The 288358-nt window shown below is 45.8% G+C and overlaps 4 protein-coding genes across 4 annotated transcripts; 3 read left to right on the top strand and 1 right to left on the bottom strand.

Annotated features, from left to right (window-relative positions):
* The first annotated feature begins 55682 nt into the window (after positions 1-55682).
* SCUBE1 (signal peptide, CUB domain and EGF like domain containing 1) lies at positions 55683-216786 on the top strand. Its single transcript, XM_066633612.1, has 24 exons — positions 55683-55739; positions 55822-56161; positions 63817-63939; positions 94333-94461; positions 102449-102583; positions 153262-153387; positions 157002-157118; positions 162001-162090; positions 169479-169595; positions 183228-183350; positions 197880-197996; positions 198483-198605; positions 200056-200175; positions 200968-201060; positions 203024-203143; positions 204232-204390; positions 205324-205530; positions 206130-206291; positions 206430-206597; positions 207654-207815; positions 208797-208994; positions 210243-210395; positions 216200-216279; positions 216537-216786. Exons 1-24 carry the CDS (start codon positions 55683-55685, stop codon positions 216687-216689), a joined length of 3372 nt encoding a protein of 1123 aa, XP_066489709.1. The 3' UTR covers positions 216690-216786.
* A 9628-nt stretch (positions 216787-226414) lies between these two features.
* On the top strand, positions 226415-249230 carry TTLL12 (tubulin tyrosine ligase like 12). The gene is made up of 14 exons (XM_066634087.1): positions 226415-226549; positions 234070-234245; positions 235413-235611; positions 237483-237642; positions 238485-238618; positions 239823-239899; positions 240360-240476; positions 240580-240774; positions 240873-240984; positions 242176-242327; positions 242423-242504; positions 245457-245525; positions 247057-247195; positions 247833-249230. The coding sequence occupies exons 1-14, from the start codon at positions 226430-226432 to the stop codon at positions 247982-247984; spliced, it is 1884 nt and encodes a 627-aa protein (XP_066490184.1). The 5' UTR covers positions 226415-226429; the 3' UTR covers positions 247985-249230.
* A 1419-nt stretch (positions 249231-250649) lies between these two features.
* On the bottom strand, positions 250650-260084 carry TSPO (translocator protein). The gene is made up of 4 exons (XM_066634086.1): positions 259978-260084; positions 255479-255674; positions 252370-252508; positions 250650-250899 (listed from the first exon to the last, which is right to left on the bottom strand). Exons 2-4 carry the CDS (start codon positions 255664-255666, stop codon positions 250726-250728), a joined length of 501 nt encoding a protein of 166 aa, XP_066490183.1. The 5' UTR covers positions 255667-255674; positions 259978-260084; the 3' UTR covers positions 250650-250725.
* Positions 260085-263303: 3219 nt separating this feature from the next.
* On the top strand, positions 263304-269985 carry MCAT (malonyl-CoA-acyl carrier protein transacylase). Its single transcript, XM_066634116.1, has 4 exons — positions 263304-263756; positions 265041-265128; positions 266353-266570; positions 269366-269985. Exons 1-4 carry the CDS (start codon positions 263352-263354, stop codon positions 269786-269788), a joined length of 1134 nt encoding a protein of 377 aa, XP_066490213.1. The 5' UTR covers positions 263304-263351; the 3' UTR covers positions 269789-269985.
* The last annotated feature ends 18373 nt before the right edge of the window (positions 269986-288358 follow it).

Below are 288358 nucleotides of genomic sequence, written 5' to 3'. Positions count from 1 at the left end.
ATGATGTATTGATCGCTCCAGTGGTTATTTTTTTTAAAAAATTGATGTCATTCAAGTACAGTGTGAACATGCAACAATAAAAATCCTTTGTGGCTTGAAAAATGCAGGGTTCTTCCATTCACGCTTCTAGGACACACTTCATTGCAAAGCTAGAGAGAAAATAGAAGAAACTCACAATGTGCAACTTTCTGAAGTTCTTCTTACCGACTTCTTAAAAAAACAATTGGTTTTCGCAAAGCTGAAATTATTTTAAATGTGTCAGGAAAAAAATGAATGGGAGCTGACTAAATTCTAGTAGTCTGGTATCCTGAAAAAAATAATATCAAGATTATGATTGGAGTGGACACTTGTCAAGAATTAACACTTAAATTATCCACAATTTTTTTTTTTTTAAGATGCCAACAGGAGCGCCCAAACTGCTTTTTAAATGCTCTTAGTTTGGAGATTTACAATCAGTGGTTTACGAAGGAGAATTCTGGAAAGAAGGGCAAGTCAGCAAAAGCAGCATTTATTTTTTTTAAACGAGTGCGCTAAATCTTAAAAAATGCTGTTTGAACTGACTTCAAGGAGGGGGAGCTTTTGAAAGTATGTCTAGAAGGAAAACATATGCGTGCATCTCCTGTATGTCAGGCTGTATAATAATATACCACTAAACTGTAGAAAGTGGACAATCAGTTCAAAAAAAAGTGGAGCAAGAGTGTCTTTTGATGAAAGTTAGGCAGTAAACTTGCATTATCAAGCTTGAGAAAAAGCCACAGAAATACAGTTGAAGGGGATCTTGTATGGCATTTCGGCTAAAACTCTGCACAATGCAGGAAGTCCACAACTAGGCTGTCCAGCCTCTGATTGAAAGCATCCAGCAAGGGAGATCACACTCCACCCAACCCCACCATAGCGTGCCTTGTCAATGGTCAAAAAACCCGACAATTTTAGCACAGTCTCAGTGTGCCATGAGATGCAAAGGGCTGAAATTTGCTGCTGTAATTCGCACAAAATGTTCACAGTGTAAACCTTTCCATTCCCCAACAAAAGAATGGGTCCTGAGAGATTCAGCCAAGCCTATAAGTAGAGGAGGGAGAAAATGATTTTATTTTTTCATTGATTTTGGTGTTTTCCAAAATTAGAAGTGCAGAAGCAGTGTTCTGTGTTTTTATTCAAAATATACATTGTAACTATAAATTATAGTTGCTTTAAAAGTGCACTAGCTAGGTAGATGATATAGGTGGTATGGTATCAACAGACAGCCAATCATTACCCATGCACTCTCCCCACTAAACAAAAAATAAAAACCAAATATAACTTTTTTATTTTTTGCAGATTTCAGGGTTTTTTTGTTTACAAAAAATGCGGAGTACAGAAAGCAGTGCTATATGTTTTTATTTTGCTATCACCGCTTTCTCTCACCTCAACCTATAAGAATTCAGACACAACCAGCCCCTTGTTAGAACAGGTTGTTTTCTCCCTGAGACCTGTCCAGGGTTCTGAAGCTCTGACAGCCAACTGGCCTTGACATCTGCCCTGTCTTGAAATCTTGCAGGGACCACAGTAGGGGCCCATCAGGCCTGGTCTGTCTCGCTCCCCACTCCTGGACACTGCCTGCACCTCTCTCTGTTGCCTTCCCTATGGGCTCAGCCTCACCCGGACCAGTCAGCTGATGTGCCCAGCAGCTTTCCACAGCACCACAGGAGCCCGCCACTGGGGTGCTTGCAGGGCTTTGGCCCCAAACCACCCCCCAAAAGCTGGAGTAGATGGTGCTCAGTTGTAACATACTAGGAAGGAGTAATTTGCCAAGTGCATTGAAAACGTGAGTCATACTGAGAGCGCAATCCAGAGTGCTCTTTGGGCTGGCACAACTTGAGTCAGCCCAGGAATGTCGAAAACATGCCATAAGGAATGTTTGCGTCTCTTTAGGAGTTGGCTGGGCCAGCACACGGACATGTGCCGGCCCACAGAGGCAGCATCCAGCCTCTATTATTATTATTATTAATTTATATCTTGCCTTTATGCCCAAAGGGCACACAAGGCGGCTTACAACAATTAAAAATACAACATTAAAAACAATTTACAAATAATTAAAAATCTAAAAAACAAACCCCGTGGATTCTCATATAAAAAGCAAGAAAGCCAGCCAGCCTGTCAACAATTAAAAGCTTTTTGAAATAAAAAGGTCTTCAGTCCGCGCCAAAATGTTAGCAAAGAGGGAGCAGTTCTCAATTCTAAGGGGAGGGTATTCCAAAGTTCGGGGGCCACCACTGAGAAGGCCCTCTTCCTGGCCACTGCCCCTCTCACCTCTCTTGGTGGCGGCACAGTCAAAAGGGCCCCCCCAGATTATCTAAGAGCCAGGGCAGGATTGTAAGGAAGGAGGCGGTCCCTCAAATACCCTGGACCTGAGCCGTAAAGGGCTTTAAAAGTCAAAACTAGCACCTTGAATTGGGCCCGGAACAGAACCGGCAGCCAGTACAGCCGCCGAAGCAATGGCTCGACAGAGTCAAACCGACGTGCTCCAGCAACCACAGGAATCGCAGCTGCGTTCTGTACTAGTTGTAATTTCCGAACCATCTTCAAAGGCAGCCTCACGTAGAGCGCATTCCAATAATCTAATCTAGATGTCACTAGGGCAGGGGTTACTGTGGCGAGGTCCGCGCAGCCACCACCCAGAGAAGGTTGCACCAGCCAAGGGCGGTTGGTGCAGAAGATCAGAGAGGGCGGAATGGGGATGTTTAGAGGCAAGGGAGGGCGGGTCATATTATTCATAAATAATATGAATATTTATTCCTATTAATATTAATAAATGGTGTTCTTCAATTGTTTCTTCTATTCCTCAGTTTCTTCTATTATTATTAGTTTCTTCTTCTATTATTATTATTATTATGAATATGGACTTTTCAGCAAAAGTAGCGCACAGTGTGCTCTGGAAGCTATCAAAAGTTGGAATTTTCACATTTGGAAACGATCAGAATTTTGGCTGCAGTTGAAAGATTCCATATTAAAGCATGGATTATCTTGCCTTCTATCATATATATATATATAAGCCATTCATTGGGGTAAAGGTAATCTGACACCTGGTCATCAAATTAAAGTGCATCTTATGCAAAATTTACACCATCTGGGAGCTATAGGGTTCCCTACATCTCTGCGTTTTCAGGAACAGCTCCCCCCCCCCCACTGTGCCTCACATCCCCTTCTGTGACAAAACAGATAGGCCATCATATCCACTCTGCCACCACAATTTAGCTAGAAGAAGCCATAACAGAACTATGCTGGGAACATGTTGCAAGAAGAATCGTCCTGTCCCAAATCCTACTCCTTCAGCTACCATTCCAAGACCCTTCAGTGTAATTTTACACTGACTGAAGAGGTGGCAAAATTCAAACTGAATTGAATTCAAAATTCAAAATGCAAACTGATGGACAGAGTGGATAGGGAGATGCTCTTTACACTCTCACATAACACCAGAACCAGGGAACATCCACTAAAATTGAGTGTTGGGAGAGTTAGAACAGACAAAAGAAAATATTTCTTTACTCAGCGTGTGGTTGGTCTGTGGAACTCCTTGTCACAGGATGTGGTGATGGCATCTGGCCTGGATGCCTTTAAACTGGGATTGGACAAGTTTCTGGAGGAAAAATCCATTACGGGGTACAAGCCATGATGTATATGCGCAACCTCCTGATTTTAGAAATGGGCTATGTCAGAAGGCCAAATGCAAGGGAGGGCACCAGGATGAGGTCTCTTGTTATCTGGTGTGCTCCCTGGGGCATTTGGTGGGCCACTGTGAGATACAGGAAGCTGGACTAGATGGGCCTATGGCCTGATCCAGTGGGGCTGCTCTTATGTTCTTAAACTACAATTCCCAGGAGGCCTTGCAGGTCTTCTTGTTATCTGGTGTGCTCCCTGGGGCATTTGGTGGGCTGTGAGATACAAGAAGCTGGACTAGATGGGCCTCTGGCCTGATCCAGTGGGGCTCTTCTTATGTTCTTATGTAAACTCTCCTACTAAATTCAGTGACGAGCCAAAGTATGTTCCGCAAGACTGTGACAGAGCAGATGACTCAGGCTCACTCGGAGTAGTCTAACACTTACTCCACGGCAGAATATGTATCTCTGGATCCATCCCACACAAACTCCCAACAAGAACTTCTATAACTGGGGGGGGGGGGGTCAGGACCAGCTCCACATTCTGGTGCAGAAGCCTCTGCTGGGTCCTCCCCCATTCTCCATGAGACACCACTTCTGTAGACACGAACAAACGCAAAGTTAAAAGAGATAGAGCATAAGGAGGAGTGTGAAGAAAATTTATTATATAACCAATTGGTCATTACAATATAAAAGCACAAAAGCACATATAAAACAAACGATAACAATTCGACGCTCCAAACACATGCAATAAAACTGAAGAATTGCAACCCAACATAGGCTAAAAATGTAGAATATTAAAGTGGTTCCAAAATGGAACAGGCTTCAATAATTTTCAAGATCTTACCGGCTGATAAGAAAAGGAAGAAACTTTAAGATTTAGACAACAGAAAATTAGCACGGATCTTCTTTGCCATAAGGGCAAAGCTAGCCACTTTATAAGTGATCTCAGGGTTTGAGTCAGCAAGGAACCAACAAATCAGGGCTGAGATGGATCTTCCTTGGGAGAAAGAGATAATATTAGCTAGGTATTTGGACCTAGGGAGGTCATATAGAGGACATTTTAATAAATAATGGGAAACATCCCATAAGGAGGAACAAGCCCTTTCAACCAGGAAAGGTTAAAAAAGAACAGACCTTTCTCTCTCGGTGCCATGGTAGCAGGCTGTTGAAGGTGGAGGGAAACCCCTGAGAGACTCCCATCCAGTCCTTTAGCTGGCTTGTGGAGGGCGGTTCTGCTGCAGCTGCACTGGGTGGCAAGGCAGGAGGCCTACCACCGGACCAATAAAATTAGGAGCAACAACTGGTGAGGGGCCAGAATGAGGTGGGGTGCGGGTGTGGAGGGGGTGGAATGGGACAAGGATGGAGGCAGACCAGGGGAGGTATCGGCAGTACTTGTCTGTGCCAATATCCTAATCTTGCCTGGCTCCACTGTTATACACCTTGGATTTACACCTGCTAAACAGCAGGTGTAGGTCTGACGAGTCCCATAGCGGAATGGAGGCTTTCCCTAGGGTACATGAGCAAATGTTCACTTATCCCAAGAAGTCCTTTCAAATCACACCCCCTCCTGTGGATACAGCTCATGCTCTATTGGTGCAGCTGCATCAGTGGGGACGGATTTGGGTAGGATTGGGTCTTAAACCTCTTGCCTGTTATTTACAGATAAAGTAATATTGGGGGGGGGCTGTATCCATGGATCCTGTATCCACGGTTTCACTTAACCGTGGATCTGGTCTGTGGGTCTCCTTGCGCATGCCCCCTCCGCAGGCAAGGGGACCTCTGAGCCCCACAGAAGCCGTGCACATCTGCCTGAGGCCTCTGCAGGCCTCAGAATGACTGTCACAGTTTTAAAAAAGCGGCTTCTGGTTTTATTGTAAAACCAGAAGTGACGTTTTTGTTGCCTTATAAGGCATTCTGGGGCCTGGGGATTCCGGTATCCACAGGGGGTTCCAGAATGCCTACACTTCTCAGCACTCTTCTTTCACTATCTTCAGTTTTGTCCTCTTGCCCCTACAATATCGCTCTTTCCACTATTGGTCTACTGTTCTTGTTCTCTGTTCAGTTTTTCCAGGACCACTTTACCCAAAGATAAACAGAATTTATTTCTGACCCCAAAATACACCTCTGTTTAATGATCTCTTTTAACTCTCAGCCTTACACCGTCAGTCACTGCTCACATATAGTATAATGTTTAAATGCAACAGCTTGGGGATATATAAAAAACAGAGAAAAAGTGGGAACTAAGAGGTTAAAGTATGGAGAAGACAGATTTACGAGTATTTTCAGGTTAGATTTGCAATTACATAAAATGCTGATCGTGCAGGGATCAGCAGAAAAAGATGCAGGTTTAACAACTGAAAGAAGGGATGTGAAGGAGCAAACATAGGCAAATATTTAAAAAAAATCAGCATAAGGAATATAGGAATCAAGAGAAGAGAAAATGTCACCAGTGAGAATGTTTTTATCTGCCTCTTATGCAGATGCCAAGCATGTCATACTGAATGGCATGGTTTTTACCTAAGGTTCTTTCCTATTGTATTTCTATAGGTGATTAACTTTCCTAAGGTTAATCAACAATATTTGTCACTTATGGTACTAACAAGTTGAAAAATGAGGCTTCTGTGTCAAGGGACATACTTTAGGGCCCAATCCTATAGGCCTGCTGCACCCCTGGAATTCGTGGTCCAGCAGTGCAGCTCAGCTTTATAGCCGTTGCAAAAGGTGATCATCATTTTGTGCAGCCAGCCAGCCAGCAGCGAGCAGCCACAGCTGTGCACCAGCAGCCTGCAAAGAAGCCCTGCAGCTGAGGGGGAGGGCAGAACAAGGCGGGGGAGGAACAGGGTGGAGACAAGGGGTGTGTGTCGAGGCTGGAAGGGGGCAGTAGCAACAGAAGCAGTGGAATCAGTATCAGTTCCCAGCCTCCATCCCCCTACCCAGGTCCACTCGGACTTGCACCAGCATTGCTGATGCGGGAACAAGCAGACCCAATGCAGACCCATCAGATGCTTATCTCTGGATAGTGGAACCAAATGTTCCCTTAGCCAGAGGAGACCTCTGGGGCCGCCCACCTGAAGGATGCAACATGCGCTCTGGTGGTGTGGCTGCCTCACCACAGGGGAACCAGATAGGACTGGGCTGCCTGTAAAGTGGTGAAAATCACTTAAAAACCACTTCAAACCCATTACATTTCAGCAGAAAAGGATGAGGCGACCAGATTGTTCATATGTCAGATCAAGCAGCGTTGCTGAATTTAGCCCAGCTGTGTAGTTTTGGTTCAAAGTTTCTTGTGCTTTTGCAATTTATCATACCGCCTGAGTAAAGGTGGATGAGTGTCTACTTTCTGAGTCCTGACTATAACCCATCTGGTTGGCTAGTGACAGTGGAGATTCTGATGCTGATGGAAATGGAAAAGGTGCAAAAGAGAGCGACTAAGATGATCACGGGGCTGGGGCACCTTCCTTATGAGGAAAGGCTACAGCGTTTGGGCCTCTTCAGCCTAGAAAAGAGGCGCCTGATGGGGGACATGATTGAGACATACAAAATTATGCAGGGGATGGACAGAGTGGATAGAGAGATGCTCTTTACACTCTCACATAACACGAGAACCAGGGGACATCCACTGAAATTGAGTGTTGGGAGGGTTAGGACAGACAAAAGAAAATATTTCTTTACTCAGCGTGTGGTTGGTCTGTGGAACTCCTTGCCACAGTATGTGGTGATGGCATCTGGCCTGGACGCCTTTAAAAGGGGATTGGACAAATTTCTGGAGGAAAAATCCATTACGGGTTACAAGCCATGATGTGTATGCGCAACCTCCTGATTTTAGAAATGGGCGATGTCAGAATGCCAGATGCAAGGGAGGGCACCAGGATGAGGTCTCTTGTTATCTGGTGTGCTCCCTGGGGCATTTGGTGGGCCGCTGTGAGATACAGGAAGCTGGACTAGACTGGCGTATGGCCTGATCCAGTGGGGCGGCTGTTCTTATGTTCTTATATGCACATGGGAAAGGCAGCAAACAGATATACCATATCTTTCTATACCATACATAATATATTCTATATAGTACTTCTTGTAACATTGAAGGGATTCCCCCCCGCCCCAATGGCTTCTCTTCCATGCAGTGGCAGTTCATTCCCAGGCATGCAGCACTTAGGACTATCACTGCTAATGAGGAGACAAGACCATAGTTTGAAAAATCTGTGACTCACTTGAAAATGTTTTTCCTAATTTAAGGAACTGACATCACCACTAGCAAAATAAGCGAGCATTTAGGCATCTTCAGTGCTTCATGATTTACATGCATATACAGTCGCCCCTCATCTTACTTGAGGATTACATCCCAGAGTCAGCTCGTAAAGCTAAAATAGCAAATAACCAAAATTATCTTGAAAATCCCTGGCATGTTGAAAACATGTACTGCCTCTTTAAAAGTTGCAAGAGGCAGGCAGGAACTGGGAACAGCAGCTTCATTGTCTGATAGGTTTACAACAGGGCATGAATTTAGTAGGTGGAATGGCAGGCAGAATTGCTGGCACTCTTTAAACTGCTTGTTGTTCCTGATGTTTGTTTGTTTGCTGACCATGAGAAGTTGAATTTGCGCAAGTTAAGTGTGTCTAAGACAAGAGGTGACTGCATACTACAGGGTCTAAAATAACTCCCCTCCTTAAGTCATCACACTCTGAGCTGAAAGTGGAACCTTTTTAAAGACAGCAGTTTTGAATCTATCTGTAACTGAAATCTGCACTTATAAGCGTAGCCCTCCAGATAGGATTGCCTTCTGTATCTGCCATGACAGTCAGACAAGCAGGGGGAGAGGAGAAGCAAATGCTTCAGGACTTTTTAAGCTGTGTCAATTGTATCCTTTATTATCTCTTCATTTCCCCCCCCCCACTCCTGTACATCTCCTGAACACAGCAGTGTTATGATGAGCATACAAAACTTTGAAAACCTGAGCATCTTCCTACCTACAGGTGGGGAAGATTCATTTTCAAACCATGATAGGTTCTGACTGCTTTTAATTTGACCTTTGTATACGTTAATCCATAATTAATCACACTGTTGGTTTGCAACAGCAGTTGCTGAAGGCAAGAGGCCACTAAGGACATCTCCTGGTCATGGTGTATTCATGCTTGCAAAGAGAACAAGAACACAGGTGGCCTGCTTGTGGAGGCACACACAGCAGGCTGCGACACAAGGCAAACTGAGGCAGGTGCCTCAGGTGACAGATGATCAAGAGTGGCAGTATTGCAGGTGACGGCACTGAGCCACCTGAACATGGCCACTGATTGCACAGAAAGAGGCTATTTCCCCCCAGGTCTGTCCATGCAACCTTTTAGGATTCCTGCAGTGGGGTTGGGTGCAGCTTGCCCTGAAACGTACAAGACAAAACTGATGCAGCCACCACCACTTCTGGGAAACAAGGAGATGCTCTGGTCCACCACAACCTTCTTCCCCTTCTCCCTCCTTTTCAAACAGGCACTTAAGGAAGAGGAGAAGCAGCAATTACTCTGTTCTCCCTCCCTGGAAGTCTTCAAGCAAAGGCTAAACAGGTATCTTTTGAAGATGTTCCAGAGAGGATTTTTCCTGCCTCGAGCAAGAGGATAGACTAGATGGCCTTGAAGTTGCCCCCCAACTCTATGATTCTATGAATTCAGGTAGCTGAATGTAGCAGACAGTCACCATGTCCATCTCCTAAGTTGTTATCCTGATTTTTGTTATCCCTTCTTATTATTTTACTGTTTTTTTCTTCTTGATTTTTTTAATTGTATGGATTATTTGTAATGAGTTATGTAACGCACATTGAGTCCTCTAGTTAGAGACGCAGATTTTTAAATTAAATAAATACAAGCCTATCACTGTATACTTTATTCCCCCACTATACTTAGGGCCCAATCCTATCCAATTTTACAGTGCCAGTGCAACCGTGCCAATGGGGCGTGCACTGCATCCTGTGATAGGAAGACAGTCACAGAGGCCTCCTTACATTATGGAAACATTTGTTCCATTATCTTGGGGCTGCAGTGCAGCTGCACCAGAGCTGGAAAATTGGATAGGATTGGGCCCTTAACCCCTTGTCCCACATATATGCTGAACATTTTGGAATGGCATCTGCCTTCATTTTACATCTATTAAAAAGGGAGATGATCATATTAAGTCATCAAAGTACACAAAAATAATATTGTCTTGAGAAATCATTATAAACCAGAACCTAACTCCATTCAAAGGCTGCAATCCTATACACCCTTTCCTGGGAGTAAGCCCCGTTGGATACAATAGGACTTACTGCTGAGTAGACATGCACAGGATCGTGCTTCAAATCTATTTAATAGCTCCCAATTCAAGCATTAAATGTTTTATCCCTGAGTCACTTTGAAAAATGACCAACTGCAGATTAAAAATGGCCCCCATTTGACGAAGATCTTTTTATTTCCTACAATTAAAGTCTAGTGTAGGGCTGATTTTGGAGAAATCAGATTTGCTTGCTGCTTCTAGCTATCTGTCAAACATGATTCAGTCTCTGCTTCCCCCCTTCCCGTCCCTCTTTTTACTGGATTACTTTAAGAAATATGAGACAATTAAAATTTTTGACTGAAAGGCTAATTAAAGAAATGTATAGTACAAGTGAGGATTACACTTTAAACTGACCTTTCGGCATAAATGGATTAACTATAACAACAAAAGGAGAGGCATTCCTATTTCTGAGTGGATTTGATTTATGTAACATCAAAGCTAAAATGTTAAATTACGACAGAAAGCACAGTCCTTGTGGACTGACCGGCCACTGGAATGGGCGTTCTGCTGCTGCAAAGCCTATGGGTTGATTGCGTTAAGCACATTGCGACAGCACACCATCTAGGACCACTGTCAGGCTGGGGCAAGGACGGGCACCCACTGGAGCAGTTAAGCTCTGCACTGAGCACTGCAGGGGCAGGGGAGGCAGGGGAGGGCAACACAGGGCAGGGATGAGCAGATCAGGCCTGGAAGGGGGCAGGATGGACCAGTGGTGCCAGTGTATATTGCATCCTATCCTCTTTCCCAGGCTTGATCCAGCAGCACAAATCAATGCAGACTCTCACCAGCAATTTAGCTGGCGCAAGTCCATGTAGACCAGTGGTTCCCAACCTTTAGGAGCTCAGGAACCACGAAGGCAAAATTTGGAGACGGCGGGGACCACATGCAACCCCCCCACCCTCACACACAAAAAATACAATTAAATTTGTAACGCATAAGAAGATTATTAAGAAGAATCATGAAGAAGAAGATTCTTCATAAGAAGAATCAATCCAGTCTCTTTTCCCCCACACCAGACCACATTACGCACAGCCCTTGCCTCTTTTAAGTGTGGAAAAACACCTCAAAAAGGGAGAGGGTAAGCACAAGGGGACTATAGACAAGTCATGCAAGGTAGTTAAATGAGCCAACAGAAAACACACGCATCCCACCATAGTTCCTTTTGTTACACAGCCCTGGCCCTGCTCCCCCCACTTGTGAGTCCAGAGGAAAGTGTTGGCAACCTTCAGTCTCGAAAGACTATGGTATCGCGCTCTGAATGGTGGTTCTCTCCAGTGCGCGAAGCCTGGGTAAAGAAGGTATGGAGGATAGGCTGTTACACATGCAGCAAATCCCCCCTCTCCACGTCGCTGGAATGGTCCAATGGAAAGGCAGAAGCCAATACGGTTGGTTCCAGCGGCGTCACAGGAGTTGCGCTGCGGACCACCAGTGGTCTGCGGACCACGGGTTGGGAACCCTAGATGTAGACCCATTGTGCAGGTTGGGGCTTTCCCTGGGACAAGGGGGTGAATTGCAATTGGCCTAATTAGCAATATATTACCATGATTAGACTTTTGTTTATCCTATTGGACTATATTGAGTGATTTGTACATTCTGCACATTACAAAAATGGTATGTAACTTATTCACTGCTCCAAGGGTATTTATAGCCAGGGTATTTATAACTGGCAAACTCCTAATTCTCCTGAGGTGAAATGCTGGTTGGCTGGAAGACGACATATTGCAAAATGGTAGACGTTACAGAAAATATATATCTGAAAGATGGTGAGAAACCAAACAGAGCTCTCATGATGCCTAACCTCCCCTCATGCTAATTTTATAAGAATTAGATTTAACCTGAAATTAGGGTTTATTATTTCCCATCCTCCCCTTTTAGCTTAATCCTGCTCTAGGAATAAAGACAGATAAATATCTGACAACAATATGTATTGTCTGGCATTACATTTTATATACATATTCTTTGTCGTATGTAATTTTTTTTGTGCGTGTAAACCTTTTTTAGATTAAAAAAGGTACCAAAAATACTTTTTCAATTTGTTACTTTCTATTAGTCACACAGAATTAAAATAATTACACGAATATAATAATTATATTTTAAACACACACTGAACCACTTGCAAAATGAATTTTAAGCAACAAATGGCTGTTTCCGCCTTTAAAACTATGCCATGTGGCTCATTTATTTGCAGTTTTAACAAATGCAGAGTTATGGTCAAGCTAGAACAGACACAATATTCGACAAATGAATTCTAGAAGGAGAGCCAGATTAATCTGTTGTGACAAAACTAACAGAGGATCTCATAGCACCTGATGAAGCATCTGACAAAATGGGATCTAGTACCAGCCACAATTATATTTTTGGTCTTTCAGGTTTCAAAGTCTCTTTGGCCACAATCCTACGCATACTTTCCAGGGGGTAAGCCTCATTTAACACAGTAAGATTTGCTTGTGCTGTAGGTCAATTCTCAAAGGAATATAGATGAACGCTACAGTCTGATTACAACATTTCATCAGTAAGCCAAATATCAAAGCACACATCACTTAAATTTTTATTAAGCTGAATTTTGAATTATTTTATTAGAAATTTGCTGACTTTATCCTGATTTCATTTAATTTTTAAATTAACAAAAGTTCCACCAAATGGATTGAATGATATTCTTATTTCTTTAATTCTAAAATTAAATAGAGACACCTAGTATGACTTTTGAAAAAAAGAGAGCCCTGTTTCAGAAACATTCATATACATGTACACCACACAGGTAGAATTCCCCATCTAAATGATGGTCAGCTTTTACAACTCTAATTAACCATGGAAGAGATGAGGCCTATCAAAGAAGGGACATTAATACTAGCGGAGGACAATTCACGTGAAGAAATTTGTTTCTGATCTCTCACACTGGATCAAACTCATGGGCTACAAATTCAAAGGTGCCTCCCCAATTAAGGGGCTGATCCCAATCTACTCCACCTCTTTCATGTGCTTTGGTCCACAAATTGGAGTTTTCTGGTGTTGATATCTGTCCTTATTAGCTGTCCCACAAGCAGGAAGGCAACATACACAGAACCACTGGATTGGACCTCAGTAGTAGAAGCGACAGGTTGCTGAAGGCGTTGGAGCAAAGTCTTGCACTCCTACCGGGCCAACCAAGCTATTGATTGGCCATCTCTAACCAAACTATTGATTTATCCTGCATATATTGGGTCCTGATCAGAACATCAAGACAGTGCCATGAAGAGGTGGGGGGGGAGTGAGGAAGGAGCAAGGGACGGCATGATCTTGGAGTGGAGTCATGCCAATCGGCTGACTCTGTGGCTTTTCTGCTGCACTCCAATTTCAGAACACAGCAGAAAAGCAGCCACACGGATCAGCAGGCAACCTGGAAGTAACTGGTGAGGAGGTGGTGACATCATCACCAATTACTTATGCATTGGTGATGATAAGTCACTGCCTTGGACAGCAGAAGTGGCAGCTGTGCTTCTGGGTTAATACACTGTTCAAAGAAATGTATCTTTCTATATAATCAGCCTTTCAGGAATCTGCTCTTATTTTAAGAGATTAAGGGCCCAATCCTATCCAATTTTCCAGCACTGACGCAACCATGCCAATGGGGCATGTGTTACATCCTGTCGTAGGGGAACAGTTGTGGAGGCCTCCACAAAAGTAAGTGAACATTTGTTCCCTTAGCTTGGGGCTGCATTACGGCTGCATCAATGCTGGAAATTTGGATAGGATTGGGCCCCAAACCGTTCCCCATCCACTGCCTGTAAATTATGACAAGTTTAAAATGTCTTACACTCCATCACAGCAGGTAACAAAGGTTGTTAACAGAAAAGAAAGCTCATCTGAAACTGCGTTACGCACTAGTTCTCTTTCGCATTTCAGTCTCACAACTTGACATCATGATAAATCATATTCTATTTTAGCAAAAATCAAACCTTGGCACCAATTCATTTTACATGCTGTATTATCATCAGGCAAAATAATTCTCTTATAGATGATTAATTATGTTGTGCTTACAGTACTATAAAAAAGTAAGATGAACCAGTCCCTGCCCAAGCAGTTCACCATCTAAACAAGAATGGCATTGGGATCAACATGTTCTATCCATGAAGCAACTTGTTCAGAATATCAATATCCTTGGATACCTGTTACTGCCTCAACTATTGGAGACAAGCTAACTGAGATACTGTGGCCAAAACACCACTAAACAATGCAAATGAGGACAGCGCACACGCTGAACCATTGGCATGCTTAGCCTGGAGAAGAGAAGGCTGTTGGGGATACAATGGCGCTCTGAAGAGCTGCCCTATGGAAGAAGGAACCCATTGGTTCTCAGCTGCCTCTGAGAGCAGAACCAGATCCAGTGGGTACAAACTGCAAGAGAGGATATTCCAATTGGGTATCAGGAAGAAATTCTTGACTGTCAGGGCAATTTGGCGGCAATTTGGAGCAGACTGGCACTGGAGTTGGTGGATTTTGCCTCACTGGAGATCTTCATGGTGAGGTTCAACAGGAACCTCTTGGAGATGTGCTAGAGGATTTCCTGGTAAAGGCAAAGGGTTGGACTAGATGAGCTTGTTGGTCCCTTCCATCTCTATGATTCTATTAATCTAGAATAAACAATTGCTTCTGTGACTGTTATGACTATTACAGGGTGACCCCCCCAAAAAACCAGAACCTACAAATCTTTGAATAAAACTGTTAATTTTAATTTTTCTTCTTTTTTCCTTTCAGGGTATACAGGTCGACTTTGTGCATGAAATACTGGAACAATAATCTTCCCCAGTATGTCTTGGTCAACCAAGGAAAAGACATTTTGAAATTTACTGGACCTTTGTAGGATTTAATAAAATTTTTATGGGTTCTGTTTTGGGGGGGGTCACCCTGTATTTATCTGTTACACTTATATCTTCCTTTCTAAGAATCCAACAGTAAATCACAACACAGATATTGGTCAGCAAAACTCATTACGTATTAGAAAGTCTTCTGTCACTTGCGAAAAGTGTCTTTACATGATGATGGTATTGCAGCAGGACTATTGACCACCTTTACTTTGAGATCAATAACCCCTTCAATTAACATGCTGTTTAAAATGAATGGTTTATAAACCATGCTGGCATTGCTATAGGTGAAAATGGGTGTTTTTCACCTGTATTTATATGATTTGGTCTCATTAATATCGAAACACTGAATTCCTAAATAATAAAAGCTACTAACAAAATTAATATTCAACTTTATAAGAAAAATATATATAGCCACCAATCACATTACACAACAGGATTTATAACATCTTGCAGACTTTCTGACAGACATCTCTTAAACTGGAGCAGAGGCTCCACACACCTAGATAGGCAATTCATTTACATCTACTCAAGCAGTACACATTTCCTCCAGGCAGAAATTTAAAAATGGCTTTTTAATCAAAACTGTCTGTAATGTGAGATAATGAAATAAACTTGGAGAAGACCGTTTAAACATGACACTAGAACTCCATGGCTAAATTCCAGGCTAGTATACACCTTCTTACCTTCCTTGACAGAAGAACGTCACCATACTAAGGAAGATTTTAAGAAATTAAGAAATTTCTTAAGGCTTAAGTGGTTTTTAAAACCAGACTCAGGCATTTACAATATGTCCAAAACCATAAAGCACTTTGTAATTTCAAGGTGCAATACCACCTTTCTGTTCTACTGCAGATTATGAGGCTTTGATATGGTCCTCGTATACTTTCCTCCAACTGTTTTATCAACGCTCTGATACTTGAGACAGACATACCGTAGTATACCAAGTAGCACTTTTAAAGCATACTGAAAAGTCCACTGGAATAATTCTCAGGGGAAGATACTTTCAACATTTAAAAACCAAAATTGAATAATTGAGTCTCCCAGAACTGTATTAACCAGTACTTTGTGATGTTAAATGAAAGCCAAAATAGCCCTGCTGAGAATGTAGGATAACCTGGTGCCCTCCTGTCTGGTAGAGTGAAGACATTGAAACTATGTCTTCATCCCAGACAAAGAGAGGATAAGTTTGGAATCCTTAGCTAATTTTCCTTCCTTCTGGCTTGACTTTGTATTTTTATGCCAAAAAAAGTGGGGCAGAGAAACTCTTTAGTACAGATTCAATAAAGCCAAAGGCGCATTGACTTGGTCCCAATTCAGTTAAATGCAGACATGTGGCAAAGGCTGCCATGATCCTTACTTACCTGGAAGCCAACGCCACTGAACTGAGTGGGGTTTGCTTGGTCCTAGGATATGCATCTGCAAGCACCATTAACAGCAGCTGGACTTGACCTACTGGTGACTGTAGGAAAGCTGCTAGCTAATCGGATGCCTCTTCAGTCCTGTGCTTGCCTGCTCAGGAGTACAGCCCATGATGGTCAGTGGGGCTCAGTCCCAGGACTGCAGGCAGGATGGCAGCCTGAGCGCCCAGTCCTACGCATGCCTACTCAGAAGCCTGGACTTCCTCCCAGCCTGCTGGGTCCCGGCCAGCCTCTCCATTCCGGGGCTGCGCTGGACTGGGGCGCTCCAGGGCTCTGTTTCTGCTGCTCGGGGCTGGCCCTCGTTGGCTGCGACCCCGTTGCCCAGCCTGTGCTGGGGCTGGGGCTGGGGCTGGGGCGAAGGGGAGCAGGAGGCAAGTTCTGGCGCGGAGGGCCGGTCCTGGCGCTGCGCAGAGACCGGCGGGTCTGCCGAAAAGTGCAGAAGAGCCGCCCTGGCGGTGCCCGCAGCCCTGCCCTGCCCTGCCCTGCCCTGCCCTGCCCTGCCCGCGATGCCCCCCAGCCCCGCTGCACACAAAGGGACTTGCTTCCGAGTAGACCCGCCGGAACTCTGCGGCCGGAGGAACTTCCCTGCCGGGGGCGCCCTCTTACCTGGCCAGCCTCCCGGGAGGGCTCCAGCAGCGCCGCGCGCTCCGGCTCCGGGCTTCCCCATCGCTCCAGCCAGCCAGCCAGCCAGCCAGCGCGCGCCCGCCCCGGAGAGGAGGAGGCGCCGCCGCCGCCGCAGCACCTCCCGCGCCCTCCTCCTGCGCCGCCGCCGCCGCCTCCTCCGCGCGCTTCTCCCCGGGCGGGCGCCCATCTCGGGCCGGCTCCGCTCCCCCGCCGCGGCTCCTCCTCCCCCCGCGCCTCGGGCTGCGCCCCTGCAGCCTGCCCCGCGGGCGCCCCTCTGGCCAGGGCCGGCGTGGAAAGCCCCCGGGGAAGCCGAGGCGCCCCCGCCAGCCAGCCAGCCAGCCAGCCAGGCTGCCCACGTGCAGGCCAGGGGCACCCGCACCTCGCAGCGGGCTTGCCGCTGAGGCGCGGAAGGCAGGTGAGGCAGAGCCTCCCCCAGGCTCGCGGCACTCCCGCAGAAAGCGCTGCCAGCCCACCAGAGGCCTTCCAAAGCACCACCGAGCGGAGCACGTGGGTCCGGGCAGCAGTGCTGGCGCACCTCACCTGGCCAGGGACTCCAGTGGGGAGGCTCTGCCTCACCGCCACGCCTCCCTGGCCCAGTCGGAACCGCTTTGGCAGGCCCCACGTCTGCAGAGCCTCACAGACTCCAACAGGACTGACGGTAGACTTTAGATCTCGAAGGGCGCAATCCTAGCCCCTTGTGTCAGTGCTTTCCAGCTGGCGTAGCGCTGCTGATGGGACATGTGCTGCATCCTGCAGTTGGGTGGCACTCACAGAGGTAGGAAGCTGAATATTATAGTGCCCTTGTACAAATCCATGGTCAGGCCACACCTGGAGTATTGTGTCCAGTTCTGGTCGCCACATCTCAAAAAAGACATAGTGGAAATGGAAAAGGTGCAAAAGAGAACGACTAAGATGATTGCTGGGCTGGGGCAGTGGTGTCGCTAGGGGGGTGCAGGGGGTGTGGACCGCACCAGGTGACGCGGACGGGGGTGACACACTTAAATCGCGGTGGTTAGGGGTAACCCCATCATGTTACCGTTGGATGCAGAATTTCCAGCAGAATGCAGTGCAAAAAACCAGAGTGAAATATCTCCTTTCTATCAAAAGTTATGGCCAAAAACCCAGAGAACAAAAAAATGCATGGAGCCCTATGGAAAGTGAAACTGAGCCGTATCGCACGATTACTCGCAAGTAGGCGAACTTGCCTTAGTCCGTGGCAAAGGGCAGGCTGACAGGAATCCAGTGATACCCAAATGGTCCTGATCCAATGAATGCAGGCCCCAAAAACACCTGAGAAGGAAGTCCCTCCCTCCAAGCAATACAATACAAATGTATTGAGCCCTATGGAAAGCGAAACTAAGCCACACAGTTGTGTTTACTCACGAGTAAGCAAATGTGTCTTGGCTGGTGGTGAGGCCAGGCAAAGGGGAATGTCAAGCCACCAGAATGGTCCTGATCTGATAGAACTGGAGCTCAACAAATGCTCCAGAAGGCAGCCCCCCCCAACTAAAAAGGATCAAAACAGAGGCTTCAGCTGATAAGGTGAACTTTTTTGAGACTTGCAAAGCCAGGTGGATCCTGACAGTGATCTGGTTTAAGCAGAAGTTCTTAAATTGAACTGGGCACTGGGTAGGGCTGAAAACCTTACTGGTTTTGGAGGGGGGGGTGTTGTTATTGCAGGCAGGCTGCAGAGGAAGTTCACTTGGTGGAACAGGGCTGGCTTCTGCTTATTTATTTGTTTTACTTTATTTATACTTATTTATTTTAATTTGTCTGATGTCACTTCCACCATGACATCACTTCTGGTGGGTCTTGGACAGATTGTAATTCTAAAAAGTGGGTCCCAGTGCTAAAAGTTTGAGAACTGCTGCAATAAGGTATTAGTAAGTAAACACCTGGGAGGGGGTGACACCACTAGTGACCAAAATCACTAAAATCACAGTTTGGAGGAATAACACCATCATGTTATATATCAATCAATGCATCATTTCATGCAGAATGTGTTCTATCTTTGTTCTATCAAAAGGTACAGCCAAAAAACCAGTGGGGGCGGATGGTACATCACCATGCCCACCACCTGGGGTGTTGCCCCACCCACTGCATGGGGCGTGACACACTGGCATCCTGCACCAGGTGACGCGAACCCTAGTGATGCCACTGGGCTGGGGCACCTTCCTTATGAGGAAAGGCTACGGCGTTTGGGCCTCTTCAGCCTAGAAAAGAGACGCCTGAGGGGGGACATGATTGAGACATACAAAATTATGCAGGGGACGGACAGAGTGGATAGGGAGATGCTCTTTACACTCTCACATAACACCAGAACCAGGGGACATCCACTAAAATTGAGTGTTGGGAGAGTTAGAACAGACAGGAGAAAATATTTCTTTACTCAGCGTGTGGTTGGTCTGTGGAACTCCTTGCCAAAGGATGTGGTGATGGCGTCTGGCCTGGACGCCTTTAAAAGGGGATTGGACAAGTTTCTGGAGGAAAAATCCATTACGGGGTACAAGCCACGATGTGTATGTGCAACCTCCTGATTTTTGAAATCGGTTATGTCAGATGCAAGGGAGGGCACCAGGATGAGGTCTCTTGTTATCTGGTGCGCTCCCTGGGGCATTTGGTGGGCCGCTGTGAGATACAGGAAGCTGGACTAGATGGGCCTATGGCCTGATCCAGTGGGGTTGTTCTTATGTTCTTATGAGGCCTTCTCAAAGTCAGGGAATGTTTGTTCCCTTACCTCAGAGCTGCATTGCCCTTAAGTCAGTGCTGGAAAGCACTGACATAAGGGGTTAGGATTGCACCCTAAGGCAGGATGGAAAGCAGTCAAAAGGGGCACTTAAAAGTGCATGTCAGTTCGTGGACCACATGGATCTAAGTGCATTGTGATACAAAATTGCATACACATGTAAGAGCCCAATCCTATCCAGTTTTCCAGTGCTGGTGCAGTTGTGCCAGCAGGGTGTGCGCTGCATCCTGTGGTGGAGGGGCAGTCTCTAGGGCCTTCTCAAGGTATGGGAACATGTGTGCCCTTACCACAGGGCTGCATTGTAGCTACACTGGAGCTGGAAAATTGGATAGGATTGGGCCCTAAGCCTACAAGTAAAGAAGCAAGATGTGTAGATTACCTTTGAGAAATAGTTTCAAAAGCACTTGTTTTCGTGACTGAAATGGTTTAGTACAGTGGTTCTCAAACTTTTAGCACTGGGACCCACTTATTAGAAGGAGAATATGTCAGGACCAACTGGAAGTGATGTTATGACCAAAAGTGACATCATCAAGCAGGAACATTTTTAACAATCCTAGGCTGCAATCCTACCCACACTTACCCCGGAGTCAGTCCCATTTACTCATTGTTAAAAACATATACATAGTAGCCTCATACAAGTACACCTGTATAACATTTCCCCAAATGCAGTCACGTATCAGGGGAGCATAAAGTCTAATATATTAAACATAAAATATTGAAATGAATGGGGACCCACCTGAAACTGACTTGCAACCCACCTGGTGGGTCCCAACCCACAGTTTGAGAAACACTGGTTTAGTAAAAAAATTGATTTTATAGTTTTTGTTTACCCTAGTGCAGGGGACCCTTAGGCACAGGGTCCAACTGGCTTAAAGCAAGCCCTGTTCCACCTGCTGATGCAACTGCTCAAAAAGCTTTGTACCGAGAACAATGTTCTCAAGATTCAGGGCCAAACTATACATTATACCAAATGCATAATGTGGTCCAATATGGTTTTAGTTTTATTTATAAAGTAAATAGTGTGTGGGAGGTACAAAACATGTTGAAAATGCAGCGAGTGTACGGGGGCTTTATCAGTTTGCCCCACCATGGTTTTGTTCCCAATCATGCCACCCTCCATGCTATTTTTAAGTGGGGAAAACTTCTGTTAGCATTCATTGGAAGTTTTTTGCACAAAGCAGAGTGGAGACGAGAAGATCGTAAGTTAGTTGTTTTAAAATCAAGTGTGCATACTCTCAAATGTAGTATTATAGAAATGGAAGATGCCGATTCAATTGAATTCTCTCAATGGAAGATGTCATAAGAAGAGCCCTTGCTGGATCAGGCCAAGGCCCCATCTAGTCCAGCTTCCAGTATGTCACAGTGGCTCACCAGATGCCTCAAGGAGCACTCAAAACAAAATGATACCTGTTGCTACTTCCTTGCATCTGGCAAGCCAATTTAAATATTTTGCGACTGACTGACAGCCAATCCTATACAGGTCTACTCAGAAGTAAGTCCCATTGTGTTCAAGGAAAGCGTGCATAAGATTGTAGCCTTAGAATCCCCCATTAAAATACATGCCTTGAAAGGATCACCAAAAACTCTCTCTTTTGCCCATTTTTACCCACTTGATAGTGAATACAGAGCAGTCTGAGGTTCTGCATTTATGCACAGGTCACATGGTCACCAGCCAATGGTCTTTATTCCCCTCCACCTATGACCTTCTCTGGCTACCTTCCCTAAAACAGACATGAACCCATAACACAAAACAAAAGCCAGAATGGCATGCAAACGCACTGCAATCAGAACTATCTTTCATACATGAAAGAGGACACAATGCACTGCTATTGGAGCGCTTGGCTAGCTTTGCAGATCTACAGGATTCTGAGATAGGCTTTAGGATGCGGAGGAGATAAAGAGCTCAACTGTAAACAAACAGAACAGAGTAAAGATAAAGTGGAAGCTAGGATTCTTAATCCAAATGAAAAAGATGAGATTGAGAGGTCAATCTAAAGGGCCGTTTAGGCATCCTGGTGCCCTCCCCTGCATCTGGCATTCTGACGTAGTCCATTTCTCAAACCAGGAGGTTGCACATACACATCATGGCTTGTAACCCGTAACAGATTTTTCCTCCAGAAACTTGTCCAATCCCCTTTTAAAGGCATCCAGGCCAGATGCCCTCACCATATCCTGTGGCAAGGAGTTCCACAGACCAAACACACGCTGAATAAAAAAAGATTTTATCTGTCCTAACTCTCCCAACACTCAACTTTAGTGGGTGTCCCCTGGTTCTGGTGTTACGTGAGAGAGTAAAGAGCATCTCTTTATCCATTTTATCCTTCCCATGCATAATTTTGTATGTCTCAATCATGTCCCCCCTCAGGCGCCTCTTTTCTAGGCTGAAGAGGCCCAAACGCCGTAGCCTTTCCTCATAAGGAAGGTGCCCCAGCCCAGTAATCATCTTAGTCGTTCTCTTTTGCACCTTTTCCATTTCCACTATGTCCTTTTTGAGATGTGGTGACCAGAACTGGACGCAATACTCCAGGTGTGGCCTTACCATCAATTTGTACAACAGCATTATAATATTAGCCGTTTTGTTCTCAATACCTTTTCTAATGATCCCAAGCATAGAATTCGCCTTCCTTACTGCTACCACACATTGGGTCAACACTTTCATTCAGCTGTCCACCACCACCCCAAGATCTCTCTCCTGATCTGTTACAGACAGCTCAGACCCCATCAGCCTATATGTGAAGTTTTGATTCTTTGCCCCAATGTGCATGACCTTACACTTACTGACAATGAAGCGCATCTGCCATTTTGTTGCCCATTCTGTCAGTCTGGAGAGATCCTTCTGGAGCCCCTCACAATCACTTCTGGTCTTCATCGCTCAGAAAAATTTGGTGTCATCCGCAAACTTCACCACCTCACTGCTCAACCCTGTCTCCAGGTCATTTATGAAGAGGTTGAAAAGCACCGGTCCCAGGACAGATCCTTGGGGCACCGCTTTTCACCTCCCTCCATTGTGAAAATTGCCCACTGACACCCACTCTCTGTTTCCTGGTCTTCAACCAGGTCTCAATCCAGGAGAGGACCTGCCCTCTAGTTCCCTGACTGTGGAGTTTTCTCAGCAGCCTTTGATGAGGGACCGTGTCGAATGCCTTCTGAAAATCCAGATATATAATGTCCACAGGTTCTCCCGCATCCACATGCCTGTTGACCTTTTCAAAGAATTCTATAAGGTTTGCAAGGCGAGACTCACTCTTGCAGAAGCCATCCTACTCTTGTCAGCTGCATGACTGAATGCACTTTGGACCAACCCCATTTAGTCTACAACATGACTCTGGCTAGCATAGAGTTGCATTTGATATCAAATTAAATGTTTCTGAATTAGCAAAAAATCCCTTTTTCTGGATCTTTGCAAGAAAGACTTGACATTACTTTAACTACGGGTTTTAAGTATATGGTGCTTGTTATGCCGACATACTATTCCTCATTAAAAATGTCTGTATTGGAAAAGGCAGCAATGGCCTGTCTTCCTGTTTTGATGGGACCCTGGCTGGAGTCCCTTTGTTCTTGTTAGTGCTCTCATGAAGAATGTTTTCTTCTTTTTCTCTGGATTTCAAATGATGGTTTCCATTTCTCGTCGGCAGTGGCGTAGCTAGAGGGGGTGCAAAGCACTAAGTCTTGCAGGGAGGCTCACCACAGCATGCCCCTCCCCCTCCCTTTCGGAGCCATTCCAGGTTGTGGGAGCAAAACGGAGGCGTACACCAGACTCCGAAGGGGAGGTGGGGTGCCCCTTGCATGTTGTGATGAGGCTCCCTGCAAGATTCAGTGCTTTGCAGCCCCTCTGATTACGCTACTGCTCATCGGCCAGGTTGCTGTTTACAAGCGGAGCTGCCAAGTTTTCAACTCCTTGTCATCAGCAGGCTGTGGATGACAGACAGTCTGCATCTTGGCACCCTCCTCTGTGCCTTTCCCAAATGCAATTAAACCGCACTTGTACTGCAGAAGAAGTCGTACAGCTTTGCTTCATCTTATCCACAATAAGAGAGCAATTTAGGCACAGAAGCACAGGAGAGGCAGCAGCAACCTTAACCCATTGCGAGGAGGATGTTTTGGAGTGACTGTGCCGTCCACCTTGGAGATCAGAATCCAAAGCAAGCACCATTTTCCTATTTAGTCATCTCAGTTGTGGCACTTTAAAATAGCTTCCAGTTGGCACTGGAGAACCCCCCCTGCACCCCCCTCAGTTCACCTGCAACATGGCAGGGCTCCCCAGTCAACTGAGGGAGAGAATTTACAATGGTGAAAACATGTCTCTTGCAAACCCGCATGGGAAGCGTGGGAACCCTGGAGGTGAAAGCAGTGCAGTGAGGTCAAGGCCCAGGGAGACAGAGCGACTGTAATAGTTTGTTTTTTTTAAGCTCACCTCTTCTTCCCCCACCCCAGAGTTACGGAGAGCAAGGACAGAAGACATGCGCCCTCCCTGTGGCAGCTTGATAGCTGCTTCCCCTGGTGCACTATACCAGCGATTTCCAATCTTTTTCATCTCATGGCACACTGGTTGGTTGGCAATCTTCAATCTCAAAAGACTGTGGTATAAGCCTACAGTACCTGGTATTCCCAGGCAGTCTCCCATCCAAGTACTAACCAGGCCTGACCCTGCTTAGCTTCCGAGATCAGATGAGATCAGGCACATGGACAAGGCACTAAAATGGTCAAGGCACACCATCAGGTTTTTGTCAATTGACAAGGCACACCACGCTGCCAGTGGGGGACTCCCATTCCCATTGGTCCTACTAATAAATGACCTTCCCCCAAATTCCTGCGGCACACCTGTGGACCTTTCATGGCACACCAGTGTGCCATGGCACATTGGTTGAAAATGGCTGCGCTATACAGTAACGGGCTAGACTTGCTGCTCTCTTTTCTATGTATATGGAGAGACCTGCCTGCTACCTGCCCAGCAACTGCTGACACAGGAGCCCTTCCTTTTCTTTTTTTTCATTGGAAGCCAGCCATGATTGCAGCCTCAACTGCGGAGGCAGTTCCACCTGCTGCACCCCCAGCAATTGCAGGAACCCTACCTCTTTTTGTTTGGAAGCAGCCATGATTGTCAGCTTCTTCCCTGTGTCTTGTAATGGCCCTGTGTGTGTGTGGACGCTGCTTAACTCACAGACTCCGTTCAATAAGAAAGGAGCGGAGTGAAAAAGCAAGGTCCTTTTTTTTATTTTTTGGGTATTTGGATTTCTTTTTTTAAACTTGTTGGAGCTGGTGAGGCTCTGCCTCTCCTGCCTCTTGACTGCATATCCCTGGATGAGAGGAAAGAGGGGGCAGTGGTCATTCCTTCATCTCCCAGAGACTCCCACATATGAACAGAAGATGTGGGGGGAAACCCATTGACCAGTGAGGAGAGTGTGAGCTGGAGCTGCAACACAAGCCTCTTTGTCCCGGGGTTGGGCAAGTTGCCTTGAAGAGGTTTCAAGCTGGTTGCTGGGCAGAAGAGCTGAAGAACAGGCTGCTGCAGGGACTGGTGAGTGCATCCCAGTCCCTGCAGCCTTCCTCAGCAGCGTTATCCTGCGGGTTGTGTTGCTGCCTCCTCTTTGCCGCCCCCTGCCCCTGAAGGGGAAAGCGGCCAGGGCCTTCAGGCTGGGGCATCGCAGCATCCCAGTTTGAATACCACTGGGTTAGGTGGATTAGGCTGGTGGAAGAGGGTGTGGTTTACATCCTGCCAGGCTTTGGGAATTCCCTCTAATCTCTCCCTGACCCCGAGGGTGATGGTTGTGACACTCTTGGCTGAGAGACCCCAGTGGCAGCTCCTCCTTCTCTTGCTTCCCCCACCAGCCAATGAGACACTTGTGGGAGCTACAGTGCATGAAACACTGCGCATGTGTGGTGAGTGGGGGACTTGAGAGCTGCCCAGTTCCTACCATGACCAAATACTCTTCTGCCCTTCAATATTTACATTTTTTAAAACTTCCGTTGTCTAGAGCAGGGGTGCCCAAACTCCGGCCCTGGGGCCACATGCGGCCCTTGAGGCCTCTCAATGCGGCCCTCAGGAAGCCCCCAGTCTCCAATGAGCCTCTGGCCCTCCAGAGATTTGTTGGAGCGTGCACTGGCCCGACACAACTGCTCTCTGCATGAGGGCGACTGTTTGACCTCTTGTGTTAGCTGCAGGATGAGGGCTCCCTCCACTTCTTGCTGTTTCACGTCTGTGATGCAGCAGTGGCAGCGAAGGAAAGGCCAGCCTTGCTTTGTGCAAGGCCTTTTATAGGCCTTGAGCTATTGCAAGACCTTCATTCATTCATATAAGTTCATCTTTAATATATTCATTTATGTAAACTTATGTCAATTTATACAAATTTTAAATGTAAATTCTTTTTTTCCCCGGCCAGTGTCAGAGAGATGATGTGGCCCTCCTGCCAAAAACTTTGGACACCCTTGGTCTAGAGTGAGTTACTGTTCTTGACCTGACATGGAAATAATATGAAGGCAAAAGGCTTATGAAATTCTGCATTGGAGAAACGTTGTGGCAGTCTGCCATGTGGGACAGATTGTTGGATCATTTTATTGCTTTTGTTCTTTTACAGAACTGTTTCACACATTACACAGAGGCAAAGGCAAACTCCAGTTTGCCACCAAGTGTACATCGAACAGGCAGCAGCATTCAGTTCAGCTCCCTGACTAGCGTATATGACACACATGTAAAGAAACATACGCTGGACTCATTAATTCTTAACATTTCAATAGGTACTTACGGCACAATCCTATTCAGGTCTTAGGCCATTGGAATGAGCAGCAGCATAGCTGCGGGGGTGCAAAGCACTAAGTCTTGCAGGGAGCCTCACTCTATCGTGCCACCCCTTTGCCACATGCCTCCGTTTTGCTCCCCTGCCTGGAATGGCTCTGAGAGGAGGGGCCGCTTGCACGCTGCAATGAGGCTCCCTGCAAAACTTAGTGCTTTGCACCTCCTCTGACTGCAACACTGAGAATGAGCATTCTGGCAACTAAAGCCTTTATGGTTGTTGCAAAACACCACAAAGGGCCCCATCCTATCCAATTTTCCAGTGCTGGTGCTGCTGTGCCAGTGGGGTATGCACTGCATGCTGTGTTGGGGGGACAGTCACAGAGGCCTTCTCAAAGTATGGAACATTTGTTCCCTTACCTCGGGGCTGCACCGGTGCTGGAATGTTGGATAGGATTGGTCCCAAAGCCATTTGGTGTGGCCTGGCTATCTATGCAAGTGGTGAGCAGCTGAGTGTGAGCACCGGCCATTCAGAGATGCCCGTCAGTGCTGGTAAGTGAGTGCAGGGAGTGGGAGGGAGCGAGGGGTGGAACAAGGCAACAGGGAGGGACAAGGTGGTGATGGAGTTTGGAGGAGGGGGGATCGGAGCTGGGAAGGGGGTGGTATTGGCGGCAACACAGATATCCCAACCCCTTTCCAGCGTCAATTCCCCAACGCAAGCCCACTGCGCCATATAGCTGGTAGTGGTCAGAGTTAGACCCAGCAGGCCAGCACAGACTTGCCCCAATCAAGGGAACATATGTTCCCTCATCCCAGGAAGGCCTCCGGAGGCTGAAATTCCCCTGCAGGAAACAGGAGTGCCCTATTGGTGCAGCTGCATCACCTTACAGGAAGTTAAATAGGATTTGGCTGTTAGGTACACACCTAAAAAATATAAAGCATGAAGTACTTGGGCATTTGGCCATCAGTGGAACAATGTCTTTGGAAAGACATGCCTACTTATTCCAATTTTCTTAGACTTCTTCCAGAGGTACTGAAAGTTTACCAGGTAGTTTGCTATACTATACAGGTATGCAGTGGACTTTTGCTGGAATCACAAGGACATTTACTGGGAACTGGCTGTTTTTCTGCCACCACTATCACAAGACTTGCAATGTTTAAGAACATAAGAACAACCCCGCTGGAACAGGCCATAGGCCCATCTAGTCCAGCTTCCTGTATCTCACAGCAGCCCACCAAATGCCCCAGGGAGCACACCAGACAACAAGAGACCTGCAAGGCTTCCTGGGAATTGTAGTTAAGAACATCAGAACAGCCCCACTGGATCAGGCCATAGGCCCATCTAGTCCAGCTTCCTGTATCTCACAGAGGCCCACCAAATGCCCCAGGGAGCACACCAGATAACAAGAGACCTCATCCTGGTGCCCTCCCTTGCATCAGGCATTCTGACGTAGCGCATTTCTAAAATCAGGAGGTTGCACATACCCATTCTGGCTTGTAACATTCTGGCTTGTTTAATTTCACCCATAGCAAGAGTCATCGGGTTTACTAATCCATGTTGTGGTCTGGGATGTTAAATAACCAAGACACAATATGGATCGTTAAGGAACTCACAGTAACATAACAGTATCTTTTGAGTAAATGCCATACAGGAAAAAAATATCCCTAAAAGACCAGTTCCTAGTTTTGGTATGCTTCATTTGTTTACAGAATTAATATTAAATGGTGCATGTGTAAATACAAATAAGGTGAATTCTTTTAATTATTTTCACTTGTCTTAATTACTGTCATTAATTCCGATTTGGGTTTTTTCTACTATTTTCAAGTCTCCTGACTTAGACAGCACCTCCTGCTAACTAGATTTCAGTAACTCAACCCCCTCTCCCCATACACCAATATTTAACTTAATTAAAGTGTGAGGCAGCAAGAGTGGTGATGTGGTTATAACTTGGACTACCCATTCCAAATTTTCAAGCTATCGACAGCTATGCCACGCACTTTCTTTGGGCTTGCCAGCAGTTTCCATTCAAACTAATATTGAAATGCCTGATGTTATGCTGAAATTATGAAAACCTGCTTATTATATACCCCCCCCCCCATTTACTTTACTGTAGTAATCCCAAAGCGTCTGCTGAGCACACTGCTTTGCCGCAAGGGAATTATTAGCATGCCATGAGAAACACATTATAGGCATCCCCACATATCCTCAGGGGATACATTCCTTGCAGAGATGTGCAACTCCACTGTGGCTAGACTCTAGTCAAGTCTTAAGTCCCCATCCCCTTTGACTTATGGGTGGCCGTGGGAAGTCATCCAGAATGTTTTTGGGACTCTATTTGACTCAAGTTTCAAGTCTTCTTGATATACATGTCAGGCGCAGCTCCGTGGGGAAAAAATGGAGCTCTTGGGGCCTGGGGTGGGGGGTGTTTGTGTGAGTTCTCATTTAAAACTCCCCTGATGACCCCATTGCATCTGTAAACAAGGCAGGAGGGGGTGGGATGAACTGTGTGAAAGCAGGGACAAAAGTGGCAAGAGGGAGGTGTGAGGCTTACCAAGATGACCCAATCCTTTGCAGCTCTACTCAGAAGTAGTCCCACTGCAGCCAGTCATTTAATGAGCCTGCCGGTGCCATGCCATGAGTTTCTGCTGGATGGGTAGGCGCCACCTCCCCCACACCTTTTCCCTTCGCTTGTCCAGGAAAAAAAAACCTTCATCCAATGATCACAGATGGTCTCTGTCTATTCAGAAATAGACAAGAGAGTGCACTCTTTCTTCCCCGCCTCCCCACGTCCTGCTCCATGCAAAACCAAAATAGTAACCCTTTGCTGCTCCTGGCTAGAATTTCCCTGCTGCCCATCCAGTTTGATTAATGGCCCCACAAGGTCTTTCATGCCACAAAAAATAAGGAAGACACCAACAGACTCAAGTCTGCATTTGTGGGAATCATTTCCAAGTCAGTGGCCTCAGACTCCAGTCAGTGCTGGAGTCATTGACACACCTGACGAGTGTACACTAATCAGCCCAAAACACATTTTTGTGACTCTGACTTGAGTCACTCCACTTGAGTTCCCATTCCTGGTTCCTGGTCCCCTGTGCATACCAAAACTTCGGACAAAAAGGAGACTCCATATGTTTTCTAGCACCAACCACTCAGGACTCTTCCATTGCAGCCAGTTATAAAACACTAGAAGAAGAATGTGAGAAGCAGCCTGCCAGAATGCAAGAGGAAGGGAGATTGCCAGAATGCTAACAGGAAGTAAGAATCTTCCTGCTAGCATTCTGGCTGTCTCCCTCCTCTAGTGCTCTGGCTGACTACTTCTCACATTTCTCCTCTAGTGCTCTATAACCAGCTGCAAAGGAATGGCTCCAAAGGGGCAGCTGTTTGCATGCCACAGTGAGGCTGTCTGCAAAACCTAGTGCTTTACACCCCCTCTAGCTACACCACTGGTTATGCTGGATGGGACAGGAAGGCTGAAGCCTTCCCTCCTGTGTCATCAACTTTCCAATTGCCTGCTGGTGCAGGAAAAACTGCAGGAGAGGCAGGAGAGGGTGGGAGAAGAAGTAACAGGGGCAAAATAGAGTGGGGAAGGGGTGTGATGAGGAGCACAGAGACTGCAGGAGGGGTGGATCCTGCAGTGACAGTATGCACAAGTTTCTATCCCCATTTTCACTGCCCCTTTCTCTCCTCAGTCTTGTGCTAACCAAATGAAGGACACCCATTGCAAGTTGGGAGGCTTACTCAGGGGTATTAAATCCCTTTTCCCTGCTGAAGCATCTCAATTCCCCCCCCCCCCCAAACTGGATACAGCGCACCCATTTTGGGGGTGGCTGCACCAGCCAGGGTGGGGAAGGATAGGATTTGGCTCTCAAACAATTCCTTTATGATTTAAATATTTATTTATTTATTTATTCCAATTTTTATACCGCCCTTCCTCCAAAGAGCTCAGAGTGGTTTACACAGCTGCTCCTCCCCTCCTTCTTGTCCTCACAACAACCCTGTGAGGTAGGTGAGACTGAGAGAAAGAAGGTCACCCAGGAAGCTTTGTGGCTGAGGGGAGATTTGAACCTGGGTCAGCCAGGTCTAAGTCCACCTCCCAAACCACTACACCATCCTGGCTCTCGAATAGTTGCCTGTAAACTCGTGCTGTACTTTGATCAATAAGTGCAGGGCTTCATTTTTATATTTTAACACAAGTAAGATATAGATAGAAAAGTTACTGTTATTTTTCTGGCGGTATCATGATAGGTGTCTTTGTTATAACATTTAATTATCATTTTCCAGAACATGAACCAACAAGAACATCCTTTTGAATAACCACTGTCAGTGCCAAGCAAGACACTAATCTAAGCCGTATGTTTCTTAAAATTTCAAAAAGAAAACAGGGAGCTAACAAGTCTAGCCACATTTTATATTTTTTTTTCTTTTTACAAAAACAGATTAAATACACCTTTTGTTCTTAATCAGTGCTGCTTCCAATCTCTCTCCTCCACCAAACTAATTACTGTTTTGTCTTTTGTAGACTGAGACTTTGCATTTCTGTAACTCAGGGAAACATCAAAGTAACTTTACATGTAATTACATGACCATGGAATGCATTTCTTTTCTACATGAATATGCTGTCTTTCCTCCAAAGAACTCAGGGCAGTGTACATGGCTCTTCACCCTCCTTTTATCTTCACAACAACCCTGTGAGGTAGGATAAGCTGCGCGATAGTAACCGGCCCAAAGATTTCATCACTGAACAAGGATTTGAACCCAAATGTCTCCAGTCGAAAGCCAACACTCTCACCAGTACACCAGGCTGGTTTTATCTACCAGTCTAGTAAAGACAAAAGAAATCCAGGGTAGTTTCTGAACTGGGGACCCTTTTCCATTATTAGCTGAGGGTGCAATCCTAACATGCACTGACTGTCCTATCCTGCATCCAGCACAAGATAGGGGCCAGCTGGGGAGCGCAAGTCAGAGTAAGGGAATATTTATCCCCTTACCCTATGTCACGCGCCAGCCACCCCATGGGGCTATTCAGATCTGACACTGAGCTGACTGGGAGGGGTGTTAGGATCCAGCCTAAGTTGTGGAGGCCAATCCCACCCCGCTCCCAGGTCTGGTCTGCCCACTGGCCCACCCTCCCCTGCCTTCCCCCAGCCCTCAAATGCCCCTGTTCCACCCTCCTGCCAACCTCTCCAACCCCTGTGTCACCCAGTGCATTCTGCACCCCCTAGTGATACCACTTGATGCCACGCACTCCCTGCAAAACGTAGTGCTTTGCACCTTCTCTTGCTACACCACTAATTTATGATGGTTAACTGAAATTCATCTAAGTGATTGATGTGGCTTAGCTGGAACATGTTTTGTCCTATTAAACTTATTTTTAAATACCCAAGTTTACACAGTGACCCTTCATTTTCTTCTTTCAGAGCAACATGAAATAAGCTGCAACTTTTAAAGCCATAATTATCTCTTCATCTTCCCTGCCTGAAGTAATGACATTGGGATATATATATTTACTTTGATGCAGAACTGAGACAGATTAAATTCTAATGGCCACATTGCTTTATCAGTTACGGGATGTTGACTATAGAGGCACTTAAAACACACTATTATCTGTGAAGACTCTAGATGCAGTTAGTCTTATGAATTACTATCAAAAATGACTGTACATACTAGTTGGCAAACTGAAGTAACAATTAAATAGTTCTTAATTTACATGTGACAATTATTATTTTGGCTTTAACGCTGTCTTCTTTAATTACTCTCTGCAAGTGTTAGAGAGACTATAAAACAATTAAATATTGAACACCAAGTGGTATTATTTTAGTAAAAATCTAAAATTAAGACCCATTAAAATTCTGGGAAGAGATATCTAATATTGAATACTTTTTTGGAGTGGTGTCCTGCTGCCATGTGAGTTTCTAAATACACAATAATATTAACATATTCAGTAGAAAGGGCAAATACTGCCTTGAAAGCTACTATAGCTGACTGAATGTCCCCTGGTGGATCTTTTTCTTTTAATTGGGAGAATTTTGCCATCTACTGATAAAACATGGAAATTGCAGGTTTGTATAAATCATAGAATAATAGAGTTGGAAGGGAACCACAAGGTCATCTAGTCCACCCCTCGGCTGTAACAGGAAATCCTCCTAGAAGCATACAACTGATGGTATGCCAGGCAGTGTTGGGCTGTATGCACAGCACCCACCACCCAGCAGTGAGACTGTGACAGGGGCTTCCAGTGGTGGCAGAAGGTGCAGCCCAGTGGGCAGAGCTCTGGCACATGTTTTTCGAGCACAAGAAAAGGCCCACCTGCGCACCCAGAGCCTCTTAAAATAAATAAAATAATAATAATAATACAGGTATTTATATACCACCTTTCTTGGTCTTTATTCAAGACTTTATTCAAGGCGGTTTACAAAGGCAGGCTGATTAAATCCCCGTAGGGATTTTTACAATTGAAAGAAGGTTCTATCTTCCAAGAACCACAACATTCAGATGTTTCTTTCGGATCTGGTCGCACATCCTGGCCTCCATCCTCCCACGCTCAGAGCAGATGGAATAGCTCGACTTCAGCTTGTCAGCTGCTTCAAGGCCGCATGGTGCCAGTGGCCTCGAACTGGCGACCTTGTGGATGTTATCTTCAGGCAAATGGAGGCTCTACCCTCTAGACCAGACCTCCTGCCCATCTTAGAAGCTCCCATTGCAATTGCTGGTGTCAACTGATGATGTAATCTCCAGTTCCTTGCGGTGGTACCTCCAAGGAGAGTGCGGCAGCAAATGGTGTGTTGAGAAATGTTGACCGAGACCACCTCCAGCAGGTCCCCCAAGGCATGGCACAGCACTTTGCCAGTTGCCAGCTCTGCAGGCAAGAACAGCAGGAAACAAACTTTTGTGGCTGGGCGGCATCTTTGGTGCCTCCCCTCCAATATTTGAAGGGCTGTTCTGGCTCTCGAACAGTCAGTCAGAATGGGCCCCGTGCTTGGCTCTACCTGGGACTGTTTGCCCCTTTCTGTTGGCTCCTGTTGCCCAGTCAGCGTGAGCTGAGCCTTTGGCCCTGCCTGGGCCTTCCCTGTCTCCTCTGCTGGCTGTTGTCACCTCCACATTTCAAGCAGCATGCTCAACTTATGAGAGTGGCACCCGATGCAGGCCACCTCCTGTGCCCCCTCAGTGACACCCCTAATTCTCTGGACTCTTGCCCCTCTTCCGGCCTGCCAGCCCCATGGGAAGCAACTCACAGTTCAGAATATCACTTGTTCTGCCGTGACCCTGCTTCTCATTTGCTCCATCGAATCTCACAAGTTTTGGACAAAAAATCCAGGGAAATCAATTCCCAGAGATACGCGCAGGCATGATTTCCAATTGAGCCTCAGTGTTTTCCCCGCTTGGTAATGGATCTCTGGTTCTCAATAAACTACGCCTTTCACACATGCACCCCTGCTTGGGCTCTGCTTGGCAGTGGCATAGCTAGAGGGGGTGCAAAGTACTAAGCTTTGCAGGGGCCTGAACGCTCTGGGAAAGCGGCCCCTCCCCCCCCTTCAGAGCCATTCTGGGTGGTGGGAGCAAAACGGAGGTATTTGCTTCCGTTTTGCACCCACAGCCTGGAATGGCTCTAAAGGGGCAGGGCAGTGCATGGTGCATTCAGGCGCCTGCAAAACTTGGTGCTTTGTCCCTCCTCTAGCTACACCATTGCTGCTTCGCTTTCTACACCACTGGGGGGGGCAGAGGGGTGCTTGGAATTAGCCTTTTCACCAGTTCACCAGACAAATGCACATTATGCTGCTTCACCATGAAGGTCCGTGTGCTGGATGTGAGATTTTTTTAGACCTCACTTTGCCCCTTTTAAGGTCATCCTTACTGGACTGGGGCAAAATAGATTTGTATAAAAACCTGTGAACGGAAGTGAGGGGATGAATGGACCTGAAATTCCACCAGGAGGCAGCAGCATCCTTGTAGAGGAGCTGAGAAGGCCATTCACTCTTGTTGGTGGAAGTTTAAGGATGATTTTTCAGCACCAGAATCCATGGTGCAAGTGGGACTTGCGCAGCAGAATTGGGCCATGAATTGAGCCATGAAGCAGGCTGGCCCATTACCACTGACTTGGTATGTTATTCTGCCTACAGCGGATCTTTACAGGAGTCTAAAATGCCAGAACTTCACCATGATATATATTTCTTTTTTTATTTGTGCCAGTTTGATCACATTAGCTTTAACTGACTGTATGAGCCACCTGAATTAGTTCTACTAAAACTAAAACGTGAATTAGGCAGAGCCTTAGGACACGAATGGCTTCCTTTTCCCTGAGCTCCAGCGTTTAGTAGATACATTTTGGCCCTCGGTCTTCCTTGTCTGTGGTACTGGGTAATTCAGTGGGTTGCTGTCTCTTTTTGCCCTGCAGAGGCTACTGTGGGTTGGAACTTTAAGAAGAATCTCTGGGGTTCAGTGTTCTCATGGGAGGGATTTTCCCCCAGTCTGCCTCCTTTTTGCCTAGACTCTGTACCCTGGCGTGGTGGCAGCAGATACAACTGCCCTGGTTTTTCCCCATTTGGCTGCTGGTCTAGTAAAGGGAAAGCGGGGAGCAAGGAGGGGTGGATGTGTGCACTAACCACTGGACACTACTCCCCTTGGTCAGCCTGCCTTCTCCTGGGAGTCTCTTTCCTTGGTAGAGCCCACACTGCTTAGCATTACAACCCAGGAGAGTGGCAAGAGAGAGGGTATGCTGTGCCCCTCCTCCAGTGGATATCTGAGTGGACCTGGGTGGTCCTGATGGGATGCCTCTACAGACACCCCATCCAGCTGGCCCCCATGGGGCAGCGAGAGGCATCCTGACACCAGGACCTTGGCCCATGCAGCCCCGAGGGTCTAAAACCAGGAGGTTGCACATACACATCATGGCACGCAACCTGTGATGGACTTTTCTTCCATAAATCTGCCCAATTCCCTTTTAAAGACATCTAGGCCTTCAGGTGCCATCACAACATCCTGCGGCAAGGAGTTCCACAGAATAATTGCCTGCTGGGTAAAGAAAGATGGCGCCCACACCGCTGACAGGGTGACTGGGTTGGCTGTGTTGTCATAGTGTGGCTGGGCTGCTTCTCTGCTTCCCCTTGCTGGATGGCTTGGGATTCAGTGGTCGTTGTGCTGTTGTCAGTGCACCGTCATTGTGGCATCCAAACAGGACTGCGATTTAGCCATTCCTTTCCATCCACAGCATCTGCAATGAGGACGCTGCAGGCAAAGGTTTCATAAGAAACTACATGCACTGGTGTCACCTCCTCCTGTCATCTGTTTTCTTTCTTCCCGTTTCTGAAACCCAGACCTCCGTTGGCTGAAAAGCACAGCAGAGAAGATAAATGTGAATTCAAGGACTCCGCAATTGTCTTTAAAAGTCAAAAATTTTCTGGGATTTTTTTCAAGCTCCCAAATCATAGTCATATGTTGTTATATCTTGGCACAGCTTCTTGACATCTTACTACGAATGGGGTTACTTGACGTTTGTTTGATAGTCTCTCGCCGCATTTGTCTCCAAAGAGAACCAGGGTTGTGGAAACATTTAGTAAAACGAGGCGCTGGAACAACTAGTAACTCGTTACACATGTACCTGTCCATCTTTGTCATATTCTTTGAGAGCAACGGAGGAAACTGGCTCTACTGTAAAATAGACAGCTCAGAGTGAAAACTTGTTGCAGAAATGAATTTGCTGAAGCAGGACTGTTATTTATTTCCAAGTTCCTGAGGAGAAGAAGAGGGAGAATAAGTGGGCTCTTGAGGAGCAATTTTCTTCAGCAAAGAAAGCTATTACCAGGGCTGCCATTTGGGGAGGGGTGTGAAACCGTGGGGTTTCTGCCAACATGTGGTTTTTCTTTAGCAACACCAGTGGCATACAAAGGGAGTGGTGGGGCACCCCTAGGTGCCAGGCTGCAGAGGGGTGCCCAGGAAACTGCCCAAAGGTGGCAATGGTGGCGGGGCGGGGGAGAGAAGAACCCTGGCTGTAGCCACAATTTGGATACAGAGCTCAACAAATGCTCCAGAAGCCGCCCCCCCCCTTTTAGAAAGTATAAAAACAGAGGCTTGAGTGTCTGGTAAAGTGGAACACTTTTCTTAGGCTTGTAAAGCTAGGTGGGTCCTGACAGAGTGTTGTTTTTAAAGTGGATCCTGGTGCTAACATGTTTGGGAACCCCTGTACTAAACACAGTTTAAGTGGGCCTCTCTTTGGAGGTTGGTGTTAAACATGGGTCCTGGTTCTCGCATATTTGGCTAACATGGATGTAGCAACAACCCAGGCTGAAGGCTGTGACCACATTGCGGCTTGTTCTCATAAATGTCACCCTGGAGCACACGGTGCATTGTTTTTCTTGGTATGTGGAAAGCTCTGAGGACAGAACACACGAAGCTCTCCTCAGACAATAACTGGCCCCACCCAAGGTCAACAACAAATTGGAATCATTGGCATTTCATTATTTGGAACTTCAACTAAAACTTTAATTTTCCTTTGAAAAATATGAGCAAGCAGGCTGTGCAGTGTCAAAAAACCACATTAAAGGGCAGGAATCTGGGGAGGGAAGACGAAGTACCCCACCAAGATTAAAAACTATAACTGGGTGGTGTAACTATGGAATGCTTTTGGTCATGTTCTGAAAAGGAAATCCCATAAGAGCGCAAGAATGGCCTGTGCCTCTGGGTGCTTACAAGTGAAGCATGAAGCCCATGTTAAGTCCCCAGAGGTATTTAGCATGTAGTTTCCATTTAGCCGTTATGCCTAATTGCCATGGATCAATCCTTCCATGAATCTTTCTAACCCTTTTAAAAAGACATCTAAGCTAGTGGCCATCCACAGATCCTGTGGCAGGGAATTTCTATAAATTAACAGTGTGTGGTGTGAATATGTGCTGCCATTTGTCCGTCCTGAACCCACTACCCAGGGGGTTGGCCAGGTCAAGCAGTGGCTGAGGGTTCACATCCATAAGAAGATCTACATGGTAAAGCTGACACCTGAGCCCTCATACCAATGAAACAGCACCCAATGTACCATAAAACGTACACGTGTGCATGTGTGTGCACAGCTTGCAGATAGAGGGCCCACAGTACTAGAACTGAAAGTCACCCACTGAAATTGATTAGCAATGGCAGATTTGAGCATGTGCAGAAGCCAAGCACATACCTCAGGGGGCCAACTGGAAGTCCCTTCTGGTTTGTGTCAGTGACTTCTGTTCAAGTCCATGAGGTGTTCTGAGGCACAGGGAGGCTGTGTGTGGCCTCCTCATGCCTCAGAACACATGCCTCTGTCCTCCTGGACATGACTGAAAGTCACGACACAAACTGGAAGTGGCTTCCAGGCATGTCCAGGAGGCCTTCTGAGGAGGCTGGGAGGCCAACATGGCCTCCAGGTAAGATATTGCAACAGCACTGTGACCCTCCCCCCCCCCTGCAAATTTCAGCATCTGTGGATTTTGGTATCCATGGGGGAACTTGGAACCAATCCCCTGAGGATACCAAGGGCCCACTGTAGTAGTAGTAGTAGTAGTAGTAGTAGTAGTAGTAGTAGTAGTAGTAGTAGTAGTAGTAATAATACAGGTATTTCTATACCGCCTTTCTTGGTCCTCAGATTTCTCCTTAGACTTTATTCAAGGTGGTTTACATAGGCAGGCAATTTAAATCCCCGTAGGGATTTTTACAATTTGAAAGAAGGTTTCTATTTTTCAAGAAACCACAACTGTATTATGAAAGAGGCAGGAAAAAAAGATATTTCTAAATACTACTCTTAATTTTAAAATCCCTGTGTCTCTCTTTAGCGGTCTTTTTCCTTAGATACATTTGGTACTGTCTGATGTCTGTCATGCAACAATATCTGACAGTTTTTCAGAACTGACATACATGCCATGTTGGCTCAAAGAGATGGCTTGTGTTGACATTTGTGTGTGTTTCCCCTTTGAACGGCAGGCTCCTGTGCAATATCAAAAACAGCTTTAAAAACTCCTCCCAGTTTACAATGTGTTTGGCAGGGGCTGCAACTGAGAAACACAACACTCCCTTGGGCACGTGCACGGAGTGGTGAGCACTTTGGATGTAGGCTACAATACTTCACAGTTATCGCATGTGATGAGATTTCACATGCTTGCCAGTGTTGTGTACTGCCTTGTTGAGAAGCAAGCCCAGAAGGTCTCGGTTTGAGAAGGCCATGTGAGAGACATGGGGGGACAGTTTCAGACTTGCAGAAGCCTGGGCGAATGGTTCTCAGGTGCCTGAACATTCCTAGGTTCGGGTGGACGTGGAACCAGAGGCAGTGCATTGATAAGTTTTGCATCTTCTCTAATGTTCAGTTTCATGCTCTGGTAGCCTCAGAGATTGGCCAGGTTGATACCGGCTGAGAGTCCACCCCTATTTGAGTGCCGCCTGGCTGGGCCAATCCCTGAATCCTCAGTGCCAGTGGCAGTGCTCAATGCACCATCGGTGCGGAGAGGGGGGTCACCATGGGACTCCAGCCAATAGTCAGGACAATCCAGTGATGGCCACAAAGGTGCAGAGTCGTTCTAAACATGGTTTCTTTATGTTGCAAATTCGAGAAGTTATTTTAGTGGAAAGCTCCCCTAAATGATGTTTTCCTACCTACCTGGGTGTTATAACTCTCCAATACAAGTGTCTGTGTTTGCTTTCAGAACTCCACCCCCTTAAGGACAGGCATAACACTTCCAGTACAGCACTGCCAGGTTTTGCTGCAGCTGGTTGGCAACCTTCAGTCTCGAAAGACTATGGTATAGGCCTACAGCACCCGGTATTCCCAGGCGGTCTCCCATCCAAGTACTAACCAGGCCTGACCCTGCTTAGCTTCCGAGATCATGGTATAAGCCTACGGCACCCGGTATTCCCAGGCGGTCTCCCATCCAAATACTAACCAGGCCTGACCCTGCTTAGCTTCTGAGATCATGGTATAAGCCTACAGCATCCGGTATTCCCAGGTGGTCTCCCATCCAAGTACTAACCAGGCCTGACCCTGCTTAGCTTCCAAGATCAGACAAGATCAGGGATGCGCTGGGTAACAGTTGCTGCCTTGCTGCCGCCTCCAGCAAACACAGGTAAGTAAAAAGGGGTTTTTACTTACTCACATTCAGTGGTGGTGGAAGCCGCAGCAGCAACACCCAGAAGTGCCACAGTAACAGCACCTCTGGGTCCTGGGTTGGGTCACTACCCCCTTAAGGGGATACTGTCTGACCGATGATTGGGAATTCCTGACCTAATACCTTCTAATATACAAGTTTGTTTGTTTGTTATTATTATTATTATTATTATTAATAATAATAATAATAATAATAATAATAATAATAATAATATTATTAATAGTATTTATATACCGCTTTTCAACTGTTTACTCAGAAGAAAGTCCCACTCTCTTTATTGGGGCTTACTCCCAGGAAAGTGTGCACAGGATTGCAGCCTCTGAGCTGACTCCTAGGCATGCCTACTCAAATTTCCAGCGCTGATGCAGCCACAACGCAGCTTGGAGGTAAGGGATCAAATATTCCATTGCCTGGAGGAAGCCTCTATGACTGGGTCCCCAACTCAGGATGCAGCGCATGTCCTGTTGCCAGAGCTGCATCAGCCCTGGAAAGTTGGATAGAATTGGACCCTAAATCCCATTATCGTCAATGGGGCTTACTCCAGTGGCGTAGCTGGAAGGAGGGCTGGACTGGGTCACACCTTCCAGGGATGCCCCCTGGCCTGGGCCACTCCCTGGTCTCCAGAAGGCTTTAGAAAGACACTTCTGGTTTCTTTTGGGGGGGGGGGGGGAGATGGAAGTGCCTTTCTAATGCCTTCCGAAGGCATTCTGACCTGGGGAAGCTGCATGCAAGACCTCCAGCCTGCTGAATACAGTGCTCAATACAGTGCTGCACCAGCACTGGATAAGATTAAGAACATAAGAAGAGCCCCGCTGGATCAGGCCAAAGGCCCATCTAGTCCAACTTCCTGTATCCCACAGTGACCCACCAAATGCTTCAGGGGGCACACAAAACAACAGATTGGGCTGTTAATCTGATAAAATAATCTGATTTTTGATAGGGTTCTCTCTCTCCCCCTTCTTTTTTTTTTAAACCTTCTAGATATTAAGGAGGAGGGGTACGCGTCTAGCAAACAAGCAACCGTTGCCCAGGCATTTCAAAGCTAATTACACAAAGGTAATCCTTCTGGCTTTCTTGGGTTCTACAAGGCATAAAGACATGAAATTCACACCTTTTCCTAGGCAAAGAAAGTAAATGTTTTCCAATTCATGACTGTGATCATTTTTAATAATAATGCTTGTCAATTTGCCTTCAAAGAATCTGCAGGTTTATTTCCCCAGCCAATCCACGTCAAGAGCATTAGTGAACAGTATCTGCTTTGAAAGTGTTAATAAGAGCTGTTACTAGTACTTTTTACGCAGTTCAAACTAGAGTGGTTGCATGGTTATCTTCTGATTTTGGAGACACTTTATGTAAACACGAAAAACATGTCGAGTTAATGAAAAACAAAAGCCAAAGCTTTGATCAGTGCAGACACTGGGAGGAGTGGTTTCCCCCGAACATGAATAAAGGTATTAAATTGGAGACAACGAATGGTATCAAATTATGGCAGAATTGCCACTGTGTTGTATAGATCAACATTAAAATCTTTTCTTTTAAACTCTGTTTGAGTCTAGTTGCCTTTCCATCAAAAGACAACCCCAACCCTTAAAATTAAAAAGCAAGAATAGAGACAAATCATGCCTGAACACAGTGGTGTAGCTAGAGGGAGTGCAAAGCACTAAGTTTTGCAGGGAACCTCACCCCCTTGCACACCAGGGGCCCCTCTCCTTCAGAGCCTCCTTTTTGCTCCCACCACCCGGAATGGCTCTGAAGGGGAGGGGGAGGGGCCACTTGCACACCATGGTGAGACTCCCTGCAAAACTTAGTGCTTTGCACCCCATCTAGCTACACCACTGCCTGAACATGTTGCTAAATTTGATGCACCTCCAGAGAAGAGTGGGTAAATAAATACGCAATTTTCAGTTGTTACAGAGCATTTAGCTCTGGCCTAACATGCCAATAAGCTAGCAGAAGATTCTCATCTCGATTCTCATTTTCTGTCTGGCTAAGGCCTGTCTGGGAAAACATAGTAGCTGCTTGCAGGCTTCCCCCTCCTCCGAATTACCAGTATCAGGAAAGACTTATTATGTTACTAAAATATATAATGTAAAAATTAAAAGGAAAAAGGGACAAAACTCAGAAACTAGTGATGGATGGAAAAAGGGAAGTCGCCTAAAGAGAAAGGCATATATAAAGACAGAGGGAGCTAAGCCTTTCACAATAGGGGCCGTCTGAAATAACCATGGTTTCTTCTTTGAGTCTTGAGAATAGCTATTTTCTTGTTTAAAAGCTTAAAGAGCTATTAAGATGGGCAAATCACTGGTAAAACAGCTGGAAATGTAAATAGCAATTTAAACAGTCCATTGCCCCTCAATCCAAATGTGGAATGCGCGGACCTACTTCAAAAAAGTCTCTCTGGTTTTATTATATTGTCAATGGTAAGAGGATTGAGTGGGGGACCCTTTTCTCAGTGGCCTTGAATGGAGACGGTGTGCTTTATTTAGCAAATCTACCATTTTTTTTTGAAAGTGAGCAGACGGATCTCTAATTTTCACGCCATTCTCCCTTAGAGCCCTCCTTCAATCGCGCCATTCTTTCATTATGTGGAACTAATGAAGTGCTCTGCAGCCTTTAGCTCTCCAAAGAATCCATTGCTCCAGGAATATAGTACTTAAATAAAACATGTTTCGTTGGCCGACTTCAAAACAATATTCTTATAAAGAAAAGGGGAAGGGGGAGAAAGAAGGGGGAGGAGGTGTGGAAGAGGCCGGGAATCATACAATGCAAATGAGTGGTGGATGTGATAGAGAAGGACACCTTTTTAAAGATGGGGGCTACTCTGCAAAAATATGGTCTGTTTGGGTCCTCTCAAATTGAGAATGTCTCATACATATTAACTTTAAAAAAAAATTCCATTCCCAAGTATATACATTGAGAAGTAGCTTGTTGAAATGTGGATGGAGATCAGAATGATAGTGTTATTTATACATTAGATGGCCAACAAGCTTGTTTCAAAGGTACATGGACAAAAATACTTTATACTTTGCATAATACCAGGATCATCCTTAACACCTTTCGATCATTGCTTTATTTTGTCTGCTGAAAATGTGACTATTATTCATGCTTGCCAGAAGGTTTTCCCCACCCTGTTTTCCCATAGATAGCTCTCTGCATTAATGCACAACTACTAAGTAATTATCATCTATCACATCAGATGTGATGGAAAATGTTCTCACCTTTTTTTGTATTTGTCAAACTGAAACTGTGCAATCTTTCTCCCCACTGCCCACCATAAGCAATTACTGTTTCTCCAGCCATCCTCAAACATTGCAAGTTGATTTCCTGTTCATGTCTTTGAATCAGGCCAGATTATCGTTTCTTCCCCACAATATGTGCACCAGGAAAAGCATATTACACGTGATGAGTTCTTCAGATAGTCTAAATTGTGGGAATTGAGCTCCTACCTTCTATAAGGCTTGGAACTATTTTTTTTTGGGGGGGGGGGGGGTAAACCTTCCTTTTTTATTAGCCTGCATTTTCTGTGGTGTTGCTTATCTTTCTTTTGTTTAGTTCTTGGTTCTAATGTGCAGCACATTGTATCTTGGCTGTAGCAACTGAAATAATACTATCATCTTGATTACTGTGGTAATCAAGCAAAGATTACTGGCAAAGAATTGTTGGTTGGCTGACTTTCAGTAAAAACGAGAACTGCCATGCCTGTCTTTGTAAAACAACTGATATTTTTGGAAACTGCTGTAATGGTGTTATTTTCAGCTAAATCATTTTTAGAACATACCAGGTTTAAAAAAAAATAAATCCCCACAATGCTGCCAAATTTGCTTCTGTGAAAAAATGTATATAAATGCTCCTTCTGCATAGATGAAAGGCAAAACTTGTTTCAGGGGATGTCAAGTTTGAATGTCAAGACTTCCCTTTGTTAGGGATGCAAGATGGTCCTAATTAGCTGCCATATATTTTGAACAATGTCAGACTAATAAAGGCCTGGGAATGAGGAAAGCTGGTTTGACCTACTCTGATATATGCATTTAATCTAGATCGCTTGTTGCAGTCTGTACTTTGAACACTCAAGAATTCCACCCAACATCTTGTTGTTTGAATTCTGTTTCTAGTTTTAACAGAAATTACCTATACAGCACTGGATGAGAGAGATCCTATAGTAATTCTGTCAGGTTCATTGTGTCCTAGAAGAACCAGGTTATGCTGCTTTCAGAAGGACACTTTTCTATATATTGTATAAGTAGTTAATAAGTAACAGCACAATCCTATGCATATCTCCTGTTGTGTTCAATGGGGCTTACTCCCAGGAAAGTGAGTATAGGACTGCAATTCTCATTTCTCCAATCCTGAGGTCAGTGTGGAGTAGCAGGGTGAGTGGACAAAAGTGGACCCTGGGTAGTCCCCAGAGGCAGGAAGAAGCCCTAGTGAGACTGCCCCCTTCCCATCTAGATCTCGGTCCACATGCATATCAGCTCATCCTTTCCTCAATCTCATCCTCCTGCTTCTCCTTCCCCACTTCCCCCCTCCTGGGATTTTCCAAACCTGGTCCTGCCCCCCTCCCCATTCCTCCAAATTGAACACAGCCTACAGGCCCTGAGAAGGAAAAAAGATGGAGCACAAGGGCAGAGGAAGCATATACGTTGCAAGGGCCACTGAGGGGAGATCTGTGTGGACACTGAGACCCTGCACCCTGTGAAACACCCTCACCCAGGAGGTCCAGGACGCCATTAGCACATGGCAGCTGGTGAGGAGTGCCTAGCAGGCAAGTACATATATAGGTGAGAGTCAAGAAGGAAAGGGGACCTCACTCAAATCAAAGTTGTTCCTGTTTGCATAGCCTCATCCTGATATGAAAGAGCCCTGCTGGATCAGACCACAGACCCATCTAGTCCAGCTTCCTGTAGCCCACAATGGTCACCAAATGCCTCAGGGAGCACCCAAGACCACAAGAGACTGTCCTCCTGTTGCCAGTTCCTTGCACCTGACATTCAGAGACATCCTACTCGTAGAACCAGGACGTTGCACATACCCAGCATGGCTTGTAACCTGTGATAGACTTTTCATCCAGAAATCTGTCCAATCCTCTTTCGTAGGCATTGCGGTTTTTAGGTGCCATCACCACATCCTGTGGCAAAGAGTTCCACAGGTTAACTACACGCTAGGTAAAGAAATATTTTCTTTTGTCTGTTCTAATGCTGGGAACCGGTTTCCATTCACTGTCTGATTGGTAAGAGGCTCACACGCACATTGTGAATTTAGCCCAGGAACGGCAATATTTGATCCCAGTTCTTAGACTATTTGGCTTTCATTATTCTTTGTCTCTTTTTATGTCCTTAACATTTTGACTGTGATCCAGTCTACAAGCATATCATTTCTGAGATCCTTTCCTTTTCTGGAGTTTTGATTTTATTATCTCGAGGTCCCGCTCTTTCATCACATGACAAAACACTTTGCCTTATCCAGAAAGGATAAGGAATCTAAATGAATAAATATTATTTTCCCCATAGCTACAGTAGTTGACATTAAAAACGGGATCACACTTTACCCCTCATTCCAAGTGAAGAGACAGAATTGGTCTGATTCAATGCTACTCTGTGGGAAGAATTTGTTTGTGCTGAACACGGTGTCTGCTTTCAAGAATATAATTGTGAGAACCGTGATGGACAGAGGTACAAACTCGTCGGGCAGTGTCCTGATCTTCAGATGGATGGGTGCACCCAAGACAAGAAACACCATAGATTTTCCCATCTCTTTTTTAAGGAATAGCTGCAAAGGGAGCTCTGCTCTGGGTTGGAACTGTGGTGCAAGTGGAGGGAGTCATCCCTTTCCTCCTTCACTGCAGACCCAATAAAAATCATCCTTTCCCAGATGCTCCTGCTCCAGGAGCAAAACTGCAATTTGAACTCTTAGAAGCTTCCTCTTGGAGGAAGTTCCAGTCGGGGGGGGGGGGGTGATTTCATCACAGAAAACAAGATAGAGAAAGGTGTCTTTTTCCCCAAAACAACAGGAAAGTGTTTCTATTCTACAAGATGAACAAGATGCCCCTTTGCAGTGCTGTGATATGTGCCAATGTAGCTGCAATGCAGCCCAGAGGTAAGGGAATGTTTGTTCCCTTACCTTGAGGAGGCTTCTGTGACTGCCTCCCCCACTGCAGATTGATGTACATGCCCCATCAGACCTGAGGAGAAGGGGGCAGGGGAGCAAAATCCCCAGAGCCCGGGCTTCCAGGGCACCTGGATCATGGCAAAACAGCACAAAACAGTACAGCACAAAAATTTAGGAAGGGGGATCCAATCAGGCACCTTGCCTTAGGCCCAATGCCAGCTCTCAGTGGCTCTGTACCCCATTGGCACGGCTGCATTGGTGTTGGAAGTTGGATCGGAACGGGGTGGAACAGGGGAGGGGTGTTTCTGGGCAGGAGGGGGCAGCCTGGGGGCACTTTAGGCCGGGGGGGGCAGGGACAGCAGCATAGGCTGCGCCCACTTCCTATCCCTCCCCCACCTGTGCCTGAAAGTCTCACATGGGCTACTCAAATCTGTGCCAGCTGATCCAAGTAGCCCCATAGCGGCTGCCTGGTCCCAACACAGGGTAATGGAATTGATGATCACTTACCCTAAGGAAACCTCTGGCTGCCTCCTGGGCCCCACAGGATTCAGCGGAAGCAGTTTCAACACTGTGGTACTGCAGTGCCAGCAGCCTGGGTAGGACTGGGCAAGGTTGTTGCAACGTAATCTTGCATTACTCCTATAGTGGACATTGGGGTGGATCTCGTCTCCTATAGCGGTGCTCCTTTTCATAATTTCATACCAAACCATCTTCTTGAATTCATCCTGCAGTTTTTGTAACAAGAAGACCCTCTGAAACTTTTGAATGTTTACTCCCCAGTTTGTTTTGTTCTGCTTGGGGTATATTTAAAACTAGAAGACTATATTTAAGACAGCATATTTAAGACTAGAAAACCTATGATGCGGTGAAATCAAAGCAGAAATTTGGAATGGAATAATCAGCCTAAATTTAACCAAGCAGGTGAGAACACTGTCAAAAATGAGAAAACTGGCAAGAAAAACAGAAACAGGAGAAGCAGCAACTATTGTAAAGGTAATGAATTTAAAACAAATTGACACACAACGAATTACTTAATTAACTGCAACCATTAAACTGCCATTTAGAGATGAAACATACACAAAATCTGGCTAAAATATATAATAACCAACAAAGACTTTCTGAGTTTGGAAACAAGCCTGGAAATTTTTAGCAAGACTAGTGGCAACTGAACAAAAAAATAAGAAATGATTTTTACAAATAAAATAGAAAGGGGACATAGCTAAAATAGCTCAGGAAATTACTAAGAATTCAGGCTATTTCTTTATTCTAGATTTTTTATTTTTTGGGAATGGCCTCAGAGACAGCAATACCCAATTCTTTGCCTCATTTAATTAAGCCCAAATTCTTGAAAGAAGGCATGGCAAACTTACAGGAAAACAGAGGAAGTTAAAAAGCATCATTATGGCCACTGGTCGAAGGGCACATTTTAAAGTGCAAGAGCTCATCATTACACCCCCACACTGAATCAAGGCTGTAACAACCAAAAAGTCAACTTTAAATTTTCATTAGAGTATTTTCTTCTCTTGCTATGTATATCTGCTCTGAAACTCTTCATTCAAAGATTGAGCTCATTTCATTCCAACTAAGATTTAAAAATATTCTAAATAAGATCAACTCGCAGCCCAATCCTATCCAACTTTCCAGCACTGGTGCAACCAAAATGCAGCCCTGGGGTAAGGGAACAAATGCTCCCAAACCTTAAGGGGGCCTCTGTGACTGCACCCCCAACGCAGGAAGCAGTGCATACCCCATAGGCATAGCAGCACAGGAACAGGAAAATTGGATCGGATTGGGCTGTCAGTCAATTAAGGCTGCAATCCTAACCACACTTTCCTGAGAGTAAGCCCCATTGACCAAAATAGGACTTACTTCTGAGCAGACCTGGTTAGGATTGTGCCCAAAGTAAATTAAAAGTTTACAAGAAGCACAAGTTTATAAGTTTATTTAAAATAAAGAAGAATCTCCCAAGCAGTTGCTGATCTGTTTAAAAAATAAATAAATAAATTTCCCAAGCATCCCAAAGGCTGCAATCCTCTCCACAGTTACCTAAGAGTGAGCTCCATTGACTATCATTGTTAAGAGCATATATATAGCATATACTGCAAAAAGTACAGATGTAACATTTCTCCAAGTACAGTCACATACCATGGTAGCATCAAGGCTAATATGGTAAAAATAAAATACACATTTAAATGAATGGGGAACCACCTGAATTTGGCTCACGACCCATCCCGACCAACAGTTTGAGAAATGCTATATTATGTTATATGCCATAGTGTTCACTAGGACTTATGTTACTCCCAGGTAAATCTACACAGATAGTAGTCCTATGGTGCACTCATTTGGCCAAGTGGCACCCCCACTACATCAGTGACCCACACAGGCCACACCCATCAGACCTTATGCCTGTTCTGCATGGAGGGGGGAGAGAAAACAACTCCACAGAGACATACCCATCCTAATATCACCACCAGAGTCCATGGAAACCCAGACAGCACACACATATCATGGAGAAGCAGCTGGAATGTGGCCCCATGGGTTGGACGGGCAAGGAGCCAATCACCGCAACCCATGTAGGCCCAACACTGGCAGCCAGAGCAACACAGAAGTGGTGGCCACTACAAAACACGAGGAGATGTCCTCGTGATAGCAGCACGCACAAGTACACCACAAATATCCAATACAAGGATGCCTTGTTCTTACACTATAAGCCCTTTGCAGACAGGGACGCTCTGATCTATTTATTTAGCAAAGTAAGCAGCTTCATGAATGACTTTTTGTGGAAAAGCAATATAAAAATATACTTAATAAGGAAGAGGATGATGATAATGATAATGATAATAATAATAATAAACAACTTTATTTTTATCCCGCCCTTCTCCCCAAAGGGACCCAGGGCGGCTTACAACATATTAAAAAAAAACAGATTAAAACATAATTTAACAGATAAAAACATATTAAAAACACAAGAAGTAATGCCACAGCACTTCTCAGCACCGGCACAATTGTGGCACAAGTAGAGAACAGGCAAGGATCTCAGCACACCAGGTTTCTTTCCCCATACACTCTGCATGCCAACGCAGACTGCCAAATTAATACCTTTGTGCCTGCAGCAAACCCAGGGAAGCAAGACAGCTCCTTTGGGAAACAGGGGGCATGTTAAATAATCTATTTATTTTACTCAGAAGTAAGCCCATTGTGCTCAGTAAGACTTAGGCTGTAACCCTATCTAACTGACAGGAAACACCTCTAGGATAGAATAGGCATGTGCCATCACCACTGATCCCTCCCCCTCCTGGGCCCAATCCAATCCAACCCACCGCCTCCCTTAATGCCACCCCACCCTGTTATACCCCTCTTAACCCTTCCCCTGCTCCTGTCCTGCACAGAACAGTCCTTACCTGTTTCAGCAGATGTAAGTCCTTCCACTGGCAATTTATGGCACTTTCATGAAGGCCGGCACCTGTGAACTGCCCACTCCACTGGCACCGAAGGAGCATAGGATTCTGCCATAAATGTATAATGTGATTTTTAGATGTATAATGTCTATGTCATGACATCTAAAGTTGTTGGCAACCTTCAGTTTTGAAAGACTCTGGTATCGCGCTCTGAATGGTGGTTCTGGCACAGTGTCTAGTGTGGCTGAAAAGGCCGATTTGGGAGTGACAATCCCTTCCACACCTGGAGCAAGTGCAGCCTGTCCCTGGTCTGTCTCCCTGGCTATGGGCCTTCCTTCTTTGCCTCTTAGCCTCAGACTGTTGGCCAAGTGTCTCTTCAAACTGGGAAAGGCCATGCTGCACAGCCTGCCTCCAAGCGGGCTGCTCAGAGGCCAGGGTTTCCCAGCTGTTGAGGTCCACTCCTAAGGCCTTCAGATCCCTCTTGCAGATGTCCTTGTATCGCAGCTGTGGTCTACCTGTAGGGCGCTTTCCTTGCACGAGTTCTCCATAGAGGAGATCCTTTGGGATCCGGCCATCATCCATTCTCACGACATGACCAAGCCAACGCAGGCATCTCTGTTTCAGCAATGCATACATGCTAGGGATTCCAGCTCGTTCCAAGACTGTGTTGTTAGGAACTTTGTCCTGCCAGGTGATGCCGAGGATGCATTGGAGGCAGCGCATGTGGAAAGTGTTCAGTTTCCTCTCCTGTTGTGAGCGAAGAGTCCATGACACTAGGCTGAAGAATCCATATACACTAATATGTATGTATACAGGTGTGTATGTATACGAGCTCTAGTTCTCTGCTCTTTGAGAGGATCTTGTGTCCTGGGTTATTCCAGGACAACTGCTATTGCACTAGTGATGCCTGGACTTAGTTTCCAGTCTGAACTCCAGTTATTTTTCTTTAAGTCTATTGTGAGAATTGAGCATTCCTCACGCTTTATTTTATTTGCACCAAGTATGAGAAAGGAAAAAGTCAGTGCATGCCAAGATTCTTCCTGGCTACTTTTGTCTTTTTAAATTTCTCATAATAGTGACAACTTGGGCTGAAATTAAACAAATGCAAAGTTTAAGTGCAATTTTAAGAATCAGCTAGAAGGAAGGGGACAGGAACAATATTTTCCAAAAAAAAAAAAAAAAAGGTAGTGGAAGCAGATTTCTCAGAAATAAATCTTGCCAAACAAATCTCATCTCCTTTTTTGATCAGGTTACTAGCTTGCTGGATGATGGGAATGCTGTAAATGTAATTCATCTCGACTTCAGTAAGGCAGTTGGCAAGGTTCCCCATGACATCTTGATGAGCAAGGTAATAAAATAAACACTAGGATTAGGTGATACAGTCATTAGGTGGATTCACAACTGATTGGACAACTGTACACAAAGGGTGTTCGTCAATAGCTTCACATAAACTTGGAGGATGGGGTGTCCCAGGGCTGTGTTTTGAGCCTGGTTCTCTTTAACATCTTCATCAATGACTTGAATGAAGGGATACAAAGAAGCCTCATCAAATGCATGGATGACCAAGCTGGGAGAAGTAGCAAACACAGTAGAAGCCTTCAGGAAGACCTAGATAAAATGGAATACTAGACTTGAAAGGAGTAAGATGTTGTTCAACAGGGACAAATGCCAGATTCTGCACTTATGTAAAACATGACCAAAGATGCAGGTATAGAATGGGAGATACCTGGCTTGGCAGCACAACATGTGAGAGGGATCTTGGAGTTGGATCACCAGATGAACATGAGTCAGCAATGGGATGTTGCTACAAAGAAGGTTAACCTAATTTTAGCCTGCATTAGTAGAACTATAGCTTCCAAGCTGCAAGAAATTGTGATTCCGTTTTACTCCATGTTGGTCACACCTTACCTTGAGTACTGTGTCCAATTCTGGGCACCTCACTTTAAGAAAGATGCAGCCAAACCAGAGCAGGTTCAGAGGAGAGCAACAAGGATGATCAGAGGGCTGGAGAACAAGCCCTAAGAGGAAAGGCTGAGGGGACTCGATCTGTTCAGCCTGGAGAAGGGATATGATAGTGCTCTTCAAAGACCTGAAGGGCTGTCCTATGGAAGAAGGGACAAATTTGTTCTCAACTGCCTCTGGAAGTAGAACTAGGTCAAACAGGTACAAACTGCAAGAGAGGAGATTCTGGCTGGACATCAGGAAGAAATTCTTGCCAGTCAGGGTGGTTCAGTAGTGGAACAGATTGCCAAGAGAGGAGGTGGACCTACCCCTGTCCCTTCTCTCTGCTTGGTTCAGTCTGGCAGTGCTTCTCTGGCCACTGACATCAGGGTTCCTTGCGTGTCGGGATGACGTTGTATTGTGTCAGGCCACCAATCCATAAACGAAGGGCTGTCTTGGGGCTTTCATGGATGTTTATGGAATGTCTGGGCAGGCTGCACTTTTATGGCATTACCTGGGCTCTGGTACCCCTCCTCCTGCTGTGTGCTGGACCAGTTTTTCAAATGATGCTCACCCCACTGATATTGTACAGTTGTAACTGTGCTGCAAGATGGTGTTGATATAGGATTCGACTGTGAGTGATTCCAGTGGAATAACACCCAGGGTGGTGACATCGTGACATAACTTCCGGGTTCTTCCTGGAGCAAAAGACACTTACTGCAGTGGTTTCATACCCCCATTCCTTCTCTTGGGAAGTCTCCCCTTCAACAGGAGCCTCCACAGGAGAGGAACAGGGTGCAAAGCTACCAGCTACCAGCCCCCCCCCCCGGAGAGGCCAGGAGCCACCTAGAGCACTGTGGATGGGGGTGCCACTGCTACTGTTTGCCACCCATTAAGTTCATGCCTGGCTCCTCAATCCATGGTGCCCAGGCACCTGCCCTATCTCGCCACACCCAGGATACACCCCCGAGTGATGCATATGTGGAAGGGAATTCAGAAAAATCTCTGACAACAAATGTGCTAATGGCTCTACTCCTGTGCTCTTTTAAAGCCGTTATCTATAAAAAACAGGTGAATGGGTTAGCAGATTCATATTCAGAATGTAGGCTGTACCATCTTTTTAAGCAGTGGGGTTTTGTTTTCATACTTTATTGTATTTCTTAAAACTTTTTTTTTGATAGATCTTATTTTAAATGTCCTTATTTTTAGTGTCTTACGTTCACTGTTCTATGAAATTATACTTTAAACACTGAATATAAATGCATCACATAATAAATAAAATAGATCCCATATGTACTCTTTGAAAAAAAAATGGACATTTTTTGCTTGACGTGAATGGAAGTACGCTAGATGGAGCTCTAAGGACCAGGTAACCTTCCCTGGAGACCTATAGAGAGCTGTGCTAGACGTTTACAGGGAGAGATCTCAGCAATAAACTCACCACTTCACCTTTCTGCATGTTTGTGCAACTGTAGAGGATGGAAAAAAGGAAAGACAATGCAATTTTCCTTCACACCAAAATTCCTGGGGTCATAAACCTGATCAGATCACAGAGAACAACGGAGCAAAGATCCTTAGGGACTTCAGATTGCAGACCGATCAACATCTAGAACACAATACACCAGATATAACAGTAGCTCACAAAGAGAAAAAACAAGTTGGGCTCATTGATATTGCAGACCCAGGTGACTGTAGGATCGAAGATAAAGAAGAGAAGATACCAAGACCTGTGACTAGAACTCAGGTGTCTCTGGGGGATGAACGTCAATATTGTGCCAATTGTCACTGGAGCCCTTGGAGTAGTGCCTGGAAGTCTGAAGGAACACCTCCACATTCTTGACCTTGAGCAAATTGCTCCAGCTCAGCTCCAGAAAACAAGGCTGCTTGGAACAGCAAGAATCCTAGAAAGATATCTCTCTGCAGTTCCCAGGATCTTGGCTAGATCCCAAACTGCAGATTATAATCAGCCCAGCGTAGTAGTAGTAGTAGTAGTAGTAGTAGTAGTACCATCCATGTGCTTTACGATGAATTAGAGGGCAGGCTTCTATACCAAGTGTTCACAATCTGAAATTATCCTAAGGTTGATAACGGGAGGAGGGGAGGGAAATGAAGACCATAATAAACTGGTGAAGAACATGCAAGTATTTCATTGATCCGACTCAGAGCCCCATCCTATCCAACTTTCCAGTGTCAATACAGTCACAATGCAGCCCTGAGGTAAGGGAACAAACTTTCCCTTCCCTTGTGGACAACTCCGTGACTGCCTCCCCTGTCACCACAGGATGGAGTGTATGCCTGGTTGGCACAGTTGCATCAGAGCTGGGAGACTGGACAGGATTGGGCTCTTAGCACAGTTGCAACGTAGTCTGGAATTCGAGAATTGGGCCAAAGGCTGAATGGAAAAGTCTTTGATTTTATTTTGAGGAGATTTTGAGGAGAAATGTGAAGGAAATAAGTGAGCTGAGACGGCAGCAGATGGTTCCAAGCACAAGTGGCTGCCAGAGAGAAAAGGCAGAGTGGCAGAGTGGCAGAGGGCAGGATCCCTCTGGATGGTTGAAGCAGGAAAAGCAAAAGCCACTATCAGGGGTGTGCTGGGATTAGAGAGCAGAGAGAGAAGGGAGGAAGGTCATGAATGGCTTTGGAAACAAGGAAAAAAACTTCTGCGGGATCCAGGCACACACAGGAAGTCAGGATTTGAGGAGGGGCTGGCAACCTTCTGCATAGGGGCCGGCTGTGCATGGGGAGGTGTGAGTGAGGCAATCCAGATGGCACTCACCACCATCACCCAGGAACTTGCAACAGTCACCACTAACTGAGACCACGACACAGTGCGTACCTTTCAAGGATCAGTTGGCACATTGCCCAATCCCTCCCTACCATGCACTTCCTGCCCAGGTTCCTCTTCCTTCCTTCAATTTGCAGGGAGGGCAAGACAGCTGAGGCTGAGAGGGACCAGGGTAACCTGCCTGCGCCCCCCACCCACTCGCTGACTGTATGTGGGCCTGATCTGGCCCTTGGGCCAACCCCTGACTTAAGGAGATGTGTTACAAGGTCAGGGCGAGCGAGACCTGAATTATCTTTGCAGCAGCCCACTAGATAGAGGTGAAGGGACTGGGCTGAGGCAAATGGAAGGCAAGAGATGCCCAGCTGAGGACCACAGTATTTGAAAATAAAATGGTTAACCTGAAATATAGTGCCTCAATTTAAAACACTATCTGATTCAAATGACATGCCATGGATTAAGCAAGAGAATGAATCTCCCTTGATTTTGGGGATTAAACCAAGTAGACAAACTTTCTATAGGCCATTAAGCCAAATTTAACCACATACACTTTATTTTTAAAAGTGGATTCTGTGGAAGAAGGCTTGACCACATACATTCTCTTCTTCCCATACTATATATATATAACTAAATAGGTTACAGGAGCAGGATTTTTTCCTCTTGGGAAACTGACAAGAATGGAGTCTAGGACATGAAAAATGAATGGAACATTTACAAGTATTTACCGCAATCCACTTAGAAATTCTTGTTACCTGCAAAGCTGAAAGAAAAGTAGCATTCTGAATCACCTCTTTTGTTTTCGAAACACAAACTACGTTTTAGAAAGAGCCAAGATTCCTTAAAGTTGTTTTATTTCCTTGTTAAAATCAACAAAATACAGGAACTTTGACGTGGTGAGAAATTGAAATACCTGGAGGGGGAGGTGAGGTGGTGGAAATCCAGTGGCTGATATGAATGGAAATGACCTGAAGTGAGTGGAAAAGGCAGCACTAAGGGTTAGATGAGCCTGAAGGGAAAGCAAAAAAAGACGCATACACAAAAGTTTTCTTTAGTCTGTGCAGAGGAAGAAGGGGGGGATCCCTCGTACTGGTTGTCAAGGAGATCTACTGTTGGGTTTGCTGGACTGTGGGGCTTCAAAGCCTCCTGCCTTTAGCTTGAGAGGAGCAATTTCTTTGCAAATCAGGCAGTCACTGAAACCCTTAAGAGGGGGAGAATAGAGGCCGAGCAGCTCAGAAAATGTGGAAGGCTACAATTCGGGCCACTGTGTCCAGGAAGTGAGTCCTGCTGAATGCAGTAAACAGGGTCAAGTTATAAGGTTCATGGAAGAACACTTGGTTCGAGCAGGACTGGAGCAGATGTGGTCAGGCTTTTCTTTGCTTAAGAAGCTCCAAGGAGACTGGGGGGGGGAGGCAAAGTGCCGGTTCTACGCCCAGACCAGAAGGACGTCTTGGGAGAGCTGCAATCCTGCACAGGCAGACTTGGAGGCAAGCTTCAGAGTGAAACGACTCAGGGACTTGCTTGTTATAAACATTGCTGTCATCCTGGCCCACTGCATTTATGATATGGGCACCTCCTTAATAAATAAATAAATGGGAGTATTTGGAGCACCAGAAGCATTTAATATGACATGGCCAGCTGTTCGCAGACTTGCTCTTCTGCCTCCAGCAGCACCTGGGCACAAAGATAGTCCAGCTGTGATCCTTCCCCCCCCCAGGGGTGCAATGTCAAGACCCATTTCATTCAGTGGCGTAGCTAGAGGGGGTGCAAAGAGTTTTGCAGGTGCCTGAACGTGCCTGCAAGCAGCCCCTCCCTCTCCTTTGGAGCCATTCTGGGCTGAGGGAGCAAAACGGAGGCATTTGCCTCCCTGCCCCCACCTCTGTTTTGCTTCAATGGCTTTGAAGGGAAGGGGAAGGGGCTGCTTGCATGGCGCGTTCAGGCGCCTGCCAAACTTAGTGCTTTGCCCCCCCTCTGGCTACGCCACGGACTCCATCTGCTCCTGCCAGCGGTCGCAGAAACCAGTTCAGCTGAAAAGAAAAAAGAGTCAACCGCACAGAGATGAGCTCTCCGCTCTTTGCAACCCTAGGAGAGAGGCGGCTGCTGCTACTACAAGTAGTAAGTGGGTAGTAGTGCTACTACTAGATGTGCAGCAGGGCCAGCCGGCAGCATCCTCGCAGGCTCCGCATCCCCGTCCCAGGCGGGAGGAAGCCCCTCTGCCGGCGGGGGGGGGCGCAGCGCGCCTCCCGGCCCGACCCCCGGCGGAGTGATTGGCACTGGTGCCGCCGCCCCGCCCCTCCGCCCCGCCCGCCGGCGGTCCCTCTGCGAATCAGCGGGATGCTGCTGTCAGCGCGTCAGTCCGCCCGCCCGGCCGGCCGGAGCCCCGCAGCAGCCGCAGCAGCCGCCGGACTCGCGCCCGAGCATCGCTGGCTGCCGGCTGGCCATGGGCGCCGCTGCCGGCCTCGCGGGGCGCCTCTGCTGCGCGCTGGCGCTGGCGCTGCTCCAGCCGGGCAGGCTGGCCGCGGCCAGCGGGCTCCCAGGTAAGGCGGCGCCTCCGGGGCGGGGCGGGGCGCGGCAGCCAGGCAGGTCTACTCCCAGGGTGCTCAGTGGGGCTTCCTCCCACGAAAGTGCGCACAGGGTTGCAGCCCTGTGCAGGTCTACTCAGAAGTAACACCCAGGATGCTCAGTGGGGCTTACTCCCAGGAAAGTGCGCACAGGATTGCAGCCTGAAAGTGCAAGCCCATGTCTACTCAGAAGTAACACCCAGGATGCTCAGTGGGGCTTGCTCCCAGGAAAGTGCGCACAGAATTGCAGCCTGAAAGTGCAAGCCCATGTCTGCTCAGAAGTAACACCCAGGGTGTTCAGTGGGGCTTGCTCCCAGGAAAGTGCGCACAGGGTTGCAACCTGACAATCCTATGCATGTCTACTCAGAAGTAAGACCCAGGGTGTTCAGTGTCCCATAGGACTGCAGCTGACCCCCCCCCCCCAGATGTCTTCAAGTTCTTTCCAGTCCGCCCCTCTCTGCAAAGGACTGAGATGCCCCACCAGTGACTGGGCAGCAGAGTAGAGAGGGGAGCCTCAAGGTTCTCTCCTCCCCCTGCCAGCCTACTGCTCCCCCCACACTTGCCCAGTGGACATGGCAGTGGGAAGATCATATCCAGCACCTCAGGATACCTACTGCTCTTGGACTTGTGTGTCCAGGAGACAAGCCAGAGAGGGGGACACCCAGCGCAGCTCTAGGTGGAGACTGGATCCTTTGCCCCCTGTGAAATTCCAGTTAGCATCACAATGTGGCGAGCTAGTTGTGGTTAGTAGACAAGAACAAGACCTGAAGGTGTTTTGGTGGTTTTGTCTCTGTGATGTGGAACTGACCCGGTTTGGACAGATCTTGAATCCTGGGGTAGGAGGACACAGCAGGGTCTGTAGAGGCAAGCGGGTCCTTCGCCGTGCTTTACAAACAAGTGACACCCTTCCAGCACCACCTTGTTCCTCACAGGTCCCATTGAATTCAATCCAGTGAATTCAATCCCTTTGAATTCAATGCCTGGGAGTGAATCTGTGGCATGGCTAGAGGGGGTGCAAAGCACTAAGTTTTGCAGGAAGCCTTACCACAGTGTGCAAGGGAACCTACCTCAGAGCCAGGCATACTGAGGTATCTGTTTTGTTCCCATCACCTGGAATGGCTCTGAGGAGAAGGCATCCCTGCACACTGTGGTGAGGCTCCAGGCAAAACATCATGCTTTGCACCCCCTCTAGCTACGCCACTGATTCAGTCCCAGCTCACTCCCAGGCACAGAGACTTGCCCCTTCATGTGCGGGCTGGTGCTTTTGAGAGCAAGTCATTCTTACTGTGACATACTTTAAAAAGAAAAACTCTGTTGGGATGCAAAGCTGAGGTGCGTCTTCAGTTTTAGTTCAGGAAAAAAATAGCTCCACTATCGGAAGTTTGGGCATGCTGATCTTGTTAGAAGCCTCTCTACACCGAACATGTTCCTTCTAAGAAGATTCCCAGGAGCGAGGATTAAACTGTCCTGCTCAAGCAGCCTGGCAGGAGCCCTGCAACAGAGAAAGTGTCCCCGTTGGGTCTGCCCTTTCCAGTTGACTCAATGGCATTCACACGCCTGACTCCCAGGCATCCTCTGTCTGCTGTGAAATGTCCCCTTTGGGCTCCGGGTGCTTTAAGTTTTTTGATGACCTTAGGAAGGAGCCCCAGCTGTCACTTTGGCTGAGCTTGATGGGAGGAGAGCTGGTTGCCCCTTTTAATGAGTCAAAAGTATGAACAACTTCGGCATCTGAAACAAAGGCACCACCTCCTGCTTGATCATCTGCCTGGATGAATATGTGGGGTGTGTGTGTGTGTGTGTGTCAGTTGGACACCCTTGGAACTCCTAAGGGAATTTATCAAAAATAAAAATTTGCAGCTTCCGATTTTGAACTGCCTGAGCAGTTAAACTAAATTAAAAGAAAGAGACCAATTTAAGATACTTTTGTTTTTTCTCCCCATTCCAACGGAGAAGAGGGCAAACTTTCCCCTTTTCCTTCTGTGTTTTTTTCCCTGCAGAGGCAAGATTGTTTCACTATGGTTGGTTTTTTAAAAATGTTACCCCTTAAGATTCCTAGAAGAAGGAATTATTTCTTTCCCTTTACAAAGTTCTCTGGTGTGCGCCTGGCCACGATATCTGATTATTCCCACTGCCTGCTCTCCTCTCTCCTGCTTGGTGACTTTGAAGAATCCTCGATATATTGGGAGCGATGGCTGAGTGAGCATTTCTGAAACAATTAGCATTAGGATTTCCAGCAAACAATCACTGTCTTTTCACTTTGGTGCACCTTTTCTGCCGATCTGTTAATCCAATTGGCATGAAACGCACTGCACATGGATGGCAGTTGGTGTCTTGCCTCCTTATCTGCTCGTCCCCTTTGCACTCCCTAATCCATATTAAAAAATCTCAACCTTTGCTTGCATTCAGTCCTGGTTTTAGGGAGTTAATTGCTGGCTATATTATTATCTGTGATGAATATGCAACCAATAAAGAGCCCCAGACGGGCCTTGGGCATTAAATTATGGAGAAATCCATTTAAAGGCTCTTCTGGCTATCAGGCAGACCGGCCTGATTGACATTTCAGTTGTAATCAATAGCCTTGGGTCACTCTCTTCCCTGAGCAGCCAGGTCTCACAAGGCCTGGCTCTCCTGGGCCGGCCTTCTTCCAAAGGGTCAGCCAATTCCCAGTTCCTTCCCCTTGTGTTCAAAGGGCTGTTTTCTTGCATTCGTAGGAGCGCTTACCTTCTTCAGTACAACATTGTGTACCCCCGGTAATCGCTCAGTAGTGAGCTGCACAGTTGAATTTCCTCTGGGAATGGAAATATACATTTTGCAGTGGAAATATGGTGGTTGTTTTCCCATGCGTTTTCTCTCTCTGCCCTCCAATGTATGGAATCCTTTTATCTTTTTGGCCTCATTACCCGCAGTCAACATTTATTCAGACTTGCTCAAATTTTTATACTTTGGTTCAGCTCTGCTTGACTGCCAGAAGCAGCACACCCTGTCAGTGATTTATTTACAGGGTGGCATAAATTGGATAACTGTATGTTACCTTCACAACATTCTCGTAAGGTAGGTTACGCTGCAGTGGTGTAGCCAGGGGGGTACTAAGCACTAAGTTTTGCAAGGAGCCTCACCATGGTGTGCAAGCAGCCCCTGCCCTTCAGAGCCATTCTGGGTGGGGGGAGCAAAACAGAGGCAAATGCAGGGAGGTGAATGCCTCTGTTTTGCTCTAATGGCATGGAATGGCTCCAGAGGGGAGGGAGAGGGCTGCTTGCATGCCACAGTGTGGCTCCCTGCAAAACTTTGTGCTTCTCACCCCCTCTAGCTATGCCACTGTTAGACTGAGAGATGGCATTTGGCCAAAAGAGTCTGTGGTGAGCTTCATGACTGAAAGGAGTCTTGAACCAAGATCCCCCCTAGTCCAAATCCCACCTCACTTACCTACCCCAACACTCTAATTCAGTGTTTACAACCATGATCAATTATGATGGGCTGTAATGGGATGGAAGGAGGCACCTTCAAGGTCCTGCCTGAGAATTGCATCACAAGCGACTTCTTTAGTTATTTGCTAACTAAATTTATTCCCTGCGTTCCAGTTTTTTGGATCCACAGGCTGCTTGAAAGACAAAAGGAACCACAATAAAACAATAATGTCAGTGTTAAAACGTGGGCAGCCCAGTTCTAAGCTGCTGATGGTGCAGCTGAGCAAAATGGCCTAAGCTGTATCCAGCACAGGTTAGTAGCACACTGGAGGTCTCCTTGGGTAAGAGTTCTCCTTTTCCCTTTACCCCGACTAATGCTTCAGCCTGCTTGATGGGGCTACTTGGATTTGTGCCAGCTAAACGCAGGCTGAAATCTGAGCAGCCCCGAATAGGGAGTTCAGGCGCAGGAGGGAGGATAGATACAGCGGAGGCCTGTTCCACTGATCCCACCCATTCCTGGGCCTGTCCTACCCCATTCTAACCCCCCCCCTCCAAAAAAAAACCCTCTCTCCCTTCACAGTGGCAGCCAGGGATCTGGATGCAGCACTGGTGGGCCAGCACAGGCCTTTCCGCTGGCACTGCTGGGTCTCAAATAGTCCCAAACATGCTTTATGGGGCATTTTTTACACTCTAGGCTGGTGCATTGGACCATTTCAGCGACGTGGAGAGGGGGGATTTGCTCTGTGGGTAACAGTCTATCCTCCATATCTACTTTACCCAGGCTTCGCACACTAGAGAGGACACTCTGTTCCAGAACCACCATTCAGAGCGTGACACCATGGTCTTCCGAGACTGAAGGATGCCAACAACTGAGGCTGGTGCAGCAAATGCTGTACCTGTGGAAGCCTTTGATAGGATTGTGCTGTTAACAGAGTAATTACAAATGTATCCCAGCAGTGCAGCATCTAAATATTTTTATCGCCTCCTACATAGCTGGGGGGGGAGGGACGGTAAGTACTGCAGGCAGCACAACACATCATGTAAGTGGCCCCTCTCAGTTGCTGTCAGAACCATTCTGGGCAGCAGCAGCAGCAGCAATGCATAGCTAGCTGCTCACCAAACCAAAGGCTGTCTCCTGCACATTGCTGTTGCTGCCTCAGATGGCTCTGATGGGGAGTGGGAGGGGCCGCTTGCACAGTACATTGTGGTGCCTGCGATTCTTACTGTTGTGCCCCCCCAGCTATGCTACTAGGTTGTCCTTCCTCTTCGCCTTTGGCCTACCTTTTTAGTAGGATTATGTCCAAAGCTACAGCGCAGTCCCATTGAGCCGTTTTCATCACTCCACTCCCTTTCTGTCAACCTAATCCAGGGATGTCCAAACTTTTTGGCAGGAGGGCCACATCATCTCTCTGACACTGTGTCAGGGGCCAGGGAAAAAAAGAATTCATTTACATTTAAAATTTAAATAAATTTACATAAATGAATTTATTAAAGATGAACTTATATGAATGAATGAAGGTCTTGCAATAGCTCAAGTTCTATAAAAGGCCTTGCACTAAGCAAGGCTGGCCTTTCCTTTGCTGCCACTACTGCATCACAGACATGAAACAGCAAGCAGTGGAGGGAGCCCTCATCCCACAGCTCATGTGAGAGGTCAAACAGTTGCCCTCATGCTGAGAGCAGTTGCGTCGGGCCAGTGCAGGCTCCAACAAATCTCTGGAGGGCCAGAGGCTCATTGGAGACTGGGGGCTCCATAAGGGCCGCATTGAGAGGCCTCGAGGGCCGCAAGTGGCCCCAGGGCCGGGGTTTGGGCACCCCTGACCTAATCTGATAGGTTACGTCTACGTTGTAACCTACCATACAGTGGTTATTTATATCAAAACCAGCAATGTACATGGTGCTGTTGTATAGAGCGATTTATGCAGGAAGTCAGTCTGTGCCTCAAAGAACTCTCATCTTGCTGGAGATAGTTGTTCTTATTCTGAAAATCATCGTGTGAATACATTTCGCTCTAAGGAGCCATGACTTGTGGCAATCTGGGAACAGGACTTTATTATTGCCTCCCCTTGTTCTCTAGTAATCAGGTGCCTGGGATACTGCTTCCAGGGGTCAAGTAAACCAGGCTTCAGGTGGGCTGATGCTGACCTTGCTAGTCAGTTATGAGGTTGATTGAACCAGCTGTGATAGCACCAGCCAGTAGCAAGTACCAGCCACTGCTCTTGTTGCTAAGGAATGTGATGTTTGGAAGCCCCTTAAGTACCTTCTGACATACTTCTTGTGCTTGGGAACTTGTAGAGGAGTACAAAATGCGCATCACCATAACGTGAGACATTCATGTGTCCTTCAGTATCTGTTTCAAAAGAGGGATGCGCTCAAACAGTGAACAGGTTCCCCACCATGTATTTTCAAGGGATTTAACCAGTGAAGACCCAGCAGCAAGGCCTTTGAGAGGAATTTATCAGGGGGTGCAAAGTTTCTTTTGGAGCTCCTTCCTTTCTCCGTTGGATCATAATTTCTATAAGTTTATGATATATAAAACTATGTAGGCTTGAGCAAAATGTGAATGCCGGACTTCACACAATGGATACAAAATCCTTTTCTGAGATCCCAGGAAATTTCCAGCTCCCCTTGTTTGGCTTCCCTTTTTGGTTACCAGCTTTGGTATGATGGGGGCCCTGGTGAGACTGGAAAATGCAAGATCCCAGAAAAATTTTGGCTCCTGGCCCCCCTTTTTGACTTTGGGCCCAGATACAGTTAACCCCCTGCACACACACCCCCCATGAGCCCTACGCAGCAGGCACATGTTGGCAAGGCACATAAATATTCTGAACCTGAATATCAGGTATCAGGATACGGAAGCAGAGGTCTGAAACGATATGTAATAAATGCGTTCAAATACAAATGAACTTTTTGCAAAATTTTTAACCTTGTTACAGTCATAGTGGCAGATGGTTGTTTGTGTCAGCTTCTGGCCATGGATGGAGATACACAGTCTTATGAGGATCTAAAAGAGGCCTCAGTCCAATGGAATGGGGCCCAGGTGGGCATCTTGATGTGAACGTAGAATCTCCCATGGAATCCTGCCCATTCTCTTGGGTCATCAGAGAGGGCCCTGTTGAGAGTTCCACTGGTGGGAGAAGTTAAGGGTGCCGTGGCAAGGAACGGGGCCTTCTCAGCCGTGGCACCACTTTTATGGAACTCCTTCAGTAGAGTTTCTGACAAGGCCGAAAAACATTTTTATTTATGTTGCAATCCGTACAATCCGGCTCGTCCTCTCAGGTCATCAGAGAAGGCCTTTTTACAAGTGCCGCCACCTAGGGAGGTACGTGGGGCGGCTGCAAGAAATAGGGCCTTCTCAGTAGTGGCACCAACGCTATGGAACTCCCTTCCCCTTGACTTAAGAATGGCTCCCTCTCTTGAGACCTTTCGGCGAGGCCTGAAGACCCTTCTGTTTAAACAGGCCTTCTGAGTTCTCGGCCTTTTAACATCTTTTTAACATCTTTTAATATTTTTTACAGGCCTGATTCTTTTATGACTTGCTGCTGCTCTATGCTCTTTTTACCTATTTTTTTACTCTGACTGCTGTTTTTTATGATGTGTTAATATGTTTTTATTTGTTTTTAAATTATGTTTTTAATATTTTGTAAGCCGCCTTGAGTCCCTTCGGGGAGAAAGGCGGGGTAAAAATAAAGTGATGATGATGATGATGATGATGATGATGTTAGGTTTTCAAGAGTGGAGAAGGGTGGGATATTCTCTGCTGTTTTCATCTGACCTGTAGCTTTTGTTGGGTACTTATGCTGGCTGCCTTAGTAGTTTACCTTTTGGTGTATTACATTTTTACCTACCACTGGTGGCGTAGCTGGAGGGGGCCAGAGCACTCAGCCTGGCAGGGAGCTGGCCAAGCGGCCCCTCCCTTCGGAGCCATTCCCGGCGGGAGGGGGCAAAACAGAGACATACGTTACATTATTAAGAACGTATTCATATATTTATTTAAAAGGTTTATAAACCTCCTGTGTTCAAGGCAGTGTATATACCGCTTTTTGGCCCAAAAGTTCAGAAAATGGTTTTTGTGCTGCGGTTCTGCATAATTTTGGTTTTGCCTGTGGTGGCAGCAGAACAGATTGAATTAAAGAGCTCGTCTATGCAGAAACTTTGAAAGGATGCATGAGATATTTTGTTATTTCTCCTCTCTCTTTATTTTTTGTAAACTTTCTGCAGTCTCAGATGCTGACGAATGTGCGGAAGGGACAGATGACTGCCACATTGATGCGATTTGTCAAAATACGCCAAAGTCGTACAAATGCATTTGTAAACCAGGTTATAAAGGAGAAGGAAAACAGTGTGAAGGTAAGGGTTAGCGGCTCTCATTTCTTTCAAAGCCCCCTTCCCAATTTTATTTACTCTGCAAATGCTTTTGTAAATAGTGGAATTCCTGACATGATTAATGTGGGATTGTGGTGTTTATTAGGAAAAAAGCCCCTGCTGCTTTTGCAAATTGTCTGAAAAGTGCCGTCTCCCATGTTCTGTGAGCTGCTTTGGAAAAACCAAGCATGACTTTAAAAACTAGTATGTTTTTGGTGTGAAAATGCTGTGTGTGCTGTATTGGGTGGCTGTATCCTTGTGTCGTGCTGGGCTTCTCTGAGGGCTGGGGCTGGGGGGTGGGTGGGTGTTAACGGAGCCTCTCAAGAATAATGATCAGTTAAAGAAGAAATAAGCCTCTAAGGGGGTTGGTCTTGTTTTGATATGCTTATTGCTGTCAAGCCTGCTTCATGAGCTCAGGGTGAGAAGTATATTGAAAGAACTGGATGTCCTGACCAGTCTCCTTCGGTTTGTCCATATTTGCAAGGGCTGGGTGCGTGCCTGAGTTTCACAGAAGCACCGAAAAGACACAGTGTTACTATAATAGAATTTGGTTTCTTAAAACTTAAATTTCATTTGTTTAAAAGTTTGTTTCTGCCTCTGATAGTTGTAAAGGCATGCTTGAAAGAGGGTCAGCGATACATGCTCAGAGACTTCAGTGCCCTATGTGTTTTGCTTCCTCCTCCCCCCCATAGCCAGCTGGCCCAGAATACATTCTGCAGAATAGGAGAATACTGCTTAACCAGCATTGATGTAGATGGTCCCATAATTCAGCTATTGTCAGTGCAGAATCTGGATTACTTAGGTGTATTTTTTTCCTAAAAAATTATAAATTGCCTTCCTCATTCCAGTCTCAGGGTACCTTGCAATATATAGTTATTTTAATTGCAACATATAATAGCTACTTTGAATACCTGTTAAGGAGAGAAAGCAGAGTATAAATTTGTAAATGATTAAAAACCGAATATAAAACAGATTAATAGCCACTACACAATACGAAAGCAAGAGACAGGGATATTAAAACCAAATAATTCAACATTTTTATAATAGTATGCAGAAACTTGCTGGCTTTCCAATCGGTGTGTGTTGCCAAATTTCCAGTCCGAGCTTCACCTAGAGAACTTATGCCCACTTTAAGTTAATTAGTTCCCCCTTTTCCCCCCAACAATGGCCCTAGTTCTGCACTGCTGATTCCCACCTCCAGGGTAGCTCACCTGTTTAACCTGCAGAGGTCCTCCTTTCTCCACTCTCCTGCCAGCAGCTTCTCCAACCACAGCTGCAACACCTTGGTTCTCAGCAGGTCTTGGGCATGGCAGCCACACATCAGTCTCCAGCAGTCTTCATTCCAGCAATCCTCAGAAGTCTGTTCATCCCTTCATCTGTCCACCAGTCAGTTAGTCCGTTGGTCAGTCAGCAGGTTGGTCAGCCAGTCCATTGAGTCCCTTAGTCCATTAATCAGTTGTCTCTCCTTCAGCCTCCTACAGTCACCCCTTTTCCTTCCTCCAGGTGCTGCTTTTATACCTGAGGGCCTTGTTGCCTCCAAGTGGCTGCAGCTGTGTTGCACACTCACTGCAGTCTAAGCCCTGGTGTTAACCCCGTACTTGCCTGCCAGAGCAAGGGGCCACTGTTGACACCACACCCTGTCTCCTTGAGGGATCTTGTGCATTTCCATTGCACAGTGGTGTAAGATAAGCAGAAAGAGGGCCTGACACGCTTTGCAGGGCAGAGAGTCCCACAGGGCAGGGGCCCTCACAGGAGTGCCATCTCACAGGTCACTACCTGCCCTTTAGAAGGTCCTTCCTAAAATGTAGGAGCTATTGGGGGGGGGGGGGGGAAGACTGTTCTTAGATACCTTGGTCCTTAGCAACGTAGGGACTTAAAGATAATAATAAAGAATTGTGCCCAGTAATGTCCTGGCGACCAGTGCAGATGCATCTGCAGAAGGGACGTGAGATTTTGTAGTCTAGTGCCCATCAGCTGTGTTTTGCTTTTGGATAGTCTTCATGGACAGCCCCATGTAATATATTCACAAGATAACTAAGGAATGGGTAACTATGGCCACATCTGTCTGAGACAGAAATAGGTGAACTGGCACATGAGCTGAAGCTGCCATGTGTATACCCAGGACCTAAGCTGGATCCCAGGTACTCCTGAGCGGCACACTTGGTCCTTCGGGGGTTCATAGAGTTGGAATCACAGAATTGGAAGGGAGTCACGTAGTTCACCCAGTCTCCTAATCCACATAAGGTCACCTAGTCCAATCCCCTGCCTGTGGCAGGAAGTCTTCCTAGCACATCTCCAGCAGGTGTCTGTCAAGCCTCTGCTTTAAGAGTTCCCCCTCCCTCAGCTATCTGTCCCACTGCCGAACCGCCCACAGCCCCAAGAATTTCTTCCTGATGTCCAGCCGGAATCTCCTCTCTTGCAGTCTGCACCCATTGGATCTGACTCTAAACCCACCAAGGACAGGCTGACATACCATTGGCGCCCCAGAGGTTTCCTGCAGGAGAACCTCAGTGCTGCAGGTATGCCTTATGCAGTGCCATAAGGCATACCTGCTACACTTCCCACCTGGGCAGCAAGGGTGCTGACTCATCGCAAGCCCACTCTGAGCCAGTACTGGGTGGAGCACAGGTGACCACCACTCAGAGCTCCAGGCAAGCGCCAGGTAGTGGCGAGGTAAGTGGGTGCGTGGTGGGAAGCGTTCGAAATAGCTGGCGCATAGTCAAGTAGCCCCATTGCAAAGCGTCTTACCTTACCCCGGGGAAGGGGAGGAAGAACCGCTGGCATCTACCCAGCGCTCTCAGGATGCTGCAGCAGCCATTTTGGCACCCCAACAGCGCTGGCAGATCAGATTGGCTGCCCCTCCCTTATGATCCTGGTGGAGGTTAGCAGCAGGAGCGATGTCCACTCTCCCGTGCAAATTAACCTTATTTACAGCTGCGGGATATGTTAACTGTGGTTAAGGGTTAAGGCAAACCAGGCTTCCTGTTTTCAACCAGGACTTGAAACCACAATTTCATGTTGATTTCCAGTTTTGGTTGAATGGAAACCTTGGCTAACCTTTGTTGCTGTGATTGTTGATGCCAATGCATCTGTTACTTGCCTCAGTAGGGGGAGTGGGGAGTTCACGCAACACACGTACCCTTAACTGTTTCCTGCTCTCCCCACTGCAGTTAAGTGTCACATTTCAGCTACATATATCCTACTCTAGCCCATTTGGTGCAGAGTGGCCTACACTGTGTTTTCTAAAATGTTACAGTCCTGTCCCCAGTAGGCTCACAGTCTTAAATAAACAATGGTTTGGGGGAAGAAAAGAGGCCCAGTGAAATGAAAATAACATGGTTAAAATAGAACTTAAAATAAAAATAAAATAAAACCTTTTTTTAAAAAAAAAAGGAAAAAAAGAAAGAAAGTCCCATGTAGTTGGGAGACTGCCTCCAAAATTCTGCCTAAGAGAAGAGCAGATGCGAAACCCCAGGTCCTAGATTGCTTCTGCTCCTCAAACACCAGCAACCACTACCAGTGCTGAACACTGGGTACTATACTGCAAGGTGGGGTGGTCTGTGTGGGGAGCTGTGCTCGGTTCTAGGTGTGATGAAGTCATCAGAAGAGTCTGCTGGATCAGGCCAAAGGTCCATCTAGTCCAGCTTCCTGGATCTCACAGTGGCCCACTAGACAGTGACCCCAGGGAGCACAAGACCACAAGAGACCTGCATCCCATTGCCTCTCCTTTGCATCTGGCATTCAGACCTGTCCTCTTATTCCCTGACTGTGGAGTTTTCTCTAAGGCTCTGCCCCCAAGTCAAGCAGATGCTAACTGGCTGATCGTGAATTGCAAGTGTTGGTTGTGCACTGGCCCAAGGTGATGTCTTCAAGAGGTGTGACTCTACTTTTGGCAGTTTTTGCCTCTTTGTTTCTTTTATGCATTAGTGGTGATGGTTGGGATTAGTGCTGCAACAGCTTTTACAGTACATTTCGCACTTCTTTGAATTTGGATTTAATATCTGGTAGGACAAATTCAAATGGCATTGGAATCTATATGTACTTTTCTTACCTAATCTATATACACTTTGAAGAAACAATAGACTTGACTCACCTTCTCCCTGCTGAAAGGAAACATTTTCCCTTCAGAGACTGTCTCCTTTCTGCAATCTGTCAACATTGCTAGTATATGTGAATGAGGTCTGGCTGTCCAAAACCCCCTTGTGCCCGAGGCAGTGTGTTGTACGTTGCCCACCTTTCCTGACACAAGAAGGATGAAGGGAACAGAGCAGAAAAGAACATGTGGAGGGAAGGAGGGAAGGATACAGTTGGCCCTTGGAATTCACTGAGGATTAAGTTCCACGACTCTTCCCCCTGCAGACACAGGAATATGTGGATGCTGAAATCTGCGGGGGGGACAGGGTTACGATGCTGCAATAACTTACCCGGAGGCTGTGCCAGGCCCTCCAGAGGTCTTTCACGACATCCCTGCGCCTCAGAACACCTCCTGGATATGACTGACAGTCACCAATATGAACAGGAGTGGCTTCCAGTCATTTGAGGTGTAGGCTTAGCATCTGCAGAGGCAGAGTTCTTGGGTAAGAAGGGCCTACTGTAGCTAGTTAACATGTTGGAGATGCTCTCTAGCCTGCTGATTTCTGACAAGGTGGGTTGGCCCCCATCCAGTCCAGTGCACCATCTTAATTGGTCCTTTTTACTCAGGGACAGACAAAACAGGGACTGTTGTTAGGCTTGAACCCTTGACCGGGCTTTCCCCCCGCCCCCCCGTCTTGTCTGCTGCTATTTCTGGAAGCAGTTGACCAATTCTGAATTCAACGTGTGTGTTCAAATTCGGAAAATTCCAAACCAAGCCAGGAGCTAAACTGGGAATCTGAGACTTGTTTTCAACCACACTTAAAGCTATCTTCATTTATGGTCAGCATGTAAATTAATAGTTCAGATGGTGTAAACAAGATTTCATTTTGCATCTTCATTTCTACTTAGATATATCCGCATTTTGGCAAGCGCGAACACCACCGTGCCTTGTAAAGCAGATATGTGGCTTTTCTTCACTTGTAAACACAGTTAGGATTTCTATAAACGCCTCTCTAAATCTCAGGCTGAAACCCTGTTTGAAATATTTAGCACAATATAAGGTCAATCCATTAAAAAGATTAAAGAGCTGAAGATTGCTTTCCTGAAATCCACAAAAGAACACTGAAATGTCATATTCTCTAAAAGCACTGAAAATGTTGGTCAAGTCTACTCAGAAAGCATTTTTGTGGCCACCATAGTTTTTCTGTCTTGTGCTCCAATTGACAAAGATAAATTCTTTAAATGCCCAGTTCTTCGACCTTTAGCATCTCTGAAATGCTGTGCTGGTGGAAGTCTGCTTTCCTCCCTTGCAAACAGAAAGACAAAGAGATAATATTTATATAGCCTCACTTTCGTACTCACCCCTCACCCTGATCTTCCAAGGAATGAATTCTACACTCTGGGAGAACTGAAGGTTGCCGTGACATAAGGCCATGTCCTTGTAGCTGGGCCAGCTAGCCACATCAAAAAATTCCTTGCATCTTAAAATGTCCCATATTCTCGAGGCGGATTTCTGTTTAATGGTAGACCTGGCCATGATCCATGCTTATTTAATGCATAACTTTCTTTCTGTATTCAACATACCTTGGCTCACACCAAATAAGAGGGCTCTGTGAGGATTAAAGTCAGAGATTACCCAGCAGAGATCCATGTATGAAATGAAATTTGCATGACTGATTTTAAACTTCTACTCATGGTGGTATTCAGCATCTGGCAGTAAATAAGCAAGAGAAGCAGGGCAAACTTGGATGTGTTTTAGTCAGCAGTCTTCCAGTGATGGCGTGAGTAGGGAGAGATCAGCTTTGTGTTAATTCTTAAAGGACATTCTTAAAAGGGGTTTCTTCTTAGCTCTAATCTAGTAGTTTCAGTGTTCACACAAAGCTCTGTATAAGGCTACCCCACTTATTTCAGTATTAGGGGCAATTCCAAGCAATCATGTTCATGCCCCTTCATCAGGGATCATACTGTGAAAATACAGGCTGGCTGAGGGGAGTAGAGCCTAGTGGTTAGGGTAAAGACCACTAACCCCTGCTAATTGGGTAAGAGGCACTTTTTCAAGTGGGTGCTCCTTTTTTTAGCAGGGGGAGAGTAACTGGCCCACCTCACCCCAGCAGTGTCTGTTCTGGTGGCTGTCTGCTGGTATTCATTTGCATCTTTTTAGATTGTGAGCCCTTTTGGGACAGGGAGCCATTTAGTTATTTGATTTTTCTCTGTAAACCGCTTTGTGAACTTTTAGTTGAAAAGCGGTATATAAATACTGTTAATAATAATAATAATAATAATAATAATAATAATAAAGAGGTGGGCTAGGAAGCCTAGGTGGTCCTCACTCATTGGATGACCCCATGATGTCATCAAACCTCATCTATAGATACCTAAGGTTGTTGCCTTTAGTTTGTCATCGATCTGCACATTTGCATAAGGGTCCCCCACCCCTCCTTATAGTGCAGGAAACTGGACTCTCTTCCCTATCTCTCAGTTTGTTTAACTAAGGGCACAATCCTAACTAGGTCTACTCAGAAGTAAGTCCTACTGTGTTCAGTGGGTCTTACTGCCAGGAAAGTGAGGTTAGGATTGCAGCCTTAAGATAGTAAGATACCTACAACTTCCATTTAGGAATTTTATTTTCCACTTGTGTTTGAAATCTGTGCCAACCTTTTGCCAAACTTTGTTGTGGGGCAGCCCTGCCTGCCTGCCTACCTTTCGATCTGTTTTTAATCCTCTCCCCCTTTTATTTATCTTGTTTAGTTGATACTTTCAATAATTTACTGAAAGTAAGCTTTCATATTTACTGATAGTTCCTGTGGCCTCAGTTTAGTAGGCAGAGATCTGTTTAGCTACACTTCCTCACACCGTCCTGCTTTCACCACTGTTTGTTTTGGCTTCTGGTTAAGTGGGAACCCTCCTCTCCAATTTTGAGAACCCCTTTACAGATCTGGGAGAGAGGTTTCTGGGATGGTCTCTCTCTGTCTGAGTTTTCCCACCTTGGTGGAGACCTACCAAATCCCCAAATGCAGGCATCCCCCCATATCTGCAGGGGATACATTCCTGAGCCCCACTGATAATGAAACTGTGAGTAGAAGGGAGCCCTATACTTACTATGGCGCAAAGCACTCATGTGTCTGTAGAATGCTAGAAGAGGAGTGTGACAAGCAGGCAGCCTGAACGCTAGAGAAGGGAGACTAAGAGAACACTAATGGGAAGCAGGAAGCTTCCTGTTAATGGTCTGGCGGTCTCCCTCCTGTAGCGTTCAGGCTGGTTGCTTGTCATTCCTCTTCTAGCCTTCTACAAAGGAAAACAGGAGTGTTTAAAGGTGCCACAGTAAAGACAGACAAATAAGTATTGAGTGGGGGGGGCATGGAGAGCCATGGAAAAGTGAATTCACAGATATGGGATCTGCAGCTTGGTACATCCAGAACAATCTGTGGGAGAGAGGAGGGCAGGAAGTAACACACGGGAGGACTGTTGTTGACTGCTAACCACATAGGTGCTAGATTAGTAGGTGCTAGTAGTTAGTAGGTGCTAACTGCACTGACTTTGTCTTCCTCCTGCCTATGCCCTCTACTACTGCAGATACTTACTATGGTCTTCAGAAAGCATCACCATCACCAAACACATTTTTGTACGACTCCTTTGCTTCTTTTCATGTTGTTGAGTGAAAAAACCTGAACCTTCTGATTTCATCATAAGAACATAAGAACAGCCCCACTGGATCAGGCCATAGGCCCATCTAGTCCAGCTTCCTGTATCTCACAGCGGCCCACCAAATGTCCCAGGGAGCACACCAGAACAAGAGACCTCATCCTGGTGCCCTCCCTTGCATCTGGCATTCTGACATAACCCATTTCTAAAATCAGGAGGTTGCGCATACACATCATGGCTTGTACCCCATAATGGATTTTTCCTCCAGAAACTTGTCCAATCCCCTTTTAAAGGCGTCTAGGCTAGACGCCATCACCACATCCTGAGGCAAGGAGTTCCACAGACCAACCACACGCTGAGTAAAGAAATATTTTCTTTTGTCTGTCCTAACCCTCCCAACACTCAACTTTAGTGGATGTCCCCTGGTTCTGGTGTTATGTGAGAGTATAAAGAGCATCTCTCTATCCACTCTGTCCATCCCCTGTCCATAATTTTGTATGTCTCAATCATGTCCCCCCTCAGGCGTCTCTTTTCTAGGCTGAAGAGGCCCAAATGCCATAGACTTTCCTCATAAGGAAGATGCCCCAGCCCCATAATCATCTTAGTCGCTCTCTTTTGCACCTTTCCCGTTTCCACTGTCTTTTTTGAGATGCGGCGACCAGAACTGGACACAATACTCCAGGTGTGGCCTTACCATAGATTTGTACAACGGCATTATAATATTAGCATCAAAGCATTCTGCAGCCTAGCTCTGTGTCGACTTGGAAGACACTAAGTCTGCAATCCTATGCGCACTTTCCTGGGAGTAAGCACCATTGAACACAGTGGGACTTACTTTTGAGTTGACAAGCCTAGAATTGTGCTGCAAGTCTTGCAAATCCCAGCACTGCTGCCTCAAATTAAAAACAGAGTTTAAATAAGATTATCTCACAGCCTGTGAAAAGCAGGTGCCCTACCCCTGAGTTGTGATCCCTTCATCGTAGCGCATACTTCAGTCTCTCACATTCACAAAGCTTCTTGGAAGGAGGGGATGTTGCTAGACCCTTTTTAATGAATATGTATGATGAGGCGCAAGGCGAGAAGGTCAGGAGGCGGGTTGGCAGCCAGGGGAAGGCCTCCTCTGCTCAACAAGAGAGGGCTAATCTTGCGGCCAGGAGGTCGAATTTTCAAAACCACAGAGCACAAATAGCAGGGCAGTATTGATTTCCACTTAATACCGTATTGCAAGACACAGAGTCTGAAGAGCTATTTTGTAAGTTGTGGTTATGCCCTTGAATGCAATGAAGGGGGGGAAAATCCTTTGGTAGGCTGTGCCAAACAGGCATCTTATGTACCTCTGAGCTTGAGCTTCTGTAAATGAATTATTCTGACTGCTTGAAGCTGGACTGTTCCAAATGGCTTTTTGATTTGTTGCCCGTTTCCTATCTAACCTATGAAAATACAAGATATTATGACGGGCCAAAGGGCCTTTATAATTGCCCGGTGAGATCTGCTGTGAGTAATGTTTAAAGGGTGCACGTGGAGAATTACTTTATAAGAGGGAGAATTTTCTTTACGCAAAACAAGCCTTCCAAAAAATTGTGGTAGGGTTGTTCCCCTCCCCCCCAAAGATTTGGGTCTGTACGTTGAATGCAATTTAGAATTTGTCTTAACCACAATCGAAGTTTTCTCTGAATTTGGGATGAAAGGGTTCCTCTGTTGAATATATTTGCTCTTTAAAAAAAAAAATCTGCCTGGGCACTCTTATACTTTTTTGTATTCAAAAATATCATGTTCCATTTGTAGGAAAAAGGGTAGAGCAAATGGAAAAAAAAATAGATAAAAAAACTGGTGAACTTAGATGAAAGCCTACACTCTAACCAGCCAAGGTGTTTTGAGGTGGGATAATGAAATCCATGGCAATAATTGGCTCAGTTGCTGTCTGTCACATGGGGCTATACAGTCAAAAGGGCATCTGCCTGGCATTGTCTGAGCTACTCTGTTCCTAGGTAGGAGAAAGGCACGTATAAGAACTTCTTCTCTTCCTTCTTTGCTGACCCCCTGACTTAATCATGGTTGAGCATTGCACTGGCAGTAATGTAAGCCACAGCTAAGAAGAGTTCCTCCTCTAAGCCCAAATCACAGAAGTCCATGTGGAAATGGGCATTTTCAACAGAATAAGCACACGTAGGCACTTCCGATTGCATACGTGCATTCTTCTAGGTCGTCCAACTGTTGATTTAATTATCCTCAGAATTCAGTATCCGTGGGGAGTCCTGGAACAGTCTCCCACAGGTATGGAGGGCCCACTGCATGTGAGTGATCTAGAAAATATTCTGCCCTGAGAAGGGCTAAACCTCAGAAACTCCCGCCCCTTTCAGTAGGATGCTGTTCGGATTTCTGCAGACCCACAAAGTCTGCCAGGGAATGATGGACAATGAAGGAGAAGAAATTGGCAGGGTCTGTGTCTTGAAGAAAGCCCTGGATTGTGGTGGACTTGCAGTTGCAAATCCCACACATGTTGACACCAACAAATGTGACTCACAGAAGCATTTTCCCATGGAAAAGGTACACACGTGGTTTGGGCCTTAACCAGGCTGAGATTACCAATTAACATCAACATTAACAGCGAGTTAACACTGTTAAGGTGGGCAAAGGGATTTTGATGTGGAGAGGGATGGGGTGGAATGGAGGAAAGCATGATATAACTCATGACCCGTTCCTGATTTCTTAACCATTGTTAAGACAGGTATGTTATGTCTGCACCAGTTTGCTATGGTTAAAAAAACCAAACAAGGCAGTATTATCTTTGTGGATTGCAGCAGAGGCAGCAGTTGGTTCTCTGGTTTATAGAATAATCTTGCCTCCAAACTTTTCAGTGGAAGGGCCACACTGTATATTTTTCACATTTTTGCGGATATTTTTGAAAGATATCAGTTGTATATAGGGCGGAGGAGACGAGTGCACGGCACACTGTCTCTGGCTGATCAATTGTGTAAATCTGGTTTGTTCCAGAACCCCAGTGGATAAAAAAATCCATGGATAAAAAAAACAGTGGAAAAGTAGATTTAAGGATCCACTTCCAGGTTTCTTGTCCCTCCATTGCTCCTAATGGAATAAGGCCTTGACATCCTCAGGGGTTTGATTCCGGGACTCCCTGCTGATACCATAAAATGTGTTAAATAAAAGCAGTTTAAAAAAAATTTAAAAGTGCATCCCTTTACAATTGTGGTTTAAAAACAGGTTTTCTTACTGTTGTAGAGAGACAGTCAGCAATTAGAAATGCAAAGGACCCCCTGCCTTTGCCTGGCTCAGCTGAAGAATGGAATGGTCACTTGATGACTGTCTCTCTACAACAGTAAGCAAAGCAGTTTTTTTTTTTAAACTGTGATTTTAAAGGGATGCATTTTTCCCCTTCTCCAGGGATCAGCACATTCCTTCTCATTGCAGTGGCCTTTTGTTTTGAGACAAATTCGTGTATTAAAAAATCTGTATATAATGAGGTTGAACCTATATTTCCTCACTGCGGTCGTTTTATGGCGTTATTGAAAAGTTATGTCAAAACCCAATTAGTTTTCTCAGCAGGTGTGAGGTTAACATTGAATAATTTTGGTTTGAGGGTCTTAAAGCACATGGTCCACATGACAGCCTGGTGTTAACCAGGCTGACACCACTCTGGCCATGTAGAAAGGCATATATATATTGGCAACCTTCAGTCTCGAAAGACTATGGTATCGCACTCTGAAAGGTGGTTCTGGCACAGCGTCTAGTGTGGCTGAAAAGGCCAATCCGGGAGTAACAATCCCTTCCACACCAGGAGCAAGTGCAGTCTGTCCCTGGTCTGTCTCCCTGGCTATGAGCCTTCCTTCTTTGCCTCTTTGCCTCAGTCTGTTGGCCAAGTGTCTCTTCAAACTGGGAAAGGCCATGCTGCACAGCCTGCCTCCAAGCAGGCCGCTCAGAAGCCAGGGTTTCCCACTTGTTGAGGTCCATCCCTAAGGCCTTCAGATCCCTCTTGCAGATGTCCTTGTATCGCAAGGCATGCAGGCATGTATCGCAAGGCATGTATAGAAAGGCATGCAGTGGACATAACAGCACGTGTTAACTGTCCGTCCTCCCTGTGGTTGGGAAGAAAAATTTAAGTTGCTGCAGGCTGGATAACAACTTGTGGTGGGCTAGATGTGGTCTCCGGGCTGAAGTTTGGAGACCCCCGTGCTACGAGATCATGTCCTACGAGATTATGTCGTAGATTATGTCCCACTAACAGTTTTCCATTCTAATGTTGTTTTTTTAAGTTAGGTGTTTTCAGCAACCTCTGTTCTTCCTATTGCACTGCAATTTGTATGCTTTGCCTTGATGATGCTGTAGGTGTGGTCGAATTCTTACTTCGACGGAGCCTCCATCTGGGGTAAAAAACCTGCTTTGTGTATTAACAAACGTTCCTCTATTGGTGGAATGCTGTTTCTGTAGAAAATTCCTAGACTCCCTTTGGATGCTCTTATGTGGCTGGTTTGAGTTACCTCTTCCTGTACAAGGTCAAACAATTTTTAACTGTACATTGATGATGGACTTATGACACCATGTGACACAAGCTGCGCTGGGGAACGTTCCCATGTATGCTGTCATCAGCGCAGAGCTTTGCATGCCTTTCTCTATCCCATGTGGGAATTATGCAGAAGTTGGAAAGGTGTGATTGAGTGGCAGAAGACCTGGGCAAATAGAAGTTTTATTAACTAGCCAAGGCTCTTAATTCCCCTTTTGCTTCAGAGAGAGTCATTCGGAGTGGAAACAGATTGATTGCACTTTTTCTGCCCTTGGAATATGAATACAAGTTTTCAGCCCCATGGTCAGTTCTGAAATTACTGGTTCTTGAGGTTTTCTATGTAGTTTTGGTAAGGCCTTTTTCTCTTTTTCATGGTGTGTTATGGCACTGTGACCGGGATTGTCACTCCCGGATTGGCCTTTTCAGCCACACTAGACGCTGTGCCAGAACCACCTTTCAGAGCGCGATACCAGAGTCTTTCGAGACTGAAGGTTGCCAATACAGTATGGCACTGATGGGCATATATTGGCCAATGCCTGTGCTATCAGCATTTCTCCCCCTCCCCATCTCTGGAGCAGCTCTTTTATATTTTGGGGTAAAGTAGAAGGTAAGAATATGTCTGCACATGCCCCTCTGTGCCTCTCCAGCTTAAGAAAAAAAAGTCAGTCAGCCCATATTAATTCACGAGGGAAAGGACAATTCTGAATGATCATCAGTCCAAGGTTTGACTTGCTAGTGTTCTTGTCTGTACCATCTTTGCTAATCTGTTCAAAGAATTCCGGTGACTGCTCAAAAAAAAAAAATCTGTCTTCAGTCTTAATCCTACAGTGTTGTATTTCCTTGGACGTGTTGATAACAAAGTTTCATGACTTCATGCAGAATTATGCTAATTAATGAATATTAATGATTATGTGAAATCCCAAATAGAGTGTCATTGAACACAGGATTCCTGGCATTTACTAACCCTACATTCAGTTAGGATTGAATCCCAATTCCTCTGGAATTCAGATCCATCCTAACTGGGTCTATGTTAAGCCTCTCTGCAATTTCCTTTTTCCTTAACTTACTGAAGGAGGTGGCAAGGACTCCTCCCAGCAAGCCCTGGGTTTATTTTCTTTTATTTATTTAATTTATATACCACTTCTAAGCAAGAACTTCTCAAATTATGGGCCCAATCCTGTCCCAGCTTTCCAGCACCGATGCAGCGCGAGGAAAGGGAACAAATGTTCCCTTACCTTGAGGTAGCCTCCTGGGATGCCCCCTCCCCCACAGCATGTTGCAACATGTGCCCAGTTGGCACAGCTGCATTGGCGCTGGAAAGTTGGATAGGATTGGGCTCTAGTTTATATAGTAATGGTGTGAGAAGATAGTACTTGTCTCAAAGGGGCTCACAACCTTAAAAAAAAACAAATGAATATGTAGTGGCAGAAGCCTGCAAGAGGTAAGTGAAAATAGTTGGGTTTTTTTAACCTGGTTGCCTATTGGACTTCTCAGACCTATCCAGCCGTATACAGCAATTCCTCACTTCAAAGTTCTTGAGAGGTTCTTGGAAACTGCAACTTTAAGTGTATCAACTTATAACAAACAAGTTTTACTGTAGGCTAATTGATAAACGTAAACAAGAGTTAAGTTCCTATAGCAAATTTCTAGTCACCAAACTTCTATTAAAGACCCAAAATACTTCTAATATTACGCACTGAAATAAATGTGAACTTTCCAGGCAGGAGAAAACCCAGGCAGACTTGGGGAGAAGGCGCAAACTCTGAGCAGACAGACAGTGGTCCCTGGCCAGGAAATGATTTTTTTCTCTCGTTAACTTTATAACGACATTATTTTGAGTGAGGACCTGCTGTAATTGGCATAAGTTTCTTTCACCTGGGCTTTGCTTCAAAATCATCACCTAGCGATGAGGGAGATAATGACAGCCAGTCCTTGGATGCCCCTACATGTTTGGAAGACGGAAAAGGAAGGGAGGAGGACTTTGCTGACTGGAAGAAAAGAAGCACAGCAGCGCTTCTCAAAGTCAGGAAATTATTCCATTCTGATCAGTGTTTTCATTTCGTTTCTGACTTGTTCAAGCTGCCAAAAACTTGTTTTAAAAATGTGGTAACGTGATGTATGGGAAAATTTAGGAAGGGGGGACAACCAGGCATCTTGCCCTGGACCCAGTGTCACTGGCCCTGAACCAGGTTCCATCCTGCAGAAAGTAGGACTCTTCCTTTTTTTTGATCCATCCTACCATATTCTGTACATTCTTAAAATTCTTCATATTAATCATACTATGAAAATATGTATTGTATTGGCAACCTTCAGTCTCGAAAGACTCAGGTATCGCGCTCTGAAAGGTGGTTCTGGCACAGCGTCTAGTGTGGCTGAAAAGGCCAATCCGGGAGTGACAATCCCTTCCACACCAGGAGCAAGTGCAGTCTGTCCCTGGTCTGTCTCCCTGGCTATGGGCCTTCCTTCTTTGCCTCTTAGCCTCAGACTGTTGGCAAAGTGTCTCTTCAAACTGGGAAAGGCCATGCTGCACAGCCTGCCTCCAAGCGGGCCGCTCAGAGGCCAGGGTTTCCCACCTGTTGAGGTCCATCCCTAAGGCCTTCAGATCCCTCTTGCAGATGTCCTTGTATCGCAGCTGTGAAAATAATGCAGTCTTAATAATAAGGCAGTCAGGCCCAGCTGCAAGAGATGGACACATATTGGAGCCCTAGAAAGACCCACTGCTGATTCCTGCTTTGGACCATCCTGAAATAAAGTTGCCCTTCCTCCCCTTCCACCTCCGCCCTAATGCCTTGTCAAAGGCATTTTAAGGGAATTAAATCAGCAACTGAACTTTGGCCTGCTGGTGCTGAACACCTCCCTGATCTGCCAGGGCCCACTCATATCTTAGAGTTGGAAGGAACTCAAAAGGTCATCTAGTCCAACCCCCCACCTGCACCAGGAAATCCCTCAGAGGCAGCCATTTTTAACACTGTGCTGCTGCACATTGGTGTGCAGTGAATGGTCATTGGGTGTGCTATGGGAATTTGGGGGAGGATCATGTATTAGTAGGGCCATTGGGGTATGCGAGCCCCTAGCTGACAGTGCAGTGTGCCTTGTCAGTTGTCCAAAAACCGATGCTGAGCATTGACAGTGTGCCATGAAATGAAAAAGGCTGAAAATTGCTGCCCTCGAGCATCTCCAGCAGCTGCCGGTTGAACCTCTGCTTGAAGATCTCTAGTGAGGACGAGTCCTCCCTCCACTTCCCTCAGCAATCTCTTCCACTGCCAAACTACTTTACCATCAATGACCACCTGATGTCCAACCAGAATCTTCTCTCTTGCAGTTGTACCCATTGGATCTAGTTCTACTCTTACCTATGAGAGAGACCAGTGAAGGCGGGGGCCCCACTGGAGGGCACTGTGCCCAGGGCCTCTGCTAACCTGAAGCCTGACATGCACACCATGGGCATGACAGTGCCCATGGGCACCCCGGGGTTTCTGAGTAGGCAACATTTGGTTTCACTTGTCCTCTCCTTTTCTCCCTCCCAGTGGTTTACGTCCCCGGACAAAGCAGGCTCACCTTCTTGGTAATGTGTTCAGAATGGCAGCATTCAGTCCACGGTCTGCTCTTTGAAGTGGTTGAAAATGGCTCCTGCTTCTCCCAACATTGTTGAAAGGGGCTCTTTAATCATTTCCTGCAAGGGTTTCCTCTTCTCCCCCCTCACCCTTTAATTGCTTGTTTCCTTAACTTCACAATTTCCCTGTTTTCCTTTAAAACATATTTTTAATCTGTGCAATTACACTTTAGAGAAATGACACAAATGCAAATTTGATGTTTCTTTAAGGAAAATCTCTGCACTTAAAATTGCTCTGACCTGCAACCTGTAAGTCAACAATGTAGATTCCTCCCTCTCCTCCTCTTCCAATACTTCACCTCCTTTCTGCCTCTCCTTCCTTCCCTGATACATTTCATTGGGTAGGGAGCAGAGCAAAGAAAGACCGAAGAATGCTGAAGAGGATGCAGCATTTGGAGAGCTGTCTTTCCTTCCAAGTCTGTCGGAGAGACAGAGACAACGACGCTTGCAGTTGCAGGGGAGAGACTTTTGAAAAGCTAACCCCATGAAAGGAATCTAATGCTGAAATATGTCCATCGAGAGAGGACAGCAACAGAATATTCACTCCAGAGGGTGTCTCAAGAAAATATACTTTATAGTGTTAAATTTGCTTTGCAATAATTCTGATGTATACTATTACACAGGAGTCCCCCTGGATCTGTGGGGGAAAGGTTCCTACTGCTACCATAGATACTCAAAACCATTAATAGCAGCGAGCCCTACTGAAATTCCGCCATCACAATTAGGACTCACTTGTGTTTGCAAATGCTTTGCAAAAAGTGACTTTTTCTTCATTTTGCTTTGGAACAGGACGCAGGAAGCAAACAGCGAGAAAACGGCCCAGTTTTTGTCTGGGTGGGAAATGGCACCCAGAAATGGCACTGAGGAAATAATTTCTTCCCTGACCCCATATCTATGTACTTTGGGGTGATGAATGGGTGGGCTGGCACAGAGCAGAAGGTAAGGGACAGTGTGATGGGGGAAGTTGCTAGATCTGAGTGAAAGGAAAGGTCATGGAAGGTGTGTGATTGGATGCCCTGATAGTCTTCCATGCTGAAGGAGAAAAACCTCTGGGTTGGGGGGCAGAGCAGGGGGGCTGTCTGTGACATGCAGGAAGAGGGAGGTGTTGGGTGGATTGAAGCACCTGTCACTTGCTAACTCTGAGCTGGTAGGAAGGGGGCAGTCCTCATTTTAGGGTGCCCGGGTTGTAGATGGTCCTTCTGCTTAGCTGTAGTAGGTTAGGATTCAGTGGTCATCGCTGCTGCCAAATCTGTCCCTTCCCAGACCTGATCCACCCATGCCCCATCCCCATCGCTGCCCCGTTCCATCTGGCCCCTGACCCCTTTCAACCCACTCCCTCCTCTCAAGCCAACTTACCTCCGTTGTCATCATCTTTGCGCTGCTCTGGAACGTGCAGAAAGGCTCTGGCCTTCCCAGTGGCACTGCATCAACATGTGACTTTGCAGGCTGCCAGAGCACCTTTTTGACTGGCACTGACTGCAGCCAGTGAGTACAGTATCAAACCATCAATAAATCTGTTGTCCTTTCCCATTTCTACTACAGCTAACGGAGAGCAGAAAAGGCCAGTTGCATTTCCAATCAAGTTCTCAAATTAACACTTGCAAAGTAGGGGCCTCTTTGGCATAAATACCTCGAAGCCAACTTTAGTTCGTCATATTTTCCTGTTTTTATTAAGATGTGAAGGACCACCTATAAGTGCAGTGTTTTCAGAACCATGGCAGGAAGGGTTATCAAATCCAGAATATCCTAATCATGCCATAAAGCTCGTGTTGTTTTGCTTTGCTCTGCTCTTAAGAGTAATTATTGACATTGGCTTATAAACTGCATGTTGAGGTTTTGGAGAGGGAGGCAGAAATGCAACAGGGGGGGGAGTAATCACTCTCTTCTGCATGATGGCATCTTTCTTCCAAATTGATGTCCTGTTGAACATCCAGTATACTAATATACTAGTCTTTGGTGAGACATTAAATGCAACCCTGTTATTAACAGGAAAACACAAACTTGTTTGAAACATGTGTCTTCTGGTCTGAATTAGGCTCTGACATGGCCTTCCCTATTATTATATTATTTGAGGTGGGAGAGATCTTTAAGTGCCTCAACCCATTTAACCTTAATTGCTTTGTTTTTAATAGAGGCTCACTAACCAAAAGAACCAAATTATTGGTTGAATTAGGCTGCTCTAATCTTAATTAAAAGCTTTCCTTTATAATCTGAAACAGCCTACTTTTTTTTTTTTTAAGTAAACCTTTCTTAAATGGCTTGTTTGAGAGCTCAGATACCTTGAGATGATAATTTAGTCCCTATACAGCTACTCATTATTGTAGCTGAATTGCACTTAATTAAAATTTTAACAAGCCTTCTCCGTGTGGTTTTATCTTACTTTCTGGCTCTGAGCTTGCTGGTTCAAAGGGGATGAAAGCAGGGATTTTGAAAATAGATTGTCGTTTATGTTCCTTACGGTTTGGGGCAGTTACAAATTCTTAAATCAGCTCATGAATTTTACCTGGTTTTAACTTTTAAATACCCAAGGATGTTTGATCCATAGCAAATAAAAGAAATTTCAAATGCGTTTTCAGATGAATTTACAGGATTCCCTCTGAGCTCTTTACTAAGAGTTTCACAGGCTTGTAGAGAAAAGGCAAAGATGCTTATGTTTTTATAGCCTTCTAACCATCAATTTCATGTTAATCATTATAAAATGAATGCAACTCTTAATGTGTTTTTGATTTAATAATAATTATGATTATTTTGTCACCTGGTTTTATGGCTGTAGTAATAATTAGTAAAAATTTTATCTCACCCTCACTCCAGGGTTTGCCCCCAGCCTGGTAAGGTATACTCATTTTTTTGAATGAGTTTTATTAGAGGGCAGTTTAAAAACTGCCTATTGGGTGGAAATGCAAGTGGCCTGATCTCTTATAAACTGTGGCTAATAAATCAGAGAGGGAACTTTGGAATTGCACATGTCCTCCTTTTCTTCTGCAGAGAGAGTTCTCCTCTTGTCAGTGAGCTAGAGGGGGTGCATAGCTAGAGGGGGTGCAAAGCACTAGGTTTTGCAGGGAGACTCCTCCTTGGAGCCATTCCAGCATATGCCTCCATTTTGCTCCCACCACCTGGAATGGCTCCAAAGGGGAGGGGCTGCTTGCATGGCATGGTGAGGCTCCCTGCAAAACTTAGTGCTTTGCACCCCCTCTAGCTATGCTACTGCCTCTCACATCTTATCTGTGGTTAAGGATTAACAGCCCAAACCTGAGCTGCCCAGGGCGCCCAGCTTCGGCAGCACCGAAAATGGCTGCTAATACAGGGTGTATCCTGTACACCCTGGGCTACCGCAGGTGGCACCTTGGAAGAAGGGGACTTTTCCCCCTTCTCCCAGGTAAGGGGAGCAGCCCCACAAAGGGGTTACTTAGGTAAAAGTGTTCGTGTAGGGTGCTGAGCCTTGGATCCGGAGCACTTGGACTTGCACTAGCAAAATCACTAACAAAGGTCTAAAGCAGGGGTGTCCAAACACCGGCCCTGGGGCCACTTGTGGCCCTCGAGGCCTCTCAATGCGGCCCCCAGGGAGCCCCCAGTCTCCAATGAGCCTCTGGCCCTCTGGAGATTTGTTGGAGCCCACACTGGCCCGACACAACTGCTCTCAGTGTGAGGGCAACTGTTTGACGTCTCATGTGAGCTGTGGATGAGGGTTCCCTCCACTGCTTGTTGTTTCACATCTGTGATGCAGTAGCAGCAGCAAAGGAAAGGCCAGCTTTGCTTTGTGCAAGGCCTTATATAGGCCTTGAGCTACTGCAAGACCTTCATTCATTCATATAAGTTCCACCTTTAATATATTCATTTATGTAAATTTATTCAAATTTTAAATGTAAATTAGTTCTTTTTTTCCCCCGGCCCCCGACACAGTGTCAGAGAGACCATGTGGCCCTCCTGCCAAAAACTTTGGACACCCCTGGTCTAAAGGGACCCATTGTGGATCAGGAAGCTTGCAGAATTATAACGGGATTTAAATCCTCTTTCCCTTCCGAAGCCTCCCGATCTCCCCCTTGCTAGATACCACACGACTGTTTTTGGTGTGGCTTCACCAGCGTGGGGGGTGGGGGAGGAGAGGATTTGTCTCTGTGTTTTTGGTTTTTTGATCAGTAATGTTGATGGTGGTGATGATGATGATGATGATGATGATAAAAATGGCCTCCTCAAGGTCAGGGAACACTTGTCTCCTTATCTTATCTCAGGGCTGCGTTGCAGCTGCTTCGGCACTGGGAAGTTGGATAGGGTTGGGCCCTGAGCCTGTTGTGTCTGCACTGACCCTCCCCCCTAAAGCTGGAGGACATGAGGATTATAAATCTCAGCATCATGCATTTTTTAGAATTTCCAGTGATCTCTGATCATTTTGAAAAACAAACAAACAAAAAAAGACCTGTGGAGGTTATCATATCATTAAACTGCAGTTTGACAGTGACTGTTCAGGTTGTTGCCAGGCGTTGGATGATGATGAGTTTGCACATCTCAGAACACCATCAAAGTGTGATCTTCTTCTGTGTGGCCCTCCTCTGTGCATAAAAGAGGCTTGCATAGGAACCTCGTTTATACGGATGACATTTTTATCATTCTTGGAACAGGAAGAAACAGATTGTTTTCCATGTTCTATTAGGCTTAATGCCCAAAATTGAATTTAATTATGATGTCAACTTATCATAATTAAATTCAATTTTAATTAAGTGGTTCTTGTGGTTAAGACTCTTTTTTGCCTTTAAATCTTAACAGGATTTAAATTACTAGGAGATTTTGTGAGACTCAACTTTTTATTGATAAGCCTGCACCTGCACTTTATCTTTGCCCTCTGAACAGTCTCTTCCATCAGTTTCTATTGGTCATTGTTGGCATTTGGGGAATTAAGCAGGCAACACTTAGATAATGCCAGGAGGGAAATTCAACTACTTGTTCCGAGAGCTCAATAACTGATAGAATCAGGATATCTTTGACCAGCTGCTGAACTGTCCCCTGTGATGGCTTTGCAGCAGAACTTTTTGTGCTTTGGTTCTCCATTAATAATAATAATGATAATAACTAGGTGTTCATATACCGCCTTTCTGGTCATCAGATTACTCCTCTGACTTTATTCAAGGCGGTTTACATAGGCAGGTGTTACTAAATCCCTCAAGGGGATTTTTACAATCATGGAGGTTCTCTCTTTCAAGAACCAACAACCTTTCAGATGGATCTTCCTGGTTTGGTCTCACTTCTGGCCTCCAGTTCTCCCACGCAGGCCAGAAGGGTAAGGGCTGCTGGCTGGGTAAGGGCTGGGTAAGCCTGGGTAAGGGCTGCTGGCTCCTATGGGTCTCCTCAGACTTGCACTACCTCTTGAGGTGGCGTAAGTCCGAGGAGAGCAGAGCAGCTTGAAGCTGAGCTGGTACAGAACTCGGCTAGGGAAGGGGCTTAGGATATGGTGGCAGCCTCTACCATCCTCACGCACTTCCCAGACCTGCTCTGCCATCTGGTCCACCTGGCCTGTGGCCTCTCCGCCGGCGCAGGAGTGCCTTACAGCACTTTTATGACATCCAGCACAAGCAGTGTGGCTGGAGTGCCAGCACTGGCACCACAGGATCATGCTATCCAGGTGAGCACACGTGATGTGCGTGATTGTAAAAATGCATGTGCTGGCATACAGTTCCAGTGCACTGCTTCCTCTCCAACCCTTCCGTAATCACCTGTCCAGGTCATAAGCATTGGTGAATGTGCTTGAGTGGCAGCTACCCTGAAATCAGTGCAGGCCGTTCCCTCTGGAAAGTGAACACTCTGCGAGCCATTCTTATGGGGTTCATGTGGTGGCAGAATAAAGGAATCCTGAGAGGTGCACGTGGAGAAGTGCCTTCAGCAATGTGTGATTTTGGGAGAGTGGAAGTGAAGGCACCATTTTTCTTTGTTTTTAGTTTATTTAATGAAATGAAACATGTTTTGCTGCTTCTCCAAAGCTCAAAGTGACTTACAAAAGAGATAAAACATAAACACATTAAAACCAAAAGCAACATAAACAACAGAAACAAAGAGAACATCATTTGTAAACTTCAGAGCACGTGACAAAATTGTTGACCAGCAAAACCAAAAGCCAGCCAAAAAAGACTAGCCTTGCAACTTTCTGTGGACAGCAGGACAGTGGATCTTGGTATGAAACTGGTATGTCCCCAGCTTCATCTGTGAAATATTGGAAGGAATGGAATGGGGGAACTCCTGACAAACGTTCAAACGGCATCAGGTTTCCCTGGAATACAGCATGAAACTGCTGCTCTAGGACAGGGGTCTCCTGTCAGCGCTTACCGTCCTTCCCTGCCACTGATCTCCCCAAACCAAGCTCCAGCTCGCCACTTCTGGGTTCTGTCGCCCCAGCAGCCACTGTGCCCGGATTTCTGGGCAGATGCAGCAGGCTGGAACTCAGTTTGGGGGAGATCAGCAGGGAAGGATGCCTCCCTGGTGGAATGGTAAGTGCTGGTCGCGCTGGGGATACCTTTCCCATTGCACAGTGGTCTCCAGTTTGGAGAGTGCTGCTCTAGGAGGCTTGACAAAGGCTATAATGGGTACTATATTAACTACTTTTGCTCGCTTGGGTAAAGCATTCTGTCGGATTACAGTGTGTGCAGTAGTGGCCAAGCCTTGGTTGGGCTGAAGGGAGCAGGAGGAAGAGTGGACAGCCCAATCCTACCCTCATTCCTCCCCACTGATGCAGCCACACCAATAGAGCGTGCACTGTATCTGCAGGAGAAGGGCAACTGGAAAGATCTTCTCAGGGTAAGTAAATGTTCGCTCGCTTCCCCTGGGAAAAGTCTCAGTAAGAACATAAGAAGAGTCCTGCTGGATCAGGCCAAAGGCCCATCTAGTCCAGCTTCCTGTGTCTCACAGTGGCCCACCAAATGCTTCAGGGAACACACTAGACACTCCACAGCTGCCACAGGGCTCCTTGGATCTATGTCTGCTGTTTAGCAGGTGTAAATCCAAGACTTGTAATGGTGGCAAAGAGGCAAAGAAGGAAGGCCAGGGAGACAGACCAGGGACAGACTGCACTTGCTCCCGGTGTGGAAGGGATCGTCACTCCCGGATTGGCCTTTTCAGCCACACTAGACGCTGTTCCAGAACCACCATTCAGAGCGCGATACCAGAGTCTTTCGAGACTGAAGGTTGCCAACATGAACATGAATGGTGGCCGTAACAGGGAAGGGATATTGGCAAGCTCTTAAGATGAGGGCAAAGTCCTTCACCCTTGAGGCTGGATGATCCAGTCTTCGTTGTCAGAGTCAAGAGCAGAGCGGAGATTTATAGTGCCCCTGCATGCCCAGGTGTGCGCTCTCTCCACCTGCGGTCATAATCAAAGATGTGTTCACTTGTCCTCCAGGAAGGCTGCTGTGTTCCTGTCTCCAGTTGGAAAGTTGAGCTTGCATTTCTCTCTTGGCTTTATTGACCTCAAGAACAGGAAGGGGGGGGAGTGCCACTAGTAGGAGGGCCTTTTGTGAATGTGCTTTTATCAAATCAATGCAGCCCAGGCAAATCGGTTCTGCTTGTCCTTTCCTTTTGCCCTAATGAACGTCAGGTTTTTCTTTCTTGGCTTCCCCGTCCCCCTGGCTCACCCTTGACCTTGTCTCAACAAACAGTCCTGGGCCTTTTAAAATTTTACAGTTTCCTCAGGCATCAGCATCTTGAAAACATCATGACAACTGGAAGGCCGTAAAAACAAAGAGGCATGTGGCCTCTCTGCCTTTAATTGATTTCCTTTCCTTTTTTTTACATCATGTCAATTGCAAGGCCATAATGATGAAAGGCAAAATGCATTCATCTTAACAAATACAATGTTTTATATATGGCCCTCTTTCTTTCATGCTGGAAGGGAGGCTTGCTAATGGGTCCATGCGTGGGCTTCTTTGTTTCATGGGAAATCAAATTAGCCTCACCATGCAGTGAATACCTTTGTAATGTCTGAGTGGGAGGTAATCTCCCATTTAATATCACAATAAAGAAAAGGCAGTGGTAAACTTTGTGAAGTTGAGAATGCAATTCAATGTGGATGCTCTGGGCTGCCGAAATGTACAGATGGAAATAGACTCAAAAGTATCTGTGGAATTTTATTTTTCTGTGTAGTTTGGCAAAATTTTGCTTCTCATGTCCAGTAATTTCAGACCGTGAGCATGAGACATACATCTTTACATTTTTATGTCTCTTTTGGAAGTAAATTAAGTTATCCTTGCCCCATTTCAAAATGGATAAAAAGGGCAATTCAAATTGTTATGGGATTGGAGCATCTTTCCTACGAGGAAAGACACAACTGGTTTCTTTTTTCTTTTTTAAAGACATGATTGGTTTCTTTCTTTCTAAAAAAGGACAGCAGATAATGACAGTAATAGAGTTGGAAGGGATCAACAAGATCATCTAGTCCAACCCCCTGCCTGTAGCAGGAAATCGTCCTAGTGCATCACCAACAGGTGCCTGTTGAGTCTGCTTGAAGATCTCCAGTGAGGGAGAATCCACCACTTGCCCGGGCAATCTGTGCCACTGCCAAACTGCCCTGATCATGAAGAAATTCTTCATGATATCTTTGAACTGGATTAGTAGCAGGCTGGTATCTGTGGCTGCCTTTGACCCCAGCTTATCTTTGACTGTGCCTGTCCTTCCAAGTCATTTGGCATGCAGAGAGAGCAGAAAAGGGGGCAAGGCTGATCTGTCGCTCTGGGACAGCTTTGGAGAAGGCCGGAAGCAATACAGATCTCTCCGTACAGATCTCCTTTCAGCAAAGTTCACAGGGGTCTTAAGATTCAGATATTAAACACCTCTTTCTTAAGCATATAACATTGGAAATAATTCTTAAGTATCACTCCCAGCAGTTAAATTCTTTCCATGTTTCCCGATGAGTTTTTTGAAATATTTATGAATTCACTATTGCTCCATTTCCATTTTCTGAATATCTTTCTGGTTTAAGTGCTTTATGCAATCCTAAGCCCTTATGTCAGTGCTTTCCAGCACTGACATAAGGGCAACGCAGCTCCGAGGTAAGGGAACAAACATTCCGTGACTTTGAGGAGGCCTCCGTGAGTGACACCCAACTGCAGGATTCACCATGTGTTCCATTGGCACCGCTATGCCAGTGCTGGAAAGCACTGACGTAAGGCGTTAGGATTGTGCACTAAATCACTAGCCAGCAGTTGCACAGCAGGAAAGGCGTCCCCAGCATGATCTGTGCTTAGTGTTCCTCTGGGGAGTCTTCTTTCCCCGCCGCTGATCTCCCCCAAACTGTGCCTTGGTCGTCCACATCTGCCCAGAAATCTGGGCACAGTGGGTGCTGGGGCAGCAGAACCTGGAAGCAGCAAGCTGGAGTGCAGTCTGGGGAATATTGGTGGTGGGGAAGGAAGGCTCCCCCACAGAACAGTAAGTGCTATTCATGCGGGGGAGGGAAAAGGCAGGGCACCAGATCTGGTTTACGGGCCACAGTCTGGAGAGTTCCGCATTAGACTAACCAACTGAAGGCTTACAGTCCAATTCTATGACCCATTTACATTCTAGCACAGGGGTGCCCAAACCCCGGCCCTGGGGCCACATGTGGCCCTCAAGGCCTCTCAATGCGGCCCTCAGGGAGCCCCCAGTCTCCAATGAGCCTCTGGCCCTCCGGAGACTTGCTGGAGCCCGCACTGGCTGGACACAGCTGCTCTCAGCATGAGGGTGACTGTTTGACCTTTCGCATGAGCTGTGGGATGAGGGCTCCCTCCACTGTTTCACATCTGTGATGCAGTAGCGGCAGCAAAGGAAAGGCCTTTTATAGGCCTTGAGCTATTTCAAGACCTTCATTCATTCATATAAGTTCCATCTCTAATGAATTCATTTATGTAAATTTATTCAAATTTGAAATGTAATTTAATTCTTCCTCCCCAGCCCCCAACACAGTGTCAGAGAGATGATGTGGCCCTCCTGCCAGAAACTTTGGACACCCCTGTTCTAGCAGCATAAACAGCTGTTGCCAATGTGACTGCGGCGGTGAGCACAGCCTTGCCACAAGTGCCACAGTTGGCTAGCGTCTGGGTCCACTCAATGATGCCCGCCGCCGCCAGGAAGGTTGTGCATGGCTTGGCAGGGAGGCAGAGAGGGGTGGAATGGGGTGTGGGTGAGTGGAATGGGGAGGCGATGGGGACAGGGAGGAGGGTGTATCTGGTCTGGGAAGGAGGCAGGTTTGGTGCCAGTGGCATCCAATGAATCCGAACCCCCGTCCCAGGCCCAACCTGTGTTCACCAATCAGCACAGACTTGGCACAGGTTTGAGTTAATCCATAGCGGCAGTGAGGGTTCCCCCCAGAGGAAAAACTGTGCTTTTCTTTTAATAATATATGGTAATGTGTTATTAATTGTATCTTATCATGTCCTCCTTGCAAAATCTCAAAGAGGTGCCTTTTCTGATAATCTCATAATGATCAAAATGTTATTTAATCAGTGAATTGGTTAGGTACTTGACGAATTTTCATTGTTGTCAGTTTATATATAAATGTATGAAAACTTTGCAAATGATTATATGCCTGAACGTGACCTATTTGGAGAGGCTCTTATGATGATCAGATTGCATGTGAATTTCAAGCAGAGAAGGGGAAGAAGCCCTAGTACCCTAATGCACTTTGCAATGAATGGGAATCAACTGCTTCACCATCCACTGTGTCTTCACATATCTGACCATTTTATTTCTGAAATATCTGACTAATTAAACCGTTGCAATTGGCAATGGTTCGCATACTCTTTTTTTTCTGAGCAGAATCAACTGTGTATTTGTAAATGTTCATAGGTTTTTATATGAGAGAGATTTAGGACACTTATTTCCAGTCCAGTTTGGATATACTACTACTACAACATGTCAACTGTAAGATGGCTTTTACAATTGAGAACTGCTGTATTGCAGTGGCCAAGAGAATAAACTGTGAACTGGGAAATCCCTGGTTTAAATCTCATCTCAGCTACAAACTTGCTGGGTGGCCTTATGAGCTACAATTTTGATCCCAATCTACAATTTGGGGTAATAATACTGGCTTACTTTACAGACTGAGAGACCAAGCTACGCGTGTCTACTCAGAAGTAAGTCTCATTGCAGTCAGTGAGTCTTACTCCCATAGAATAGAATTGCAGCCCTACTGTTTATAACATATCAAACACTTTCGTACTTGAAATGTGCTGTAAAAATCATGATTAGTATTTCACTATGGGACGGTAATTGTAGTTATGATTATTAGAGGACATTTATTAGAGGGCTGTGCTGTTTAGCTGAATGATTCAATTAACTATTGAAACCCCTTTTGTTTGATTTTTAAGTGCCCACCAATTAATTAGACCGCAGATTTTAAAAGCAGTTGTGATTATTTTGAATTCCAAGCTCTTCCCAAAACATGCAGATGGCACAGTGGAAGAGACAGCGCCCCCCTTTTTGTAATGCTTGCTGTAATTGTATTTATTTAAGTGAAACATTAAAAAGTTCTGCCTTCCAGGTTTAAAAACTTCTCAGATACACAGAAATAGGATAAAACCACAACAATAAATGCGCACATGCAGGGCCATCCTTTTCACAAGGCAGCCCAAAAAGCTTGCACTGAGCAGTGAATAGAGGTGGTGTTGACAGTATCAGGACTCTCTGCTGCCCTGTCTGGCTTGACACTGATGGAGTCCATCCATCAACTGGTCCATCAACTGTTCCATCAACTGGAATCCATCAGCGAGTCCAGTGCACGTCTATGTGCTTGCCTCTCCTCCTCTCAGGTCATCGCGGACATGCTTTATGGTACGTTCATGATGGCTGGGAGGAATGGTGGTGGGGGAATAGGTTTGTGCTGCTCAGCAAATTCATCACCTAACAGTTTTTGAATAGGATGATAGCCATGGTAAATTTCAAAAAATAAAGTCCTCCAAATATATCCTGACGTGAATATTATCACTATCAGTTCTGGATGGCCAAAGGTCTGCCTTATTTTGTTTCATTTCACTGTCTTCCAGCAAAACTGGTTTTATTTCCCCTGCAATGTTTCTTTTCTGGCACATCATTTATTTCGTTTGAGTTTGTTAAATATTGTAGAGGCACATCTATTCCCCTCAGATGTCTGAATAAATATTTCTGCGAAGCCAACTACTGACATATCGGCAATGAAAACATTACATTTCAAGCCATTTTAGTACCCGAGCTCTGCCACATGTGATTTCCCCAAGTGCTTTGTTTTGCAACTGGATAGCTGATCGCAATGGAAGATGTTGAAGATTTATGCAGGCAGACAGCTTCCTGATGGTTGTATTTCAACAGGGTTTCAAGAACATAAATTATTGAAAGTCATTTGCAATTTATGCTTCCCAAATTAGTTCCAGATTCAAATGTAAAAGGGCACAGAATGAAAGAAAAACATACATTCTGGCCAAATATGTTTCATGTTTGAAGGTCTGTCATCAGACAAGGCCAGAGACAATGCTTAGGGTTGGGGAGTCTAGACTGCAGTTTAAGGTTACTGTGGGTCATTATTCTCTTTGCTGATGACTTTGGCTGCACAGTAACTGTAAAAAAAAAACATGGCTTAAGGCAGGGGTTCGCAAAGCGTTTATTGTGACTGATGCCTTAGGGGTGTCGCGGTGCACTCACAGGGGTGCCATGGGGCCTCCCCAGTGCCCTCCTACCTGTTCTCCCAGACCTCACCGTCTTTGATCTTGCAAGATTTTGTGAAATCGAAGTGGCAGCGCCCATCTGAGCTGGGAAGAGGAAACAGGGGGAGGGGGGAATGGTGATGCTGGTAAGTTTGGGATCCGCTGGTTAAGGATATAAAGTGAAAACAAGATCAGACTTACACTCCTCCTAACCCACATCTGTGCAGAGTATCTTTATTAATCCAAACAGTAACCTGTCATAAGTCTCCGTAACTGTATCTTGGTAGAGTCATTTATCTTGCTTCCTTTTACAAGTTTCAGCCTCTACATACACCTTTTTATACTTGAAGAAGCCTCATGTTCTTCCCCAACGTTATTCATTGATTACTAACCTTTTAAACCTTGTTTTACATGCAAAAGGCAATTGTCTGTTTCCTTGTATTTCTGGGAACTTATCCCTCTCTCCTGCAACCCCTGGTGACCCCTGGGAGTCATTGCCCTGCTCTCTGCATTGCCCTGCTCTCTCTTCTAATCCTTCTTCAAAACCCACCTTTTCTGTGAAACATTTGGATTACCCTGTCAATTGGATGAATCTTCATCTTGAATAGAATGAGAGCCTAGCAGCGCAATTGGGGCGGGGAGGAAAACAACACATGGTTTGGACCTACAAAATTATGCACGGGATAGATAAAGTGGATAGAGGGATGTTCTTTTCCCTCTCAAACAACGACAGAACTAGGAGGCAACCACTAAAATTGGGTTTCAGGTGAGTCAGAACAGAAAAAAGGAAATATTTCATTACCCAGTGTGCAATTAGTCTGTGGAACTCCTTACCACAGGATGAGAGGATGATGTCTGGCCTAGACGCCTTTAAAAGGGGATTAGACAGATTTCTAGAGAAGAAAATTCCATCAAAGGTTACAAACCATGATGAGTTCTCAGCCTTTTTTAACAAGGCAATCTTGATTTTATAGGTTCTGTCCTTTCTTATAAGGTGTTTGCTGTGAGTCTTGTGTTTTATTGTAAACGTTTTAAGGTTGTTTTAATGTTTTAGGAGTTTTTTAAGGATATATTGTAATTATTTTAATTGTGATTTTTGTGATTTTTTTGGTATTTTTCAGTGATAATTTTCTTTAAGCCTATTTGGGATTCCGTATGGGGAGAAAAGTGGGATAAAAATCCAGTAAATAAAAAGTAAATAATAAATAAAATAAAGCTATTGTTGGATGGTGCGACTGCAATCACTAAATAACGATGGCTGCAATTCAGGGTTGATTTCACGTGTCCTTGTATGGCTGTATAGCTAACTATACTTGTTTTTATTAGTGCCATCCATATTCCACTATTAAGGGGACAGTCTGAAAGAGCTGCTCTTTAGGTATTTTACAAACTAAAATATAAAACATATTGTTCATGGCAATGTGCCTGCCAGTCATTTCAATGATGAAAATGGTGTTAGCCCTTTCTACACAATTAGGGCGCAATCCTAACCCTTTATGTCAGTGCTTTCCAGCACTGGCATAGCGGTGCCAATGGGACACGTGCTGCATCCTGCAGTTGGGTGTCACTCACGGAGGCCTCCTCAAAGTCAGGGAATGTTTGTTCCCTCATCTCAGAGCTACATTGCCCTTATCAGTGCTGGAAAGTACTGACTTAAGGGGTTAGGATTGTGCCCTTAGTGAGACACAAGTTACTTCCTTAATACCTGCGTTTTTCCAAAGGTTGAAATCATGTTGCATTATGGATATGACTCGAGTGTACTCTCAGAAATGGAAATTATAATGTCTGGCCTTATCTGAAAAAGAGTTCTTATATAAGCAATATTGTCCCTGGTGTTGAATACTATATACTGTACTTAGTACTATTTGTTTTGCTCATGTAAACTGGATGGGTTTTCTCCTTAGACATTGATGAGTGTGAAAATGATTTCTACAATGGAGGCTGTGTGCATGAATGCATCAACATTCCTGGCAACTACCGGTGTACGTGCTATGATGGCTTCATGCTGGCTCATGATGGACACAACTGCCTTGGTGAGTTGTCATTGTGGAGAAAATTGCTGAGTCGTATTATGCAGCACTTCACCTGCTTGCTTGCTGACTGCTACTTAAACTGCAAAATGGTCTAGTTCAGGGCACAGTCCTAACCTGTGCTGAAACAGGCAGCCTGATGCTTCAGTCTTTACCGTGAGCAATGTCCCAGGCAGCCCTATGGGGCTACTTGCATTTACACCTGCAATTTCATGGACACTGATCTGAATGGCCCAAGTTACACTGCTAGGGACAGGGGTTGGAATCTAGCCTGTGCCGCCACGGCTGACCCCACCCCCCTCCTGGGCCTGATGTGCCCCAAGGCCACCCTCCCCCTGCCCAAAAATGCCCCTCTATGAAATGACAGTAGAAATGCTATTGGCCCCACTTGCCTGCTCAGAGAATTTGAACCTCATAAGAACATAAGAACAGCCCCACTGGATCAGGCCATAGGCCCATCTAGTCCAGCTTCCTGTATCTCACAGCGGCCCACCAAATGCCCCAGGGAGCACACCAGGTAACAAGAGACCTCATCCTGGTGCTCTCCCCTACATCTGGCATTCTGACTTAACCCATTCCTAAAATCAGGAGGTTGCGCATACACATCATGGCTTGTACCCCATAATGGATTTTTCCTCCAGAAACTCGTCCAATCCCCTTTTAAAGGCGTCTAGGCTAGATGCCAGCACCACATCCTGTGGCAAGGAGTTCCACAGACCGACCACGCGCTGAGTAAAGAAATATTTTGTCTGTCCTAACTCGCCCAACACTCAATTTTAGTGGATGTCCCCTGGTTCTGGTATTATGTGAGAGTGTAAAGAGCATCTCCCTATCCACTCTGTCCATCCCCTGCATAATTTTGTATGTCTCAATCATGTCCCCCCTCAAGCGTCGCTTTTCTAGGCTGAAGAGGCCCAAACGCCATAGCCTTTCCTCATAAGGAAGGTGCCCCAGCCCCGTAATCATCTTAGTCGCTCTCTTTTGCACCTTTTCCATTTCCAACCTCCTGTAGCAGATGCACCAAGTAGAGGCGGAGGAAGGAAGACCGGGGACACATGGCTTCCATAGCTTCTCTCTTGCCTGTCTGCTTGTCCTGCCACCTCCCAGCAGACTTGCTCAGACATATTCAGAGCTGCCAGCGAGGCCGTGGGGGTCAGGCAGCAGAAGAGTCTGTGCCACAGAGAAGCTGCTGGTCAGGAGGAAGGGATGCTTTGCCACCTCAGCAAAGGTGCTGCTCCACGCAGCAGTTTCAGTTTGTGTCATCTAAGGCTGTCTCTGGAAGGAGTACAGAAACTTGGAATGTACCAGAATCCTTCCTGTCTCCAGCTCAACCATGTCTTGTCAAGCCCGCTCCTGAATTTTGCAAACATTTCTATAGGCCAGGACCAATGGCATATTGAGGCAACATGGCCATTTTTTCCCCTTTTTTTGAAAGTTTTTTCACTATACTTTTAGCAACACAAGCGGGCCCTCAGTACCCGCAAGGTGGCGCTGCAGATACCAGATTCCATAGATGACTCGGTCCACGACTGGAGGGCCTCCGAGGACCTCTTGGTCACCGGCACAAACTGGAAGTGAGTTCCAGTCGCGTCGTCTGAGCCGTGCGCGCGGCATTCATGGATGCTAAAATGAGGAGGGCCCGCTGTGCATCAAGCTCAAGTTATTCTCTCAGGCTCCATTTTGTGTTGAAAATTGCTCCATTGCAGAGTGAAAATAATCTTCTCCAGAACTAAGAACTGAGGTGACTTCTCAAGCTATTACAAAAGATGGGGTTGGTGGGTTAGTTTTCCCCTCCTCTATTCCTATTTAAAATTTTTCCTCTTTCTCTTCTAATCAAATGAGCTTCATTCCCCCCCCCCCTTTAGTTGAGATTCCTTGGCTACACATTTACATTGGCCATGTTCCAAGTCTGTCCTCGGAGGAACTCAACTCATTCTCTATTTGACATTTTTATTGAGGAATTTCTCAAATATAACATGAAATGACACTGTGGGGAATTTGAACTAGGGTGAGATCCTCGTCTGGTTAAATATAATTGCTTTTAGCATTGTAATCACTTAAAATTGCAGTAGTTCTTCATGAAGATTATTTTTTTTTCAGTTCAGTGGACACAAGATTAATATTTAGCCTCATGAACGAATGTTTCTTTAGAGCTAACTTGAAACCGCTGGTGAAATAAACTTTCTGTTCCTAGGCATGAGGGGAATACTTTGTTTTCTTACACGCAAGTAGCATATTTATCCAGATGGTCTCTTCTGATTGATTTTCTTTCTTACTGATTTATTGATGAATTTCCTCCCCTCCCATACACTTCAGTGTATATATACTGTCATTTAGAATGGCATTTTAATTTTAATTGAATGTGATCTTAATTTGTTTAATTGTATGCAATCCACTGGGTGTTTTGTCTTATTGATTTAATTGTTATTCATGCTTCATTGTTTTATTACTCTTGTGAGTTTTTAATTGTATTTGCCGCCTTGAGTTGAGGTATAAATGCATTAAATAAATAATTTTTCCATCATTTTTTTTCTCTGATGAGGTCAGATATCAGTCCATCATACATTAAACCTCTTTATGTTATTGGAAAGACCAAAAATACCTTTGCACTTGTGCAGTGACAATCTGGCAACTGAGCTGCATGTTCGCAGAGAGCTGAGTGTGGCCAACACACGCTGTAGTACATGCCTACTCAGAAGTGAGCCACATTGTGTTTAGTGGAGTTAACCCTCAGGAAGGTGTGTCGAGGGCTGCAGCCACAGGCTGCAATCCCATGCATCCTGCTCTGGGTGCAAGCGCCATTGAACTTAGCAGGGTGTCCATCCACGTGAATGTGCCTTAGACGGCACAGACAATGTCACATGTTGCCAAGCTACCAACACAGGCTATATAGTGCCCATCCCAGGCAGGTGCCAATGCTAGCTGCAGCCTGCCGTACCACCATGCCATCTGCAGCAAGCATTGCCATCCCTATGCCACGGTGAGGCTGTGCATGGGACTGGAGGCAAATGCGAAGGATGGAGGGGGACATCCTTAGTGCTGCCTTGTCCTGAAAACTCACACTAGCCCTAGCCAGGCCATGTCCAGCTCACCCATGCAAGAGCCCTCCCCCTCCCCCTCCCCGGTGGCAGCTTACCGATATGGACTGTGGTCCCAGGACGTGTGCCACCTTACTTGCTCCCAGAGATGCAGCATCTGGGGACATAGGGGCTTAGGTGCACGTGTGAGGCCCAGAAGACCCACTCTTTATGGATGGCTGCCTTGATGGCCTTCCACCTGCCCCACAGTTGGCCAGCAGTTCAACTGAAGACATGGAGCCCCATGGTCTGGGCTGCAGCCCTCCTGAGGCATCTGATGGGCCACTGTGAGATGCAGGAAGCTGGACTAGATGGGCCTGTGGCCCGACTGAGCAGGGATTCTCTGATGCTCTTATGCCATTACTAACTATACAACATACAGCCACATCACAGGTGCCAGTGGGGCCATGGAGTTTGCAAAGCCACGGGGTGCGGGTGGGAGGTCAGTGAGGAAGGCAGGGCTCTACTGCTGGCTTCGGGGAGGCTGTCCGCTTTCTGGTGTCCTTGCCTGTGGGACAGCAGCCTGCAGAGGGCAAGGGGGAGCCCCAGAGCAGAGGCATCAAGACATTGGCAACAGCCACGGCTTTCTCAGCTCTCTCTCGTGGCGCGGGGTGGGCAGCAACCTGTGAAAGGCAAGGGCGGTTGTCAACAGCAACGGCAGTGCAATCCTCGAGGTAGGCTGGTTTTAGGCTGCAGCTTATTGCTATCCCTGGAATTTTGTATTTACAGCCTGCCCTTTTTGTCTGTGGGGGATCCAATCCAGGAGTGCAGGGGTTGTGAGTGCTTGTGTGCCTCACACAGTGGCAGCACTTTTTGAAGGACTCAGGTGGGGAGGCTCTGCCTCACTTGCCTCCCCACCCATCGCACGTCCCTGCAGTGTAGAGTCTGACAGTTGAGGAGCGCTCTGGCTTTTGTTCAGAAGCCCATTAGCTGTGGTCCGTGTTGGTCCACGTTCGCTTCAGGATCAATCAGTGCAAAGATTTTCCGCGGCTTCAGCATCCGTCACAAAATATGGCCTACCTGAGTTCTCTCCTTTCAAAACGGAGCACGACAACCATTCTCCAAACACCCTGTGAGAGGAGACTTGCAGTTGTGTAGGAAATCATTTCCTAAGCTGCCAGATGGGAAATGTAGCATTAATTGATTTGAGGTTGCGCAATCAGGGCCGTGATTAAAGAGCTCCCGGCTCTCCCTTCTTTCATTTGGATTCCGGTGCTTTGTTTTCCTCCTCTCTTTGGACAGCTGTGCGCAACGTGTGGACTGCCTGTACCCCAAACAAAGGTTTCTGTGGCTGATGTTTGTTTGTCTTTATATTATCCAACAGCTCAGCGAGGGCTTTTTTCCCTGTGTTAAAACACTGAGTGTTAACAGAAACTAAACAACTTTTGGAAAGCTTCGTATACACACAAAGTATAAGAAATATAAACACAAAATATTTGTAAGAGGAAATGAAAAATTGGCCACTTGTTTTGTCCGCCTTCTGTATGGGACTTTTTTTTCCAATGTCACTTAACAGCCCAATCCTATTGCACTTATCCTCTGGTGGAACTAGTGTTCTGCCAACAGATACTGCCGCACAGCGGTCATACGCTCTGTGGCAGCATGAAAAGCCATGCGCAGCCGGAACAATAGCATAGAGGCCAGAGTGTCCCTGTGCATAGTGGTGGATTGGAGAAGGCCCACTGACCCAGGTACACTGGGGTGGGAGGTAGAATGGGGCGGGGTGGGCAGAATGGGATGGCAGCAGGGCGAGGAAGAGGGTAGATTGGGTCCAGGAAGGGGGCGGGTTTGGTGGTAGCAGAATTCAAACCCCCTTCTCGGAAATGATCCTCTGACCCAAGTCCACATGGACCTTCACCAGCAGTTTTACTGGCACAGGTTCGAGTAGACCTGTCTGAGGCTCTGGGGCTTTCCCTGGGTAAGGGAACCTCTGGGACTGCCTGCCCACGGGGTGCAGCACATGCTGTGGTGGTGCAACTGCATTGCTAAGGTGTGGGAGAAATTGGACTGGGCTGTAAATCCAATTGATATGTATGCCGTGGTACTCAACCTCCATGCTTTTTGCAGCAATCATGGCTGCTGCAGGTGTCTTGGTATTTCTCACAGCAAATACTTATGACAGCCACATGTACCTGAGCACTGGTGGTTGCTTCCCTGGGAGTTGCAACCTGTTTGCAGCTCCCTGGCTTGGATTTCTGGGTCTGTACCATATTTTCAGCCATGCTCCTTCTTGTTGATCACATTTCTGGAACTATAATGTGGGACAGATGAATATTCAGGTGATTACTAAGTGCACCTGAGCTGATTCTGGAACCTCTTCCCCAATGACAGTATTCACCCCTTTGCAAATTACATTTTGAGTTGCGCGATTACCGTAAATGGCAACAAGCTTCAATTCAGCATTTGTAATGGGAGTGCTTCATTGAAGGAGTAACAGTGACTCGGCTTCTGGTCTGCACCGATGCTAATTTAACGGAGATAAAGGGATTGTGAGCACTTGGGAGAGGTGGTTTCCTCCAGAGAGTGGGCAGTGGGTGCTGATCCAGGAAGAGTTAAGGCAGGATCCACCACCAGTCTCCTGAATCTCATCCTATTGAGTATATATCTGATGTCATTATGGGAATGATATTGAGATCTGAAAACTAGGAAGAGTCCCCATTATGGCAGCTGGTGCTGACCAGGTCAAAGTAAGTGTGGAACAAGGCAGTGCAAGGAACACGGAGTTGCTCTTGCTCTGTGTCTCTCCCTGCCCTCTAGTGCACATAATTCAATAGTTCCCAAACTGTGAGCCATGGTTCTCAAAGAACCTGTGTACACCAGCCAGAGGAGCTGCGGAATCCTCACAAAAAGCCCGCCCCTCTAAAATGGATAGGATTGTAGCCCTAATGGGGAACCTCAGCCAATGGCCCAGGAAGTCAAGGGAGCGACCAGTCAAAAAGGTTTGGGAACCACTGACGTAATTAAATGGGTGAAAACACCCAGCACAGTGACATCACACAGCCCATTCAGTTGACAGCCTCACACTGATGGCTCTTGGCGGCAGGAACAAAGAAAGGCATAGCACCGTGATGTCACTTCACACATCGTGGCACCAAACATTACCAGGAAGGGAGAAAAGCAAATGACAGCGGCACCATCTCTCTTCTGTTGTCTAACTCTGTCTCATAGTTTAAGGACCTTTAAGGACCTGCACCAGATATTGTTACAGGACAGCAGGAATAAGTCAAGGTCAATCTTATATGTATTGAAGGGCCCAACGCTACCCAACATTCAGTGCTGATGCAGCCATACCAAGGGGGTGTGCACTGCATCCTGTGGTGGGGGGCAGCCGTTAGGGGCCTCTTCAATGTTCCCTTACTTTGGGGCTGCACTGTGGCTGCATCAGCTCAGGAAAACTGGGCAGGACTGGGCCCTGAGATGATAGATCGACTGGACCTCCTTTGAAGTTTGCAAAATGGCATGAACAAGAATTTTATTTATTACTTAGGGCTGTAAATACCGCTAAAATATCTTTCCACTTTTGTATTGATTTTTAAAGTTCTGAAGCCGTACCTATTCCCTTTCAACCAGCCCTTGAATGGTCCAGAAAACGATTTGCTTCCACAAATAGCCCCGTTAAGTGAACTTAAATTACCTAGATTTGAACTGCTTGGAGCTGGGACTGTGGAAGGAGATGAGCACCCAGTCCCATTATGTCAGTGATGACAGATAATTGCAGGCTGGTGCATTTGGCGCACTCGACATTGGATAAGTTGTTGACTGCTGCTTTTAATACAGCACAGAACTTGGCCTGCAGATGGAAGTTCCAGAGTGTACCAGTGCACTGGGTACGCTGTGAAAACATCTCACAGCTTATTCACAATGAACGGAAGCAAAGTTTAAGCCCTGCTTGACCACATGAACTTGTGGCCCCCTCATAAAGGGCCGGGGATGTCGGCACACCTCTTCAACTACTGCCAGCCGCCATAAAGCAGTCAGCACCAGTTGTCAAAGGCTCTCCAATAAAACAATCAGTAGCATGGTGCTAGGATGCTCCTGCTGTCGATGGGAAGTTGATGGGAAGGCAGGAGTGGGTGGCAGGAGGATAAAACAGGGCAGGGGAGAGTGAGATGAGGCAGTGACAGGGCAGGGGAAGGCAAAATGGGGCAGCAACTGGGGCAGAGGGAGAGCAGATCGAGTCTGGGATTGGGGTAGTTTTGGCAGCAGCTGCTGAATCTTAACCCTCTTCCTGGACCCAGTCCTGCAGTGCAGGTCCATGCAGAGCTGTGCCAGCTATTTAGCCAGCCCAGGTCTGAGTTGAACCCCTCTCCCATCCGGCTTAGCCCCGGGTAAGGGAACTGTTGTTCTCAGGCCTCAGCAACTGCCCCACCCCACAAGATGCAGCGGTGGCCATTTTGTGGCTGCTTCATTGGAGGGGATTGGTAGAATAGGCTCTTAAAGTCATGAGGTGCAGGTAATCAAAGCTTTGGCAGAGTAATCCTGTGCGGCACAGCAGAGAGCATCACGTCGTGACCCACGGCACATTGGGTTGCAAACCATCAGTGGACTGCGACCCACAATTTGGGAAGCATTGTTATAACCAGCAAAGCTTCCAAGCAATGTTAGAATTGAGTGGTGTGAATATACAGTATCGAGATCTTCCAGTGTGACTAATTCAACAGTAACTCCATTTTATGTTTCAGTTCGTTTGAGTGTGACCCTCTTGGTGGACGTTGTTTTTTTTAAGTTAGTGCAAGCAAATAGCAGATTCTTAAGCTGCCAAACATAAATCCACCCAATATCAGGTTTCACAATTGTATGGCAGACACCCAGAGCACTTCCTCTTCCTGATGCCTTGGTTGGATTCTTACCTTAGAAATGCTTCCCCCCCCCACATTTGTCTTAATAAAACTTCTCAAAACTTGTTTCTCTAGATGTCAACGAATGTCTTGATAACAATGGGGGCTGCCAACAGATTTGCGTCAATACGATGGGAAGCTATGAATGTCAGTGCAAAGAAGGTTTTTTCCTGAGTGATAACCAGCACACCTGCATTCACCGCTCCAATGGTAAGTGGGCAGGTTGGCAGTGCGTTCAGTCAGGCTGCCAATCAAAATTCAGGTATGGCTGTCCGTCTTATTTGAAGAACTCTTTTGGATTATGACAAGGTTGGTGCTGTCTTGACCAAGGGTCACTTGTTCATGTTCTTCAGGGTTTCTAGGCTGTGATATGTCCAAAGTTCTGTCTAGAGACAGGACTTTTCTACTTTCTGTGATGGTGCTGTGTGGGTCATTATGAGGTCTACTAGCAGCTACCAACCATGTAATGGTGTTGCATCTTAACAATGTCATGTTTTTGGGAGTGAGAAACCTGATTGAGACAGACATGAGAACTATGGAGAGCGCTTGGAGAGCATGTGGCCTTTGTGCTGTTAGCTGCATAGTCTCAATCTGTTTTGTCTCTGCATCCATGGATTTTGGGCCATACCACAACTCCTCACTTAAAGTCATTTTGTTATAAAGTTCATGGGGGAAAAAAAAAATTCCGGCCAGGTCCACTGTCTGTTCAGAGTTTGCACATTCTCCCCATGTCTGCGTGGGTTTCTCCAACCTGCAAAGTTCACATTTATTTCAGTGCTTAATATTAGATTTGTTTTGGTCTTTAGAAGTTTGGTGATGACTTTGTGACCAGAAATATGCTGCAGGAACTTACCTCTTGTTTACCTGTATCAATTAGCTGTGCTAAAACTGGTTTCGTTATAAATTATTCACTTAAATTTGCCTTTTCCAAGAACCAATCAACAACTTTTAGTGAGGACTTGTATTTCATGCTGATTTTGTCAGGCTGTTAATTAGTTTGATCATCTTGCTATGGAACAAAGCATTTCATTGTCTTTCTGTAATTGTTCTTGTTTTCTTATTGTCTGTTTATAGTTTAATGTTGTATGTCACCTTCAGCTAAAGTTTACAGAAAAAATGGGATGCGGTATTTCAAAAATATGTTAAAAACGAAGCAATATGGTGGAGTTCATTGTTAAATTTTGTTTGTTTTTGTCTTCCCCATCCCAAGAGTTTAAAGATATCTTTAAGCTGAATAAACTGTACATGAAATAAATAGTCCAGGCTGAAATATACCAAGTGTCTTAGGGGCTTGTAGCCGTGTTCCTTATACCAGAAAATGTTCAAGGTGACCAACCACAGTTCTCTTGTGTTAGACTGTCAACTCCACATCCAGCCTACCCAATATTGACTTGGACAGTGGGCTTGGCATTGGATCTGAAAGCAGAACATGCGTGACCTTCTGAGAAACCCTTCCCTGTGTTCTAATTGGGTGGCTTCGCTGCAGGTGAAAAGTTCTTACTCGGCCGTTAGAGGTGCTGGGGGCTTCATCCATGCCAAGTAGCATTATTTCACCATCCCATAAAGATCAGAAATTCTCAGTCAAAATGTATAGAAACATAATCTAAAGTGTTGGCATTCAATATTTTCTAACCTATTTTCTCAGTCGTCTCTGCCTCCTTAAAGGATGGAGCGATGGAGAAGGCAACAATGTGATCGCGCTGCTGCCAAGGACAAAAGGGATTTTTTCATACTTACCAGGGGCAGCTCTGGCCTCCTAAGGAGTGAGGGGAGCCTGCAGTTGCCTCTACAGGGTTCTTCAAGCCTCTGAATATCTAAAAACAGTGATAGTGACCCACATCCGGTTTGTGTTCCTGGCTCCTGGAACCAGGAACACCAGTGCATGTTGATCTGTGGTGTAAAATACAACCAAGAGATGTGTGACATGTAAAACATGTAAAATTTTATTGTGCCGTAAGCTTTTATGAACTTGAGCTCATTTATTTGTCAGGTATCTGATAAAATGGGCCCTTTTTTCACAAGACTTGTGCCACAATAATACTGCTGGTCTTTTAGATGCCACAGGATTTAAAACAGCAACCACAACCCAAATAGTTATACTGTTCTGTTTAATTGTGTTATTTTTGAGAAGTGTTGCTGATCTTGCATTAGTGGCATTGACAGTGTTATTCTACTGGACTGAAAAAAATGCCCCTAGAGCAGGAATTCCCAAAGTGTTCATCACGGTGCCTTTGGGTGTCATGACACACTCACACGGATGCTGCGGGATGTCCCCAGTCACCCCTCCTACCCATTCCCCCTGGGCACCACCATCTTGGATCTTGAAAAATCTCATGAGAGCCAAGATGGCAACACCCAAATCTTACAAGATTTGAGCTCTGTCATCTTGGATCTCATGAGATTTCACTTGATTTGGGTGCTGATATCTTGAATCATGTGAGATTTTGTGAGATCCAAGATGGCAGCACCCAGGTGAGCTGGGAAGAAGAGGTTGCAGAGGCTTTGCGTCCCAGCTACATCCAGCAACCACTGACCTAGAGCAATCTGTTCTGCCTGAATAATTTGTTTACAGCTCTAAGCAGGAGAAGAAATCTTATGTTGACAGAATCCAACATCTAAAACAACTTCACTCTTTGTGCAGCTGCTTGGACCTCTTGATGTTCTCCAAGGTAAATGCATCAAGTGTGAAGGACAGGTGAGCATCTCCAGACAAAGATTTGAGGGCAGTCGGGTCTCCCCATTGTGTCTGTGCTTCACATCTCAGCATCTTCATAGCAAATACCAAGGGATCACAAGCTCACCAAACAAGCTCCTAGAAAACGTTCTGTCTATGGAGGAATGACATTGGTCCATAATGATGGGGTTGTAGAGCATATAGGAAAATCATTGTGGTAGGCCCAGTGCATGCTAAGGATATAGAAATTCTGGAATGCGGGAGGTCCCTACGACAAAGGTTTCTTTCTGCCTCTAGCCTTTGAAAGCTACTAATTAGAAAATAATTTTGCAAATAGCAAATAAGGGCTGATAAAATGGTTTGTAGCAGGCAGTCAGACCATAGGAGACAAAATATGTAAATATATAATAATCATTTAAACTGAAACAGTGATTACAATAACATGAGAAGGTGGTCATTAACTCTGTGACCACCCTGCACGTTTCCACTGGCCACGTGGACAGTGTAATTGCAAATCACAAAAATTAAATTGGAGGATTCTTTGGCATGTACCCTGTACTGTAGTTTCAGTCATCATGTTGACTGAAAAAAGAGGTGAACCGTTTCTTCAGTTTGTATTAGAGGCACTGGACACAATCCTAACCAGGTCTACTCAGAAGTAAGTCCTATTTTGTTCAGTGGGGCTTACTCAGGAAACTGTGGTTAGGATTGCAGCCACTGTGTGTTTACCCACATATCTAAATAGAAATACTTTTCATTTTGAAAGATACATCTGTCATCGTGACTCTTGCAAGCATTTAAGTATTTGGAAAATATAAAGTGTGGCTGAGAACTTTGTTTCATGTTTAAAGCTCATCAGTATCAAGATCAGTATTAATTTGGTATTTTATACCAAACACTGAGTATACCAGTGGCATAGCTAGAGGGGGTGCAAAGTACTTGGTTTTGCAGGGAGCCTCACCAAACAGCTTCTCTCCCTCCCCATCGGAGCCATTCCAGGCAGGGGGAGCCGCGGTGAGGCTCCCTACGAAACTTAGTGCTTACGTCTCTCTTTAGTGCGTATGTGTTTGTTTTGCTCCCCTGCCTGGAATGGCTCCATGTGGGGAGACTCCCTGCAAAATATAGTGGTTTGCACCCTCTCTAACTAAGCCACTAAAGTATACATAATGGTGACCAAAAATATAATCTGACACCATTGCAGAACTAACTTCACCTAAAGACAGGCTCAGTTTCTTCACGCTCCTTCCATCATCTGCGTACTCTCTTAGGCTGCAATCCTAACCAACTTTTCAGCACTGACTTAAGAGCAATACAGCTTCGAGGTAAGGAAACAAACATTGCCTTACCTTGAGGAGGCCTCCGTGACTGCCCCCCAACTGCAGGTTGAAGCACATGCCCCACTGGCACAGCTATGCCAGTGCTGGAAAGTTGGTTAGGATTGCGCCCTTAGTATCAGAGTATCACCAGTATCAGTTCTCCAGGGATTGGGATGCTGATGAGACTTGGGAGGGGGAGAGGGGCCAGAAGGCCAAAGTCAAGCTCCTGTGCCGAAGACTGGCCCAGGCTATCAGCACACTTGTCATCCATATCTTTCAGGAGATTCCCTGGAGTTTTCTGCGACTCAGATGAAACATCAATGTTTGGTGGTGAACACAGTGTAATTTTTTTTTCTTTCACAAAAATGAAAATTTTTTAAAGCATATTTGGAGTTGACTGTCATAATTGGGGTGTGTTGCCTCTGAAGATCAAAGGGTAAGAGTTTGGGTCTTCACCAGATAATGTTGGATCTGAGTTCTAATTTCTTTTTAGAGCAGGGGTGTTCAAACATTTTGGCAGGAGGGCCACATCATCTCTCTGACACTGTGTCGGGGGCCGGGGGAAAAAAGAATTATTTACCATTTCAAATTTGAATAAATTTACATAAATGAATATATTAGAGATGGAACTTATATGAATGAATGAAGGTCTTGCAGTAGCTCAAGGCCTATAAAAAGCCTTGCCCAAAGCAAGGCCAGCCTTTCCTTCGCTGCCACTGCTGCATCACAGACATGAAGCAGCAAGCAGTGGAGAGGGCCCTCGTCCCTCAGCTGAGGTGAGTGGTCAAACAGTCGTCCTCTTGCTGAGAAAAGTTGCATCGGGCCAGCACGGGCTCCAGCAAGTCTCTGGAGGGCCAGAGACTCATTGGAGACTGGGGGCTCCCCGAGGGCCTGATTGGGAGCCTCCGAGGGCCGCAAGTGGCCCCCGGGCCAGGGTTTGGGCACCCTGGTTTAGAGTACCACGAAACAACGTGTACAATAGAGCAAGGCATAGCAGGTTGGAGGGTGTCATGAAAACTCTTTGCCAAGCATTGTGATCACGTACCTATTTCAATTTGCAGGTTATAAAAATCCTGGCAGTAATGAATGGGAACTGAGCTAGTCGAGATAGAAGCTAATGAAATAAATTTTCTGGCATTGAACCCGTGTTTGTGGGGCATTTTTCAGCGGACTGGTGTCTGCTCTTGCAAAGCTGTTGCTGCTCCAGTGCACATAGGCTGGCAGGTCTGAAGTTTAGGTCTGGGCTGCAAAAAGAATGGAAGCCTATTGCATGAGTGTGTTCTGATTTTTGGTTTTCATTGTTGTCCAAAGACTGCTTTCATCAAGGTCAGTGGACTTCTTTGGCTTAAGAAGGCTTTTTTTTCTTTCTCGCTTGGCTTTTTCAAATTCTCTGGGTTCTTTTCCACACCTGAGCATTAAAAAATTATCTGTTTAAACCTTAGTAATTTAAAGTGCTAGATGCACGCCTTCCTGCTTGCTACTAAACCTTGCTCTGAGTAGTGTGCCCCTTTCCTTTACCTAAAGGGAGTTTTATTACTATGGAAATTCAGTGAATGAAATGAAACCAGACTCTTTCATCTCCCCACCCCCTTATTCTAATCAGGGCAAATCTTCATTTGGCAAGGAGGGTGCACACTGCCTTTCTAGAACAGCAAAGCCATTTTTCTTGGCAGTTTTGCCGTTAGATCTGTCAAAAAAAATTAATTTGCTTAAATGGTCTGAAGGATCTCTGCCTATGTGGAAGTGCAGAGAGTCAAGATACATCAGTCCTTGGGTTTAGCGTGGCCTACAACTACAGTTTTGTGCACCCAGGGCCCTAGTTCCTGGTGGCATATCACACTTAGATGGTCTAGAAGAATTTGAGTTGGGCAGTACAATTCTCTGCATGCCTACTCAGAAGTAAGTCCTATAAAACTCAATGGGACTTACTACCATGTAGCTGTGTATAGGACCGTAGCCCTAGTTTCCATCAGTAATACTGCAACTCCCCATGCAGCGGTGCCAACCCTGCAAGGGAGTTTTGACCTCCAGGGGGCTTTTCGGAGGTAAGGGAACAATTGTTCCCTTGCCCCAGCATAAACTCCTGTGGGCCCCCCTTGTGCGTTGCCAGATAGACCTGGCTGCTCACGTAACCCAGATGTCGGTCTTTAGTGCTATTTTTAGCTCTGAGATGCTTGGAAATGGTGCAGTTTCGTCACACGAAGGCAGGAAAGCTGATATTTTGTGCTTTAAAAAAAATGTCAGGACAATTAACCTGGGGTGCTGCATGACATTTAACTTCACCCTGCATCCACGGTGAACCAGTGCTGGATTTGCAGATGCCAGGATCCTACTATATGCCCTTTCTTGTTGGTAGTACAGGTCCTAAACTTTGGAACGGAGAATTTTAGAGTTGTTTCCTTTGCATGAGTATATGTGACCTCATGGCATGATGGAATCCATGTGGCTGGTCAGAGCACATGGAAAGAGGTCTGATTAAGACCTCTAATTAAGATAACTAAAGCAGTGTCTTTTAAAGAGAATTTATATAAAATGTTTTATAGATGGTATTTAACGCCAGAGAAATTAGCAAAAATGTACTCTGGGTTATCAAACAAGTGTTGGAAATGTAATGAGGTAGAAGGAACTTTTTATCTTATGTGGTGGACATGCGAAAAAGCAAAGAAATACTGGAAAATGATACATAAAGTGTTGCAAGAGATACTGCATTGTGTATTACCATTCAAACCAGAAATATTCCTCCTAAATGTGACATCAGAAATTGAAGACCAATCTAAGAAACACCTTATTGTACATATTGTTACAGCGGCAAGAATATTGTTTGCGCAAAAATGGAAATCTATAGATGTGCCGTCTAGAGAAAATTTAATAGACAAAATTTATGAAGTAGCAGAAATGGAAGTCTTAACAGAAAGAATGAAAGAGAGAGATTTAGATAGAGTAAGAAAATACTGGAAGTTTTTTTTACGATTGGGTAGACAAATTTAGTTAGACAAGATTGAGTGTTTTGTAAAAGTTAATTTTTTATATTGATAAATATGATAGCCTTTGCACTGATAATTATGGTGTCTGTGTGTTTTTGTTTTGTTTTGTTTTGTTAACTGAATGATGTATGTTGGAATCTGGGGCCAAACCTTATGTGTAACCTGTGTTGTACCCACCCTAAGTTAAACCTATTCCCTTTCCTGTACCTGTAATAAATAAATAAATAAATAAAATATATAAATTAAAAAAAAAAGGAAAGAGGTCTGCATGCTTTCAGGATCAGGCAGAAGGAGAGAGATAAGGAGGAGGAAGAAAGCCAGGTAGAAACACAATCCCACACGTCAAAGATGGTAGAGTCAAGGTCTCATGGCCCAGTCCTATCTAACTTTCCAGGCCCAATGCAGCTGCACTGCATCCCTGAGGTATGAGAACATTTTTTCCCTTATCCTGAGGAGGTTTCTGTGCCCCACCCCTGCACTGTAGGATGCACACCCTATTGGCAGGGCTTCATCAGCACTGGAGGACTGGGCCCTTAGACAGATAGTCTCCGAGTCCTGGACTGTACAGTGCACACCAGTGTCCTGCAGATGGTGCTGTACCTGCGTTTCAACAATTCTGAGGTGGGATGGCTCAGTCAGGAGGTCCTCTATTGCTTGCTAAGGAGCTCTGCTGGGTTCTATCTTCGTTCTCCCACCTGGTTGAAGGTGCAGCAGCTCGATTGAGTGGTCACTGGATTGCTCTGAGACTGAATTTAAACATGGATTTGATGGGGGTTATTAGAGTTGTGAAACCTTTCCTGTGTTTTTGCACCTTGTTTTTGATAGAAAGGCTTCATTTGCATTTTTGGAGGTGTGAAAACTCAATTTACATTACAGGAGGAAACCGGGCTCCATTTCAGTCTGGAGTGTTGAACTCCACGGATTTATTAAGGAAGGGGTTGTGGTGGTGACATGGTTCAAATGAACAGCGTGACCTTCCTGGTCTTTGAATCTGTGGCTTCTTGCCATCTGTCCTGTAAAGCAGCCATGTTTTTGCTCTGCCCAGGGCCTCTGAGAGGAATTTTTTTCAGGGGGTACAAAGTTTCTTTTCGACTCCTTTTGGGATACAAAGTTCCTTCCCTTCTCATGATTTCTTAAAATCATTGGATCGTAATTTCTACGAACTACAATATATAAAATGGTGTAAATTTACCCAAGATGTGATTGCTAGTGTTCACACAATGTATGCAAACATTTTCTGAGATCCCAAAAAACTGGGGGCCCTCCTTTGGCTCCCAAGCCCCCTCTTCACCCTGGGCCCAGGTAAGATGAATCCCCAATACCTCCCTCTCATGGGCCCTGGGAAGGTCAGAAAATGTAAAATTTCAGGAAAATTTTGTGCCCCCCTCCTTTTGTTCCTGGGGCTCCCTTTTGACCCCAGACCTTTGTACAATTTTACCACTATGCTTCCCTCTTATGGGTCCTGGGTCTGGTCCTTTGCTCTCTAGGCAGACACCTAGCACCAGGTACATGCGTGTAATATCTCCTGCATGCATTGAATTAAATAGCATTAACAGAAACAAAATATTGACTATGTAACATTTAGGTGTTGGTTAGTAGACAAATGGATATGTAAAAGCTTCTGTGAAGATGGAAACCTAAAAACCCATCCAACAATAAAGGATGGAGGTTTTTTCTTTCTTGGTAAAATTGGGTGGGTGACGAGGACCTGACTTCGTGACCTTTCCATGTAAAGTGCTTCTTGTGGAGAAGCCGAAAGGAAAGTGTGTCAGATTTCACGCCACTTCAGATATTCAGGAGTGTCTTGCAAATTGAGACGCTGTTCAAAACCAAGAACAGCAGCTTGATATGCAGGCTGTTTGCCAGAGAGAGAGAATAAAAATTTTTAAAAAATCTCTCCACACCTGTGTGGAAGTATAAATAGCTGAACAGTCTCCAGCCCTGCTCCAGACCCCAGACTGACTGGCAACCCCAACAAGAATGGAGAGCTGCATGCATGGGTGGGAAAATACACTGGGAAGCAGTATTTTCGAACAAGGGAAATATGTAAAAAGCAGACCGGGGGGGAGGGAGGGGGTTTCATGCTCAAATCACTCAGTACTGGAAACAGACCAATATTTCTCATCTTGGTGTTTGCTCAGGATTACTCTCAATAAAGAGACATGAAGTTTGGAGAGCAGCTTCTAGAAATGAGCTGATGCTGACTTCAGGTGTGAAAATCCAGCAAGAAGGCACTTCCTAAATTCCATTTGGTTTTCTTTGAGGAGAAAACTCAGAGAAAGGGAAGATTGTGTGTCAATTTCTTTTAATGCTAGTCTTCTTTTTTAAGCATCCTTTCTAGAAACAGTTTCTAGGAACCAAGGACACATGACAAGTTATGTTCATCTGTGTATTTATAACATGTTTATGTCCCTTTGCCTTCCCTTCCCCATTCCTGAAGTTTCAGTTGTTGTTCATTTTAAACAACACAAGCCACATGATCAAACACACCTGCCACCAGGTACAATGTATAGGATTGTGGCCCTGATGGGGAGTTGCGGCCAATGGTCCATGAGGTCACGGGAGCCACCAGTCAAAAAAATTCAGAACCACTGCCTTAACTAATTGCTTTTCTAAATTAGAAGGTCTGAAGCCCTTCGGCCTTTTATCCTCAGGAGGATGCTCTCGCTTTTGAACATTTTTGTTGCTCTACTAAGGTATCTGTTCTGGAACAGATCAACCAGTATTCTAAATGTGGCTGCACTCTAGAAGAAATTGTGACATTTGTGGTTTTATTTCCAGCCCTTTCCCTGGTACTTCCCAGCCCTGTAGTTTCCTTCTGCTGCTGCACACCAGGTTGACATTTTCATTGTATTATCCACCATGACTCCTGGGCAGTCACAGCCAGTTCAGAGGCTATTGGCATATATCTGTGTGAAATTTGTAGTGTTGGCTCCAATGCGCAGGGCTTTATGCTGGCTCACACTGAATCTCTTTGGGTGTTTTGTTGCTCATTCACAGAGCTTGCCAAGACATCTCTGACATTCATCACAGCCTGCTTTATATTTTAATGTCCTTAGTTCTTTGAGTTTTTGGCTACCTTAAGTGGCACACTCTTCACTCCAGATCATTTGTGCATAAGTTAAAATGGAATGAAAATAACTCCAACAGGTTTCTGTATTGACTACAGACCATGTTAATTTTTGTTAATGTTAGTATATTGCACGTGTATATCTTGCATATCTAAGTTGGCATACTTATTCAACACCATCAATGTACATGAGCCTTTATAGAATTGCATAAGAAAAAAAGCAGGCAAATCTGTGCCCCAAAGGCACATGCAATATAATTTCCAACAGTTGGGAAGACAACAAAGTGTGCGAAGATTGGTTTGCTTGCATGATGGCAGGAAAGTTTGGTGCTTGAAATTTGATGTAACCTAGAAGGTGCTGACAGTGAGAAAAGATAAATAATAATCCTCACATCAGTAATGACAGCTCTTTCCAAACTGTCATTCATCCCATCCATGAGCGTCAACATAATTGCATGCTCTACCAACCTTTTTCCAGCTCTGAAAGCTTACAGAGTTTGCCTGGATAGTAAAACTGTCATTTTCCCTCCTTAGATGCTTCAAAAATGGGAAGAAAATGTCTCAAGAGAATGGAATTTTTTAAAAAATGACATTGCATTATGAATATTCCGCTCAGGCAAAAAATGAACAAAAAAAACCCTTCTTGAGGATCCTGTTATGAGAGAGAGCCACAAGCAATGGTTGCAGTGATGAGGGTGCAGTTCTGCATTCTGAATCTGCAGCTCTGTGTTGCATTGTGTCAGGGTTGGCCCACCCGTGAGTTGGAATGAAGTAAAGTGGGCCCTATATCTGCAGGATTTGAATATTTGCAGATGCCTCAGAGGAGCTCCTGGATGTGACTGGAAGTGCCTTCCAGTTGTGTCTGGGAGGTCTTCTGAGGAGGTAAGGAGGCTGCACACAACCCCTCCGTGCCCCAGAAGGCCTCTTGGACGTGATTGGAAGGCACTTCCAGTTTGCCGATCTGAGGAGGACATGCATGACCTCTGGACGGCCAAGCATGCCCCCCAGGTTAATATAATTGCCGCACTGCATCCTCCCCATGGACTTCATGATCAGTAGAATTTGGTATCTGCCAGGGGCCCTGGAACAGATTCCCCATGGATACCGAGGGCCCACTGTAACTGCTTCAAAAGGTAGTCTAAGGGATGTGTCGAATGGTGGAGGCTGCCTTGTGCCTACATGCCACCTCCACCAGCACACTGTCCACTTGACTGCTCCCCCAGCTACTGTTCCATCCTTATTTACCCTTCTTATTTATTCTCTGAGCAAGAAAAGGAAGGGGTGCAGCTTGCCTCCAGGTGCCGCTGCTGAAAGTCACAGAGCAGAGTTGGAAGAAGAGGTAGGGCCCTCTGCAGTCTCGAATGGATGACCTCCACTTCCCTGCTTCCTCTGCTGCTCAGCACCATGCATGGAGGCCATGCATGGACCTGGGGCTTCTCAGTTGCTCTGTGCCAGACAGTTTAAAGAGGTGTTGGGCAGAGGAGATAATGAGGCAGTGACGGAGGCAGAACAGGATAATCTCAGCCTCCCTACTTCCTGTGCTACCCCGTGCTTCTTTCACATTTTTCTCTTAATGATTCAATTTTTATGTGTTTGTTTTAAAACAACTGCAAACCCACTCCTAGAGTTCGAGGTGAAATGGCCAAGATTTTTAACAGCATGATTCTATGCATGTTTACAAGGAGTAAGCCTCACTGTGTTCAATGGGGCTGAACTCCAGGGAAGTGAGTATTGGACTGCAGCCTAGAATAAGTTTCAAAGCAGAAATAGGTGGCAGGAGATGAAAAAGACTTGAATGAAGGAATTTTAGAGTTGACATTTTTGTTATAGGCTTCATGGGGTGTGGGTGATGTCATCACAGGCTCCTATACATGAAGGTTGACCACTACACCACTGGTTGTATCCAAAGAAACTTAATTGTGACTTAGCACATTGAAGGCTATGACACAAGGTAGACACGATTAACAGTGCAATCCTGACCTGTGCTGATGCAGCCTGGCTGCATGTGCTGGCCAGCATGGGGACTGGATCCTGCTCTGGTAGGCCAGTGCATGAGCTGGTGCTCTCATCTACTGAGTAGCCACAAACGTGCTTTATGGCATATTTGCAGCTCTTGGAGCAGGGAGGCCTGCGGTGGCTCAGCTCTCAAGTTAGGATTGAGCAGCCCGTCATCTAGTCAAATGCCTAACTTCCTGTCATGGGTCTTCATTTAAAGAAAAGGTTTCAGGGGATCATGACACATGTAATATTTAGGCTGTGTTCTTTTTTGTAAGAGAATTGGCAGAAGTGACATTTCCAGCCTGCTGCTAGCATGCTTCCAGTGTGGTTAACTGAAAAATGTCAAAGGGTGCAATCCTAAGCCCTTATGTCAGTGCTTTCCAGCACTGACATAAGGGCAATGCAGCTCCGAGGTAAGGGAACAAACATTCCCTGACTTTGAGGAGGCCTCCGTGAGTGATGCCCAACTGCAGGATGCAGCACGTGTCCCATTGGCACCGCTATGCCAGTGCTGGAAAGCACTGACATAAGGAGTTAGGATTGCGCCCAACATGGCATTTCCTCATTGAAATGAATTGCATGGAGGTTACCATGTTGTAACCATGCTCTGCACACACTGTGGAGGCTGCCATGTTCCTGAGAGGTTCCTTCATTTGTTTTAATAGAAAATAGGTAGAAGTGGCATCTGCAAGGTGGTGTCCATCTTTTCTAGTTCTGAGCTCGCTTGGAGAAATTCTAGCATGCCTACCACACTAGAACTTAAAAAAAGAACGCAACCCAAGTGTGCTAGAATCTCTCAAAAAAGAGAACAAACAGAAAAGCTCTCTAGCGCTTCTAGCAGTCCTAGAAGCTAGTCCTAGTTTGGCAACGTAGGACAGAAACACAACATTGCTTTATCTATGATTTACTAAGTCTGCAGTCCAGATTTTTAAACACTGTTTTACAGAAAATCATTCTGTGCAACATCCAAAATGAGGTCTATATTTAAAGAAGTGTGACTTCATCAGGCCAGCACTTCTGCCATGTTTTCCACCAGCTTCTGAGTGCTTTTGTGTTATGGGGCTTTTATCCTTGCTTCCTAATGGTTTCCATCTGATGAAATCTCAGCGCATGCAGTGTAACCCAGTATTTGATGTGCTGTTAAGAATCCTGCGTGCTGATAATTTCCGAATTTGGCAGCTTTCCATCCTTCAGGTAAAAAGGGCTGGGAATAATAGCTGCTATTCTTGATCCACATCAAACTGTGAAATATTAAACAAGCCATGACTAAGAAAACACGTTTGCCCCCCTCCTCTTTTCTTTGCAACTGCTAATTTCTGTCAGAGGCCTACATAAGAAATGTCAGTACACCGGCATTTTGTGAAAAAGGGAGTTATTAATTTGAACTGACAATTTGTCTGGAAGTGGAATGCTTGGAAAAATAAAAATCAAATTGAGGAGGTTAAAAGTAATTATAAAACCGAGTCTTGTGATGTAGGCTTGAACAGCAAGTTACATGCAGGCAAGTGTAACTGAACCAATGTGGCATTTTATTGTAATGAAAAGCAACTTTAAGAGGAAACAATTTGGAGCAAAAAGGTAGGGGGGCAGCTTTAACCCCTCTCCCTCGCTGCCCTCTTTCCAATGCAAATCCATCCTGGCCACTTTTCTCCCTGGCTTGCGCTATGGCACTTATGAAATCTGCTTAAATTTCCCAGAAGGAGATGTAAACTGTTTTTCTTTGAGTCAGCAATTCAAAGAGTTGGATCTTTGTCCAGTTTGGATGTTTCTGAATGAATGTGAGCATTTTAGAACATGGCTCAAATGTGGAAACACCCACAACAGAACTTGATCCAAACAGCAGTAATAGAGAACAACAATAGAGAACAATAATTATTCTAAGCCCAGATGTTAAAATCTGAGAGCCAAGATGGTGTCATGGTTCATGGTTCTAAGTTGCTCTTAGACCTGGAAGATCCAGGTTCAAATCCTTGCTTAGCCACAAAGATTTCTGGGTGACCTTGGGCCAGTCTCTCTCTCTCTCTCTCTCTCTCTCTCTCTCTCTCTCTCTCGGCCTCACCCACCTCACAGGGTTTTTTTTGAGGACAAAAGGAGCTGAGGAACCATGTACTTTGAGCTCCTTGGAGGATGGGTGGTATAAAAATGTAGAAAATAAATAAAATGTAAAAATAATGCCTAGCTTGGTTTGTGTAAACGGGCAGATATTCTCCTGTACAATACCTGAACGATGTGTTGAGGCAGGGATCTATCCAGACACTTTCTTTCCAGTGCCAGGATTCTGTGAATGGAAGTGCCTCTGGGCAACTGCAGAGTGCATTTTTCTCCTCACTGAGTAATCTCAACAAGCCTGCACACATCTGATAGCAGGAGAAAGGGCTTCCTGCCTTTGTTATGTCCAGGATTCTGGAGGACCTTCGACATGGGCCCCCGTGTCATTGGATCCCCTCAACCTAGAACTGCTGAAGTGTGCAAAGTTTCAACATTTCTGAGTGTTCCATGTGGATAGAGAACAGCAGGACTGTTGGGGTCATGGGTAAAATCAGACCAGGCAGAGAAATACAGTGGGGAGGAAGATCTAAGGACAGAGTTGAAGATTTACCACCCATGTTAGGTAAGGGAACAATTTCCTAAAAATTTTTGCAGCTTAGGTCTACTCATGAATCCAGCCCTGCTCCTGGGCATGCAAGTGGGGCAGGGGTGACCAGGCATGCTGCCTCCCAGCTTTGACTGGTTGGCAACCTTCAGTCGCGAAACACTATGGTATAAGCCTACAGCACCCGGTATTCCCAGGCGGTCTCCCATCCAAGTACTAACCAGGCCTGACCCTGCTTAGCTTCCGAGATCATGGTATAAGCCTACAGCACCCGGTATTCCCAGGCGGTCTCCCATCCAAGTACTAACCAGGCCTGACCCTGCTTAGCTTCCGAGATCATGGTAGAAGCCTACAGCACCCGGTATTCCCAGGCGGTCTCCCATCCAAGTACTAACCAGGCCCAACCCTGCTTAGCTTCCGAGATCATGGTAGAAGCCTACAGCACCCGGTATTCCCAGGCGGTCTCCCATCCAAGTACTAACCAGGCCCAACCCTGCTTAGCTTCCGAGATCATGGTATAAGCCTACAGCACCCGGTATTCCCAGGCGGTCTCCCATCCAAGTACTAACCAGGCCTGACCCTGTTTAGCTTCCGAGATCAGACGAGACTGGGCATGTGCAGGGATAACTCAAATCTGACCAGGCCTTAATTACATGTAGGTTAGGGAGTTGTAATTCTCTTTACTGGAGCTGCCCATGAAAATATTTCTTTACCTAGCATAATTGGTCTGTGAAACTCCTTGCCACAAGATGTGGTGATGGCATCTGGCCTAGATGGTTTAAAAGAGGATTGGACAGATTTCTGGAGGAAAAGTTAATCACAGGTTACAAGTCTTGACGGGTGTGTGCAAGCTGTTGATTTTAGAAGTAGGCTACCTCAGAATACCAGATACACAGGAGTATCAAAAGGATGCAGGGTGTCTGTGTGTCCCCGGGGCATCTGGTGGGCACTGTGAGATACAGGAAATGGGACTAGATGGGCCTTTGGCCTGATCCAGCAGGGAATCTCTTCCCATCAAGAATTTCTTCCTGATGTAGCTGAAATCTCCTTTTTTGCCATTTGTACCCGTTGGATGTAGTTCTGCTCTCAGAGTTAGCTGAGAACACATTTTTCCCATCTTCCTTACGATAACCCTTCAAGTATTTGAAGAGCACAATCATATCCCAACCAAATGTCATACATGCCTCTCTTTCCAACATTTTCCCTGGCCAAGAGAATTGGACCTTGTTGTTAAAGTGTATTGTCAAGCTTTGTGTTGCATTTGTTGAATTTCAGGTGGATTTCTAGCAACACAGCAGTCATTCAGAACTTGATCCTGGATGAAGGTGTTGACCTGTCATGTATCATTAAGGGGCCAGTGGATTCACTGGAAGAAGAGGATCTCTTCTGAATGTACTTCCTTTGTTCCTAGTTCAACACTAACACAGTTTCAGGAGACAGGGGAGCAGGCATTGCATCCTGCTGTGATTAAATGAAAACAAATCTTTCTTGTTAGACTTGCTGTCAGGACCATTCCAAGCAGTTGTGGGCAAGTAGGGCGGAACACCCTGCTGCCAAAGAGGCCACCTACCTGAGCTGCTGGAAGTGCTTTTGGACCTGATGTTGAGGACCCATGTATGGCTATCCAAAGGACCTCGACATCTCTTCAAGAGTGGCGAGAGATTTCATGGCTGCTGTTGCAACCATGGAGCTGTCCAAGCTTGTCACAAATTGACATTTCATAGGGGCAAGAAAATGGCGGTCTGAATGTGGGGGGTTTCTCTTAGATGCCTTTGTCATGGTAAGTAGCTTCCTGGTAGGGTTTAGACCGGCTGCAACCGTTTCCCTCTGCAGGGGAAACCCATCGGAATGCTCTGCCTGAGCTGCTAATAGATCCAGACAGGGAGGTTTCAGTTCATATCGCTCTGTTTGCTGAGGTCTGTGAAGGAGCTGGGAGCAAGGAAGGGATGATGGCTGAAATGCTGGGGAGGGAAAGACTGAACAAGATTTGACTGAGCACAAATAAGAACTCCTGCTCCGGAGTCTAGTCTGTGGAATGGCTGCGGCAAAGAAGCAGCACTTCAGTTCTGCCATTGCGCTCCTCCAGCGCTGTCCACTGGAACTGTTCCGAGTGATGCGTCACCTTCTTCAGCCTGGTCAACTCTCTTATGCTGTTGATTCTCAGAATTCTGGCCCGACTCATCTGCAAAGCACAGCAAGGAGAAAATGGCGCACGTCCTCTGTGACTTGGATGCTGCTTCACCTACAGTTCCCTTCAGGAATGTGTCTTATGGGATGTCTTTCAGTGACTGAAGTCCAAGGATGTCAACAAGGTGCATGGAGTAGCTCAGCCTGCCATGTGTTCCTTCAACCCTTGCCCACCCCATCTCATTGCTTTGGACGATGTGGAATGAACACCGCATTAACGTAGCTCGGACATCACTCAGAAGCCAGCGCAACTCCACCAGCAAAGAGGCCTAACCAGGGATTGGGTTGCGATGGTGGGGATCGTTCAGTAGTGGAACCGATTGCCAAGGGAGGTGGAGGATTCTGCCTCACTGGAGATCTTCAAGCAGAGGCTGGACAGGCATCTGGTGGAGGTGCTCTAGAAGGATTTTCTGCTCCAGGTTAGACCATCTTGGACTAGCCAGTCTTGTGTGTCCAACTCTATGATTCTATGTGGGAGAGTTTGGGGAGGGATAAGGAGTTAACACACACCATATCCTAACCCTCTTTCAGGCCATGGGCACTCCCCCCATTCCAGAAAAACACTACACCAACAACTGAGCTGGCATAGGTAGGAAGAATCCCATAGGAAAAATAGGGAAGGGAAAACAGCAGAAAGCAGAACCTCCTGTCAGCTCCCTCCCCTGCCCGGCTCTGCCCACCTTCCTTTGACAGGTCATAGGCTACCAAATACACCTGACAGCCCATCGCATCACATCAACCCCAGTGCTGACGCTCCAGGCAGGGAGATGACGGCTGAGGTGATCTGGTGCACAGCTTGGTGACTTCCCTGATCTCTTATTGGAGAACTCTGAGGATAGGAACCACAGTGGTGGAAGGGCATTCAGTGCACACAGGGAGCACTTTGCCCACACCATGTCTTGCCTTGACAACATGTAGGGGGGGGATATTGTGTTAACACGTGTCTCCTCAGCATTCTTATTGCAGGTATTCTGTCCCAGGAGGTCTGCACATGTAAAACACCCAGCTGGAATGTCTTTCTTGCCCACCCCAACAGAAGGACAATGCAGACTACAAAGGTAAGCGGGGGGCGGCGAGGATCCCATGCTGCAGTGTACTGAGTTGCATCTCCCTCACATGTCCTCCGGGATGATCAGATACGTCTCCACTGTCAACTGTGTGGCCTCATCCTCCCTTCCTTTTGCAATAGCTTCAAGGGCTCCTAGTGGCTGCTCCCTGTTCGGGAATGCCGTGGACCCCAGCCATTGCTGCTGCTGGCCAAATGCTCATCACAACCTGTTTTGTTTCTCAGGACGGCATTGTGGCCGAAGGGGGCTCAACAGCGACCCTCAGCAGAGTTCTACTGCGGCCCCACCAGGAGAGAGACAAGCCACTAAGGCCACCGCAATCTCGCCCCCTACAGGGCACCACTGCAAGTACACTCTGGTGGCACCACTCTCCCTTGCAAACACCACGCATGCATCTCCAGCCAGAGAACAGGTATGGCTGATGCTGCTGTTTATGCCTTGTTTACTCTCCCTCTGTTTCTTCTTGCTCCCCACAGACAACCATCCCACAGGTGAGGACGTCATGCAGACCCAAGGGGATGTCCATAGCCTGCCTGCAGTGACCGGTGTGAGCCCAGCTGTTCCTTTGAGAGCTTGCTGACCCATCTAGGTCCCTGTGGCTTTGCAGACTCCATGGCAGACAGTGAACCAACTGGTGCAGCCAAGCCTCGCTGGCAGCTGTTCCTTGGCCGGCTGCTGGCTAATTAACAAAGAGCCCTGGCGGGAGAAGACAGTTGACCATCTCATGTGTTTGTTTCTCTTTCTGATCCTGCACTGGTGCTGGATGTCGTTGACTGGGATGCAATAAATTGTTCAGTATAAACACTGACTGGATCGAGCTTGTTGTGACTTTGTGGGCTGATGAGGGTCCCTTCTTCCTGCCTTGTTAGCTTCTTCCCTCGGCTGCTCTCAGGGTGGGCCTCTCTGCTCTCCTGGTCTGCAGCATCCTCACTCCCTGGCTTCTTGACTTCTGGAGGGGGAGAGGCTTCTCAGTGACTGTGAGTCCCTGTCCTCTGCTCGCAGGGGATACGGTGGGCAGTGGCTGGGGGACAGGAAGGGCAGCATCCTGGCAGCCCACCTGCTGGTGCCAGTGATGAAGCAAACAGCGGGTGGTGGGGGTGGCGGGTTGGACAGGCTACTGCAGGAAGCATCCTGTGTCACTTACCAGCCCAATGATTAGTCCAGACTGCGCTCGCTCTCTCTCTCTCTCTCTCTCTCTCTCTCTCTCTCTCTCTCTCTCTCTCTCTGATAGGCACATGTTCTTCAGGCTTCCAACCAACCAGGTGTGCCTGATTGCAGAGATGCAAGACATCCAGTGTGTTCAGTGGTGTTGACCTTTAAAGCCCTTTATGGTTCAGGTTGTCTGAGGGACCACCTTCTCCCATTCATTCCAGCTCACCCTCTTAGGTCATCTGTTGGGGCTCTCCTTCCAGTGCTGCCTTTATCCCAAGTTAGAGGGATAGCAGCATTGGGGGGGGGGGGAGAGCCTTCTCACTAGTGGCACCAGGATTATGGAATTACCTACCCGGAAACGAAGAACTTCCCCCCTCCCTCTTGTTCTTTCAGTCATGGTTCAAAACGTTTCTGTTCCATCCTTCGTTTGGGTGACATTGTCTGCCTCCTGTACCTCTGTAGCTGTCCTTTGGTTATGGATAGTTGCCCTTCTCCAATTGGTTGCATTGCCCTTAACTTGCTTTATTTATTGTTTTATGTACTGTATATTTTAGTCTGGAATTGTAAGCTACTTTGGGCATTTGCTCTGGCACAGGAAAGGTGAGGAGAAAATATTTTAAATAAATAAATACATCCTGGGTGATTTATGAAAGTTGATTTGTGAGTTTGATTTCAGCCTGTCTCCAGTTGGTGTTTTATGAATATCTTGTTTTCACATGAATACAGAAATTGTGTGCCTTGTTTTCCAAGTACGCTAAATATTTTTAATATAGGCACATTGTAGCTGTTGAGTTGAGTTGAGCTGTTGAGTCAAGAGATCAGCAAATCTACCCCTGCTAATTGGGCAAGAGGCACTTTTTCAAGTGGGTGCTCCTTTTTTTAGCAGGGGGAGAGTAACTGGCCCACCTCACCCCAGCACTGTCTGTTCTGGTGGCTGTCTGCTGGTATTCATTTGCATCTTTTTAGATTGTGAGCCCTTTTGGGACAGGGAGCCATTTAGTTATTTGATTTTTCTCTGTGAACCGCTTTGTGAACTTTTAGTTGAAAAGCAGTATATTTTGTATTGTATTGGCAACCTTCAGTCTCGAAAAACTATGGTATCGCGCTCTGAAAGGTGGTTCTGGAACAGCATCTAGTGTGGCTGAAAAGGCCAATCCGGGAGTGACAATCCCTTCCACACCGGGAGCAAGTGCAGTCTGTCCCTGGTCTGTCTCCCTGGCTATGGGCCTTCCTTCTTTGCCTCTTTGCCTCAGGCTGCTGGCAAAGTATCTCTTCAAACTGGGAAAGGCCATGCTGCACAGCCTGCCTCCAAGCGGGCCGCTCAAAGGCCAGGGTTTCCCACTTGTTGAGGTCCATCCCTAAGGCCTTCAGATCCCTCTTGCAGATGTCCTTGTATCGCAGCTGTGGTCTACCTGTAGGGCGCTTTCCTTGCACGAGTTCTCCATAGAGGAGATCCTTTGGGATCTGGCCATCATCCATTCTCACATGGATGAGAATGACATGACCGAGCCAACGCAGGCGTCTCTGTTTCAGCAGTGCATACATGCTAGGGATTCCAGCACGTTCCAGGACTGTGTTGTTTGGAACTTTGTCCTGTCAGGTGATGCCGAGGATGCGTCAGAAGCAGCGCATGTGGAAAGCGTTCAGTTTCCTCTCCTGTTGTGTGCGAAGAGTCCATGACTCGCTGCAGTACAGAAGTGTACTCAGGACGCAAGCTCTGTAGACCTTGATCTTGGTATGTTCCGTCAGCTTCTTGTTGGACCAGACTCTCTTTGTGAGTCTGGAAAACGTGGTATATAAATACTGTTAATAATGTTAATAATAATAAATCTGGTCTTCCAGATGCAACCAGCTGATCCTACAGTGGCCAACCCAGAAGCAAGCGTGAATGGAGTGACTGAACCAAATGAGTTATTAGCAATCTACTTTCAGCCTTGATTCTCTGCGAAATATGACCCTGGCCTTACCCTAGTTAGTGCCTAGGCTAGGGCATTAAATGCAAATCCAAACGTAAGAACAGGGGTGAGAGACGGAATATTTTCTTGGTACATCTCAGGGGGCACAACTTAGAGGTTCACTCCATGCCCCCTGACATGTGCAACCTATGTGCTGGAGCAGTGCTTCCCAAACTCCTACAGGGGATTTGGGAACCAGATAAGTGTTTGCATGGACAGGGAGGGAGATGGGAGGAAGGCAGTGACAGTGCTGCAGAGATCGCAGCACTGCTGCCGCCAAGGGGCTTTTTTGCTTACCTGGGGGACAGCGCTGTCCTCTTGCAGGCTCCTGGAGGCTCGCAGCTCCCTCTGATCTCCTCTGCAGCTTGTTTACAAGGAAGGCCCTTACCTCCATTCTAAAGCTACTTCCTGTTCTCCCCTGTTTAGTTTTAAACTGGAGATAAGGGCTTTTTACAGCATCTGCAGAGCAGATCATTGGGGGCTGCAAGTCTACAGAACCTTGCAGGAAGCCAGCACTGCCTTAAGGGGGAACTCCCTGCTTCCGTTTCCCTTGGTGGGTCATGACCCACCAGTTTGGTAACCACTGTGTTAAGAGCCTTCAATAAGTTGTAAATATATTGAGGGCCCAGGTCTGTTCAGCTTTCCAGTGCCAGTCTTTTTTTTGTTGGCATCCTTCAGTCTTGGAAGACCATGGTGTCATGCTCTGAATGGTGGTTCTGGAACAGACTGTCCTCTCCAGTGCGCGAAGCCTGGGTAAAGTAGGTATGGAGGATAGGCTGTTACCCATGCAGCAAATCCCCCTCTCCACGTTGCTGAAATGGTCCAATGGAAAGGCAGAGGCCAATACGGTTGGTTCCAGTGGCGTTGCAGGAGTTGCCAGAACGTGACTGTGTTCAGCCATGAACTGCCTCAGGGACTCCGGCTCCGGATTTTGCCTCGAGGTTGACTCCTGAAGCCTTTTCCATAACTGGATGTAGCCACAAGGCAGTGGAGGTTTGGGATCAGAGTTTTCCTTCTCTCAGATGAGCTGCCTTCCCAGGCTGACGAGTCCCATCTACCCGGTGGCTGTTTAGTCGGCTCTTACGACAAGTACAGCCAAACTGAGGGCCTATTCTTATCCCCAGCCCCCAGGTGCCAGTACAGCTGTGCCAATGGGGCACGCCCCATGGGGGGGCAGTCTCAGAGGCCTCCTCAAGGTAAGGGAACATTTGTTCCCTTATCTTGGGGCTGCATTGTGCATACGTCGGCACTGGAAAGTTGGATAGGATTGGGCCCTGAGTGGTTTCAAAACTGTTGGCCAAGAACTGACAGACTAACAGCACTTGCTGCTGATGTATAGGATGGTTCTGATTCAGATATAATAAAAGGCTTCTCCAGGCATGAAGACCTTCCCAGACCTTCTCCAGTCAATGTTCTTACTCCCGAGATTCCTCTTTCTGACAGGCTTGCTGCTGCTGAATTCCCGATACATGGCTTGAGATGATTCACTGGGCTGCCAAGGGGCTCTGTCCATCATGCATCTTGCTGCCTCCCGTACTTGAGTGCATTTACCTGGAATTGTTTTGCTGGTTGGCGTACTGTGTAACTAGAAGAGGTTCTTGCTCTGCCTTGCTTGCTCACGATGATGCCTCTAGCAAGAAGCTTCCATTTCGTGTAGAACAGTTTCCTCCTGAAGGATCTTAGGACTGATCACAGTAGGGCTGTTCACCTGTTACGCTGCACCCAGGTACACATTTCCATGTGAATGGCTGTAGCTGGGTTGATTTTTACAGTTCAGCAATCTGTGCACACTCTACACCAGGGGTTCCCAAAGTGCAGCTCCTTAGGATGTCACAACACACTCACGGGGCACCACAGTTGGCCCTTCCTTCCTGTTCTTCTGCAAAATCTCACAAGCTCCAAGATGGCAGTGCCCAAATCTCATGAGATTTGGGAGCCACGATTTTGAATCTTACAAAATATCATGAGATTTGGGCACTACCATTCTAGATCTCGCAAGATTTCATGAGATCCAAGACGGTGGCACTCGGCTAAGCCCAGAAGAAAGGCCATGGGTGTACCATGGGGGTACTGTGATCCCAGTAAGTTTGGGAACCACTGCTGCATGCAGATTGTACCTGCACTGAAAGGCACATGTGAATACTCAGGTAAAGACCAAGGATGTGCTTGTCCCACATTGCTGGGTGCCTTGGGACAAAGCAGTACATACTTCCCCCAACCCATCCCCTGATGGTACTGTAGCATTGTAGCAATGCTACTTGGGAAGCGGTCCGAGACCCTGGGATTCAAGGACTGCTTGGTGTGGCATAGAGGCCAGAGCAAAGAATAAAACGACCGACATGTATAGAAGCGAGATGCAGAAGGAAGGCTGCTGGGATTCAGCCTTCTCTGGCTTTTATTCCCTCTCAAACAATACACAACAGGCTGGGGTTTTCCATTCTCTTATCTTGTTTACAATACTAAGCAATGAGTCAGAAGTCTGCGGCTTCTACTTAACGAGAACAAGGCAGAGGCTTCTAGATGTGTCCAGATGCCAACGCAGGTGTGCCTGCACTGTTGCCATGTCTCTAAAAGCTTAATGTTCTATGCATTTTCCTACAGGTACATTGAACACTAATACTTTGAATACTAATACATTGAATACTAATACTTTGAATACTAATACTTTGAATACTAATACATTGAATACTAATTTTCATAATGGGATTATGGTTCATGTGCCAATTCCCAACATCTTGCTCTGAAGACTCATGCAAAGCATATGTTAGCCCACATTTGTTTCTGGGGGAGTCCTGTGCAATTCCATAAACCTATCTGAACACCAGTGGAGTAGCATATGTATAAATGGAAGCAGACTTGAAATGTCTTGGTTTTTGGCTTTCAATAGACGAGCAGGAGGTCTGGTCTAGAGGGTAGAGCCTCCATTTGCCTGAAGAACATCCACAAGGTCGCCAGTTCGAGGCCACCAGCACCGTGCGACCTTGAAGCAGCTGACAAGCTGAGCTGGGCTATTTCCATCTGCTCTGAGCGTGGGAGGATGGAGGCCAGAATGTGAAACCAGATCAGAATGAAACATCTGAATTGTTGTGGCTCTTGAAAGATAGAGCCTTCTTTCAATTGTAAAAATCCCTACGGGGATTTAAATTAGCCTGCCTATGTAAACTGCCTTGAATAAAGTCTTGAATAGAGACCAAGAAAGGCGGTATATAAATACCTGTAATTATTATTATTAAAAGAGGTTGAATATTAGTTATGGAATTTTTTCAGTATGTGTTTACCACAACAGGATCTTTATGACCAGACAAATCACCACAGTATGTGATTTGTGATGGTAATAACAGGATGTGCCCTGTCATTCTTTCCTCTGATATATATATATATTCTATAGGTTTACCCTGGGGGCTGGGGGCTAAGAATAGGCCCTCAGTTTGGCTGTACTTGTCGTAAGAGGCGACTAAACAGCCACTGGGTAGATGGGACTCGTCAGCCTGGGAAGGCAGCTCATCTGAGAGAAGGAAACTCTGACCTCAAACCTCCACTGCCTTGTGGCTACATCCAGTTCTGGAAAAGGCTTCAGGAGTCAACCTCGAGGCAAAATCAGGAGCCGGAGTCCCTTAGGCAGTTCATGGCTGAACACAGTCACGTTCTGGCAACTCCTGCGACGCCGCTGGAACCAACCGTATTGGCTTCTGCCTTTCCATTGGACCATTCCAGCGACGTGGAGAGGAGGGATTTGCTGCATGGGTAACAGCCTATCCTCCATACCTTCTTTACCCAGGCTTCGCGCACTGGAGAGGACACTCCAACTTCGCCATACGGCGTCGGCACAACACGGGAAGCAGCAGTTTACCGGTTGTAAGTCTTTGCTCGATTGGCGTAGAGCATGACGCCAGGGGCTGCTTCCGACGGTGGGAGAGATCATTGCATCTCATTGGGCAGCTACCGCCCGCCTTAAGCTGGGCAGTCCCCAGCCAGTAAGGTGTTGCCTCGCCACGGTCCGTTAACCTCATGGGGTGCGTGGGGTTTAGGGTGAAAACCGACAAGCGGATCGACAACTCTGCACCATGCAACAGAAAACAGAAAACTACTGCCCTAAAGCTGGGCACCTGGAACGTTAGGACAATGACACCTGGCTTCTCTGATGACCTGCAAGAAATAGACGACGCACGCAAAACAGCTGTCATCGACATGGAGCTAAGCAGACTGCAGATGGACATCGTCGCCCTTCAAGAGACTAGGCTGCCAGATTCCGGATCTGTCAAGGAGAGAAATTTCTCATTTTTCTGGCAGGGAAAACCACCAAACGAAACCAGGGAACATGGCGTTGGCTTTGCGGTCAGAAATACCCTGCTGAAATCCACCATCCCACCTACTGTGGGAAGTGAAAGAATTTTGTCCCTGCAGCTCCAGTCATCAGCAGGACCTATCACTCTCATCAGTGCTTATGCACCGACTCTGTCGTCTCCAGCAGAAGCCAAAGACAAATTCTATGATGACCTGGCCACCACTGTCAAGAAAATCCCTGTAAAAGAGCCATTGTTCATCCTCGGCGATTTCAATGCTAGAGTTGGTGCTGATAACAGTTCATGGCCCACTTGCTTAGGTCAGTTTGGCACTGGGAGGATGAACGAAAATGGCCAACGCCTGCTAGAGTTTTGCTGTCATCACGGTCTCTGTGTCAGCAACATGTTCTTCAACACAAAGCCCCAACATAGAGTCTCTTGGAGACATCCAAGATCAAAGCACTGGCACCAGCTCGACCTGATCCTCACCAGACGCTCCAGCCTTCCCAGCATCAAGATCACACGCAGTTATCATGGTGCTGCCTGCGACACTGACCACTCCCTGGTGTGCAGCAGAGTGAAACTGCAAACAAAGCGACTGTATCACACGAAAAAGGAAGGAAGACCTCGCATTGATACCAGCAAGACCCGGGATCAGAGAAAAGTGGAGGAATTTGCACAAGCGCTTGAGGAATCTCTTCCAGGCCCGGCCGACGCAAACGCATCCAACAGATGGGAACATTTCAAGAATACCGTTTACAACACCGCCTTGTCCATATTCGGCAAGAAGACCAACAAGGCGGCAGACTGGTTTGAAACCCACTCTGAGGAGTTGACACCAGTCATTGAGGAAAAGAGGAGAGCTCAAGCAGCATACAAGGCCTGTCCCAGTGAGCGCAACCTGCAGGTCCTCCGAACTGCTCGCAGCAAAGTCCAACAGACTGCCAGGAGATGTGCTAACGACTACCGGCTCCAGCTCTGTTCCGAGATACAGATAGCAGCTGACACGGGCAACATCAAGGGGATGTATGATGGTATCAAGCAGGCCCTTGGTCCAACACAGAAGAAAATTGCCCCTCTGAAGTCTGCCACAGGCGAGGTCATCCAGGATCGGGCGCAGCAGATGGAACGCTGGGTGCAGCACTACTCTGAGCTATATTCCAGAGAAAATGTAGTCACCGAAGAAGCACTGAACAACATTGAGTGCCTGCCTGTGCTGGAAGAGCTTGACAGTGAACCAACCCTAGAAGAACTTCACGTGGCCCTGGACTCCCTTGCCTTTGGCAAGGCACCTGGAAAAGACAGCATCCCTGCTGAAGTCCTAAAATGCTGCAAAGAGATCATCGTCACTGAGCTGCATGAAATCCTCTATCTCTGCTGGAGAGAAGGTGGAGTACCTCAAGACATGAGGGATGCAAACATCATCACGCTGTACAAGAACAAAGGTGACAGGGGTGACTGCAACAACTACCGCGGCATCTCTCTCCTTAGCGTTGTAGGAAAGCTGTTTGCCCGAGTTGTACTAAAGAGGCTCCAGGTACTTGCAGAGAGCGTCTATCCAGAATCGCAGTGTGGATTCCAAGCCAACAGGTCCACCACTGATATGGTATTCTCCCTTAGACAACTGCAGGAGAAATGCAGGGAACAACGACAGCCACTCTTTATAGCCTTCATAGATCTCACAAAGGCTTTCGACCTGGTCAGCAGAGACGGCCTCTTCAAGATTCTCCCCAAGATTGGATGTCCACCCAGGCTCCTCAGCATCATCAGATCTTTCCACAAGGACATGAAGGGCACTGTTGTCTTCGATGGCTCCACATCAGACCCTTTTGACATCCGAAGCGGAGTGAAGCAGGGCTGTGTTCTTGCACCAACCTTGTTTGGGATTTTCTTCGCTGTCCTGCTGAAGCAGGCCTTTGGAACTGCAACAGAAGGCATCTATCTCCGGACCAGATCAGACGGAAAGCTCTTCAACCTCTCCAGACTGAGAGCAAAATCCAAAGTCCAGCTGAAATGTCTGCGTGACTTCCTCTTTGCCGACAATGCAGCTGTCACTACCCACTCTGCCAAAGATCTCCAGCAGCTCATGGATCGTTTTAGCAAGGCCTGCCAAGATTTTGGACTGACAATCAGCCTGAAGAAAACACAGGTCATGGTTCAGGATGTGGACTCACCTCCCTGCATTACAATCTCTGAGCATGAACTGGAGGTTGTCCATGACTTTGTGTACCTTGGCTCAACTATCTCCGACACTCATTCTCTCGATACTGAGCTAAACAAGCGCATCGGTAAAGCAGCTACCACGTTTTCCAGACTCACAAAGAGAGTCTGGTCCAACAAGAAGCTGACGGAACATACCAAGATCCAGGTCTACAGAGCTTGCATCCTGAGTACACTTCTGTACTGCAGCGAGTCATGGACTCTTCGCTCACAACAGGAGAGGAAACTGAGCGCTTTCCACATGCGCTGCCTCCGACACATCCTCGGCATCACCTGGCAGGACAAAGTTCCAAACAACACAGTCCTGGAACGTGCTGGAATCCCTAGCATGTATTCACTGCTGAAACAGAGACGCCTGCGTTGGCTTGGTCATGTCGTGAGAATGGATGATGGCCGGATCCCAAAGGATCTCCTCTATGGAGAACTCGTGCAAGGAAAGCGCCCTACAGGTAGACCACAGCTGCGATACAAGGACATCTGCAAGAGGGATCTGAAGGCCTTAGGGATGGACCTCAACAAGTGGGAAACCCTGGCCTCTGAGCGGCCCGCTTGGAGGCAGGCTGTGCAGCATGGCCTTTCCCAGTTTGAAGAGACACTTTGCCAACAGTCTGAGGCTAAGAGGCAAAGAAGGAAGGCCCATAGCCAGGGAGACAGACCAGGGACAGACTGCACTTGCTCCCGGTGTGGAAGGGATTGTCACTCCCGGATTGGCCTTTTCAGCCACACTAGACGCTGTGCCAGAACCACCTTTCAGAGCGCGATACCAGAGTCTTTCGAGACTGAAGGTTGCCAATACAATACAACATTGAACACTATCCATGCCAACAGCGCTGAAGGATTCAGAGGTCAACCCAAGGATGTGGACCTCTGCCAGTCCACAGAATCTGATTCCTTTTAACAGTGACTGTACCCAGGCACACAGGTGTGCCCAGGTCCAGCTTAACATGTGAACAGCCCTAATGAATCCTAAGAACATAAGAACAGCCCCACTGGATCAGGCCATAGGCCTATCTAGTCCAGCTTCCTGTATCTCACAGCGGCCCACCAAATGCCCCAGGGAGCACACCAGATAACAAGAGACCTCATCCTGGTGCCCTCCCTTGCATCTGGCATTCTGACATAACCCATTTCTACAATCAGGAGGTTGCACATACACATCATGGCTTGTACCCCATAATGGATTTTTCCTCCAGAAACTTGTCCAATCCCCTTTTAAAGGCGTCTAGGCTAGACGCCACCACCACATCCTGTGTCAAGGAGTTCCACAGACCAACCACACGCTGAGTAAAGAAATATTTTCTTTTGTCTGTCCTAACCCGTCCAACACTCAATTTTAGTGGATGTCCCCTGGTTCTGGTATTATGTGAGAGTGTAAAGAGCATCTCCCTATCCACTCTGTCCATCCCCTGCATAATTTTGTATGTCTCAGTCATGTCCCCCCTCAGGCGTCTCTTTTCTAGGCTGAAGAGGCCCAAACGCCGTAGCCTTTCCTCATAAGGAAGGTGCCCCAGCCCCGTAATCATCTTAGTCGCTCTCTTTTGCACCTTTTCCATTTCCACTATGTCTTTTTTGAGATGCGGCGACCAGAACTAGACACAATACTCCAGGTGTGGCCTTACCATAGATTTGTACAACGGCATTATAATACTAGCCGTTTTGTTCTCAATACCCTTCCTAATGATTCCAATCATAGAATTGGCCTTCTTCACTGCCACCGCACATTGGGTCGACACTTTCATCGACCTGTCCACCACCACCCCAAGATCTCTCTCCTGATCTGTCACAGACAGCTCAAAACCCATCAGCCTATATCTCAAGTTTTGATTTTTTGCCCCAATGTGCATGACTTTACACTTATTGACATTGAAGTGCATCTGCCATTTTGCTGCCCATTCTGCCAGTCTGGAGAGATCCTTCTGGAGCTCCTCACAATCACTTCTGGTCTTCACCACTCGGAAAAGTTTGGTGTCGTCTGCAAACTTAGCCACCTCACTGCTCAACCCTGTCTCCAGGTCATTTATGAAGAGGTTGAAAAGCACCAGTCCCAGGACAGATCATTGGGGCACACCGCTTCTCACCTCTCTCCATTGTGAAAATTGCCCATTGACACCCACTCTCTGCTTCCTGGCCTCCAACCAGTTCTCAATCCAGGAGAGGACCTGTCCTCTAATTCCCTGACTGTGTAGTTTTTTTCAGTAGCCTTTGGTGAGGGACCGTGTCAAACGCCTTCTGAAAGTCCAGATATATAATGTCCACGGGTTCTCCCGCATCCACATGCCTGTTGACCTTTTCAAAGAATTCTGTAAGGTTTGTGAGGCAAGACTTAACCTTACAGAAGCCATGCTGACTCTCCCTCAGCAAGGCCTGTTCATCTATGTGTTTTGAGATCCTATTTTTGATGAGGCATTCCACCATCTTACCCGGTATGGATGTTAGGCTGACCGGCCTATAGTTTCCTGGGTCCCCCCTCTTTCCCTTTTTAAAAATAGGCATGACATTTGCTATCCTCCAATCTTCTGGCACCGTGGCCATTTTGAGGGACAAGTTGCATACCTTAGTCAAGAGGTCTGCAACTTCATTCTTCAATTCCTTAGTAACTCTTGGGTGGATGCCATCAGGGCCCGGTGACTTATTGATCTTTAATTTATCAATGAGGTCTGAAACATCTTCTCTTTTAACCTCTATCTGACTTAACTCCTTGGTCAGGAGGGGCTGTTCGGGCAGCGGTATCTGCCCGAGGTCTTCTGCCGTGAAGACAGATGCAAAGAACTCATTTAATTTCTCTGCCATCTCTAAGTCTCCTTTTATCTCCCCTTTCCCTCCCTCACCATCCAGAGGGCCAACCGCTTCTCTGGCGGGTTTCCTGCTTCTAATCCTATCCTAAATGGGACAGGGTTCCCTTTGACTTAGATGGAAATAGTTGCCTGCTCATAGACTCTTTATCTCAGTGTGAATCTGAGATGCAGAACTTGTCCCATCACTACACCAAAGCTCTTTGCTAAGGCTGAATGGCATCGCCAGCAGCCATATATATATATATATATATATATATATATATATATATATATATATATATATATATAGGCAAAATAGAATTAACCACAGCAGTGGATGTGCATCGAAGAAAGCATGCTTTACTTGCACACCTGATACAGACAGTTGCTTGTACTGCCAGAAGAAGCTGGTGAGCAAGTTCGTGCTACGGTCAAGGCTATTGCTGATGATGGGCCAAACTAGATTTACCAGAAAGATAGCGAAAAATTTTCTTTCACTGGGCAAATAGCTTGGGGAGGGGGGAGCATTTTAATTGGAACCATACAGTCAAACTACTAAATGCACAGTGGTTGTGGGTGGGGCTTGCCACTGTGATTTTGCTTCTTCCGTATGTGTTCATGACACAAGTGTAGATCACGCGAGGAGCGCTAGGCATACATTCTAAAGAGCAGTGGAATTGTTTTGAGCACGCATTGGCTGCATTCTGTTTAGGTGATGAAACAAGGTTTCTGCAGATACAGCGTTCATGTACAAAGTAGTCAAGCAGATCAATCGAAAAAGAAAATCCATATACTGAGCTGAACAGCAGATTTACACAATACTGTTTTAAACAAGACTTTTGTAGCAGGTATTTGACAGTCATTCAGATTAGGATTATGTTCCAGTTTCAGACTTAACTTTGAACCCTGGTTTGTGTCTTCATAAACCTGACTCAACATTGTGTCAGAATAGCGGTGCTTGGGGTAATTTCAGCATATAAACCTAGTTTGAGACCTCAGGTTGGAAGTGCAATTCACTCCATACAGTTTTGCACATTCTAGCCAAGGTAATTGTGCTTAAGTAGTGATTAAGCTGGTCCTGTTGTTCCAACAGAATGTAAGCAAGCTTAAGAAAATGGTCTGTGCAGTGTAGTGTACTGATAGCGTGTACTTATTATCTCTAGCAGATAATAGCATCGGTGACAGAGGTTCTGAAAGAAAAAGTCTGCCACCTCCTGGCCGGTTGGGGGTGGAAAAAACAGAGGGAACTGCAACGATTGCTGAGTGATGGGGTCTTAATTGCACCCCTTAACTGACTGTGATGTAAAAGAGAAGGAAGACATGCAGATTTAATTCCAGAATCAAAATTCACTCCATACATATCACTCACTTTTTTTCTCTGTCTCTAAATAAATAGCTTAATCAAAGAACTTGTAGTGAAATCAATCATGTTGTCTTCTGTAGATGAGATTAAGGGCTCGATCCTGACTGCACCAGCCCAGGAGGGTTGCAAACATGCCATAAAGCACGTTTGCACTTCCTTGAGAGTTGGCTGGGCTGGTGCAGGGATTTGTGCTGGCCCACGGAGGCCTGCGTCTGGCCTCCATACCAACTTAGGAAGGGAGGGTTGTATCGGTCAAACTCGGCCAACGTAGGGATCTAGGGCGGGCAGGGAGGAGGCGGGAGGGAGGTGTTCCAGGGTGGGGGGAGGGCAGGGGAGGGCAGTGCTGGGGACGGGTGGGGAGCAGGAGGCTGTGTGCTTTGTCCTGCAGTTGGGGGGCAGTCAAGGAGGCCTCCTCAAGGTGAGGGAATGTTTGTTCCTTTAACTCAAACCTACATTGCCCTTACCTCAGTGCTGGAAAGTCAGTTAGGGTTGCATCCTCAGTCATATTTCTGTATATTCAGTATTCACCTGTATAATAGCTTGCCAGGAAGAAGTGAGAATTCTGTGCGATTCCTCTGTCGAAGAGATGGCTTCTTTGAGAGTTTACTTTTTGAGAAGAAAAAAAAAATAGACTGGCTAAAGAATTTGGATGCAGCAAAATGTTTTGGAAGCCAGTGTGTCTTGTGACAGAGGGAAGCTGTTGGATGTGGGGATCCAAACTCATGGTACATCTGTGTCATTCAGTAGTGCAAGATGAGTCAGGCAAAAGTTAAGGCACACCAGAGTTTCCTGAAAAGAGCTCAATAACCAATCAGGTTGTTTGTGCTGGGATGCACTCTGCACGCACGAAGCAAAAGGAGATAGTGAGGACTTGACGACAAACATGACAGCCATCCTGGCAAGTGCCTGCAGTGGGGCAGAGAGCCAGGGGGTTTTGTGGGTGTGGCTAGATGAGCAGGTTGCTGCAAGAGGTGCTGTGTGTCCCATGGAAGCCCAGGAACTGACCCATGCAATGCTCCCTCTGATAGGCTCATCTGCCATAGCCTCCCAGGGAGGTGTGCCTGTTTGCAGTGATGCAAAGTGTTAAATGCTGAAAGAGTGTTCCATGAGGTGCTCTTTGCCTGTCTCCTGCTGTGCCTGATGTGTTGGAGAGCAACCTTGTGGACAGATCTGCCCCCCCCTAGTCTTCGGTCCCTTCCATGGATGTTTCCGGCCAGTCATGCAAAAGGCAAGTGTCTTCCTTGGTGAGGCAAGCCCCTTGGCTGTCTTGCATCTTGTGTCTCTCTGCAGTGGGTTACCAAGACCAGGCCTTATGAAAGAGCTGGTGCAAGTCCTCTTGTGACTTTTCCCAGTTCCTCCCCTTGCAAAATAATTCTTTCCAGTGGGGGAACCCTTGCCACTGATAGATGTGGATGCTTATTTCACATGGTTGCCCTCATCCAAGGGACCTTTCTTATTTATTTATTTATTTATTTATTTATTTATTTATTTATTTAGTTAGTTAGTTAGTTAGTTAGTTAGTTAGTTAGTTAGTTAGTTAGTACTAGTTAGTTAGTTATAAAATGTTTATCCCACCTTTCCCATGCCAGAACAAATGTCCAGTGTTCCACAATAAATCTTCTGCCGCAGTCAAAAAGGTATTCCTTGGATGTGTGTTCGTAAGGAGTTTTGACTCCTGGGTGCTTCGATTCTGAGAAGTTCCCCGCATTTGACCCTTTGTTGCTTATGCAACTCTAGCTCCTGTAGGGGGTGCTGTGGCATCCTTATGTTGAGTGTGTGTTGTGTTTTTGGACATTTCCCTGTGGTTGGCAATGCTGGTTGTTGCTGTGGGGGCATCAAGGGAGGGCTGACCCACTGGTGGTCACTCACTGAACCTGTGCATGCCCCCACCCTCTGCTTGGTCCACTTTGGCTTTGGATTCGGAGATTGTCCCTCTGTGCTGCTGGCGTGTTGGTGGGTACAGAATTGGGCTGTATGTGAGATTCAAGCCAGGATCTTTCTGGTTTATAGCTCAGTCCTGTGACAATAGACTACCTTTTTATAACCTTAATATTTAGAAACTGGGCTTCTTCATATGTCATCATTGGGAAGCTCCTGGGCAAACTGTTTTGGGGAACAAACTATAGATATTTGAGAAGCCGCCCTTAAATAAAATTATGGTTTCATCTACCCTGTCCGAGTACATACCATGCTTACAGCTGTGTGGGAAGTGTCAGGGAGTTTTTGAGAGTCAATACTTTTAAAAGTTTTTCAAGGTTGTTTTTCTTTTAAAACACACACACACAAACACACACACACCCCTTACTTATAATTTTTACATGTCAAGAACTGACATTTCTGAACACAGATTCACACTTGTAGTGCTTTCCATTTTTTAATTGGAGCCTTTAAATATGAATTAAAGTAATGTTTTCAACAAGGAAGTAATTAGTGTCAGATATTCTCCCTCCCAAGAAGGAAAGTGCTTGTTTAATTTATTTTTTAATCAGAGAAATGAAAACTCTCACACAGCCAATATTTATAACTGCAATAAAGGCCTATTTATTTGTTACACTTGTACCATTCCACTTCTTCCATGGGACCGGGTGGATTACATGTGGTTCCCAGATAGTCTTCCATCCAGGCAAATTAAAGGGTCAGATCTGCTTCACTTCAGTAGTAGAATGTGTTCTGTTTCTTCAGATCATCTTGTGGAGAGTGTGTTTTAAAAGTCAAATGACTTTAAATTTGTCATATTTAGTACAAAGTTCGGATCTGGGAGATTATCTTCAGTTGTCTTGACAAGCAGGCTTACAATAATTTTCAATTTTTAATTTTGATAAGTGTGTTTTGTTTTCCTTCTCCATATATTGTTTTGTGTTTTGCAGCGCTGAGTTTTGTTGAATGAGATAAAGGTGAATGTGCTAAGGAAGGCACTCATCTGACTTCATAAGAGGTTTAAACATAGAAACGGGAACACAGGGAGTCTTGATTTAAAGAAGCCTGTTGACTTGACACTTTGGAAAGGCTTATAGCTTAACACTTGGGTGATGAATATTTCATCTCAGGGCTGACTGGGCATGCTGGTGCTATTTTGTGGTCATGCTGCTAAATCTTCCTAAGCAATGGTTTTGTTGTGGGGACTGGAGACTGAGGGGCTAAAATTTGTGTTTTAAAAAATAAACATAGCCTTTACTGTGGCAATGGTGCCTGAGCTGAAGACATTTATGTCTTTAAAACATAACAGGTTAAAAGAATAGCTCGCTACTGTTTAACCATGTTAGGTATATGAATCCATTGGGATCAGTACAGTACACCTTGAAATACCAGATCATGGGGACCAACCATCATGTCCTACTTAGCTGCTCTCTAGTGGCATCTGGCTGGGCTGTCCGCTGTTGGAAATGGAATGCTGGGCTACCTGGACCAGACTGGTGGTTCTTATGTTGTACTTTCTGTATTTCCAGGCCCCCCAATCTACCCCAAGCTACCAGCCCAATCCTATCCACTCTTTCCTGGGAGTAAGCCCCATTGACTCAAATGGGACTGACTTCTGAGTAGACATGCATAGGATTGGGCTGTAAATCACTAGTTTAGTAGGTGTCTAGAATACAATACCTTGGATCAAGTCTACATGTGTTTTGGCATTCCTTGAAGATGAAATTAACAGTATGGGATACAAGTATAAGTCTGGAGCACAGAAGAGGGGAAAAAAGAGAGAGAAATGAGAAGAAAAAAAAATTAAAAAGACCAGGCAAATTTCTTTCACCTGGTCTCTGTTTCAAAATCTTCACTAGTGACAGCCACTCCTTTGATGCCTGTGCGTTAATGGAAAAAGAAAAAGCAAATAAGAAGGATTTTGTTAAGGTGGAAGGAAAGAGACACGGTAGCACTTCTCAAAGTTAGGATGTCAGAGGGTGGTGGAGATGATAGAAGGCCTGTCACATAGGCCGTATCTGGTTTTTAGGAAAATGTGCGAAAGATGGTGTCCAATCAGGCAAATTTCAGCAAGCCCAGTGCCAGCTCTCAGCGGCATTGCCCCTCTCCACTTTGTCCCAGACTGCATTGTTTTCGATTGTCACCCAAAATCACTGAGGATTGCTGTTATCTAATTAGCCTAACTTAGTTGACATTTCTTAGTCATGCCTGAAGTGTGAGGAATTTCAGGAACTGGCTTTAGGAAATATTTTAGTTGTCTTCACTTTTCTTTCCTTCCCGGAAGAATGAGCCTATTTTGCTCTCTGCATGCCTCAAATACAGCTTGCTGGCTCCTTAGCCGATTAGATCTGCAGTAAATTACCCATTTTTTGGTGAAAGCAAATGAATACCCACCCAGAAAAATATTAGGTCTTGACAATGATGGACCTGCCATTTTTTGCAAAAGGTGAGAAAGAAACACAATTCAGTGACCTGCAACAACTTTAAATATGTCTCAAAATAAATGAACATAACTAGTAATACACCATAAAATAATAATAATAATAATAACAACTTTATTTTTACCCCGCCTTTCTCCCCGAAGGGACTCAACACATCTCCTTTCCTTCAACACAATAAAACACATCTCCTTTCCTTCAAATACACTAGTTAATATTTTACAGACCGCTGCTTCTTTGTGAGGGAAGTGACTCTTTTTTAATTATTATTTTTAGCAAATATCTTTCCAATGGCCAGGAAAGTCATCATTTTCACCTTCTCTTCCTTAAGGTGTAGCTGCTATTTCTGCCTCGTTAGCGCAAGTCCAGGCTGTGTGTGTTGTGGTACTTTCTTCTTTCACTCTTTCTTTCCATGGTTAGCCTCCTGGCAATGAAACATGCTTAAGGCATTTTTTCCTGCGTTAATAGACATTTGGTATAACTTACCTCATTAGGCTATCCTTCTGCATTTACGCTGTAGTGCACAATTGCTTTTGCCGCAAATTAAATGGCTAAAAATGTCAGTCCCGTTGGCTTCCTGTAGTAGAGGTCCTCTGTCTTAGTTGTGGGACGGTTCCCTGAGCAGTTTTGATTTTAAAAAGGTGTATAGAATAATGCCAGTGATGGATAGAGGGGGTGTTCTTTTCCCTCTCACACAACACCAGAATCAAGGGAGAACAGACAAAAGAAAATATTTCTTTACCTAGTGTGACATCAAGTCTGTGGAACTCCTTGCCGCAGGATGTGGGTGTGGCACCTGAAGGCCTAGGTGCCTTCAGAACAGGATTGGACAGATTTATGGATGAATCCATATGTGAACCATCACAGGTTACAGGCCATAATGAATATGTGCAACCTCCTGGTTTTAATGCCAGGTGCAAGGGAGTGGCAAGAGGATGCAGGTATTTTGTTGCCTTGTGTGAAGCATTTGATGGGCAACTGGGGGATACAGGAAGCTGGACTAGATGGGCCTGTGCCCTGATCCAGCACTCAGGCAGAGCATCAGGGCAGTCTGTGGAGCAGCCAGGTGTGCTCTTTGGGCCTAGAAGAGGGAAACTGGATTTTGTTATGCTCTGTGGTTCTCCCTCTCTGCATAGACACTGCACATGCGCTGTGAAGGATTGTGCTCTGTGTGTTTAGAAGTCTTTATCTTTCTCACACCTTTCCCTTTTTGCTGCCTCTAAAAATGGCTTAGCATGATGAGGCACAGTTAAAAAAATGACAACAAGGTTAGAGCAAGATTTGCATCACACTTTTCAATACCCTCTCTAGCTTGTTATTCCCTGGTTGGCAGTTTGGTAGTCAGGCTGTCCCAGTTGTTAGCACAGCATTCAAGGGCCTGGACTGGCATCTGGGGTAGCTGTGCAACAGGAGGGACAATACGAAAAATTGTTGTCTTAATAACAATAATAAAAATAATGATTATTATCTTTAGTTTTCAGAATAATGGCTGATTGGTTTCCATTGATTTGAGCAGAAAGTGTAGCTTTCAGATTGCATCTTGAAAGGTTAAAAGAATGTTGATTTGTACAGTAAGATGAATCTGTTCATATAAAAGGGTGTCAAATTAACTTCATACAGTGGGCTGAATAGCATTCATGGTACCTGATGAGAGCTGGAAGTGATGTCATAAAGCAGGAAGTGATGTCATTGAGCAGGTTATGACCAGAAATAAGCACTGTGTTCTCACTGAGTAACTCATTAGCTGCAAACGACAGAAGAGAAAATATGCAAATCCTGATCATGTTTCCAAGATAGGGAGATCCCAGTTTTCAAGGTGATTTCCCTTTGAGCAGTGACATCTCAGCAGCTGAGAGTGGTTGATGGAGGTGCTGGGAAAGCCCAAGGGCCGGGTAAAGAGCTTCGTGGGTCTCATCCAGCCTGCGGGCCGTATGTTTGACACCCTGATATGAGGAGTAATTATAGATACTATTCAAAAAGCCTAGTTGTTCTTACAAGTGAACATAATAATGAATGTTTATTGTAGTTTTAATGGGTACAGTGGAAGAAATGAAGGCTTAGTCCTATCCAACTTTCCTGTGCTGATGCAGCCGTGTCAACGGAATGTGTGCTGTATCCTGTGGTGGTGGTAGGGCAGTCACGGAGGCCTCCTCAAAGGCTGCCTCTGCACTGGAAAGTTGGATAGGATTGGGCCCTTCGACCATTATTTTCAACAGGACTTAAAGTGATTCAAGTTCTCAGCCTTGAGTCAGATTTAGGGGAAGCATTCTGTCTTCCTGTCTCTTTTTGTCGATGTAGCAATGTTAATGCTTAGTTGGATGTGTCTGCCTGGTGTAATTTGCTTTACTTGACATTATTACCTTTTCCATTCAGAAAAAGCATCACGAGACCCCAGTGAATAATGACCTGTCCTTTTTGTCTCGTTCAACTACAATGTGAACGCTGGTGGAATGACGGAGGTGGTCTCAGATCAGATACCCGTTGACCGCAGGCCAGGGTATAAAACCACCATGTGTGAAATCTGTGGAATTGGCCACCGTGGTTTGAAAAAAGTCCAGGACCCAGTGAGCATAAAGGAAGAATTATTCCTTGCTCCTATAGAGGATCCGTTTAGGTTGGGGTTGAAAGTATTGGCAGGCTGATGGAGGGAAGCCTCCACTCCAGCTGCCCACATTGAAATTAGCCTGGATAAACAGAGGCATACAGTTTCCAGGACTGCCAACTCCTTTACCTTCATTAGCACAAATATTTGCTCAGAATTTTATAAATGTGGCTTTTTCAATGTCTCCTATTGTGTTCCAGGGCAAGCACAATACGCTGTTCATGTTGAAATCAGGATACTGCTTTTTATAGACTCACGGCCCAGGTTAGGAGAAGTGTGAGCAAACGTTTCAGAAGCAGGCATTCAAAATGTACAGTTTTGTCCTCTTATGGCACAATCCTATACGTGTCTAATCATTGAGTTCAATGGGACCGAACTCCCAGGTCAATGTGTATTGCAGCATCAGTCAAAGTGTTTCCTCCTTTCACATTGGTGTTAATATATAGTAAAAGTATCAGAAATTTTCTCTCCCCCCCCCCTTCTTTTTCTTGCACATTCTCTCTTTTAAAATAAGCTGTGAAGTCCTTTGGGACGCCTAACCCAACTTCAAAAACCTGCATTCTTAAACCACTCCTTATGGCTGACGGGAAGCCCCTGGAGGTCTGAGTTGGTCTGTGGTCTTGGCAGGGCTCTTTGCTGGCCCACCAGGTCTGGTGAAAGCACAGGTAGTCCTAGGCATAAATAACTCTGATTTTAATGGAAAAGATTTATGTAGCCATAAAGCAAATGTTTCCCACTAAGCCAGTTCTAATCCATCACAAAAAGTACAATGGATCACTGTTGCAGTGGGCTCATAAAAAAAAAAAAAATTAAGATTATCCTGCCATATAAACAAAAGATGTCATTTTACATAAAGCCCTTATTGTACTCTTGGGTGTTTTTAGTGATTTTGGATGTTGCATCCTCCCTGGGAAATTTTTCTAGACTTATCAAAACTCATTTAGCATCCCTCTGAATTCCTCAAATGTTTTGCCAGAGGATGCAGTTTTCCTTCATGTTATTTATATCAATAGATCCCCCAATATATATATATATATATATATATATATATATATATATATATATATATATATATATATATATATATTGACCTAACCCTAACCAAAAGTGCATTATCGCAATACCTATAAAATGGACACCAACCTAAAACATGAATAAATTGATTGACATATAAATACAGCAGTAGCCAACAGCAAGTTGCTAAGTAGCCAGAAGCCAGTGTTGAAATGGCTACTGGGGGCATCTTCATTGCCCTAAGAACAGCTAGGCAAAACGCCCACAAGAGACCAGTTCCAAGCCTTGGTGCCACTACAGAAAAGACCAGTATCAGAAACAAGCCACAATTCCTCAGCAAACGTAAGTGGCCCCTGAAATGACCATCTCTTGTGCAGCTTTGTGGCATACAAGAGACCCCTAGTGGTTAGTATCTGGGAACAGAGCTGGAGCCAGTAGTTGTTAGCACATCTCCTGGCAGCCTGCTGGACTTTGCTGCGAGCAGCTCGGAGGACCTGCAGGTTGCGCTCACTGGGACAGGCCTTGTATGCTGCTTGAGCTCTCCTCTTTTCCTCAATGACTGGTGTCAACTCCTCAGAGTGGGCTTCAAACCAGTCTGCCGTCTTGTTGGTCTTCTTGCCAAATATGGACAAGGCGGTGTTGTAAATGGCATTCCTGAAATGTTCCCATCTGTTGGATGCGTTTGCATCGACCGGGCCTGGAAGAGATTCCTCAAGCGCTCGTGCAAATTCCTCCACTTTTCTCTGATCCTGGGTCTTGCTGGTATCAATGCGAGGTCTTCCTTCCTTTTTTGTGTGATACAGTCGCTTTGTTTGCACTTTCACTCTGCTGCACACCAGGGAGTGGTCAGTGTCGCAGGCAGCACCCTGATAGCTGTGTGTGATTTTGATGCTGGGAAGGCTGGAGCGTCTGATGAGGATCAGGTCAAGCTGGTGCCAGTGCTTTGATCTTGGGTGTCTCCAAGAGACTCTATGTTGGGGCTTCGTGTTGAAGAACCTTGTTTGGGATTTTCTTCGCTGTCCTGCTGAAACATGTTTTTGGAACTGCAACAGAAGGCATCTATCTCTGGACCAGATCAGACGGAAAGCTCTTCAACCTCTCCAGACTGAAAGCAAAGTCCAAAGTCCAGCTGAAATGTCTGCGTGACTTCCTCTTTGCCAACAATGCAGCTGTCACTACCCACTCTGCCAAAGATCTCCAGCAGCTCATGGATGTTTTAGCAAGGCCTGCCAAGATTTTGGACTGACAGTCAGCCTTAAGAAAACACAGGTCATGGTTCAGGATGTGGACTCACCTCCCTGCATTACAATCTCTGCGCATGAACTGGAGGTTGTCCATGACTTTGTGTACCTTGGCTCAGCGATCTCCGACACTCTTTCTCTTGATATCGAGCTAAACAAGCGCATCGGTAAAGCAGCTACCACGTTTCCAGATTCACGAAGAGAGTCTGGTCCAACAAGAAGCTGACGGAACATACCAAGATCAAGGTCTACAGTTCTTGCATCCTGAGTACACTTCTGCACAGCAGCGAGTCATGGACTCTTTGCTCACAACAGGAGAGGAAACTGAACGCTTTCCTCATGCGCTGCCTCCGATGCATCCTCGGCATCACCTGGCAGGACAAAGTTCAAACAACACAGTCCTGGAACGAGCTGGAATCCCTAGCATGTATGCACTGCTGAAACAGAGACGCCTGCGTTGGCTCGGTCATGTTGTGAGAATGGATGATGGCCAGATCCCAAAGGATCTCCTCTATGGAGAACTCATGCAAGGAAAGTGCTCTACAGGTAGACCACAGCTGCGATACAAGGACATCTGCAAGAGGGATCTGAAGGCCTTAGGAGTGGACCTCAACAGGTGGGAAACCCTGGCCTCTGAGCGGCCCGCTTGGAGGCAGGCTGTGCAGCATGGCCTTTCCCAGTTTGAAGAGACACTTGGCCAACAGACTGAGGCAAAGAGGCAAAGAAGGAAGGCCCATAGCCAGGGAGACAGACCAGGGACAGACTGCACTTGCTCCCAGTGTGGAAGGGATTGCCTTTTCAGCCACACTAGACGCTGTTCCAGAACCACCATTCAGAGCGTGATACCATAGTCTTTCGAGACTGAAGGTTGCCAACCCCCATAGTGGTTAGTGCTCTGATGAGATTACGGCCTCTTTCTCTCTTGTAGTCAAGGGACAGGTGTGGTTCAGAAACAAAAAAAGAGGCCTTGTAGCCCATGACCACAGCAGTCACCATAATATTGGTGGGTTGCAAAGTGCCCATTCCACGTAAATATGCTAATTCAGTCACTGTTGTTAACTAGTCAAGTACTTGTGTATGAAAACCAGCAGTATTGGCTGCTGGATTTGCTTTATCCACAGTTGGAAACAGCAGTTATACACGACACCTTGCTGCCATGTTAATCTTATATAAATTGAGTAAAACTCAATTGTTCTTACTCAGTCATTGAGTAAAACTCAATTTATAGACCATTAAAATGTTTCACTTGACACAGGACACAGTATGATTCTTTCATCTGAAAAGCTAATGAAGTAAATGCAAAAATTTCACAAAGAAAGTTCTTGGCTACCAGGAAGTTTTAATATAGATGTAAATCCTACTGATACGTTTGGGTGGGAGGTTGGAAAGTCTGCCTTTGTAACATGAAGTGCACTGTGAATTAGTTTGCCTTGTTGCCTTGTAGAAGAGGGTGAGGGAGGTGAGTGTGGTCCTTAGGAAACTACCAGTCCCCATACCCCAGTTGATCTGGTGGGCCCCAGCCGGTCTTCTTATTCCTATTCCGATTGCAACTTGTATTAACTAGTCTTGAATTTGGCATCTAACTTCCTCATTGGTAGGATGTAGGTGTTAAACGTGTGGGACGTGGTCAGAACTGGATAGGGAATTTTGTGCTGGTGACATGAAATATCATGTCAAGGATCACAAGGCATCCTTCTCCTCCACTTTTTCCCCAGTGAGACAGGCCATCCAACAAGGCTCAGCTTTGAGTGCCCTAGGCAGGGAATGCAGCATATGCAAAAGCCAGGACCTTTTCAGTGGTGGTGCCCATGCCTTCGAATTTCTTCCGAAGTTGGGCTTACTAGGTTCATTCTCATAACTTTGAGGAAAATGGTCAGAGCCTTTCTGTTTCAGAGGTGGGTGGGTGGGTGGGTAAGGGAGCAAGAGGCTGACTTGTCAGCTTGTGTTATTTGCTGTTTTTATTCCATTGATCTTAGTGTCTCTTTTGAATATTATGTACGGTTCACTTTGCTTTAAACAAATTCAGTGTGAATGGCCTTGAAGGACAGCATGCACATTTTGAAAATGGATGAAAGAATGCAGTACATGGTAGCTGTGGGGATTGAAAAGTCTACCTGCATACATGCTTAACTTGCAGCCCAGTCCTATTCTTCCCCACCCCCACTGATGCAGTGATGTCAAATGACTGCCACAGCACCCTGTGGATGGGAGGGCACTTTCAGAGGTCTCCTCAGAAGTAAGCCTCCCCAGTGCAGCAGGGTCTACTCAGACCTGCATTCGTGAATTGACCTGCATCATGGGACTGGGTCTGGGAAGGGGACTAGGATTCAGTGTCCATTGCTGCTGCCAAACCTGCCTCCTTCCCGAAACTGTTCCACCCTCCCCCTGCCCCCTTTGCCACCTGGAGGTTCATTTCTAAGGTCTTCTGGGGGGATTTCTGAGGCCCAGGAAGCCCACCCCTCCAGCCACAGATCACTGCCTGGATGCGAATGCTGGCATCTGAAGGGCCTACCCTGGGGCAGCAAATTACCAGGAACGCCCCTGGCTTGAGGAAGGAGTGCAGGGCCCTTCCCCACTGCTCACCTCCTTGCAGTCCCTCTTTTGGTGCATGTTTCTCTGAGCCAACCAGACTTCTGGTATCAGAGCTCAGCTGAGGAGAAGCTGAACGGCTCCGTTTTGGGACTCCCCCCCCCCCGCTGGGAATGGCTCCGAAGGGAGGGGCCGCTCGCCCACCTCCCTGCCAGGCTGAGTGCTCTGCCCCCTCCAGCTATGCCACCGGCCGCCACTTCTTGTTTAGCCCTTGCTTTATTTCTGCTGTCATCTGATACACCCGGGTACCTTGGAGGAAGTTCCGTTGAACTCAGCGCAGGCCTTATTTCTGGGAAGATGTGCATAAGATCTTGTATGTCTTATGATCTTGCACTGATCATCTTGCAGATGATCTTGCGCTGTCAGGCAAGGTTATGAAAACAAATCCTCTGAAGGATTTCAGGCGTTTGCTTTTGAAGGGGGCGGGAATGTTCCTTCTGGGAGGAAGGTTCTGTGCCATTCCAATGTTGCTCCTCTCTGGCACCCAACATTTTGGTCCTCTAATCTTCTTTCTCTTGGCAGAACAAATTAACACAGAAAGGGGTGTTCTTCCAAATCAGTAAACAGAGAAGGCCTAAAATAAGCACTGTTTTCTTCTTTGGCGGGATGACTGTTGTAACTGGTAATGTAACTGGAGCACAATTCCTGGTAAAATTCTGTATAAATATTTATGGATATGGGTTAGCATCAAATTAGAGTTCAAAGTCAATGCATGACTTTACTGGGATTGTGGAACCTCACGTTCAAGATCCTTTGAATCCACGCTTTTGCATTCTAGTGCATCAGATAATGTGCAAGAATAATTCCTTCAATGATGCAAGCATAGAAACAAGTACAATGATTTTGGCAGCCATTAAAAAATGACATTTTATCAGAACTGATCAGGGTGCCACATCTGAGATCGCCCATAATGTCTAGAACAGTGGTTCCCAAAGTTCTCTTCAGAAGTTTGGGAAACACAGAATCTCTGTGGGGGACCACACTCAGAATGTGTAAGGTAATTGTTTACCAAAGCACATCAGGATGCCATGAAAGAGCAGCTGGTATGCCAGGAGAAACAAATGCATTAAATAACTGGAGACTTCTATGGGCCTAAAGAACCCCTCACCTCCACGCAGAAGAGCGGGGAAAGGAGAAAGGGCTGCATGTTGTTTAAAGACAAAAGCTGAGATCTCGCTGCCTCACCTGGTGTTCCCATTACAAAGTCTAGGACAGGGCTGTCAAGCACAAGAGCAAACATTGGTTTCCTTGCCCAGGGGTAAGCCTCTGCAGCGTGGAAGGGTGTACTCAGACCTGCGCTAGCTAATTTGCTGGTGCAGGTCTGTTGGTTCTGAGAAAGGGTCTAGGATTTGGCGGCCACCACTGCTGAACCTGCCCCCCTCCCAGACCCAATCTGCCCTCCCCTGCCCCCATCGCTGCCCCATCACTGCCCTCTCCGCCCCCATTCTGCTCCCCCCACCGTGTCCCACATTCCCCACATATTACTTGCTTTGCCAGGTCCTCCTGGATCTGTTGATGTGTGTGGGAAGACTCTGCCCTGCCCGGTGGTGGTCCTGCAGCCTGCCACTGTGCACACTGTTGGAGTGTATTTCAGGACTGCTGTAAGGCAGTCACTACTGGCAGAACACACGTTCCGCTGTCGGCCAGCTCCAGTAGGTTTGGGCCATTAGAGTTCTTTCAGATCCTATGGTGTGTAATGGCTTTGGTACAAGTGCTTGATTTAAACATGTTGGGTTTTAAAAACTGTAATTGCAGCAGATGTTTCTCTGGATATTCTCTCTCCTGGCACTCTGAAGGTTCACTTGGCCTTTTTTCTTTCCGCCTCCAGGACAGGTACATGAAAAGGAAATCCTTGTATAATCAAATGTTTGTTTTACTGTCTAAAGCTTGCAAAGGGCCCTTCTCAGAGCTGATTTCTTCTTGAAGAGCTGTAATTATTCATGGGCGGGGAGGGGAGGGAGCCTTTGTCACTAATAGGCTTCTGGGTGCTTCACGAAGGAATCTTTTATGATTGCTTTCTGCACAGTTTTGTGTCCGGGAAGTAAAGGAGGAACAAAAAACCTTCCTCTGTTTTGAGCAATAAAAGGTAATTGTTCTTTCTTGAGCACATTCTGATGCTGTTTCTGATGGGTTTTAAAGGAAGATGCAGAAAGTGATGCAGGCGTTGCCATCACAACAGTTCTTTTGAATAAACATTCTGGCATTGTTATTCCAGACGCACAAGTGTGGGGGGGGGAGGAAGGGGGGGCCAAATGCAGCTTTCTTTTAAGCACGGATTGTGCCCCTTTAAAATGCACTCAAGAACTGTGTTTCTCTGAAGATGACCAGACTGGTTGGGTTCAAGCCTCTTTCCCCCTCTGCGTGTACATCACTTTATATTATAAGTAGAAAACAACCCGGGTGGGTGGTGGGACTTAAACAGACACAGTAAGTCAGGGAACAGAAGCATTCAACAGAAAGCAGCAAAAAAGAAACTTGAAAGAGTTTTGAAAACTGATGAACTTGACAAATGAAAAACTGTAAGGCAAAAGGCATTGTGGCCATGCAAAATCCATACTGTGCTGTGAGAGCAAATCTTGAGTGAACGCAGATGTGCAGATCAAGTGGATGGAGTTGTCCTGCATGTCAGGTAGTGCATCGGTTGCCGTGTTTTGTTTTGTTTTTGCTACAGGTTGTGTCTTGTTGTCTTGAAGCATTTGGTGGGTCACTGTGAGATACAGGAAGTTGGACTAGATGGACCTTCGGCTTGACCCAGCGGGGCTCTTCTTATGTTCTTAGGTGTTCCTGTTCTTAAAACCAACTCTAAATGGAGGCTGTCACAGCAAAAATTAAAAATGTAATTTTTTCCAAAAAATTCTAGACGGGGGGGTTTATTTACTAGCCCCCCCCTTGTTCTAGCCCTACTTCTGGTTCACTTCCTGGGTAAGTCAGTACACTGGTGGGTGGGTTTGACTGCAGGTGTGTGGTTGGCTGCAGGAATTGGCCAACTCCTACTTAGCAGGCGTTCCTTCATGATTTGAATCCATGATGGTGGTCTAGGCTCCAGGATGCCTGGGGGGCAAGGCTGGTACTGCCCCCCCCGATTCTCTCTGCCTGTCCTCTAGTGCAGGGGTCTTCAGATGCGGCCCGCAGCCAGCCTCTTTCCGGCCCGCAGCCAACCTCTTGTCCCCTGAAAGCCTCTGGCCCGCTCAACTGAACATGACCAAAACCGTGCTCTGATTGTGTCTGGAGGGTGTTCTGAGGGCCAGAGAGGTTGAATGAATGAGCTCATCAGTTCATTTATTCACTCATCTAAGTTCCATCTCTATTTATTTTTTACATTTAAATTTTTTTTCCAGCCCTCCATGCATGCCAGATATTTGATGTGGCCCTCTAGCCAAAAAGTGTGGCGACCCCTGCTCTAGTGGGTTGATTGAGTACTGCCACTGCCACCAGTATGGTGGATTCATGGGTTGACATGGTCAGGATGCGCATGGGCTCATGCCTGACCTCCGATGCCATCCTGGTTTGAAATCGCTGTTTGCCCAAGTGCAGACCAGAAAATGGGAGGGAACCTGTGCTTGAAAGGAGTGGGGAGGGCAGGAGCCCATAGCATAGTCCTCTGGAATGCCCAAAATCTGATGGAATGGCCACATGGCGCATGCATTGGAGGTGGGGCAAATGGTCCACATCACCAAAAATGCTAGTGTCTCTCTGACAGGCAGCACTTGAAGAATATTTAGTACACATCCAGGGCTGATCCATATATGGCCTAGCAAGGCACCTACTCCCTGCATATATATATATGCTTGGTGTCAGATGTTTTAAGAGTACAGTATTTATCTGGTATAGATGTCAGATTTCAGAAAGAAGTGTTCTTTCGATTCTTCTCCTGCCTTGAAACTAAACACTTCAGACTTGCTTTGGTTGACTCCATCAATGTCTCATTCACATCCACCTGGGCTTCTGAGAATGAGGAGGAGGTTCTCATGGGCAGGATGACCCTATGTGTGCCTTGTATAGAGTAAGACATTGGTCCATCTCAGTCAGTAAGGTCTATACCAAGTGGTACGAGCTCCCCAGGGTTCTAGACGTCTGTTTTTCCTAGCCTTCCGTAGAGATGAACCTGGAACATTCTGCCTGTAAAGCAGGTGCTTGACCACTTAGCCTAAGAACCCATCCCCAATGATAATAAGTGTGTAAAATAATGAGTGGATGAAGTGTGGTCTGAAATTTGAGTTACCTGAATGAAGACTGTCTGAAGCTAAGCAGGAGCAGCCCACTTGATGCCTGGAAGAGAGTGATTGGAAGTCACTAATATTCTGACATGAGCCTCGGTGAAAAAGAGGAGTTGCTGTTGCATGCTGCAGTGAGAGTACTGGAATGTTGGAATGCTGGGAATTTTTTTTAACTTTTTCAAGATGTTTGGAAGCTTGGGGAGCCCTGCAGAGGGGTCCCCAGGCTCTCTGGAATCCCGAGGAGGCTGCCACTGACCGTAGGTAAGTGGAAGCCCCCTCCTTGTCCCTGACAGCAGTATGATCCTGGGGGCGTGTTGCTACCTTCCCCACCCCTTAAGGGGCCAGTGTCAGGTCTTCTCAGGCTGGTGGGTCACTGCCCACCAATTTGAGAACCCTGTACTAATCAATTTGTGTAGTCATTGTCAGTACTCGACTAAGGGGTGGGGAACAACTGCCATGTGCTCAGTTAGGGCTACCGGTGTTCAGCTGAGCCTGTATCGTGGCTGAACTGACTACTCTTGTTCTCCAGACCCCACTGTGGGTACACAGCTTAAGTGTAAATCATTTACAGTGCAAATCTGTGCAAGGAGTAAGTTCCATTGGGTTCAATGGGACTTACTCCCAAAAAAGCATATATAGGTTTGCAGCCCAATAGTCTTGCATATTAACAGCCCAATCCTATCCACACTTTCCTGGGAGTAAGCCCCATTAACTCTAATGGAACTGACTTCTGAGTACACATGCATGGGATTGGGCTGTGAGTCATGTTGCACCTTAGAGATGAAGACGTTTGTTGAATGATGAGATTTCCGAGCTGGATCCCCCTCCATTGGATGTATTAACTGGTATCCTAATTTGAAAACTATATGTACAGGTAGGTATGAAGGGAAAGACTTGCAAATGAGTATTTGTGTGTATATATTGTTTGCTGGCAATGATCTGTGGTATTAGAACTGGGGTGCTGCAGACAGGCTTCCTAGTACTGGGAGGTTTAACAGTCCTAACAAATATAGTAGCATCATTAACTAGCATTATACCTCCTTTAAAACCTGGATCAAGAAGTTTTACATCAGTGTGACTGGCTGTAACAAAATTATTTTAAATTGCTGTATTTAAAAAATGTTTTTAAAAAAGGAAATATTGCGGATTTTTCTATCATTTTGAAAAAGAAAATATGACCAATTTACTATGAGAAAAAGTCTTCAAAAAGTTGGGAGGGAGAGTCCTGATTTCTCTCTGCTCAATACCCAAGTTTCTGGACTTTTACAATCTTAGCTCTGCCTGTTGACAACTGGGCTCTATCCTGGTCATCTGTGTGTGTGTGTGTGTGTGTGTGTGTGTGTGTGTGTGTGTGTGAGAGAGAGAGAGAGAGAGAGAGAGAGAGATCTAGTTTGTATTGTGAAATATAACCGGCAGATGTTATTCATGTTATACATTCAGTTTTGGTGGGGGGGGGGGGGGGGGGCTCTGTAGGCTGAGATGAATGAGCCCTAAGCATGTTAATCCCATCTCCAAGTCAAAATTTCTTTTAAAAAAGACTATAAATAATCGCTCCCAGTCAGCAGTCCCTGGAAAACGTAGCCTCACAAGGAAATTCATACAGTGTTTGGACAGCTGTTATGGTGTGCAAAAAGGTGGCTCACTTTTTTTAACTAATTAGTGATAGCTCAGTTCTAGTTTCCTAGTTGAAGATGTTTTCTCAATGACCCTATAGGGAATACAGTACAATTCTGCTTACTATACTTTTTCTTGGCTGGCTTTTCAAGTTTGAATGGATTTGAGCTGTTTTTATCAATCCTACCTGCCCCTCAGGTCATCAGAAGAGGCCCTCCTGACTGTGTCACCACCAGCAGAGGTGAGGGGGATGGTGGTCAGAAATAGAACATTCTTGTGATGGTGCCTCTTTTGTGGCATTCTCTCCCCCTGGAATTAAGATCGGCTCCCTCTCTGGAGACCTTTCAGCAGGGCCTCGAGACTTCAAGAAGGCATTTAACTGCTGACGTGATAAGTTAGCACTTTTAACGAATGTAATTTTAATAGTTTTGCATGATCCATTGGAATTGCTTCATAGTTATGTTTTCATGTTTTAGTATTGTTTTAATCTTTCATTTTGTATCGTGTCTTTATGCTGTAAGCCACCTTGAGTACCACCAATGTGTGAGAGAAAGACAGGGAAGAAATTCTTTAAATAAATAAATAAAATAAAATAAACTTTTAAGATTGGTATTGATTTTGTTTTAGATTAAGTTTTACTGGTTGTAAACTTCCTTTTGGAGGGTGTAGGGTGGAAATGAGAGAAATAGTAGAAATGAAAAAGGTAATGCATACTTCGTAGAACATATTTCTTACATGCACCAACTGAGACTATTAGTGGTTGAGGGAGGATAGACCACACTTGTTTATGATGACAGGCTGGAAATGCATTTGCAAGTTGCAGTGTTGCAAGGGGCAGGAGGTCTGACTCAGTTGGTAGAGCTGCGCCTTGTATGCCTGAAGATCTGAGGCTGCCAGTTCGAAACAACCGGAAGTACCCGAGAACTCATGACACGCTGATTTACTGATGAGCTGACCCGCGGTGGCACACAGGAGCTGCCGTCAAGTGGAGCGTGGGAGGCGAAGGGCCAGAGAGAGGCCAGACCGGGAAGGAATCCAACCGGAAGTTCTATGAAAGACGAGAACTATTCAATTGTAAAAATCCCTACAGGGGTTTAGAACAGCCTGCCTATGTAAACCGCCTTGGATTAAAGTCTGAGGAGAAATCTGACAACCAAAGAAAGGCGGTCTATAAATACCTGTATAAATAAATAAATAAATAGTGACCAGCCTAGGAAACAGAAGTTTGAGTTTTGTAACTGGCTCCAAGAAGGATCTAGGAAGCAAGCAGTGGTGATGTCTGCTTTTTTGGGGAGAGCCGACCCTGCTATTCAGAGTAGTGCTCTGTTCAGGAGCTCACATGGTCCCCTGTGTTCGTCATATGTTTTTGCAAGGAAACATCTATCACAAGCCTTCAGGGCCCTCTTCTCACAGGGAAATGGGTTCTATAATATCTGCCCCTGAAATGATCTGCTTGAGAGCAGTGAAAAGCCTCAGGCATGAAACAGTTTCCAACCTAGCCGGGCGCTATTTGCTATCTGATGTGGATGACGACATGAACCTTTATGACTGCTTAGAGTTATTCATCTGGATTCTGTTCTTAGCTCTTGTGCCTTTTCTCTCTCTTTCTTTTTTCTCCAGAGGGTATGAACTGTATGAACAAAGATCATGGGTGCGCACATATCTGCCGGGAGACACCCAAAGGTGGGGTTGCCTGTGAATGTAGGCCTGGCTTTGAACTTGCCAAAAACCAGAAGGACTGCAAATGTAGGTAGATGCAGACTCATTCTCAATGCCCAACATGTCTTATTTTCTACATTGCTTTTTTTCCCACCTAAAAACTAAAAAATCCACTTGGTTTGGTTGACCTGAGGTTTTTGGGTCAACTACACATTTCTGAATAGATGATTGGAGAAATTTGACTCTGCAAGTTAATCTTGGCTTTGCTCTTGGATAAAACAGAAATGGGAGGAGGTGGTTAGGTTATGATTTTGAGATGGCTTTTAATAGAATTGGAATGGGTGGACTCCTCTAGAATCTGCAGAATAGACTGCCCAACCCTTCCCCTTTTTGAGTGTTCACAAGTCAAGCACTTCAGTTTCTTGCAGAATTTCCAGACCTTGCAATATGTTTAATCCAAACAGTTAACTGTCTCTTTCTAGGCCCTAGTCCAGTGGTTCCCAAACTTACCAGGGTTACTTACCTCCATAGCCTCTTCTTCCTGACTCAGCCTGTAGTGCATCTTGGATCTCGTGAAATCCTGGGAAATCTAAGAAGGTGGCAGCCAAATTTCTGAAAAACTCATGAGATCCAAGATGGTGGCACCGAAATCTTGCTAGATCTCACAAGATCCAAGATAGCAGTGCCCAAGTCTTGCAAGATTTTGCAAGATCGAAGATGGCAATGCTTGGGAGAGGTGGTAGGAGGGGCAGCCAGGGACATCCCGCAGTGCACAGTGAGTGCACAGTGGCTCCCTAAAGTGCCATAGGGCACAGTTTGGGAACCACTGCCCTAGTCAGTTGTCACCAATGCAGTCACTTGTAGGAATATGGTCCCAATCCTCGCAGTTCTCTCTTTCAATGCATTCAGGATTGGGGTGACATAATGGGAGCAATAGTTCTGATGCCTAACCTTAACTCACCAACATGGAGGAAGTTGGACTGCTGTCCTTGCACCCGATATCTCCACAGGGACTTAACACCTTGTCCCATGTTTAGTCTCCATGGCAATCCATTCCTCAGTGTTGGAGAAGCCTGGAAGGAAAAGGCTGTCTCAAGATGGAAGCTTCCAGCTCAAGAAGTGCAATCGCACAGTTGCCCAGTCAGTTGACAATTCCAGCATCCCTTTCACAAGGTCCAATCCTGTCACAAGAAGGGGTGAAGGTGTAGAGTGTTAGAGAATGTTTAGCTGTTGTGGGGTGAAATGTCAAAGAGGAATGAACCCAGCTCATAACCTGTTTCCTTGAGAGATGCAAATCAGTGGAACAGAAGAATAAGAGAAGGAAAAGAGCCGTGACTAACACCCCTACCTCCTTCAGTCTGAGGCATGAAGCCATGTGAGCTCTGGCAGGCAGCAGGACATCCAATCCCTACAATGCAAGCTGAAGTCCAAGCTTGTGCTTTCACATAATGCCATTGGTGACAGCAGCACACAATACGATTTTGTAAACCAAGCAAAAGCCAACTTTTGGGGGATGTCTAAACTAAAAACCTACACTGGTTTTATACCAGTTCAGCTGTCACGATTTCAATCCTGGGAATTGCTGTTTGGTAAAGCTATTAAAAATTCTGTACCATGAATTCCTAGCCTTCCCCTGCCTAAAGCATATTAATACCCAGGGATTGTTGAGAACAGCAAATGATTGTTAAAGCAATGTAACCAATGATGTACGAGATTATACTCTTACAATTTGATTATATCCTTTTATCCCCTTTTTTTATTATTATAAATTATTATACCCTTTTTATTTGATTATACCCTTATAATCGTAGATTATACCCTTACAATTTGTAGTGTTGAAACAAAGTAATAAATACAGGTGGGGCTTTGGTATTCACAAGGATCCGTTCCTTGACACCCCCCCCTCCCCCGCACAGATACCAAAACTGCGGATTAGCAAATCCATGGTTTTTGGCCCCTTCAACCCTCTAAAGGGGACTGAAAGCCTACAGAGACTGTGCACATCCGCCTGCGGTCTCTGAGGGCTTCAGAATGCCTCCTAGAGGCAAAAGGTGTGACTTCCAGTTTTTGTTCAAAAAGCAGAAGTCACATTCTTTGCCTCTAGGAGGCATTCTGAAGCTCTCAGAGGTCCACAGGCAGATGCACGTGGCCTCTGCAGGCTTCCGGAAAGCCCTCGGGAGGCAACCGGAGCAGAGCTTTGTAGGGTTCAGGTTGAGCTAAATCTGGCTTAACACAGATCCAGGGGACCTGCATTGAACCAGATCTTTGGATGAAATCCGAGGATAAGTAGGCTCAACTTGTATGTTTAAAAAGGACGTAGGTTATTTGCCCTGTAAATGCAACTTTAAAATTTGACAATCTTGTTCTTGGCAGTGCCCTGCGGCAAGGAAGGAATGGCACACATAATCCACCACTCAATGCCATGCACCACTGCACTTGCACCAAAAGCTGTGCAGAAAAGGGCAATCCAGCCCTCTCCTTCCTCACAATGCTCTGGCCCATACAACGCTTTTCAACAAAACAGGAAGTGTTCCGAGTGTGTTGTGCGCTTCCTGTTTTCTTTAAAGGGACTGTGAGTGGAAGAAGCAAGAAGAGTAGATGGGTACGTGGATTGCTGCCTTTTGTGCTGTTTTCTTTAGGCGTGGACAACTGTAACAGTCTGTTCCGCTGCCCCCCTTATCTTGCCTCTTCCTTGTGCAGTCCCTTTAAACAAAGCGGAAAATGCGTGTTATGTTTAAAGGGATCACGTGAAGGAGTGCGTTGAGTGGGAAGGGAAGCCGATCGCTACCTTCCAATCCGCTTTCCTTTTGCTTTTAGAGAGCTGACTGGAAGATAGGGATCCACCTGATCAGTGAGGGTCGGTCTGCAGCAGGTGGCGGACAGGATGAAGCCTGTTTGCTGCTCCCCCGCCACACAGGGCAAGCCGCTTCATCCCCTTCATGGATGAGTTGGCCATGTAAAGCATCATCAGAATCAGCAAATTATGCCACCAAATAAATGCCGAATCTGTGTAGCTGTGTCTTTGCAGCATGTGTTAGCTATGCTGTAATGAGAGAGAGAGAGAGGTAGAATCCTGTTTTCACACATGCCTAGCAATGGGGAAAACTGTTGCAAGAATGTCTCTTGTTTTACAGAAAAACTGTGTTATATTTTCAACTTCGGCCACAATCCTAACCAGGTCAACTCAGAAGTATGTCCTATTTTGTTCAATGGGACTTACTCTCAGGAAAGTGTGGTTAGGATTGCAGCCTAATTCACTCAGTCCCCCTTGCAAAAGCGTTCTAGTATTTCTGCTTTAAGAGTTAATTATAAACTTGAGAATTTGTCACGAGTGCCTTTGGTTATTTTGCACCAGCTTAGCTGGTCAAAAATAATGGCCAAAATACTGTAGCTGTCTTGATAATAAGCTACTTCATACAATAACAGCAGCTTTTAAGAGTATGGAAGCCATCACAGTTCCTAAATAAGAATTTAGGAATTCATACATACTATTTTTGGAAGCATTTTTGGAACTTGGGGTCCTGCAAAAAGTGTTTCCAGTTGGGCCCGCAGCTCCTAAGACCTTGTGGTGATGATCAGTTTCCTTGTTTTACTTTTTTAAAAAGTCATTTATGTGCATGAAAGCCCTCAAAAACTAATTGATTTCATTGTTGTTTTATTTATGCATATGTATATACACATATTTTTTGGGGAATAACTAGTAACCTGTAACTATGGAAACGGAGGCTGCCAACACACCTGTGATGACACTGATACGGGCCCTGTTTGTGGTTGTCATCAGAAGTACGCCCTACACTCAGATGGTCGAACGTGTATTGGTAAGTACCTCTCTTAAGCCGTGAAGAGTATAGAATTTGTCAGTATCTCTTTAAAAGAGTATACGATCAGCTTGTGAACTTCATAAATAAGTTTGGGTTTGCAAAGATCCCAGAAGTTAGCAATTACAAATTGCAGTACACCTGTTGTTTCAGGATTTGTCACTGATTAATAAAATCTTGTGTGTGTCTATCTGTGTGCATGTGTGTATCTATAGATACTGATGTATATAGTGTAATAAATGGTTCACTAAACATTTTTAATGTTAATATTTTAATATAAAATTTCAGCTCAGGAATGTTCTGTTTTGTGTCTTGCCCCTTTTAAGAACTATTGTGGGTGAAAATTATTATCATGCTGGTAAGAGCTTTCAGTATCTATTTCAGGGAGAGAAGATGCTAACGGGATTCATTATGCCTTGTTTGTATAAAATACGCTTTCATCCATGCATTAACTCATGTAGGTGCATGCGGTAGTCCCTTCATATCTGCAGGGGTTCGGTTCTGCTCCCCCCCCCCAATACTGATATCCATGGATACTGGAGTCCTATTCAAAAATGTTTTTAAATAGTAAAAACCAATAAGAAAATAGGCTTTCTTACCTTCACAACACAAAATCGCACTATTTGGAGGGCCACAAGGAAGGCTTCTGCATTCCTGTAAGCCACTTCTGGGCCATGCGACCCCCACCTTTGGTCCTGCTCACCCCAGAATGCATTGCGCAACCCAAAGTGGCTTACGGGAGTGCAGAAGATTGCCCTGTATCCCTGCAATTGTCATGATTTTGTGGCGCAAATGTAGAGAAGCCTATCTTCTTACCGATTTTTCTATTTTTAGTACCTTAAAAGGGGACCCCTGCATCCACAGCATCCTGCGGATAGTAAAACCCAAGGATAAGGCAGTTCCCCTGTATTTTTAATCACAACCGCATGGCCACAGCCTGACACGTTCTGGTGAATTTTAACTCCAAAAGAAGTGGAATGTGAGTTGTGTGATTAGAATTTATTCGGAAAACACAGAGAGTCACTCTCTAAACCATAGTTACATGACTAAAAGCAACTTGTGAGCCATGGGTGCTGCAAGTCAGAAGTGGGGATCTTGTGAAGTCTATCCACTCTTTGGAACAAAGGTGGCAAGACATTTTTTGTGAACTGCAGTTTGTTTTGTTAGCAGTGGTGGATATATTGAGTAAGCAGTTGCTTCAGCTAGTTGGCAGTCTGCTTGTAGTAAAAGGAATACTTGTGTTCACACTGAGTGCTCTGATCTGCAGTGAACTCCTTCCTAAGAGTATGAACATGAGCCAGATGCAACCAGGGCATGACATCTGGCTCATGTGGAAGATGGAGTTCAAGGAGAAGTGGTTTTATTGGGGCAAAAAGAGATGGCAGATCAGAAAGGGTGTACAAGAAGAGCTAGACCTCATGCAGAGAGATTGTTCTCTGACCTGGACTAGTCATTTGGACCATTCTGCCATATCCTATGTGTTAAAAAGAGCTTTTCTTTCCTTTTGAGGCACCCTATGCTCTGTTGGCGTAGTATAGAATTAGTAGAGCTCCCGTATGATGTGACTGATGAACATTAGTGCTTGGTTCTTTTGCAGTCAGTTCAGTTCAATAAGATGTTTGTGGGTTGTTGTTTTTTTTTTAAACTCCAGATTTTACACAAAAATCACACACATGCACATTCCTGAGCCAAGTTGCACACTTTTAAGTCCCATTGCTTTTAGTGGACAGATGGTGCTTGACACTTTTACTGAGATCAGTATGACTGAAAGTGCTTAATTTTGTTGGGAAAACGCCCCGTGATTATTATTTTTTTTGGTTAGTTTTTTTCAGCACTTAGTTCGTTTCAGTGCAATTAGAAAATCTGAAGCATTGTCAAAGGGCATGGTCCATCAAGGGAAAAGTGGTTTTAAGAACCATCAGTTTCAATGGCAGAACCAAACATTTGCTAAGTAAGTCCCACAGAAATCAAACTTACAGCTCAATCCCTTTCAGGCTGCCTATGTTGCCACTCTGCTGAAATGGCCACTGCGGTACCCCGTGGAGCCAGGAGGCAGCCAGAGGTCTCTTTGGGATAAGGGAACATTAATTCCCTTACCTTGTGCTGGGCTCCAGCAGCTCCTATGGATCTACTTGGATCTGTGCCGACTATTTAGCCGGTGCAGAACCTAGGAGATCTGTGTAAGGCTCCAAGTGCCGGAAGGGGGTGATAATATTCAGCAGCAGCTTCTGCTGCTGTACCCCCTCCTGGGCCTGAACCACCGTCCCCCACGACCACAATCCCCCCTGCCCTGATTCACCCTCTCCCTGCCTTCCCCCACCCCAGAATGCCTCCCTACCACTCAGTGGGATATTCACTGTTGGTGACTCCCACTGATCATCCCATTGGTGCTTCCTCTCCTAGCCACCATGATGTTCCTTATGACATGTTTGTGACAGCCATTGCCATGGCTTTGTGCAAGAAACTGGTGCTGCCCAGAAATTGGATTGGGCTCTTAATTTTGTTTGAATTGTACCTGTTATTTTTAACTATTCTCATTGGCTCTCCATTTATTGGCATGATCTAGCCAAGTTAATCCAAATCCTGCATTTTTTTTTCAATTGGACAATTAACCACATATTTAACTTTTGGCCAGATAACTCAGTGGGACTTTAAAAGCTCTGAATTTTGCTTAGAATTTAGAATGAGGTTTGGCAGAATTGGACTGGAAGCTTGGTAGAGTTTGAGTGAACATTTCAAGGGTTCTGGCAGAGAAAATGTGAAAACAGTTTGACTCTGAAAACTAGTGTGCCCGGTAGTCATTGCTAGTAGAATCTGATGCTGAAACCTTAAAGGAGATAAAAGTCTTCTTGAGAAAGCTGATGATAAGTGGATGATGCTTAAATCGAACTATGTATTCATTTCAGGATGATCTTTATGTGGTCTGGCTTGTATAAACATCGTTGAAAAAAAGGCCTATGTGGCTGTGTTTGCCCCCCCCCCCTTTTTTAATGTTACTGTATAATTTGACTCCACGTGACATTTCCTTTTCCTATGATGTAAGTTGTGTATTGTTGCAGGGCCCATGAGAGGGGGTGCAGGGGATAAGTTGTACTCAGGCCCAGGGTCAAAAAGGGGGTCCAGGAGCCAAAGGAAGGGGTCCGGAAATTTCCTGGGATCTTGCATTTTCCACTCTCACCAGAACCCATGAGAGGGTGCAGGGGGTGCATCGTACCTGGGCTGGGGGCCAAAGGAAGGGGCTAGAAATTCCCTGGGATCTCAGCATATATTGTGTGCATATAGTGTGTGAAGACCGGCATTCACATTTGGTGGAAGCCTACATCATTTTATATATCGTAGCTGGTAGAATTGATGATCCAAGGGAGAAAGTAAGGGGCCCAAAAGAAACTCCATACCCCCTGACGAAATGCTTCTCACAGGCCCTGTATTGCTGCTTGTGTTGGTTTCCCCCACTCCTCCTCCTGAGTAGCTTTTTCTCTCTTTTTTTTTTTTTAAGTTTTGTTTTCATTTTTGTTTTCCTACTTTCTGGTGATGGTTCCTGATTGCCTGTCTTGTCTGATACGTGATGTTCATTAATTATTTCTGGAAAAAAAATAATCAAATAAAAATGAGAAACCTCAAACCAAAGGAAGCCTCTATTGCAGCCTGATCCCATCTAGAACTTGGTTTCCCTCCTAGAACGATGTCTCGTTGCAACTCATCCATTCAGTGTTGCCGCAGATCAAATCTGCCAGCTGCCTCCACTTCTCCTGACTTGTTCCCTCTCCATCTCCAGTCTCTCATTTGCTGTCTTCAGTGGTATCTATAACTTGGACATCACTGCAAGGAGGCAAACCTCTGCAATGGCACATTGTATCCTTTGGTCTAACCCATTTTGTCTTTGTCTTCCTGACTTACCCTTTTATTTTTATGTCTGCTGCATGTGAAAAGGCCCCACTTATGTTTAGTATTTTTCTTTTTAAACAGAATTCCTCATCCCATATAAATTATTGTAGTCAACTGGCTGTTGCTTCCTGTATTGCTTTCTTCCCCCTCCTGTATGAACCCTTTTATTCACCTCCTTATCATGTCTTCCCATCCTTGCCATTGGATCGTTTCAGTGTCTAAATGTTGCATAACCCCCACCTTGTAATGTTGGATAGAAGCTTTTCAAATATAGGACATCAGAAATTTCTTGCAAGGTGTCCTATATCCTAACCCCACCCCCTGCTTTTACTGCATGCTTCTAAAATTACTAGCCTATTCCTGCAACATCTTTTTTTCTAGTACTGAATGTTTAGCTAGTCGTGTTCCATAGACAAGCAGGCAACCAGCACTGCCCAACCTAATTGTTTTGTTTTTTAAATTGGTGTTTGTTTTGTTTGATATTTTCATTTTTTGTTGTCGTTTGCACGCAATTTTGTTTGTCTTTTAATCCACTGTGTCAGTGTGCAGACCGCTGTCCCGCTTCCAGTGTCCATCCATCACCGGACTCTCTTGTCTCTGTTCTGTGGTCGAGAGCTGGCCTCTCTCAGCCTGCAGCACTTGGATTTATCTTCCTTGACCATTTGTTGAACTAGAAACTTGATCACTCTCATTTCTTAATTAACACCAGTCTGGGGCACCTTCTCTCTTTTGTGTTTGTGTGTGTTGTTGCCAGTAGTGGGAGACCAGCTTTGTGTGTGCTGGCTGGCAACTGACTGTCCTCATCACCGTGTCTTCTCTGCCCCCTCCCCCCTCCAGCACACTCAATTTCTGGGGTTTCAAATGGAATTAACTCTCTCACTGGGTGTTGGTGCTTCTTGGTCTCAATGGCGCTAGGCCAAGAAACAGTCTTTGGCAGTGGAAAATTGGGCTTCTCATTAACCAACTGCTCCATGTTTGTCCCTTACTTGTGTTTTAGAGAAGGATGAGGCTGCAATTGAGAGTTCTGAGTTCAATACCACGTCAGTAGCTGATGTGGACAAGCGGGTGAAACGGCGGCTACTTATGGGTAACAGTTTTCTTCCACTTCCTTTGATGTGCTCTCAGCTTTTGTCTCTCTCTCTGTGTGTGTGTGTTGGGGGTGGGTGGGATGTTGTTTTGCTTTTAATTTTTTTCTTCTTAATTTATTCATCTGTGTCCCAAGTTCATAGCCGGTTCTCAGTCCTGATCGTCCATCAAAAAAATCAATTTCGCATTACCGCCCCACCCCTTCCACTATTCTAATACTATAACTTTAATGTTGAAGCTCTTTGATACAGAAAAAAAATACTTCCTTTATTACCCTTACTTATTTGTGGCAATTCTACTTTTCCTATTTGATTTCAGAAATCTTGTCAATTGGGTAAGATAGGCATCACCTGTTAGCATTACCCTTGAGTGTAGATTTGACTGTGGATGATAGAAAATGGTTTATGTCTTTGATGCATACATAGTTCTGGGTGATTAATTTGTTTTTTTTGGTATGGTTCTTTATTGTAATACTGACTGAAATATTTGTTTCATTGCTTGAAAAAAATTTATCTCCTTTGAATCTGAAATTATTGGAAGATTTTCCTGTATAGTTCTTGGTCTGTCTTCTTTCAAAAAATGTTTAAACAAAAACAAAAAAATGGAATTGGTGTGACATTTTTGGTTGTTTAAAAGTGATGGCTGGGGAGGCAGTGGGTGATTCCAGCCAAGACTAGGTCAGTCTGTCCAGGTAAAACATAATCAGAAGTGTGTTCATTTCTCCCTGTACTGAACACACAATGAAAACATTGATCCAGGATAAGAGTCCTGTGTTTCTGGCCCTAAATTTCCACATCCCAGAATCAATATATTGAGCAATGCAGAAAGCACTTTGACTATGATATACATACATGATATACATATATGTTGCAATTAAATGAGGTGGCTGGTTAAAAAATATCTGTTCAAGGATTGATAATTTCTCCTGCTACTTTTTATATAAGTAAAAAGGAATGGCCTTGCTTTTTAAAATGTATTTTACAGCAGTGTACAGATAACAAAAACAATTACGCAATTATACATTTACATCTAACCATTCAAACATGCACATAAAAATACATCACCTTTGAGGAAAATTATTTATGCTAATAATCTACAGAGAATAAATTCATTTACATATATATGAATGAGTGAAATGAACCTTATGTACCAAGCTTTATTTTACAATAAGTTAAGCACCTGACGGCCCAGTTTTATCCAACTTTCCAGCACTGATCCAGTCCTGAAGTAAGGGATCAAATGTTCCCTTACCTTGGGGAGGCCTCTCTGACTATTCCCCCCCCCCCATTGCAGAATGCAACACACACGCCCCATTGACATGGCTGCATCAGTGCTGGAAAGTTGGATAGGGCTGGGCTCCAAATTTGTTTCAGTCTACTATTCAGTAAGGAATAAAAATTGTAGAGCATTTGTAGAGATTGTAGCAATTGTAGAGATAATCAGTGTTTCTCAAAACTGTGGGTCGGGGCCCACTAGGTGGGTCGTGAGTTAATTTCAGGTGAGTTCCCATTCATTTCAATATTTTATTTTTAATTTGTTAGACTTGATGCTACCATGGAATGAGAATGCATGTGAATGCATTTGGGGAAATGTTACAGATCTGTACTTTTAACAGGCTATGTATATGCTTTTAGCAATAATAGTAAATGGGACTTACTCCAGGGTAAGTGTGGGTAGGATTGCAGCTTAGGGCTGTTAAAAATTTTCCTGCTTGTGAATGTCACTTCTGGTCATGACATCACTTTTGGTGGGTCCTGATAGAGTCACGCTCAAAAATGTTGGTCCTAATGTTAAAAGTTTGAGAACATATTAAATATGTTAAATATGCTAAAAGTTTGAGAGGATATTAATTATGTTATCCAGTCTGCTGCATCTAATTGCTGAGACCTTACTCATTAACATAATGACCCATACCTTTGAATCCATTCCTTTTTACAATCAGCCTTCTTGGCAAACAGAATCATATTGGTTATGCAAATGGCTTGCTTTTTCTCAATTACCCTTCTAACAACTCCGTTCTTTCTTATAGTACAATTTGTATTAGCCTCTTATCAATAATACTCTCAACAACGTTCCAGAATTTTCTTATTTTGCCACAAAGCCACCAGATGAGGACAAATATCCACTACTTGCTCAGCGTTTTGAAGGCTTAAGGCCAAATAGTGAGTTGCATCTAAAGTTATGCTCCTGCCACCATATCTTATTGGGAGATGTCTTCTGGGTTGTGCCAGGTCATCAACCTTGCTTGTGGTAAAGTAGCTCATCAGAGAAAAGATTAGACCTCTCTTGAATGTATTAGTTTTCTCCGTGCACAAAGAGGTTTTTTTGCAATTGGGATCATTCAGTAGATGAATTTGCACACTGAAGGGAACCAATCCAACATCTTCATTTTGCTTAATGTACAGATTGACCCTCAATAAGCTAAAATGAGAAATATTTCTGTCAATTCATCATGCAAAGTGTATAAAATTCAAGCGGAAGTTAAGAAACTGGCAGGAAGTTTGGATGAGGAGAAATGAGCAAAATGCATTGTCTTCAGTGGCTAAATGTGCAGTGAGCTACACTTTTTTTAAGAGCGAGAAGCAAGAATCTCTTGCAAAGCCTTCAGTGCTCAAAGATCACAGGGAGGCAACTGAAGGAGCATGGGAAGGTTTTAATGCATGTCTGCAAGTACAGTCTGGTTGAGCATTTCAGATTATTGCGAGCTACCCCATGTCGTGCTTTCAGGTCCAGGAGGGGGGATAGATGTGATGGTAGCCAGAGTGAAATAGAGCAATAGAGACTGAAGCCAGGAAAATGGTGTCCCTTCAAAGCTATTGCTTCGTATTTCATGGCGATGAAGCCAACACAGGGTGGAGCAAACACGGATACAAATTGTTTTTTATTCTTTTTAGGAATGTTTTTGTTTCTATACACTGCACATGATGAGGTTGCGAGTTGAACCAAGGGCCTGATGTGAGGACAGAGGAGCTTTTCCCTTCAGAACATTTTCCTAATGAAATTCACTTCCCCCCCCCCCAGCTGCTTTCCCACCCTCTGGAGAAACTGTATCCCGTTTTCCAGTCGAATTTAATGATGAGAAAGAAACTCATGTATCTTAAAACTTGCACTCGTGCCCCGGTTGTTATAAAATGACAGCATTCTGTGATATATGTGAATGTTGTTCCAAATTAAATAGGGTCTCTGTTACAGATGAAATGTGTTGTGAGGACATGACACGTAATTTGCCCACAAATTTTGATGGGGCCAGATTTCAAAAACAATTTTAAAAAATACATCTTGTTGCTCTAGGAACCTTTTACCCAGTTTTCATTAGTGATTTGAGTTTTTGTTCCATCATTTTTGGGTCCAGATGGCCAAAGTAAGCAACTAGGAAGCCATTTTTTTGCTGGTTTCCATCAAGACCATAAAATCAGCTCAAATTCTCATAGTTAGGGGATCAAAACCACAGAGGGTAGCTCCAGGTAGGTGAATGTTCAGTATTTTCAGGCTGTAGAAGTCTTAGAATAACTTTTGATTTATCTAGCTCTGCAAGTAGCTGTTTGTGCAGTCAGTTTTTAAGAAGCAGAAGAGCAGAAGATCTCACTTTTTAAATTGGTGATAATAATAATTATATAACAGCTTATGAAATGGTAGAGTAAAAAACAGAAGTTCCTCCTATTGATCAGTAACCTATTTTTGCCCAGCCCACTTTTGTATACTTTGGATCCCTGTTGAGTATATGCAACGTTGGGCAGAAATAGCTTAATGCAATGGCATTTGCCCTTGTGTGCCTTTGCTGCAACTGATAGGAACCCAGCTCCTTTTTTCATATTCCAGTGAATGCACTTTAAATTAAATATAGCTACAAAAGTTTTGATTTCCTTTTTTTAGCATCCAGACTCCAAGTTAAAATCTGAGTTTCCAGAATGTACCTAAAGTCATGAAATACTTTGGGCTGGGAAACTGGGAGCCTCTTCAAGTCCCTGCCTTGCCACCTTATGACGTCGGTGGGCTGTGTTCAGGTTCCTAACTTGTGGGATAAAGACTTTAAAAAAAAAAAAAGCTGACCTTGCTTCAAAGCAGCTGCTCTCAACCGGTGAACTTAAAATAGCTATTGACTGGTCACACTTTCACCCTCTTTGGGTAGGTAGTAGCTGTGAAACTCCAGATAAAGCCTGTTATCTAGACCCATTGCAGTCTTGGATTCAGGCCTGGCTTTGCACAGAAACTACCTGGGTCACCCTGATAGATGATCTGTGCCAGCTAAAGGGAAGGGGAAAATGTTAAAGGATTGAAGCCTTATTTGAATAAAGCCGGGGTCCCTGAAGAGAGGCCTGATTCCACATCAATCAGCCTATGTGCTGAGCTTAGCTTTACTCTCTCCAGCTGAAGGGAGGCAACTGCAGAGAGGGCCTTCTCAGTACTGGTAACCCACTTGTAGAATCCCCTTCTCCTTTCAATGCTCAGTGACTATTGTCTAGTCCAGTTCTATCTGTTGGGCTCCACTGGCATAACACACTTTCTGGCAGTGGAACCGGCAGGTTTGAGGCAGAATTGCCTGGAACCTTGCGGAAGATAGGGATAGGGTTGGGCCTTATGCTGCAATCCTAACCTCACTTTCCTGGGAGTAAGTTCCATTGAACACAATAGGACTTACTTCTGAGTAGACCTGCTTAGGATTGTGCCCTTAGTCACTCACCACATTTATTTTCCACCACTGTGGGCAGCATCTATTTTTCTTTCTTAATGTTTTTACCCCACTTGTTGGCATTTGTTAAAGGCCCAAATTCCCTAAGTCGTAGTTTATCAGTGTGTGTAGGAGTTATGGCAGTTTGCCGATAGGTCAAATGTTTTCATACTTTCAAATGTTTTTCACGCTATCCAAATGTACCTGTGTTTTTAAACTGCTGATGCTCCCAAGAAATTGCACAGGCAGAAATTAATTACCTTTTTAATTACCTGATTTTTACACACCTCTTTTATTTGATTTCATCCAGATGCTCTTTGCAACCTACCCTCTTCTGATCTTTCAGAGTAGTACCTGCTCGTGGAAGAATTCTTGTTAAATGTTATTCCTAATCACGTGCAGCAGCAGAACAATCTGTCAGAAAGAGGGGGGTCTGGACAGGGCATAAAGGAAATAAGATATAGGATATGATGTCATCAACTGTAAACACTTTTGGCCATCCATTGATTAATAGCCCAATCCTGTCCGGCATGGCCACTGCGAGGACTCGTGTTCTGGAGATGGAACATGCTTTACAGTGTCTCAAATGGGGATCCCAAACTGTGTGCAGGTGCCTGTTTCTGCAGCATCATCAGAGGTGCTGTGGAGGCCCCATGCATGACAGTGTGGAGAAGAAGGCCCATTGAACTCAGTTGGTTGGGTTGGGGGTGGGCATAATGGGGGAAGGTTGGGGGGTGTTAGAGACAGGAGGAGGAGGAGGTGGGACCTGGCATGAGTGGCTTGCACCAGATGCTGTGTCCTCCAGAGCCAGCTTATTTACCCCCTTTGTGTCCTCAGACTTGCACCAGCTAAAGAGCTGGCACAGGTCCAAGGCGATCCATTGGTGGTTGAGAAGTATATTTTCCCTTCCCCCCAAGCCGCCCAATCAGCCATCCCCCCATGCTGCCGCCACGGCTGCATGTTATGGCAGGGAAGTGCTTAGGACTGGGCACTTAGATCCGGTGTAGCTGTTTCCCAAAGCAGTCAATGGGGAACCTAAAAGTTTAACTTTCGCTTCACCATATGCCAAACTTATATGCCTCAGAACACCTCCCAGGCATGACCAGAAGCCGCTCACAGTCACACCTGGGAGGTCCTCTGAGGCCCTCCAGCCACAGGCTTGTCATACATGGATACATCAGTGGGTTGATGCTGAGCCCGTGGATAATGAGGCCCCCCTGTTTATGAGGCCCCCCTGTTTACGGGCCTTTCTTGTGCTCTAAGCTTCCCCCCACCCCCACCCTCACTGCATTTTATTGGCTGCTACTTGTGGGGACAGAAACTGACAGAGTATCATGATGTCGTGTGGCCTGTTTTCTATGACTGGATGTTACCAGATGAGAGAAGAAGAGATATGGAGCCATGATGTCTCATTGTCTCAGACCAACTATACTTCGGATGAAAATTCCATTCAACCCAGTGAATGAATTCAACTCTGTTACTTCATCTTCTATCTATCAGTTATAAGAAATATAATCAATTTTGGCTGTCATTGATGATTTACTTCAGAAATACTATGCACGTCAGTGTGTGTGTGTGTGTGTGTGTGTGTGTGTGTGTGTGTGTGTGTGTGAGAGAGAGAGAGAGAGAGAGAGAAAGAGAGAGAGAGATGCAGTTGCACTCTTCACGGGGTGATACCTAATAACTGTTTCCTAGTATCGCAGAAGCTTTTTAAAAAGTCTCGCATCTTCTCTTTCCTCTGTCTGCCCAACCACCATTTGACATCCTACAAGCACTGGGAAATTTCAGTGACGCAGCTTGGAATGGGTTCATTGACCTCAATTATGCCCTCCCCACCCACTCCAAACCCCTTTCAATTTGCAAAAAGCTTTAACTGGACAAAACCCAGACGCCTTTTGCTTGTAGTTCAGTAAAAACAGATTGGACCTGTAGAATCCTGTCCAAGTGATATATGTAGTTCATTTTCCTTTAACTCTTTCTATGAACCAAAGGATTTGAAATTCTCAGTTTTAAGTCAAACATTGGCTGTGCTTTTCTGCAGCTTTTGTTCGAACTCTGGTGTATCAAAAACTAATCTTTTCCCTAAAGCGAGTGTTTAAAACCATCACTGGATAACAGTTAATATAAGCCATTCAAAACATATTATTCTGAAGTAAGCTCCTCTCAGATCCTAGGATCTCTATATAGTATGTATAGGGTTGGGATGTCACTGCTTCATTTTACATTAAAAGACAGTTTGTTCTTATTTGAAATCATGGTAATTTGAATTCTGTCCACATAATTCAATTCTATTAGCCAATTCAATATAGATTAAAATAATCAGTACTCTCTTATGGTTGTTTTTGTTTTTGAAAATATAGTGGCATATGTGATTTAACACTCCAATGAATGTACTGGGAAGTAAGTCCTGCTGATTTCAGTGGGATTCATTTTTCAGTAAGTCTGCCATTCAGTGCACATTTACCTAGAAGTAAGCCCCATTGAACCGTTTGAGACTTATTTCCAAGTCCACACGCCTTGGATGAGGCTTCACATGCTTTGGAGTTTCACATGGGTTGAAGTTTGAGAAATACTACAGGCCCTTTTGATATGCATATGAGATATGATGTTGCATGCTTAGGGATAGATTGACATGACTTGATAACATTACACAGAACAGACTAGAATGTGTTCTCTCTCTCTCTCTCTCTCTCTCTCTCTCTCTCTCTCTGACTCCTCAGAAACATGTGCTGTGAATAATGGAGGCTGTGACCGTACTTGCAAGGATACGGCGACGGGAGTGCGCTGCAGTTGCCCAGTTGGATTTACCCTGCAGCCTGATGGAAAAACATGCAAAGGTCAGCTTCTGTTTGATTTGCAATATATTGTTTCAGTTTAGTGGTTTCAGTCCCAGAGGCTGAATGTATAGAGACATAATCAACAAACACAGTGGCATAGCTAGAGGGGGTACAAAGCACTAAGTTTTGCAGGGAGCCTTACCATGCCCTGCAAGCAGCCGCTCCCCCTCCCTTTTGGAACCATTCCAAATGCTTGACTCCACAGGGAAGGGGAGGGGCCACTTGCTTGCTGCAGTGAGGCTCCCTGCAAAACTTAATGCTTTGCACCCCCTCTAGCTAAGCCACTGATTACACAGGTTCTTGCTAGTGCTGTATCCAGAATTTGAAAGGCTACTCTTCCTCTGTCCTTAGAGTTGTCGCTGCTGGCCCTTGTGCTTTTTGTTACAAACTCTGTTTTGGCCAAAATGATCTAAATTATCTGTTGTGTCTTTTGCACAATTGTTTCACTGAGTGTAGCGTACGGGTCCTGCACCATCCAGTGAATGTGTTTCTATATTTTAATTCTAACGTGATAATTAAAAACCCACAGGAACGTTTTTTGAAGAAAGGTGTATGATGTGAAGGGGTCGATCACTGAACATGAAACAGTCTTTAGAAGACCGAAGAGATTTTAAAGTCTTTTAAAAATAAGGCATCCAGAAATTACTGGCGACTTGTTGAAAACAAGCAACTTGCTTACATAGTATATAGATGAATGATTTGCAACCGAGTTTGCAGGCAGAGAAGGTGACATGGGGACCCTTATTATTATTTGAAAACTTAAATAGGTGAAGGTCAGCTACGGTTTCTGCTCAGGGCATCATTTCAAGAACCAAATATTTCTGCACGTGCCTTCTCAGAGACATTGTTGGGCCATCTAGTTCAGAACTGTCAACAGACTGGCTGTTGCGTTTCAAGATCCTAGACAGAGGTTCCCCCCCCAAATCTTCTGCCTGAAATTTGAACCTGAGACCTTCCGCAGGCAGAGAATGTGCTTTTCCTCTAAGCCAGGGGTGGGCAAACCCCGGCCCAGGGGCCATTTGCAGTCCTCAGTTTCCCTCAATCTGGCCTGTAGGGAGCCCAGAGTCCCCAGTGAGCCCCTGACCCATCGGAGCCTGTGCTGGCCCACAACTGCCAGTCACGACCACCAGACGCAAGCTGCAGGCCGAGTTAGAGCAAGGCCTTTTATAGTCTCTATGCGTTTTCTGCTTTCCCCTGGCCATTATTTTAACCTCCCCAAACTGCCTCTGAACAAGTTATATCTACATGTGTTTTTGGCTTGTTCTGTATGTTTTTACTGTGCAAGGGGCAAACAATTCATAGTTCTCATGTGGTTCTGCTTGCATGTGTTATAGTTCTCATGTGTATTATAAATAAGCACAGTAAAATTCATTCAGTCATATAAGTTACATCTCTAATGTATTCATTTATTTAAATTTATGTAAATTGATCCAAATCTGAACTGTAAATTAATTCTTTTTTCCCAGCCCCCGTTGCAGTGTCTGAGAAATGATGTGGCCGTCCTGCCAAAATGTTTGCCCACCCCCTGCTCTAAGCAATGTCCCTCTTGCCTTGTTTATTTAGTATATTTATGTTTTGGCCAAATGGCCCTCAAAAGGATATATTCAATATGTCAAGGCTTAATTTTTCATCTCCCCCCCCCTTCCATCCATCTCTCTTTTTCATCTCTTCCTCTCTTTTGAGGAAGTCGCCATCCATAAGTGGCATAGCTGAGGGGGGCAGGGGGTACATTGCCCTGGTTACCACACTCTAAGGGGGTGCCAACCCACACCCCCAACAAAGGATCTCAATGCAAATTCTGAGGTTATTCCACATGTTAGAAGGCCACCACCTCCCAGGTGTCTCCAGGGGGTGTCCTGAACATCTGGCCCTGGGGGGTTGTTAAAAAAATTTGTGTCCCCAGGTGCCAAACACCACTGCCATCCATCCTGTTGAGCAGGCTGGAAGCCTTGGTTTTGTCAGATGCCAGCGTTTCCATATCCATTCTGTTACCAAGTCATGTCACTTTTCCCTCTACGACATCACAAAAACACGGCCCCTTTTCTTGGCAAAACATTAGTTTGGGTCCTGGTAATCTCTTGCTTTGACTCTTGGTCTCCACTCCAGCCTTCTGTTGTGTCACCCTCTGCCCCCTTGCCCCCCAGCCAGAATTCCACTGCCAAAATAGTTCACCCTGCTAGTTGCTCAAATATCATCACACTCTTTCTTAAACCAGCACACTGACTTCCAATCCGCTCACAGAGCCGGTGCAAGCTTGTCTTTTGCCATCCTTTCTAAGCCCTTCCTGGCCTTTTCCCTTCTTGCTTTTTGCTCTCATATCTGCTCTCAGCTATGTGCAGGTGCATGAAATAGTTGCATATTCTTCCCCATTTATTTTAGCACCTTTCCTCTCACCTCTTCCACTCTTGTCTTCCTTGCATTTGTTTTTGGATTGTGAACCCCTTGGGGCAGGTTCTCTCACTGTGTGACGTGCCACATATGTTGATGAGGCTGTATAAGTAACACATAAATAGTTAATAATAAAACCATTAAAACCACAATTTGTTTTAAAAAACACCAAAAAACCTACCACAGAATCAGCAGTAAAAGAATCGAAAAAATGAGCTGCAGCTCAGCTCAGATGGAATAAAATGGTTCTCACAAGTCATCTAATGCAAAAAAGGATAGGGACCAAACATGCTTCCCCAACTGAGGAAGTTCCTGAGCCCAGACCTGTGGTCTAGCTCTTGTGCCCACCAACTTGACTTTCTAGGGGGGCAGAGCAGAGACTCCCGAACAGATCTCAGAAGGTAGGCAGATGTATCTATAGGAGCAAGTGGTCCTTTAAGTATCCTGGAAAATGACCATGAGTATCAGCATGGACTTGAAAAATGTCGTGCAGTCCAGTTTTTAGATCAATAGAAAATGAGTGTGTAGGGCTTGAGGAAGGGACTTGCCAGCATCACAGAGTGTGGCGTGGCAAGTAAACAATGACCAGTTTTCATGGTGATTTATAAAATGTATGTGCAAGTAGGCTGACTGATGCAGAGGTTCACTGCCTTCGTGGCATGTGTGTTTGTTCAAGACAGAGGAGTAGCTAGAGGGGATGCAAAGCACTGAGTTTTGCAGGTAGCCTCACTGCAGCGTGCAAAGGGCCCCCCTCCCCTTCAGAGCCTTTCCAGGTGGGTGAAGCAAAACAGAGGCGTACACCTCCGTACGCAGTGGGAGAGGGAGGGGCCCCTTGCATGCCCACAGTGAGGTTTATACCTCACTGGCTGCACCACTCGTTCAAGACATAATAACTGGAAGCTTTTAATCAGATTTCCAGACTTGAAAGTTTGTGGGAAGGGAGAAGAATTACATGGCTCATTTGCTGTTAGAGAATGCTTTGGCTAGGGTGTTTTTGTTCAGTCTGTAGTTTAGAAATTGAATCTTCTGTGTGGGTATTTGCATAGCTTATAGCACAATCCTTTGCAGATCTGCTCAGTAATAAGGCCCTTTAATAGGACTTACTCCCAGGTAGACGTGTAAGGGGCTGCAGCCCTCTCTTAATGTCATTGGTCAAACTGATCTAAGGAATACAAATAAAAGTCAGTCACTGTTGTGCCCTTAAAGGTAAACCTGACAGCAAGACAGCACATCAGAGCCTCTATTTATTGACTCCTTTGACTGACATTCCACCGGGACTTGATATTGTGCTTCAGGAAATTTAAATTTAAATTCTATTTACTATTTACATTTTTGCTCTGTTAAAAAGGCAGTTTGCAAGTTAATCATTAGGTCTTTTTCTTTCGTGATTTATCACTGCTAAATAGATGAACTGCATTGAAAATCTTTGTTTGGGGTGAGGTTGGGAGGAATGACAGGTCTGCACATGGACCCCTGTGGCATTCTCCCCTCCATGGAGTTGGAGGACTTGCTGCCATCCACTGCATTCCTGGGCATCTGCAGAGCCGACTGGCTGGGTGAATTGAGAGGGGAAGGAGCCAGGAGAGGTCTCATAAGAACATAAGAACAGCCCCACTGGATCAGGCCATAGGCCCATCTAGTCCAGCTTCCTGTATCTCACAGCGGCCCACCAAATGCCCCAGGGAGCACACCAGATAACAAGAGACCTCATCCTGGTGCCCTCCCCTACATCTGGCATTCTGACTTAACCCATTCCTAAAATCAGGAGGTTGCGCATACACATCATGGCTTGTACCCCATAATGGATTTTTCCTCCAGAAACTCGTCCAATCCCCTTTTAAAGGCGTCTAGGCTAGACGCCAGCACCACATCCTGTCTCAAAAAGAAGGAAGGTGGGGCTGGAAGGGGGGGGGGAGACAGGATGCAACCAGGGTGAAGAGCAAGCTTGGGACAAGGGACAAGGGAAGACAACAGAAAGCAGGCTAATGGATAGAGGAGCAATTGGGCCAGGGAAGCAGGAGTCCCAGGGGAAGGAAGGAAGCAGGCAAAACAGGGCCACAGAGAGGGGGGAAAAGAGCAGAAAGGAAAACAAGGGGAGTGAGAGGGGGGTAGTGGGGAGATCCTGGGCGCACCGGTGCTCAGCACCCTTTCTGGACCAGAGAATCGTGGGGGCAGAAAGACAGAGTTGTTTCCCCTCCCTGTGGCCATGGCGGGTGATCTGGTGTGCCTGGCAGACCTGCTTGGCTCAGCCATTCCTCCTGGGTACCCTGGTCTTGAATCAGTGCTGCCTGCTGCGAGGACCTCTCCCCAGCAAGATGAAGTAGGAGGTGAAGAATGAAGGTACACCAGTAGTGGGAAAGCGGATGTCTGGGGGGGGGGGGCTGAGCCCCATGTACTAAGCCTCAAGGGATGTCAAAAGGGCTGGTGGTGAGCAGGGGCAATTGGGGTGATGCACGTGTTTCCGGGCTCATTCAGGAGGGGTGTTCTCATTGCTTGTCTCTGGAAATGGCTAGTGCTGTGAGGTGGGTCCACCCAGTGCTCTTCCCTGGCTCCAAATAGCTACAAAATGGAGCCGTTCTAAAAGCAGGGGGCTTCTCTGGCTCAGGTGCAGGGAAGACGTGATGACATAGGGGGTGATGTTGCGTGTCGCTGTGTTGCCCAGCCCTGGGTGCCAGGAGGCTCTAGTTCACTGCTGGGTTGGACTGCGGTCAACACTGTGAGTTGTTCCGTAATGGTAATAATAAATTTCTCCCTGCATCACAAGGTCCCCTGAGTCTCTATTGCCCTTGCCGTGTCCTCCCAGATCCTCTTTGATGTTGACCTTCCCCCTTGGGAAGAGACAGAAGGGGGAGAGGCTGCCACACATCCCCTGCCATGGGGCATTGTGTGCCACTGCTGGTACCATGAGTATTCAAGGTTTGGCCTGACTAAGTGGGTGCTCTGATAGGAGTTGGCCCTTGGCCAGTACCCGGTCTGATGCTCTCCCGGTTGCCATGGTGGGGATGCCTGTATTAAGAATGGCTCCTTGACAATGGAAGTCATCGGTTGGTGCTGAATAAGTCCCTGAATAAGGCAAGGAATTACTCTGAAAGATCCATTATTGGCAGGAACTCATGCTGTATAATAGAAAGGGGCGTTTGTCACTAGGTGTCCTTGAGTTTTGATGTGTGTTTGAACGATGTGGATGCTGTTGTTTAGTGGAATCAGTTGTTCCAGCTCACTTGCATGATTTTTGGCAGGAACTGCTTTTGCAAAGTGATTTCTTTGCAAATTATCGTCTGTTGTGGTGTGTTCCTTATTTGTTTATTTATGCTGTTTATACCCTGCCAAACAATGCATTGCAAAACGAGATTTTAAGGGTATTTTCTGCCTGACACTAAGCTCTCGACTCAGGCAATGCGCTGCTGTATGTGCTGCTAGGCTCCATGTGTCACTAATTGTTGTCGATGTTTCTAGCCTCTTTGATGGTCATTCTTCGAATCTTCCTCAGTGTGTTTCAGCCACATGTTCTTTGGTGCTGCCCATGGAACCTTCCAGTAGGAAGGTCACTCTTGCCACAGGAGCAGCCAACGAGTGTTCATTCTGGATTCACCATTAACCCCTAGTTAAATTCTTCTAACTTCTAAATTCTTCTAACGTTTTGCTCTAAAGTCAAGCTTTCCACTCCCTCACCCCAACTTATAATGGCAACCTGGTGTATTTTGTAACTCAGAGATGGCTCCAGTTTCAGTACAGTTGGAGTGGCTGCTTTTCACTGCGAACTATGGCGTCTAAGGATATTCCATGGTTTCTCTTCCAGAGGAATAAGCAACACGTGTCTTCCTGACACAGCTTGGCCAATCTTCCCCTGCAATACACAGACACAAGTGAGTGTTGGCTGCATTCTGTGGCACTTTCTCTTTGTGAACGGAGTGCCAGCTCCCCGTGACAGACTTGGATGGCATTCTGTGCATGCCCAGAACACAGCTGCTAGAACATGTCTCAGAATCTGTTGCAGACCAAGTGCAAGACGGTCCCCTGAGGTCCAGACGTTGGACGTCTCCTGGTCCAGAGCCATAGTTTTGCCTTAAAGACCCTTTCTTAGCACATATGTTGCCTTCTGGCTCTTCCTGTCTTGAAAAACTGGAACCGACACAAAATGGTTCCAGTTTTTCAAGACAGGAAGAGTAGAGACGCCTGAGGGGGGACATGATTGAGACATACAAAGTTATGCATGGGAAGGATAAAATGGATAAAGAGATGCTCTTTAGTCTCTCACATAACACCAGAACCAGGGGACATCCATTAAAATTGAGTGTTGGGAGAGTTAGAACAGACAAAAGAAAATATTTCTTTACTCAGCGTGTGGTCGGTCTGTGGAACTCCTTGCCACTGGATGTGGTGATGGCGTCTGGCCTGGATGCCTTTAAAAGGGGATTGGACAAGTTTCTGGAGGAAAAATCCATTACAAGGTACAAGCCATGATGTGTATGTGCAACCTCCTGATTATAGAAATGGGCTATGTCAGAAGGCTAGATGCAAGGGAGGGCACCAGGATGAGGTCTCTTGTTATCTGGTGTGCTCCCTGGGGCATTTGGTGGGCCGCTGTGAGATACAGGAAGCTGGATTAGATGGGCCTATGGCCTGATCCAGTGGGGCTGTTCTTATGAAGGCAGCATCTGCTTCTGTCCAATGCAATTTAGAGCTATCGAAATATCATTTCTCATTCAAACTCCGTGGTACTGTCCCAACACATTCCTGAAAGCAGAGGCTGACACGAAAGATATTCCATCAATCCCTGCACCTTTCCCAGCTCCTTCCCCCCTAATACCCCTACCAATTTTGACACTTGTATTTCCAGTTCACTGGGCATCAATCCACAAATTCTTGGCACCTGTGCAATTTTCTTGCCAGGTGCCAAATCCTTTTGTAGTCTTTTCTAGCTGAAGTATATAACGAGTCTAATCAGTTTAGCATTTAATCATGTTGCACGCAACATGTACAGCTGACAGAGCAGAAGATTTAGTTGACAGAAGCTGATTTACGAGTGGAGAAACTTCAGGAGTTCAATACAGTTGGAGGTAAATTTCCAGCACTGGCAACATCACCAGCTGATTTGCCATGCAAAATTCAGAGCTGGGCTTCTTTAGGAGTACGACAAGGAAAATGTTGTATCCTCCTTCCCAGCAAGGTGGAATTGATATTGTTGGTCCTTGTTCTAAAAGTTTACCTCCTCCTCTTCGGGTATAATGCAGTAGATGAAGGTATGTACATACCGAAGAATCAGAGGCATGCCTGCTACAGATCACACCCAGGGCAGTGGCACTGAGCTGGAGATCAGCATCACCTGGAAGTTCAGGGGTGATGTAATTAATTGCATTGCTTCTGACCTTCTGGACTCCTGCATTTATTTACATACAAAGAGCCTGCCTCCCTTTGACAATCTTCAGACCAGTTTGGGCCCAGCCACTGTACCTGGGCCCGGGGTCAAAAGGGTGCCTGAGAACCAAATTCACATTTGAAGGAGAAGGAAGGGACCCAAAAGAAACATTATATCCCCTGGTAAAATTCCTCCCAGTGGCTCCCACATTCAGGCATTGCATTGTGAAAGATACAGACTGAGAAACTTTACTATTTCCTACCAAATTATCAAATTTTTTAATTGGTAGTGTCACTCATTATAACCCGCCCCAACCAAAGAAAGAAATTATTCATAGGCCCCTTTTTTTCTTATTGGGACAAAGGTTCAAAAACAGATTTTTTGAAGTGGAAGCTCAGTTTGGGTCTCCCCAGGGGGAGAAAGGTGGGATAGAATTGCAGCAAATAAAGGGTGCTCTCCAGATTAGCCGTCCACTTGCAGCATCCATGAAGAATGATGTATCTCAACAAACATGAGACAGTAGTGTAACTGGAGGTGTGTGGTAAGTACAGCAGGAACTGTGATGTGCCATGTAAGCAGCCCATTGCACACATTTGTTGGAGCCATTTGGGTCAATGATGGCAACACACAGATGCTTGCCAATTGCAGGGGGCATCTTCACATTACCTGGTCCCGGGTTCCCACCCCCCAGCTATGCTGCTGCTCCTCTGAGGCTCGCAGATATCAAACACCACATAAGTTTTGTGACCATATGTTCAAAAGCTCGCTTGGAAGGCTCCAAACTCACAGATTAAGAGGTGAAAAAGCGGGCAAGGGGTACTTGGAGATTCCATGGCAAGAAGAAAACCTCACAGATAAGAAAATCTGTGTGGGTTTTGCACCCAAACATACACTTTTTCTTTCTTTTCTACGTTTTTTCATGCACTTTATCCCATTTGAAGAGACACTTTGCCAACAGTCTGAGGCTAAGAGGCAAAGAAGGAAGGCCCATAGCCAGGGAGACAGACCAGGGACAGACTGCACTTGCTCCCGGTGTGGAAGGGACTGTCACTCCCGAATCAGCCTTTTCAGCCACACTAGATGCTGTGCCAGAACCAACTTTCAGAGCGCGATACCAGAGTCTTTCGAGACTGAAGGTTGCCAATATAATAACCTCAGAATGGAAAATACTCTTTAGAAAATGCATCTGAGAGCTGCTCTAAAGTAGTAACAACATTGTTACTAGCAGCTTTTCAGGTCAGGAGCAGAAAGAGATAAGGGGAAGGAATGGAATATAGTAATAATAATAATAATAATAATAATAATAATAATAATAATAATAATAATAATAATAATACAGGTATTTCTATACCGCCTTTCTTGGTCCTCAGATTTCTCCTTAGACTTTATTCAAGGCAGTTTACATGGGCAGGCAGTTTAAATCCCCGTAGGGATTTTTACAATTTGAAAGAAGGTTTCTATCTTTCAAGAAACCACAACATTCAGGTGTTTCTTTCTTGATCTGGTCGCACATTCTGGCCTCCATCCTCCCACACTCAGAGCAGATGGAATAGCTCGGCTCAGCTTGTCAGCTGCTTCAAGGTCGCACGGTGCCGGTGGCCTCAAACTGGCGACCTTCGGATGTTATCTTCAGGCAAATGGAGGCTCAACCCTCTAGACCAGACCTCCTGCCCAGACATCTTCCTCAGCAACAGTCCACCAGATTTTCTATTTGTTTTCTTTCTTCTGGCTCCCCCACAACAGCCAGCTGCTATGCAGGAAATGTATAGACCACCTTTATTTATCAGTCATCCAGTGATAAACATCCACTGCATTCGTCTTTTAGAAATGTGTTGCTGTTTAAGACCAATATTTGATGAAAGCAATTTTTGTGCCTGCAACCCAATATTATTATTATTATTATTATTATTATTATTATTATTATTATTATTATTATTATTATTAACAGTATTTATATACCGCTTTTCAACTAAAGTTCACAAAGTGGTTTACAGAGAAAAACCAAATAACTAAATGGCTCCCTGTCCCAAAAGGGCTCACAATCTAAAAAGATGCAAATGAATCCCAGCAGACAGCCACCAGAACAGACACTGCTGGGGTGAGGTGGGCCAGTTACTCTCCCCCTGCTACAAAAAGGAGCACCCACTTGAAAAAGTGCCTCTTAGCCATACATGGGGGAAATATTCGCTTCCCCTGGAGTAAGTCTCGTTGAACTCAGTGGGCCTTGCTTCTGGTCAGATGTTTGTAGGCTATTATTTTGGGTGTAAGAAGACTGGATGCCAAACCTGTAAAGATGATTCAGCTCCTGGAATCATTTGTTGTTTTTACATGTCTCATAACAAGATTTTATTTATAATTACGGAAAGAAAAACAACAGGGGCTGTTGGCTTGGTTAGAGGTGAAAATCATGGATCCTGTTCCATTTCAAGTGAAACGCAGCCATGCTCTGCCCTCTGTAGAATGAAATAATTTTTACAGGCCTTGTTAGTCATGCTGCAACCTTGAAAAGAAATAGTACTATTTTGATCATTCAGGATGTTTTTGCAGTTGTTGATCCTGACCTCCTCCTTGTTTTGAGGCCCTGAGTTTAAACAGCAGCACAAAAGTGCATGATTCCCAGTCTCAGCCCATCTTTTTTTCAGTTGGTGCTAAATTAGCAGTTACCCATCAGCTTCAATGGAATGCCACCACTGGACAGGCAGCCCAGTCCTAAGCTGCGCTGGCATAGGAGGGCCACATGAACTCTGATGTATCCAGTGCAGCTCTGGGGCAGACTAGAAGTCTCCTCGGAGTAAGGAGATATTTTCCCCCTTACCCCAAGTAACATCCCAGCCTGCTCTATGGGACTACTCAGATCTTTGCCAGCTAATTAGCTGGTGGAAGTCCAAGCAACCCTATGTAAAGCTTCTTGTTCCAGGAAGGGGGTTAGGATACAGCAGAGGAGGCCTCCACCAATCCTAGCCCTCTCTCTGGCCTGATCCACCCCCATTCCACCCTCCCCCACCCAGAAATCCCTCCTCCCCACCACCCTTCACATACTCCTGCACTGGTTGGAACCTTACCTGTTTGTACCAGTGGACGGGGGGCTTGTCATGCAGTGTCAGTGGAGCGGCACAGACTTTCCCACCTACAATGCTTACTCTCCGGGTGTCACAAACCTGCTTTGTCACACATTTGCAACCCTCTCGGCTGGCACAGTGCCTGCTATGCCAGCTGAAGCAGTGATTAGGATGGTGAAGCTGACAACTCTGAAGCTGACAGTTCGGCCTCCTGAAATCAAAGGAAGTTCTTATGTTCTGTTTCTCGCAGTTCCATAAAAGATGAGCTAACATTACGTTGGGGGAAAGTATTGAATTATGTAACACATAGAAACATCCGTTTCTGTGCACCTGTCCCCCTTGACGTTGCTGGTGCTTCAAGCACGACCTGTTTAAAATAGGAATAAAATCAAATATCGTGGTTAGTTTCCCTGTCAGTGATATCAAATGCAAATGTGAATGTTCAGAACAAATCTCGCATTCCTGCTCATTTAGAAACATGAGATTTGAACTGGCATTTTTGGATACTGTGAACTCTGGAATAGAGCTTTGCCTTTATTTGTGGTTTTTGAAACTTCAGAGTATTAAATTGTCTACTGATTTTCAACTTCAAATTTTTGTGGTTCAGATTTTTTACATAACTTCCATTCTAAACAACACTCAGGAACATAACTTCAAATACCATTCAAGAACACTGTAGGTAGAGCCTTGTGGTGGCTGGACAGAGTGCTACCTGCCCAGTTAAGTGAAAACTGGTTTTATCTGGTGCTTTGTGATTGGTGTAGATCAGGGGTGTCCAAAGTTTTTGGCAGGAGGGCCACATCATCTCTCTGACACTGTGTCGGGGGCTGGGGAAAAAATTGATTTACATTTTAAATTTGAGTAAATTTACATACGTTTACATAAATGTATATATTAAAGATGAACTTATATGAATGAAAGAAGGTCTTGGAATAGGCTGGCCTTTCCTTTGCTGCCACTACTGCATCACAGATGTGAAACAGCAAGCAGTAGAGGAAGCCCTCATCCCACAGCTCACGCGAGAGGTCAAACAGTCGCCCTCACGCTGAGAGCAGTTGTGTCAGGCCAGTGCGGGCTCCAGCAAATCTCCAGAGGGCCACAGTCTCATTGGAGACTGGGGGCTCCCTGAGGGCCGCATTGGAAGTCCTCGAGGGCCGCAAGTGGCCCCAGGGCCTAGAACATATTTGCATTACTAAGGTGATTTACCTTCATGCTGACTTTTTTAATACTTAGTATGTGTTTAACAAAGTTGTTGGTTTGGCATCCTGGAATTATTCACTAAAATGCAATTCATTGTAGCTAATTTGGTTTGAATGGCTTTGGAATGGCTCAGTTGTATTCTAACATCCTGTAATAAATTGGATTCCTCCTTTTAAATCTGTTTTATGGCTGTGTTGATGGAGAAACCAAAACCACAGCAATTCAGCCCAAGTTTTGCCTTGGACTTGTTTCGGACTCAGATACCATGATTTCAGACAGACTGTTCCCTTTGTGAAATTGAGGACATTGCTAAAGCACTTGCCCAAACTGGAAATAAACATAGATTTATGAATTATCCTTTTAGGACGCAATCCTAATATGAGTTGGAACAGACAGGGACTTGTGCCAGCTTGGGGGTGGGGGTCAGATTGCGCTGTTAATGTCTCTGGTTATTACCTTACTCCATTTCATTATCATCATTGTTGGCAACCTTCAGTCTCGAAAGACTCTGGTATCGCGCTCTGAGTGGTGGTTCTGGAACAGCGTCTAGTGTGGCTGTAAAGGCCAATTCGGGAGTGACAATCCCTTCCACACCGGGAGCAAGTGCAGTCTGTCCCTGGTCTGTCTCCCTGGCTATGGGCCTTCCTTCTTTGCCTCAGACTGTTGGCCAAGTGTCTCTTCAAACTGGGAAAGGCCATGCTGCACAGCCTGCCTCCAAGCAGGCTGCTCAGAGGCCAGGGTTTCCCACCTGTTGAGGTCCACTCCTAAGGCCTTCAGATCCCTCTTGCAGATGTCCTTGTATTGCAGCTGTGGTCTACCTGTAGGGCGCTTTCCTTGCGCCCTTTCCATAGAGGAGATCCTTTGGGATCCGGCCATCATCCATTCTCACAACATGACTGAGCCAACGCAGGCGTCTCTGTTTCAGCAGCTGTTTCTGTTTCTGCTTATTATAATCAAATAATATATTTGAGCACAGGCCCAGGTGAAAAGAGTTGAGCCCATTGCAAAAGTTTGAATCCACTTTAACCTCAAATAAGTTGCTCAAGCCATTTGTCTGGGAGACATTTAAAACACTGAGTGTAATCACAGATTTGGATGAGTTGGTCGCTGTTCTTTTCCAATCCTTTATTTAGCTACTGTGTTTTTAAATGTCTACCAACATTTATAATGTCTACCAACAAAGTTCACTGGGACCCTCAATAGTTAAAACTAGCAATAACCACAAAAATAGGAATAAAGCCACCATTCATAAAATCAGAGAAGCAGCTAAAATCCAATGAGCAATTCAACTTAAAAAAAACAACTGAATAATAAAAACAGCCCCCAACTAAACTAGTAAGACCCTCTCAAACCAGGTCAGCTGCTTTCTCCCAAAGCCTGATGGGAAAATAATGTCTACATGATCCTAAAGAGCATGACAGAGTGGTCCTTATGAACTTCTTCAGGGAGGGGATGTCATAGCATTGATGCCATCACTGCAAATGGCCCTGCCCATTTTTTGCCAGTCTGCCTAACCTCGGACAAGGCAGGCATTCACAGCAGAGCCATGGGGTGGGTATCATGCATCTCTTTTCCCAGATTGTATCCTAATGTTTGCTCCTTTTCTTCTGCTGCTGTTTCTGACAGATATAGATGAATGTCTGGTAAACAATGGCGGCTGTGACCATTTCTGCCGAAACACTGTGGGCAGCTTTGAGTGTAGCTGCCAGAAAGGCTATAAACTACTAACAGATGAACGAACCTGCCAAGGTAATATTCTTTTAATTAAAATTTGTTATCCTGCTTTAAAAAAACAAAGCAAAACCTCATGATGGCGCATATTTAGTTCCTACAGTGCTAGAGATAAGATCCTCAAAAGATTTATTTTAGCAGTAGGCACAGAAGCACACATTTCGTTGTGAAATATTGTGATTGAATTGCTACTGTTATTTTCAGAACCAATGCAGGTGTTTCTGCATTGAGTGTCAAAGCAAATGGAACCATAAGTGGAAATAGCAAAGTATCCTAATTGCTTGGGAGAAGGGAAGCACGCCTGTCTTGAAAGCTTTGAGCAGAGGTCAGGCAATGTCAAATTGATCTACTCTGGTTTATTGGTGTGATGAGTGTCTTGCTGTGTGGATGCAATTCCCTCTTTTGACCAGAGCTAGAAGGTGGTACACTTCTCTCTGATGCCCTTCACATTCTAGTTTGAGAAACACTGGGAGGGTGTCAGAGTTCTGACATGGAGGATTGACGTGCTATAGATCAGTGTTCTTCAACCTTGGGGTCGGGACCCTAATAGGGTCACAAAACTTCAGTTGTGGGGTCACAGCAAGACCACTCACTGGACTAGAGCACCACACTGGGTAAAAGGCAAGGCATCTGGTGTATCCCTTCAGGTACCAGGAGATTGTGTTCCAGTTCTGCTCAGGTTCTTAGCAGTTGTGCTAAAATAGTTTTCACGAGTGCCAGGCTTCACAGTAACTTTTTCTGTTCTCTCTAATAAGGTTATTTGGTTACAATGAACAGTGCTGGAGGGCATTACCAGGGCCGAGAGTGTGTGGAGATGGGGATGGGTGTGGGTAGATAGGGTCTTGGGAGGGGGTGGAATCAACAGTGAGGTCACCAGTCATTTGTTTGTTTGTTTGTTTGTTTGTTTGTTTGTTTGTTTGTTTGTTTGTTTGTTTGTTTGTTTGTTTGTTTGTTTGTTTGTTTGGGTTGTGGCACTAAAATGTTGAAGGCCACTGATCTAGATAAAGTACTTCCCTCTATATGTTTTATAGTTCAGAGAAGTTCTGCAATCAAATACCCATTCTGTAACTAATATCTTGAGTTACAATAGACAACCTGCTTCAATTGTCCAAATTCTCATCTTTGCGATTTTACTTTTGATTTTTTTTGTTGTTTCTGTAACATCTGCCATTAGGATAAGCTGATGGTATTTGAGGAGCTGGTTGTGGAATGCCTGGGTCATATGGAATTCTGTCTTCTCAGAAGCACATCATCCAAACTGGCTGTGAGGCTGGTCTTGGTCTTCACCAGACACTACTAGCTGGGCTTAGAATAGGAGTGGTCCAATAAGAGGGACCCAGGTACTGGCCAAAATGCAACCTGCCCTGTCCCTAAGCATGAACCTGAGAGGAAATACACCAAGCCCACAGCTCCTGGAGTAGCTCGCTATGAGCAGACACAGGGAGTTGCCTGGAAGGTGCTTTGTGGTGCATAATTTTGAAAATGAACTTTGTCCGTGTTGAGGGTGGTCTTACGCACCCCTCCCTCCCACTCACACACACTCCTTAGCTTTCCAGTGGGGTGCTTCTGTGTTTTAGCTACCAACACATGGCACCCCCTTTTTATGGGATGATTTCCACAATAATTACTGGAACAGAACATATGGGCTGTTGTGATAGGGAAATGTTTTTAAAATGCCTCTGACTCTGAACATCTTGTGAAGGACAGTCTGGATTTGGGAGAGCAGGTGGGGCTTTCTGAGTGCAAAGAAAGAAATGTGATTTCCGCATGTCTAACTGACGCTAATTTTAAAGCCTGAGGATATCTTCAGGCACTTTATTGATTTGATATTGCAGTCAATATCGAGGCTTCCTATTTAGTGTATGATTGTTCAGAATCTATGTCAGTCAAGGGCAAGCATTTTGAATGTTTTCAAGACCGTGCAAAATATCAAATGTGGCTCAATATGCTGCTATCCAATTCTTTCTCAAATGAATGCCAGAGAGTCCTTAGGAAAGCCAGTTAAGACTTTCCATAACTTCCCATTGGTTTTGCCTGTGTCCAAGGACTTAGTGTGGTTAGACACTGGGGAGTCGGCGTCAGGTGAGGTTGGCCGTTGTGGAGAGAGGGCAGACTGGCATAGACAGGATGGTATGAGTTGGCAGAAATAGTGTTGAGGGTTATGTCAGTCAAGGACAAGCTGCCAGGTGGCATTTGACTCTAAAAATAGTGTCAGAATTGCTCTAAAATCTGACTGACTGTAGAAGAGAGTGACAAGACCTTAATTTTAGCATTAAGAAAAATAGGAAACTTTGTTTCAGGTAAGCTCTTGAATGCTGTGAAACTGGTCCTTCAATCATATTGGACTGTTGTTGTGTTTTAGATTTAGGTGAGTGTTTGGCCAGCAGTAACAATGGTTTGAGCCTCTGGCCCCTTCTGTTGGCATCCTTCAGTCTCGGAAGACTATGGTATCGCGCTCTGAATGGTGTTCTGGAACAGAGTGTCCTCTCCAGTGCGCGAAGCCTGGGTAAAGTAGATATGGAGGATAGACTGTTACCCATGCAGCAAATCCCCCCTCTCCATGTCGCTGAAATGGTCCAATGGAAAGGCAGAAGCCAATACAGTTGGTTCCAGCGACATCGCAGGACTTGCCAGAACGTGACTGTGTTCAGCCATGAACTGCCTCAGGGACTCCGGCTCCGGATTTTGCCTCGAGGTTGACTCCTGAAGCCTTTTCCATAACTGGATGTAGCCACAAGGCTACATCTGTACTTGTCGTAAGAGGCGACTGAACAGCCACCGGGTAGATGTGACTCATTAGCCTGGGAAGGCAGCTGATCTGAGAGAAGGCCCCTTCTGACCCCTCCAACAAAGGGAGCAGACTCTCCCTGCTCTTAGCTCTTGCTAAAGGAAGGGATGGTTAGGCTTAAGGGCAGACACACACGTCATAATCTTGAAGGGGTCAGAATGGGCAGGGTGGAGATGAGAAGGAGTTGCAGCGTCAGTACATGGCAGCATGGAATTCCCTCCCCCTCCGCTTAGCAATGTGGAGTGCATTGTCCTTCCCCTGTTCAGGTCTCATCTTAGAGGAGCCAGTTGGGCATTTGTGTGTGGAGACAGGAGACAAGTATGAACTTGCCATCTGTGTCATGAGGGACAGCAGGTTGTTTGTGCACAGTGTCCCCTTTGTGTGCCAAGTGCCCTACCACCCTAGTTGCCACCGCCAAAGTTCCCCTTTAAGAACCCAGAGACGTATCACCTCGTGTTGCACATCAAATCATCCAAACAAGGGTAAGGCAAACCCCGTCCCTAGAGCCAGATCCGGTGTTCGGCCAAATCCATCCCTCTTGTGACCTGCACTCCTCATTCCAGAGCGCCATGTTTCTCCATGTCCCCCCGATCGGGACGGTGCAATGCTCTGGCTGGTCCTGTCTATGGTGCAATGCCCGTGGATGCTGAGGGCTGATTTGTACTTCTTTGGGCTTCTTACCAACTCTTACCAACAGAAGCCGAAAACTCTGCATAAAACATAGAAACACTCATTCTTTAGGGTCTGGCATGGAGAACAGCAGCATGTATTTTCCTGTTTTCTGCCTGGCCTACTTAGACCTAAAGAGCAAAACTAATAGTGGTACCCAACTCACAGAAATGGATGACTTCTGGATATTTACCTCTTATCTAGTGTTTTTAGGGAAGAATTCACAAATTCAGATAGCCACACGACTGCTGATGTTTAATGAAAGGAAGCTTATAGAGATAAAGGAATTGGTTAAGTGCAAATCACCAGTATTTTGTTTTCTTTCTTTATGGACCGAATGTCATCGCTGAATGAGGTTTTCAGCAGTAGGCACAAGAGCAGTTTGGGGTTACTCCCTGTGTCAATTTTTAGATTTCCTCTGCTTTTTTTTTTTTTTTTCTTTTAACCATGGGCAAAACATTTTTAAGTGCTGCTGAGAGACTTGTGGCAGGTTATTTGGGGGTATTTTAATACTCCCACAGTCTGAATCAGACAGATGTAATTACATATTTGTCCAAAGAGGATGTTTTCATTCATGTTGTTTATGTATATTTGCGCACCTCATTTTGTCATCTCAGCTGCGACTGTTTACTTTTATTTTGTGCAATTTGGCCAGTAAAGAACGAGTTGCTGGTTTACAGAGCTATAAAGGAGTTAAGGATCTGGATTTGCATGGTTGGAAAAACTGTATGCACAGCCCTCCTGGACCAACAGCTCTTCAGAAAGCCTATCACCTTGATAGACGGCTTTACAGGATGTGATTTTCTTGCACTTATGTCAGACCAACACAAGACAAGGTTTCTGACCATTGTGAGAGTCTCCCTGACTTATTTCCACACAGCTCCAACTAAGTGCCAACCACCAACTCTCCCTAAAACCCAGTTTAACTTCCTCTTCCCCCTTCCCACCTCTGAATTTTGAATGAAATTCTCTGTACCACTTGGCCACTCCCAAGAATTCTCTTGGCCGCTACAAAGCTCTGCACATTCCGTCCATAGGTGGAAGGTCATTGCTTTAAATATTCCAGTAGGGCAAGATACTGCTCTGTCCATCACTCTCTGGAAGAGTTTGAAGAGAAAGACTTGATCATGACTGGAGAGCAAAGGGCAGGCTCCCCACCCCAGATTTTATTTTTCTCAAAGTCAGAAGACCCCGTAATTCCGGATCCTTGAACCAGAAAATTACTGTTCGCATTTATCCTTTGAGCCAGTGCGTGACACAAAACTCTTTTGAGACTTTATTATGTGAAGGGAGTGGAGACTGGGCATAGGTTGGCTGGTAAACATGAAGTCTGGGAGAAAGATGATTTATGGAACTTTCCTTTTCCATGTGTAAATGAAAATGTGGTGAGCAGCATTCATCCCGTGTGCTCCTCCGAGGCCAGGCCGGAGGTCATCCAAAGGGCACCAGCAGGAAGATTGCACTGGTTGCTTTTACCAAAAAAAGGATTTAAATCCAAACACGCACAAGAAAGATTTTAAAATAAAATTTTTACCCAAGCCCACACAAACCCATATTTGAACTTGTGGTCAAGCTTGAAGTTTATCCTTTAGAGAAGAGAGTGAGGCAGACTTCAAGGTTTATTCTGTCCCCAGTAGAGGGAAAAGAACACCAAGAAGAGGCACTCTGGATTCCAGGTAGGGTTTGGAAAGCTTCTGGAAGCTGGAAGACCAACAAGGTATCCATTTGCACTTCGCCCCACCTCTGTGGGTGCCATTTTAATCATGAGAGAAGGTCACCAGAATTCAAGCAGTTTAAAAATATCGAGGTCTCTTGATCTGCCTTCCCACCTCAGTTGCAGCAAGCAGTCATCCTGTGACGTGACGTGACGTGACATGGGCTGAATGGGGCATGCCCTCAGCATGAGGTGCTGTTGGTTAGGAAAACTGTGGACTCAGCGGTGGATTGTAGGCCAATTTTGGAAGGGGGCTGCAGTCCCCTTGAAGGAGCAAGTCCACAGTTTGGGCCTGGACTCACCTGGATGGCCAGGTGTCAGCTATGGGCACAGGAACCTTTGCTGAACAATGTCCGGTGTGCCAACAGTCCCGTTCCTGGACCAGTCTGACTTCCAAGATTGATAATGTTAAGATTGCATTACTACAATGCGCTCTTTGTAGGACTGTCCATGAAGACTGTTCAGAAACTTGAGCTGGCTCACTGCATAGCACCTACGTTCTTAACAGAAGCCAGGAATCGTGACCACGCAGCACCCCTACTATATCACCCACACTGACTGCCAGTTTGTTTCCAGCCACAATTCGAGGGCTGGTTATTGTCTTTAACACGTTGTGACTTCATTACTTGAAGGACTGTGGCTTCCCATTTGATTCTGCATCTCCCCTGACATTTTCTGGAAAGAATGTCCCCTGACATTCACTGTCCTAATTGCGCCATCATCTAAGGAGGCTCTGCTGTTGCACCCGGGAGGGCCTGTTATATCACTCAGCTTGTGAGCTGCCTTAAATCCTTCCTGGTGGACCAGAAAGGCAGCATCATAAGAACAAGACCCTCACGCAATGCCAACCAAACAACCAATCAATCAAGTGTTACCTCTTCACTACTAATTTACAGAGAAAGCAGCACATACCATAGAAATCGGAAATGACAAGTGACAGTTCATACTGGAACATACAATTTTCTTTTGGAAGTTTTGTTTTTTTCTCTGCCAGGGTAGGTGAGAGCTGCCTATAGGAAACAATGGAGAAACCCAAAATTTCAGTGCACACGGGATTGGGCAGCAAATGTCTACATCAGAGATTTTCAACTTTTCTTTTCATGGCATACTGACCTCTGTGGTCTTCTCTGTGGTTCACCTCTCACATTTCTGGCTTCCAGGAGACTCTTCTAGGTTCTGTGGCTCTTTTTCTGGGCTCTGCTTTCTCCACCAGCTCCTTAGAGGGACAGACAATTCATTACTACAGACAGTTGCCCTAGAAACAGAGCCGTAGAACCCGGAATCTGTTTCTAACTGCTATACTCTAAACTTACATGATGCTGCTGCTGCTGCTGCTGCTGACTATAATTAATTTGTGGAAGTGCAATTAATCTGTGGAACTCCTTGCCACATGTTGCGATGATGGCACCTGACTTAGATGTCTTTAAAAGGAGATTGGTCAGATTTATGGAGGAAAAGTCCATCACAGGGTAAAAGCCATCATGGGTAAATACAACCTCCTGTTTTTAGAAAAGGCTGCCCTTGACATGCCAGCTGCAAGGCAGTGAGTGCAACAGGGTGCAGGTATCTAGTTGTCTTGTGTGCTCCCAAAAGCATCTGGTGGGCCACTGGGAGATTTAGGAAGCTGGACTGACTGAGCCTGTGGCCAGATCCAGCAGGGCTGTTACATATAATGTTGTCTCTGGTACAGCCTCTTTGTTTCTCCCCAGAATTTGAGGGAAGCTGTTCTCCTCTAGGGGAGATGGTGGATCCTGCTCACCTGTGCACAGTTATGGGCCATTGTCTCTACACATTGTGTGTGCACAGGCTGGATCCGAAGCAGTGACAATTCTGTTTCTGTCAGTGTGCTCAGGAGTCATTGGAGAGGATGAGAACTGAAAGTAACAGACAGAACGCAAATCCTATTTCTCCCAGTCAAATATTTCAGAACTACTCACCATAATTTATTGTTCATGGTAACCTGAGGGGAGCAGTTTCCTGTCAGTCTAAATGGGACCCAGCTCATGTTGCTGACAGCTTGAAATTCGGCTTTTGAACTGTGCTCCAAGGCAGCAGAAGCTGGACTAATAAAAAGTACCACTTTTATGGCATGTTTCATTCTTGGATCAATTCCTCAACAAGACTTGATACAAAAAGCTAGAATTGGGGAAGAAAGTCCCATGGGAAGCACAAGAGCAATTCTTTGTTTCTGTCTTGATCCTGGAATCGTTAGCATCACCTCACATGTATTTTGTCCAACGAATACACATTAAGAAAGTCTGCTTGCACACCAGAATACTTCAGCTGACCCCTTCTTTGGAATGATCCATTTTTCATGTTTTCAGCAGCACATGTCAGAGACTGTCTGAGAACAAATTTCTAGAGCCGCAAAATGATATTTGGCAGAGTTCAAGGAAAAGTGAATGCCAAAAAAAAGGCCTCATTGCATTTCTTTCAGTTGACTCCAAACCAGCCTTTCCATTTAAGCTACTGTGGCCCAAGTGCAGATGGAACAATGGTTCCCTCCAAACCTGGGGGCTGCTTCATGAATGCTCATGCTTCTTGCCATCTTCAGCGATTCCCTTCCCTTCCTGGTATTATTAACCATGGTTTCATATCATACATGTATAGATGAAAACCATGCTCAGTCCCAAACCCGAGTTTCCTGTAATCAGAGGTTGGAATTATCGTTAGAAACTTACAAAGTTTACAAAGTATGATTATACAGGAATATTAAAATATAGTGAAAACATAAAGATATTTAAAATATTTAGTAGCTGGCAACCTTCAGTCTCGAGAGACTATGGTATCGCGCTCTGGATGGTGGTTCTGGAACAGCGTCTAGTGTGGCTGAAAAGGCCAATACGGGAGTGACAGTCCCTTCCACACTGGGAGCAAGTGCAGTCTGTCCCTGGTCTGTCTCCCTGGCTGTGGGCCTTCCTTCTTTGCCTCTTTGCTTCAGTCTGTTGGCCAAGTGTCTCTACAAACTGGGAAAGGCCATGCTGCACAGCCTGCCTCTAAGCGGGCTGCTCAGAGGCCAGGGTTTCCCACCTGTTGAGGTCCACTCCTAAGGCCTTCAGATCCCTCTTGCAGATGTCCTTGTATCGCAGCTGTGGTCTACCTGTAGGGTGCTTTCCTTGCACGAGTTCTCCATAGAGGAGATCCTTTGGGATCCGGCCATCATCCATTCTCACGACATGACCAAGCCAACGCAGGCGTCTCTGTTTCAGCAGTGCATACATGCTAGGGATTCCAGCTCGTTCCAGGACTGTGTTGTTTGGAGCTTTGTCCTGCCAGGTGATGCTGAGGATGTGTCGGAGGCAGCGCATGTGGAAAGCATTCAGTTTCCTCTCCTGTTGTGAGCGAAGAGTCCATGACTCGCTGCAGTACAGAAGTGTACTCAGGGCGCAAGCTCTGTAGACCTGGATCTTGGTATGTTCCATCAGCTTCTTGTTGGACCAGACTCTCTTTGTGAGTCTGGAAAACGTGGTAGCTGGTTTACCGATGCATTTGTTTAGCTCGGTATTGAGAGAAAGAGTGTTGGAGATCGTTGAGCCAAGGTACACAAAGTCATGGACAACCTCCAGTTCATGCGCAGAGATTGTAATGCAGGGAGGTGAGTCCACATCCTGAACCATGACCTGTGTTTTCTTAAGGCTGATTTTCAGTCCAAAATCTTGGCAGGCCTTGCTAAAACGATCCATGGGCTGCTGGAGATCTTTGGCAGAGTGGGTAGTGACAGCTGCATCGTCGGCAAAGAGGAAGTCACGCAGACATTTCAGCTGGACTTTGGACTTTGCTCTCAGTCTGGAGAGGCTTAAAATATTTATAAGATTAAAAAAATTCCAGCAAAAATAATTTTTTAAAAATTGCTCAAGAACAGATAAGCCAATGGAAGCTATTTTGCTTCTTTAATTAGCATGTGGAGGGGTGCAATCAAAGTTGGAACCACAGCAGGGACAATTTCTGAAGTCCACCATCCTTCTCCCAATCTTTGTGTGCCCTGCATATAATAAAAGCGTAACACCTTGGGCCACAGGATCCATGGATATGGGGACCTGCAATTATTTTTAACAATTGGACTGGGATTTTTGGGTGCTCACTAGTTCGAACTCTACCCAAGAATTTTAAGATCTGGTGAGATTTAGCTATATATAGTTCAATGTTCCTAGCAGTGCAGCTCGCCTATAGTGGTCAGATCTTTCTTAAGGGCCTTGAGGATTGCACTTAGTGCACCAGAGACAATAGGACTGGTGGTTGTTTTCTTTCCCCTGAAGGCACCGTGTTTCAATTTCCAGGTCTTGGTGTTTTGTAATCTTTTCCCATTCTGTCTCCTTGATTTAATTATTCCCTGGAATTGGCATGTCAGTAAGCATCACCCTTTGCACAATTAGCATCATCATAATCAGTGGTGTCACAGCTCACCAGGTGTTTGGACTGGGGTATGATGCTGATGATGATGTATATACTGCTTTTGAATAATAGTTCACAAAGTTTACATAGCAAAATAAGGTCCATGAATATAAATAAGATATTGCAGTCATCAACTAATAAACATCTACTAATAAAACATCAAGTCACTCATTATTTAAAATTCAAGTAGTCTTGAGAGTTCTTAGGAACAGATAACTGTCAGTTCTTTCAGTACATGAAGTTTATTTTAGATCATCTCCTTAGAAATTCACCACTAGTTGTAAATACCTGGAATCTGGAGTCACAATATATTAATATTGTGTCACATAATTAATTGATTGATTGATTGATTGATTGATTGATTGATTAATTAATTAATATTGTGTCACAAATATTAATATATCACAATTGTGTCGTGATGGTAACTTAAGAACAATTAGGTGACGGCATCTGGCCTGGATGCCTTTAAAAGGGGATTGGACAAGTTTCTGGAGGAAAAATCCATTATGGGTTACAAGCCATGATGTGTATGTGCAACATCCTGATTTTAGAAATGGGCTATGTCAGATGCAAGGGAGGGCACCAGGATGAGGTCTCTTGTTATCTGGTGTGCTCCCTGAGGCATTTGGTGGGCTGCTGTGAGATACAGGAAGCTGGACTAGATGGGCCTATGGCCTGATCCAGTGGGGCTGTTCTTATGTTCTTAGATGGGTCTTCATAGGTAAGGGCTGCAATCCTATACATACTTTCCTGGGACTAAGCCTTGCTGAACACAATGGGACTTGCTTCTGAGTAGACATGAATAGGCTTGCGCTGTTGGGTTCTTAAGTGAGTGAATCTGGGACTAGTGATTTTCACTAGAGAATCCTGATTGTGCTCACTAACTCTGGATTAATTGATCTCTGGGGTGCCTGTCAAGCTCGCACTGGCAAAGACACCCCTTTTAATCTTGACTGTGAGGTGAACAACATTTTGTGGGTGGCACCAGCTGCTGGTAAAACCTGAGAGGAAAGAAGGAAGGCACAAAATAACTATTTTAAAACCAAATGTGGACAGAAAAACTCTTGTCAGTTTTGTGTATGTCATTTGAGGGCGTGCATGTGGCTGTAGACGGGAGGAAAGGTTGCACACGTTCTCCAAGGGAGCCGGCAGTATTTCCCATATGGTTTTCTCAGAGGATTTGCCAGAGGCATTGTGACTGTCTTTCAGGATCTTCTTCAGCCTCTCCGTCAACTAAAGAAGTCAGAAGCTAACTGTACAGTGGGCCCTCGGTATCCATAGGGGATCCATATCCATTCCAGGACCCCCCCCCCCGAGGCACCGAATTCTGCAGTTAATTAAATCTGCAGAGGGTTCATGTGGCGCCTTGGTTCTTTACCTGGGGGTCATGCCTGGCCCTCCGGAGGTTGTGCACGGCCTCCCCACACATCAGAACCCCTCCTGGATGCGACGGAAAGCCACGTCCAGTTGCATCCAGAAATTCCTCTGAGGCCCTCCAGCAGAGCCCACGGATAAGAAGGGCACATTGTACTGTGCTGTAGGGGCAGAGGAATGCCTGTCCAGGAAGGAGCTGGACCAGCCAGCAACAGGGACATGTGTGTTTCAGCATCACAAGGTCTCTGCCAGGCAGTCGCCACTTACTGGTCTGAAATGGGTCTGAGAACAGTAACTGGTCCAAAAAGACAGTCAGTGGTAGACTGTCAGGGACACATCATAGCTGTTTAACTCTGCATTGGGCACTGAAGTGTGTAGTTATGACTCTTGAGGAGCTGCTTCAGATCCTTCACGTTCATGATAGTTTGCATGGCAAGGCCCCCCGAAAGTCCGGATGCACTTGTGCGCTCTGCCATCTGTCTGCATTTTGCAGTGGTGTTTGCCTGAACCAGAGTCAGCTTGGAATCCTCGGTAGCTTGCCAGGTGCTATGCAGAGGGAACAGAGAGCCTTTCACTTCTGAGACGACAGTGGCAGGATTCTGGACCAGTTCAGGTTGGCCAGAAGCCATAACCATACCCTGGGGTATGCGGCCCACAAGCTGGCAAGTGTTTGCCTCCCCAAACCACCTGCATAATGAGTGTGACTGGAATGGGAAGAGTTTCAGGAGAAGAGGCTCCAAGTCATGGGCTTGAATGGAGGGGCTTGGAAAACACACATCCACCCGCTTGGCCCCGGTAGGGATCTGTTTAGTTCACTGCTGAGGTTCAGCCATGCAAGGAAACTCAGAAGCAGCCCCTGTGTTTCCAGTGCACTCTCCTTCCCGGAGATTATTGCAAACCATCTTACTGGCCTCTGCTGACCATCCACTGAGCTTTGCTACCTCTTCTCTGGCAAAATTAAACCCAAATTTTATGTGGCTAGGAGGGCACCCTGGTCTCTCGTGACCAAACTACATGTGTGCCTAACTGTGCAACATGCTGGGTAGGAGGGTAGCTTTATTTTCCAAAAGCCAGGGAGTGTTCTGCATGTGGGTGGTCAGTGCTTACGCACTTCACATGGCGGCAGCAGCACTTTTTGAAGGACTCTGCCTCACCTGTCGCCCCAACACCACACATCCCTGCAACCATCCTCTCATACCAGTGACAGTGTCATTCAGCACAGTCGTTTGCAGAAACTGACAGCCCAGTCCTATGCTCGCTGGCGCACAGGAAGACGGCAGCGCCGAAATGGCCACCGCTGTATCCTGTGGAGCCAGGGAAGCTCCCAGAGGTCTCTATGGGGTAAGGGAATAGCAGTTCCCTTACCCCGTATTGAGCCCAGGTGGTCCTGATGGATCGACTCAAATCTGCACCTTCTATAAAAATGTGAAAAAAATTAAAATATTGGGTGGGCACAGAACCAAGGAGACCATGTCAGTCTCTGCAGCTTAGGAGGGTGTTTAGGATTCCACAGCAGGCCTAATCCTCCCTCTGGTCTGCCCTCCCTCTGCCCAGTTTCGCCCTCTCCCTGCCTTCCCCTCCCCCTGAAACCAACTTTTGAGGTTAGAGATACCACCTGGCGCGTCCACAATGCGTCTTGTCAGTGCTGAGTCCCAGTGCAACTGGCGCTGGCCTCAGCGTAGACACTGCAAGCCTTACCTCTAGCACAGAAGTGCCTTACAGCAGTTTTTGCAACATCCAGAGTCAGTGGTGAGGCTAGAGAGCAGGCTATAAGCCTGATAGGGTTGGGCTAAGGTAGGGTTAAAAAGAATAAAAGGGAGGTACGTAGCTTTGTCAAATGACAATCAAATGCCTGAATAAATCAAAAGAGCCAGTAGAAATCAGCAGTTGACTGAGATCTTGTATCCTGGAATCTGCAGAGGGTGGAAGAGAGATTCCAGTGTCCTGCTTCCAGTTTCTTTTCCTGCATAGTTAGCAGTTGAAATAGTTTTCTCTTTTCTACGGCCAGTGCTGAATTTCACAACAAACTGGTGATTCTATAAAGATGGCAGAAAATTTCGACTATATAGCCTAGCGGGCATTTCCAGGAGTCAAGATATCAACCCAAGAAAGGCTATCTTTAAAGCTGGCTGATATTTTTTGATTTACAGCACAATTTTATGGGTATCTATTCCGAATTAAGTCCCATTGTGTTCAATGGGCCTTGCCACTAGGAAGGTGTGCATAGGATGGTAGCCTCAGCCTTCAAAGGAGGGGGGGGCAAACACCGCTAAATGAGGCAGAGCTGTTTTGAAGGCTTAACATGCCTCCTTACTAGTTTAATTAACAGGCTTCTCATTATCATTCAAATCACAAGTGATAGTCCAATTAATAAAAATATTTTTGCTTAAAAAAATGTGGACTCATCATCAGAGGACAGAAATACATTTGCTTGTTAGCTAGTATCCTTTTTCCCAGCATGTAATCCTTGTCTGTTTCATTTCATTCAAGTTTATGAATTAAAGTTAAATTTAATTAAAGTTAAGGGCTAAAGGATTCATAAATTCCATCTTTCTACTACTGGAATGACTCCTGTTGACTATGATCACGGGCACAGAGATATCATGGATGTATAGTCGTGTAGTTATATTAGTCAGGGATTGCTGAATATTTAAGGGTGGAGAGAGCATTTGCATTGTTGTGTGAGGGTGCCCTCCTATTAACATGTTTTGAACCATCTCAATGACAAGCGGCAGAGGTGCCTCTTCCCAAACGGAACCGCCTCTCAGAGGCTTCTGGCTGACCTTCCGAGACACGGGGAGGCTGCGTGTGGCCACCATAAAATGACTTAATTTGGAGGAAATGTTGCTTAGTGACTTAAAGCACGCTTTCCTGGGAGTAAGTCCCATCACAATGGAACTTCTGAGTAGACATGCATAGGATTGTGCTGTTAGGAATGAGATGTGAATAAGGAAATTCCCAGTTCCAAACTTGCCCCCTTGGTAACCTCAAACAAGCCATGTGCTGTGGAGGGCAGAATCAGTGACCTACTATGCACGGAGACTCTCCTAAGGACCACTGTGAGAGTGTACGCAAAGTTCTTTGAGCAGTTAGGAGAAGCAATATTATTGTTTTAGTGTGAGCTATTACCTTTCAAAGCAGGCTAGGAGACATTAATGCTGTTGATCACAATCCTTATGAAAACCCAAAGGGCAAACAGCCACCTTATCTGTCATCGCTTATCTGATACAGGACAAGTGATTCAATGGTGCCACGCTGTGGTCAGAATGGCAACTGCAGCCAGAAGGCACCAGTTGTTCAACACTCCTTCCTAGTTAGTTGACCAAGGGCTGCATCATTCACCTTTTCTCCTACGTGGAGGTAATCCTTGTGGAGGACAAGACAGAACATGGATGTGCCGTGCACATGGACAGGCTTTACGACGGCCTGGAAATACTGTACTCTGCAAATGTTTTATATGAGAAATCTGACCTTTGACTTCTTATTCAGTTCTTCCCAGTTTGTGAAGCTTGATTGAGAAATGTTGGTGATTTTGATCATGTGTGTTAAATTTCAGTTGTTAAAGTTCCAGAGTTTTTCCACCTTATTTTTTCTTTTACTCTGAATTAAGATATAGATGAATGTTCATTTGAAAGGACCTGTGACCACACTTGCATCAACTACCCTGGAAGCTTTGAATGCCTCTGTCATAAAGGCTACACGCTCTATGGAATGACGCACTGTGGAGGTTTGGAGAATCTGATTTTTTTTTCTTTTGCATGTGATTTAGTTATTTCATTTTTAGTGCCAATTTAATAAATTAAATTATTTTTGTAGTTTGCTTTGTGAACTTTTTCTGTTGAAAAACAATTTTAAAAATAATCTTAATTCCTAAGGAAGCCCTGATCTTCCGTAAATCTTCAGAATAGCGGTGACAAGAGGAAAGTTTAACAAGCACACAATGAGAGCCTAACAGCACAGTCCTAATCCTGAACTGAGCCCCCGGGCAGCCGTCCCTGTTTTCGTGTACGTGAGAGTTAACAAAAATACCAGAAAAGTAGAATAAACAGGTTATGTTAAAATCTCCCCCAGATATCTTTAAAAGCTCCCACTCTGTTGCTAGAATATCTGTGCCATATGTCTGAGAGTATCTTGGTCAGCCTATCATTATTCTGAGGACTCTTTAAATGAGCCCCCCCCCCGCCCCACTCTTTTTCTTTAAATGTACTTTCAGATATTGATGAATGTAGCATCAGCAATGGGAGCTGTGACTCTGGGTGCCTGAATACCATGGGAAGTTATGAGTGCGCCTGTCCGTCTGGAAAGAAGCTACACTGGAATAAAAAGGATTGTGTTGGTGAGTGTCATAGAGAGCAGGCCACTTTCTTCTTTCCTTGCCTGAAAAATTGCACATAAGAAAACCCACTTTTTAAGGAGTAGAGATGGTGATCATGCTGCCCTCTCTCTTCTCTCCTACACTAGGTGAGGAGACCGGCTGCACTTTACTAGTTTACACATTCTTTCCCTCTCTTTCCTCATCACTTCCTTCACCCACATTTCTCCCTCCCTTGCATTTTTGATCCTTACTATACCAGTGGCATAGCTATGGGGGGAGGCACAGTAAATATTGCAGGTGCCACAATGCGCCGACTACTAAAAAGCCATAGCTCAGCATTACTGGACACGTCCGTTATCACTAACAGCACAGTCCTATGCATGTCTACTCAAAAGAAATCCTGTTGTCTTCCATTGGGCTTATTCCCAGGAAAGTGTGCATAGGATTCCAGCCTCAATGTGGCTTGCTCAGGCCACAGTTTTCAACCCCAGTTCTAACCGCAGTGAAACTATGATTGGATGTCAACCATGGTTAGGAAAATCTCTGGTGCAGATTTATGATTGCTGAAAACGTGCTTTCTTCAAAAGAGGGGGGCGGAGAGAGCACTCCTGATCTTTTAACCCCAGTTAGGAGATGGGCAGTATTCGTATTCCAGAACTGGACCAGTTCTGGGATAGATCCAGGGATATTGTCAGGTAAATGAAGTCTATTCTCTCTTGGCCAGATCTCCTTAATTCATATCTTTGCCAATTATATTCTAGAATCAAGACCGTCCTAACCACTTTGGGTGATGGGGGGAAGAGAAGAAACTGGGCTTGCACCGTAATGCAAGGGGGAAAAAAACTAAAGAAGCCAGTGGATAATCAAACTGTGGGGTCTAAGGGGGGAAACGAGATATCCAGATGGGGAAAGCTTTTTCTCCCCCTTTCTGGTCCGAATGGGGTATCCCAATCAGGACAGAGGGGGGAGAGTGGACTGTGGGAGTGGACTATAACCCTCCAGTCAACTACTAAAAAAGATTGTTTTTCATTAACCTCATTTCCACTTCTGGTTTCCAGGAGTCTCTTCCCTCTGTTCCTCTTCCTCAGCTGGCAGGTAGGTGGAGGAAGAGAGACAGACAATTTGTTACTACAGACAAATGAAGACACTCTACAGACACTCTTCCCTTGAACCTGGAAGAGTTTTTCAGTTATTTTCAACCCCTGTGCTCCATACTCCTGCAGCATACCCGAGGACCTTCTCAGCACACCAGTTGCAAAATGCTGCTTTGAAGGATTATCAAGAGGAGTGCAATAACCTCCCATTTTTGCTGCCTGCCTGAAGTAACCAACATGGAGGGGGGCATTATTTAGCCACTAGCAACCCACATGACCTCTCTGGTGGATTGCACTTAGCTTGTTGGGTCAGCCTATGCCTCTAACCAACACATTTCACCTTTACTGTGTCTTATTTTCTATCACTTCTTCCTCAGAGGTGGTGAAATGCCTCCCAGACGCCAAGCCAGTTCCGAAAGCTCAGCTGGTCTGCAACAAATTGGGAGGCATCGAGAGCTGTTTCTTATCCTGTCCATCAAATACACATTTTGTTCCAGGTTGGTACACAATAGCACTTTTCTTTTTCATAACAAGCAAAGGGAGATTCTGTTTTTTGTTTTATTTATAATTCTTTAAACTCTTGTTTAGTATAGACAACAGTTTATTCAAGACCAAACACCAGGGCCGGCCTATCCCTGAGGCCAACTGAAGCAGGAAGCAGATTGGTGGAGAAGTACCCATCTCCATCTGCCTGCTTGCCTCCACTGCTCCTCCTTCTCTTTCCACTCCCTGGATTGGAGAACTTTCTGCTCCCCCTGGAGGGGGGCAGAGAGGAAGGGAGAATGTGGAGGGGAGGGCTCAGCCAGAACACTGGAGAATGGGGGGAGCAGAGGCTGGCAAGTCACCTGATAAAGGTGGAAGCATGCGGCATGCTGCCTCAGGCATCAGGAGGTCTCAGGCCAACCCTGCCAAACATGTTATACATTTGCAGTAGCTAACAAAAGAAGACTGTGGCCTCAGCTGGATTCTGACCTGAAAAAAATGGCGTATATGTTTTTGTTTGCCTTATTGAGTAGCCCGAAGTCTCCAAACTGACGGTGTACGTTTGGGCCTGTCAGGTAAACTGATGGTAAAGAGGGTTTTTGTGTGTACTTTGCTTCATTCATTCATTCATTCATTCATTCATTATACATCCATTCATTCATTTTTAAATTTTATAATAAATGCGGTTGGATCAGACCTGGTTTTGTCAGACCTTTCAGTCATTGCAATTTCATGTATTTGGTGGCTTTTCCTATCCAAATATGAATATGGGGGGATATTTTTTTTTCTTTGCATCTTTTGCGCAGACTCGGAGAACAGCTATTCTGTCAGCTGTGGCGTGCCTGCTCAGCAGGGCAGGTGGCAACAGAAGCGCAACACTACGCTGTCGAACTGTGCAGGCAAGTATTATAGTTTAGTATTTCTGACGATGGATATTATGGGAGAGGAAGCCACTCCTGGGCACCCATTATCTTGGTTGTGGTCCTAGTATATCTTGTATAGATCCTTTTATAGCTACAGTGGGTCCTCAGTATATAATGGGGAATCCGTTCTAGGTCCCCCTATCGATACCAAATTCCACAGATAATTAAATCTGCAGCTGAAGGGTCTCAGAGGACCAGTAGTGGAGCCGGGGGGGGGGGTGGAGTTGTAAGTGCCACACGGCTCCCAAAGTTGCCATGTAAACTGCCCATCCCCCTCACTCTTGAAGCCTTCCGGAGGGGAAGCAATGTGGAGGAGATTCCCCCACATTGCTTTTGCTTCTCGGGATGGCTAACATGTTGAGTTTCGGAGCCATGCAGCACTTACAACTCCACCCTCCCCTGGCTCTGCTACTACAGAGGACCTCCCAAATCTGTCCATAAGTTGCCAGTGCAAACTGGAAGTTCCTTCTGACTGCGTCCAGGAGGCCTTCTGAGGCCCTCCAGCCGAGGACTTGACATCTGCAGATACTGAAATCTGTGAATGCCAATCCCGCAGATAAAGAGAACCCACTGTATTCAGTGGGGAGCAGCAATAAGTGAATTTGAGATGCAGTGAAACCCCTGGGGCTTCTCACATGGCCTTAAGCCCCCTTCCCTCTGTCTATTAACCTTAGCTTCATCCTTCCATGCAATATGGGACAGAGGCAGAGAGCTCTTTGACCCCAGATATTGGCTGGCTGCTCTTGGTGGGCTGTATGAGCTGCTTTGTGCACAGATATGGAGCAGGGTGCGCTGCCAAAGTCTCATTGATGTTCATCCTGGAAGAATGGCGTTTCAAAGGTCCTTGACCTGTGTCCCTGGTCCAGGACAAAGCCAGCGAGTTAAATGTACATTCTCATCTCAAAATGTGCCTGCTGAAAAAAATCAGTTGCCCAGCAGAGCAAAGCAGAATATATAGAAGACTGGAGAAAAATCCCTTTGCCCTTTGTCAACATCTCTGGGAAAATACTGACCCTCATTGATGTTGAACATAAGAACATAAGAACAGCCCCACTGGATCAGCCCATAGGCCCATCTAGTCCAGCTTCCTGTATCTCACAGCGGCCCACCAAATGCCCCAGGGAGCACACCAGATAACAAGAGACCTCATCCTGGTGCCCTCCCTTGCATCTGGCCTTCTGACATAACCCATTTCTAAAATCAGGAGGTTGCACATACGCATCATGGCTTGTAACCTGTAATGGATTTTTCCTCCAGAAACTTGTCCAATCCCCTTTTAAAGGCATCCAGGCCAGACGCCATCACCACATCCTGTGGCAAGGAGTTCCACAGACCAACCACATGCCGAGTAAAGAAATATTTTCTTTTGTCTGTCCTAACTCTCCCAACACTCAATTTTAGTGGATGTCCCCTGGTTCTGGTGTTATGTGAGAGTGTAAAGAGCATCTCCCTATCCACTCTGTCCATCCCCTGCATAATTTTGTATGTCTCAATCATGTCCCCCCTCAGGCGCCTCTTTTCTAGGCTGAAGAGGCCCAAACGCCGTAGCCTTTTCTCATAAGGAAGGTGCCCCAGCCCCGTAATCATCTTAGTCGCTCTCTTTTGCACCTTTTGCATTTCCACTATATCCTTTTTGAGATGCGGCGACCAGAACTGGACACAATACTCCAGGTGTGGCCTTACCATAGATTTGTACAACGGCATTATAATATTAGCCATTTTGTTCTCAATACCTTTTCTAATGATCCCCAGCATAGAATATATGCTTGGTTGATGTTGCTGTGCGAAGACCTTCCTTTTCCACCGGGCTCTTAGTGTACTTGCTGTTTGACTACCATTGTGTTTTCATGCTGCTAGAGAAGCAATTTTCAACTGTTGTTTCAGGGCACACACACACACACACAAAAAAAAAAAAAAACTTCCCATTGTATTTCTCCAGATATTTTAGCACCACCCATCAAGCAAAAGGCTCGTTTTAAAATCAAGGATGCAAAGTGTCACTTAAGGCCCCGCAACAAAGACAAAATGAGAGATGCTGGGAAACAGCAAGCCGTCATAGGTATGTGGGGGGGGGGGAGGCTTATGACTCACGAGCACAAGTGGCTGAGTTTTGCTTAGTTTCTTTCTTGTTCCACAAGGAAGAAACGCAATAGTCTGAACAGGTGAAGATGTCAGGTGTCCATCCCACTGAATGGTTGATATCCTTTATGAATAGTCAGGTGGGTTGGGATGCCCAATTGACTATCATGTGCCAGTCCTAGGAGGAGGCTGGATGTCTTGTACGGTCTTAGCTAGATCCAGACAATGAAGGCAAACAATCTACAAATGACCTTGCAGCATTTCTGAAGTGGTGCTAATCCAAAGAATCTCACAGCCCAATCCTAACCTGTGCCAGCACAGCCAGGCTGCATGGCCTGCACTGTATCCAGCACAGATTAGGAGGCAACTGGAGGTCTCCCCCTTGCCCCAAGCCTGGCCTGTGGGGCTTCTTGAATCCGTGCCAGCTGTATAGCTGGCGCAAATCCAGGAATGTAAATCCGATGTGACACTGGGGGGGAGGTGGAGTTAGGATACAGCAGAGGAGGCCTCCACCAATCCCGCCTGCCTCTTGGGCTGGATCTGACCCCGTCCTGCCCTTCCCCCATCCTGAAGCACCACCGCCCCACACCCCTCTGCCCCCCTGCACAACCTTACCTGTGCCATCTGGCTGAATACTTGGATATCGTGCCAGTGGTGCAGCGCATGCCTCCCTGCCAGCACAGCCTCCTAACTGGGTACTGTGAACATGCTTTATGTCATGTTCACGACACCTTTGACCAGCCCTGCCCTGGCCAAGAGTGCAGTTAGGATTGCACTTTTAAAGAAGCATCCCTGGATAATGGCCTGGATAATGGCATCCCTGGATAAGTTGTCTCAGCAGCCTTTTTTAGCTGGAGGATAGCGGAGTCCAAAAATAGGGAAAAATCAGGGATTTTTAGCCACATAGAAATGGACATCTCTGAATCCCTTACTCTAGAATACGTATATTGCATGAGAATGTAATAAACTGCATGCCACAACAGTCATGTTTAATGCAGCTGGCACACATCTGCAGCTATGCTCCTTTGCACCTTAATTTCTTTCCCATGTTGCTTCCATCCTGCAAAGGAGGTCCATTCCCTTGCACAGACAACTGCCAGGTCACCTTTGTGAACCTCAAGTGTGACTCCTCTAAGAAGAAGCGCCGTGGCCGAAAGTCTCCCTCCAAGGAAGTCTCCCACATTACTGCCGAATTTGAAGTGGAGATGAAGTCTGAGGAGGTCTCAGGTTGGTGAAGGTCCATCTTCTTGTGAGGCTTCTGGCAAGTATTTATCTTTGAAAGTGGGTGCCTTCTTCGTGAAATGGCGAAGAGTGTCTGTGACAGATTCATAGTGAAAAAGTGTTCCAACACATTGTTGTTATTTATTTGGTTAATGTCTGAGTTACGTAGGATTACTTAGACATTGTTAGACTTAGACATCTAACATTGTTAGAGAAATTATATTCTAATTAGAGATGTCAAGCGTAATACCTGTGGGCCCCCCAAAAGCCATTTATCCAGGACCTGTTATAATTGGGCTCTCCCAGCATAATTGGGCTCTCTCATATCTTGAAAATATGAACAAGATTTGCACATTTTTTTGTCTGTCATCTGCAGCTAATGAGTTTCCATGTGAGAACAAAGTGCTAATTTCTGGCCATCATCTACTTAATGATGACACTTCCGGCCCTCAGCATGCAGCATGAATACTAACTTTGGTCCTCTGTATGGAACAAGTTTGGCATCTCTGTTTGACTGATTCATTAGTTTCTGAATGTCACCAATCAACAATCCAGTTTAAGCAATTACATAGAAAGACAGATCTGATTGTACTAGACCATCCTCTATGTGTGATCTACAGATAATCTTTAACTTGATTGTGGGCTTTTCTTCTCCCAAAAGAATTCCCTGACTTACTTTTACCAGTCTCTCATTTGCTCATCTGAAATAGTGAAAGAAATGTATGGAAGAAGAAATTTAACTTCAGATAAAATAACCATTTTATATAGCAATTTCCCCTCCCAAAAGAAAAAGATAGATGAGAGCAGCTATTTAAATTTCTTCAGCCATTCATCAAAATTGGATTTAAAATGATCCAAAAACCAAGTCCCCAAATATTGTAGCCAGTTTCAGAATCATAAACTCAGTTGTTTCTAGTTTTCTTATTGTTTCCCACCTAGACACCTGTAACATTGACTGTGTACGGAAAAGGATGGAGCAGAAGCTACAAACAGCAATCAAAAGTTTGAGGAAATCTATTAACAAACAGCAATTTTACATTCAGTTTTCTGGGACCGAGTATGAAGTGGCTCAGAAGTCAGCCAAAGTTCTGACGGAAGGGAACGACCCTTGCAATGCCGGCCAAGTGCAGCAGGACGGAAAATGTGGTGAGATTCCAGTAAAATGTGCCATGCGCAAAGGCAAAGAGACTTGGCCCTCCATACAGCCAGAGAGCACAAATATTTTCAGTCGTTTCCTCTGATTTTCAGGTCAAATTTAGATACAGCGGACCCTCCTTATCCTGGCCTGGCATCCGTGGATTTCATGGAGTGGGGCATGGGCCTGGTGCAAGCTCTGGAGGGCCTGGCACAGCCCCAGATAAGTAATTGCAGCATTGGGTGCTGGACTTGAGCATCCATGGAATTTGGTATCCATGGGAGTTTCTGGAACAAACCCCCTTCCCAGTGGATAACGAGGGCCCACTGCATTTCAGTAACGTTCTAAATATTGTTGAATGCATTTGCCTTGAACCAGGTTCAGAGCTAAACTGTCACAAGTCATCAAGGTCTTGTTGCATGTTGCATTAGAAGTGATGTGATGTTACTTTACAGAGTCTAAGGATTTGGCCCAAAGGTTTCAGGATCTCAAGCAGCAGGAAGAGGAAAAAAAGACTATGCGATAACTCTTTGTCTCCCTTGTAGGTATGAAAATAAATTACGATAACAGAAAGCTGAGCTTCCATAGAGATTCTGTTTTTATTTCCCAGTTACCTGCAGCCTTGGCACCTTTTATAGCGGAGAACATGATCAGTGCATTCCATGCTCACCAGGAACATACCAAGACTCAGAAGGCCAACTCTCCTGTGAGCCTTGCCCGAGCAACGATGGGCAGGGAGTAGCCGGCGCACAGAATGTGTCTGAATGTGGAGGCAAGTTGAATTTGTCTGTGAAAGTGGCATTCAGGAGTAAGAAGTGCAGGCTAGACCATTCAAAAAGCAATGTTTAATAGGAGTAAGGACCATGCATTTCCACATAGAATAACCTAACGGAACGCTCTTCATTTCTAGGGCAGTGTTCTTCTGGGTCTTTCTCTTCTGATGGCTTTAAGCCTTGCCAGCTATGCCCCCTTGGCACATATCAACCTGAGCCAGGAAGGACCCTCTGTTTTCCGTGTGGAGGAGGACTGGTGACAAAATACGAAGGTGCCGTGTCGTTTCAGGACTGTGAAACGAAAGGTAAGCTGGACTGAAACAAAATGGGGAGACCTCCAGCAGCTTCTATTCCTGCACTGGATGTGGCAGAGTCCGTTCCACACTGCAGCATAGAAAGTTAGTTAGGGTTGGGCTGCCCGATGCATGACGACATAAGAACATAAGAACAGCCCCACTGGATCAGGCCATCGGCCCATCTAGTCCAGCTTCCTGTATCTCACAGCGGCCCACCAAATGCCCCAGGGAGCACACCAGATAACAAGAGACCTGCAAGGCCTCCTGGGAATTGTAGTTAAGAACATAAGAACGGCCCCACTGGATCAGGCCAGAGGCCCATCTAGTCCAGCTTCCTGTATCTCACAGCGGCCCACCAAATGCCCCAGGGAGCACACCAGATAACAAGAGACCTGCAAGGCTTCCTGGGAATTGTAGTTAAGAACATAAGAACAGCCCCACTGGATCAGGCCATAGGCCCATCTAGTCAGGCTTCCTGTATCTCACAGCGGCCCACCAAATGCCCCAGGGAGCACACCAGATATGCCCCAGGGAGCACCAGATAACACGACAACGTGCATAAGGATTTATAAGAATGCACAAAACCAGTAATTCCATGCCAAGCCCTCCACCACAGCAGCAGGTAGTAACAACAAACTGCATGTCATTATATTGAGGGTTTTCTTGACCACGCCCTCGGTTATAAACGACTGGGACAAGCAAGTGCGCAGTAAAATGAAGCTGGGACCTGAGGCAAGTAGGCTACACGGGAGGGAGGGCAATGGGGGAAAGGCTCAGTGTCGGACTGTTTTTGTAGTTCCACTCAGTAGCATAGCCAGATGTGTGGTGAATGGCGTCCCCAGCACATTGCCACTGCTGCCTGGAATGGCTCCAGCAGTGAATGGGGGGACCACTTACATGATGCATTGCGGCACTCCTCTGGCTACACCCCTCTCCACAGCCCCTCTGGCACTACTAGTTCTAGTTCTACATTACTAGTTCCACCCCTGTGTGTATCATTTCACTCCATTATTTGTGTCTTCATCTGTGATCTATTGAAAAATGACCTGCCTTCCTACCACGCAGTTCACTGTTCTCCGGGCCACTACTACAACTCTACAACTCACAGATGCATCAGGTGTCCAGTCGGAACTTACCAAACTGAATTTGGCCAGAACTACTGCGTCGCCTGCCCTGGGAACACCAGTACAGACTTTGACGGCTCTACCAATGTTACACACTGTAAAAGTAAGTCCTGTTCATTTCCTGGCAAAAAGAAATAGGATGTCCTAAATGAGGAGTCTCCAAAACCTGACCCAGGGGTCAGATGCATCCTGTGGCGAGTCTCTGTCCAGCCTATGGCCAACCTGTGGTCCCTTGAGAACCTCTGACCCACTTGACCAAACACGACCAGAGCTGTGCTCCAGTCTGGTCTGGAGGGTGTTCTGAGGGCCCTCAGAAAAACCTTCCTAAAGCCTAAAAACATCACTTCCTGGTTTTCCTGTAAAACAGAAAATAACTTTTTGTGCCTTCTGAAGGCCTTAGAAGGCTTTTTAAGGGTTGGGGAGGCCTCCATTTCAGGCTCTATTTGAGTATGTGCTTTATTTTGTGGTGTGTGTTGGTGTTTGGAGAAATCCTGGAAATCTGAGCCCATTCATTCATCTAAGCTCCCTCTCTAATGCATTTATTTAAATTTTATATTTAAAAAATTTTTCCCTGGCCCTTGACACCATGCCAGATATTTGATGTGGCCATCTGGCAAAAAGTTTGGAGACCCCTGCCCTATATGATGCTTAATCATCTGGAAAACAATTAATCATTGACAGACTAGCCCCTTCACACAGATCATACTGAAAAGCTTCAAGAGCAACTTCCTTGGACTAAACTCGGTACAAACAGTGCAGCTCAGAAGCTGATAAACCACCAGGCTCAGGTTGCCAGCACTCTAAGGTGGCAATCCTATCCACACTTTCCTGGGAGTATGTCCCTTTGAAAACAAGAAGACACAGGCTGTAATCCTATCCACACTTACCTGGGAGTAAGCCCAATTGACTCTAATGGGACTTACTTCTGAGTAGGCGTGCATAGGATTGGGCTCACACTTCTGAGTAGACAGGCACAGGATTGCAACAATAATTTTTATAATTTTTGTTCTCCGGGCAAGGGAACTAAAAATGGATAGCCCACAGAGTCCATACCTTCGTTTTTAAAAATATTTTTCTTCCATAGATCAACAATGTGGTGGAGAACTTGGCGACTACACGGGTTACATTGAGTCTCCGAACTACCCTGGAGACTACCCAGCAAATGTTGAATGCATTTGGAATATAAGCCCACCCCCAAAGAGGCGGATTCTTATCGTGGTTCCTGAGATATTCCTTCCCATTGAAGATGAGTGTGGTGATGTTTTAGTCATGAGAAAAAGCGGTAAGTTGCTCTGCTGTCCCAGAAAGCCTAAGAAGAGCATCAGTCCATGACTGACACAGCTCTGATGGAGACTGAGCCCTGTTCAGCACCACTGAGGCTGCATACAGAAGAGGACACTAAACTGTGCAGTGGTTGTTTGCTACTTGCATTGCTAGATGTCACATTTGCTGATGCAAACTCCAAAGCAATACAAGTGCATGGAGTCAGGCTGCCTTTGAAGTTGGCTGCTGCTGGGGTATGTTCCATGGGATTGTGGAGGTCCAGGGATATTTGGCCCTAAGCAGGCTGTTGGACATGGCCTTTTTGTGTATTTCTCATCCTTTGTCAGCTGCAGGCTGCCTTGACTAGTTGTGGATTAGCACGGTAACTGGGGGAGCGCAGCAGAGCCTGTGTAGAAGATCTCAGGCTGCAGAAATTCAGCATCTCCAGCCATAAAGTTATCAAGCAGTGGCATAGCTAGAGGGGATGCAGAGCACTGAGTTTTGCAGGGAGCCTCACTGTGACATGCAAGTGGCCCACCCCCTTTGGAACCGTTCCAGGCGGTGTGTGAAAAACGGAGGCATATACCTCCGTTTTGCACTCACCACCTGGAATGGCTCTGAAAGGGAGGGGTCACTTGCACACCACAGCAAGGCTCCCTGCAAAACTTAGTGCTTTGCACCCCATCTAGCTATGCCACTGCTATAAAGTATGTCCAGTTGTCTGGACTGATGCAATCCATAATTGTAATATAGGCATCCCACATATTCATGGGAGATGGTTCTTGCTGCTACTACGAATACTGGAAACTGCAGAGCAATGGATCCTACAAGAAGCGGTTCACAAATTTCCTCCCATTGCACAAATGACTTACCTTTGTCTGACTGCAGTCCTGTTGATGTCTGTGCTGCCTGCAAATGCTAGCAGGAAGTGTTGTGTTTTTTTCAAAGCTCTCCAACCCGCTTCCTGTGAGATCTTCCTGCTTCCCTGTTACCGTTTGTAGGCAGCTCAGAGACAAAGAGGCAGAGGAAACAACAACCGGAGGGCTGCAGTCCAACAAGGATAAGTCATTTGCACAGTTGGGGGGGGGGAGGATTTGTAAAACCGTGGATACAAAATGCACGGGTAAGAGGGGATGCCTGTATCTCTGAATTAATCTGCTGAAAATACTCAGGTTTGAGATCTGTGGTGCTCGGCACTGCTTGGAAGTGAGAAGGTAAAATGTTACAAAATCTGTTTCATTTGTTTCTTTGTTTGTTTGTTTTCCAGCTTCACCCACATCAATCACCACCTATGAAACTTGCCAGACTTATGAGAGACCCATAGCATTCACATCCAGATCACGGAAACTGTGGATTCAGTTCAAATCAAATGAAGGAAACAGTGGAAAAGGATTCCAAGTACCTTACGTGACATACGATGGTAACATTGGCGCCATTATAGCTTCATGTGCAAAGGCTAATGGGAGGGAATTAGGATGACGGATAAGAATTAATATGACGTGTGTTGGGTGTTCTCCCTTTGTTTTAATAATAATAATAATAATAATAATAATAATAATAATAATAATAATAATAATAATAATAATAATAATGTTGGCATCCTTCAGTCTTGGAAGACTATGGTGTCACGCTCTGAATGGTGGTTCTGGAACAGAGTGTCCTCTCCAGTGCGCGAAGCCTGGGTAAAGTAGGTATGGAGGATAGGCTGTTACCCATGCAGCAAATCCCCTCTCTCCACGTCGCTGAAATGGTCCAATGGAAAGGCAGAGGCCAATACGGTTGGTTCCAGCGACGTTGCAGGAGTTGCCAGAACGTGACTGTGTTCAGCCATGAACTGCCTCAGGGACTCCGGCTCCGGATTTTGCCTCGAGGTTGACTCCTGAAGCCTTTTCCATAACTGGATGTAGCCACAAGGCAGTGGAGGTTATTATTATTATTAATAATAATAATCATAATAACTTGATTTTTACCCTGCCTTTCTCCCCGAAGGGACTCAAGGCAGCTTACAACAGGTTAAAACAGATTAAAAACATAATTTAAAAAGAGATAAAAGCATATTAACACATATCATAAAAACAGTAGTCAGATAAAAAGTAGTAAAAAGGTAAAAAGAGCATAGAGCAGCGAGTCATAAAAGAATCAGGCCTGTAAAAAATTAAAAGATGTTGAAAAAATGTTAAAAAGGCCGAGAACTCAGAAGGCTTTAAACAGAAGGGTCTTCAGGCCTCGCCGAAAGGTCTCAAGAGAGGGAGCCGTTCTTAAGTCAAGGGGAAGGGAATTCCATAGCGTTGGTGCCACTACTAAGAAGGTCCTATTTCTAACTGCCGCCCCACGTACCTCCTTAGGCTGCGGCACTTGTAAAAAGGCCTTCTCTGATGACCTGAGAGGACGCGCCGGATTGTACGGAAGTAGGCGATCTCTAAGATACCCTGGCTCAGAGCAGTATAGGGCTTTAAAGGTCAAAACCAGCACCTTGAATTGGGCCCGGAAACGAATGGGCAGCCAATGCAGCTCCCGGAGAAGCGGGCTGACAGAGTCAAACCGCCTACCTCCAGTAACCACACGGGCTGCCGCATTCTGCACTAGTTGCAGTTTCTGAACCATCTTCAAGAGCAGCCCCACATAGAGCGCGTTACAATAATCTAACCTCGATGTCACCGTGGCATGGATCACCGTGGCCAGGTCTGCACGATTCAAGTACGGCTGCAGCTGGCACACCAACCAAAGCTGAGCGAAGGCCCCCCCCCAGCCACAGCCACCACCTGGAACTCCAGGAGCAGCTGCGAGTCCAGGTGGACCCCCAAGTTGCGGACCTGCTCCTTCAGGGGGAGTGCAACCCCATTCAGCGCAAGCCGATAGTCCAGCACCTGCATCGAGGATTTCCGAACCAGGAGAGCCTGTGTCTTATCTGGATTTAATTTCAGCTTGTTAGCCCCCATCCAGATCCTCACTGCCTCCAGAAAGTGCTCCAGGCCCTCAACCGCCACCTGGAGTCTGGAGGAAAAGAGAGATAGAGCTGGGTGTCATCGGCATATTGATGGCACCCCACTCCAAACCCCTGGATGACCTCTCCCAGCAGCTTCATGTAGATGTTAAATAGCATGAGGGACAGAACTGAACCCTGTGGCACCCCGCATCTCAAGGGCCAGGGTGTTTAACAGGCATCCCCCAGCACCACCATCTGGGGCCGATCCTCCAAGTAGGAGCGGAACCACTGCAAAACAGTGCCTCCAACTCCTAACTCGGCCAATCGGCCCAGAAGGATACCATGGTCAATGGTACTGAAAGCTGCTGAGAGGTCCAGCAGGACCAACAGGAACACACTCCCCCTATCCAGTCCCCAGTGTAGGTCATCCACCAAGGCAACCAAGGCAGTTTCCGTCCCAAAGCCCGGCCTGAAACCAGATTGAAAAGGATCCAGATAATCCGCTTCATCCAAGACCCTCTGGAGTTGAGACGCGACCCCCCGCTCAATTACCTTGCCCAGAAACGGGATGTTGGAGACTGGCCAGTAGTTATCTAACGCAGTGGAATCCAGGGAGGGCTTCTTCAGGAGGGGGCGAACCACCGCCTGTTTCAAAGCACATGGCAATGTCCCCTCCATCAAGGAAGAGCTGACCACCCTCCCTGTCCACTCAGCCAGTCCACCCTGGGCAGCTCTTATCAGCCAAGCTGGGCAAGGGTCAAGCAGGCAGGCAGATGGCCTCACACTCCAAAGGAGTCTGTCCACATCCTCAGGCTGTACAAGCTGAAAAGAATCCCACAACACCGGACAAGCAGTTGCCAAGGGGACATCATTGTCAATGTGGCATCCAAGTTGCGACAAATATGATCAATTTTACCTGCAAAATGTTGTGCAAACACGTCACAGCGGCTGACCGTGTGTTCCTCCTGGTCTACTGGAGGGGCCTGCTGGAGGAGGCCCTGCACCACACAGAACAGCTCTGCTGGACGGTTGTCAGCAGACGCAATGGTAGCAGAGAAGAACGATCTCTTCGCTGCTACCACCGCCACGGAATAGGCTCTGTAATGAGCTCTACTCCATGTGCGATCAGATTCATCCCAAGTTTTCTGTCACCGTAGCTCTAGACGCCTGCCCTGCCCTTCATCATTTGCAGCTCCTCAGTGAACCAAGGAGCCGCTCTGAGTCTGCGACGTGGCAGAGGTCGCTCCGGAGCAATCTCATCCACTGCCCTGGTCATTTCCCCATTCCAGAGGTCAACCAAGGCCTCAGATGAGATGCCAGTCTTGGCAGTGGGGAAATCCCCCAGAGCCCTCAGGAAACCTTCAGGAACCGTTAGCCTCCGGGGGCGGACCATAGAATGCTTTCTAGAATGTTTTCATAAGAACATAAGAACATAAGAACATAAGAACAGCCCCACTGGATCAGGCCATAGGCCCATCTAGTCCAGCTTCCTGTATCTCACAGCGGCCCACCAAATGCCCCAGGGAGCACACCAGATAACAAGAGACCTCATCCTGGTGCTCTCCCCTACATCTGGCATTCTGACTTAACCCATTCCTAAAATCAGGAGGTTGCGCATACACATCATGGCTTGTACCCCAAAATGGATTTTTCCTCCAGAAACTTGTCCAATCCCCTTTTAAAGGCGTCTAGGCTAGACGCCAGCACCACATCCTGTGGCAAGGAGTTCCACAGACTGACCACGCGCTGAGTAAAGAAATATTTTCTTTTGTCTGTCCTAACCCGCCCAACACTCAATTTTAGTGGATGTCCCCTGGTTCTGGTATTATGTGACAGTGTAAAGAGCATCTCCCTATTCACTCTGTCCATCCCCTGCATAATTTTGTATGTCTCAATCATGTCCCCCCTCAAGCGTCTCTTTTCTAGGCTGAAGAGGCCCAAACGCCGTAGCCTTTCCTCATAAGGAAGGTGCCCCAGCCCCGTAATCATCTTAGTCGCTCTCTTTTGCACCTTTTCCATTTCCACTATGTCTTTTTTGAGATGCGGCGACCAGAACTGGACACAATACTCCAGGTGTGGCCTTACCATCGATTTGTACAACGGCATTATAATACTAACCGTTTTGTTCTCAATACCCTTCCTAATGATCCCAAGCATAGAATTGGCCTTCTTCACTGCCGCCGCACATTGGGTCGACACCTTCATCGACCTGTCCACCACCACCCCAAGATCTTTCTCCTGATCTGTCACAGACAGCTCAGAACCCATCAGCCTATATCTAAAGTTTTGATTTTTTGCCCCAATGTGCATGACTTTACACTTACTGACATTGAAGCACATCTGCCATTTTGCTGCCCATTCTGCCAGTCTGGAGAGATCCTTCTGGAGCTCCTCACAATCACTTCTGGTCTTTACCACTCGGAAAAGTTTGGTGTCGTCTGCAAACTTAGCCACCTCACTGCTCAACCCTGTCTCCAGGTCATTTATGAAGAGGTTGAAAAGCACCGGTCCCAGGACAGATCCTTGGGGCACACCGCTTTTCACCTCTCTCCATTGTGAAAATTGCCCATTGACACCCACTCTCTGCTTCCTGGCCTCCAACCAGTTCTCAATCCACGAGAGGACCTGTCCTCTAATTCCCTGACTGTGGAGTTTTTTCAGTAGCCTTTGGTGAGGGACCGTGTCAAACGCCTTCTGAAAGTCCAGATATATAATGTCCACGGGTTCTCCCGCATCCACATGCCTGTTGACCTTTTCAAAGAATTCTATAAGGTTTGTGAGGCAAGACTTACCCTTACAGAAGCCATGCTGACTCTCCCTCAGCAAGGCCTGTTCGTCTATGTGTTTTGAGATCCTATCTTTGATGAGGCATTCCACCATCTTACCCGGTATGGATGTTAGGCTGACCGGCCTATAGTTTCCCGGGTCCCCCCTCTTTCCCTTTTTAAAAATAGGCGTGACATTTGCTATCCTCCAATCTTCTGGTACTGTGACCGTTTTGAGGGACAAGTTGCATACCTTAGTCAAGAAATCTGCAACTTCATTCTTCAATTCCTTAATAACCCTTGGGTGTATGCCATCAGGGCCCGGTGACTTATTGATCTTTAATTTATCAATGAGGTCTGAAACATCTTCTCTTTTAACCTCTATCTGACTTAACTCCTCGGTTAGGAGGGGCCGTTTGGGCAGCGGTATCTGCCCGAGGTCTTCTGCCGTGAAGACAGATGCAAAGAACTCATTTAATTTCTCTGCCATCTCTAAGTCTCCTTTTATCTCCCCTTTCCCTCCCTCACCATCCAGAGGGCCAACCGCTTCTCTGGCGGGTTTCCTGCTTCTAACATATTTGAAGAAGCTTTTATTATTCCCCTTAATGTTGCTGGCCATGCGTTCCTCATAGTCTCGCTTGGCCTCCCCTATCACCTTCTTACATTTCTTTTGCCACAGTTTCTAATGCTGCTGAGCTTTAGCTTAGTTGGGTTTGGCCCAGCACTTGAATCCCTTTATTGGGGAGATCCTCATCTATACTAGTCTAGAACTGATTTCCTGATTTGGCTCCTGGAAAATGACAACCTGCTGCCCCATCCAAAAGGTTATTGCAGCAGTAGCAGCTGCAGGGAAGTTAGTCACGCACATTCCCTTATTAAGAGCCCAGCTTGTAGAGTGGCCCAGCATCTTGCATGCCCCCCTCACCACCCTCCATATATTCAAGAGAATATGGTCTGTTATTCCCCTTTGCCATCAGCTGACATACTTTGACTTATACTGATTGTCTGGGTTCACTTCCCTCCTGCCTCTCCCCCTTGTGATTCGAGGCTGTGGACTTACCCTGATGACAAGCCCTCCTCAAACCATGGGAGCCATGTGAGATCATCCAGACCCCACAAGCAGCTCTCTCCCTGCTGCCACAGCAACTGGAACACCGTATAAGGAGGGTGGGAAATAGGAAGGGAGCATGCACAGAGTGCAGCTGGGGCTTCTGGGGTGGCCAGAAGTGGTGTCTGGTGCCAGATCTCCTGAGAGTCTCTAAGATGACTCCCCTCCCCGAGTCTCTTAGCTTCTCCCCTTTGTCCTCGCGTCTGTGGGCAACTGCAGAAGGATCCTCCCTCTCCTGTGTTTCTGTTGATGTGAAGAGAACAAGGTCCCTGTTTGAAGACAATATGGGGTTCAGGTTAGCAAGGTAATTGGATTAGGATATAAATTTGTGACCCTGGGTCAAGAGCTGCTTACTAGTGGGTTGTTCTCTGCTTTCCATGGTGTGAAAGATTACTCACCTGATCTTCTGGCTGTTTGCTTTTCAGAGGATTATCAACAGTTAATAGAAGACATTGTTCGAGATGGACGATTATATGCATCAGAAAATCATCAAGAAATTTTAAAAGTTAGCAAACTTTTTTTCTAAATATGCAGCTGTTTTCTTTCTTTTTTGGATCTCATGGCTGAGAATCTTGATATGCAATTACAGTGCTCTCTACAATTCAGATTGTTTAAACTAGAATCTGCTTCCCTTAAAGGAAGCGCACAGGGGGCTGGCAAGGTGGGGGGGGGCGCTGCATAGAATCCCTGTACTGATTGGTTTTGAGATACAAAGTATTTGACTTGCTCTCTATAGATAACTCTATTTATTGTCTCCTACAGGACAAGAAACTTATTAAAGCTCTTTTTGATGTCTTGGCACATCCACAAAACTATTTCAAGTACACAGCACAAGAATCAAAGGAGATGTTCCCAAGATCATTTATAAAGCTACTGCGATCAAAAGTGTCCAGATTTCTACGACCATACAAATAGCTTCCTAGTGCTTTTCAATTTATTTTTTTTCTTTGCATTCCTGTCAAAAATTGTATTGTCTTCAGCAGTAGAAACATTTTTGCTCATTGAAGGCTCTTTGGCAGTCTTTATCTTAAATTGTATATTGAAGAATAACTATAATGTTTTATAATCTCCAGTATTCTGAATGGGATTTTTTTTTTTTACTTCCAAGAAGAAAAATTTTGGATTCCAGGATGCATCCAGTTGAAGATCCAGACTTGTGTTTGCACTCGTTTATCAGTGGAAATCCTTGTTTTAGAAAGTGTATTTTCTAAATCTTTTCTAGGGGAAAAAAGTCTTTTAAGCAAAGAAGAAACCTGTTCAGCTTGTCAAAGAAGAGAGATGAGAGAAAACAGGAAGTCGTATAAATAATATTTGGATGTTTAAATTGCACTTGAACTTTATTTGAGAAATATTATGGGAGAAATCGGATTTGTGTTGTTTCACATTGGTGATTTGGTAGAGACTTTGTTCTAGGTATGAAGTAGAAAAGGTTGGGACGCAGTTGGTGTGTGACTTTTGTGTGCGTGGTGGAGTGGGCCAGTTTTAATCTCACAGTCTAATATTTTATCAACCCTTTTCTTCCAAAAGTCTACTAACGTCTGATGTTGCAGATGCCATGACGGAATTGATGACAATTTGGTTAATCTGATAGTTTTTAAAATAGGATGGGAAAGATTCAAGGGAAAAAAGTCTCCAGGTTTCTTACCCTTGGTGAAACATCTGCTGTAAATTAGTACAATATATATGAATATATGCTTCTGTTTGTAGGTACAGATGTGATTTTATCAGGAGTTCCTGTCAATACTGCTCACATCGTAACCTCTTTCTCAGGCACAAGCTGTGACCTGCAGCTCACCGTGTCTGTGGTTGCTGTCAAGTGTGGGGAGACACTCTTGGCAGCTGTGGGGGACTGGAACTGTGCAAGTGCATAAGGAGTTTCCCCCTTCTGTTGTCAGTAGTGCTCCATTGGCTCGCTTTGGACCACGTTGCTGGATTGTGGCTAAACCCTTTATCCACATCATTTAGTATGATTATATGCCAAGTTCCTGTAACTTCTGTTTATTCCAATATGGTAGCAAACTGAAACTATGTTATAAGATATTAGTCCTCATAAGACCCAGTGTAGATGGGGGCACAATGCTGATTTTGGAGATGGACCTAGAAAATAGGTACGGAAACCACAGATAGAAGGGCACCCTAGAAAAAAGGGTTCAAAAATCCCCCCATCATGCAAATTACTTATTTGCTGACTGCAGCTTTCCTGGGTCTCACTGGCTTTTGCGGACTACAAAGTCAGCATTTGTAGGGGGTTATTATTGAACCATGGATACTGGATCCTTAGATATGGGCGGGGGGGATGCCTCAAGCATTTTTGTTGTCTCCACAAATTTTTGATGGCCCAAATATGAATCTATTGTTTGCTACCGAATAATACTTGGGCAATTGGACCTATGTGCAGATATTTGGTATCGCTGCCCTTCTGTGTTGACAGGTGTGCATGACATAACAGTTTTCAGGTACAAGGTGCCAACATTACGCACCTTACAAATAGTGTTTGAAAAGACCTTTCAAAATAAGTATTACAGACTTCACTGCAATTTTTAAAAATTATTTTACAGTATATGTATGACATAGACATTCAGAAGGAAATTTAAAAAATGTATTTGTAATATCACGTCGGGCTATCATGTCAGAACTAGTGTCACGCCAGTAATGGCTGCCATAAAATGTGCTCCAGAGTCTTTGCTGGTCATTGCTGGTCAGCCAGCGCAGGAGGGTGGACCGTTATTGGGGACAGGGCAAAACTGGGCAGGAAGGGGAAAGGAAGCAGGGAGGCTGCAGGAAGGAGTGAATTTGGCAGCACTGGATCCTGTCCTTACCCGTAACCTCCCCACCTCCTTTCTCTCCTTGCAGCATATATTACTTTTGTCTCATTAATCTGTATCAATACACTGCACATTCCTCCTTTAGCTCATCTACATCTTCACCCATGTATCTAGCAGACCTTCTGCATGTTTCGTTTTCTGATTCTCACGCATGAAGTGACAATATCCATCTCTTCACTAAAGTGATATGATCTGAAAAGGCAGATGCTGTCACTTCATGTACATATGTGCCAGCCTTGGGGCTTTTACCAAAACCAGAAATATGTTTTCAGTCAGCATAACCCTATGGTTAGATTCCTCCTTTGTTTACACAGATTCCTACATGTTTGCCTTCCAGAAACTTCCAGTGAGAGAGGCTCATTGCCTCCCCAATTACATGATGCAGCTGCAGGCTTGCAGGAAATACTGTGAATTTCTCTCTTCTTGGCACTTAAGCCTGTAATATATTTTGATGGGTCTTTTTTCAAAATGAATAATGTTGGATTAAGGATTGCCAATCAGCACTTGATCAGTTTTCTGTTTGTTTTGTTAAATCAGCGCATCAATAATGTGATAAAGCAACAAAAATCATTAATTGTAACTATATTCCAGGCACCTCTTACATCCAAACTAACAAGGCCTTCAACAGGAAGTTGAGTAGCTGCTTCTCGTGTGACCAGAGCAAACCACTTTCAGACTGCAGTAGCAAGATCCTGGATCACTTAGGACAATTTGTGCAGCTGAATTCAACCTCTTCATTTTAATTTTATCATTGTGGGTCTCACCAGTCAACAGCCTTTCATATTATAGTCCTATTTCCTTTTGTGTTTGTGGCATTAGCACTTAAAGACTGTTGACTTGCTGTTGTTTAGGAGTAGCTTGCTCCTGTTCAGGTCTCCCTTCCCCTTGGTGCAATTGTGCAGTTGCTCCACCAGTCTTCTCTTGGACCTAGTCTAGTCTTTCACAAGGTCAGGGGTTGGGATCAGGATGCTGTTATGAATTCAGCTGGCACCATGCAAATGACTGTGTGTGTGATCTTAGGGGTGGTGCATGCAGCTTATTTAACTTGGCACCATGACCACAAGATCACAAGACAAAGGTACCTGGGCTCATAAGACAAAGGCTCTCCTGGGGTGGCATCAGACATTAGTTAGATCAGACACTGGCCAAGGGCCACGTTCTGGCCATTGGCTCTGGCCATGGGCTGGGAGTTATTTTTTGATTCAGAGGAGGAAATATGCTCAGTCCAGGGTCAGGAAGCAGAAAGATGCTTCTTAGTCTAAAGCAAAGCATATCAAGCAAAGCAAATACCTCCTCAAGGTATGGCAATGTTTGTTCCCTTACCATGAAGTTGCATTACCCTTATGCTGGTGCTGGAAAGTGGGTTAGTTAGGATGCGTCCTCAATTAAGCATCTTGTACATTGGTGGCATTGTTGAATTGAAATAATGTGAGACCAGGATGATAAAGGGATTTCCCAACTCACTTGCAAAGAATCTATTCAGCACTTACTCCCAAAAGATTAAGGACTGCTTCACACATTACAAGAACCCAACCAGGGTTTGGGGGAGGGAGGAATGTGCACACCATTAAATATATGTATTTGTTTTCCTTACCTGTTTCCTTTGTTATAGAGTTTCCTTTGTTATATATAGACTCTATATTCTGCATAGCATATCGAGAAGATAACTCATGAGAAGTCATTAAAAAAAACACCACACAAAAATTATGCTCAACTTTGAAATAGAAGTAACACCGAACTAGAGCTGAACTATTTTTATCATATCACTGTGGTCTGTGTTCAAATCTTTGTGGTTTCTTAAAAATTCTTTTCTGAAATTTATTTTTAAAAAGCTAATGATTCACTCATTAGGAATTGTTGTTTTCAGCATTTTGGGGTACACATACAAGGGGCTTTTTTTTAATACACTAGTGCCAAACAGTGTATGCACTTTATGTGCATTTTTCTAAGTTCGGGCTCCACCGCTGATCAGATTCTCAAAAGGGTCCATGACCCAAAACAGGTTATGAACCACTGGTGTAGATTCTGGATTGCATTTGTTTTTTAAGATGTATACAGAGGGGCAAGACTTGTCCTATAGAGTCTACATACTGGGACCTTGTGTGAATCTGACCACAAGCTAAAGACAAAGACTAACATCAATACTTTGAGATATTTTGAGTAGCTATCTAGGATGAAAGTAGTAGTAATCTAGGAAGTGAGCACTTGAAAACAACAACAAAAGGAACTTTCATCTCATTAGAAACATAGGGCCCAATCCTATCCAATTTTCCAGTGCTGGTGCAGTTGTGCCAGTGGGGTATGCACTGCATCCTGTGGTGGAGGGGCAGAAACTGGGGTCTTATTAAGGCATGGGAACATGTGTTCTCTTACTACGGGTCTGCATTGTGGCTACATCAGAGCTGGAAAGTTGGATTGGGCCATAGGCAATTATAGTCAGAATATGGCCATCTTTCAAGTTGGACTGAAAAAAAAGTTGTTAGGATCACATTAGTTGATGTTCTTAGGAAGATTAGCTCTTTAGCAAAGAATTATCTGAATATGTACACCTCCTGTTTGCTCTTTCATTTATTTATTCTGCTTGTTCTGCTCTACCTTTGAATTTTGATACTATGTTTTATACGACACGCATAAATAATAATGATAATAATAATCTGCACACACAGAGATCCCTTTTAGGTGTTTTTATTTAGGCCATTTGTTTTCAGAAAATGAGTTTCTAGATATTTGCCATTACATGACATCTTTTCTAATGTAGAGCCATTCTATATACCTTCATAAGATTATACGAGTTATTATAATAACTATAATAACATAGTAATTTTACTGTGTTGCATTCCAGATGCCAGGACTGCAGTCTAGGAGTTACGTTATTTAAACTTGTTTGTCTCATTCAGTGACTAAGTTTGAACTGCTCAGAGCATAACTGGATAAGTTGGTACTACACAAAAAGACAGCCTGAAATGCTTATTAGGAATTTACCATATTGTCCATTAACCACCTGTTAATGAAATATGCTTTTTATGTGCAAACATTTTACTTTCCTTAAGGAATTATGTAAATAGTTTTCTGTATGTCGTTCATTGCATTGAGGAATAAATTTTAGGACATTGAAGTTATAGACTGTTGACTGTATGTCAGCCATGCATATGTTAAATCTCCTTCTCCAGTATATTGATGAGAGAAAAGAGCAATAATACAGATAATGTATGAGTTTTTTTTGTTTGTTTGTTTTGCCTCTTCTTGGCTATTTGGGAAGAGGGTATAGAAACCCCTTTTCAATAATGTACATATTATGTATAAATATATTCCTGGGTATAGAATGGAGGCCCCCCCCCCCATGGAGCCATAGCCTGAGTGGTTTGGGGGGCCACCTCACTGAGGGCCCAATCCTATCCAGTTTTCCAGTGCTCATGCGCTGCATCCTGTGGTGGGGAGGCAGTCACAGAGGCCTCCTTAAGGTACAGGAACATTTGTTCTCCTACCTTGGGGACTGCATTGTGGCTGCACCGGTGCTGGAAAATTGGATAGGATTGGGCCCTAATGCAGCAATGTAGATGACTAGGCTTGGTCACAGACTCAAACTACTTGTGAAGAAACCAGAGCCATTTGTTTAAACCTGGGTCTGCTCCAATCTGCCACATATAAGTGAGCTCAGGCGGGATAAAAGGTCTCATGGGATGGCTATGGGAAGGGTTTGTCTCTCCGCATTGCAGCTCAGCCATGTGTTGTGTAGTTTGTGCCTCTGGCTGCGGCCGCCTTGTGTGGATGAATGAAACAGGATAGAATTATGTAAAATTTGAAAAGAGGAAATTTAAAACCACAGATGGCTCAATATTAAAAGATGAGCTAATTAACAATGATGATGAAACAGAGTGCAATCAGGCAAGCTGAAAACTGGGTGAAGCTGAAAACTGGGTGACCCACATATGGGAGTATAGACATGATTGTTGCATAGGTTTTGTCAGAATTAACCTGGAGTGAATATTTCTCTTTGGTTCAGCTTTAAGACTGGGGTAGACTAGACATAATCAGCTTACAAAACTGTTGGGGAAATCCACATTTTGACCCCCATGTAAGTATCCAGATTTCCTGTGCAAAGGTTAATTTGTGAATTTGGTGAATTTAAATAAGTGCTCCCATTGCGCAACACACACACACACACACACACACACACACACACACACACACACACAGAATTTTCAATATTTTTTCAAGGGATCATGGATCTTTCCAGGGGTGACAGCCTGGTGTTAAGCATCCCGCAACATGATTTTTTTTCCCCTTAACAGATGCAAGTGTGAGCAGTAATTCCTGCATCTGAAAAACCACTAGAATTTGAATTTGTGTTTTAGGCTGCAGGACTGAATGTCATGTTATTTCCACGCCAGACTCATTTCTTTTGCTTAAGCAAATTCTCTAGGACCTGGCAGGCATGGAAATCCTACCTGTTCTGAGGTGGGACAACCCCACACTGTCTGAGACAAAGGTGATCTTATCCAAGTGTTGCCCTTTGCCTTTTTGGCTGGTTTCAAATTGCCTGGGTGGAGGGGGGGTGCTGTTCTTGAGCGTCCTTGTTCAATCCACAAAAATGTACCTAAATGTTCACATTTCCTTATGCTATGAACAGAGGTAATACTCCTATCAGGCAAAGTGCAGTGGCCAGAAAGCTCATTCTTGTGTTGATAAACATGACAGATTTCTCTTTTTAAAAAAAAAAAAAAAAGTTTTTGGAAGCTGCCAGCAGAGCAGCAGGGAAATGTATGATGTTGGGCACCCTGTGAGTAGACATCCCAGTGGCAATGTCAGGCACAGCCAATATTGCACATGCTGCTTTGAGAGGTCTGGGGTCCCCCATCTTGCAAAACGTTTTCCTTTTGAAAAGATGTATAAAAATATATTGTGTGAGATATTGCAGACAGCAGTTAGTGGGTAGCAGCCACTTGAAGCCACCTCCAGTGATTCAGATGGGGCAAACAGCAAGGAAGACACCAATAGACTAGAGACCAACATATTATAAAAATTAGCAAAGTGATCCTATCTACCCAGAACGGCACGGCAGAAACAAATTCTCAGTTCCTTGCTCATTCCAGATCCCTGATGCTTTGTCTGAATAGGATGCATTTATTCATGAACTCTCCTGATTTTAATGATCTGCTGGGGTATGAGTGGAAATGAGGACAAAAACCTTTGTAGATGCTGCTGGTGTTTCTAAGCTTTATCATCAATGTAAATTATGTAAAAAGAAATGCTGTTTTCCACAGGGACTGTATTATTATGGTTAGTTAGAACAAAAAATCAAGAATAAATGTATAAAGTTTGACATGTAGAAGATTTCTTTTTTAATGATCTGAGCTTTACCAACAGTTTAACAACACTGCCCCCAAACAGTGAAATGGTTGCTGTAAATCTACTTTGTTTTCTATGTGAAAAGGGAAGCATCTGTAATTTTTGTTGTTGTTGAATCACTTTCATAATAAATCTCAAAAGAGATAACTGTTCCATGACATGTTTTATTCTCTAATGCAGGTGGTTTCAGTAACAACATTTTAATACCTTTTGTTGTCAGATGATCTTCACTAACAGAAAAGTGAACAGACAAGATTTCTAGCAGTGGGTGTTGAATTCAGTTGAGCCCTAAAGGAGTCGTGGTAAAATGATAAGGGTATTAGAGACAAGCAGAGTAATTTCCATATCTGATCTGCAAATAATCCAAGTCAGGTCCAATCATAAGAGGCAAGTCTCTTGTTCCCAGTGAGCCACTCTCACTCTGCAAAGTCACTTAATGGTGCTCTGGAAGCCACCGAGTCTGTGCAACCCCCTCTCTCGGCCTTTGGAACACCTATGTCACCCTTATTAGGATCACGTCCGTAGTCTGGGAATCACTGTGTTACATCAACCCCTGTTACCAAAAAGGCTGTTTTGTTTGGGGAATTAGTATATTAACCTTTTGGAAACTTTTAGGACCATAGGCTGGATAACAAGACAGCGTAAAGCAAAGAGATCCCTTGTCTAGCTTAAAGAGGAGACTGGGAGAAAGGTAACTTTCAATCAAAGGATTATATTTTTATTGCAAAAACACACAAAGGTAAACATAATACACATGGAGACTTGATAAGTATAGATTTCTAGTACTTGTGTCTAGTGTACCTAGTTTATGGTGGCTGCATGTGCTATGTATTTGGGTGCATCCGAAAAGGAATCAGAAATGGATAGGTTGTAGGGAAGTATTTTAGGGGTTCCTTAATCTGCTAAACCCAGTTTGCTAACTAAAGATGGGGAAGAAGGGAGGAATAGATAGGATGGAAGGGAGAGAGTTTAGATGCAAGATATATTTACCTGTCTGGGGAGCAGTTGGATGGGAAAGAGTCCTAGGAAGGACCACTCCCGTGGGAGGGCAGCCAGAGAGAGAGAGAGAGAGAGGCATGTGCTCTGAGCTTACTCTTAAGGGGTTGTGTGACCTGGAAGCTGACCTAAACTGACTGGAAGTATCCCAGAGCTGTGCACATGCTCAGTATACACACAGGTACACGTGGAGTATGTATAACAAAGGGTAGAAGGGTCCAGAAATCAGCTATCAGCAAAGCCTGACTCTGGGGGAGGGGGGAGTAGCTTGCTTCCTGTTGCTACTGGATTTTGGAGTCTGGAGGTAGCGTAATGGCTGTGATTTAGTTAACAATAGGTGGTAGACTTTGCTGCCAAAGTCCTCCTCCTTTAAGGTGTTTGCATATTCAGTGATTGACTTAAACAATAAAGACATTTCCAGTGTCTCTCCAGAGAATGAGTCTTCCCAGACTGAAGGTGGCCAACAAAAATGAGAAATGAGTGAGCTTATGATTTGACTCCTTTTGTGGCCTGTAAGAGAAGTTTTAGGCCTGCATTTTAGTCCAAAATACATAACCAGATGTAAAAACACAACTTGGAAGGGAAAAGGGGATTTTCACGTAACGCCCCAAGTGGGATATACAAGGGAAGGCAGCTGCTCTGGGCACCACTTGAATGGGGGCACCACCGAACAGTTTATCTTAATGTCAGACAAGTGAGCCTGGCAAGGAGGGGGAAGGGGATGGGGTGTCCTTCTGAGGCCCTGGATGCTACCCCTTGAAGGAGTGTCTAAGAAGCTGCTGAAAGGTGCTTCTGTGGAAGTGTCTCTCAGAGGCCTCTAAGACACCCCTCAAGGCGTGGCACCCGGTACAGCGTTCCCCCTACAGGCCCAGTCCTAGCCCCTTAGGTCAGTGCTTTCACAGCGGTGCCAGCGGGAGGTGTGCCGCATCCTGCAGTCGGGTGTCGCTCACGGAGGCCTCCTCAGAGTCAGGGGAGGTTTGCCCCCTTCCCTGGGAGCTGCGCTGCCCTTAAGCCCGGGCTGGAAGGGCTCCGGATTGCGCCCTGTGCCCAGAGAGCGGAGCTGCTGCAGACCCTCCCTGCCTGCTGCAGCTTCCCCAGTGGGGCAACCTCAGCGCACTGCGACGGGTCAGGCGCACCCGCAAGAGGCAGCGGAGCGCGCTGCCGCCCCCCGCCCCCCCAGGAGGCCCGTGCCCCGCAACGGCGGCCAGCAGAGGCGTCGCGGCGGGGACTGGGCGAAGAGGCGCTTCCCGGAGCGGGGCGGGCGAGCGGAGCCCCCCGCCGGGAATGGCTCCGAGGGAGGGGCCGCCTGCCCGCCCCCTGCAGCTGCGCCGCCGGGGCGAGGCACCTCCCTTCGGAGCCGCCCCGCCCGCCAGGCTTGGCGCCTCCCCGCTGCGAAGCGCAGCCCCGCGGGGCGAGGCGGGGCGAGGCGGAGGCGCTTCCCGCGCAGGCTCCTCCTCGGCAGTCCGCGGCGCGGCGGAGGCGGGCATGGAGCGCGGGCGCTGCGCGGACTACGAGGCCTTCGCGGCGCTGCAGGGAGCGGCGCTGAGCGCCTCGGCCGTGCCCGCGCGCTACTGGCCGGCGCTCTGGCGCAAGCTGGACGGCGAGGTGGGTGCTGCGCCCCCCCCGCGGAGCACCCCGGGGCCGCTTCCCACGCGCCTCCTCCGCGGGAGGGGGCGCACCGGCAGGCTCGCCGGGCCCCGATCCCGGCCGCGGGAAGCCCCGGGCCGGCGCCGGAGACCGGGCAGCGCTGGGCAGGCGCGCGGAGGGGCGGGCTGGGCGCGCTTCGCCCGGAGCGGCTCTGCGGGCCCCCCGGGGCTGGAGGGGGGTCGAGCCGCTCCGTGGAGGGACCGCGAACCTGGGGCTCCGGAGGCCAGCTCGGGCCCGCCGCTCTCCAGCCGCCAGGCAGCCCCCTCTGCGGCTGCGCCCGCGCTGGGGAGTTGGCGAGGGTGCCCGGAGGCAGGGCTGGCAGTTGTCCCGGCAGGGGTCTGGTTGCAGCGGGGCAGAGACCGGAGCCGCGGGCCCGGCAGCGAAGAGGGCTCCATTCCGGCCTGGCGCGGCTGCTGCAGCCAGCCTGGAGCCCGCCCCGTCTCACTCCGATGAGGCTCCGCAGTGCCCAAGGCGCAGCATCAGTTTTGGGACAGCTGGCACTGCGCTGCTGGCATCACCCAACGGCCCTACCGACAGATTATCCTGCCCAAACCCTGTGGCGGACGGTGGTCTGGAGACCGCTGTGTTCAGCCAGTGGTGCGGGTGCCACCAGTGCCACTTGAGACAGTGTCCGGTGGTACTCACAGCACATCTGCCGCCCGGCAGCAAGGCCAGGAACGCAGTGCAACAAACAACGGGAGGAGGCTTGGCTCCAAAGCCTGCTTTGCCACTCTTGAAGAACCTTCCTGTCCTCCCCGAGCCTCTTACTGGTGTTGGTCGTACTGCATGTTGCCTCCGGACTCAGAAGTAACTGGCAGTGACATAATCGCTTCTAGTGGTGCTTTGAATGGGTGGACCAGGTGGAGTGGTGCAGTGGAGGACAAACCTGGAGAAACACTGCTGTAGGCGACTGAACTCTGTCGCTGGCTGATGCTCGGCTTGCGTTCGGCTTCTTGTATTCTGATGAGGCTTTTAAGTGAGGTTGCATGTTGGCACTTGATTATTTGCCCAATAACTGCATACCATTCCGTGGCTGGACCTTACATTGACAACTGAAAAATGCCATGCAGGGACCAGGTAAAACATTGATTTAAGCAGGTTTTTAATCTCCTCTGGAATTTATAAAAAATTATGCTCTGCTTTTCCCTTGCCAAGGCTTTAGTGTTTTGCAGGAAAATAAGATTGCAAACCTACAATAACTAAAAACAGCTGGTGCCAGTAATTCAGTCCAACAAGCAATATAACTAGGACTAAGAACTGCCTATGGGAGAGTAAGCAATATACATCAAGCAGTACACAGGTGGGACCTCAGTGTCCACTGATTTGACTTACCACTGATACCAAGGTCCACCTTTAAATTATTATTATTATTATTATTATTATTTAAATAATGACAACAGTATTTATATACCGCTATTATATATTATTGTTATATATTATATATATTATTTAAATATAACAACAGTACTTATATACCGCTTCTCAACCAAAAGTTCACAAAGCAGTTTACAGAGAAAAATCAAATAACTAAATGGCTCCCTGTCCCAAAAGGGCTCACAATCTAAAAAGATGCAAATGAATACCAGCAGACAGCCACTAGAACCAACAGTGCTGGGGTAAGGTGGGCCAGTTACTCTCCCCCTGCTTTTTAAATAACTTATAACAAGGGGGGGAAGCATCAAAATCCCATTTCCTACCGTTGTGCTGAAAATAATTACAATTTATTTCTTCAGATTCCATTATTCACCCCATCTGGTGGTTGAATGCAGTATCTTGTCTATACCAATACTTTCTGGGGCAAGAATAGAGGAGCAAAAAAACCTGGGTGTGGATCTTTAAAGTTATTTTTCCACTGATTTGGTATCCACTGATTTTTTTTTATTTTTATCCACTAGGGATTCTGGAACAGAACCCCAGTAGATAACAAGGTACAACCTGTATAGGCACAGGAGGTCTACCATTGCTGAAACGCCTGAGCAGATACAAAGTGTTTAGCCTTGCTGAAAAGCTGGAAGGGGATAGTTCTTAAATTCCCTGGAAGTTCCGTAACTGTGGCACCAGAACAGAGAAGCCCGTCCTTTGTGCCGCCATCTTGCTAACCCGAGTTGGTGGTGGCATTTGCAGGAGAGCCCCCACAAATGTCATACATTTGAAACTCCTTAAAAATGCAGGGAACACCTCCAGCTTGGCATTCCAGATCAAGACACCTGGAATAATTACTAGCCTCTCATTCCATGCACAAATAACTTCATTTATTTAAGGCATGCAGGGTTGGTGAATCCCAGCTCTGTGGTTTCTGTGGAGCTCACTGATGCTTGCAGTCACTTAAAGGTAGTCTTGGGCAAACATACCTGGGCAGCAGTATGGTGAGCTGCAGAATTGCAGCAATACTGTTGAAGCCATTGCTTCTTGTGTAAATGCAGTCTTGTGCAACCATGTATGTCGCATTGCATGGGCAAGCATATAGAGCCCATTAACAATTATGGGAAGGCAGTTGGGGCAGTGTACCACTCGTGAGAAGTAAGTTTGAGGATAAACTGCATTGACTGGTGCTTGAAATCCTGGTTTCCCAAATTTCTCCTAGCTGAGACACTATTTTTAGAATTGAAAATTAACTCATTGTTAACAACTGGAATCTGAATTTTTAAGCATATAAGTACATCATACTAATGCTTGCTTTTTTGATATCCACAATTACATCCTTGAACTCCTTGGAGGCAGGTAATACTGGTATATCTCTGCTTTGGGTATGATTCAGTTGGTCCTGATGCATGCTGAGACAGAGATGTGGTGGTCTGCAGCCCAGGAAGGCTCATGCTGAAAGAAATCAGTGAGGTTTGGATCCAGAGATGTACCTGGGGATGCCCAGTAGAATCCTTGACTGCTTGTTTTTGAGTAACAGATTCCCAGGCAACGTCTCACACTGCTTTTCAAACTTGAGGGAAGTATGAAAAGCAGTTCATGAAATGGCTCTGGAATCCTTCACTCAAAAGGAAATAGTGAAGATTCAGCTGGGTGCATCAAGGTACCACGGTTAAGTCTTTAAGCCTCTTCATTGTTTTTGCCACAACAGGCTGCTACAAGTACTCCTCTGCAGCCTGTCACAGGAATCTCTTATGTGCCCTGGGAGATCATGGTTCTCCTAAGAGATTTTGCTAAACATTCTTGTCTCCCATTTATTACTTAGTGTGCTCAAAACCATATGGGGCACCTTGCTCTTTACTATAATAATCAGGTTGCCTACCTGTTGACAATCACCTTGCTCCCTTTCTTCTCACCACAACTATGGTTTTTAACTCATTGTGAGAAGCAGGCAACTCTGCAGACTCTTCCACGAAAGTGCACCTCAAGAGTGGTTCATGAAGACTTTGGTCTGGGCATATTGAAGAGTCCCTCAATTTAAACTCACTGTGAGTAGAATTATTAGAATCTACCAAACTCTTGTACATTTTTATGGCATTTTCTTTTCTGGGGCCAGTGGGTGAGACCTACCCAAACTGGAATAAATGCATCCATTTCTACTAAGTCAGTAACGGATGAGGTTCAGTGAGCTTGTAAAGCAGGGAGGCGTTTTGAAAAAGAGGCATGATCAGGCAGGCACGCGCAAAGAAGATGGGAGGATTCTGGGAGCCCAAAGATTTGCATGGAGGTTTTTATGTGGAGACATTGTGCTACTTTGGGTGAGGCTAAAAGCTCACCAGAGCTCACTGTGTTTTTGTGCCCATCTGTTCAGTCCCCATCTAGAGAGGTGTGTGTACTCACATGAGACTTTTTTTCCTTAATAAAAGCTGAAGAGCATTCAGTCATGTGCATTCAGTCCTGTGAGATCCTTCCTGCAGTTTGAAGTGGTACAATCCAGACACAGGACTGCTGTCTCAGTCAGAATCGGGCCATAGATTATCTCTTTATATTCTTTTGTGTGTTTCTGTTTTGCAAAGATTTTATTGGCAGAAGGGAAAAAGAGGGTGGGGAGTGAAGAAGTGAAGTCATAAGAAAAGTTGGATTTGGCTAGGGTATGGTCTTGTTGGGAGGTGGTAGTCCTGAGATGTTGGGTACGACCTCTTGACTGCATCATTGCAAGTTCTGCTTGGCCCACCTTATTTTCCTTCTCGGCAAGATTTCATCCCAGGATAGCCACCTGTTTCCAGCAGCAAGTAGCCAGGTGCCACCCAGAAGGCTCTCATGCTCATTGCCTGGGTGTCTCTAAGCATCTGTCAATAGTTGCAAGGGATAGAAACACACTCTAGCAAAAGCATTTTTAAGAAGCAAAGTTATCCAGAACTTTAAGAAGCAAAGGATATCCAGGTCTCTTCCATTTGGGCAGAATCTGGAATATGTGGTTGAGGCAGAGAATCTTTTGTTGGAACTGGGACAAATTAGCTGGTACTGTGTGAAGAAACAGCACTTTACTGCATTAGAAAACTTGGCAGTTCAGAACATCAGTCACGCAAAAATGATGGTGGCACAGCAGGGTGAAGAAGAGAGGCTTGGTGGTTTGGGGCTTACAAGCTTTTAGTTGGTGTATCCTGAAGCCGTATCCTTCAAACTCACTGTTGTTCTGTGTGCAGTGTTTGAATGTTGATTGCCGTGTAATGGTGTTTGCAATCGGTCAAGAATAGAAACAGGCAGCTGGTGACTTGGGTTCAGTCCAGCCTGCAGAATTACTTCTGATTCAAAGTGTGTGCACCCTTGTGTCGTTAGATAAATTAGTTTTAAAACTTTATTTTAAGCCATTTCTGTCCAACGTTGCATATACGCAACAGGGACTGAATGTGTACATCTGTGGGTCGAGCAAAAGTGGGTTAAAAGGGGCCCTGATTACTCAGCCAGCAGATGAGGGGATTATTTAATGAGTACTTTAAAAGCCACTAGTAGGAGGCGTCCGCCTTAGAAGAGGAATTCCCCCTCCTGAGTGTAAGCAAAGTAGAATTAGCAAAGGGAATGGCCCTTGCACACTATGTGTCTTTCTTGAAAACTATCTTTTGGTCACGTGCACATTTAATCAATCAATTAAAATCATACAAGTAATTAAGAGTTCTTTAATCTTCTGTTCTATCAGTACATGCTGAAAAGTGTGTAGCTCTTCCTGAATGGAAACATATGCAGGAACTAGTTGGTATAGGCCCAATTTAGATGTTTGTTTGAGCTGTTGTAGGCTTTGTGTAGTGGAGGAGTTGCACATATGCCCCTCCCTTCTGTCACACATGCAAAGTCCATGTGCAGGGAGGGGCTTGTTTGCACAACACTCAGTTTGTATTGTCTTCTCTCAAAAAGAGGGGAGGAGGAAGAATTGTTTGTCTTCCCACAGCTCGAACAAACACTGCACATTCCACAAAAGATTTGGTCTCTGATCCAGCTTCGTTCAGAATTGTCTTGAAACTGGGGCTTTTCTCCTGATTTACTGTATGTTAAAAATTCTTTTAGGTTTCACTGGCACTTGTGCACAAATAAGGGGCCATTCATACAGCCAGAAGTCTCCTCAAGCGTGTGCCAATACTCTCAAATTACGTTTTTCACTTGTTTGAATATCCATCGTATGTCAGTGGTACCACCACTTTATCCGGCTCTGTTCTTTTGATAAGGAGTTTGGTTCTCAGATATTCATGCTTTACGATGCTCATTTTAGTATTGTGTTGTGATATCCTTGCTCTCTTCGCTGCTGTTCAGGAAATCCAACATACTCTTTCACATTTTCATTGGCTTTAAAATATTGAGAATATGGGATATTTCTTTTTTGATGTTGTGTGTTGGAGCTTTCGTATTGCAGAAAAGAATGGGCTTATGTTGGTTTTCTCTCTGCATCCGAGATCGGGGGTCGGTTCTCATTTCTGATCTCCACATCCAAAAGTGCATTGTGTGCAAGATCAAATTTAATATGTTTTCCACTTATAGAGGAACCTAACTGGTCCACTAACTGTCAGTGCCCTTTCATACCATAAATTCAGCGGGCCCACTGTAACCACGGGCTGCACGTCTGTGGTTTAATCAACTGCTGATTGAAAATATATATTTTTAAAAATTGCATAGCCTTCTGTAGCCTCATTCATCTTGTAACCTGCCATTCTATGGCGCTCACTCATACCTGCCCGTTTACATATGTTTTAGATCATGTATGCAATTTCTGTATTTTGTCAGCGTGACCTCTGTGGACTTGAGCATCTGTGGATTTTGGTATCCATGCAGGAATGAAACCCCCGAGGATACAGAGGGCCCACTGTACATCAACTAAATATTTTTGTAAAAGACCATGCATTCCTTGAATGAATTACTTGTATTCAGTATCTCCAGTTGCTCAAATCAATCCATGAATAAATTGGCTAGCTCAGGTTCTAATTGGCACTCCATAGCTGAGTGCCGGATATTTGCCAAAAATGTTGTTTAAAGAAGGGTTTCATTTTTCAATGTTAGTTTCACTTGGTGTGTTGGGGGGGGGGGTTATATCTTCCCTTCAGTTTAAAGTCTTCTCAGTCACAGTTGTAGCTTCTGTCAGTGAAATGTTTGTGTACAAAGATGTCACTGCTGGTACCAACTTTGTTGGTCAGTGAGGTTGAAACACATTTGGGAAAGATGTGCATTTCAATTCTGTCAGTGATACTCCAAAGGAAATGGCCCTTTTGGATATTGCCTTTTCTGTATCCAAGATGCAGGTGATTGTGTGATGTCACCATGTGTCCCCCAACATTCCCTCTCCCTTAAATTTGGAAGCGATGCCGTACCGCTGATGCTGAGCTTGACTGTGCCTGCATGTGTATCCCTCTGCGAATACCGGAATGCTGCTTGGCCCTTTTGAACTTGGTCGAGACTTAAAAGCATGTGACTTTTTTCCATTTTCCACCCCTCCAATTATTATTTTTATAGATTCTTGCTTAGTTAATTTCCAGGGTTGTTTGTTAGGCCCTGGTGATGGCTCTGTTCTGCTTTGTCTGCTTACTGGCACATATTCATCTAATGCTCTTAACATCTGGTACCGGTTACTGAATTGGATGGGTACCGGAAACTTGTTGCTGCGAAGCTTGTTTTCCCTCAAAGAGCTTCAAGCACAGAAACAAGAGTAGGTGTTCTGAAAACTCATTTGAATCCTCTAAAAACCCTGAAAACTGTGTTTTCAAAGTCTCAATGCCACATGGTTCCCTCCCTCTGTCCTGACACCCTGTGAGGGCCTGAGAATAATTAGGCAAATATTTGCCACATCTGACACTTGACCTGTATGGTCTGAAACAAACTGTGTTGTTTTCTGTGACCAGAATTTTTGTAGTGGTTTAAAAAGGGTGCAAACAGAGGAGTAGCCATGTTGGGCTGTTTCAACAGAAGCAACCCTCCTTTGGCATCTTAGAGGTTAACAAATTTAGTGTCATGGGTGATGGTGAACCAATAGATGCTACTTGACTTAAAATGATCTTTAACCATCAGGCTCTATGTACAGAGCTTGATCTGAGTGTTGCTGCTTCAGCTGATGGTATTCTTGGTTGCAATTGCAGGTGTTTGATGCCGGTGAGTATTTTGGGATCATGCAAGTGGAGGAGGCAGAAGAGGAAGGAGGAGGCGATGAGGAAATAGAGGAAGGCCTGAGTAAGAAACCAAATCCTGGGAACGAACTTTGCTATAAAGTGATTGTCACCAATGAAAGTGGACTTCAGGCAGCAAATTCAAACAGGTGAGCAGCTGCCCGTATCCTTCAAATGTGAGTCTTCTGTTCACATCTCCAGTTTTCTGGCTAATTCAGTCAAATGATGGAAGGAATGCCTCCTTCTTGGGCTTTAAAATCTTCAGGAGAAGTCTGATTTCAGGAGTTTCTCAATCTGTGGCTTGGCATGTGGTGACCAAATTTAGCCCATCACTGGGGTTGTGTCCTTTTCTGTAGAACTGCCATGTCTTTTCAGAAATTGGTTAAAGCTTTCCTATCTAGAAAGAATTTCGTGTATATGGGAGATGGCTGAGAGTTGCGGTTGGTTTTTCAAATAAGTCCTTGAAAGACACTCAACCTTAATAAATCTCGCTAGTCTCCTTGTCCAGATCATTTTTTGAATCCAGATATAATGTTGGATTGTCCTGGAGGCCCTCTTTAAAATCTCTTGAGTTGCTTTCACTTGTCCCCTGGAGATGGATGTTGATTCTTGGAGAGCTGGCAATTCTGTTCAGGTTGCAAGTGAGGAGTCATATTTTAGAATTATCTCCCATCCCAAAAAACATCCTGAATGAAGTAAACCAGCAAATCAGGGAGAGGAACTGTATACCCAATATTGTTCTTCAGTGTGCTAACTTCCTACATGCAATGGTTGGTGTTGTTTTTTTTTGCATGTGAAATATTCTATAATATGCCCTGACAGCTACAGTCTGAAGTGGAACATATCAGAATTGTCATGTGTAGGTTTAGATTAACCTTCTCCTGTTTTTAAAGGGACCAGTCACAAAGGGGAGGTCTAGGAAAAGGATGGATGGAGGAAATTCAGTTTGTGAATGCCAGAGTGAAGAGATGAGACGGGCTGGGTGTGTGTGTGATGGCTCTTTTTTTATAAACACGATACAAACAGCAGCAACACAACACACAGAGTCGGACAGACAGTTCATTACTACAAATGGTTGGTCTAGAAACAGAGCCGCAGACCCTGGAAGAGTTTTTCAACTACTTTCAACTGCTGTGCTCAAAACGCCCTCAGCACTCGTGCAGACACTCCACACCACGCCCATGTGCCGGAACGGACTGGTTGAAAACCACTGGTCTTTGCTAACAAAAGCACAGTGGTAACCCTTAGATCGCTGCCTTAATATTTTAATCTGTGTGTTATATTTTGTCCTCACCTGGTCTGTCTTATCTTCCAAGCATTTTTCTTATCGACCATGCCTGGACCTACCGCCTTGAACATGCCCGACAGCAGCTTCTGCAGGTCCCCGGCTTGCTTCACCGAATGGCCAACCTGATGGGAATCGACTTTCATGGAGAAGCACCGGATGAGGGCGCCGTCAGTCAGGTGCTGGAGGAAATGTGGAAATACAACCAGACCTATCAGCTGTCTCATGGGGTACGACCTTAATAGGAATGCTGAAACTGTTGCTGGTATTTCTAAATATTATTATGCCTTCAAATATTTCTAAATATTATTATTACCTTCAAAATATTGTCATCTTCTGACATCATTTCCACACTACAAAGTACTGGGATTAATTATTTTTTTGTGAAACTTTTCCCTTTCCACTTAACATTAAGTTCTGTTCACTTTATTTATTCTATGGCCCAATCCTGTTCAGACAACGGGGGCAGGGGTTTGGGCTCAGGAGAGCTGTGGGATTGGTGGCACCTGCACTTGGTTATCCTATCCCCCTTCCTGGGCCCAATCCACCTGTATGGATCAACTTGGGCCTGCGCCAGCAATATAGCAGATGCTGGGCTTACTCAGGGGCAACGGAACAAATGTTCCCTCAACCTGAGCTGAGGGATTTTAAGTAGGGTTGGGCTGTCAGTTGTGTAAGCCTAGGGAGAATACGCCTATTGTGAGAGGGAGGGTGAGATAGGAAACTCCTATACTTGACGGTTGCATTATAGCTTAAGGCAGGGGTTCCCAAACTTACATAGGTCATGATGCCCCTGCAGCTTCTTCTTCCTGGGTCAATCAGGCGCTGCTATCTTGGATTTAGTGAGGTTTTATGAGATCCAAGATGGCAGCATCTGAAGAAACAGTTAGGAGGGGCCACCAGGGACATTGTGACACAGGGCCACAATGCACACTTGGGAACCCTGGCTTGAGAATAATGCTTATTATTATTATTAATGAATTTTTACCCCACCATTCTACCACCCAATGGGGCACCAAGGCGGCTTATAATTTATTTATTTAAAAGTTTATACCCCGCCTTTCCTTTGCCAGAGCAGAGCCCAAGATGGCTTACAACTTTAAACAAAAACACCACAATATATACAGCCCCAGTAATAAGTAAAAACAAAATAAGAGCTTACAGATGCACAAGGAGCAGACAGACAACATGTCACACACTCAGGACTAAACAGTAACGTTTTGAGCCCTTGCCAAAAAGCTGTGAGGGAGGGGTAGTTCTTAGTTCCCCCAATAGGGAATTCTGTGGTTGTGGCACTACTACAGAAGGCTCGTCCTTGTGCCGCCATCTCTCTGACTTGTGATAAAGGTAGCGCTTGAAGGAGATCACCTTCAGGTGACCTTGGAGATTGGGCTGGAATGTATGGGAGAGAGTGGTCCCTTAGGTAACCTGAACCTGAACTGTGAAGGTCCTTAAGGTCAATACCAGCACCTTGAATTGGTCCTGACATTCATATGACATTAATGACACTCGTATGTGTATTCCTAAAAGGGTGATGTGTTTAAATCAGGACTTTACAATCAGTGATAACTTCACAGTATGGTGAGCAGTAGTTGGCACTGTTGCCATAGTAGCCATGTGGCACAGACCTACCTGGCAAAATCATTCTGGAGGTGGAGATAGTGGGGACGTTTATGCACTCGTGGACAAGATGTGGCTGTGCAACTGCCTAGACCTGCAGAAGACATGGGTTGGAGAAGGAAGGAGTGCTCAGGGCAAGACCTCAGCTGTGGGGCAAGCCCCCGGCTCCCATGCACAGCCGCTGTTCTGATGGCACATGAAAGTGGTACTTGAAAGGGGAGAGATGTAGCATGACAGATCTCTTTGTAGAGGGATTTGCAGAGCATTGCTGGAGAAAGAAGTGTGGATTAAGCAGAGCAGCTGGGCAGGTGTGTGTGTGTGTGTGTGTGTGTGTGTGTGTGTGTGAACTTGACAAATAATACCTACTCTTTAATTGGCCAAAGAATAGCATCTTGTTTGGCATCTGGGGTTCTTTTGTGCATATTCCCACCATAGTTCGGTTTCTATGACTTGTGATGAAGAGTTCCTTCTCCTTATACAGACTGCGGAGGAGAAGGTTCCTGTCTGGTACATTATGGATGAATTTGGATCGCGAATCCAACACTCGGACGAGCCCACTTTTGCAACAGCTCCTCTGTTTTATGTGCCGCAGCAAATCGCTTACACTGTCCTCTGGCCCTTGAGAGATCTTGAGAATGGTGGTAAGAGTGCATGCATCGGGGCTATTCTTGGAATAGGAAAGAAGGTATCCTGGATCCCGTCAGTAGTTGATGCAGTCCTGCATCCAAGAACAGCAATAATGGATTTTCTCTCTACTTGCTGTTCTCCAGTGGTCCAGGGGTGGGGCGAAGCGCCCTGGGTGTGATTCAGCTTGGAACTGGGAGCAAAAGTGGAAAATGCTCAGAAAAGTGTTTTACTATGCATTTCTCAGAGAGATCTAAATCAACTCATAATTGCCAACCCCAATCTCCCTGTTTGGTGGTAGCAGCTGCTCCAGCAGAGGGAGGAGGGTAAACCATGGTTTGCCCTCCTCTGTAAGCCATTGTTAAGGATTGGCTGCGAATCAGAATGGGAAAGTGTGGTTTGTGTTAGCCATGGGTAAGCATTATTTCTGCATAAAAAAGCACAATAAAGAGAGTTTGTCTATTTGAAAGGTTATAAAACTGATCTTGTGTGCAAGTGGCAGGTTCAGGAAGCTAAGTCACAGTATAGTGCATTTTGGAACTAACCAGGGTTAAGACCAGTAGATCATGGTTTAAGTATTCATTTAACCAGGCCTATGTGGTTTAAGAAATTGTGACATGAAACCTTTTCATTACTGAAAAAAAAATATTGATGGCAAAATGCCACTTGGGGAGGCAGATAGTGGGAGGGTTGATATTGATACCGACCACATTGTAACTTTTAAAATTGTTACTTTTATAAAAGCAAAAACAATTTTTGCATGTTTTATGTATGTGACAGTATTGATGCTTAGTGTAAAGAAATGTGTGTCTCAGTTTGTTTTTCAAGTTTGAAAATTTTCAATTTTGATTTGTCACAGAGGAAGTGACCCGTGACTTCGCCTATGGAGAGACTGATCGTTTAATCAGGAAGTGCCGACTGTTGCCATGGCGACCTGCAGAGGTTCTGGATATTGACCATTTTACCAGTGAGCCATCAGATGATCACTACCAGGTACAGCATGTAATCCTTCACCCACCAGATCTTTAAACAAGTTTTGAACATGTTATCTTTGAGGTCAACTAATTCTGCAGTTGTCTCTCTTACACACATTGGGTTGGATCCCAGCTTGTACTTCCATGAGCAAAAGAAATTCCATTAACATAAGAAGAGCCCTGCTGGATGCCCTTCCATGTCTATTCCCCCATGTTTAAAAAGAAATCTCAATAACTAGCACATGCTGTGAGATGTTTTCGCATGTTTCTGTCCTTCTCCCTCAAACAATTTTCTGTATTTGGAAAGAGTTTACATGGGAGTGCATTTAAACATGTAGATCTCCCTCCTGAAGTGTTTTCAGTCTCCAATGTGATTTTTTTGTTGAGGGGGGGGGGGGTTGAAATTTAGCTCTGCTTTTATACTACAAGGTTCTTATTTCTTTCTTTCCAAGAGTGAAATCATTGCTAAGGTGTGAATATTGCAAGCATTTTTTTAGGTTTTAAAAATGTTTGCCAGTTTCTGCAAATCAAATTTCTGTGAGTTTTCAGATGTGAACTGACAAGAACCTTGGGGTTCTGAAATAATCAGAAATTGTTTTCCTCTGGAAAGTTTTCTTCGAAAGTCCATGTAAAGATTCTTGAGATCACAAAATGCAAGACACTCTTAAAAGTGCCAAATAGTCCCAAGTAAAATGCAGTTGCCTGTGGCCTCAACACAGCTTGACTGAAAGAAGATTAACTAGGAGATCAGAAATAGTAAGCAAGGTGTATTTTTTATGACAAAGTTTATCCGAAGGAAGGGGGCATTTGCTAACTTCTGTACCTCATTTGGAATTTCTGCATCTAAGGGTGCAATCCTAACCCCTTATGTCAGTGCTTTCCAGCACTGACATAAGGGCAATGCAGCTCTGAGGTAAGAGAACAAATATTCCCTTACTTTGAGGAGTCCTCCGTGAGTGACACCCAACTGCAGGGTGCAGCACACGTCCCATTGGCACCACTGTGCCAGGGCTGGAAAGCACTGACATAAGGGGTTAGGATTGTGCCCTAAGACTATGATCTAATGGCACATTTACTTGGGCTTGAGCCGTGTGGATTCAGTGGGACTTAGTTCCAAGTAAACCTCTGTAGATTCAAGGTGCAGCTTATTCTTACCAGGCTCAATGACTTGTGGTGTCTTTATAACTGAGGAAACTCCATAACTTTAGGGTTTTTTTTTTCAGGCAATCTTAAATGAAAACAAGGAGAAACTCCCTATTTCAGTAAAGCATCCTGTGTATGACAAGAGTAAAATCTTCAAGTACGTATTTTCCAAATCTATTTTACCGTAAACACATTTCTGTAGTTGCAGTTAAAGATTGAAGAGATAGAGGGGCCTCTCTACTCCTTTAATTCTGGAGCATTCAGAAGCAGAATAGGAGGAGCATCATAAGTGACTCTTAAGCTTTTCATGTTGGGTGGGTGACTTATGTGAAACACAACAGAGATTCCAGGGTATGAATATTCCGTACCGATATGGTATATGAAGGTAAAGTGGTATACTTGAGACAGCAGCTGTAATGGGAGACTATCTGGCTACTGTTGTGATGTTAGTATTACTTGGTAGGGTTGAGGAGGGAGCTGTTTAGCAGTGCGCCATGTGTATGGACCTGCTGAGCAAATTGTTCATAGTAATAAAGAAACATTTCTGAAGAACTTGAGTGTTGCCATCATCTCAGCCTTCCTTCCTTCTGAGATGCTCTTTTTTTCCTGTCCTCCAGAGTTTTTACAGACCTTCAGCAGGTCCTTCAGAATCTCACTCATTCCCGTTTTGAGTTTACAAACTCTGAGCAAGAAGCAGACATCCTCTACAACTTCTCTCACTTCAAAGATTACAGGTTACAGCCATTTCACTGCAAGTAGCAATTTTTCTTACCTGTCCAGTACATGCCTATTTCATGGTAGAGCCTCTCTGTTTTAACCGCCTGCTGTCTCTTGTAGGAAGCTAAGTGAAGAAAGGCCTCATGTGATGCTGAATCAGTTCCCATGTGAAAATCTCTTGACAGTGAAGGATTGTCTGGCGTCAATCTCAAGGCGGGTTGGAGGCTCAGAGGGGCCAAAATGGCTGCCTCGTACTTTTAACCTTCGTACAGAATTGCCACAGTTCATCAGTTACTTTCAGCAGCGTGAGAGGAGGTGAGTGCATTTCTGGGGGGGGAATAATTGGTTACGCCCACACTTGAGACTGCCACAATACAGGCAGTTGAAGTTAGCTGTTCATCCTTTTACTGAAGGGGAGAAGACAACCACTGGATATGCAAACCCTGGAACCTGGCAAGGAGTCTGGACACCCACATCACCAAGAACCTGAACAACATAATCCGGCAGAGAGAGAACATCCCCAAGGTCAGTGGCAAGCAGACATTGCCCACGTGTCTCTTCATTCAACACTCTTGTGTCTTCTTTTTAGAAGGCGCTCAATATCTGTGTAGTGTAGCTCATTTTTGCAGGGCTCAAACCAAATTTCATAGTGGTGACCGTTACACGGCAGTGCAGCTTTTGTGTGGCATTAGAAAGATGTTAAAAGTGTCCTTTCTAATGGTTGCTTGTCATGCTTTTTTGCACTGAAGGCAGTAATAAAGCTTGTTCTGGCCATTTGCTGCTGTTCAGGCCACCCTCTGTCCCCTGTTTCGCTGGGAAATGTCATCTATAAACATGAAGGAGTTTACTCCCATGCTGGTCATTAAATTTCTTAGTCAGGTTAGAAATAATGTGAAATCTCTTCATTTCCTTTAAATTTTTGTATTCAGGGTCATAACATATGACAGCTCTGCCTCCAGAATAATTTTAAGTGCCACCACAAGGTATGGAGCCTAATGTTGCATTTGCTACACTTTGGGAGATAAGAGGGTCAAAAAATCTAGAAACCTGGGGAGAAAATGCTGCAAAAAGCTATGACCTTCCCAGAACTGTAATCAGACCCTGCTTATCAGCTGTCAACTGTGAGTTGGTTGTAGATGAGCTGGAGGCTCTAACAGACACAAAGGAGAAGATCTGAGCCATGCTAACAGATACCTGAAAGTGGTGATGCCCAAAGTGGCATTTGGAAACATTATTTCAACAGGTGATTAGAGGTTTTAATGGCACTGACTCACAAAGGCTGGTCCCTGGCCTTAAAAACAATTCCATGGTTTATACTGTTTCATGGAGGGGGAGGGAGTATGAATGTGCCAGATTCAGAGGCCCCCCAAAACACTGCCCCCTTTTTTGTATGATTCAGTGGCAATGCAGTTATAAAAAGTGTTTCCACAGCTTTCATATTCAAATCCGCAGATGCCAATCCCATGGATAAGCAGGGCCCACCAGTTGAAACATGGTGGCTTGACATTCTCACTGTCCAATGTCTGCATGCCTTGCTTTATTCCTTGCTCTTGAACTTGTTTCTGTTGATGTGGATACCTTGTCTTAAATTATAGGCCACTTTTCAAGCCTTTAAACTGAAAAATGGGGCATAAGTGCTTGAAATAACTTTCTGTTCCTCTGCCCCACATATTGAATGTTCTGAAGATTTAATATGGGTTTTTTCCTTTCTTTCAGGTGGTCTCTAAATATATAGAGAACCCAGTCTTGTTTCATCTCGAAGATGTGGGCCTGGTTAAATTCGACATTCGTTACATTTTGCTGCTGCGATCAGTTAAACCACTCAGGCTGTATGCTTATGATGTGTTCTGGCTACGCTTCTCAAACAGGTAATAACCAACTTCTTAGCCTATTCAGGGTTTCACTTGTGACATTTATGGACTTCAGAGAGCTTGGAGAATTAACTGTCTTTTTCTTTCTTAAGGCCTTTTTCACTCGATGACCTGGATGATTATGAGAAGCATTTTACTGTCATGAATTATGCTCCAGGAGTGTCATTAAAACAGGTAAGTAAACTATACAGGAAAAGGAGGCCTTGATATCTGAAGAAACAGACCTAAGTGTGCTTGCTTGGAATATTCTGTTCCTGGTCCAAAACTTCACTTGAATAGCTTTTAGCTATTAGAAATCCTCATGGGTAATTTCGACGGCATGCAAAATTAACCCTTCTTTTATTTTTAAAATAGCTGGATATAAATCAAACATGGTAAACAAAACTCCAGCCAATTTAGGATACTGGAAAGCAGTGGCATCACTAGGATTTGCGTCACCCGGTGCAGGAGGCCTGTGCATCACCCCATGTAGTGGGTGGGGCAACACTCCAGGTGGGCATGGTGAGGTACCATCGCCCTGCCCCCACTGGTTTTTTGGCTGTACCTTTCCTTAGAACACAGATATTTCAATGTGGTTTGTTTCATTGCATTCTGCATGAAATTACGCATTGATGATATATAACGTGATGGGGTTATTCCTCCAAATTCTGATTTTAGTGATTTTGAAAACTTGTAGAGTGTCTGTCTGTCTGTCTGTCTGTCTGTCTGTCTGTCTGTCTGTCTCTCTCTCTCTCTCACACACACACACACACACACACACACACACCCACCCTGTGTCAACTTACTAACACCTTATTGCAGCAGTTCTCAAACTTTTAGCACTGGGACCCACTTTTTAGAATGACAATCTGTCCAGGATCCATTGGAAGTGATGCCATGGCTAGAAGTGACATCATCAAGCAAATTAAAATAAATAATTAAAATGAAATAAGGTTGAGCTAGTCCTGTTCCACCAAGTGAATCTACTCTGAAGTAAGTCCTATTGTGGTCAATGGGACTTACTCTCAGGAAAGTGTGGGTAGGATTTCAGCCTGTGAGCCCAATCCTATGCATGTCTACTCTGCAGTAAGTCCCATAGTGGTCAATGGGGCTTACTCTCAGGAAAGTGTGGGTAGGAATGCAGCCTGTGAGCCCAATCCTATGCATGTCTACTCTGGAGTAAGTCTCATAATGGTGAATGAAGCTTACTCTGTAGTCTGCCTGCAATAACAACCCCCCAAAAAGAATCAGTGAGATCTTCAGCCCTCCCCAGTGCCCAGTTTAAGGTTCTTCTATTTCAGGCATATCAATACAAAGACCCTCCTGGCTTTACAAGTGCAAAATAGAAAACTTTCCCCTTACCATTCAAGTCTCTTTTTTGTTCTTTTTAAGGGGGGGAGGCTGCCTTCTGGAGCAGCTCCAGCGGATAGGGACCATTCTGGTGTCCTCACATTTCCCTTTGCCTGGCCTGACGACCAGCCAAGGCACGCCTGCCTGCTCGCGAGTAAACGCGACTGTGAGGCTGCTTTGCTTTCCATAAGGCTCCATAGACTGGGAGGGAGGAACTATCTTCTCCGGTTTTTGGGGGGGGGGCTGCACTCATTGGATGAGGACCATTCTGACATCCTTGGAGCCTCTCCGCCTGCCTTGACTAAGGCAAGTCCACCTACTCGCGAGTAAACGTGACCATGTGGCTTCGTTTCGGGCTCGCAGCTGGGAGGGGGGAGCTTCTCGGCTGTTTTTTGGGGGCTGCATTCATTGGATCGGGACCATTCTGGTGCTGTTGGATTCCTCTCAGCCTGCCCTTTCCAACGGACTATGGCAAGTTCGCTTAGTCGCGAATAAACGCGCACTGTGGCTCACTTTCCATAGGGCTCCATGCATTTTTTCCTTCCAGTTTTTTGGCCGGAAGGAAACCTTTGGACGAAAGGAGTGATTTGAATTCTGTTTTTTGCATTGTGCTCTGCCGGCCATTCCGCATCCAGTGGTGTACGGCATGACGCGGTAGCACCTAACCCTGCGATGTTAGCGCGTCCTCCCCCAGGGCGTGTCACCCCCCCATGTGCGTCACCTGGTGCGGTCCGCACCCCCGTGCACCCACCCTAGTGATGCCAATGCTGGAAAGATATCCATAAACGTTCCTGAAAATGTAGATGACGAAGTTTGGCAGAGCTTGTCTAATGTGCTGGAGAGCAAAGGGGGCTGCTGACTGGCTTCTGACTCACCGTTTTATATAAGGCAGGAAATGTCAGAGGCCTGGCTTTCCACTCAGGAAGCAGAGGCTGAGGAGAGAGGGCCAAGCCTTATAAAAGGCTGCAGTGTGGTAGAAAGAGAAGGAGTCCAGCAGGCAGGCAGCAGTGCTGTGCAGGCTGAAGCTTTCTGTTTTATTCTCTTCCTTCTCCATATGGCACCGCAGTCTCCATCAGAGGAGCACGATTAAGTTGATTGGATTTGTGCTTCCGGGGGGTTCTTGGATTTCTAGACCTTATTAAAAGCCAGCAATACTGCAGGCGATCCTTGGTACTGCCTGCAGGCTTTGACAAAGCATGCAGGGGAAGGAAGCAATCTAATTCCTGTTAGTGGGCAGAAATCCACTTGGAACATGTTTTGTTGCATTTTGTCCCGTCCCCTGGACTCCCACTCTTCCAGCAGGCATTGGAAAACCTAATCTGGGCACTGAAGAAGGAAGAAGGCAGTGGTTTCTGTATGGCTGGGGTTTGCCTGGAACCGGGTGCAAAAATTTTTGTGTGTGCATGTGTCTATATATATATTTTTCTGGGGAGGGCATCCATAGATTTATCTGATTCTCAAAGGAGTTCATGACTCGTAAAAGGTTCAGAGACTCTCCTCTGTGCTTTGAAGACTCCCCTGGTGTACAGAAAACTATTCTTTGGAGATTTCAGTTTTTACAGACAGCCCAACAAGGACTGAGCTCGGAGGTTTCAAGGGGCCATAGTGTTGTTTAGTGATGTTGGGGAGAGAGAAGAGGCTTGAGCATGTCAACAGCTTATAATATCCCCCTAAAATTCTCCTCACCCCGCAAGGTTCCTCTTCCAGGCTAGCTGAACAAGGGTTGGGGTGGGATTACACTACAGTGATTTGTTGCAGGTCCCACCTGTTGCTAATCTAAGGGTGTCTTATTCTCAGATCCACTACGATGAATTTATCCCCCTCTTTGAGAAGCAGAATCCGGAGTTTTCTTGGAAAGCTGTTGAAGTAAGTTTCTCTTTATGTATTTATCTTTTGGCAAAATGTTCTTAGAATTACACAGACCAGCAAAATTGAAACATTTTAAAAATTTTATGGTGGTTTTGTACCTATTTGGAGTACTGATTCCAAAAATGGTATCAGTTTTAGAAACTGTTGTTTCTAATTTTGGAGATGCAGCATAGCCATCTGTGAATGGTTCATGCAGCTTCCTCATGAGGAAGCCATGGCATAGGCCTCCTCACAAGCAAGCTGCTTGACCCCTTCACTAATGAGGCTATGCTGTATCTCCAGAACTAGATCTGATAGGACAAAACTGGTGCCATTTTTTGAATCGGCACCCCAAGTATACTCAGGAAGAGGTCTTACTTTTAAGACAGCCAAATGTGTGTTGGCCTGGGTGATTGTTCTCTGACTTGGCAGGACCTCAGAGGTTCAGCCCCCCTGCTCACTGCTGGCATATTTCTAGGAAATTCCCACCATTGCATCCTGGGTTCAGGATTGACCTGTCAGGAGTGTTTTGTAGTTGATGACAGATGGTAACTTCAAATCATGCCACCTTCCTTCAGATGCTCCTGCTATTAACAGCCTAATGTGTTGAGTGTAGAGGAGGACTCACAGCTCAGTGGTACAGCGCCTGCTTGCATGCAGTATGTAATCCTGGGTAATAATAATAATAATAATAACTTTATTTCTACCCTGCCTTTCTCCCCGAAGGGACTCAAGGCGGCTTACAACATATTAAAAACAATTTAAAAACAAATAAAAACATATTAACACATACTAAAAACAGCAGTCAGAGTAAAAAAAAAGGTAAAAAGAGCATAGAGCAGCAGCAAGTCATAAAAGAATCAGGCCTGTAAAAAAAAAAATATTAAAAGATGTTAAAAAGATGTTAAAAGGCCAAGAACTCAGAAGGCCTGTTTAAACAGAAGGGTCTTCAGGCCTTGCCGAAAGGTCTCAAAAGAGGGAGCCATTCTTAAGTCAAGGGGAAGGGAGTTCCATAGCGTTGGTGCCACTACCGAGAAGGCCCTATTTCTTGCAGCCGCCCCACGTACCTCCCTAGGCGGCGGCACTTGTAAAAAGGCCTTCTCTGATGACCTGAGAGGGCGAGCCGGATTGTACGGGAGCAGGCGATCTCTAAGATACCCTGGTCCAGAGCAGTATAGTACTCCCCTGTATCACCAGTTAAAAGGATATTAGAGAGCTGGGCTGGGCTGGGCAGTAATTTGTGCCTGAGCCTTTGGGGAGCAGCTGCCAACCTGTGTGTAGCTGGTGCTGGATTAGAAACACTCTGTATTGGGCAGTTCCTTGTGACTTGCTAAAACAGGTGAAATGTCAAAAAACACAACTGTGTAAAGGCTCTGCTTTTGGCTGCACCATCACAGGAGATGAGGAGCCCTGTGTAGCCTGTGTGCTGGTACAAATGCCCTCTAAGGTGACTCCTTCAGAATCCCTCTCTAGTTATCTCCTTTTAGCCTTCTTGAGGGAGAAATGCCCCATGTTTGTGTGCATCTGCATTTATTTCTTTGTTCTTTAGAAAGAGATTTTTAAGGCCTTTGCTGAATTGTTCCAAGCTGCTTGTGCAAAACCTGCACCCCTTGGTATTTGTGATTATCCATCCTCACGAGCCATTTATGCCGTTGACCTGATGCTGAAGTGGGATACAACCAGTGATGGTAATGACTTTATCCATAAATATCTGTCTAGTAAATCATATTTTTTAGAATTCATCCAAACTCTTGAGAACTTGCAGTGAGGGTTTCAGAGGCTTTTATTAGTAGCCGTATTTAGATTTCTGTAGCTAATGAGAAGTATTTTTCACCGTTCACTCGTGATATAGTCCTGCACAGCCTCTTCTCATTGCCTTGCCCTGCAGCTCCTAAGGCCAGCCCTGCTCCTGCTGCTACCTCACAGGGTTGTTGTGAAGTCAGAAGAGCTAGGGAGAAATAAGGCAGGTGGGGTGGGGGTGGGTGGCCGTGGGGGCAGACGGGGTCCCAGGAGGGAGCGGGATTGGCAGTTGGTCCCCAGTCTCATACTTTATTTATTGAGGTCGCAGCATGAAAAATGGTTGAAGACCACTGACCTAAGGCAGACTTCTCCCCCCTTCTTACCTTCTCACCCACCCTTAAAATATGACGATAATATGTCCTACCTTACCAGGTTGTCATCAGAGCTACAGACTGCAGTCTGAGCTGTTGCATAGATGCTGGGTGTACACAGTAGTGTCTTCATGAGATGGGACATGCCATCTTGCAAAAAAGGCACTTAAGTTTTTATTTTTTTTTAATTATTATTCTGTTGCCTGTATTCCAGGAAAGCCATTTATGCAGCCTCAGATCCTAGAAGTGAATTTCAATCCTGACTGCGACAGAGCCTGTAAATACCACCCAAGCTTCTTCAATGATGTCTTCAGCACCCTCTTCTTGGATGAGACCAATGATTGTCATGTGACCGCCATTGTCTAGCGCCATCTTGGCTAATGTGTGCTTCACACAGTGAGATATGTATTTCAGTTCTATGAGCTGCTTATGCAATGATTTTTCCCTATCCTGGCAATCAAGACAAGTATCTACTGTATCAAAAAAAAATGCATTTAAAGTACTTGTAAGCAGTTGTCTGCTTTCCTCCCGCCCGCCCCCTCCATATCTGCTCAATCACTTTATCATCAGTTTTTTATGTGTATTTTTACTGCATTCTGAAGATCATAGAACTTCTATAGCAAATCGGTTGCTGCGACATTTCTCATTGTTTAGGATGTTTTGCTTGCTGCAACGACATGTTTGTATTGCTTTTCTCTACGTGTTTTGCATTTATAATATATTGCATTGAAGGTAATGGAGCCTCTTTTCATTTCCTCAATACTATTATCTTTCCTCCTGTTAAAATACTTTGTTTTATAAATGAATATGAAGCAAATTATTTCAAGGTCACAGCTGGCTTACGCTGCCATGCAGACTTAGCTTAAACATAATAAACAATGTCAGTGTAAAGTCCTAGCAACTGTCTTTGATTTAGCAAAGAAGTCCTGTAATTTCAGTATATTTCTCCAAACAATTAATTGTAGAACAAAAAGGCTCTGCAGGTTCTATGCTGATAGCCCCACTTTTTTTCCAGTTTTGCCATTTGCACGAAAGCAAGGCAGACCAACAAACTGAACTTGGTCTCCACCCAGTCTTTTGGCTGGATGCACATCTTTAAAAAAAAAAAAAAATTTAGTGACTACAATTTAAGAGCTACAACTACATTTGTTAGTTCATCCTTCAATTTGTTTGTTCTAACCCCCCAAAACTTCACAAAGAGTTGCAAAATTATTATAAGAATTTGGAAGAGTAGATCGTTCTTGAGGCAGCAGGTACATCCTCTGCATTCAAAGTCCACTATGTTGCAAACGTGTCCAAAGAGAGTTCACCTGTCTGCAGGGCAGATAAAGTGCCTTTGCACTTCATCAGCCATACACTGTGTGTCCCCTGCTTTCTGATGTTTTTAGCACAACTCAAGGTACCAATTTTTATTGATAGACTCTGTCGCCAGCCTCTTTTATTCTCCCAAGAATTGGAAACTGAAACATTGTTAGGTGTGTACTTTCTATTGCCTCTGGAAAAACAGGTGTTGAAGGTTTCTGTACAGTTTCTGGATAATGCTGAAATTTTCCAGTATGGAGAGAAAACTGTGTGAGTCCAGCTAATTAAATTTTGTCTAGTACAATTTTGATTTCTATTCTCAAGTGTCTTTTCCTATATTTACAACTGGTAGGGCCGTAATGCATCATTACATTGGGATATATTTGCAATTCTTTGAGTAAAATGAAGGAATTGGTAGTACAGGCACTCATTGACTTATGAGTGTTCTGTTGGGAGAAACCTTACATAAGTCAGAATCCCTGGTCTAGTTCACGCAGCAACAGAGCAAGTAAGACACATTACTGCTGCTACAGCAAGTCCCCAGCTTATTTAAGTACAGCCAGAATCCCAGAATCTCATTCCCCCAGAATGAGGGGGAAGAGCAGAATCCGCCATCTCCCTCCAGTCTGCTGTGGACTGAGCTGCTCTCCCACCTACCTCTTGCTCTGTAAATGTTAAAGGAACCCATTTAAAGAGCCTTTGCAGAGGAAGAGGGAAGACCTGGAAGAACTGCTTTCAGAGGCCTGGACCAGGCTTACATAAAGTTGAAATTTTGTGAATAGAGAGCCCTCTATATAAGGGGTGTCAAACATAAGGCCCGGGGGCCGGATGCAGCCCACGGAAGCATTTTATCTGGCCCTCAGGCTCTCAGCAACTGAACAGTGCTGAGGTGTTATCACTGTAAGGGGAGCCCACATGAAAGTTGGGCTCTCCCATATCTTGAAGTATGATCAAGATTTGCATATTTTTTCTTCTGTCATTTGCAGCTAATGAATTCCTAAGTGAGAAAAAGTGCTTATTTTTTGTTATGAGTTGTTTAATGACATCACTTCCTGCCTAACGACATCACTTCTGGCCCTCAGCAGGCATCATGAATGCTATTCGGCCCTCGGTATGAAATGAGTTTGACACCCCTGCTCTATATTAATGCTAATAAATATACCATACAATTTTTTGTGTAAAGTAACACATAATGCAGGTGAGAATCTTTCCAGGCATTATTAGATTGGGAAAGGCCCTCCTCAGCTGTGGAGCTTCTTTCTGGAATTTTATCAACAGCTTCTTAGCATCTACATTCTTTTCTGGCCACCAGGAAAAAGCCTTTTATATTCTCTCAAACTTTAAGTTTTTGCTTTTTAAGTGAATGGAAATCCAAACAAATTATGAATTCCTGAGATTAGTGTTGCAGTAAGAACTATTGGGGCTTATTGGCCATGGTCTGTGAAGCATGAGGAAATGAAAATCTGCAACCACAACTATGGTGGGCCTTCTTAAAGGACTAGAGGTGAGAACCACAGACTGTATGTCTCACCCCAGCACAACTGACCACTGACAAGCTTTTTGGATATAAGTAGTATCTTCTTGACTTAAGGATAATATAACAGCAAGCATATCATTAACAACCCTATAATTTCTCAATGTTACTGAAGTTTTATTTTAATAAATTCATTTGCCTATTAAAATGAATGTGTTACATCTGAACCACGCAATTTAAATGATGAGACAGGAGTTGTAATCTGGCTTAGAATTTTATTTAAAGTCCTCTTTAGGTTTTCCATGGCTTCCCTCAGGAAAATATCTCCATGTTATGGGTTCTTCTTACTGGGATTGTCCTTCCAGATTCGGTAGTTGATCAAAGAGGCAAAGGCCAGCCATGCTAAATAAGGGTACATCAAATAGGCTGCTGTTTTGTTGACATGATACCAGACTGTTGTCGTTGCTGCTGCAGCTCCTGTGGTGAGCAGTATCGTGACAAGTCCCTGAAACAGAATAAAGGAGATTAAAATGCAATTCTCAGAACTCTCAAGCAGAGAAAACAAAGACTGGCTACTACAACATCCCCCTTGCCATAAAAGGAGTCGTCTTGTTTGTTAAGCTCAGTGTACTCAATTTACATTATCAACCCCTTGACTACACAAATAGCAATAGATTTCTTGAAACAGAAAAAACGTGCAGCTGTTCCCCATGAGTGGATTTGTTGAGACTTACCTGCAGGTCTCCTGAATGAAACAATTTCTCAACTGTGAATTACTGTAAAAGCTCTGAAATCCAACCTGTGCAGGGAATGAGAGTTACCCCACTGCGGGAGTTAACAAAGGGTTCCTGGCTTTCAGGCAGCAGTTCCTAATCTGTGTGCTGGGCATTGCGAGGCACTTGCTGGGGCGTTGCGGGGGCCAGCAGAGGCAGGATGCTCAGCACAGCGGGCAGAGCTGCATCTCATGGAAACCATGTGCTGTGAAAAGTTCTGCGCACTCTGACTCTTACCACTCCTTGGAGGCTCGTGCAAAGCCTCTGAACCCGGAAGTGAATGGCAGTGAGGGCACCGTGCACCACATTTTGCATCGCTGTCATTTACTGTCTCAGTGGTTCCAGTGACATTGCGATCCCTGCAAGTTTGGGAACCGCAGTTTTCAGGGCTCCTGCTGCTTCCTTCTTATCTGACAAGGCTCTCTGCAGGGCCTCCCCACCTCCCTTCCTTCACTGAGAGCCATTACAAGCAGACCAAAGTCAACAAGTAACACAGTGATTTACAACCAGTGTGCCACGGGTGGTCTGCAGGTGTGCCATGGGAGGTTGGGGAATGTGAGCCCTCAGCCAGAATGCAGTGAGCCTTGTCCATTGTCCAAAAACTGATGGTGTGCCTTGATAATTTTAGTACCCGCTCAGTGTGCTGTGAGATGTAAAAAGTTGGTGTAGCAGAAATGGGACATCTCTCTTCCTACAGGCCCTGATGAAGGAGGGCAGAAGGAGCTCTCACGGATAAGTGAGGGAGGGGGCTCAGTAGGTAGCCTGCTTAATGGATGCTTCATTAAGTCATTTCTGCCCAACACTGCATCTATGCAACAAGGACCAAACATGTACACCTGTGGGCCAGACAAAATTGGGTTAAGGAGTGTACCTTTTTAAATTGGGTATCCATGCCACCCTCACCCCCCCAGAATAGCCAATGAACAGTTTGCATCTTCATTAAGTGCTGGGTAAGACAGCTTTAACAGTATTATGGTTGGGGGTAAAATGATTACTTTTTTACCCCCAATCATAATACCAACCAACCATGTATAAAGCTGCAGGTTACTGTTCAATTAAGGCAGTTGCACACAATAGGGAAAAATTATTTGGCTTTTTGACGTTTACAGCGACAGTCCAGAATCATGTACAACCGGCAGACAAATAGTCCTGCAATGGCAGGACATTTAACACACTAAGGTACAAGGCCAGTGACTTCTTACCCCTCCTATGTTGTGGTTTCTAAAAAATATGGGAGGCCATGACCAGTTTAACAGCAACTGTCCTGCATACAGACCAAGTGGCACCATGGATTTCTCATTGAAGCCTTCCAATTCCTTCCACACCAGGTAAGAACCGTACCTGAAAGAATGGAACAACATGTTTTCGGTACAGAAAATAAACTGGACAAGAGGCAGCCATTTAAATGATGCAGATCATGAGAAAATGTCAGATGCTTTCAGCTTGCTTAACTTTTCTAGGTTCTTATCCCCTTCCACAAGAAAAGGGATATTTTAAACACGTTTTAAACTAAGTTTGCTTTATGAATATTAAATCTAATTCTTGATGCAATAGCCCAAATAACTCCTACCTCAAAATAACCAAACCACCTATTTGCTTCCCATGATTTTAACTTGATGCCTTAAATTACATTGCTTAAACTTCCATTTTTGTCACTGAAGAGGCACCTTTCCAAAACTGCCAAGATGATAAAATGGAACTGCCTTAAATGAGTTGGGTCCCACAGGACATTACCTAAACCTTATCACCTGTGAGCTCCATAAAACAACCTGTTCAGGATGACAACCTGGCTGAGCTGTGTCCACATACAGAAACTGTTACCTGACAGAGGGCTTCCTAGTGGACTTCCTAGCCTGTAGTGTAGTGGCTCCCAAACGTACTTGCGTCACAATGTTCCTGCAGTCTTGCCCTCATCTTGAATCTCACAAAATCACACAAGATCCAAGAAGGCAATGCCCAAATCTCAGGAGGTTTCATGAGATCCAAGAGGGTGGCGTCCAAATCTTGTGACACCCAGGCGAAGAGGTAGGAATTGCCACCAGGGACATCCCATGGTACCCCTGCGAGTGTGCCGCAACACCCTGGGGTGTCACGATGCACAGTCTGGGCACCCCTGCTATAGTGCATAACTGCTGTTTTTCTAAAATGTGTAACATCGCACTTGATTCATTTGTGATTCGCTTGCTAATCAAAATTACTATTTTAAAACACTTTTTGTTCTATTTTTCTAGATGGCGCCTAGTGGCAGGGCCTAGGAGAGGGGGGTAAAGGGGGTAATTTGTACCCGGGCCCAGGGTCAAAAAGGGGGCCCAGGAGCCTAAGGAGGGGGCCCGGAAATTTCCTGGGACCTGACAATTTCCAATCTCACTCAGACTCACTGCCCACACAGGATGCACGTGGCAGCAACTACTGCCAGAAGCCACACGCACCAGGTCCAGGAATGCATACATTCCTTAACTGTCACATCCGGGAGGAAGCTGGCCTGCTCCAGGAGCTCTTTGGCTTGTGGATCTGCTTACAATGAAGTAGTGGATGGGAGCTCAGGGACACAGCTGCAGGCCTACAGCTGCTGCAGAAGTGGTGCCCACCCCCAATGCCCCCCCCACTCTGTTTCACACCCTCCCTCTTTGGGAAGGGGCCCCAAAGAAACTTTGTACCCCCTGATTGAATTCCTCTTGGAGGCCCTGCCTAGGGGCACCATGTGCCCCCTCCCCCAAGCAACATGTTTCTTCCAAAAGGAAAGGTGCCTTTCGGCTTCACATTAGCTAGAATGTCCGCACACCGAACATGGGAGGAAGCAAGTCCGTGGCCAGGTTCCAAATCCCTGTTTCTAATGTTCTTGCTTTGCCAAACAAATGCAGAAGGGCTGGATTAACACCGGAACAGCAATTCCCATAAGCAAGTTTTTACTTGAAAACTGTACTATGACTACCTCGAGTAGTTTAAACAGGGGTCATGCTTAAAGCTAAAACCACCTTATTTGTTTGCTTGTCTTATTAACGTGGCTACCACATCCACTCCCAGACTTTTGTACCAAGAAGTCTGCCCGCTGTGTCACTAACCCAGAGATCTGTGAATTTTATTTTATTCTATCAAAAAAATTATATCCTGCCTTTCTCTGTGAGGGCAATTGAGGTTACCTATAACATTAAAATGATAACAATGGTAAAACAATAAAACAAACCCCAAAGGATAGAGGTGTTTGCTTCTGATGAGTAAGATAAGATTACAGGCCAAGGGTCCAATCCTGTCCAACTTTCCAGTGCTGCTGCAGCCTTGCCAATGGGGCATGTGCTGCATCCTGCAGGTGGTAGTGGTAGTTCGGTCACAGAGGCCTCCTCAAGGCAAGGGAACATTTGCTTGCAGCTGCAATGCAGCCCCATCGGTGCTGGGGAGTTGGATAGGATTGGGTCCTAAGTCTTACTGAGCACAACGGTCTTACTTCTAGTAAAATAGATAACACCATTTTCAAACACATCTACAATGGATCACTGCAGAGAGCATAGTATATAAACCAGAGGTCACCAAACTGCAGACTGCTGTGCAATGGAAAAGCCCTCCGTATCTCCAGCACTGCTTACCGTTCTGTCATGGTGCTGCTAATCTTTCCAGCTGATCTGTTCACAAAGACACAATGAGCAGTTGCGTCTGCTGCCCCACTGCCCCCCAGCAGGCTTTGCGCCCAGATTTCCATGCAAACACAACTGCACAGAATGTCTATGTGTACAGATCGGCTGGAAAGATTAGCAGCAGTGCAATGGAACGGTAAGCAGCACTCACGGTGGGAAGGGCTGTTGCATTGTGGCTGTTGCATCCAGCTCATAGGCCATGGTTTGGAGAATGCTGACAAACTGTTAAAACTACATTTGATTAAAATGCCAGCCCATCATGTCAGCTATCAAACACCACTCTGAATAAAAAAAAGTCTTAAGACCCTGCTGAAAGGTCTCCAAAAAGGGAAGGAGGGAATTAATTCCACTAATTCCAGGGCGAGGGAATTCTGCAATTGGGGTGCCACCACCAAGAAGGCCCTATTCCTCACCCTAGTGGCTTGCGTACTCCCAGCTGCTTTCGCTTATAAGTCACAGATCCAAACCATAAGTAACATGAGGTGTGTACACTGACCACAGAATGTTGTTGCATATTTAAAGTAAGTGAAAACACTTAGTGAAATGTCCAAAACCAGAAGGGGACTCAAGTAGAGATCCTAGGAAGTAAGTTCAGTTTCTTTGGCCCATAGTTCTTCAATGGTTTTCTTAAGCACACATTAAGCCCTTAAGTATTCGGGTGAGTAAACATAAGACCACTTACCCCATTGATGAATATAAAGTGCCCCAGACAGGAGCAAAGACCCAGTTTGGGGGACGCCACGATGGCTTGACCAGAGATTCATACCATGTCGGAATTTCTTTCCTTGTCATTCGAGCTCCCCAAATGCTTCCTGCATGAGGCAAGAGTGTGAAACCAACAGCTGGGAGCCAGGATGACACCTCGTCCATTGTGGATGCTGAAACACACAGAGTTGAGATGATTCTGCAAAGTGCAGTTTCACAAATGCGAAGAAAACATTTTTAACAGAGAAGTTATTTCCAGTTAAAATCCATTACCATTTGTTCCATTTGAACAGAAGGTCAATTTGAGGTGGTGATGGAGGGGGTGTTTAGGCCACCAGTTCCTCCCCGCCCCGCCCCTGTTACTGTACACATAATCCATGCTCCGTACCCTTGTTGGCCACAGGCGAGGGGGCAACTCTGACCCTGGTGCCATCAGTTACCAATACCTGCCTTTTAGAGTTTTATTTGAAGGTCACTGAAATTTGTTCCAACTGGGGGAAATACATCCTTATAGCAACAAGGTACCTACAAGCAATATGGCAGCTGTAGGGGATAAACCAGGAGTCCAAGGCCTCTAAGTTCTGTAAGCATGAGGGGCACCAAAGTGGGAGCTTCCCATTTTGTTGGGGACAAGATTCAGCATAAACCTGATAGAAAGAGCAGCAGCCACAAAAAGAACTGAGATGCACTGCAGCACCACCTGTACAGACTCTGTCAATCGATTGCTTGGTATACCAGAGATCAGCACTGTCTCTGTATCAAACTTGCAGCTGTCTGGTGTGCTGAATCCTGACGCTTAAATGTGCCATTCACAAGTTATCTTCTATGTGGTGCTTAAAGTTGCTGGCAGGATACCAGATCTGTCCGCTAACATGGGGACCAGACTGGGGCAGTGTCTAGTTTGAGTAAAACTGTTTGCAGCTGCATACATGCTTGAGCCTAAAATGGCAGGGGGGGGGGATACAAAAACCAGCTGCATTACTGCATAGGCGATTACAAGCCTTAAAAAACAAACATACAGAAGCACTCATGGTTAAAAATCTCTGGGCACACTGGCCATAAAATTCCAAAACAACTAATATTGCTTGATGAACTAAAAACATTTTATCTTATAATTGCCTGTAATACATCAATAGGCATACAAAGGCAAAACTCCACCATTCCAAGGTGTGTCAACTTCCTGTTCTCTATTTAACAGCAACGGTCTTACCAAACCCAACTGAGTTAGAGGCATCCAATTACACATGGGACTTCATGCAAATGTAAGAGGCACTTAAAGTGAAAACTTTCTTTAAGTCAGTGGTTCTCAAACTCTCTGGGAGAGTTTGAGCTGCAGTAAGTCCTTGTGGGGGCAGGGGGGAGGTAACGACGCAATCCCCAAGATCGCGTCACTGGGAGGCGGGGCGCAGGGACTGGCATGCACTTACCAGTCCCTGCAGCAGCCTCCCAGGAGTGCAGCGAGCCCTGTGCAACCCTCCGCACGGCTCCCTGAAGCTTAAAAAGTAAAAGCAGAGCGATTATGCTCCACTTTGGGTTTTGGGGAGGTGGGGTACAATTGCTCCGCTTTCACTTTCTAAGCTTCGGGGAGCCCTGTGGACGGTCGAATCCGTAGGTAGCAGTGACTGGACATACAGGTGGGAGCTCGATATCCATGGGGGTTCCATTCCTGGACCCCTAGCAGATACCACATCTGCAGATAATGAGATCCATGAGGAATCCCTTAGAAGACTGCCAGATGCAACCAGAAGCGTACTAAGGTGTGGGAAGGCCTCACACTTCAGAACACCTCGCAGAAGCTTCTGAGATTCACTTCGGTTTTTCTGTAAAACTGGAAGTGTGTCTCAGAAACCTCTGGGAGGCGTTCTGAGGTGTAGGGAGGATGCAAGCGACCTCTGTGAGCCTCAGAACACCTCCTGGCACTTCTGGTTGTGTCCAGGGTTGGTGAGGTTCTCCAGCCCCAGGCTGGGAACCTGCAGTAAGTCAAATCTGGGGGTTCCAAACCCACAGATGAGGGGGATCCACTGTATATTCAAGATCCCAATGCAAAGAAATGTTTTAAGAACATTTATGGCTGGTTTTTCATGTAGTAGGTGGATATAGTAGTGCTCCCATTTTCTCAACAGAAACTTAAGCCGTCTTCCTTTCATTCTCTCTTTGTAATGTAGGCCAGAGGTTTTGTAAGGAATTGTCAGACTTGCGTAACCAGCCTGACAGGAACAGTGCCAACAGGATGCCAGTTTCATAAGCTACTACAAGGTTGAAGTTTGCTGTTTGATTCAACAAGTCAGGCCTTTCTCCTCTTCTTCTCGTGCCCTGAGCAGTCTGGCCAGTTGCATAATGGACATGATCAAAAAGGATTCATGGGCTTGCCAGCCTATCACCTCCTTTTTGTGCAATATCTCCATGGAATGTTGCTGTTGAACTGCAGCCATCTGAGATATTCATGTTTCAGGATGATAAACAACTTCTAGCTCTAATACACAACCAACAAACACAGGAGATGCAACATCCAGCTGTGCTTCCAACATATCCCAGTTCTTTTAACTTGCAGAAGATTCATTATATCCATTCTTGCTCAAGAAAACAGCAAGCAAGAGATGAAGGAAAAGGAAGGAGTTAAATGTGCCTTTAACAACATAGAGCATTGGTCTGGGACCAGGGAGATTTGTGTTCAAATCCCCCCTCAGCCATAAGCTCACTGGATGGCCTTAGGCCCAAACCAACAAGCAAAAATTTGTGTGGCAATGGGCATTCTACATACTGTGGACCCTCCTTATCTGTGGGTTTGGCACCCATGGATCTGCATATCTGTGGATGCCAGACCTATGACTGGAGGGCCTCACAGGCTTCCAGTCATGTCTGGAAGGTGTTCTGAGGCACTGGAAGGCTGCACATGGCCTCCTCATGCCTCAGAAGCAACTTCCCAGGTGCTTCCAGTCACATCCAGATTTCTGGGGAGGCCACATGTGACTTCCAAAGGGCCAGGCATGGCTCCCAGCAAAGTAATTGCGGTGCCACACAGGTCTCCCCATGGAGTTCATTATCTGCTGAATTTTGTTTGCATGGGGATCCTGGAATGGATCCCCTGCGGATACTGATGGCTCAATGTACATGACTGCTGCTAACGATAAAGGAGCAGAGTTGGCAGGTAGGGAGAAATTGGATCAATGAGTCATGAGATAAACAAGATGATAAATTTGCTGTCGGATGCCAAGTCCAACGGTCACAGGATAAGATTCACAGGTCATTCAAGCCTGTGTAGGTGAATGTAAATGGTTCAAAAATGTCCCCATTTCCAGTACTACTAATCTTGCAGCAAATGCTTCAGGGCCGCGTGGAGTTTTCACAGGCACACCCCATCTGGCTTTCTTAAACAATTTCAAAATGTCAAAACCAGCACCTGCTGGTACAAGTTGGATTCTGCTTCTCTGGGCACAGCCGGGCCCAGAGAATCCCACCCACCTCCTGGTTCGCTTCCAGCACTGATGAGCTGCGGTTAGAACGGAGGCGCTTTGGTGTGCCTGCAGCAGTTGCACAAGGTGCAGCACCACAACACGGGAAGCTTCTCAGTATCTGCACATGCAGCGTGGAGAGGAAATAACTGGGGGAATTTCTGGCAGCAGGCAGAGGCTGGCGAGTCTTGCGTGCCCATGGGAGAGCAGGCGCCTTTCACAGGCAGTGGCACTCTTGGTTTCAGTTCTGAGCTAAACACAGTTGGTGCGAAGAGAAGTACAATCTCCTAACTACACATTCAGCAGGTCTTCCGGGCTGGCAGGAGGTCCTTGGCTTTCAAGCAAAGTTTTTCTTCCCATTAAAAAGTGAGCCGGGTGGGCACTGTCAAGACTGCAAAGTGCAAGGCTGCTGCACACCCAAAGTGCCCAAGCCCACTGGCCCCACGCCCAGTTTCAGCCTATTTTTTTAAACACAGAGACAAAACTCACGTACTATTTAATTCAAAAAAAACAAAAACCTGGATTTGTACTGCTGCGTGTTGGGCAACATCTAGTTTGACAGTCATGTCACAGCCTCCGCGAGGCCCTGGCAGGGATGCCACAGTGGCAAGGAGCCCCCAGGACTTTGCAAGCCTCCCTGGAGGGCATGTCAGGCCAGCGCTCCAGTCCTGGTTCCTGAGAGTGCCCCCCCCCCCGCCCGGGCTGGATCTGTGCCATTTCAGCTCTTTGCTGGTGCTCTGCAGAGAGCTGTGCCAGCCAGGCCAGCCGTGCTTCCCGCAGGTCCGGGGTCCTGGGAGCGGGGGGGGCGGGCTGCTGCATCCCACCAGGCGACCCTCCCTCTGGCCCCAAAGTCACCCGACGGCCAGGAGGCGCCGCTGGTCTGGCAGGGGGCGTCCCTGCACTTCCGCGCCTGGCCCTGCTGCAACCCTGGGGGAGGCGGAGCCCGCCCCGGGCACACCCCCCGCGTGTGGGGTCCCCGGAGGCGCGGCCCCTCGCTGGGCAGGACAGCCTGCCCCTCCCTCACCTGCTGCTGGAGCTTCCTGGCGGAGAGCGGGGCGAGAGGCGTCCCAGTGGCGCGCAGTTCCGAGGGCGAAGGGAAGGGCGAGCGGGGCAGAGGCGGAGCTGCTGCGCCCGGCCCAGCCCAGCCCAGCCCAGCTCGCCGGGCGGGCGGGCGGGAGACCGGGCTCGCTTGCAAGCCTCCCGCCTCCCTTCCCCTTCTGGAAGGGCAGCCCCTGCACAGCTCCGGGGAGGGGGGCGGCTGCAGCCCCCCCGCTTGCCCGCCAGCAGGCACAGCCCGCGCCCCCTCCCCTCCCCTCCCGGCGTCGCCCGTCTTGCACCCCTGCCCAGCTCAGGAGCCGGAGCTCCGGCCGGCCTGCAAAGCCGCTGCGCTTCGCGCGCGCACAGAATGTTGCCTTCCGTGCAACTGTTGCAGGGATCTCGGGTGACTCCAAGCGCGACCCTGATCGCGGGGGGGCGGCGGGGGGGAGTCAAGGCCCTTCCAATTCAGCAGGACTTCGAAGGCCAGCCGCACTTTCCTGGCAGGAAGTCCCGTTGAACACAATAGGACTTACTTCTGAGTAGACCCGGTTAGGCTTGTGCCCCGAGTACTTCACAGGATCGCTCCAATCACCTTCCAGCCTTTCTCACCTGTCGCTCTTTGAGCCATGCATGCATTTTGCGACTGCCAGGCAGAAGAAGGCAGCCACTGAAACTGAAATGCAAGGCATCTTCGATCAGGAGACCTTTCTCTGAAAAAGAAAAGAAACAACCCTCATCTGTCCTGGGACCCGTGCTTTTCAACCTCTTCATAAATGACCTGGAGACAGGGGTGAGCAGTGAGGTGGTGAAGTTTGCGGATGACACCAAATTTTTCTGAGCGATGAAGACCAGAAGTGATTGTGAGGAGCTCCAGAAGGATCTCTCCAGACTGGCAGAATGGGCAGCAAAATGGCAGATGCGCTTCAATGTCAGTCAGTGTAAAGTCATGCACATTGGGGCAAAAAATCAAAACTTCACATATAGGCTAATGGGTTCTGAGCTGTCCGTGACGGATCAGGAGAGAGATCTTGGGGTGGTGGTGGACAGCTCGATGAAAGTGTCGACCCAATGTGTGGCGGCAGTGAAGAAGGCCAATTCTGTGCTTGGGATCATTAGAAAAGGTACTGAGAACAAAACGGCTAATATTCTAATGCCGTTGTACAAATCAATGGTAAGACCACACCTGGAGTATTGCGTCCAGTTCTGGTCACCGCATCTCAAAAAAGACATAGTGGAAATGGGAAAAGTGCAAAAGAGAGCAACTAAGATGATTACGGGGCTGGGGCACCTTCCTTATGAGGAAAGGCTACGGCGTTTGGGCCTCTTCAGCCTAGAAGAGAGATGCCTGAGGGGGGGACATGATTGAGACATAAAAAATTATGCAGGGGATGGACAGAGTGGATAGGGAGATGCTCTTTACACTCTCACATAACACCAGAACCAGGGGACATCCACTAAAATTGAGTGTTGGGAGAGTTAAGACAGACAAAAGAAAATTTTTCTTTACTCAGCATGTGCTCAGTCTGTGGAACTTCTTGCCACAGGATGTGGTGATGGCATCTGGCCTAGATGCCTTTAAAAGGGGATTGGACAAGTTTCTGGAGGAAAAATCCATTATGGGTTGCAACCCATGATGCGTATGTGCAACCTCCTGATTTTAGAAATGGGCTACGTCAGAAGGCCAGATGCAAGGGAAGGTACCAGGATGAGGTCTCTTGTTATCTGGTATGCTCCCTGGGGCATTTGGTGGGCCGCTGTGAGATGCAGGAGGCTGGACTAGATGGGCCTATGGCCTGATCCAGTGGGGCTGTTCTGATGTTCTTAACTACAATTCCCAGGAAGCCTTGCAGGTCTCTTGTTATCTGGTGTGCTCCCTGGGGCATTTGGTGGGCCGCTGTGAGATACAGGAAGCTGGACTAGATGGGCCTATGGCCTGATCCAGTGGGGCTGTTCTTATGTTCTAAGGTCTTGCAACCTTTTTGAAAATGTCCACTGTGACCCACACTGCATATTATATTCTTAATAATAAATAATTATATTAATGTAAAATCTAAAGTGAAGTTCACACACCACTCACTTTTGTACCTACAGAAGTTTATGCTGTACATTTGCAGGATAATGGACAAATCAAATATTTATCCAAAATAAGCAGTTTCTGTTGTCAACCTATTTGTAGATCGCAGCAGGCTCTAGCTCAGTAGCAGAGGTCCCCAGGTTTGATCCCTGGCATCTCCACTTAAAACAACCCAGGGATGGGAAAGACTTCTCTTTGCCTGTAATCCCCGTGCAGACTCAATGCAGCCCTGAGATAATAGGACGTTCCCTTTACTTGAGGAGGCTTCCATGAGTGGCTTCTAACTGCAGGATGCAGCACATACCTCTGACATGGCACAGCTACATCAGCACTGGAAAGCTGGATAGGACTGGGCCCTAAGCCACCTTGAGTGCCCTTACTGGGAGAAAGCTGGGGATATGTATGTACCAATCAGTCAAACAATAACAGGAGCTACAACTGGGCTTGATGGATCCATGCCACATAAATTAGTTTCATATTATTATATTTATATAGCACTTTTCAACCAAAAAAAATAGTTTGAAAAGTAACACAAATCAAGAAATGGTTCCCTACCTGAAGAGCTCACAGTCTACAAAGAGATTCAGGAGAGAGACACCAGCAACAGCCACTGCAACAGGCAATGGGGTGAATGCAGACACTTGCTCTCCCTCTGCAATAGATTAAAGGACATCACTGTAGTACTGTAAAAGGCGCCTCTTTGCCCAGTGACCAGCAGCAGTACTGTAGCAGTAGTTCCCAAACTGTGGGTTGGGACCTGATTTTTGGTGGGTCACCAAAGGGTGATGGAAAGATGAGCTAACTAATTGCCTAGAGCCCCCAGGCTGCTTAACAATCAGATACTTCCGCTGCTCATTAATCTTCCAAAGAGCTCAGCTCCTGCAGTTTGCAAGGAAGTTGCTCATTGCCCTGCCAAGAGCTGCAGTGTGCAAGCAGGTGTCAATACAAAGAGATAAATCTTTGAGGGTCTTTCATATGGTTCCTGTTACTTTTAACTAAGTATTCCTTTCTAGAAGGTCTCACAAAGCCCGGTGGCCCCGCGCTCAGCAGTCTGGGAACCGAAGTGCCAACTGTGCTGCTGGCGTCGCGAGCCACCAGGAGGCTGGGAGTGTTCGGCGCCTGCACGTCAGCGAGGGCACCGTTTCCTGCGCGGAACGCTTCTTCCAGAGTTTGTGCTTCCGGGAGGGGCCCCTTTTGCGGAGGACCCGGCACGAGCCCTTTTGCTGGGCGCACAGCCGCGGCCTGCCGTTGCCCCGGCAACCGTGGGAGCTCTCGCAGGCGGCCTCATGCGACTAGGCCTGGCCGGGCGCGCGGCCGCGGGGCGATGCCTGGGCCGGGGCGGAGGAGCCCCGCAGCGGGGCGCGGAGCTGCTGCCGGAACTGCTGCAGAGCGCGGAGGCGGCCGAGGAGGGCGCGGGCGCGACCCGGGGGCGGCGGGCGCCGGAGGAGGCCTCGGTGCTGCTTTTCCCGGGCCAGGGCAGCCAGGCCGTGGGGATGGTGGGGCGGGGGCTGCTGCGGGAGCCGCGGGCGCGCGAGCTCTTCGGCCTGGCCGAGCGCGTGTTGGGCTACGACCTGCTGGGTCTCTGCCTGGCCGGACCCGAGGCCGAGCTCCGCCGCACCGACCGCTGCCAGCCTGCTGTCTTCGTCGCCTCCCTGGCCGCCCTCGAGAGGCTGCACCACCGGCGGCCTGCGGTGAGGCCCCTGGCGGCGGGGCTCGAGGGGGAGGGGCTGGCTGGGGGCCAACACTGACCAGGCCCTGCAGTGCCCTGGGGGGTACCACCCAGCCCCCTCGCACCCTCCTGCCATTTTCATCTCCTCCCTGGCCACCCTCAAGAGGCTGCAGGGCAGGCAGCCTGCAGTGAGGTCCCTGGGGGAGGGGCTTGAGGGGAGGGTCTGGCTGGGGGCCACCACCGACCGGGCCCTGCGGTGCCCTAACAGGGGGCGCCCGGCCTCTTCCGAGCCATGGGCGGCCTCTGGGGTGATCTCTGCTGCACCCCCACAAGCTGCTCCGGTGCCCTCAACCTGACCCACAACTGTGGAGGTGGTCGTGGGAGCTAGGACGGAGGGTCTGGGCTTGCACCTGGACCGGGAAGGCCCGGGTTCGAATTCCCAGCTTGGCCTCGAAGAGCGACGGAGCAGAACTAAGAAGATCCGGGTGTCATGCAAGAGGGAGAAGGACATCCCTTTACGAAGCTTTGCCCAGTGGCGTAAAGAGCTAGGTTTTGTAGGGAGCCTCACCGCGGCGTGCAAGCAGCCTCCCTTCAGAGCCATTCTGGGCGGTGGGTGCAAAACGCAGGCGTACGCCAGATAACACCAGATAACAAGAGACCTCATCCTGGTGCCTTCCCTTGCATCTGGCGTTCTGACATAGCCCATTTCTAAAATCAGGAGGTTGCACGTACACATCATGGCTTGTAACCCTTGGGTTACAAGCCATGATGTGTATGTGCAACCTCCTGATCTTCTTTCATCTTCTCCTTCCATCTTCATCTCTCTGCTCTCTGGAGTACCCCCTTATTAAGAATGTCTGGAGGGTGTTCTGAGGGCTGGGGAAGCCGTAAACACACCCTGGTTTTTGGAAAAACTGGAAGTGACATCTTAAGGTCTTCAAAGGCCTCAGAATGTTATTCAGAAGGTTGAGAAGATGGTGCATGGCGCCCCCCCAGCCCTCAGAATACCCTCTGGACACTACCGGAGCATAGTTCTGGTTGCATTTGGGGGAGGAGGCCCTGGAACTCTGTGGGCCACATCAAGGGGTTCCACGGGTGGTATCCAGTTCACAGGCTATGTGTTTGACACCTTGTCTTAGAGCCTTTCCCATTAAAAACCAGAACTGCAGGGGGTGCATCTGCTGTGATGCTAAATCCATGAGCTTCCCTCCTGGAAGTGTTGAGCAGCAACTATTTCTAGAAATGTCAACTTTTTGTTTTTTGAAGAGACTGCTTGTTCTGAGTCTTGTCTGTTTAATTTCTGCAGGTGATTGAGAACTGTGTGGCAGCTGCTGGATTTAGCATTGGAGAATATGCAGCCCTTGTTTTTGCGGGCGCCATTGACTATGCAGAAGGTATCAAGAAAGCCCCAGGGCTGCATTAATGTTTTTTTTTCTTGGATAACATCATTGCAATGTCATGAGTTTTTTTTTGGGGCGGGGGGGGGCTTATTGGTTGGCAGTCTCCTTCTTGTGTGCTCATTTACTGGTACAAAGTGTATTTACATTTTAGAGCCAGCTCTTACTCTGTGAGGAAGAAGTTATTTCTTGCAACATCATGTAAAACTGGAAGAAAAATGAGATATATAAATAAATAAAAAATAATAACTAAAGAATCTACTACAAACTTTGTAATAATTATGAGAGAACTGTATTAAAATATCCTTGAAGACATCTTGAAAATCTCTGGTTAGAAGTTCTTGCTTGCAGGGTCTAGCTTCAAGTAGTCTGAAGAATGTTTTTCTCTCAGTAAAAAGGTACATGTGACTCAACATGGGCTTTATGCCAAACTATAGTGTATGCTAACTATAGTTTAGAAACCAAACTATGATTTGAGCTTACTAATGAGAGGTTGAGGGCTGCTTTGTTACTTGGCTTTTATGTAAAAACACTGAGTCCATAAATGCAGTCATTATTTAAATAAATAACAACTTAACCATACTGAAAGTATGAAAAATATGAAAATTTCGGTCACTGTGGCAGATACCTAGATTGTCAGCCCTTCATGTTTAATTCATTTGGGTATTTCATCCTCTGGTCACCATGTTCCAGGGAACCCTGGGGGCTCCCTGGTGCTTATCAGAGGTTCTTCATCAAAGAGAGATATTGAGGTATACAAATGTTTTTGAAAGGCAGATGGCCCACCACTGCTAATAGTTCTCTGTAATGCTCAGGTGTTGCACAGTGTGCCCTGATTTCATGTGGGGCATGTGAGACTTTATAGCAGTGTTTCTCAACCAGTGGTACAGGTACCACCAGTGACACTTGAGGTGTCCAGTGGTAAACGCGGGACCTCAGACCCCTACTGCCTGGCAGCGAGACCAGCAATGCAATGCAACAAGCAGCGGTAGAAAGCTTGGCTCAGAGCTCCAGCGAGTGCTTTTTGTGTGCTCAGTAAAGCCTTCTCATCCTGAGCCTCTTACTGGTGTTTGTCATTTTGCACCATGACAGACACCAGTAAGAGGGAAGTACTACTGGCCTTCCAATCCAGAAGTAACTGGATGACATCATCACACCAATTCGTCTCAAGATGTCATCACAGCTCTCTTCACATTTAAGGTTTTTTCTTTTTTTCTTTAGCCTTATATGCAGTGAAGGTGCGCGCTGAGGCCATGCAAGAAGCATCGGAAGCCATCCCAAGTGGAATGCTGTCTGTCATTGGCCGGCATAGCTCAGATTATGTCACTGCTTGCTCAGAAGCACGGGAACATTGCAGGTCACTGGGCATAGAAAATCCTGTGTGTGAAATTTCAAACTACTTGTTTCCAGACAGCAGGGTCATTGCAGGACATTTGCAGGTATTGTTGTTGTTGTTGTTGTTGTTGTTGTTGTTAATTAACAGTATTTATATACCGCTTTTCAACAAAAGTTCACAGAGTGGTTTACAGAGAGAATCAAGTAACTAATGGCTCTAATGGCTCCCTTTCCCACAAGCGCTTACAAACTAAGGTGCAAAAGAACACCAGCAGACAGCCACTAGAAATGACACTGCTGGGGTGAGGACGGCCAGTTCAAACAATGTTTCCAATTATTTAGAAATCATGAAGCTTGCATTGGCTCTGGTGACAGCAACCAATATCAAGGGCCCAAACCAAAGTACAGGCACCTCTCATTTTTACAGTTATATTAAAAGCAGTGCATATCTCAAAAATTAGTAAGTTTAAAAAAAATCACCATGTTATTCAAAAATTTGTGAGCGTGAATTAGAATTTGGTATTAAACAAGCACGTTCTTCCATAAACATCTAAATCAAACGTGTGTAGAACAAGAGGTCTCTATAGTTATGTTCCAGCCTCTGCCTTATTTCAAATTCTGTATTTGGATGGAAGGTGCCTTGCTCCTGCCTTGCTTTCCTATATATTTTGTATTTATCCTGCTGTCTGCATACTAGGAACTCACAGAACAGCTACCAGCCATAAAATCCTTTTAAAAATCCATAAACTGTTAAAGAAATTTGAGGTCCATTACTGAGCTTAATACTGTAGTGATAGTGTGTTGAAAATAAATTCTACTCTCAGGTTTGAGAAACTCAGCAGAGTGAAAGTCTTCCCCGATGTAAAGACTGCAATAGGGGAGGGGGGCAATAGCTCAACAGAGAGTTGCCTGCTTTGCATGCAGAAGGTCCCAGGTTCAAATCCTGACATCTCAAGGCATGACGGAGAAAAACTTCTGTCTAGAGAACCACTGCCATTCGGTGCCCTGGATGACCAATGGAAGACAACTTCCTCAGTGTTGGATTTAGCCACATAGGTATCATGGGGGATAGATTCAGCGATGGAGAATCCTGCTCCCAACCTTAAAGGTAGGGATTATTTTTTAGTAGGACTGTTGCCCTGGCTAGCCCAAGACCTCTTGAAACCTGAGGTGGCATCAGTGGCGTCGCTAGCAGGGTGCGGGTCACACCGGGTGATGCACACAGGGGGGGTGACACGCTAAAATTGCGGTTAGGAGTAACCCCATCATATTATATACCATTGGATGTGGAAGTTTGAGTGGAATGCAATGCAAAAAACCAGAGTGAAATATCTCCTATCAAAAATTATGGCCAAAAAACTGGAGAACAAAAAATGCATGGATCCCTATGGAAAGTGAAAGTGAGCCGTATAACGCGTTTACTCGCGGGTAGGCGAACTTGCCTTAGTCTGTCGGAAAGGGCAGGCTGAGAGGAAACCAATGACACCAGAATGGTCCTGATCCATTGAATGCAGCCCCAAAAACACCTGAGAAGGAAGTCCCTCCTTCCAAGCAGATGAATGTATTGAGCACTATGGAAAGCGAAACTAAGCCCCATGGTCGTGTTTACTTGCAAGTAAGCAAACGTGCCTTGGCTGGTGTGGAAGATCAGGTGAAGGAGCATGCAAAGCTACCAGAATGGTCTTGATCCTATGCATCTGGAGCTAAACAAGTGCTCCAGAAGGCAGCCTCCCCCCCCTCCAAAAAAAGATCAAAACAGAGGCTTCAGCTGATAAGGTGAACCTTTTTGAGACTTGCAAAGCCAGCTGGATCTTGACAGTGATCTGGTTTAAACAGAAGTTCTTCAATTGAACTGGGCATTGGGTAGGGCTGAAAACCTTACTGGTTTTGGAGGGGGAGTGTTATTGCAGGCAGTCTACAGAAGAGATTCACTTGGTGGAACAGGGCTGGCTTCTGCTTATTTAATTATTTGTTTTACTTTAATTATTTATACTTATTTATTTTAATTTGCCTGATGATGTCACTTCCACCATGACATCACTTCTGGTGTGTCTTGGACAGATTGTCATTCTAAAAAGTGGGTCTCAGTGCTAAAAGTTTGATACCTGCTGCAATAAAGTGTTAGTAAGCTGACACCCGGTGTGTGTGTGTGTGTGTGACACCACTAGTGACTAAAATAACTAAAATCATGTTGGAAGAATAACACCATCATGTTATATATCAATCAATGCGTAATTTCATGCAGAATGTGTTCTATCTTTGTTCTATCAAAAGGTACAGCCAAAAAACCAGTGGGGGCGGAGTGATGGTACATCACCACGCCCAACACCTGGGGTATTGCCCCGTCCACTGCATGGGGGTGACATGCTGGCATCCTGCACGGGGTGACGCGAACCCTAGTGACGCCACTTGGTGGCATGCCAAATACCCTTACCCAACGAATTACCAGTCTCTGTTCCTCCCACTCCCCAATGTTCTTGCTCATCACTTCCTCCCCTCCACATTTGCTCGTCCTCTCTGTTCCCCTCTTCCTTTTCAGTCCAGAGAGACTGAAGGAGGAGGAGCAATAGAAATGACAGTGATGGGCGGCACCACCACCACCAAACTGCTGCCTTAGGCGACCACTTCAGTTGGCTTCATGGACGGGGGTTGGTCCTGACTGTATCAGATCATGTCAAGTCTCACTTATCCACTAATAGTAGAAACTTAGCCCCCTAATCTGTATACTTGGGATGCTCTGTGCCTCTAGGTTGGAAGCGGACTTCCTGATTCTTTGGGTGTGCAGATTCTTTGGGAGGCGAGATTGAACCTACAGTATTTTCTTAAAGGTGATTTACATTAATAGTTCTGAATCAGGTGAACTACCTCCCTCTCTGTCCCCGTTTCCCTCTTATTCCAGGCTTTGGAGTTTTTGCAGCAAAATTCCAAAAAGTATGGCTTTGTCCGCGTGAAAATGCTGCCAGTCAGTGGTGCTTTTCATACTCGACTCATGGAACCAGCAGTGGAACCTTTGGCTGAAGCTCTGAGATCCATCAACATTCAAAAGCCGCTCATCCCTGTCTATTCAAACGTGGATGGCCAGAAATACACGCAACCAAAGCAGATCCAGCGCTTGTTAGCAAAGCAACTGGTTTCACCTGTGAAATGGGAACAGACGATGCATTCCATCTATGAAAGAAGAAAAGGGATGGGGTTTCCCTGCACATACGAAGTGGGGCCTGGGAAACAGCTGGGGGTGATCCTCAGAAGCTGCAATTTGAAAGCCTGGAAATTCTATACACATATTGATGTCTCGGAAAATGAGACAGAAGAAGAGACATAGAGGAGGCTGCAAGACGTGTTCGTGACGGATTCTCTCACCCCACTTGATTGTTAATGGGTTTATTATTTATTGGAAATAAAGTCATGACTGCTATGGGGGAACACACAGTCTCGTGCCCCAGTGGCAGTCCTGGTGCTTTTCACCCAGGGGCTGCCCCTCCATTTACCACCCACCTCTGACCCGGAAGTAATTGTGGTAATGTCATCATCACCACAATTACTTCTGCATCAACTCCTCCTTTCCCCCTTTGGGGAAAAAAGGGGGAGGAGGTGGCCCGTGCTCCAGTGAAGCCTTTTGCACTGTTGCTAAGCTTTTCGCGCTGGTAGAAGTGGTGCCCAGGTGGTGAGTGGCACTGGCCTCCTGACCAGTGGAGTCTTTTGCACTGCTAGGAGGCGACTGCTGTTTCTGACTAGCTACCTGACTGTTCTGAGGGTCACCCTCTTCTCCCTTTTCTTTAAAGGGGAGGAGAGAAGGGCGGCTCACAAACACAAGCAGGAAGCATGCCAATAGTGGCTGCAGGAGTGCAGCCGCTGTCGACGCGGTTCCAGACTGCAAAAAAATGGGGAGTGGGTTGCGGTGCTGCCCCCCAAAGCCTGGTGCTTGGGGCATTTTTTCCCATTGCTGCCCTCCGGATATGCCACTGCCATGTCCTCCAGTAACCCCTGAATGGGGAACCACAAAAAGTTGTGCTGTTGGCATAGTCTCGCCTTGAAACTGCCATGGTTAAAAAGAGCTGCTTATCAAAGGTTTGTTGCTTGTTACCTCATGATAAAAGTGGCATGAAATCCCATTTCTTCCAGCTGACAGCTTTGTCCATGCAGTGGCTTTGTTGAACCAGTAGTTTCAGCTAGGAAGTGCTAAACCTGATAAGTAGTCCTATGTGTTCATTTGAAATAGTAGTAGTAGTAGTAGTAGTAGTAGTAGTAGTAGGCAACCTTCAGTCTCGAAAGACTCTGGTATTGCGCTCTGAATGGTGGTTCTGGAACAGCGTCTAGTGTGGCTGAAAAGGCCGATTCAGGAGTGACAATCCCTTCCACACTGGGAGCAAGTGCAGTCTGCCCCTGGTCTGTCTCCCTGGCTATGGGCCTTCCTAGCTGCCCAATGAGATGCAATGATCTATACACCAAAGGGATATGATTGAGTTTTGCTTGTTTTGCCTCCAAAGAATCAGTGAGATTAAAAGGGAAGGGGGAGAAGTAGTCACTTTTGTTTGTTTTGCATTCCATTTTGGGTGAGGTGGGAGAATCTGGTCAGAAAATTTTTCTATACAGTAGAACCTCTTTAAGTTGACCACCCAAGGGACTGGAGGAATTGGTCAACATATGGGGGAAAAAAAAAAGGCTATAGAAAATTAGGTCTAGAAAAACCCAAGGCTCTAGAAAATTAGGTCAGCTTGGAGGTGGTCAGCTTTGGAGGTTCTACTGTATTTAGTGATTTTGTTGTGCTTTGCAACATTGGTAGCTCTGAGTGCAGCTCTTCCCACCAGAATAATGTTTCAGAGGCTGTCCTTGCAACCCCCATGCATCTTATGCACCGTGGTGAATTTCTCAACCCCATTTGGGCTTCACAGGGTCATATTGATCATTTTTCCTTCTCTACAACAGTAACATTGTAAATCAGCAGCCACAGGTTTGGATCGTGGGGACTGGATGCAGTAAAGACCGTTGTATGATCTTTCTAATAAACATCTTTTAAGTTTCCAAACTGGCTCTTCAAAGAAGTAATTAGCCTTCTTGTCACCATATTGTACTACTTTTAACATTTATATAGTATTTCACATGTATTACCTTAATGAAGTGCTTAAAATGAACCTGTAAGATGCAGTCCCATAAATGTAAGATGCAGTCCCAGTCTGGGAGTGGGTCTGTTACTGGCAGTGCAGTGCATTTTAAAGTATGCCTAATGTGCAGTTGTAGAAATGGGGAAACAATTGAATGCAGGGAACTTGTGTCGGACCTAATGGCACATCTATTGGGTGAAAATATGACTGAGGCCATTGAAATGTTCACTTAATTCGTTCAGAAACAAAATAGGAGTTGAAACTGGGACTCTGATGGCCCTGTCTAAGTCCCTGTGTGGCAATGCAGTGGTGCCAGTGTGGGCTACACTGAATCTGGGGGAGGGGATTTTGGCTGCTGGAGGTCTCCTTGGAGTAGGGGGGCATTTGTCCCCTTACCCCAAGGTAGGCCATGAGGAACCCCAGGGTAAGCCACGCATTCTGCCAGTATGTCCTTTAGCAAGGTTCAGGTGTAAATTGTTACATTTGTTCAAGCACGCAAACTGCATTCAGCACCATCTTAGGAGGGGCATTCCCTGGTCTCTCAACCCAGAAAGGGATGCCTCTTTCAATCGTGCTTGCTGTCTGAAGTGCTGGTACATACTAAAATTTATAAATACACTTGGTAAGTATTAAAAACGATAAAAATGCCAACCAGCACAGTCTCAATGTGATACCACTGAAGTGCCAGAAAATAAAAAATGAGTGTTCATACAACACTGCTGGTGAACAGTCAGACCAGTTGTCCCATGCAGTGTATTTTACTAAGTCCTGAAGACAATAGGGCTTCATGGACTTTTCTTGTGTTTACAAGCCAGAAAAACTGAAAAAGAAACCTTGCGTATTTCAGAGCAAAGTTTTTGAAGAACAGGATGTCAGATTTAAGAAGCAAGGCACTGTATAGAAATGTCACTGCAGTTACTTCATTGCGGCTATTAAAAAAATGCTTCTGGATATGAAATTAGAGCTGGACCCTGCTTTAACGATTTGCAGACTAAATAGCATTGTTTATCAATGTCACTATCCAGAAGTTTTAAATAGGGCAGAACTCTGTTGCATGGAGAAAAGGTATGCAGCCAGTTTCCATATGGTGTCATTTATAACCAATAAAGACATAAATGCCTTGGGCGCAGCAGACCACAAGAACCTCCTCTCACGTGCTTTATTACAATCTATGAGATTCCCTGAAGATGCTCTTGTAATGGTTGTTAGGCTCAAACTGCCTTGGTACAAAGAGGCAGAAGCCTCCTCTGGTTGCTCCCTCTCCCTCCCCCCCCCCCCACACAAAAAAATTATCACGCTCTCTCTTCCTGCAGACTTGCTGGAGCTCAAACCTGAGCATTATTAAAATTGCTGGGTTGGGTGAAGCAAAAGGGTGATTACATTCTATTGTGAGCTGGGCTGCTACCTTACCCCACTGACCCAGCAAGGTAGGGCAAGCTAAAAACCTGAATGTGTAAAAAAGCTCTGAGGCAGCTGAATGTATGCAATTCAAGGAAATCATTGCATAAACACGGTCACACAGACTACTATCCTGCTTCCAGTTACATATACTTTGGACTATTTACTTAAATGGGGGAGGAGTGTGAGTTGATTTGTATATTTTAATTGAAGCCAGTATGTGGTTTTGTGTGGCCTACAAAATCACTGCCTGAAAGCAAAACAGTTGCAGTTTGCAAGCTGAAATTGTTAGTAACAATTCTGAAATTGCCAATTCTCTTCCAGCCTGCTGGTACAAATTCCACCTTGATGCGTGTAAACATTAACTACAATAAAGCTCAAAGGAGGCCTTTGTATGCTTTATCATAAGGGTGTGGCATAATGTCAGCTTAATGTTTAATTTTTTATTTACAAACTAATGGGTTCAGTAAGCAAGATGCGGTTATGCTAGGAAAGAGCAGATCTAGACTCCCATGATCTTTACTCCCCTGATCTAGAATTTAGTTCACTGATTTTCAACCAATGTATTGTGGCGCACTGGTGTCCCGTGAAAGGTCCACAGGTGTGGCAGAGGAGTTTAGAGCACATCTTCTGGGTTCTCTGGGTCTATTTCTAGGCCAATTGTCTAGTAAAAATTGTCTGTCCCTCTTCCTCCACCCTAGAAACAGAACTGCAGAACCTGGAAAAGACTTTCAGCAATTTACGATTCCTATGCGCCTAACTCTGTGGACCTTTTGCAGCACACCAGTTGAAAATTGCTGCTATAAACAATCTGAATTTTTCTTTTCTATAAAGCAGAGGACCCACGGTGTTGGGAATGAGAAAAAGACAACCATATATGAGATCTTAGTCTTCTCAACTGTGACTTGTACATCCACCTTTTTAAGCAAGTTTATGAATCATCATGTACTTAGTGTATTTGTGTCTGTAGACCTCTACAAACGCAGTGTGGCAACAGGACAGACCTTGTCTGCTCAGGGGCATTTCTGAACTCATTAAGCTCAGTGGTACAGCGGGGCCCTCCTCATCTGTGGATTTGGAACCCACAGATTTGACTTAGTGTGGATTCCAAACCTGTGGCTGGAGGACCTCACCGAACCTCCTGAACGCGACCAGAAGTGGCTTCCACTTGTGTTTGGGAGGTGTTCTGAGGATGCGTGGAGGCTGTGCACAGCTTGTCCATGCCTCAGAACACCTCTGGATGTGCCTGAAAGGTGCTTCCACAGGATCTCTAAGAGATCTCCTGCAGATCTTATTATCCATAGGTTTGGTATCTGCGGAGGTCTGGGAACGGAGCCCCACAGATACCGAAGTGCTGCCTGAATTTACACTCAGGGATGAAAATTTAACAGGCAGCTGGATCCACACTATCACTTGAGACTCAAGTAACTCCACCCCACTCGCTGTTTCCCACTACATCCACCTGTTTATCCAGTAAAATCTGAATTTTGGTCCTGGCTCTGTTCCTGATTAAATTTGACTCTCTTCTCAGCTGGTGACAGCTGAATACATATATGGGATATGCACAGCACAGGATAGATTGTGCCCCAACATATGAGCAAAGAAAGCACATAACACGTATATTTGGAACATTGATTTAATTTTTATGGTTTCAGTTTTCATTGGACTTGCACTGCAAAAGTGTGAAAAGGATGACCAGCATTCTTTCTGCCATCTTTCCAAATTCCATATTTTAGTAAAAAAAAAAAAACTCTCCCCATCTGAAATAAACATCTTGTTAAATGTATAAAAGACAGACTTTCTGAATCACTTAAACATACATATTTTCAAAACAATTCAGGTAGTTAGCCAGCAACAATCCCATATTAATATTTTTAAAAAGTATGAAAACAGCAGTGACCCAGCACTAGCCTACATCTTAAATAGAAAAAGATCTTTGCAGACATTAAAAAACACACCAAAGCAAACTGCACCTCCTGGGTGAGATGTAAATGGACGATCAGAGTCCAGCAGTGACCGTCAATGGCTGGCGATCCTTGATGCTAGTAGTGCAGTCCCTGAGTGACCAGCCACCACATCAAAATAGCCAACAGGGTGGCCGGCACCCACCTCTGGAACATGTACTGGAGTGGAAGCAAAAGAATCTGTATGTGGAAAGAACAGAGAAATTGAATATAAACTATGAGAAGTTGAAAGTAAGAGCAGAAAAATCACTAGCAGCTCTCTGCATGACTATTCAGCAGTAAGCCCCACTGAACTAAATGAGATTTACTCCCAAGTAAGTGTTTATAGGATTGCAGCCTCAGTACTTCTAAGAGTACTTAGGACTTCTCAGAGTTTTACTACTTCCAGATGCAGGAGGGGTGATTACAACTCTTTAGATCAGTGCTACTCAAAATGGTGATCTGTAGATGAAAGAAGCAATATGGCACAGATATGAGTCCCAGTTCCTGGCAGGTGGGGGGAGGGGGAGGCCAGTTTGCCACATCAGATAGTTTGAGCAGCACTGCTTTTAGTTGCTCTCCTTGCCTTTTCAGTATCTTAGGAGAGTTTTAGTGGAAGAGAAAAAAATAACAAGGAATCTTGTGGCCTCTTAAAGTCCACAAGTTATTGAAGCATCTAGTCTCTTCATTTGATGAAGTGGATTCTGGTCTGCAAATATGTATGCTACAATAACTGTTAGACTTGAAAGGGCCACAAGAACCCTTGTAGCTTTTTCTGCCACAGACGCCTACAGCTCTGGAAGATGGTGCAAGATAGCCAGTGAAGAGGAATCTTAACAGCCCAACCCTATCTAAATCCCTGTGTGGGATTTAGCAGCAGTGTGGTTGTATCCCAAGGGGGATTTTTGGCTGTTGGAGGTCTCTTTGGGAGAAGGGTATATCCTCAGTCCCCTTGCCCTGGGGTAAGGCCCAGCAGTTGCTATGAATCAGCTCATGCATGTTGACCCAAGAAGGCAGATCAAGTCTGGGAAACGATTAAGAGTGCAATGCCGCCTCTGATCCTACCCCCCCCTGGGCCTGATCCACACTCCTCCCCATCCCTGTTGGTGCTCTGTTCCGCCTACCCCCTGCCCTGTTCAACCCTCTCCCCTGTGCATTGATGTTGCTGCCCTGAATGGTTCTGACAGCGACTGCGAGGGGCTGCTTACAAGGTATATTGTGGCCATACATGTTGTGCCCTCCCCTGGCTATGCTACTGCCTACATCTATCCCACTTTTCAACAGGAAAAGAGCTGAAAGGAAAATAAAAGAAATTCACCCAGTGTCCATAGTCAAAAATCTTCTTTCTCCAGTCATTGTTGAAGAAACTCCCCAAACGTTTCATAATACTCTTAAAATTACTCCAAGCACAAGTATGAAAAGTACTGGCTGCTATCCTGTTAAACCAAAGAGGAGAAATTAATCCATAAGAATTGTTTAAAATATGAGAAGCAGTGGGAAAAAAAATACTCAATGCATGTGGCCAAAATAAAACCTTTTAAGAAGCATGAAAAAGATGTTCATTTTTCACGCTCACTAATTCTCCTCCATCCAATTGACTTTGGAAAGGAATTTATTCTTTCACGTCACTTAAAAGCTTTCAAAAATTCTGAAGCCAGTTTATCAGTGAGAGTTGCCGTCCACAAGTACTGTATCAACTGTCTTGCAAAATGCCCATCACTATGTTGGGTGATGTAATGTGTTTTGTATTACAGTGGACCCTCTTTATCTCCAAGCTCAGCAGCCACGGATGTCTGTATCTGGATGCCGAGCCCACAGCTGTAGGGCTTCAGAAGACCTCCCATAAGCAACTGGAAGTCACTTCCGGTTCACACCGGCGACTTCTAGTTGTGTCTTGAGGTGTTGGGGTCCTCCAGCCACAGATTTAACTATCCATAGAATTCAGTATCCACAGGGTGTCGTGGAATGGATCCCCTGCGGATACTGAGGGCCCACTGTATTTCCTGGAGGGATTGGAGGAGGGAGCACATCATTATGGTTTTTGTACATGCTGCACTCTTCCTGGTAGGATTCTGGCCAACGGGGTCATCCAGTACCGACAGTACCGTGAATGGAAGTCAGGCACTGAAATCATGCCCCTTACGCATGCCACTGGTTTTTGCACAGAAGTGAGTGGCATCCATTCTCTTTTGTGCAACAGCTGCACCAAGTTACCATGTACATGGGGCCAGTCATGCCCTCGGTGAGAATAAAACCTGCTCCTATCCAAAAAGCCCCACCTGTGCTTCTCTGTTTTGTTCTGTAACCTGAACCCAGAAGCAATACGCCTGCTTTCCCTGTCTCCAGAGCTCTTTTGCTCTTGTGCCGAGGAAATCCTGGTTTGTGAAACTGCAGCTCCGTGGGATGCCCAAGCGTGGAGAGAAGGGAGGTGGGAAAACACAGACTAGAGAGCTTTCAAGACTGTACTATGATTAGTTCCATCATCTGAACTGAACTGGAGTCTGCAAACCACAGGGTGGCAAGTCATGAGTACAGCAAGTACTCATTAGAGAGCTCGGGCTGAGTATAAACTCAGAATATTAATTATGTCAGCAAGAAACAGTCCTATAAACGTTATTCTAGACCCTGGTTTTCGAGGATGATTTTCCCACTTTGAAGAAGAGCAGTGGTCTTCCATACACTGCACATTCAGTCAGGTAAAAGGGGTGAGTTTTCTCTTTAATGAGGTGCTTGCTGTTTCATGGGGTCTTTGTACAACCATCTTTTCTCACCAAGCTGCCTAGCAGAAGCCTTGCACATGAAGCAGAATTAGATAGTGCTGTGAACCGTAGCACTTAGAACTGTGACTGAGGATGCTATTGTCAGATGTGCCCTCCCAAAAGCCAAGGCACCCACAAGTAAATCCTACAGTAGCACATTCAGGAAGAAAGCAATCTACACCTTACTGTGCTAGCTTTCTATCTGTAGAAGGTTACTTTTTATTTTTTAAACATGGGACAAGTTCCAAAAACTGGCTCCTCCAGCTGTAGCAGCACATTCCTACATATAAAAACAGCTGGTGGCTCTTACCCTTTTGCGAGATTAAACAGTGTCTCCTCCTGCTTCCCACTGTAGATCCTGTTATATTCATCCCCAATTATTGCAAGCTGATGGCCAACTTGTGTTGCGGTGCTGTGAGTGCGGAATACACATAAAGATGATCATTCAAAACAGATGTATCCCAATGACAAACCAATTCAGATATAAGCAGGCCACAGAATGTAACTCTAAGGCTGCAATCCTATCCACACTCAGCCGGGAGGAGTTCCATTGACTATCATGGGACTTGCTTCTGAGTTGACAGGTATAGGATTGGGTTTTGATAAGTAATTGAGATCCCACTCCTATACTTACCAGGCATAATCAGCTCTTCCCTTCCACTGGTGCTGACTTCTGTAAAGCAACTGGTGCCAGTTGTAAGTCACTTCGACAGTGTGCTACTCAGCACACTGCCAAGAGTGCCAGACTGTGCCTGGGTACAGGAAGGGGGCAGGTGCAGTGGTGGCCACCAAATCCTAGCCTAGCTCCTGGACCCAATTCTGTGGCATGGGTCCACATGGACCTGTGCCAACTATATAGGTAGTGCTGGTCCAAGTAGACCCCTTGTGCCAAGGTGGATTACCCCAAGGCAAGGGAAAGATGGTTAATAATTGTGAGCTAGTATGTTTAGTGGACTTTTAAAAAGGTGGCTTTAAGGCAGGGCTTTTCAAACTGGGGCGTCACGACGCCCCAGCCTGTGGGCCCTGGCCTGTGTCCCTTTAAGGGGCAGGGGCAGCCTGGAGGCAGGGAGGAGGAGAAAAGCGGAGCTAAAGCGGAAGTGGAGCGTGATTGCTCCACATTAATTTCTGAAGCTGTGGGGAGCCCTGCAGAAGGTCGTGCAGGGCTCCCCACACCCCCAGGAGGCTTCAGGAGGCTTGGGTAAGTGGACTCAAGCCCCTGTAGCCCCCCTGAGTGGCGTGATCCTGGGGATTGCGCTGCTGCCTCCCCCCACCCCCGCAAGAACTTAGTTGCTGTCATCCTTCAGTGTGGGAAAACAATGGTATTGCGCTCTGAATGGTGGTTCTGGAATGGAGTGTCCTTTCCAATGCACGAAGCCTGGGAAAAGTAGATATGGGGGATAGACTGTTACCCATGCAGCAAATCCCCTCTATCCACGTTGATGAAATGGTCCAATGGAAAGGCAGAGGCCAATACGGTTAGTTCCAGCGGTGTCGCAGGAATTGCCAGAACGTGACTGTGTTCAGTAATGAACTGCCTCAGGGACTCCGGCTCCGGATTTTGCCTCGAGGTTGACTCCTGAAGCCTTTTCCATAACTGGATGTAGCCGCAAGGAGTGGAGGTTTGGGATCAGAGTTTTCCTTTTCTCAGATGCCTTCCCAGGCTAACGAGTCCCATCTACCCGGTGGCTGTTTAGTCGCCTCTTACGACAAGTACAGCCAAACTGAGGGCCTATTCTTAGCCCCCACAAGAACTTAGAGCAGCTCAAACTCTCCCTGAGAGTTTGAAAACTGCTGCTTTAAGATGTGGACTGTTCTGTTTTTATATTCTTGTGTCAATTACCTACCAATATAAAAAAAGCCAACAGGAAGAATTAGCAAGCAGCAGCAAAAGAAAACGCACACCTTTAAAAGAACTTTGTTACTTATGCTCATTCTAAGCTTTCAGATAAAGGCAGCTTGATAGCAAAAAGCAAACAAACAAAAAACGCAGTGAGGATTTTATGGACTATCTGATCTGGAGGTCAGTGATATAAAGGATTAAAAATACAAGGTATCTGGAGAATGCGGTAAACAGGGCTGCGTCAGCTGCTCTTTACAACAGCTGGGTTTCTAATGAACAACCTTTTTTGGTGACCTCATAGAGTGTAGAAAGTTGCCCCGATTTACTGCAGAATATATAGTGATGAGGTCTGGTTGACACGAGTAATCTGAAATGATAACACTGGATAGCTGCTCTATTGTTTCTAATCTAACATATGATAAAATGCTTGGCCTCATAAATGATTGGTTTTGTAAACCCAAAGAAGGCTTTGAATAAAAGTCAGCACGGGAATTAGTCCAGCCTGATACCTGATATTACTCTCCAGTTGCCCTGTGACATCCCGCAGGGCAGCAGCTCTAGCGTGAACAGAGTCTTCTGGAGTGGTGTCGATGTTCTGACGACTGGCGAGAAGACAGTGTCTGGAGGCTTGTCCTAACTGAGTCATCGTTTCTTCTGGTTCAAGAAGCTAGAATAAAATTAACCGTTTCATTTTGGCAAAGAATAGTTTGTACACCTGACTACAATTCAGACATTTTTAAAAACCAATCCTATGTCCAGTGATTTTAAGTTAGAAGTCTGCAATAGAAATGTACTACTTAATAACTTTTTTCCTTCCTTGCATAAAAGAAACACATTTTTTCAAAACAAACACATCTTTTAGCAGTACTGGCTGCTGTTTGGCAGTGACTAACAACAGAATGCATATTCTGCGGTCTCTAGTAAGATACAGCCTGCTTTGGCTGACCTAGAATAACCGGTTATATGAGGAACTGGAGATGTGTTTGTAATGTTGACAAAACTATGGAAAACTAATATGTTACTCATACAGTTAAATCACCTTGAAAATGTCCACCAATGGCAAAACTAGGCCAAGATCCAAAGAATCACATTAGTTCTGCCTGCCCAATAAAGTCACAGTTTTACCACAAACTAATGGCAACAAAAATATGTAGTTTTTCTTATTCAGAAAAGTATCTTGATCAAAGATCACAGGCACATATAAACACTCCAATATCCAATGACCCCACTTGTCCCCAGAGCACTCAGGCAGAGGGAACTCAAGATCTTTGTGGGAGAGGGACAGATTGTGACTTTGTCTCTCTAAGGCAGTGATTTTCAACCTTTTTCATCTCATGGCACACTGGTAAAGCACTAAAATAGTCAAGGCACATCACCAGTTTTTTGACAATTGACAAGGCACACTGTGCTGTCAGTGGGGGGCTTGCATCCCCCAATGGTCCTATTGATAAATGAACCTCTCCCAAATTCCCATGGCATACCTAGGGACCATTTGTGGCACACCAGTGGGCCACAGCACAGTGGTTGAAAATGGCTGCTTTAAGGGCACAATCCTAACCAGGTCTACTCAGAAGTAAGTCCTATTTTGTTCAATGGTGTTTGCTCTCAGGAAAGTGTGGTTAGGATTGGAGCTTTAGCATTTTTGTCAAATCTTGGAGCCCCACAAATAAATGGAAATAGTTTTTCCACAGTGCTACATAGTACTACAACAATTTTTTTAAAAAGTCTTCATATTGCCTTCTATTGATTAAAAAAGATTAACAAGAAGGTTAAGAGACTAACATTAACTTCCTCTGAATTCTTTTAAAAGAAATGCAGATGATTCCTGGCTTTCAACAGAGGACTAAGGGCCCAATCCTATCCAATTTTCCAGTGCCGGTGCAGCTGTGCCAATGGGGCATGCACTGCATCTTGTGGGGGGGCAGCAGTCACAGAGGCCTCCTTAAGGTATGGGAACATTTGTTCCTTTTCCTTGGGGCTGCATTGCGGTTGCACCAGTGCTGGAAAGTTCAATAGGATTTGGCCCTAAACCTTTCCAATCAGAGGACTAAACCTTTTGGATTACGTTGAATGAAACTAAAGATCGTTGTTGTCTTATTTAAAACAAGGTAAACATCCCATGCATTTTCATGAAGATTCTACAGTATCTTCAGTTTTTTACAGTAGCCAGTGCCACTGAGCCTGATGTAACAAACATGCATAGTAAATATTATGTCATCAACAAAGACATGTTTCTGCCTCTATTAAAGAAGTGAGGAGTTTGTTTCAGAATCATACAGGAAGACTGGAAATGTCTATATTTGTACAAAGCACAGAACTGCATTCTGAAAATTACCAAGAGTAAGCCCACACACCACAGAAGCCAGACATGTAAACAAACCGCACAATACCAGGACAAACCCCAGAGCACAACATATGCCACCTCACACCTGTCGTGGTCGTGCCGTGCTCCCATTGGCTAATAAAGGCATCAAAGATATTAGTCTGTGCAGTCCAGAATTCAGCTGCAGCCAAGACTCTTGTTTTGACAGCCAACTTGTTTAAAGAAAGAAGGAACAACTAAGGTGGGAAGAAGGGATTCTTATCTGCTGACCAAAAGAAAACAGGTGTGATCCAATCAAAGTTTTTATTGAGCTGTTATCAGTGTTAGAGAAGCATCTGAGACAGAGAAAAACACAATGGGAGTCACCAGCTATCTCCTCCCAGCAAGACTCTGGTGCCATTGCAGGTTAGCTGACAGACTGCCAAGTAGCAGATGCCAGCAAGGTCTGGCTGTACCAGTTGGCTCTCTGCCTGTCATGGAGATTCCAGAACCACAGCGGCCCGACTGGAAAGAGTAGGTCAGCAATCTCACCAGGCAGCAGCTGGACTCACACTGGTCACTACCGGCAGGCTGTAGCCTTTTTGGGGGATCTACACTGTGTCTTTGCTGGTGGGGAGCAAAGAGAAACAGAGAGAGCAGCAAGAACTTGACATTGACCACACCAGTTCTCCTGCTTGAAATGCACACTCAGTGTTAGTGAAGGAGTGTAGTGCCACCAGAGTGTACATGCAGTGGTGCCCTGAAAGGGGCAAGATCATGGTGGCTTGGAACACTACCCTTCTCTCTGGGGAGGGGGGGGCTGCAGCGAAAACTAAAGACCACCACTGGTCAGCCCCCTTGGCAATGGTGCAGCCTTGAAAAACAGAGGGTTCAGATGAGAGTGTTTGGCCAGCAGTGACCATGTTTGGGAGCCCCCAGTGTTCACCAAAAGGGACCAGACACTATACAAGTAGCTGCTGCAAAAGGAAAGGGGGGTGAATTGACAGCAGAGATACGTATGATAATCCTGAAAGGTCAGAGGGGGGGGCAGGACAGGAGAGAGAGTGATGCTGCCTCAATGTGAGGCAGCATGGAATCCACTCCTGACCCTCACATACTTGTGTGTGCTGCATTGTACTTGTTTCCCCTACTGGGGTGGTGAGGAAGAAATTCCAGTGGGGTGCTACTGCATGGAGTGCTCCTGGGGCAGAGCCCCTGCAATAAGAACTCTGGGAAGTGTTTATCAAGATACCTTGTGTACATGTGGTGAGGGACAGGAAGTTGTTTGTGCAAGAGGCTTTTTGCTCTGCCCGCCTAGTTCCCTTTCACCAGGGCTGTGCTCTAAGTGTGAACCAATGAGAGGCCAGAGATGGATAGCTCATGTGAGTTCTATTATCTGAGCTGCCGTCTCCTGGTACTGTGATTGGCTGCCAATCCCCACGCTCCATCACAGGAAAATGGGCTGGGTGGGTTTCCAAGATGTTCGGTTTTCTAGTATTCTTCCCTTCTCCATTGCTCCTGATGAGTTTATGCGCCCAACACCAGCTTTATCATTGACACAGCATTTTCCCATAGTTGGGAGCACTGCTATGTCTACAGCTTCACTCCAGGCCTGCTTCAAAGGCCTTTCCCCTCTTGGTGTCCTGCTTTCAGCCCAGGAGGTGCTTGTTCTGGGTGTTCAACCCTGCCTCCCTGCAATGAACTGCACAACCAAGCAGCGGAGAGAGGATGGGTGACTTAGCTCAGGAAGCCTCACCTCAGCCACAAAATTCCCCTCCACCATTCCTGGTCTTGTGTGCAGTCAAACTGGCAACACACACACATAACAATTTCCCACCGATCTTTGTCATGTCATTTCTGCACGATTCCAATAAATTTTTAAGCGTCAAAATCACCAAACTTGCAGAGCTCAGCTGCAAATACATGGAGATGAGAGGCGCAGCAGCAACAGGCTCAGCCTCCCCTCTGACGCCGGTAGAGCCCCAGAATGCCTTGCAGCTCCACAGCAGGTGCCTCCTCAACCACTGACCACACCGCACATCACTGCCTCTTGCCAGCATGTCCCGCAACTGGGTTGCCCACAGTGGCCCCCCTCTGAGCAACTGCGGTGCCTAACCCACTGGGACACTGACAAAATCACCTTGATTTATCAGTTGGCTAATCATCTCCTCCCTATTTCAGTGAAGAGCTACTCTATGAGAGCAACATCCAAGACAGCAACCAACTCCAAAGGGTATCACCATGAAATTTATGCAAGGTTGCAATGAGGTATACATGTGCCCCCCCCCCCCGTATCCACAGGTCCCATATCTGCGAGTTCACTTATCCATGATTCACAAATTTCCCCTTATCATGGAATTTACATATCTTTGTCTGACTGCTGCCCTCCAGTCGCTGTCTCCAGTGCTGCAACTGCTAATACCGACTGCAAAACCGGAAGTGGCCTCCAATTGTTTTTATTCATTTTGAGGCTGGGGAAACCCTGCAGAGGCACCCACAGGGCTCTCTGCATCCCCTGAAGGCTGGCACTGGCTTTAGATAAGCCAGAAACCCTTCCCCCTCTTTCCCTGGCAGCTGCGCGATCCTGGTAATTGCATTGCTGCAATCCTTCCACCCCAGCAAGCACTAAGGTGGTTCCCTTCTCCTAAGGAGGGCTTTGGGAACCACCTTTCTAAAGTATATACTGCAATTCCAAAAGCATGACATCACCATCACTTCTGCAAATACTATTTCTCATTTCAGGGATTTGTCAGGGATGCCTTTTTTTTTTTTTAAAGGGCTGATGAGAGTCACAGCTTTGGGAATAAAGAGAGGAGCAACACCTCACCTTGGAGGTCTTTCACAGCAGAATAATGTGTAGTCTTTTATAATCTAAATTTGGTCCTATAGTATTAAGTATTGATTTTGGGCTGTGCAACCATACAATTTTAAATTTCAGAGACACTATTTGTGTTTTCTTAAAGATTTCTGGAAGAAGTCCCAGCTCTCTCCAAGGGTCACAAACAGTCATCTTCTCATTCCTTCCTTGGGCCATTTCCTGCGACAACTCAACTTCCATGACCTTGAGACACTGTTTACATTTAAAACAGATCCATGTGCAGCTTGGGTGACTCTTAAAGACACATTTCTCTGTGATTAACATTCATGCTTTCTCCCACTGTTAGCCAATCCTTTATTTTGGCTGGTGCAGGATCTCGGCAGCTGTGAGCGGACTGAGGTGGGAGGCCTTTTTCCTACTTGCTCACCATGTCCGCACCTATACAGTGGACCCTCGCTATCTGCGGGGGATCCATTCCAGGACCCCACAGATACTGGAATCCACGCAGGGGGGAGCAGTGTGGCACTGCAATTACTCACCTGGTGGTCGAGTCTGGCCTCTCAACCTCTTCAGAAGGCTGCCCAGACATAACCAGAAGCCACTTCCAGTTCACTCTGGTGACTTTCGCTGTGGCCTCCCTGTGTCTCAGAACACCTCTGGATGTGAAAGGAAGTGGCTTCAGGTCATGTACAGAAGGCCTTCTGAGGTGCAGGCTCCGTGAAAGCGGATGTGGAGGGCCCACTGTACACGTTTACTGGGAAGTACTCCATATACTGCTTTTAACACTGCTGAATCCCAAATAAGAACGCACAGGAACATTGCCCTAAAGGGTTCCCACCAGCTTATGAAGTTACTCGCTTCAAAGAAGGTAGTTTCTATAGCAGGGGTGCCCAAACCCCGGCCTGGGGGCCACTTGCGGCCCTCAGAAGCTCCCAATCAGGCCTTCGGGGAACCCCCAGTCTCCAATGAGCCTGTGGCCCTCCCGAGACTTGCTGGAGCCTGCACTGGCCCAATGCAGCTGCTTTCAGCATGAGGACAACTGTTTGACCCCCTCATCTGAGCTGTGGGATGAGGGCTCCCTTCACTACTTGCTGTTTCATGTCTGTGATGCAGCAGTGGTAGTGAAGGAAAGGCTGGCCTTGCTTTGTGCAAGGCCTTTTATAACCTTGAGCTATTCCAAGACCATCATTCATTCATATAAGTTTCATCTCTAATATATTCATTTATGTAAATTTATTCAAATTTTAAATTGTAAATTAATTATTTCTTTCCCAGCCCCTAACACAGTGTCAGAGAGATCATGTGGCCCTCCTGCCAAAATGTTTGAACACCCTTGTTCTATAGCAAAGAGCTGGAGTGACCCCCGCAGCAGCCAACACTTGCTTAGTTGCAATTAACCCCTTCAGGTGCTTTTTAGAGCAGGCAAGAGAGGAATCCTCCACTAGGTTTCAGTTTATGTTTCATGATAACTCCTCAGTAACAACTATTTCCCTGAGAACTCATTGATTTATGCACCAAGTACTGTTCTTCTGAATTAACGAAACTGGTTTATACACTAGCTCCATAATTCCAAACGCACATATCTATTGGCTTGAAAAGAAAAAAAGATGGTTCGGCTTGTTTGGATCATCTTGAGGTAAGATTAGCTGCCTGCACCAAGCAGGGGTTAGAGTAGATCACCTCTAAGACCAGTCCCTCTGAGGGGTGGGCACAGGGTCCCTGGGCCAGCAACTCAGGTCATGCCCAAGGAGTCAGTCTAGGTATGCTGGGCCTACCATATGTGGTGTGGCCTTTGAGCAGATGCGTCTTCCTCCCTCCTAGGCTTTTCCCCTCCTCTTTATACTCCCTTGTGGCCAAGTCTGTTCCAGCTTGCCCTGGCCTTTCCCACAGTCTCCTGCTTCCCTCTGTGGGGAATGAGTTTCCCCTTCCTTGTGTGGGTACCAGAAACCAGATTAAAGGAAACCCAAACTTACTGTATCACGAAGCACTCCAGCCTCTTCTTCAGAGATTCCAGAGGCCCCTTCTGGGTCACACCAGGCCAGTAACCCACTCCACTGGCCTGCAGAAGCAATCGAAGTGACTTCGAGTCAAACTGGAAGCTGCACTAGCAAGCTGGAAGTAGTTTCCGGATGCTTCTGCAGGTCATTCTGAGGCCCAAGGAACAGAGTGAGTTGTTGGCTTAGCGTGACCCAAAACAGGCCTGTGGAGGCTCCAAGAAGAGTTCATCACAAGAGAAAAACACAAGGAACAGGTAATGGGCACAGGAGGGGAGAGATAACCAGGTCTGAGATAACCAGGAGAGATAACCAGGCACGGATAACCAGGTTTGTGGATAAAGGGTGGGAGGGGGACCTCTATACTGTCTCTGAACATAAATTCTGCTATAAGGGCTAATAGCTGCAAATACACCTTTCCTCCATAACTTTTTCTAACCTTTTAAAGCCATCCAAGTTAGTGGCCGCCACCACATCTGGAGTGGAAGCATCTCCCAGGTCAGGTGCTATGTCCCAAAGACAGCGAGATAGACTGGGGGGCTGGGTGGGCATGAGATGTACAAACCCGAGAGGCATTCTCAGTTTTGCTGAGAATACAGGACTGGACTGAGCAGGAAAGAGTTTGGAAGGAAAGTGCTTTGAGAACTGCTGCCGCAAGCATACATTTTGAAGAGACAGACGGCACAATCCTCTGCCATCTACTCAGAAGTAAGTCCCGCTGTGCTCAGTGGGGCTTACTCCAAGGAAAGCAAGTCCATGCTTTGCAGGTTGAACATCTACTACCTGACTTCTCTTTTTTGCAAGAGCAGAAATAAAATGTTCTGCTGGCCGATACTAAAAAGCACAGAAACCAACCACAACAACAACAACAAAGTGCGACAATAAACAAGGCGAAATGGTGCAAGAAAAGAGCATGTTGGGCAACGAGCGGCACAAAAGTGGAAGTGAGAGGGGCGTGTGGAGCCGGAGAGCAAACGGTGATGTCTGCACAAGGAAGTGTTTTGTTTTTCTGCCTTCCCTGCAACAAAGGCAGGTGTGATGTGGGCAGGGCAGGACTGCTGGCCCTGCTCCTCTCCTCTTCCTGGGATGGCCGCGTCCTCTGGAGATGCCAGTGCCGGGAAGGCTGCTTTGTGAGGACGCGCCATGAAAGGGCCGTCCGTGGACCGGAGCGCAGGACGAGTCCGTGATCTGTGCAGTCGCTGCAAGCGGTGCTCCTGGCGGTGGCGTAGCTGGAGGGGGGTGGGGTGGTGGGGGTGCGGGAAGCATGCGAGCGGCCCCTCCCGGGAGGCCTTACAGCTCCCCCTGGCGGGAACGGCTCCAAGGAAGGGCTGCTCGCACGCGCCCTGCACGCCGAGGGCTCTGCCCCCTCCAGCTATGCCACCGGCTCCTGGCCCGGCAGGCAGCACCTGCGGGCTGGGGAGACTGCCTGAGGAGCCCAGTGGGGCGCCTGGCCAGCAGGCCCGAGGGTTCTCTGGGGCTGGACGCCACGCAGCCTCGGTGGGCTGCCACCCCCGGCAGGGAGCAGCAGGGAGGCGCTGCAAGGCCCCGGTGGCGTAGGCGGGGGCCCAAGCGCCGAGCTCAGCAGGGAGCCTGGCCGCCTGGGGGGCTCCGAGGGCAGCGGCAGCGGCGAGCCCGGCCCCTCCGGCTGCTTCCTGGGCAGAGAGCGCCGGCGACTCCTGCCGGGGCCGCGGCCGCCGTCCCCGCGCTGCGCTGCAGCCGGCCAGGTGCGCCTTACC

The sequence above is a fragment of the Tiliqua scincoides genome, chromosome 7 (assembly GCF_035046505.1).
Source record: "Tiliqua scincoides isolate rTilSci1 chromosome 7, rTilSci1.hap2, whole genome shotgun sequence".
In the NCBI taxonomy this organism is placed as follows: Eukaryota; Metazoa; Chordata; class Lepidosauria; order Squamata; family Scincidae; genus Tiliqua; species Tiliqua scincoides.
This window is presented reverse-complemented; position numbering and strand designations above follow the sequence as displayed.

Bases quoted from the DNA above. Each gene is read 5' to 3' on its own strand.
- MCAT (XM_066634116.1), top strand. From the start codon at position 263,352: ATGCGACTAGGCCTGGCCGGGCGCGCGGCCGCGGGGCGATGCCTGGGC. The intron at 263,757-265,040 runs GTGAGGCCCCTG...TAATTTCTGCAG, and splicing joins TGCACCACCGGCGGCCTGCG to GTGATTGAGAACTGTGTGGC. The intron at 265,129-266,352 runs GTATCAAGAAAG...TTTTTTCTTTAG, and splicing joins CGCCATTGACTATGCAGAAG to CCTTATATGCAGTGAAGGTG.
- TSPO (XM_066634086.1), bottom strand. From the start codon at position 255,666: ATGGACGAGGTGTCATCCTGGCTCCCAGCTGTTGGTTTCACACTCTTG. The intron at 252,509-255,478 runs GTAAGTGGTCTT...CCATTCTTTCAG, and splicing joins ACTTTATATTCATCAATGGG to GTACGGTTCTTACCTGGTGT. The intron at 250,900-252,369 runs GTAAGAAGTCAC...ATTCTGTTTCAG, and splicing joins GAAACCACAACATAGGAGGG to GGACTTGTCACGATACTGCT.
- SCUBE1 (XM_066633612.1), top strand. From the start codon at position 55,683: ATGAGCTCTCCGCTCTTTGCAACCCTAGGAGAGAGGCGGCTGCTGCTA. The intron at 200,176-200,967 runs GTTGGTACACAA...TCTTTTGCGCAG, and splicing joins AAATACACATTTTGTTCCAG to ACTCGGAGAACAGCTATTCT. The intron at 203,144-204,231 runs GTATGTGGGGGG...CATCCTGCAAAG, and splicing joins GAAACAGCAAGCCGTCATAG to GAGGTCCATTCCCTTGCACA.
- TTLL12 (XM_066634087.1), top strand. From the start codon at position 226,430: ATGGAGCGCGGGCGCTGCGCGGACTACGAGGCCTTCGCGGCGCTGCAG. The intron at 240,477-240,579 runs GTTACAGCCATT...TGTCTCTTGTAG, and splicing joins TCTCACTTCAAAGATTACAG to GAAGCTAAGTGAAGAAAGGC. The intron at 242,505-245,456 runs GTAAGTAAACTA...TCTTATTCTCAG, and splicing joins CAGGAGTGTCATTAAAACAG to ATCCACTACGATGAATTTAT.